Source organism: Eleutherodactylus coqui, chromosome 9 (assembly GCF_035609145.1).
Source record: "Eleutherodactylus coqui strain aEleCoq1 chromosome 9, aEleCoq1.hap1, whole genome shotgun sequence".
NCBI classification, from domain to species: Eukaryota; Metazoa; Chordata; class Amphibia; order Anura; family Eleutherodactylidae; genus Eleutherodactylus; species Eleutherodactylus coqui.
The window spans coordinates 167,664,445-167,952,802 of record NC_089845.1 but is presented as its reverse complement, the minus strand read 5'-3'; the positions used below and the strand labels follow the sequence as shown (position 1 = coordinate 167,952,802).

Below are 288,358 nucleotides of genomic sequence, written 5' to 3'. Positions count from 1 at the left end.
TGGCCATCCACTGGGAGGATGGATGAGAAGACCACCTGTGCTCCTAGTTCCTTCACCTTCTTTCTGAGGTCTTCAAAGTGTTTGCAGATAGTTGGAACGTTCTTTTTTGCAGTGTTATTTGTCCCTACATGTATTATTAGGAATGGGTGGTGTTCTGTAGGACTGAAGAGTCTTGACAGCCTATCAGACACATCTTTGATTTGTGCACCTTGAAAACAGCACACCTCTCGTGAGGTTATGTCAGGACTACAGACAGCGGCCTCTGTTCCTCTCAATAGGGAATCCCCTACAACCACTACTCTCCTCTTTTTCGCTACAACAGCACTTCTTCTTTTTCTCCATTCAAGAGCACTCTGTGCACTTCCTACACAGTTCTTTGTGGGTAGAGTCATTTCTTTCTGTACATCTTTCTCCTCTGCTTTGTTTTCTGTGGGTAGAGTCATTTCTTGCTGTACCTCTTACTCCTCTGCTCCGCTCTTTGTGGGTGGAGTCATTTCTTGCTGTACCTCTTTCTCCTGCTCAAGAACCAGTAGCAGGCCCCCTGTGTGAGAACCTCGTACCAGTTCCCAAGCAGTATGGGTGCTGGCTGACTCATGTTCTTCCTGCTTCTTTGGGTCACATGCTTCCATTCCTCGGCTTCTGCAGCTACATTGGGGTGCACTTGAGTTAACTAGCTACGAGAGCTGAGCTCCGATCAGCCACGTTTACTTCTTCTTGCGGCTCCGTATTCTCAGGGGTGAGCCCGTTATCTGGGTACTCTTATTTTCTCTCTCAGAGTTTGTATGGTGTCCTGACTAGGCAGGGGTGCTCTTAGAGAAGGTAGGTGGGTCACCGTCCACCACCGGGGGAGAACAGAGGGGCAGCCGCCCGTGAGAGTGATTGGTTTGCGGCATCTCAGGGCGTATCAGACCGGGGAGAGCCGTAGGAGCCCAGCATGGCGGAGCGGAGCGCCGCACTGCTCATGCATTTTTAACAATCAGTTTTTGAGTTTTTCTATATATAACATTTGCACTAGGTATTCCAGTTGTACAGAATGACAGGATTCATTGACTTGCAATGCATACCGTTCAGTACAGTATGAGCCAGATGTTTTTCTCCTCACATTTGCAGAAATCCGCACGTTTTGGGTCTTCTTAATGCTGTCCCTGTACATCTGGATCTCATTTTATTTCTAGTTAAATAGTTAACATTGTACTTCCCCTCGGACAGGATAAAGAACAGGGGAGGTGTATGAGAGGGGAAGAGGGGGATGGGAGGGGAGTAAGGGAGGGGGGGAGAGGTTAAAGGTTAGATGGGAAAAAGTAGGCTACCAATGTACCTGAGTAGAGGCACGGTGGTGGAGCAGATTTTTCACCGAACTGTTGCCATCTCGGTCCCCTGGGTCTTTTCGTGGGGTGAAGTATCGGGTGGGGGTGAGGGCCCATTTGCCTTATTTGTTGTCCTGCCCGTTGTTCTCTGTTCGTCTGTGTCAAGTTATCCATGGGGTCCTTCCCATGTCAACCCAGTGGTCTGATTTTGGGGTCTTTTGCTCGAATAACCCAGGCTTTTCTGGGCCTCTCCCCTGTTAATTAGTATTCTCAACTCATTTCCATTTGAATACGTTTTTAGGGTATCCGCTTCCAGGGGGTCCACCTCTCTACGAATCTGTCGTGTGTGCCCGCTTTCCAACTAGATAATTCTTCTAGATTATATAGCATGTCCACTCGTTCCCTCCATTGGTTGAGGGTAGGAGGAGTTTTTTGGAGCCAAAGAAAGGGGATTAGTGTTTTAGCCGCATCTATCAGAGTAGCAACTAGTGTGTCTCTAAATGGGTGAAAGTCTTTGGAGGGTCTCCAGAGAAATACTTTGACAGCTGTTAATTTGAGGTCTGGTTTTATATTTTTCAACACCTTTTCTACCTCTCTCCAAAATTTAGCAAGGACGTGGCAATGCCACTAGATGTGTTTATAGGACCCCACTGCTGCGTCACACCTCCAACATCTGTCGTGTGGTGCTAATATATATGCGAATAACCATTGTGGGGTCCTATACCATCTGGCCATTAGTTTGTAGTGGCTTTCTTGGGACGTCACGCATGGGGACAGACCATAAGCCACTCTCAATATAGTTTTTATTTCCGTTTGTGTTAGGGATATATCGAGTTCCTTCTCCCATGAACTTATGATCCCGGGTTTTGAATCTATGGGGGGGTAGATGAATTTCTTCAGTAGTTGAGTAATCAGTTTGCGTTTTGGTACTCCCTCATGTAACATTTTTTTAAACGGTGTTCTGGGTCTAGTGGATTTGAATAATTTGCAAAAGGCGTCTATTGTCTTGGTAATATGTGCTTTTTGCAGGAAGGAGAATGATGTCTCCGGTTTCAGTGTCTGTAGGATTTCTTCAGCTTTTTTATTTGCCTGGGTTTGGACATCCCCCACCGTTAGGCCTGAGAGTTTTTCCCAGATACTTCTAGTTGCATTATCCATTTGAGTACCTATTAATTTGTGTAGAGTGGATATGGGGGTCTCCGGGGATGGATCTGGTGCAAGCTGACTCTTCAGATTATCCCAGGCCTCACAGGGGCCTTTAATCAGTGGATTACATTTAGCTGTGTTATATGTGTACTTGTTGGGGAACCAGAGGTCATCAAGTAACGAATCTCTGTGTGTTTTGGTGGAGAAGGATTGTAGAAGGGGATCTCCTGTAGGACTCACAAGATCAATCCAATAGCAGAGTTGGGTTGTTCGGTATAAGCTGTGTGCGCAAGGCCTGTCTATTCCGCCCTCCCATCTTCTTTTGATTAGTAGGCTATGTGCTAGACGGGGTCTCCTCCGTCTTCAAACATAACCGGAGAACATAGATCGGAGCGTGCTAAAGAAGGACCCGGGGATGTAGATCGGTAGCATGCGTAATTTATAAAGTATAATTGGGAGGACATATGATTTTAGAATGTTCTTCCTGCCAAACCATGAAATATATGGTAGATCGTACGAGCGTAATAATTTTTTTATGAGAGGTAAAAGTGGTAGAAAGTTTGTAGTGTATAGGTCCTCTGTTTTTTTCGTAATCTTCACCCCTAGGTAATCTATCGACGTCTCCGACCATGTAAACCCGGATTGTGTTTTTAATATTGTGCTGCGAGCGTAGGGTACTGATATATTTAGGATGTTCGATTTTGCATAGTTGATTTTAAAGCCCGAAATGGCTCCAAATCTGTCTAGGTATTCTATTAGTTTTGGGATTCCCCTCTCTGGGTCTGATACCGCAAACATTATATCGTCGGCAAAGGCCGCTAGTGAGAGCGAGTGTTTGCCTGCAGTAATTCCTTTAATTTCTGGGTGCTGTCTGACTCCCTGTAGCAACGGCTCCAGAGCCAGCACAAAGAGGGTCGGGGAAAGTGGACACCCTTGTCGGGTTCCGTTCCGTATTTCAAAAGTTGAAAACAGTGTATTATTGATCCGCAGTCTCGCAAATGGATTGTCATATAGCGAAAAAATTGCTTCGATGAAAGGTTTGGGGAAGTTAAAGTGAGATAGGACCTTTTTCATATAGTGCCAGTTGATGCGATCAAACGCTTTTTCTGCGTCCGTTCCTATTAGTACTGCCGGGACTCTATGAAGCTGTGCATACCTCGTGGCGTGTAGAAGTCTAATACAGTTGTTCCTCCCTTCTCTTCCCTTTACAAAGCCTGTCTGTTCTCTATTAATCAAGGATGGAACGAGGTTTTCTATTCTTTTGGCCAGGAGTTTTGCCCATAGTTTAGTGTCCAGGTTTATTAGGGAAATCGGTCTGTAATTCGTGCATAGTTCTGGGTCTTTGCCCTCTTTATGGATTAGGGTGATCAATGCTTCTTGGGAATATTTCGTTAGGCTTTCGCCTTGTAGGAGTGCGTTGAAGTAATCTTTGAGTCTCGGGGCGAGTGTGGTTTTAAAAGCTTTATAATAGGCAGAAGAAAAGCCGTCCGGCCCAGGGCTTTTCCCAGGGGGGATCGCATCAATCAATTCTTCTATTTATTGGTCTGTCACCGGGATTGTTAGGGTTTGTGTTGCTTCTTCCCCTAGCTTTGGAAGCGTCAATGTGTTTAAGAAGGAGTCTATTTTTTCGTTTATAATTTGTTCTCTTTCTATTCCCGTTTTCGTTTATATTGTATAGTTGGGTGTAGAAGTGTCGGACACTTCAGCTATTTCTTGGGATGTTGTGGCCTGCTTCCCCGTTTGATCTTTTATGGTTTTTATGACGTTTTTAGAGCGGGATTTCTTTTAGAAGGGCTGTCGTGAACTTACTACCCTTGTTTCCTTGGAGAAAGACAGTTTGTTTTAGAGAGATGTGTTTTTTGTTGAATCTTGATTCTAAGAGGCGCTTAAGTTCCCTCCTTTTAGCGGTTAAATCCTCTAGAACTGTATTTGTTATGGATAGTTTGGATGTTCGTTCTAGTTTAGCAATTTGCGTGAACAATCTGTCTATCTCCTGTTGTTGCTTTTTTTTTGTCCTTGATCCAAGGGCAATAAGGAGCCCTCGTATGTAGGCCTTGTGTGCGTCCCATATCATTGGAAGCCCAAGATCTGTATCACAATTTAATTTGAAATATTCCTCTATTTTCTCTATCAGTTTTTCTTTTTCTTCTTGGGCGTCTAAAAGGGAATCATTCAAGCGCCATCTCCATTCTTGAGGGTCATTCTAACCCACTATAATATTCACATGGATCGGGGCATGGTCAGAGATTGTCATTATATCCACCTCGGCTCCTTCCACTTTCTTTAGAAGGCCTGTTGAGATGCAGATATAATCCAGTCTCTGGTATGATGCATGTGGTGTAGAGAAGTGGGTGTAGTCCCTTGAGGATGGGTTTAATAGGCGCCAAACGTCCACTACATTCAAATCCTGGAGGGTTTTAGTGAAGGCATTTATTTTCCCCTGTGGGATCTGGGATCTATCCCTCGGGGTATCCAATAGAGGATTAAGGGTTATGTTCCAATCCCCCCCTAATATTATATGGCCTTCAGCGAATTCCTTAAGGACTTTGATTTGTTTAATAAGCCATTCGGTCTGGTTGGTATTTGGAGCGTATAGATTGGCTATGGTTACTTTGGTGTTATTAAGTATGCCTTTTATGAAGAGTGCTCTCCCCATTTCATCTGAATACTCTGCATTGCATGTAAAGTTTATGGAACTGTGTGTGAGTATGGAGACTCCCCTGGAAGCGGACAAGGGATATGAGCTGTGGAGGTTCTGGGTGAATAGTTTTCCTGGGAGGGCCAGGCATTTGTTTCCCTTGTAATGGGTTTCCTGTAATAGAATGATTTTGGTGCCATACCTCTTCAGAAGTTGAAGAATGTTGTGTCTCTTCTGTGGTGAATTGAGGCCGCGAACGTTAAATGATGTAATTCGGATCGCCTCCGAGGGCATTACCAGGGGACCGAGATAGGCAACAGCGGGTATTGATTCAGAGCTGCTAGTGGATACAAAAAGAAAACCGTCTAGAGATTATACAATATTCGACTTATATAGTGGTAACTGTTAGCTTTGATAATACGACTTAGTTTTACTCTAAATTCCTTGGACCAGAACCTGGTGGCTCAGTGAAGACAATAGTAGAGTAATTAGGGGGAGGGGGCGAGGTGGGTAGGGGAGTGTTGTTTGGATCGGTATGAGAGATGGTGGGAGGGAGGGGGTGGTACAGTAATAATAAACAGATATATGTATGGTAGATTTTGGCTGCGCCAAAATAAGTATCCCTCTTAATGAGGGGAGTGACAGGCGATCTCAACTAAAATTGTCAGGAACGCCTGCAAGGGTAGAGCAGGAATTTAAATAGTAATTCAAAAATTTACTTAAGCTTCCAAAACGTCCTCTGCGAACAGATGGGGATTGTACTTGGGTTCTTTTTCGGGTGACATTTCTATCCCGATGCTCGCTCTGAGAGGAGTGTAAACAGTCGCAGTAGGAGAGGAGGTAAAAAAGGAAAAGGAAAGGAAAAAAGGAAAGGAAAACGGAAAGGAAAAGCGACCAAAGGTCAACGGTGGCCCCTGGTTAAAGTGGAATGTAATCAATAACTTTTCTTCAAATGAAAGGTCAATGAGTCCATTCCTGGTTTGGAGGTTCACTATTGTTTCAGTTGCTATTCAAGTGTCCTCTATCATGTCTTCTTCTCTAGGCTTCTTCCTTTGCTTGCTTTTGGGTGATTTTGCATAATTCACCACTTTCCAGCTTTCTGGTGTTGGTAGTTGAGGAAGATTTGGCATTTCGGGGAGAGGTTGCCAGTTGGGAATTTCTATTGGCTCTAGGTCGAGGTGTTGCCAGCAGTGTTGCAGGTCCTCAGGCGTACGTATGTTGAGCCTTTTTCCTTTGTGAGTAATGCCTAGGCCAAAGCGAAATAACCACGCATACTTGATATTTCTGGATTTTAGTTTGTCCAGTAATGGTCGCATGAGTCTCCGCTTGGCTAATGTTGTGGGAGCCAAATCTTGGAATAATTGTATAGGTGCTCCTGCGTATTGCAGGTCCCTGCGGTTTCTTGCAGCCTCCAAGATCGCCGCTGCATCAGGGAAGGTAAGTAATTTACAAATAATGTCCCTTGGCGGGTCCCCTGCTGGGGGTTGGGGTCGTAAGGCCCTGTGTGAGCGCTCGGTGAGTATTGAAGCAGCTCTATCTGGGCCTAGAAGGGAGATAAAGATTTCTGTCAGTACCTTAGGGAGGGCTTCTGCAGCCCACGTCTCTGGGGTACCTTTTATTCTGACGTTGCTGCGGCGGTTGCGATTTTTGATATCCTCTTGCATGAGGAGAGTCCTATTGAGTTGGAAGTGTTGCTCTTTGATAGCTAGCGCCATTCCCTGAGCATGTGCCGTCATTGTTGTTGATGAGCCTTCCAGATTTTTCACACGTTTTCCCATATGTCTGACTTCTTCATTGATCTCCGCTAACTCCGCCATTACTGGTCTCATAGTCTGGGTGAGAAGGTTCCTCATAAATCTTTTGGAGATATGCTCTCCCTCTTCTCCTTCAGACGAGGATTCCCCCTCCCTCTCTGTATCAGTAGCAATCTGCGCCGCCGGCGCCGTCTTGCCTGCAGGGCGGGGGGAGCGTGAGCTCCGGTCTTTTAGATATTTTTGCAGATCCATCTGCCCCCGTACTGGCCGCGGCGTCCCCTGATGCTCACCTCCTTTCTCCTTGTTGATTTTCCCCATTTTCCTGTAAGTTTGCTGCTGCTACATGCCTGTATTCGTCTCTTATCGATGGAGCATGCTAATCAAGCGGCCATCGCTCTCTGCGGTCAGGCTCCGCTCTTGTTCAGTTAAATGTTTTTCCTTAGTTCTGCTTCGCCAGTTTTAGCTACAGTGTTCACTTTGGATCTCCACCTCAAGGAGTTCCAGAAAAATTAGAGCTGGGCTCTCTGTTTTCTTCCTCTGCAGGGAGTTTGGTGTGTGGATGAGTGGTATGAGAGAGGAGGGGGGGAGGGGATGTCTCCCTATACAGCTCTATAGTCTTATATTAGGTGCTGAGCTGATGTGGGGGTCTCTCTTTATGCTTAGGGGTCTTTTGGTCTCTTCAGCAGGGTTTTGTGGCACTGTAGGCGCAGGCCCCCTCTCCTTTGGTGGCTCTCAGTGGTGGTGGTGGTTGTTGTTGGGGGGCGAGGGGGGGGAGGGTAACGTGTCCCCCTGTGGCTCTTCTGCAGCCTGTAGTCTGGGGTCCGCAGCCTGCTGTGTGCTGCCTGTGGTGGGGTCTGAATGCCGCTGGGCAGGTGTTGTCCCCCCTTCTGTGGTTCAGGGGTCTCTCAGGTGTTTGCTAGGATTCAGTGGCCCTGCACTTGCGCCCCCCCCCCTCGGGTATCTCTCACCTCCGCTTCTCTGCAGCCTCAGGAGGGTAAACCTCAGTCTCCTCTGGTCCCGGGCCGGGTGCTGCTGTGGTCCGCTGTAAGTTCTGGCCACTGGAAACGGCCGCGCGCGGTCGTCCCCGCAACTTCCGGTCCGGCAGGGCCTGTACTTTAACCCGGGGATTCCCCTGGAGGAGTAGGCCGCGATTCGGCAGATGCGGCCAGAGAGCTCCGGGTGGTCTCTAACGGGAGCTCTCCCTCCCGCGGTGTCAGCGGTGTGTCTCTGGCCCTCGGATTACACCTGAGTCAGGTACAATCTCACTCAGAAGAGCGTCCAGCTCAGGAGCTTCTGAGATGGCGCCCGTTCCCGCTGCTGGCTAGGCCACGCCCCACCTCCTTTTTTGTTATCTGACACTGGGACTTGAGGTCCATAGTCCCACAGGTGGCTTGGCATATACTCATTCAATACCTCTGCACTTTTTCGCATCTTCTGGTGTGCTGCGGGATTCTATCTTGGACATTTCTGATGTTATTCAACCGTGTCTACATCATAGGGATGCACATAAAGTTGAAACTGAGACTCTGAATGCATCCCAGGATGGCAGGACGGTGCCCGAAAATTGTAACTGTCCCTCTGGAATGGGGATGATTGGAAGGCATGCAAAAGTGTTGTTTATTAGACACCCTCGAGAGAATCTTGTTGAGGTTTTCACTTGGAGCGTAACAAAATCTCCATATTATCAGTATGAAAGAAAAACCTCAAGAAAGTAAACAGTAGAGAAGCCGCGCAAGCGAGAGCGGTGGAAGCCACACTTGTCATGCTGGGAAAATTAATGAGGAACACTTCATTCCCATGACGGATTATTTGGGTGAAGCAGCCAAGGTCAGTAAGACCTGAGAGCTTCTGCAGTGAATTACAGCTGATTGTGAAACCTGAAACTCAGAATATTTTTGAGAAGCGACTGATAAGTTTTACAATAACAGAAGGCCCAGCAAGGAGCGAGGACACGCGAAGGCGTATTCATCCGTAGCTTGCAGAAAAAACAAAACATTGAAACACAATTAATACACCCCAAAAGTCTCACAAGGTCACGGATCGTGCATGGTCAAAGGGCAAATCCCTTAGATTGGTCTGCACCACAGGAAGCCGGTCTCTTTTTTAAAGTTCAGCTGATTCCAAGAACTTCTGACACCTTCATCTGTCGTGGCGGTGGTGCGACAACAGGTTCAGGATGGAGCAGAGGACAGACGGAGGCCAGATTTATAAACTTCTACTGCAGTAGAGCCTGTATATATTTCCGCTCCACCAGAGGCCTCGTTACCTGACTGCTGCATAAATTTTAACGTTAAAATGCCTAAATTCTCAGAATGGCGAGGCACCTCCATCTTTCTGGTTACTGTCCTACTTCAAACTAGTGTTGCATACTTATCAGAAGCCCGCGGCGCACACTAACATCGTGGCCTCAATACACCGTAGGTGCGGTCTGCACGATTCAGATCGTTTCCCTATCTATACTAGCAGACGACGCACCGTCATAAACAGTCACACTAAATGGGGTAGATGACAAAATGGCTGCCAATGAAGACAGGAGTGCGTTTTGTGTCCTTGCTTTTCATGTGTACCATCTTGGTGATGTTCCTGTGGCATCGCAGGAGCCTGGCTGTGATTGTGTAGTGGCTCAGAGTTAACGGGGCCCCTTCATGAGTATGAATGTGTTTGTCTTGTGCCTATGTGTTGTCAGTGTCTTCTATGTGTGTGCATTTGTGATGTGTATTGCATCTCTGTAGCACTAAATGCGTTAATGTCTGGGTTATTATCTGGAAAATGTATCTTGTAGTGTGTCACGTGATTATGTTTCATATCTGAGTATGCAAGGTGCAGTGCAAGGGTCTTCTTGCAAAAGTCAGTCTATGCGAGAGAGTCATGGAGAGAACTTCTGCTGAGTAGGAAAAACTGTGCCTTGTGAGGAGCCCAAGGATGGAAGAGGCTGAGCCATGGCCTGATGTGTGCCCTGGGCCCAATTCACCCAGCCCTTGCTGTTATTATGGAGGACTGAGAGAGAGTGAGAGGAGCCACTTCCAGAACATTAGTGTTGACTAGTAGAGAGCTGGAGAGAGAAAGATAGTGGCTGGGAACAGAACCCCGCAGATAACTAGGACTGTGAACTCGTCTGTCATCCTGTGAATCCTCCCTGTCACATCACTATTGTGTCTACACCGGTGTCCTGCTGCTGTATGGAAAGTTTTGGACTGTAATCTTTATTTGGAGTAAACAAGCTCTACCGACCATTCCCGGTTTGCTCATAAAGTTATCCCTGTATGTGGACTACTTATTTCCAACTTCTGGATTCACTGCAGAGGACAGTACAGTGGCATCACGAGGGACAAGGACTTAAAGGGGTTGTCTCGCGGCAGCAAGTGGGTCTATACACTTCTGTATGGCCATATTAATGCACTTTGTAATATACATCGTGCATTAAATATGAGCCATACAGAAGTTATTCACTTACCTGCTCCGTTGCTGGCGTCCCCGTCGCCATGGCTCCATCTAATTTCGCTGTCTTCTGGCGTTTTTAGACGCGCTTGCGCAGTCCGTGCTTCTGCCTGGTGAATGGGGCCGCTCGTGCCGGAGAGCTGGTCCCGCGTCATCATCGTAGCTCCGCCCTGTCACGTGTGCCGACTCCAGCCAATCAGGAGGCTGGAATCGGCAATGGAGCGCACAGACCCCATGGTGCACCATGGGAGAAGACCCGCGGTGCACCATGGGAGAAAACCGCAGTGCATCCCTGGGAAAGGACCGGCGGCCATCTTAGGGAGAAGATTTTTATAACTCCTTATTTCGTCGGATCGGTGAGTAGCAAGCGGTTTAAAAACCGCTTTAATTTGCTATTTTATGACAAGGGGGTGACAGGGCGAATGGGGTAATGTAAAATTTTGATGCTTGCCGCGAGACAACCCCTTTAAGGTAAACCGCAAACTAGGTTTCACTGTGAAACTCCCCTAGCAGTAACTTGGACAGGTCCCATGCTACACCCAGGGAAGAAGATGGTAGAGTTCCGTGACAAAGCCTCAATTTAACCCTGCTATGTCCTCAGCTCGGTGCAGGTGTATGTCTCCAGCAGCCAATCCGGAGCTGTGGGCGTTCCCTCTAGCTCCGGCAGGCCATCCCATGTCTCCACCCATAACTCTGGTGGAGACAAGATCCAACAGTACTGAAGTACATGACAGTGCTGAGGGCCTTCAGAAGGCCCTGGGCTGCCATGACAACAAAAAATACCTCACAATTTCATCTCAGTTCGAGATCCCCAAACTCCAATTGAGGTATTTAAATTCTGCTGGCAGAATTGACAGCAGCATTTAGAGGTTTTACAGCCACGATCAATGTTAGTGCTAATCGCAGGTGTTGCAGGTGGGTGTCTGCTCTCAAGGACAGACAGTATCTGCTGTGCATGAAGCAGGATCGGCTCATGATCCAACTCCATGCAAACCCCGACACAGGAGGGCGAATATGTGTAGTGACCCAGAACAATGGGGCCCCTCGATAATAGTGTGTATGCATTTGTCCATTGTAATGTCACTGTCTTCTTTGTTGCATGATTGATGTGTATTGCATAGCTGCAGTACTGTAAGAGTTAACTGTCTGGTATGTGAGCTGTCTCTCTGCAAATGTATTGTTTTATATTGTGAGTTGGTGGTCACCTGACCATGCTTGACATATGTGATTGCAAGGTGTGCGCAAGAGAATTCTGTTGTGGGCTTGCAAGAGAGAGGAGTGTTGGGAGTTGTGCAAGGGAGCCACACAGGCACCTTTAGCCCTGTGTGGCCCAGAATGGAAGAGGCTGAGAGATAACCAAAGTCTACCCTGGGCCGACTTTACCCAGGAAATGCCAGTGCCGCCCTTGGACACGGAGAGAGAGAATTCAGAGCCGCCATGCAGCGCACCTTTCCCTAAATGTGAGTGATGACCGGTAGAGAGTTGAAGAGAAGAAAGTGTGTTGCCAAGATCAGGACCCACAGATAACAGGACTGTGGTTTTTACTGTCCACCCATGAATCCTCCCTGTCACACCTTCTTGGGTTTTGCACTGTTTTACTGCTGGCATGTATTCTTGGATTGTAATCAAGTTGCTTCAAGTAAACGAGCTTCACCGACCGTTCAGGGTTTAGCTCAGAAATTCTAATCCCTATGTGTGGACTCTTTATTACCAACAACTGGATTCACCGCAGAAAATGAAACGGTGGCGTCACGCGTGACACAAAGGACTAAGGTAATCCATCATTAGCTTCCCCTGTTTAATAGCCTGTCCTTGGCCCCTTGGAAGTGCCACCGGTTACCCTCCGGTTGGGAGATGGTAGAGCCACCGTGACAGGGCCCAAACTCTACCCCACTGTCTCCTAGGCTGTGTCCCACTCCTCGGATGCTGCACATGTGCACACCAAAGTGTCAAGGCGTAAAAGTGGTTCTCTGCTTTGGACATTCCAAACTTGTTAAAAGGGCCCCTTGACTATAAGCAAATCATAAAGTGATCTCCTGATGGAACTTGCAGTAAACCGCTATAACTTAGAGGAAAACCATTGCAGGAAGTGTTCCAATTCCCTGCAGCGTCGCCATAGGCAAAGTGAAGTATTACATAGGGCCCAGCAAACAGCTGATCAGCAGGGATCCCTGTGTAGAAGACCCCGCCAATCAGCTATTGATAACCTGTCTTGAGCATAGGTCATTAATAGCAAAGTCCTGAACAATCCCTTAACCCCTTAACGACTGCCCCATCGAGAAACTACGTCCTCAGCAAGTGGGCTTTAATCCTAGAGGACGTAGTTTTATGCGTCCTCTTAGGATTAATGCCCACTTGCCTGAGGACGTGACAGCTCCATGCTGGTAGCCGACAGCATGGAGCTGTCATCCCAGGATGCGGGCAGTCCCCCCCAGTATTGTGATCGGCGCTATCCAACGGATAGCGCCGATTGCAATAAAGTAAATAAAAGTAGTAAAAAAGTTAGATATTCAGCTGCCCCGATGGATGGGATCCATCAGGGCAGCTGAAAATACTCACCAGGCTTGTCCGCGGTGTCCCCCGGAGATCTGGTCCTCCCGGACCCGCCGCCGGCCTTCTGCGCATGTGCGCCAGGCGATGACGTCACACGCATGCCAGAAGCCCGGGAGCCCCCGGCAAATTTAAAGTCTCCTGGCTCCCGGCTCCTGAAGGTAGCCGGGAACCAGGAGGTGTTACCGGGGACTGCTGTGCGCGGTACCCGGGCCCGCGATCGCCGCTATACATTGGATAGAGGCGATCGCGAAAAAGTAAAAAAAAAGAAAAGTTTCACCTCCCCTCATGGATCGGAACCATGAGGGGAGGTGAAAATACTCACCTTGGGTCCTCTGCGATGTCCCGATGTCCCGGGACCCGAAGTCCCCGTCTACACATGCGCGCCCAATGTCAATCATCGGGCGCGTGCACAGAGGGGCTCGAGCCCCGGGAAATTTAAAATCCCTCTGATCCTGGCTGCCATGTGTAGCCAGGAGCAGAGAGATGTCACCAGGGACATGATCACTGTCATCCAATGGATAACAGTGATCATGTAAAGTAAAAAAAAAGTGTAAAAAGTAAAAAAAAAAGTTTAAAAAAGTTTAAAAAGATTGCATTTCATCTCCCCCCACGGATCATATCTGTGAGGGAGGATGAAATGACGTACCTAAGGCCCGCGGATTTATCCGCAGACCGTACCCCAGCTTCTGCGCACGCGCCTGTCGCCAAAATGGCAGGCGCATGCGCAAAAGCTGTGGTAATTTAAAATCTCCCTGCTCCTGGCTACAAAACTTAGCCGAGAGCCTGGAGATTTCATGGGGGGCCGCGGTGAGCAGTTCCTGATCACATGTTCGCCGTTATCCAATGGATAATTGCGATCACGTAAAAGTAAAAAAAAAGTGAAGGTTCATCTCCCCTCACCGATGCGATCGGTGAGAGGAGATGAAACTTTTTACTGGAGGCCTCCGTATTTGCACCCCGACGCAATCTTCCTCCGTGAACTTTCCCGGATTCTGTGCATGCGACCGCCGGCAAAACACCGGACACATGCGCAGGAGTCGGGGAGCCAAGGAAATTTAAAACCTCCTTGCTCCCAGCGACCAATTGTCGCCGAGAGCCTGGAGCAGTGACGGGTGGCCTCGTTGAGCGGTCCCCGGTCACGTGATAAAAAGGTAGCGATCTACCTTAGGCCGGTCTCACATGACCAGATAGGAATAACAGATTCCACATGCGTCTGATCCACGGTAATACGCAGATCAATCGCATTGGATTACACAATTCAGCTCACATTAGTGGGTCGGAATTGCGTAAACGCAGCATGTTCTATTTTACCGCGGCTATCCGCAACATAGAGCCCATTGTGCTCCGTGGTCGTGGATATACCCGCTGCCCATACGCAACTACGTTGTGTACGGGCTGTGGGTACCGACGGTGTGGGAAGTACAAACAAAATGTTTTAAAAATATACTGCGCATGACCGCCTGCGTGAGTAGGCAGTTATGCGCAGTACATTACGCGGCCGTACGCAGGGTCACAGCCGGGCTCACAGCTGGGATCCGCTGCGGGCCTCCACAAGCGGATTCCGCCTACGGCTGCGTGAGCCCGGCATTGTTCAGACCGCTACCTGTAATACGTATTTTACAAGAAGCCCCAGGAAAGTTCGCCTTCATGCAGTTCCAGGAGCACCTTGTTGAGCGCCTTCTGTGTGAGACCGCCGCACCTCATCAAGCTTACGCAGACTCACAGAGTGACAATTTTAACACCCCATACCTGCCGCTGAGGTCATGAAATACCCCCAAAAAGCATGAGCGGAGGGGGGGGATACCGGTTTTATTGCCCCATGTTCCCATCCCAACCAGCCTCCGTAATTACCCCTGTCTTCGGAAATACTACACAGTTCACATTATTACTTTTATCTAAGATTTGGGGAACGCCGAAAAGGGTGCGGAGAGTGTGTGGGGTGCGGTTTTTTTTTTTAAGGTGTCAATTTTTATTCCATACTAGCTTACCCGTCGCGCGTTGCTGCGAGGACAGACAGACATACATTTGTTTTTATATATCTAGATAACAACCAATCACAGCGCAGCTTTTTTAGGTTACCTCAGTGGTATAATATATAACAACCAATCACAGGGCAGCTTATATGTTACCTCAGCAGTATAAAATATAACAACCAATCACAGTGCAGCTTTCATGTTACGTCAGCAGTAAGAGAAATAACAACCAATCAAAGCGCAACTTTTATTCTGCCTCAGCAATATAAAAAATAGCAACGAATCACAGCGCAGCATTCATTTTACCTCAGCGGTATAATAAATAGCAACCAATCATAGCGCAGCTTTTATTTTACCTCAGCATTCTGAATATCCAGGAATTGTCTTGTGATACATTCGGCGGATGCATCATTTTGTAGTTGAACACGCATCTCGTTGCTCGTAATGCTTTTTGCTTTTGTGCTTGAGATGGAAATCAAACGATCTTTGTCTGGGGGGCGTAACTGTCGATGACGCTCGCACGCGCGCCTCCTATCGTAGGATAGATGTACTATGCCAGTAATCTTCCCAGGAGTTTACTCAGCAACTTCCCATTAACATTTCCTATTTATGACATAATCAATGCTCGTGCCAAATTTCGAGTTTCTATGAGATTGGGAAGCGAGAAAATTAGATTCCGTACGTAAAATTTGGATGCTAATTCTTTTGCGCATATAATTGAATAATGGAGTTGGGACCCATTAGCGTTTCCTATTTGTGACATATTCAATGCCCGTGCCAAATTTCAAGTTTCTATGTGAAAAAAATTACATTCCGTACGAAAAATTTGGACGCTAACTCTTTTGCGCATAGAATTGAATAATCGAGTTGGGACCCATTAGCTTTTCCTATTTATGAAATAATCAATGCTCCTGCCAAATTTCACGTTTCTATTACATTGGGAAGCGAGAGAATTCGATTCCGTACGTAAAATTTGGACGCTAATTCTTTGGTGCTTAGAATTGAATAATCGAGTTGGGACCCATTAACTTTTCCTATGTATGACATAATCAATGCTTGTGCCAAATTTCACGTTTCTATGGCACCGGAAAGTGAGAGAATTAGTGGCAGTGATGGAAATCGAACGATCTACGTGGGGGGGGGGGCGTAACTGTCGATGACGTTCGCACCTGCGCCATTTATCGTAGGATAGTTTTACTATGCCTATAATCTTCCCAGGAGTGTACTCAACAACTTCCCAAAGTTTCATGGCGATCGGATGAATGGTGTAGTAGCGCATAAAGGACAAACAGACAGACACACACACAGACAGACAGACAGACACGCATACATTCAATTTTATATATATAGACAAGTGGGCAATGGGGTCTGGAATGTATTCAGTTGTGCCCTGCAATCCAGCGGGCATTCCCTCCATTATGGGCCTAGCCATGTTTCCTGTAAGTAGATTAGGGCCACAATGGGTATGTTTTTGAACACGGGACAAACGGGGGGATCCATTTTGGGGTGAACGTCTTCATTCCTATGTACACTGTACAAAAAAAACAGTTTTTAAATTGACAAAATTGCCAAAAAAATGAAAATCGTAATTTTTTCCTTCTGCTTTGCTTAGATTTATTCAAATACTGTGGGGTCAAAATACGCAGTACACCCCTAGATGAATTCATTAAGGGGTCTAGTTTTTAAAATGGGGTCATTTGTGGGGGTTCTTTATCGTTTTGGCCGCTCAATGGCTCTATAAGTGGGCAATGGGGACTGGAATTTATTCCGTTGTACCATGAAATCCAACGGGTGCTCCTTCCATTATAGGCCTAGCCATGAGTCCTGTAAGTAGATTAGGGCCACAAGGGGTATGGTTCTGAACACGGGACAAACAGGGGTATCAATTTTGGGGTGAAAGTCTTCATCTCTATGTGTGCTGTATGTGCTGTACAAAAAAAACCAGTTTTTAAATTGATACAACTGCCAAAAAAATGAAAATTGTAATTTTTTTCCTACTGCTTTGTATAGATTTATTCAAAAATTGTACAAATAATTGTAAAAATACACAGTACACCCCTAGATAAATTCGTTAGAGGGTCTAGTTTTCAGAATGGGGTCATTTGTTGGGGGTTCTCTGTCGTTTTGGCCGCTCAAGGGCTCTACAAGTGGGCAATGAGGCCTAAATCACCTTCATGCTGAATTTCTGTTCTGAAAGCCACCGACTACTCCTTTCATTTTGGGCCCCGTTGTGCATCCAGACAAAATATTAGGGCCACAATTGGTATGTCTCTGAACACGGGACAAACAGGGGTATCTATTTTGGGGTGCAAGTCTTCATTCATGTGTGTGCTGTACAAAAAAAGCAGTTTTTAAAATGACAGAATTGCCAAAAAAACGAAAATCACATTTTTTTTCCTTTTGCTTTGCTTGAATTCATTGAAAAACTGTGGGGTCAAAATGGGTAGTACACCCCTAGATAAATTCCTTAAGGGGTCTAGTTTTCAAAATGGGGTCACTTGTGGGGGTTCTCTTTGGTTTTGGCCGCTCAAGAGCTCTACAAAAGTGCTATGGGGCCTAAAACGCCTTCAAGCAAAATTCATGTTCTGAAAGACACTGACTACTCCTTTCATTTTGGGTCCCGTTGTGCATCCAGACATAAGATTAGGGCCACAATGGGTATATTTCTGAACACGGGAGAAACGGGAGTATCCATTTTGGGGTGTAAATCCTCATTTTCATGGGCACTATAGGAAAGAAATATGTCTTTAAAATGACATATTTGCAAAAATATGAAATTTTATTTTTTCTCCTCTAAATTTAATTAATTCCTGAAAAAAACCTGTGGGGTCAAAATACTCATGACCCCCCTCAGTGGATACATTAAGGGGTGTACTTTTTAAAATGGGGTCATTTGGGGGGTATCTATTATTCTGACACTAATGAGTAGAGATGAGCGAACGCGTTCGTCCGAGCTTGATATTCGTGCGAATATTAGGGTGTTCGGGATGTTCGTTATTCGTAACGAGTACCACGCGGTGTTCTGGTTACTTTCACTTCCTTCCCTGAGACGTTAGCGCGCTTTTCTGGCCAATTGAAAGACAGGGAAGGCATTACAACTTCCCCCTGTGACGTTCAAGCCCTATACCACCCCCCTGCTGTGAGTGGCTGGGAAGATCAGGTGTTCGCCTAATATAAAAGTCGGCCCCTCCCGCGGCTCGCCTCAGATGCGGTGTGAGTTAGATGAGGGACAGTGCTGTTTGTACCGGAGCTGCTGTAGGGAAAGAATTGGTAGTTAGTGTAGGCTTCAAGACCCCCCAAAGGTCCTTATTAGGGCCACTGATAGCTGTGTGTTGGCTGCTGTTAGCAGTGGGATTTTTTTTTTCTCAAAATCGCCTCTGCAGACCGTTGCACCTGGCATTAGGGACAGAAGTGCTGCATAGGCAGGGAGAGTGTTAGGAGTGAGTGTAGCCTTCAAGAACCTCAACGGTCCTTTCTAGGGCCATATTTATCCGTGTGCAGTACTGTCCAGGCTGCTGTTGGCTGTGCTGCATTTTTTTTGGGCTTCTCAAAATCGCCTCTGCAGAGCATTCCACCCTCCATTGATACTGCAGGGAAAGAATTGTATAGGCAGGGCCACAACACAGTTATTATTCATAGAATATACGCAGTGCTGCCTGTTGGTGGGAAAAAACTGAAAACAAATCTATTTGTCCAGCCTGTGTCCGTCCTTACGGGCGGTGGAGACGTGTGAGCTGCGTGAAATACATTGCTAAATCATACGCACCCAGCTACGCTTTACTGCTGGCTTCGCCATTTGCTTTCCTTAATTGGGAAAAAAAATACCTGCTCTCCAAGAGTTATAATAACTCTGCTACCCTCACGTTCTGTGACACATAAGCAGGGACACAGCACAGTTATTAAACTTCGCAGGTTCATTGAATATACGCAGTGCTGCCTGTTGGTGGGAAAAAACTGAAAAGAAATCTATTTGTCCAGCCTCTGTCCGTCCTTACGGGCGGTGGAGACGTGTGAGCTGCGTGAAATACATTGCTAAATCATACGCACCCAGCTACGCTTTACTGCTGGCTTCGCCATTTGCTTTCCTTAATTGGGAAAAAAAATACCTGCTCTCCAAGAGTTATAATAACTCTGCTACCCTCACGTTCTGTGACACATAAGCAGGGACACAGCACAGTTATTAAACTTCGCAGGTTCATTGAATATACGCAGTGCTGCCTGTTGGTGGGAAAAAACTGAAAAGAAATCTATTTGTCCAGCCTCTGTCCGTACTAACGCCTGTGGAGACGTGTGAGCTGCGTGAAATACATTGCTAAATCATACGCACCCAGCTACGCTTTACTGCTGGCTTCGCCATTTGCTTTCCTTAATTGGGAAAAAAATACCTGCTCTCCAAGAGTTATAATAACTCTGCTACCCTCACGTTCTGTGACACATAAGCAGGGACACAGCACAGTTATTAAACTTCGCAGGTTCATTGAATATACGCAGTGCTGCCTGTTGGTGGGAAAAAACTGAAAAGAAATCTATTTGTCCAGCCTGTGTCCGTCCTTACGCCTGTGGAGACGTGTGAGCTGCGTGAAATACATTGCTAAATCATACGCACCCAGCTACGCTTTACTGCTGGCTTCGCCATTTGCTTTCCTTAATTGGGAAAAAAAATACCTGCTCTCCAAGAGTTATAATAACTCTGCTACCCTCACGTTCTGTGACACATAAGCAGGGACACAGCACAGTTATTAAACTTCGCAGGTTCATTGAATATACGCAGTGCTGCCTGTTGGTGGGAAAAAACTGAAAAGAAATCTATTTGTCCAGCCTCTGTCCGTCCTAACGCCTGTGGAGACGTGTGAGCTGCGTGAAATACATTGCTAAATCATACGCACCCAGCTACGCTTTACTGCTGGCTTCGCCATTTGCTTTCCTTAATTGGGAAAAAAAATACCTGCTCTCCAAGAGTTATAATAACTCTGCTACCCTCACGTTCTGTGACACATAAGCAGGGACACAGCACAGTTATTAAACTTCGCAGGTTCATTGAATATACGCAGTGCTGCCTGTTGGTGGGAAAAAACTGAAAAGAAATCTATTTGTCCAGCCTCTGTCCGTCCTAACGCCTGTGGAGACGTGTGAGCTGCGTGAAATACATTGCTAAATCATACGCACCCAGCTACGCTTTACTGCTGGCTTCGCCATTTGCTTTCCTTAATTGGGAAAAAAAATACCTGCTCTCCAAGAGTTATAATAACTCTGCTACCCTCACGTTCTGTGACACATAAGCAGGGACACAGCACAGTTATTAAACTTAGATAATTCATTCACTAGAGGCAGTGGGGCCTTTCGTTTTCCAAAAAGGGCAAAAATTATATTTGGCCTGCAGTCTTGCGCCAATTTATTTCCTGCCTGGGAAATCTAATCACTGGTAATACAGCATGCTGAGGGGTAGGGGTAAGCCTAGAGGACGTGGACGTGGACGTGGCCGAGGACGCGGAGGGCCAAGTGAGGGTGTGGGCACAGGCCAAGCTCCTGATCCAGGTGTGTCGCAGCTGTCTGCTGCGCGATTAGGAGAGAGGCACGTTTCTGGCGTCCCCACATTCATCGCCCAATTAATGGGTCCACGCGGGAGACGGTTATTAGAAAATGAGCAGTGTGAGCAGGTCCTGTCCTGGATGGCAGAAAGTGCTTCGAGCAACCTATCGTCTACCCGCAGTTCTGCGCCGTCCACTGCTGCCAATCCGAATCCTCTGTCTGCTGCTCCTCCTTCCTCCCAGCCTCCTCACTCCACTACAATGACACCTGCTCAGGAGCGGGAACACTCCCAGGAACTGTTCTCGGGCCCCTGCTCAGATTGGGCAGCAGCGGTTCCTCTCCCACCAGAGGAGTTTATAGTCACTGATGCCCAACCATTCGAAAGTTCCCGGGGTCCGGGGGATGAGGCTGGGGACTTCCGCCAACTGTCTCAACAACTTTCTGTGGGTGAGGAGGACGATGACGATCATACACAGTTGTCTTGCAGTGAGGTAGTAGTAAGGGCAGTAAGTCCGAGGGAGCAGCGCACAGAGGATTCGGAGGAAGAGCAGCAGGACGATGAGGTGACTGACCCCACCTGGTGTGCAACGCTTACTCAGGAGGACAGGTCTTCAGAGGGGGAGTCAAGGGCATCAGCAGGGCAGGTTGCAAGAGGCAGTGCGGTGGCCAGGGCCAGGGGTAGAGGCAGGGCCAGACCGAATAATCCACCAAGTGTTTCCCAAAGCGCCCCCTCGCGCCATGCCACCCTGCGGAGGCCGAGGTGCTCTAAGGTCTGGCAGTTTTTCACAGAGACGCCTGACGACCGACGAACAGTGGTGTGCAACCTTTGTCGCGCAAAGCTCAGCCGGGGAGCCAACACCAACAGCCTCACCACCACCACCATGCGCAGACATATGATGGCCAAGCACCCCGCAAGGTGGGACAAAGGCCGTTCACCGCCTCCGGTTTGCACCCCTGCCTCTCCCCCTGTGCCCCAACCTGCCACTGAGATGCAACCCCCCTCTCAGGACACAGGCACTACCGCCTCATGGCCTGCACCCACACCCTCATCTCCGCTGTCCTCGGCCCCATCCAGCAGTGTAGTTCAGCGCACCGTTCAGCCGTCGCTTGCGCAAGTGTTCGAGCGCAAGCGCAAGTACGCCGCCACGCACCCGCACGCTCAAACGTTAACCGTCCGCATAGCAAAATTCATCAGCCTTGAGATGCTGCCGTATAGGGTTGTGGAAACGGAGTCCTTCAAAAGTATCATGGAGGCGGCGGCCCCGCGCTACTCAGTTCCCAGTCGCCACTACTTTTCCCGATGTGCCGTCCCAGCCCTGCACGACCACGTCTCCCGCAACATTGTGCGCGCCCTCACCAACGCGGTTACTGCCACGGTCCACTTAACTACGGACACGTGGACAAGCACAGGCGGGCAGGGCCACTACATCTCCCTGACGGCACATTGGGTGAATTTAGTGGAGGCTGGGACAGAGTCAGAGCCTGGGACCGCTCACGTCCTACCCACCCCCAGAATTGCGGGCCCCAGCTCGGTGGTGGTATCTGCGGAGGTGTATGCTTCCTCCACTAAAGCACCCTCCTCCTCCTCCTCCTCCTCTGTCTCACAATCAAGATGTGTTAGCAGCAGCATGTCGCCAGCAGTCGGTGTCGCGCGGTGTGGCAGCACAGCGGTGGGCAAGCGTCAGCAGGCCGTGCTGAAACTACTCAGCTTAGGCGATAAGAGGCACACGGCCCACGAACTGCTGCAGGGTCTGACACAGCAGACCGACCGCTGGCTTGCGCCGCTGAGCCTCCAACCGGGCATGGTCGTGTGTGACAACGGCCGTAACCTGGTGGCGGCTCTGCAGCTCGGCAGCCTCACGCACGTGCCATGCCTGGCCCACGTCTTTAATTTGGTGGTTCAGCGCTTTCTGAAAAGCTACCCACGCTTGTCAGACCTGCTCGTAAAGGCGCGCCGGCTCTGCGCACATTTCCGCAAGTCCCACACGGACGCTGCCACCCTGCGCACCCTGCAACATCACTTTAAGCTGCCAGTGCACCGACTGCTGTGCGACGTGCCCACACGGTGGAACTCTACGCTCCACATGTTGGCCAGGCTCTATGAACAGCGTAGAGCTATAGTCGAATACCAACTCCAACATGGGCGGCGCAGTGGGAGTCAGCCTCCTCAATTCCTTTCAGAAGAGTGGGCCTGGTTGGCAGACATCTGCCAGGTCCTTGGTAATTTTGAGGAGTCTACCCAGGTGGTGAGCGGCGATGCTACAATCATTAGCGTCACCATTCCTCTGCTATGCATCTTGAGAAATTCCCTGCAAACCATAAAGGCAGCTGCTTTGCGCTCGGAAACGGGGGCGGGGGAAGACAGTATGCCGCTGGATAGTCAGGGCACCCTCCTGTCTATTTCTCAGCGCGTACAGGAGGAGGAGGAGGAGCATGAGGAGGATGAGGAGGAGGGGGAAGAGACAGCTTGGCCCGCTGCTGACGGTACACCGGCTGATTGCCTGTCATCCTTTCAGCGTGTATGGCCTGAGGAGGAGGAGGAGGAGGAGGAGGATCCTGAAAGTGATCTTCCTAGTGAAGACAGCCATGTGTTGCGTACAGGTACCCTGGCACACATGGCTGACTTCATGTTAGGATGCCTTTCTCGTGACCCTCGCGTTGCACGCATTCTGGCCACTACGGATTACTGGGTGTACACACTGCTCGATCCACGGTATAAGGAGAACCTGCCCACTCTGATTCCCGAAGAGGAAAGGGGTTCGAGAGTGTTGCTATACCACAGGACCCTTGCGGACAAGCTGATGGTAAAATTCCCAGCCGACAGCGCTAGTGGCAGAAGGCGCAGTTCCGAGGGCCATGTTGCAGGGGATGTGCGTAGATCGAGCAGCATGTACATCCCAGGCAGTGCAACAGTCTTTAAGGGCCTGGCCAGCTTTATGGCTCCCCACCAAGACTGTGTCACCGCTCCCCAGTCACGGCTGAGTCGGCGGGAGCACTGCAAAAGGATGGTGAGGGAGTACGTAGCGGATCGCACGACCATCCTTGGTGACGCCTCTGCCCCCTACAACTACTGGGTGTCGAAGCTGGACACGTGGCCTGAACTAGCCCTGTATGCCCTTGAGGTGCTTGCTTGTCCTGCGGCTAGCGTGTTGTCGGAGAGGGTGTTTAGTGCGGCTGGGGGAATCATCACCGATAAGCGTAGCCGCTTGTCAACCGACAGTGCCGACAGGCTAACACTCATCAAGATGAACAAAGGCTGGATTTCCCCAGACTTCTGTTCTCCACCAGCGGACAGCAGCGATACGTAAGCAATACGTAGGCTGCACCCGCGGATGGAAGCTACGTTCTCTCTCACCATCCAAAACGGGGACATTTCTGCTTCATCAATCTGTGTCTAATATTCCTCCTCCTCCTCCTCCTGCTCCTCCTCCTGAAACCTCACGTAATCACGCTGAACGGGCAATTTTTCTTAGGGCCACAAGGCTCAGTCAAATAATTTTTCAGAACAATTTTTATAAGTTTCAATGCGCTTAAAAGCGTTGGAACTGTAACTTGAACCAATTTTTCGTTACACTGGGCTGCCTCCAGGCCTAGTTACCACTTAAGCCACATTAACCAAAGCGATTAATGGGTTTCACCTGCCCTCTTGGCTGGCCATGGCCAATTTTTGGGATGTACATTAGTACTGTTGATACAGCAATTTTTGTGGGCCCTCGCCTACAGTGTAATCAAATTAATTTTTAGCCCACCTGCATTACAGCTGACGTAACCTCAGCTGTGTTGGGCAATGCAATGGGATATTTTTATGTACCGCCGGTGGGTTCCAGGGAGCCACCCATGCTGTAGGTGCACACGGAGTTTTTACTACATCTGTACACTTATAAAGAACCCCAGTCTGACTGGGGCATGCAGTGTGGGCCGAAGCCCACCTGCATTAAGCACGACATTACTACCTCAGCTGTGTTGGGCAATGCAATGGGATATTTCTGTGTACCGCCGGTGGGTTCCAGGGAGCCACCCATGCTGTGGGTGCACACGGAATTCCTATTGCGGAGTTGTACCTGCCTGTGACTATTTATAAAAAACCGCGGTCTGACTGGGGCGTGCAGACACCTTGACAGAATGAATAGTGTGTGGCACATAGGTTCCCCATTGCTATGCCCACGTGTGCAGCTCCTGATGGCAGTGGCACAGGATTCTATTTCTCATTGCTTCTGTACAGCATTGTGGGCTATCGCTCCGCCACTTTTAAAGAGGGTCGCTGCCTAGCCGTGCCAACCCTCTGCAGTGTGTGCCTGCGGTTCCTCCTCATGGCAGACGCACTTCTAAATAGACATGAGTGTGGCGTGGCATGAGGGCAGCTGAAGGCTGCGCAGGGGCACTTTGGTGTGCTCTGTGGGGGGGAGGGGGGGCGGTTGGTCAGCATGTAAGCCAGGAGAAGTGGCAGCGGAGTGTCATGCAGGCAGTGATTGTGCTTTGTTGTAGCTAGTGTGGTGCTTAGCAAAGGTATGCCATGCTAATGAGGGCTTTTCAGAAGTAAAAGTTGTTGGGAGGGGGGGGGGCCCACTCTTGCCGGTATTGTGGCTTAATAGTGGGACCTGTGAACTTGAGATGCAGCCCAACATGTAGCCCCTCGCCTGCCCTATCCGTCACTGTGTCATTCCCATCACTTTCCTGAATTGCCCAGATTTTCACACATGAAAACCTTAGCGAGCATCGGCGAAATACAAAAATGTTCTGGTCGCCCATTGACTTCAATGGGGTTCGTTGTTCGAAACGAACCCTCGAGCATCACGGGAAGTTCGTTACGAATAACGAACACCCGAACATTTTGGTGTTCGCTCATCTCTACTAATGAGCCTTTGCAAACTTGGCTTGGTGCAGGAAAACAAAGTGTTCCTCAAAATGCTGAAAGTAATGTTATATTTGTACGTCATCTAAATGGTTAACAAAACACAAAAGTTTTTCAAATGTGCATTTAGAATAAAGTAAACAGATGAAAATATACATCTTATCAAAAATTTGTACAGTATGCTTGGGCATATTTGAAATATTACAGTTGAAAATGTGAAAAAATGACAATTTTTTCAAAATTTTCCCAATTTTGGCGCTTTTAATAAATATACACAAATTATATCAGTCTCTTTTTACTACCAAAATGAAGTACAACATGTGGCGAAAAAACAATGTCAGAATCACTTGGATATGTAAAGCCTTTACGGAGTTATGCTACGTTGAACGACGCATGTCAGATTTCCAAAATTTGGCTCCGTCACTAAGGCGCAAACAGGCTTTGTCATTAAAGGGTTAAAGTTTTTAAAAAATGTAAAACTTTTTGAATGCCCTCAACATTGTGCCTCCTGCGTAGATGGGTGGAGTACAAGCACAAATGCATACCAGCCAACAGGCAGAACTTTTAGGAGACTGTTCCAATAATTACAAATGGGGAGGGGCTGGATATATTTGCACTTAAAGGGGTATTACTTAATCATTTTAGGATAGAGCACAGGCAGGGCTGAAAATGTCCTGGCAGTGTGGGACTGAACTCTTCATGCCATTGAGCTAGAGCAGTCAAAGCTGAGCTCTGGATCGCTGCTAAGGGCCCATTTAATTTCCGATTTGATAACGAACCCTTGAGGCTAACCCCAAGGTCGCACAAAGCCAGTACTATGAGCTGGGTGAATTTAGAGGGGTGTAGTCTTGGTTCCCTCCCCACATAATAAAATCTTCTGTTTATTGCAGGTAATAATACAAAAACTGAAAAAGCGGCTTAGATTACGAGTTCACTTTACAGACTGAACTTTGTTCTTCTTGACAGTAAAATACTGCTCAGTCAAGGGAAACTATTGTATCTTTATCTGTATAGTAATATTCCATGCAGATGAATGGACGACCTTGGAATATACACCCAGACTGAGTCCTGGAGCCGCTCTTTATTAGAGGGAGCATCCTCTATGATATAAAAATGACCCAAAAATGTATGTTTAATGAAAATTGCTCATTATAATAAACGTTAAGTTTCAGCTACTAGTCCTGCGCTGTACACCCTGTGTGGAATTTCTTTTGGTGCAAATCATAAGAAAAAAATATATATGATGCACTGATAGGCGGTCTGCATGTATTCTACTTCTGCAGAGAGCAGCAATATAGTAGCATACCCACACCAGAACAACTGAGTGACTTAATATTGTACCAGAACTAAGCTCAGTACATAGAAACAGCACCAGAAATTGGCTTAGTACATAAACACAACACCAACAACGAGCTCTCACCAAAAATACAGCACCAGAACCAAACTCATAACATAAATACAGAACCGCAACTAAGCTCATAACATAAATACAGTACCAGAACCAAACTCATAACATAAATACAGTACCAGAACCAAACTCATAACATAAATACAGTACCAGAACCAAACTCATAGCATAAATACAGAACCACAACTAAGCTCATAACATAAATACGGCACCAGAACCAAGCTCTGTACATGGATACAGCACAAAAACCTAGTCCATAACATCAATGCAGCACGATCCAACCTCAGTACATAAATACAGCATCAGAACCAAGTTCATAACATAAAATAGTAACAGAATTAATCAATATATGTTGCAGAGTCACCAATGGGCTGACAGTTGCACCTCAGAGCATTAATAGGGAGGAGACAGAGCCAGAACAGCAGGAGAATGATTCATGTAGCACCACAAGATGCTGCCGCACAGAGGAAGAAGATTGGCCAAGTGGACCTAAGGGGGAAAATTGACCCAACGTACATGCGCCTGTTGCCCCCCTACAAGCTGGTAACCAGTGCTCTGTGGCATTTGTATTTTTTTAATCTAATCTGTGTTTTGCTATATATAGAAATGTAAAAAGTTGAAATAGTGAAAGGAATGTGACTGTGATCTGCTGTCAGCACATTTCTGTACATTTTTGGTCTTTTGCTAGGATATACCGGGTTCGTTGGGAGTATACTCGTGAGCACGCCGCGCCAACATGTTGTTTCTAAATGTACACCTGCTGCCTTAAGTGTTTGCCCTTGAGCCTTATTGATCATCATCGCAAATGCTATTTTTAGAGGGAATTGCAGCCTTTTGAATTGAAAAGGCAAATCCATCGGTATTATTGGAATGTGTGAAATTAAAACACTTTCTCCTTTTGCTATTCCCGTCATAATAATGGCTCTTACAATATTTCGCTCCAGGCGTGTAATTTGGAATCATGTGCCATTGCATAGTTTTGGTGCATCAAGATTGCACATTAATTGGACCGGAACACCAACAGGCACTCCTGACCATCCCAAAGAGTTAAGGAACTCTACAGGGTAAGAGGTGACTTGTTCAGCACTAGATCTGATTTGCACGGCATATAGAAAGAAGGCCAAAAATGCATAGGAAATCCTAATATCAAAAGAAAACCATTTATTGCACTGCTGAGGTTAAATAAAAGCTGTGCTGTGATTAGTTGCTATGGGCAACACAGATTTTCTTTCAAATATCAATGCATGTTAATGTGTCTTTCTTTCAAGTTTTAATCCCTGCTAGCTTAATAACCACATATGTGCAGCAACAATGTCTGCCCTCAAATGTCTGCCCATTTGGGGAGGCCTAGTTTATGATGTGCTTCTCCTCCTCCTCCTCCTCCACTCCGCCACACTTAATAATCGCATACATGCGTCAACTACATCTGTCTGCCCATTTGTGTAGGCATAGCTTATGATGTGCACCCCCTTCCCCTCCGCCACAGTGCCGCATGGCACCGATGGTACAGCAGAGGTGCGCCTGCACATCACCAAATAAGTCTGTCTTGTGGCGCTCCCTAGAGAACTCTATAAATTTGTGGGATAAAACATAGCCGATTTCCTTCCTCAAGATGCGAGCTATCTCCCTGACGAATCTCATCCAAATCGCTTCAGTGGTTTAGCTGTGAAAAGGTAACAGATGGACCCGCAGAGTTACTTTCACATTTATATTAGTATGGATTAATGCAGGCCATCCCAATCACTGTAGCCCTTCTCTTATTCTGGACTACACTGTGCCAGTTCATCAGCAGCTCCATGGCAAGCACTGAATGAAAATAAGGCTTTCCATTCACTCGCAGCAAGCAAAGATCTCTTTACAAGGTGCACACTGACTGCATCATACCTGTCTATAGAGGCCAGGATCGGAGATAAACCTGTGGTACGAGGACTTATTAGTCCGAAGGCTGAAGCACATTATATATTTTTCTGTTTATTACATATGTATCTAATCCTCTCCTGTGTGATACAGTCTGCCGAGCTGTATACACTGTGTAATCAGATACTAGGAGCATAGCAGCTGAAATTAACCCATTAACCCATCCCCCCTCTTTCTCTCGCTCCCTTTTTTCTTTTCTGCTAAGTGTTAGTAAAAGCATACTTCCTGGTATTTGTTTAATATGTAGATAGCATCAATCAATAGTTTTAACATATAGTGAGCCCGCCTACTCACTCTATAAATTGTGCACATATGATGTAATAGCCACTCAGAGATTTGTGAACATACGTGTCCCTCTGAGTGAAGTGTCGACACTATAATAAAGTTGATTTCTTATGTTATCCTGGGTGTCACATCAGATGTCAGATCGTACATCAAATGGGGGCGCATCCGGGATTATCTGATGGAGATTGCATTTTTGCATCCGCTATTCTTTGCGAGGGAGGACAGACAGTCTATGAAGACTCAACCAAAATGGGCCCCTCCCAACAGATTTCTGCTGGAAACTATGGATCACTCTCACAACCTGTTCTGTCTCACCTCAAAAAGCAATTGACAGGAACCCGAAAGGTCATAGAAACTAAACAATATATGGGGAAGTTTTGAATTCAGCTGAAAAGGTAAGAACCCAGGTTCTGAAATATTTTCTGACGTTCTGAAATAATATATTTTGTGATTGTGAGATAGTATGACCTGTGGAGTAAATGTTAGCGATAGTCTGAGACAAGTGCAGGTGAATGATCTATCCCAGTGGAGATAGAAGTGGATTTCTGATCAAAATCCTTAGATGGATTTTAGTTTGTAATTGGTGTCTCTTGCTCCTCTACATTCCTTTTGAATTTTTTATCTTTGTTCATTCTTTCTACTTCTAATAACGAGGTTCTCAAATGTATTAATTGCGTAGCTATATATTTTTACCTTTTACTTCCCTTCCCATAAACTAGAACAATATGGAAAGGGAAGTGAAAGGCCAGGTAAAAATATACAGCTCATTAATACATTTGAGAACCTTGTTATTAGAAGCGGAAAGAAAGAACAAAAGACAAAAAATTCAGAAAGCAAGTAGAGGAGCAAGAGACACCGATCACAAACTAAAATGTTTTTACACAAATGCCCAGAGTATGGGAAACAAACAAGGAGAATTGGAGCTTCTAACACAGGAAGAGAAATATGATGTCATCGGCATCACGGAAACTTGGTGGGATGATACACATGATTGGATACAAGGCTTGAAAGATACAACTTATTTATTAGAAATAGACCTAAAAAAGGGGAGGAGGTGTTGTGTTGTATGTTAGGAAAACATTCATCACTGAGATTCAAGCATCGAAGCACGGTAGTTCTGTAGAAACTGTTTGGGTAAGAATACAAGGAGAGAACAACAGAAAGGACACCATTGTAGGCATTTACTATAGGCCACCTGGACAAGCAGAAGATATGGAGGAACTCTTTCTACATCAGACAGCCAAGATCTTAAAAAAGCCCAACATAGTGATCATGGGAGATTTTAACCATCCAGACATTTGTTGGGAATCTCTTTCAGGTAAAAGTAATGTATCCAACAAATTCTTATCCGCTCTTGCTGACAACTTTATCTTCCAAAGGGTATAACATAAAACAAGAGGATCTGCTATGCTTGAGGAAGTAAGTGTGGCTGGGCCCTTAGGAGGCAGTGATCATGATATTCTTGGATGTTGGATAACAAGGAGAAGAAGACCTGAGAAAACTCAGACCTCAAGGTTGGATTTCAGAAAGGCAGATTTTAATGAACTCAGAAAGAGGGTAGGAAGAATCCAATGGCTGGATGTTCTTAAGGACAGAAATGTCCAAGAAGGTTGGGAAATATTGTGAAATGAGATTCTCAAAGCACAATCGTTACCAATCCCTAAAAGAAGGAAGAATGGGAAGCATTTAAAGAGACCCGGATGGATGAACACAGAACTTGGACACATGTTAAAGAGGAAGAACAATATGTTTATCAAATGGAAAGAAGGGGGGAATATCTAAAGAAGAATATAATGTGGTCTGCAGAAACTGTAGGGCAAGTGTCAGAAAAGCTAAAGCTGATAATGAATTGAGGCTTGTAAGAGAGGCCAAAAGCAATAAAAAAGGATTTGGGGGTATGTCAATAGCAAAAGAAAAGTCAAAGAATGGAGAAAAAGAAGTGGTGTTGTGACGAAGAAGAGGAGAGTAGTGGTTGTAGGGGATTCTCTATTGAGAGGAACAGAGGCCGCTGTCCGTAGACCTGACATAACCTCACGAGAGGTGCGCTGTCTTCCAGGTGCACAAATTAAAGATGTGTCTGATAGGCTGTCAAGACTCTTCAGTCCTACAGAACACCAACCATTCCTACTAATACATGTGAAGTAAAAGGCCAGGTAAAAATATACAGCTAAATAATACATGGATAGATGAACGCAGAACTTGCACCTATGTTAAAAACAAAGAATCATATGTTTATCAAATGGAAAGAGGGGGAAATATCTAAAGAAGAATATAATGGGGTCTGCAGAAACTGTAGGGCAAGTGTCAGAAAAGATAAAGCTGATAATGAATTGAGGCTTGCAACAGAGTCCAAAAGCAATAAAAAAGGATTTGGGGGTCAAAAGCAAAAGAAAAGTCAAAGATGCTATTGGATGCTTACAAGATGAAAATAATGAATTGGATAAGAATGATGTTGAGAAGGCCAAACTTTTAAATTCCTATTTTGTATCTGTTTTCTCTCAGAAAGTAGATGGAACATCAGCTGATCTTCCCTGCGCTATTGGGGGAATAAAAGAATGCAGGATATCTGTAAGCAGAGAGATGGTGAGGAAACACTTAGCTAACTTAAATGAATTCAAATCTCAAGGTCCAGATGAATTACATCCTAGGATACTAAAGGAAGCAGCAGAGGTAATTGCTGAACCACTCACCATAATCTTTGAAAATTCCTGGAGAACAGAAGTCCCAGCAGATTGTAAAAGGGCAAATGTTGTCATCTTTAAAAAAGGGAAGAAGGTAGATCCAGGAAACTACAGGCCTGTGAGCCTGACTTCTATACCGGGGAAGATCTTTAAACAAATTATTAAACCACATATATGCAAGTACTTGGATAAAAATGGAGTAATTAACCAGAGCCAGCATGGGTTTTTAACAAACAAGTCACGCCAGACAAATCTAATTTTTTTCTATGACAGAATCACCGACTGGGTTGATTAGGGAAATGCGGTGGACATAGTATATTTTGACCTTAATAAGGCATTTGTCAAAGTATTTTATACTATATTTATTGAAAAAAAGACCAAATCTGGGATTGATAAGGCAACTGTTAAGTGGATTCACAACTAGCTGAGTGATCGTACTCAAAGAGTGGTCATAAATGGCTGCACATCCAAGTGGAAGAATGTATCAAGTGGGGCACCACAAGGCTCTATCCAGGGCCCAGTATTGGTCAACATTTTTATAAATGATCTGGAGGAGGAAATTGATGGGAAACTGACCAAATTTGCCAACAACACAAAGCTAGGAGGGATAGCTAACACTAGAGAACAGAGACAGTATTCTAAAAAATCTAGAAAAGCTTGAACAGTGGGCAGCAACTAACAGAATGGTATTTAACAAGGAGAAATGCAAAGTCCTACATCTGGGCAAGAAAAATGAAAAAGCACATGCAGAATGGGAGGAATTGGGCTAAGCAGCAGCACATGTGAAAAAGTCTTGGGTATACTAATAGATCATAGACTGAACATGAGTCAACAATGTGATGCTGCAGCCAAAAAGGCAAACACAATTCTGGGATGTATTAAGAGAAGCATAAAATCTAGATCACGTGAGGTAATTACCCCCCTCTACTCTTCCTTAGTCAGACCTCATCTGGAATACTGTGTCCAGTTCTGGGCACCCCACTTTAAAAAGACATAGACAAACTGGAGCAAATTCAGAGAAGAGTTACCAAGATGGTGAGCGGTCTGCAAATCATGTCCTATGAGGAACAGGTAAAGGATCTGAGAATGTTTAGCTTGCAAAAAGAAGGCTGAGAGGAGACTTAATAGCTGTCTACAAATATCTGAAGGGCTGTCACAGTGCAGAGGGATCAGTCATATTCTCATCTGCACAAGGAAAGACTAGAAGCAATGGGATGAAACTGAAAGGGAGGAGACAGAGATTAGATATTAGACAGTGAGGGGGGTCAATGAGTGGAACAGGTTACAACAGGAGGGGGGGAGTTCTCCTTCAATGAAGGTGTTCAAACAAAGGCTGGACAGACATCTGTCTGGGATGATTTAGTGATCCTGCACTGAGCAGGGGGTTGGACTCGATGACCGGAGGTCCCTTCCAACTCTACCATTCTAAGATTCTACAGACCTAAGTACGTTGATAGGATTTTGCAAGGGAAAACGTCTGGTCAATTGTATAGCATGTTACAGCCCAGCGGAAAAAACTGTGGAAAAAAAACTTTGTAAAGCTTAACAGTTATTGTCAGTGCATAAGGAAAATACATAGTAATACCAACCAAGTATAGACAGTAAGATCTCTCAACAACCATTTGAATGCATATTGAAACACTTCAGTAAACTGTATTGTAAAGTTAGTAATGTGAAATTGGACAACAAAAGTTTAAAATATTTGTGTGAAATAGAATGACCGACGCTATTTGGCCACCATAGGGCAGTCTTGATTTAGAATTGCTTGAACAGATTGGAATTTTGGTTATATGTTGGCTATTGATTGTTAGAATTAAAGTACCATGTATTAAGATGTTATATGCAAAGGAATATTGCATAGTGATGGTTAAGAATAGTGGAATGTGGCTGCACCCAATGAAAAAAAAAAAAAAAAAAAAACAGAAGAAGAGAAAAAAAGGAAGGACTGTGTTGCCCTCCAGTAAAATTCTGTATAGAAAGGTAGGACCACCCGCCTTTGTCACTGACCCTTTGATAGATACTTCACCCACTTATGACGTACCTCAGGTGCGGCCAGAAGAAGAATAAAGAAAGGGGGAGAACGAGGAGGAAGAAAGGGAGGTCTACAAGCATAGACACAGGGAAGGTAAGATGTTAAGCTGTATTGCTGGGATTTCTGGTTCTATGTAGTTCTTGGAGAAAAAAATTACCACAGGTGTGGGATAATTGAGCTGGCTGGATGAGGAGTTTTTTAGCCAGCCAATCCCCACTGATATGCTGCACATTTGTATGAGCCCCTCTAACAAGAGAAAGCTGGTTTCCTAACACCCTGGTGTTTGCTCCAGGCATGGTGTTTGTGTGTATTTGTGTGAACAGTGATGTGTTCTAGGTGTCTGTGGAGGTGGCCAGACATTTGGTGTATGAATAGCCTTGTTCTGTGTGTTATGCATTCCCTTGTGTGATGGTGTGTGCTGTGTCCTGTCCTGCTAGGGACTGCTTACCATCTATGGCTAGCTAGGTCCTTAGGTTCCAGAGACGATTGCCTCGCATGCAAGCAGGTTTCATGATGAAGTTGTCTCGTGAGTACCTGTGACTACACAAAGCTAAGTACAGCTGTTTACATCTGTTTCATCCGTTTTTTTGTGTTATGCACCTATCCCATATAGGGTCAGCTAGTAGCCGAGGTATATGGTCAGGTTCATCCTTGTCAGGACAGGTAACCTGCTGTATAGACAGGTCCCTTCCCTGGCTTAAGTTCATTAGGGAAAGTTTGTTTCCTTGTTGCGATTGTCTTTACTATTTTGTACTGTTTGGTGTGCAGTTGTGTAGTGTTGCAGGTTATGGATCCATCAGACATGACAGGAAGCTTCACACCACTGGGAATATGTCCCCCATAGATCCTCTCCAGGTGTAACAAGATCTATGAATGCCAAGCCTATTAAGGCCTGCTAAGAAACTATTATGGCAGATAGATATACTGTTTTTCTGTATATTACCTTTAATCAACCTTCTGAACTGGAAAAACAGCACTCCCTCATTCTCTGAGAACCACAGAAAATGACAGAGCTGTTGGAACGTATCAGGAGCACTCACAAGCTCACTTAAGGGGATTGTCAACACCTTCTTCGTATTTTGTTTAATATTGCAAAATGTTGCTGTATTAACACAAGTTTTGGGGAGTACCTGACAGAGCATTGCCCACATGATATAGCAAATGCAGCTACTCATGTAACTGCCGCATCTGATGATGGAAGATGTAGTCGAACTGTACATAGAAATGCTTTAATAGAAGGTGTCCATAAGGATGGAAAGAAGCCAATCAATTTGTCTAAAGTTGGTGACACAGTTTTGACCCCTCTCTAGGTGAAAACCTGTGTATCCAGTAGTTAACTTCTCTTTTGGTGCTCAAGTATCTAGTGACATTAAAAGAAAGTTACAGAAGCATGAATGCCACACAATTACTGGAAATAATGCAGGAGGTCTTAGTGAGTAGAGATCAAGAGTGGAAGACAAAAAAAAGCTGTTGAAATGAAAAAGGTGAAGTTACTGGCTGCAGCAATCCAGTCAAGACATCCCCCACTCCGGTACAATGCCCGAATAGATCCACCTCCTTCATACTACAGAAGGTTGGGCCCCAAGATCGCCCCTTTGATAGAGACCAACGCAGAAGGTGTATGAAGCATGGTCACTGGAGTAGAGACTGCACCTTCACTTCCTCTGCTCACACAGGAAGAGAAAGAGGAAGGACATATGCCCAAAATGGCTGCTACCAGAGACAAGCACATGGCAGAGCCACTCGGTACTGCCCCCACGACCTCCATCTTATTCTGCTTGTATTGTTCAGTGTACAAAGATAATTCTGAATGAGGGCATGTGGGTTCCTCTCTGTTGGGCCCCCAGGATCCTATGATCAGAGTAAAAGTAGGGGTTCATTCTGTGAACTTTATGGTTGATATTGAAACTGAACATTCAGTTATAACCCAACAACTACCGTAGCACCTTTTTCATGCAGAGCAGCCCAGATTGTGTGAGCTAATGGACAAGACAGGAAGCATCAGTTTATTGTACCACAGCAATGCACCTTGGGAGACAGAGAAGTCACTCATCAATTCCTGTATCTACTGGAATGTCCAGTACCACTTTTGGGACAGGATTTGTTGAGAAAACTACAGGCCCAAGTGTCCTTTGAACCCGATGGACAGATGACATTACAACTTGGAAAAGATGTTCCAACTCCTGCCCACATCCTCTCGCTCATGGTACTTCAGGCAGAAGAATATAAATTGTTTGCTGTAATTCATGAGCCAGATCACTCAGGCCCCACCCTGGACCTAGTAATGAAACTACCAGGAGTATGGCGGAAAATAAGCCACCAGGACTTGCTCAGAATATACACCCAGTCGCAGTACAGCTAAAGCCAGGGGCACGACCTGTGTCCATCAAGCAATACGGCTTAGCATCTGCTGCCTGCCATGGCATTGCACTGCATTTGGAGAAGTTTGTGAAGTACAGTATCCTGAGGAGATGCCAATCACCCTGGAATCCTCCTCTTGCCTGTAAATAAGCCCGAGACAACAGAGTACTGCCTTGTTCAGGATCTCAGAGAGGTAAATCAAGCTGTGGTCACTTTGCATTAGACAGTACCCAACCTGTATACCTTGCTCGGACTGATACCGGGAGGAAACAACTCCCTTTACTGCGCTGGATTTGAAAGATGCTTCACCATGGGGCTGACAGAGGACAGCCAGCTCATCTTTGTCTTACAATGGGAAGACCCAAGAACTGGAGAAAAGTACCAGCTTACCTGTACCCATTCACCTCAAAGATTCAAGAACTCATCTACACTCTTCGAAGAAGCTCTTGCTACTGACCTAAGGAAACTTACTGTACTTATAAGAGCCCTACAACTGGCAGCTGGGGTGAAAGTCAATATCTTCACTAACTCAAAGAATGCCTTCCTCTCACTCCATGTTCATGGGGCCTTGTACAAAGAAAAGGGTCTGATCACTTCAGCGGGTCAAGAAGTGAAGTATGCTCCTCTCATTCTGAAACTGTTAGAAGCCGTGTGGACCCCTACTCAAGTGGCAGTCATTCACTGTAAAGGACATCAGAAGGGAGACTCACTATGAGAGAGAAGAATCCACGGCAGCAGAGAAGATGCAGATAAAATCCAACGTTTTATTCCTCAACAACACCCATGCAACGTTTCGATCTGTTTCCAGATCTTTGTCAAGCAAGGGGGACTCACTCATTGTACAGGGAAACAGAAAAGCAACTGGAACCCCTGCTATAATCGAGATGAACAGGAATGGCTAAAGACGGAAAATGGAAAATACACACCTGAGGGCTGGTTCATCTCAGATGGGGTGATCTTGATAGCACTAGCAATGGAGATTGTCAAGAAAGTGCATGAGGACACACTATGGGTCACTGTACATCCCAACACTTACCAGTCGATCACAAGAAAATGTGTCATTTGCGCTGCACATAATCCCAGACAAGGTCCTCTAAAGACTCGAGGGATACTATCTTATGGATCAACTCTCTTCCAAGTCTACTAGTAGACTTTACTCAAAAGCCTGCAGCTGATGGATGGAAGTATTTCCGTCTTTGTATAAACAAACACGGGGTGGGTGAAGGCCTACCCCACTTTTCCGCAGCAAATCCGCCCTCTGTGACTGTGCCTGCATACCACACCCATCAGATTCCCTGAAGCTCACCATAAGAAACCCCAGAAGTGCCTTGGACCAAAGACCTTGCCCTTTGCAGGTTTACTACGCAGAGACCTTGTTTCTCCCTCAAATACCTAGAAGAGGAGAGAGCTACAGCTGCAAAACAACAAGAAGAATGAAGAACCTACTAAAGACTGTAAGAAAGTGCAGAAAGTGTGATGGCCATGTGTAGGTATAAACAACTAAATTAGAATGATAGGCTATAAGCAAGTGATAACTATCAAAGGGAGGAAAATGCATAGTGTCCCAGAACCAGTCCTTGTTACACCCCAGTGCAAAGTTGTCTTTGGTTTCATAAAGGATATTTTTCACAATGCATAGTCATATATATTGTTTGTATCTTGCATTGTGCTGCCTTATATTTGCAGAACCTTGCATATACTCAGGCTATGCAGAGATAGAAGGGTGAAATTGTACAGTTTAACAGTGATCTTGATTATCAAGAAGACCCTCAACAGATGTTGCAGAGTTCTACATCCCCCCAGGAATTTGGGAGGGATCCGACAGCAAGGAGGGTTAGTTGTCTCTTGAAGGGTGAAGGGGGTGAAGTAACATGTGGGCTCAGGACAAAGACCACAGAGAGGGAGGGCTCCTGGGATCTTAACCCACTCTGCCATTTTTGGGGGGCAATGCTGATCTCCCGGGCTCCATTCCATCCCCTTTTGTTAAGGGAGTTGCTTCAGTTATATGGAGTGCAGGATTATCCTCTCTGTCTTTAGCTCCAGCTCTGTCTCTCTCTTCCTTAGAGATCAGACACAGTAATTCCCTTCACAGCGTGGACTGACCCAAAATTCAGCATTGCCCCAAAAAATGGCAGAGTGGGTTAAGATTCCAGGAGCCCTCCCTCTCTGTGGTCTGACCTCAGCATCTCTGTTACTCTACCCCCTTCCCCCTCCAAGAGACAACTAACCCGCCTTGCTGTCGGATCCCTCCCACATTCCTGGGGGATGTGGAGCTCTGTAACATCTGTTGAGGGTCTTCTTGATAACCAAAATCACATTTCATCTGTACAATTTAACCCTTATATCTCTGCATAGCCTGAGTTTATGCAAGGTTCTGCAAATATAAGGCAGTGCAATGCAAGATACAAACACTACGTATATATTGTTATGCGTTGCGAAAAATATGGTTTATGAAACCACAGGACAGCTTTGCACTGGGGTGTAACAAGGACTCTGGTTCTGGGACACTACAAACTCCTCCTCCTAAGATAAGCCGTCCTCGGCGATATTGTTGGAGGGTGGTCCAGAGACTTAGAAATACAAATATTTACGAATATTTTTCATTTACAGGTAAGGAGTATCACAGCTTACGAAATAACACAAAGTCAGTAGTCTACATAACCAATTACTAAGACTTATACTGGATTTTGCAGTTGATATAAACTTATATGCAGACAAACATATGTACATTTAACAATTTAGGGTATTGTAGGGAAAAGCTTCTCTTTTACATACTAGACCGCACAGGAGAGCCGACAGCTCCTCTATATACTACACCACACAGGAGAGTTGACAGCTGCTCTACATACTAGACTGCACAGGAGAGCCCACAGCTCCTCTATATGCTACAAAGCACGGGAGAGCCGACAGCTCCTCTATATACTACACCACACAGGAGAGCTGACAGCTCCTCTATATACTAGACCGCACAGGAGAGCCGACAGCTCCTCTATATACTACACCACACAGGAGAGCTGACAGCTCCTCTATATACTACACCACACAGGAGAGCCGACAGCTCCTCTATATACTACACCACACAGGAGAGCCCACTGCTCCTCTATATACTACACCACACCGGAAAGCCCATAGCTCCTCTACATACTACACCGCACAGGAGAGCCGACAGTTTCTCTATATACTACACCACACAGGAGAGCTAACAGCCCCTCTATATACTACATCACACAGGAGAGCTCCTCTATATACTACACCACACAGGAGAGCTAACAGCCCCTCTATCTACTAAACCGCACAGGAAAGCCGACAGCTCCTTTATATACTACACCAAATAGGAGATCCGACTGCTCCTCTACATATTACACCACACAGGAGAGCCAACAGCTCCTCTATATACTACACCACACAGGAGAGCTGACAGCTCCTCTATATACTACACCACACAGGAGAGCTGACAGCTCCTCTATATACTACAACGCACAGGAGAGCCCACAGCTCCTCTATATACTACACCACACAGGAGAGCCGACAGCTCCTCTATATACTACACCACACAGGAGAGCCCACAGCTCCTCTATATACTACACCACACAGGAGAGCCAACAGCTCCTCTATATACTAAACCACACAGGAGAGCCTACTGCTCCTCTATATACTACACCACACAGGAGAGCCGACAGCTCCTCTATATACTACACCACACAAGAGAGCCGACAACTCCTCTATATACTACACCACACAGGAGAACCGACAGCTCCTCTATATACTACACCACACAGGAGAGCCCATAGCTCCTCTATATACTACACCGCACAGGAGAGCCGACAGCTTCTCTATATACTACGCCACACAGGAGAGCCAACAACTCATGTATATACTACACCACACAGGAGAGCTAACAGCTCCTCTATATACTACACCGCACAGGAAAGCCGACAGCTCCTTTATATACTACACCGTACAGTGGAGCCGACAGCTCCTCTATATACTACACCACACAGGAGAGCCGACAGCTCCTCTATATACTACACCGTACAGGAGAGCCGACAGCTCCTTTATATACTACACCGTACAGTAGAGCCGACAGCTCCTCTATATACTACACTGCACAGGACAGCCGACAGCTCCTCTATATACTACACCGTACAGGAGAGCTGACAGCTCCTCTATATACTACACCACACAGGAAAGCCGACAGCTCCTCTATATACTACACCGTACAGGAGAGCTGACAGCTCCTCTATATACTACAACGCACAGGAAAGCCGACAGCTCCTTTATATACTACACCGTACAGTAGAGCCGACAGCTCCTCTATATACTACACCACACAGGAAAGCCGACAGCTCCTCTATATACTACACCGTACAGGAGAGCCGACAGCTCCTCCATATACTACATGACACAGGAGAGCCGACTGCTCCTCTATATACTACACCACAGAGGAGAGCCCACAGCTCCTCTATATACTACACCACACAGGAGAGCCCACAGCTCCTCTATATACTACACCGCACAGGAGAGCCGACAGCTCCTCTATATACTACACCACACAGTAGAGCCGACAGCTCCTCTATATACTACACCACACAGGAGAGCCGACAGCTCCTCTATATACTACACCGCACAAGAGAGCCGACAGCTCCTCCATATACTACATGACACAGGAGAGCCGACAGCTCCTCTATATACTACACCACACAGGAGAGCCCACAGCTCCTCTATATACTACACCGCACAGGAGAGCCGACAGCTCCTCTATATACTACACCGCACAGGAAAGCCGACAGCTCCTCTATATACTACACCACACAGGAGAGCCGACAGCTCCTCTATATACTACACCACACAGGAGAGCCCACAGCTCCTCTATATACTACACCACACAGGAAAGCCGACAGCTCCTCTATATACTACACCACACAGGAGAGCCGACAGCTCCTCTATATACTACACCACACAGGAGAGCCGACAGCTCCTCTATATACTACACCACACAGGAGAGCCGACAGCTCCTCTATATACTACACCACACAGGAGAGCCCACAGCTCCTCTATATACTACACCGCACAGGAAAGCCGACAGCTCCTCTATATACTACACCACACAGGAGAGCCGACAGCTCCTCTATATACTACACCACACAGGAGAGCCCACAGCTCCTCTATATACTACACCGCACAGGAAAGCCGACAGCTCCTCTATATACTACACCACACAGGAGAGCCCACAGCTCCTCTATATACTACACCGCACAGGAAAGCCGACAGCTCCTCTATATACTATGCAGCACATGTCTTTTTTAGAGGTTCAGTAAATTACAGAAGTCGGTTTTTATTGTACTGTCTCCTTAAGGTTTAATTGGCCTAAAGGAAAACATAAAAGAATTACATTACGTTCATTTCATTAAATCTGCCATATTTTTCTGCTTGTTATCTCCCTGTTGCTTTTGTCAGTGTTAGCACAGATTCTAATAAAACCCGGCGGGTTAGTCATTGGATGGATTTGGCAGGAGAAGCTTTACTTTTATAACTGTGCTATATAAAATAAGTTAAACTTCCACCAGATAAGAGCTGATATAGTAAACAGCATCATGAATGATTAGCTAGCACAAGTTCACCAGGCGGCAAAAAACTAGGCTTATAATTTGTAAACTCCTCAAACACCCTTGACAATTCGGAGTGCGCCAGCAGTTAGCGGAGCTCTTTATTCAGTGCACGCTGCGGCCATGACATTTAGGCTCCACGTGCATTAACTAGCTTTGTACATCACTCATTGTCAGCTCATAATCTGAATGCACACAGGGGCAGCGGACCCCTGAACAGTAGCCGCACTGTGGCTGCGTCCCCAATATATAGTTAAGAGATATCCAAGGATGTTATTAATAAAAAGAAGCTATATATTAAAAAAATGCAACAGACTCTTGTTATTTATTAGTTTACATACATCATGGTGGCCCAAGGTTCATATACAGCAGGATCAGGGGTCGATCCCACTCTATATACGTGGAGTGGATGATAAATGCAGCTTTTAACTCCTTACATGCTGTTGTTAATTCTGACTGCTGGAATTTATTGCCCTGATTGGCACTTGAGGGTCCCTAATGGCCTTCCATAATGTTTGCTTGGCATGGTAGTCTGGGACCTTCTGAAAGCCCCTAGGACTGTCATGGCTGACGACCTGTCAGAAAGTGGTACAATGCAATACTATGGTATTTTGTAATACTCTATTAGTGAACAAGCAATTGCAATTTCCATTCCCCTTTGATGGCTAAGAAGAAAATGTAAAAATAAGTTTATTATTAATTATTTAAAAAATAAAAGATAATTAGAGTTTAACCCCTCCCCAAATTTATACAAAAAATAAACATACAGTGATACCTTGGGTTAACAGTGCCTCAACTTACAAGCTTGTTGACTTAACAGCAGTCACTCTCCCAAATTTTTGCTTTGACGTAAGAGCAAAAACTTGGGTTAAGAGCCTTGCTCTCAATGGGGCTGCCACTGCTGCCGGTGGCCCCATTGAAAGCAATGGGATGCCGACAACCCCTGCAGTGATTTTCGGGGAAGGGCTTTAAATATAAGCCCTTCCCTGAAAATCATCCCTAGCTGTAGTAAAAAATATATACTCACAAATTTATCCCTGCCTGCTGAAAAGTTTCAGAGCAGTGCAGGGAGAACAAGCGGCGGCTAGACGCGTCTGAGCCCCGGCAGCGGCAGACAGGTGAGTAAATATTTTATTTATTTTTTTACTGCAGCTAGGGATGATTTCAGGGAAGGGCTTATATTTAAAGCCCTTCCCCGAAAATCACTGCAGGGATGCCGGCGTACTACTGCTTTCAATGGGGCAACGCCATCACCACTGAAATCAGTGGGGGAGCTTCACGATCCAGAACAGATTAATGGCTTTTCCATTCATTTCAATGGGGAAACCGGTTTTGAGATAAGAGTGTTATGGGTTAAGAGTTCCATCACGGTACGAATTAAACTCTTAACCCAAGGCACCACTGTAATTGTTATCATTGTGTCATGGTGAACGTCGTCAGAATAAAAATAAAAACTTTAATAAAAAAAGATCAAAAAGTTGCATGTGTTCCGAGATGGTACCAGAAGAAACTACAGGACGTCCTTCAAAAAAATGACCCCCAATATCAATATGTCAGCTTAAAAATAAAAGTTATGGCGGCAAAATATAATTATATTTTTTCCAAAGATATTTTATTTTTCAAAAGTAATTTAGCAAAATAAAAAAATGTATATATATATAAATTTGGAATCGTCATAATTGCACGGACCCATATAATAAAGTCATCATGTCATTTTTGCCGCAGTGTGTACGCCGTTGAAACAAGAGTCTCCAAAAGATGGCAGAATTGTGTTGTTTTTTTAAATTTCACTCTATTTAGAAATGTTTTTCAATACATTATACGGTACATTAAATAGTACCAATGAAAAATACAACTCGGCCCGAAAAACGAGCCGTCAGACCGCCACGTTCATGGAAAAAGAAGAGGTAACTTTTTGAAAGGGGAAAGGAAAAAATAAAAATGAAATAAAAATAAGGGCTCATTCAGATGGGTGTATATTGGTCAGGTTTTCATACCCGACAGATATACGCTGCCCCTCTCTGCAATGCACTGAGCTCCCGCCCCCTCTCCTCCCCTCGGCACTGTTTGCAAACAGTGGCAGGAGCTCAGCACACGACCTCCCATCCCGTCCCGCCTCCTCCCCTTGCAGAGAAGGACAGCGTATATCTGCCGGGTGTGAAAACTCCACTGATATACGCCCCTCTGAATGAGCCCTTAATGGGTTAAAAGTTATCTAAGTTATAAAAAATGGCAAAGCGCTTCCTGTATTTTTTTCAAAGTGATTCTCATATCCCCCCCCCCCCCCCCCCCATGTAACCTGTAGCAATTTTTATAAATATTTACCCCACGGTTGCTTCACCCATCCCGCTACACAGCAGCGCATCGTAGAACGGTGCCGTACACAGTGAGCACGGGCGAGGCGCAGGCAGTCCTGTTCCTGTATATGCGGCATCAGCGGTGACGCCGGAGATGGTGTGAAGCAGATGGGTTGCGCACGGCCAGGCTGCTGGATTACTGCGGCATCTGCATCGTCTCACCGTTCAATAATGATTTAATTAATTTTAATCTGTTTGCATTATCGCTGCCTGCACAGGAGGATAATAAATAAATTCCATTAAAGCTTAATCAATGGCAAAGAAGATTATGTGCGCCGCGGCCTGAACGTCTAACCGCAATCATTATGAAGCCTTGCTCCAGGATTATGGCACAAGTCCATTGATACGGCAACTACAGGGTTAAAAGCAACACACAGAGCTGACAGCAGAACAAGCCATCATGCTCCATGGAGTCCGTCATGTCGTATCCTCTCAAAGGCCTCATGTCCTTGGGCAGGAGCCCATTGTGGAATCCGCAGCCCCGGCTGAGGGCCCTTTAATTAGGCCCAATGTCCACGACTTGAATTGCGGAATCCCGCGGGGACGACCCGCAGCTCAAGCCGCCCATACAGAGAAATTGGAGTCCGCAAATGAAATTAACCATGCAGATTTGATTTGTGGACCTTTCGGTTCGGAAAACAATTTGCAGCGTGCTCCGGCTCATTGCGGATCCCGCACGGACGGCTGCCATTGAAGCCAATAGAAGCCGTCTGATCCACGAACAAGCTTCACTGCGCATGTCTGCAGTGCAGAAAACAGAAGACCCGGGCAGGTAAGCAGAGTCCTCGGCCGCGGGCAGGGTTAGATCCCACTGCGGGATCCCACATGCAGGATCCGATCCGCCTGTGGACAGGAGGCCTTATCCTCGGGAATAAAAACTGACATGGAGAAACACAAAATATATATATACCAATGAACATGTAACTAAACGAGTCCTACCAATGTGGTTCCGAAGCCGACCCCGTGCCGAGCATTATAAGGCAGACTGATATCCCTCATATGGACAGATTTGTACATATAATAAAGGTTTTTACAAATATTAAAGCAAGATAAAATATAAAAGTCAAAAAGACAAAATATAAAGCTTTATTAACTGCAAAACTGCAGGAATTATCTCATATTCTGCACAGATTGCCATTAGTGATGAGCGAGTACCTGCCCGCTCGGGAGCAAAGATTCGGACAGGGAGCTGCGGGGGAGAGCTAGGAGAGCTAGGAGGAACGGAGGGGAGATCTCTCTCTCCCTCTCTCCCCCCGCTCCCCCCCTGCTCACTGCCACTACTCACCGCTCCCCCCACCGGCACCCGAATCTTTTGTCTCGAGTGGGCAGGTACTCGCTAAGGGCAATGCTCGCTCGAGCAATTTCCCTTAGTGAGTATACTCACTCATCTCTAATTGCGATCTGTTGTATGTGGGACGGACCGCTAGGATATCAGAACACATGAGGAACATCCAGAAAGGGAAGATGGGAAGTCCGGGAGCGGCCGATCACTTTATACAACACATAGCAGCACAGTCAGGGGGTTCTGGTGCTTCAGGAGAGAGAAAGGAGAACACAGCAAAAGGAAACCAGCTGAGATGCAGCATAAACTGAGAGAAGTTACATACAAGATATCCGCGGGGCCCTAATTATATGTCTGATTTATTATATATATATTAACAAATATGTACATATGGGGATACCAATGTACTGTAACATGTTTGTGGTCTGCTGTGGTGCCACATTGGGAGAGCTCGTTTAGTTAGGTGTTTATTGCTATATATGTACTCTTTGTGTTTCTCCTTTAGTGTTGCACTAGGCTCCTTTGTTAGTTAACCCGATTCTTTTATATCTTTCACTTCTTATTACTTCTTTATTCGCATTGTTCTCACAGACATATGTCTAATTTATAACATAAATAAAGCAAAGCAAGCATATAAGAAAATAGAGAGGAAGCACAATACAAAAAACATGGAAGGGTTTTTTGTTGTTTTTTTCCCTCTCAGGCCACACCCATACTCCAGCAACCAATCATCTCCTCAGCTGGTAGCTGCAGACGGGCACAAGCGTGTTTCTAATCAATCCAATATTGTTTGCATGTTTTATATGTCTCGATCATTCACTGTGCTTTAAGCTGTTGACAAAGGCCCCCCGGGCCGAAACACGTCCAACCCCCTTGTACACTGTTTATGAGCTATATACTCTTTTAAAACAATAAAGAAGATTTAAAGCTGCTGAAGCTCCTCCCATCACATACATTGCGGATTATATCACAGCCAGTGGCCGGCGGCGTCAGGAGGATTCAGCTCCATCTTCTATTCCCTGTTATATAGAACCGCCGGAGCCGGAAGCCCGCAGGGCGATAGGCGGGAGGCGGCATGAAAGGGTGAACGGGGAGGAGTGACGTCATCAGGTGCAGTGGGTTCTGGGAGGGGGCGGGGCCTCAGCCGGGAGGCACTATATAAGGGGGAGCAAGCACGGGAGAGGCTCAGAGCGGCGAAAGAAGAAGTGGAGAACAAGCAAGAGAGTGAAGACTACAAGAAGAGGAACGAGGAGAAGAATAGCGGAGTTAGGAGAGCGGCGAGCGGAGGAAGTAGATCGGGAGCACGGAAGGCGGTGCGGCGAGCGCGGAAGGGGACCGAGGTGCGCTGAAGCAGGTGCGGTCGGGTGGAAAGAGAGCGGCAGGCGCTGAAGAGGACCGGTGCGTGCTGTAGCAGGTGCGGTCGGGTGGAGCGGGAGCGGCAGGCGCTGAAGAGGACCAGGCGCGCTGAAGCAGGAGTTGTCGGGTGGAGCAAGAGCGGCGGGCGCTGAGCACTATCGCGGAGCGCTGAAGAAGGAGACGGGTGGGCAAGAAGAAGAGCGTGGAACCGAGCGGTGAAGAAGGGGAGCGGCTTATCCAAAAGGACCGGAAGTCACGTGGGGGTGTATACGTCGTTCGATGCGGCACTTCAATGGATTAGAAAGTACGGGAAGGGAGCGTTGATGGCGAAGGCTGACGTGGAGTCGGCCTTTCGCCTACTCCCGGTATCACAGGAAAGTGTGAGGTTGTTGGGGTGTTTTTGGGAAGGGGATTATTTTGCGGATCGGTGTTTGCCCATGGGATGTTCCATCTCTTGCGCGTACTTCGAGGCATTCAGTTCTTTTTTTGAATGGGTGGTGAAGGATACGGCTGCGGTGCAGTCGATCATTCATTACTTAGATGATTTTTTGTGTGTGGGGCCCGGGGGATCGCCAATTTGTGCGAGCTTGTTGGGCACCTTACAATGGGTGGCGAAGCGGTTCGGGGTGCCGTTAGCACCTGATAAGACGGAGGGGCCCACTACTTGTTTAAACTTTCTGGGCATCACCATTGACTCAGTGGCGATGGTGTGTCGTCTACCAAAGGATAAATTGGATGACTTGCGAGAGGAGGTACGCGCGGCACTAGGTAGTAAAAAAATCACACTAAGAGGGCTGCAGTCACTGTTAGGCAAGCTGAACTTTGCCTGCAGGATCATGCCCATGGGCCGGGTGTTTTGTAGACGGCTGGCGTCAGCCACAGCGGGGATTCGTGCACCCCACCATTTTATCCGTTTGGTGACCAGTCACAAGGCAGACCTGGCAGTATGGTCCACCTTCCTGAAAAAATATAATGGCAGGTCGGTAATCATGGGCGAGGTTAGCAATAATGTGGACTGGGAGTTGTATACTGACGCGGCAGGCAGCGCAGGATTCGGGGCCTATTTCCAAGGGAAATGGTGCGCGGGGGAGTGGCCGGAGAGGTGGAAACAGGAAGGATTGATACGGAATTTGGTGCTATTGGAGTTATTCCCAATAGTGGTGGCCATCATGCTGTGGGGGGACCAGTTCCGGGACAGAAAAGTTAAATTTCACTGCGATAATTTGGGGGTGGTGCAAGTAATTAACAGCCTTTCGGCATCATTCCCCCCGGTGGTAAACTTGCTGCGTCACTTAGTGCTCGAAGCGCTGTCACTAAACATGTGGGTGGTTGCGGCTCACGTTCCTGGTGTTGAAAATTCAATTGCGGATGCTCTCTCTCGATTTCAGTGGGAGCGGTTCCGGACACTGGCGCCGGGTGCAGAGATGGTGGGGAGCAAATGCCCGGATCAAATCTGGAGCGTGGTAAGCGAGCAGTGGGGGGCCTGATAGAGCGGTCATTGGCTCGGCGAACCAGGGCAGCGTATGGCGCAGCGTGGAACGAGTGGGAAGATTGGGTGAGGCAAGAGGGGGGCGCGCACTCAGAAGACGACAGAGTAGGTCTGCTGCTGAGTTGGTTGGGAAGAAGTGCGGAAGGGGGTAAGTCAGTGGCACAAGTAAACCAATTTATAGCGGGGATAGCATTTGGCTTTAAGTTAAGGGGGGTGGGGGATGTGACAAAGAACTTTTTAGTGAAGCAGGCGCTGAAGGGTTTAAGAAGAGGTAGGGGGAGGGTAGACACTAGGCGACCGGTTTCCTTTGACATTTTGGAGAAATTGGGTAGAGCAGTGGACATTGTGTGCAGAAGCGAATTTGAGAGGCGGTTGTTCAGAGTGGCGTTTTCTCTGGCGTTTTTCGGAGCATTCAGGATAAATGAGTTGGTGTCTCCCAGCAAAACTTTCGGGGGTGGTTTGCAGACAGAGGACGTGAAGATAGTCGAAGGGAGGTTGGAATTGCGGATCCGTAGGTCTAAGACGGATCAGCAAGGGCGGGGTAAGTTAATTCGTTTAGGCGAGGTGCCAGGGGCCCTTATGTGCCCTAGGAGGACATGGGAGCAGTATAGGGGAGGGGTAGAATCTCAGACAGGCCCCTTGTTGTGCCATGAGAATGGCCAATTTTTATCCCGTTTTCAATTTATAACGATATTTAAGCGGGCACTGGAGGTGGCGGGGTTTGATAAAGAGCAGTTTGGGTCTCACTCGTTTAGGGTGGGAGCAGCGACGGAGGCGTCAGTAAGAGGCATGGGGGTGGAAGCAATAAAGAGAATAGGTCGTTGGGAGTCGGGACGTTTTGGATCCTATGTTCGCCCTCACCTGCTTTAAGGCTAGGGGTGAGGGTGGGGGTGGGGAGAGAAAAAATAGGGGCGCCTGTTAATAAATTATACCGTTGTTTTTGTTTTGCAGATGGTCATCCAGCTTTAGTGTGGATCTTGGGCCATTCTTATGTCTTCTGGGGGGCTGAGAGAGCGGGGGTGCGGCCCAACGGCAGACAATTAAGATTCCCTAAAAGTGAAGCACTGATAAGGTGGCTGGGGATTAGAGGCATGTCATGGGGCACGGTTTTGGAGGAGGTGGAAAGGAGAGTGAGATGGGACAGAGCACCGGATGGATTGGTCATACATGCGGGGGGGGAATGACTTGGGTAAGAGGAGATTTAGGGACTTATCACGAGACATTCGGTATGACTTCCTTAGGTTACAGGGGTCATACCCGGGGGTGGTGGTGGTTTGGTCAGAACTAGTACCAAGGAAGGTATGGAGGGGAGCGCGCTCAGAAAAGGGTTTGAACAGAGCGAGAGTGAAGCTGAATAAAGAAGTTTCACGATTTGTGGGGGAAAAAGGGGGCATTGCAGTGCGGCACATAGATCTAGAAAAAGGTACTGGTAATTATTGGAGGTCTGATGGCGTTCATTTGAATGACATCGGGATGGACTTATGGATGGAAGGTTTGCAAGAGGGCATTGAGCGGGCGCTGGTGGTGTGGAGGGCGGCGCAGGGTCAAGGTGGTCGACCCTCGCTTGCGGTGGCGGGGGAGGGAGAGGGACCCTTGGAGCCCGTATAGAAGGTAGTGGGGGGAATGGCGGGGGCTACATAGCCCCCCCTGTTCCTCTCCTTTGTTGGAATTTGGGACCTGTCGCCTCCAGGGTTATAGGGCGGAGCCCTAATGGTCGGTAGGAGAGGCTAGCCAGGACTGGCTAGCCGGCCTCGGGGTCGGTAAGAGATGGCGGCCGGAGGTTAATGGGGAGTGTCGTTGGGCTCCCGAGTCTGCCGACCTGCGGCGGGAGGAAAAAGTTAAAAAAGTTCTTGGGGATAGCGTCGCCTGAGTCAGCCAAGTTGCGGCGGGTGACCGGGACAGCTATCTCCTTGTAGGGGTGACGCGGCAGTATGTGGTAAATACAGGGGGTGGGCTCCAAGGTCCTTTTCCAGGTACATTTGGGGGATATTGTTATCATTAAGGTTGGGGTGAAATAAGTTGAAATGTATTCATGTTGTTTGTGTTAATAAATGGCTGCTGTGGCCAAATTTATCCAACAGATGGTGTCGGTGTTTGTTCGGCGAATGGTATGTGGGGAAAAGGGGAGGTAAGGTCTTAGCAGCAACGACTCCGTTATACCCGGGTCACGAGGTCCTGCAGGGGAGGTGAGCCCCTTTTTTCTTTTTCCATTGCTATAATCTTACCCGTCCGGGTCCTCATTCTCTTCCCTGTGGATGTGTGCAGAAGTGGCAGCCGGCGCATGGCTGCACATGTGTGGACTTTTTCTTTTTAAAGTCCCGCTTTCCCGCAAAATCCCAAGCCCAACCACAAATCAATCGCAGACAGGCCGCAGATCGGACGGCTTCCATTGACTTCAATGAAAGTTGTCCGAGCGGGATCCACACTAAAATGCAGCATGCTGTGATCCTTTTTTCGGACTGTAAGGTCCGCAAATCAAATCCGCATGCTGTATTGCGTTTTCAAACGCTGATGTATCCCTATGGACGCCTTGATATGAAGATCTTCAACGAAGGTTACCCACGCAGATTCTGCAAATCAGTTCCTCCAGTGGACATTAGGCCTTACTCAGTCAAAGAAAAGTTACAGGTTGCCTCCCACTTCACTCATTTTAAAACTATAAGATGTAACCCCAGAAAAACACATATTTACACAACAATAAGGCCTCGGTCACACAACCGTTTTTTGCTCCGATCTGCAGACGCGCTTGCGATCTTCAGATCTATAGACCCAATGCATTCCAATGGGAGCAGGCACATGTCCGTTTTTTATGTGGATGTGCGATCAATTATAGGACACAACAATTCGCAGAACGCGCCTATCTGCATTCTGCGCATCGCTGTGTTCTATATATGCGCTCAATGGGGCCGGTGGCAGCAGCGCCGACCCCATTGAGAACATATACTAAAGATTGTTCTCCTCTGCCACAGCTGTAACAGCTGTGGCAGAGGAGAACAATGTAAAGCGGGCTCCATTGAAAGCAATAGGCTGCCTGCAAGCGCTGGATGAATTTTCGGCCAAGGGCTTAAATTCAATAGCTGAGAGCTGCCTCTGATTGGTCCCAGCGCTCAGCCAATCAGAGGCAGCACTCACTCACTCATTCATGAATTCATGAAAGGGTGAGTGAGAGCTGCCTCTGATTGGAGAGGGCTGTGACCAATCAGAGGCAGCCCATTGAGTAGGAGGGGATTTTAAATCCCCGGCTGCTGAATACTACAGAGAGCAGTTCAGGAGAACTGCCGACCAGACGCGGCTGAACTCCGGCTGCCGGGACAAGGTGAGTACACTTTTTTTTTTATTTTTACACATTTTCAGGATAGTTTTCAGGGAAGGGCTTATATTTTAAGTCTTTCCCCGAAAATTAATCACGCGCTCACCGGCAGCCCATTGCTTTCAATGGAGCCAGCTGTATTGCTGGCTCCATTGAATTCAATGGGCGAACATCGCTCTCCTCTGCCACAGCTGTGCCACAGCTCTGGCACAGCTGTGGCAGAGGATAGCGGGCAGCGCTGGGCCGTTTCACTGAAAACACTGCTAGGTGAAGATTTTTTAGCGAATCGACAGCCCGCAATGTGATCCTCCTGAGTAATAGTGTCCCGCACTGTTGCCCCACGAAGTAATAATTTCCTTTATGTACCCCCACAAAGACGTAGTAGTCCTTTTGTGCCCCTCAAAAGTAACAGTGTCCACTTTGTGACCGCATACAGTAACAGTGACCCCTCTATGGTTCCACAATGTAATAGTTTTCCCTCTGTGCCTGTCAGGAATAATAGGGCTTCTTTAATCCCCTCAAAAGTAGTAGCGCCCCCTCTTTGCCCTACAAAGTTAGTGTGTCCCATCTATGTCCTGTCAGAGTAATAATGTCCACTTTGAGACCCTTGCGGTGTAGAGCCCGACTTCCCACCCTCAACACTCCAGGCACAGCATCACAGAAGAAACTTCATAAGTGATCCTGCTGCTGGACCCGGCGTAGCTCTATGCAGATCCTGAGTCCTTCCCCATCTGCTGTCCAGCACTGTACTGATATCGGGACACAGGCTAGAGGTCGGAATCCGAAAGGAGATACTCTGTGTCCTGCAGCAGCCTGAGTTTGGAAGATACTTCTGTATTTTTGTGGTTGTCATAACCGACCTGGGCTAGGGGGCTACTACGGCAGTCTGGGATATATATATATATATATATATATATATATATATATATATATATATAGCCTGAGAGTGACTGCCAACTGTAACATTCCCCGAGGGGGGTAGTAGTTGTCAGTTTGTGACGCCACCGTTCCACACACCAACATTTATACACGGCGGATCAATAAACACTGGACTGGACAAGTGTGTCGTACCTCGGGTCCTCCGGAACGGTTGAGGCCACACAGGAAAGGTTAACTGCCATGATGTGAACGGGTGCCTCATTTAGTAGCGATTAGGATTTGGGCTGCTCTATCTCTGAACGGTGCTCACTCCTCTACATCCACACCCCATGCACTATGGGATGCCATTCCTTTTCCTCCATCTTCACCAACATGGAAGCTGATGGTGCTCCCCTGCGGCTCTGTGTTAGCTCCGAGCAGCAGGTAAGATGGAACCGCTCCAACACAGACTGAAGAAGACCTCTTCCCGCTCTCAGACACTCACCTTTATAGCCTCACTTGTACCACATGACACTGTAAGATAGATACATTCAGCAGCAGAGCTGACAGGCAATGATTTTAAGGGGGTTAACCCTTCAGACGCTGCAGCTGTGCAACACACATACAGAGAATAGACATGACAGCTTTGCACAGCACATCCACATGAGACTATACATGTATGACAATTATGGAGGGGAGCAGGATGATTATCTGGGACACTACACAGTCAGAGTTTTAGAAGGGGAGGTCATTGCGTCCAGTTCATGAAGGCAGGGCGATTCAGCCTTGGCCCACTTTCTCCGCAGAGGCTGCACCCGTGGTGTCCTGCCACGTTTGTTGTCTTATACTAAGGATATGTTGTCAATATGTAAACTCGTTAAATGACATGAATTAGTTGGAATTCAGCTCACCTACAGTCTATGGTCCTAAATGATGATAAAAATGTCTATTCTTGCCTCCCTTGCACCGAATCTGATTTTCTTTCACTCCCTTTAGTGCATATTTATTACAAAGCGTTTCCAGTGCAAACATCATTACGGCTCCGGATGACTATAAGCCACAATTCTCCTCATAAAAACATTTTCAGATTTTGGCTCCAGTCTGGAATAATATTATAATAATAACATAATGTACATTAACTCCCGACCTCCCTGCATGTTTAGTGTCATCAAAAGTTCAACCCAACTACAACAAATCACAAAAATACAGAGAAGTCTGAATTATTTGAACCCAACTGGAACTTCGCCAATAACCCTAAAACTGGTGAATAACACTCTTTGGGCACCTCGTAGGGCGTTTCATTACTGCTGGGCCGTTTTTAAGGTAAAGTTTGCAGAAAAAAGAAAGAAGGAAATCATATTACCCGTTATTTCTTCTTTTTACTTTTTCTTTTTCTTTTCTTTTTTCTTCTTCTCCTTCTTCTTAGTTTAGCAGCTTCGACTAACACAAGTTGCCCGAGGTTTGGGTTCTTGCGGAACCAAACTTTTAGCAAAGATCAATCTGAAGCAGGGTTCTACTGTTTTGGTTCGCTCACTACTACCTCTGACTGATATTGCATCTTCCAAATGTTCTTAAGTATGGCAGATCTAAGAAAGTACCATGCCATCCTTGCAGTTTCTATGAAGCCCCTGCAGAGAGGAGACCCAGCTCTGCTTGGTCCTTTTCCAATAATAATGGGTGGTCAGAACCTATGAAGGAACTACATGGAGTGCAAACATGGGATAGTGTAAATGTAAGAGGGCGCTTAATGGTGAAGCTTATTCTTATTTTGTTGTGTTTGGTTGTGTAACACTTACTGTTCAAGTCTGTGGCGCCTGAGTGCTGGTACGGGCAGCTCATACCTAGCACAATACGCCATTTTTCTCTGTCGCCCTGGTAACAAGGATATGGCATATAAGGGACGGTGGTGCCCATATGCAATATAAGATGGAGCAAAACTGAAAGCAGACTAGGGAATATCTGTAGCCTGAAGGTGCTGCAACTAACCTTAGGCCGAGAGGAAGTGTAACAGGGAAGCAATAAGGAAGGCCACGGATTGTTCCAAAGCACTCAGGGAGAAAGCAGGCTTACCGTTCTTGTTAAATAAGCCATTTTACTGCAGCATGGCCATGTGCCCTGTTCATTCCCATGTCTGCAATTTTCAGACCGAGAGTGGAGAGTGAGAGTCCAATTATGAAGAATCAGAGCTGGGCTGAAGATGTGGACATAAAGTTTTCCCCGTAGGACTCCAAAGACGAGGCTACAGGTAGACCCCTGACCCCTCCCAGAGACCACAACATCTACGAGCCGATCCTGGTGAGCTGGACACTGCCACATGCAAGCTCTTTCAGAAAGACCCAGTGGGTCATGGAAAGATGAAACAAACTTGGCACCATAAGAAATGGGGGGGGGGGGGTATGATTTTTGCCCTGTGGCCATCTCTATTCTCTCTACACCAGGGCTCGAACTGAACATTTACTGGGAAACTCCTTTAAAGAATGAGTGCACATCTGCAGTACTATAAATGTGCAGGATTCTTACAAGTTTTGACCCTTTATCACAAATGTGTGATTTACTGAAGGTTTTCGGAGATTTACAAGTGGGACGATGTATGGAAAACCAGTAAGAGTAGAAAACACAACAAGCATGAAAACATGTTTGTTGTAGCGCACATGACCGGAGGTGGCCATGCCAAGATGTGATTTATTGAAGCGTTAAACTTTGTGAGAACTTTCCAAACAATGTAAAAACTTACAGAAGACTTGTGGGGGTGGAGAGGGGTGGGGGGAGCAGCCCACAGAATGAAAGTAAATACAGATATTATTCAAGCTGATACCTCGGGGGGGGGGGGGGTTGGAATTAAGACTATGAGGACATCTCTTCTCTTTATAGTTGCCCAGTCCCTGGACAGCAGGGCTCGGTCTTGTTTCCTCTGTCAATTCTTTTTGGGGTCTTATTGGCTCTGTTATTGGGCATCTGTGGCTTCTACTATTATTGAGGGTCTGTGACTATTATTGGGGATCCTGAGCTGCAACTCTTTTTGGGGATCACAATTTTTGGGGTTTTTGCTATCACAGTTTTTGGGGTCTTGTTGTTATCCCACTTATTGGGAGTCCTGTTACTTTTCCAGTTCTTGGAGGTTCTGTTACTATTTATTGTTGGTCCTTTTGCTATCCCAGATATTGGGCGTCATGTCACTATCACTGTTTTTGGGGATCCTGTTGCTATCACTATGATTGTGGTCCTGTTACTATCACCACTGGTGTAACTATAGGGGATGCAAAGGATGCGGTTGCACCCAGGAGCCTTAGGGGGCCCATAAGGCTGCTCTTCTCCATATAGGAAGCCCAGTACTATGAATAAAACATTATAGTTGGGGGCCTTATTACAGGTTTTACATTGGGGCCCAGGAGCTGCAAGTTACGCCTCTGCTAAAGGGTTAAGAGAAGTGGGGGGGGGGGGGGGCAAGATAAACTTTTGCACCCGGGGCCCTTTACCTACGCCCCTGACTATCACTGTTATTGGGGGTCCCATTGATATCCCAGATTTTGGGGGTCCTGTTACTATCCCAGTTATTGAGGGATCTGTAACTATACCAGATATTGGGGTCCAGTTATTTTGCCAGTTATTGGGGGTCTTGTTACTATCACTGTAGTTGGGAGTTTGTGGCTGTTGGTGTTATGAAGGCCCATGACACACATTGTGTAGTATCTCTTTGTGTACATATTTAGGCTATATGATCAAAGAAAATCATTGTATATTGTGGTGTTGTGTCGAAATTTGCGCACAAAAAGTCACACACAAATTCACAGACAAGTTTTTTCTAAACGAGGTGCAATTGGAGTTGTATCACAAGCACGGTTTACCATAGCCCCCACCTTAATAGTGATATATGTAAAAAATTAGGATAGCGCTGCCTGAGTGTACTGAGAAAAGTATAGATAGATATAGGTGCATAAATTATATCTCACTCACCCGGTGCCTAGTGAGGATCCTGTTTAATAGGGTCCTCACTAACACTCCTTATCCAGGTTCTCTTGTAAATATGTACTCCTGCGCCTTTAATTCCCTGGTGTCCTGCTGGGCCAGTCAGCTGGGGAGCCGCGGTCCTCCTCCGTCTCTCTCACAGAGAGCCGCTCAGTTCAAGTATATGCAAGTAACAACAAAATAGGTCCGCGCTCCGGGAATATGGCACTTCAATACTTTAATCTCCACAACGCGTTTCATCCCTTTACAGGGACTTTATCAAGTGTGGCAATGTATTACATACACAACATTTATAGTAAAATTTACATACCTCCATTACATGCGGTCCGCTCCGTCCTCCATCCCCCTCAGCGTCCAGCGGCGCCACGCCTCCTCCGCAAGTGTCAGCTGACTAGATCACGTGGGGCCGTGACGTCACCTCGTCCGGCGCTGCTTCTTGTGTGAAAGCGGGAATGTGGACGGGCTCGCTCGCACTCCTGGATACATTAATCATAAGGGTGTTACTGGCCAACACCTCCAATATTTCTTAATAAAACCTGTATAATACCAAACATTATATTGTTGTTATTTAAACTATGTAATCAAATAGGTAAACTACAATAAAATATATGTGTTATTTAAATGAACATCAATCTCTATTACATTGTATATTCTTCTCATTTACCTATATGTCTCAATAAACATAGATATAAATATTCGATATGAATATTAAATACATAAAAATATTAAAAAATGTTAAAAATATCTCCTTATTATTATTCTATTTTTATATATAAAAAGTGATTAAATTAATAGTTTTATAGGAAAATTCAATGGAATATAATAAATATAATAAATAGATGGATATAATGAAATAAAACAAGGCTATGTGTTTATTTATGGGTTTATATGTGTTTTTTGTGTTTATAATTTCTCTACCACTTCGTTCAAGCCTCTAGGGACTAGGGTGTTCATACGGAATATCCAATACATTTCTCTAGATCTTAGCTTTTCTACTGATCTCTCCCTAATATTTTCTATTGGAATAACTCTCAACAGGGAAAAATCTTTGGCATGATGGGTATTGAAATGCCGTGATATGCTGTGTTTGTCGAATCCTTTCTTAATATTGCTACGGTGCTTGTTAAGTCTTCCTCTTAGCGTATTGATAGTTCTTCCTATGTATCTTAGCCCGCACGGGCATTCCAGCATATAAATGACTTTTGTCACGTCACAGGTCATTCTTTGCTTTATCATGTAATCTTCCCCATCAGGAAGTGGTATTTTCCTAGTACCATGTTGAATATTCGTACAACATATGCATCTTTTTTTCTTACACTTATAGGCTCCTCCTGTTTCTCCATCGTTATCTCCTCTATTTTTCCTTTTTCTTCCATTTTTGGGATATGACGGAGCGATAAGGTTTTTCAATGTTGCATTCTTCCGAAATATGCACAATGGTTTTGTGGTTAGTTGTTTTTCTAAAAATGGATCTTCTTTTAGGATTGTCCAATTCTTCCTTAATATACCATTTATCACCCCTGCATGGGCATTGTACTTTGTGGTGAAAGCTGCTTCATATCTCTCTTTCTCTTTTCTGGAATTTTTCACTTGTTTCGTTCTTTCTGTTGTCAAACTTCCCAAATTTAACGCTTTTTTATATGCTGCCTTCACTAAAGTTTCCGGATATCCCTTCTCTTTAAATCTTTTTTCTACTATTTTAGCTTGCTCTCTATAATCTTCTATTTTCGTACAGTTTTTTCTAATTCTCTGAAATTGGCCATAAGGGACATTTTTCTTCCATTTTTTATGGTGGCAGCTGTTAAAATTCAAGTAGCTATTAGCATCCACTCTCTTAAAATGGGTTTTTGTGATGACTTCATTGTTTTTCCCTTCTATTTCTAGGTCCAGATATGTAATTCTTGTAGCAGATATTTCATATGTAAACTTGAAATTAAATTCATTTATTGATAGATTCTCCAGGAACTCTATCAGATCTTCCTGTCTTCCGTCCCAAATTATGAGGAGGTCGTCTATATAGCGTTTGTATAATTTTATCCGCTCATCCTTGAACCTCTCTTTTTCGAACATTCCCATCACCAAATTAGCGAACGTAGGGGCGCATTTCGTCCCCATCGCGGTACCAACGTGTTGTTTGTAGATTTTTTCATCATACATGAAAATATTGTTTTGTAAAATGAACATGATACTTTTGGCTATGAACCGTCTTTGGTGTTCTGGCATAAGCATATCTTCCTCCAATATCTTCTCCACTGATTCTACTCCAATTCTATGTTCAATGTTTGAGTAGAGCGCTTCTACATCCACACTACACCATAAATAGGTGGGCTGCCATTTGATATCTCTAATAAATTCTAACAGGTGACCTGAGTCTTTGGTATACGATGGTAGGCCTACTACATACTTTTGTAGCTGGCGGTCTATGTACTCTGATAGTCTGTGTGTAACAGACTCCATGCCCGCCACTATTGGTCTACCTGGTGGTTGGTGTATATCCTTGTGCACCTTAGGTGCATGGTAAAAATATGGCATCCCAATGGGGGTTTCTTTTAAGTACAAATATTCTTTTTTACTTATACTATTATTTCCATATCCTTCTTGTAACAATGCGTAGAATTCCCTGGTAATTTCTTTCGTTGGATCTTCTCTTAGTTGGGTATATTGTCCCTCCTTCCCTAAAATTCGTAATGCTTCTTCGTGGTATTGCTGATGATCTATTATTATGATTGCTCCCCCCTTGTCAGCTTGTTTTATGACAATCGACTTCTCCTCTTTCAATTTCTTCAAGACATTTCTTTGTGTCCTTGTGAGATTATGGTGCTTGAGCTTTCATGAGTCTTTCATAGTCTTATTGTAGAACAGCTCCACGTATTCGCCTTTTGATTCTACTGGAAAAAACCTACTTTTTTGTTTCAGATCTGTAGTTATGGGATCGTTCAAATTGAACTCAATTGTCCCCGCATCCTGTATTTTTGTACTTTCAATATTCTTTATATCTATGTTTATTGAGACATATAGGTAAATGAGAAGAATATACAATGTAATAGAGATTGATGTTCATTTAAATAACACATATATTTTATTGTAGTTTACCTATTTGATTACATAGTTTAAATAACAACAATATAATGTTTGGTATTATACAGGTTTTATTAAGAAATATTGGAGGTGTTGGCCAGTAACACCCTTATGATTAATGTATCCAGGAGTGCGAGCGAGCCCGTCCATAGTCCCGCTTTCACACAAGAAGCAGCGCCGGACGAGGTGACGTCACGGCCCCACGTGATCTAGTCAGCTGACACTTGCGGAGGAGGCGTGGCGCCGCTGGACGCTGAGGGGGATGGAGGACGGAGCGGACCGCATGTAATGGAGGTATGTAAATTTTACTATAAATGTTGTGTATGTAATACATTGCCACACTTGATAAAGTCCCTGTAAAGGGATGAAACGCGTTGTGGAGATTAAAGTATTGAAGTGCCATATTCCCGGAGCGCGGACCTATTTTGTTGTTACTTGCATATACCCCACCTTAATAGTATCTCAGTGGGGGTTGATGGTACATTTTGATGCTTTCTGTAAGGTGCCCCTGTGTTTCATATGATGTACACTCTGTTTAAGACAATTCCAACCCCAGAAGAAGTTGTCATTTTTCTGCAGACCCCGTCCTGCGGTTCCATGTCAGACAGATCTGTAAATGATGAGAGTTGTGGTGATTAGATGAGTTAGTCTTGTCACCGGAGGCCCTATAAGTGGTTCCCCCCTTGCCCTATAAGAGGCTCTCGGAGGCTCCTTGTGTGCAGTCACCTCTTCTTCCGCTTGTAGAGCTTGTTGGCCACTAGACGCCTCTACGACACAGAGAAGAGATTTCACCCCGTTACCAGAGGGGGGGCGCATTATTGGGATGTGAGAAGCTGGATGGTCGTATCGATGAATTGTCCCCCACCAGCCATTCTGACCAGACTGTTAGGAGGTGTTGGGACCGATGGATAGGGGCACACAAGGTGACCGGGCTCAGGACGCCCCCTACAGACCACCAGTAAACAGGAACGTCTGACCAGACTGTTAGGAGGTGTTGGGACCAATGGACGGGGGCACACAAGGTGACCGGGCTCAGGACCCCCGGTAGACCACCAATAGAGATGAGCGTCTGACCAGACTGTTAGGAGGTGTTGGGATCAGTGGATGGGGCACACAAGGTAACCGGGCTCAGGACGCCCCCTACAGACCACCAGTAGAGAGGAGGGTCTGATCGTCCAACAAGCACAAGTAGCTCCAACTGTTTCATTGTCCGCCATCCAGAGACAGGGGGCGCCATCCTTACACCACTGTGTCTGTTGGAACCATTTGTAGGCACTTGGTTGTGGGCCATTTGTTCTCTTGGCCCCCATTACATGACCTCTGACCCCCACCGTCGCCTCCATTTGTAGTGATGTTGTGAACAACTAAACTGGACACTATGGAGGGGAACCGGGTTGTCTTCAGTGATGGATCCAGGTTTAGTTTGGGTGCTGATATTGGCCTTGTTTGTGTCTGGAGACCTCGCGGTGAGCACCTCAATCCAGCCTTTGCTGTGGAGCGGCACACTGCCCCATGCTGGTGTGATGGTCTGGGGGGCCATCACATACGACAGTTGGTCCCCCCTAGTAGCGGTATAAGGGACAATGACAGCTCAGCGATATGTTCAGGACATCCTGCAGCCACATGTGTTCCTCTCATGGCGGCTTCCAGCAGGATAATGCTCGGCCGCACACACAAGGGGGCCACAGGAAGCCCCCACAACATTGTCCCACTTCCGTGGCTGCCCGGTCGCCATAATTATAACCAATGGAACATGTATGGGACATCTGGGACATCGACTTTGACATCCTACAAGTTTGTAGGATTTAGAGGCTCAGTTACAGCAAATGTAGAGTGATATGCCGCAGGATACCATACGTGTCACGGACAATGAGGGTTACGGGTCCGACAGTAAGCCATGGAGAGACCGCAGGGTCAACTTATTTTCAGCTCCCCGGATGCTGCACTTGTGCAAGATGGAGCCCACATCACACCCTACACGGCTTACACACCCCAACTTACCTCACTGCCACCACTGACTATTTCTGACAGGTACGTCAGCCGCCTCCGTCTCCACCAGCCGACACAACTAACACACCTTGGGGTTATGGCTCTCTTAAAGTGTTCAAGAACGATTAATAAACTTAAAGCCATATTCTAAGAAGGGTCAGCGGTGATTAGAAATATATAGGAAGATTTACAGAAGGGGGAGGAGCGACAAATACACACAACGGGATGAAGACAAAAAGAGAGTAAATAATACACAATATCAGAAGGGGATCCTCTTAGTTTTAAAGCCTTGAGTCACACATCGATGGGCAGGCTGAATATATGCGCAGATCTGCAGCCATAACTCAGCCTAGGAGGCCTTCCAATAGGGGAGCTATGGCCGGCATGTTTCCTATCATGAGTTTACCTACAGGTAGATACCAAACATAATATGTGAAAAATGAGCTTGGCTTTGGAGATACGGGATTCTGTGGGTTCTGGGGGTCGCACAGTGATGGGAGTGAATGCACGGGGTCCGCAAGTGCCAGTACAGACCCCTCCGATACAGGGATATTGATGAGCTCTGATTGTCAGAAAATACATTTAACCATCTGTCTATATTCACTCTACTTTCCCTGGACCAAAAAGATGGCAGATTGACATAGAAAGATGGGTGACGATCCACCAGTATCAATTCCTCACAATAGGAAACCTGTATGCTTCCATGCCCGCCTGTATCACATCTTGTATCCAAGCTAGAGGCGGCACAACAGTGTACTAAAGCCTCCATGCCCACCTGTATCACATCTTGTATCCAAGCTAGAGGTGGTACAACAGTGTACTAAAGCCTCCATGCCCGCCTGTATCACATTCTGTATCCAAGCTAGAGGTGGTACAACAGGGTACTAGAGCCTCCATGCCCACCCATATCACATCTTGTATCCAAGCTAGAGGCGGTACAACAGGGTACTAGAGCCTCCATGCCAGCCTGTATCACATCTTGTATCTAAGCTAGAGGAGGTACAACAGGGTACTAGAGCCTCCCTACAAGGGTCGGTTCTCCATAATAAATGATGCTTTTGCCCTGATTTTGTAATCACTTACTTATGTCAATGTTACAATCACAGAGAATGTCTCATCCATTTGACTATACTGTTTCAATGGAAGGGATGTTACTGTCCATGAGTGTGTATATATATTCCTTCTATGGGGAGATGACAAAGAGTATATATATATACACATACACACATATATGTTCCTTCTAGGGAAAGGTTTGGTTTCTCTAACAATGAGTGTGTGAAGCTTGAACCCTCACACGTCTTTCTTAGAGGTTGGGCAGTCGCTGCGGTTCCTCAGGAGACTCCTTCCAGATTTCCGCACCCTGTTATCATAGACCGGCCGCTGTCCAATTGTTACATTGCTGTTGGATGTAGTTGAAGGATTGGATTGAACTTGGATGCCCATCTTCTCACATCATACATCTATTTACATAGGCTGGACGCACAGCGGCACGGCGGGATACACTGTATGTACAAGGCAGGGAATAACATAGAACCATCCAGCCATCCGTACAACGGAGCCTTTAGCAGCGGGTTGCAGAATCCAGAAGCTCTAGTTTTACAGAAAATAGCTAATAAACAAAGTAGGGCCTTATTTAGACAGCTTTTATTATAATTAGCCCACAATATACCGCCCTATCATGCCAAGATAATACTGTCACATAATCCCATTAAGATTACCATAGAGTACCTATTAGAGATGAGCGAGCATACTCGCTAAGGACAATTGCTCGAGCGAGCGTTGTCCTTAGCGAGTACCTGCCCGCTCGGAAGAAAAGGTTCGGGTGCCGGCGGGGGGCGGGGAGCGGCGGGTGAGAGCAGGGTGGAACAGAGGGGAGATCTCCCTCTCCCCCCCCCCCAGCTCCCCCCTGCTCACTGCCGCTACTCACCGTTCCCCCGTGCCGGCACCTGACCCTTTTCTTTTCGGGCAGGTACTCGCTAAGGACAACGCTCGCTCGAGCAATTGTCCTTAGCGAGTATGCTCTCTCATCTCTAGTACCTATATAATATGTAGCATTCAAATACAGTAATACTCCCTCAAAGAGCCTGCTCAATACTGTAATTGGCTAGCTTGAAGGGGTTAAATGGTTTTCCTTGTAACAGACAGAGTTGCGCCAAAATCTGAGCCAGAATTCATCACGTGTTCCAAAAATTGCCCCAAAGTGTCACAATGTATTGCTGAGCATGCCCAGTGAGGTCCATCAGAGGAGAATGATGTCACCACTATAAAGGCTTTGGAACTGTGACACAACAGCAGTCCCGGGAGTGTGGTTGCTAGGAGTGAGAGGTGCTGCTGGGGGCGCCATTTAAGAGACGCCATTTTTTGCAGAGGCCTGACAGCCAGAGCAAGGCAGATTGTTTGGGACATTGCCCCAGGGGACTAAGGAGCGCAGCATCTGAACAAGCATTGGGCCAATCTTGTACACCCTGCCCAAGATTCACAAAGACTTGAGAGCGCCCCCAGGGTGACCGATTATCTCAGGGAGGGGCTCCCTGTTCAATAACATCTCGCGGCTCTTGGACAGGGTGTTGAGACATTTCCCTGTTGAAGCATGATCGTATATACGAGACAACACGGATTTTTTGAGTAAAATAAGGGGGGTCACCCTCGCAGAGGAAGCATTGATAGGGTCCTTTGATGTGACCTCGCTGCACACAAATATTGAGCATGCTTATGATCTACAGGCTTCTAGGGATCATTTACCAAGATCTGATTTGTCCAATAGGTGTGTGGAATTCGTGATGACTCTGTTGACAATGGTTCTACAATACAATTTTTTTCTCTATAACAAGGTTTTCAGAAACAGGGGACCGCGATGGGATCAAATGTGGCCCCAACCTACGCCAACCTGTTTATGAGCTATGTGGAAGAGCACCATCTGTATGCCTCCCACCAAGGTCCACGTGTGGTGGAGGTATATCGAGGATGTTATTTTCTTATGGAATGGCACTGCTGATGAGCTGGAGGTATTTCACCTGGAAATTAATGACATGGTGCCCAATTTGAAGTTTACCTTAACTTATTCATCTAACGCTGTACAATTTCTGGATGTGCTCGTGTGCAAGGAGGGTTCTGTGTTCAATACGGATCTGTACTCCAAGGTAACGGATCAGAACACTCTGTTACACTTTGGAAGTCATCACCCTCCTGGCACGGTGCAGTCCCTACCCTGGAGTCTACTTCTCAGGGTGAGACGCATAGTGGATGAGGAATGGGTTGAACCTCACCTATCCGCCATGTGTGAGAAATTGGTTCAGAGGGGTTATCCTTGTAAATTGATGGAACAACATAGAACCAGAGCGCTGGGTGTGTGCAGAGAGGAATTGTTATCGAAGGCCAAGAGGGCTAACGAATCTGGTAGGACTCCCTTCATAGTGACCTACGGTGTGGTAAGTGGTCGTGTCAAAGGGATTATCAACAAGCATTGATATGTTCTAAAGGTTTGGTACCGTGTTGCCAGTAGAGCAAAATATGATTGTTCCCAGCAAGAGAAATCACATAATCTTGTAGATATGATACCTTTGACTGACAGTGATTGACTGCAGACAGGATACGGATTCCCAACACACAGCAGGACTAGAAGATCCCAGGGACATTCACATGTTCCTCGTCCAATGTTGTGTACCTGATCCGCTGCAGTAAATGTCCTGTTGGGGGGCTTTATGTTGGAGAAACAGGACAAAAACTGAGAGCGAGGATGAGATCTCATCGCCACACGATTAAAGAAAGAAAGACAGAATTACCTGTGGCCGAGCACTTCTCTAACCATGGACATGACATAGGAGATATGAGAGTTTTGATATTGAAGGGTGGTTTCAAGTCACAAAACCACAGAAGAAGTTGGGAATATAAATTGATAACAACCTTTGACCCGCTGAATACGGGGTTAAATTATTCCCCAGGATTTATGCGTGAATGGGAAGTGTGAGACATTTATTATATAGATAAGACCCCCATCAACAGTAATTCAGGGACCATTAACTTTCACTCCCTTATCAGTGTTTAGCTAAATATGTGTACCTCTTGTAGCATTTCTAGCCTGCCGACCCCCCCCCCCCCCAACAGTAATTTAGGGACCATAAAACTTTCACTCCACTATCAGTGCCCAGACAAAAAAAGTTTGTTTGCTGTTGCAGAATTCCTTTTAAGTGCGAACCAATCACACCCATATCTGTGCCTTGTCATAAGTATGTATGTTATAAGTGTGTATAAATATGCATGCCTCTTCAGATCCAATCCATAAGCCTGAAGAAGAACCCTGCGTTGGTTCGCAAGCTCGCTATTATTACATCATGTATTTTTGTTAGCCATTAGAAAGTATCATATCTACAAGATTACTTGGTTTCTCTTGCTGAGAACAATCACATTTTGGTAGGTTCTGTCACAATGTCATCCTAACATAGTTTAATTTCATAAACCACCGATGATGGCGAATCAATGAAGATGTAACCTGAAAGATGAATTGGTGCATAATCTGAGAGCATGTGATGGTGGTGATGAGCAACATTTGCTGTCCCCCCTGAAGAAGGAAAATGTCCCATGTTATAATTGTCTTAACTGTAATAATTTGCTGAGGGGTGATAGCTTTGCCCATCGACACACGAAACATTACACTTGTCGTTCATCTTTTGTGGTAATTTGGTCACACGTCCTTGTGGCCTATACTACATCGGGGAAACAATTAATGAAGTGAAGAAAAGAATAACGGGACACAGAAGCACCATCAGACCTGGTGAGATAGACCTACCGGTACCCAAACACTTTCAGGAGGCCGGACACACAGTTAGCCAATTGAGATATAGGGTTATTGATACAACATCGGGGTGGAGACCGTGAGAGGCAGCTCAAGCTTTTGGAAGCAAGGTGGATCTACGAATTGGGCACAATCCACCTGAGGGGGTTACATTTGGAGTATAACCCTCTGCTTTATGTATAGTCATTAATGATGATGTCCCACATGTTGATAATGTGCGGCGCGGCATACACATTGACATCTGTTTTTCATTGCCTTATTGTGATAGCTTGTTTTTATTTTATATAGACCGTCTATGGTTTCCAAGGATGCCTAAGCTGGAGCCACGGTCATCGGCGGACACCGTTGAAATTGGACGCTCGCTGAGAATGCCAGGATGGAGCCGGTTGGGCTCTACAAAGGTTCTTAATAAGCTGTTGCCAATGTATTAATAAGAGGATTTTACTTGCATAGCGGGTTGCGCAGTTGTAATTTATTATTGTACATGTTGGGTGTTAATGGGCTGAGAATAGATGGTCACCTCATTGTTTGGGTAGTACCACAGGCCCTAGTCGGCCGTCCAGGCATTCTAATGTTATAGGGGGTGTTAGTATTGAGAAATGAGTGCCTACACAGCTTTATATCAGGATTTGTTGCACCTCCTAAGTGTTGCGTGATCCAGTGGTGTGGGGGAGTGTAGTGTGATAAAGAGGGAGGTGATGATTACCCTTGTCTCTATAGTAACACGCACTGATGGTCGCGGGGGCTGATGAGACAGAAGCTGGTGACGTGATGGCGTTGTGTCACACTGATTGGCGGTTGCGATGAGAGTGAGGTCCTGCCCTCAGGCCTGATGTGCGCTCAGAGCAACAGATTGATCGGAGCCCTGGTGCGGCTTAGATCGCGAGATCGGGGGTTAGTTTTGACCATGCGCAGAGGACACCGGTGATAGTGAATGGCAATGTTGGTAGTGCAAGAGGAGCGAGGATCCCGCGCAGCCGCAGTGGGGCACATAGGACACCGGGTTGTTTCCGGCGAGTGCCTTTCTTCGGACGGTCCCCCAGTGATCAGTGGGTTCACCTGCAAGAGATGGCGTTGCATCCTATCAGGATGTGATGTACTACTGGGTAATTTCATCATATTTATGTGGGAGTTGCTGATTGGTGCAACAATCTATGATGTATTGTATGTGCGGTCTATGTTCATTGGCTTGAAAAAGACTGCCCTGCAGCAGTCGAAACGTTTGCTGGTTGCAAAGATGGAACATTAAAGAGGATTATTCTTTTGAAGACAAGCTTGCTGTGATCTCATCAATAGTAATTTCCCTGGAAACCCCCTTTAAGAGTCCTTAGGGCCGCAGTCAGAGTGTCTGGTCATCCCTCTGTCGTACTTTTTACATTTCTGTATTCTTAAATAAACCTTGAATATTTCTGGTCACTCTGTTGGTTCCATCTTATCCTAAATCCTACATCAAGCACCATTTTTCCCCATAATACTCCCGTTTGTATCCCAACCACCACCACCATATGCTGCTCTATAATACAGGTGGGGGTTTACTTTGCTCCTTGGTCTTGGCACTAAACTGCACCTCCTGCTATTTTGGAACCAGCACAGTGATTTGGCCTCGGATTTCCATCATGTCCATCATGAAGGCCCAGCAGATCTTCAAGGGTATGGTGAGATCCTGTTTGGGCACAGAACCAAATTGGCCCTTAAATTGGTCATTCTCATGAAACTTTGATCAGCCAAGAAACTCCCAGTGGGATCGTTTGTAAGAATGATCCTACCACCAACATGCCAGACAAAGGACCGGTTACACCAAATTTTGATCCACAAGAGTTTATCTAAGATCAAGTCGAAAAATGTTACATCAACACAACTTAGCCCGTGATCTTGGTTCAATTCGATCCCCTGATTTTGGCAGATCAAACTAGCTAAACTTAGTTTAGCAGCTGAAATCCAACATGGCGGACTCAGCTGATTGCCTGATAGGCTTTTTCTGGCTGGTGAAATTAAATCCATGTTTGCTGTGGTAGCGGCCATGTTTTTACTATTGTTGTGAATAGTTGGAAGATCACCTGACTACAGTCACCTTCACCATGCGCAATATACTTCTTCTAGGTTCAACCTTTGATCGCAGATCAAGTGAACTTAGTTTTGCAAATCTTAGGTGGTTCAGAACGAATATGACGATTCCAAATGTATATAGGGTTTTTTTTAATGCTTTACTACTTTTTACTTCAACATATCTGCGAGGGCCCCTTTTTTGCGGACGTTCTGTAGTTTCTATTGGTACCATTTTTAAGTACATATGACTTTTTGATCGCTTTTTGTTTACATTTTTTAACGGAGATCGAGTGACCAAAAAAACGCAATTCTGGCATTGTGTGATGAATGGGGAAACTTTTATTGCCTTTTAGTTTTTCTCATAATTAATAAAACTTTTTTTAAATTGTTTTTACATTTTTTCTAAGACCTCATAGAAGATTTGAACTTGTGATTGTTTGATCATTCAAAGAGTATAATGCAATACCACAATATTACATTATACTACTTTCTGACAGACATTCTATGAAGCCACACCCCAGGCATGGCGCAATCGGCCATGGCTGCCCTGGAGGTCTTCAGAAGGCACCTAAGAATCTCATCACAGGGGTGGGGGGGAAGGCATTCAGGATCCCAAAATACCGATCAGGGCATTTAAATGCTGCTATTGGAATTAATAAGGGCTGAAGAGTTAACAGCTATGATCAATGTAAGCGCTGATCACAGCAGTTTTGGGCGGGTGTCAGCTGTCAGAGACAGCCGACACACGCCAAGTATGGAGCAGGATTGATTCTTGATTTCTGTCTGGATGCACCAATCCCCAACCCTTCAAATATTGGCTTCTGATCCCCGAGGACACCCTATTTTACATTACTACTTAGAACATAGATATATGATAGCGGCGTCCTCCGGTATTGAGAGGCGCTGTCAGAGTTGGAGTTAGCAGCTCCTGGGCCCCAATGCAAAATCTGCAACATGGCCGACCAAGCATGGGCCATTAATAATACTGGTGTCTTAGGTGGCAGAAGGACCATTGGGCCCTCTCAGGCTCTAGAGCCCATTAGTGGTTGCTTCCTCTGCATCCCTATAGCTCCCCCTACAGGAGCTTTGTGACAAGACCCTTTTATACAGCCTGATTATCGTGCATTCGCTCAGTCATTGGGCCATGTAAAATGGACAGTGATCAGCCGATGAATGAGCGAACTCTCGTCTGTCAGCTGTCCATTGCTTATTAGCAAGCATTATAACTCTCGCTGGTTGGCTGTGTGAATGGGGAGATGTACAGTTGACCAATGACAGCTCTATGGGGACAAACAATCGTAGAAATAGCCAATATAGCAGAAATCCAAAGGAGCGCCAATCCAAGTGCTTTAATCGTCAGCATTTGTCACATTTGGCTAAGAAATGTCTTGTTGAAAAAGATACTTAATGCCCCAAAACACATTACAGTCATCCAAAGCCCCCGAGTGAGGGCGGTGAGGCTGGACAACTGTCTGATCCGTAAGGCAGCAGCTCTACTGTCCTCCTCAGATAATGTCGTAGGAAAGATAAATCGGGGATGCTGAGATTTAGAGCCAGTCATTTTGTTTTCTTAGGCAGTGCCAACCTTGGGTAAGATGGCACCCAAGCTCCATCCATAAATACAGTACCAGAGCCAAACTCATTACATAAATGCAGTACTGCAACCAAGCTTATAACATAAATACAGCCTAAAAACCAAGATCAGTACATAAAGGCAGCGCAAAAACAAAGTTAACAACATAAATACAGCACCAGAACCAATCTTATAGCATAAATACAGCACAAGAACAAGTTCATAACATAATTACAGCACCAGAACCAAGCCTAATGTATACATACAGCAGCAGAACCAAGCTCATAACATAAATTTAGAACCATAACCGAGCTGAGTACATTAATACAGCACCAGTAGCAAACCTTTAACATGAATAGAGCACCAGAACTAAGCTCAGAACATAAATACAACATCAAAACCAAGCTCAGTACGTAGATACCACTAGAACACCCCTCTCTGTTTGCTTCTTGTCCTGTGATAACTGAGCACAATGCCAGATTACAGGCAGCAATATCACTATGCTCAATGACAAACTCTGCTCTACTACATCCTAATGATTAGTTAGCAGATGTAATGCGGGGCTAGCCTCACACGGCTGTGGAGCACGAAGGGTTATTTGTGAATAAAGCGTAATCAATGTATAACAAACCTACAATACAGAGTGGGGGCTCTTTAACACCAGCGGAGCGATTTTCGGCCGACTATGTCATGGCCACAGCGTGACGGAAAATCGTGTGGACGGGTGCACATATACGCCAGGCCTGGATTGCTGTAGGGTCGGGGGGAAACAGTTTAGCTCTGCTAAACTTCCTCCCCTTTTCTGTTCCCTCGTCGGCTCTCGGCAAGAGCAGGAGGCGGGGCTGGGAGGGAGCTAGTATGCTAAGCCACGCCCCCTCTCATCCCTTGTCAGCTGCCAGCAATGGGAGGGGCGGGATGGGGCAGGAGCTTAGCAACTAGCTCCCACCCCATCCCACGCCCTTCCATTGCAAACAGCCAGCCAGGAGCAGACTACTACTACTTCTCTGGCTACTACCTTTGCCTCCCATAGGACCCTATGGGAGCCACCTCTGTATTCCGGACGAACGATAGTTCCTGAGATATCTTTTCTGGCCGAAAATGCGAACTGCATGTTCTATCTTGGCTGGCCGGGCGCTTTTAAGCCACGTGAATACGCCGATCTGAACTGATGCATTGTAAACCAGTGCATCAGATGGGCAGCGTATACCAGCCGGGCATGAAAGCACGGCCAATATACATTCGTGTGAATGAAGTCTGGGGCAAAAGTCTGGACACAGCTGTATAATTGATGTATTAATGAGAAAACTGACTTCCAAAGCGTGAAAGTATTAGTTGAGAGGGGGCTGTATTTTTTGGTGGAGGACACATTTTTGGTGGCCATTTTGAACTTCGCCGTCTTGAATTTGGCTCAGCTTTTTCAAATGGGAAGGAAGTCATGTGATTTATCAGTCTTGGCTATAGTTTACTCAGAGACGCATGATTTTACCTTGTTTAGGAGTTATACACTGATTTTTAATTTTTCTTTAGCCTCCGTAGAGGGATGAGAACTTGCGATGGTTTGATCGCCTCGCAGTATGATGCAATACCATAGTATCACATTATACTGCGATGTAACGTGCAATCTATCGAACCACATCACAGGCATGGCTTGACAGGCAAGTTGCTATGCTAGCCCCGGGGGCTTTTGGAAGGACCCCAGATGCCATGTCAACTGTGTGGCACCCCACAATCTCATCATGGGGGCCATTCAGGACCCCCGAACATCAATCAGGGCATTTAAATGACAAACTCTGTTAACAGCCCTGATCAGTCACGCTGATGGTTACAGCTGTTGGGGGCTGATGTCAGTTGTAAGAAACAGCCGGCAACCGCATTGTATGGAGCGGGATAGACCTGCGATTCCCCTTCATACAGCCCCCCGAACCTCCATGACGTAACTGTAAGTCATGGACCATTAAGGGGTTAAAATTGTATCCACTGTCCCTGTTACAGGTTAACTGCATTGATGCATTGTAACAAACAGGACTGAATTGTGCTGCTTCAGAGCTTCTCTTACAGAAGGTATATATATATTGTGAGGGATTAGCGTTTAGGATCGGTAGCAACCTGGGCATAAGCAGTCAGAGACAGTGACACATAGGATAAAGTCTTTAGTCCAGGCTTTGCCTGGGTTTATTTCCAAGCAAACAAATGCAAAATACAAGCCTTAACATCAGGCAAACATAACGTAAATCCTGCTCGTCTGAGCACTTACTATACATGGAGCGTCCCTGTCTACGTACTGGTAAACAAATGGCTCCTGCACACAGCCAGCCAGGACTCTCAGACCTGCAGAGGTCTCAGCTCTCTCCTAGGCCCTGTAGGCCCAGGCTTTATATGGCCTGGTACCAGCCTCACCTGGTACGTGGGAGTGACCATCTCACCCTTCACTTTGGTCACTCCAGGAAAAGCCGGCCCGGATTATGTGGCTTGGAGCCACGTACTTGCTACAGCATTTTAGTAGCTTAATGCTACTAACACTATACTGCCGGCTTCCTCCACCGAGCCCAGGCTGCTCGGTGGCACGTATCTGCCCAAGCGCTCCCCAAAGCAGCATAGGAGAGCATCCTAGGCGACACATACCTTGCCGGTCACCGTCTCACATACCCTCCCCCTCTGTTCGAGCCTGTGGGGTCGGACACCTTTCGCCGCCATGCAATGCGTCCTTGATAAGGCATCGGCATTGCCCTGTAGCTTTCCGGCCCTGTGCTCTACCGAAAAACTAAAATTTTGAAGGGTCAGGAACCATTTAGTGACTCTGGCATTTCTCTCTTTTGCCTGTGACATCCAGGTTAAGGGGGAGTGGTCTGTGATCAGCCTGAAGTGCCGACCTAGCAGGTAGTATTTTAGGGATTCCAGAGCCCACTTGATGGCTAGGCACTCCCGCTCAACGATACTGTAATTTTTTTCCGGTGGCGTGAGCTTCCTGCTCAGATAAATCACGGGATGTTCCTCTCCCTCTACTTCTTGGGACAGAACTGCTCCCAGTCCCACATCGGACGCGTCTGTTTGGACAATAAATTCCCTTTTAAAATTGGGTGTGACTAACACTGGACGTCTACAGAGGGCCCGTTTTAATTCTTGGAACGCCTTTTCTGCGTCAGGGTTCCACTTGACCATGACTGACTTACTGTTCTTGGTCAAGTCTGTTAGGGGCACTGCTATGCTAGCAAAGTTTTGCACGAACCGCCTATAGTACCCTACAATGCCTAAAAAGGCTCTCACCTGCTTTTTAGTTGTGGGTTGTGGCCAGTTCTGAACGGCTTCAACTTTATTGACCTGGGGTTTTATAATACCCCTACCTATTATATACCCCAGGTATCGTGCTTCTTCAAGACCCAGGGCGCACTTCTTTGGGTTTGCTGTGAGCCCTGCTTTTCTAAGGGAGTTCAGTACTGCCTGTACCTTGGGTAGATGGCTGTCCCAGTCTTCGCTAAAGATGATGATATCATCTAAATATGCTGACGCATATTGACGATGGGCTTTGAGTATGATATCCATCAATCTTTGGAAGGTTGCTGGGGCTCCATGCAAACCGAAGGGTAGGCAGATGTACTGAAACAACCCTTCTGGTGTGGCGAACGCAGTCTTTTCTTTCGCGTTCTCTGTAAGGGGAACCTGCCAGTAGCCTTTAGTAAGGTCGAGAGTGGAAAAGTACCTGGCATGACCCAGTCTCTCAATTAATTCGTCCACTCTCGGCATTGGGTATGCGTCAAATTTTGACACGTCATTTAGCTTCCGGAAGTCGTTACAGAAGCGCAGAGAGCCATCAGGTTTTGGTATCAGCACGATAGGGCTGGACCATTCGCTTTTCGACTCCTCAATTACTCCGAGGTCTAGCATTTTCTTGACCTCCTCTGAGATGGCTCGTCTGCGGGCTTCTGGAACCCTGTACGGCTTCAACTGAACCTTTACCCCTGGTTCAGTTATAATGTCGTGTTTTATGACACCAGTACGCCCTGGTATATCAGAGAACACATCTGAGTTACGTTGTATAAATTCCCTCGACTCTTGTTGTTGGGATTTGGACAGGGACCCTGATACACACACCTCTGGGACCGCACCATGGGGGGTGCTCACTGCAGTCAGGGCTTCTCTGTCCTTCCATGGCTTAATTAGGTTTACATGGTACAACTGTTCTGGTTTCCGCCTACCTGGCTGGTATACCTTTATAATTTACCTCTCCGACTTTCTCAATTATTTCATAGGGCCCTTGCCATTTTGCTAGGAATTTACTTTCTAGGGTGGGCACCAACACTAGTACCCGATCCCCAGGGTTGAAGGTTCTCACCTTGGCGGACCGGTTATATACCCGGCTTTGGGCTTCTTGAGCCTGCTGTAAATGTTCTCTAACAATGGGCATGACCGCCGCAATTCGATCTTGCATGAGGGAGATGTGTTCAATAACACTCCTGTAGGGGGTGGACTCGTGCTCCCAGGTCTCCTTAGCTACATCAAGGAGCCCTCGGGGATGTCTACCATAAACTAATTCAAAGGGAGAGAACCCAGTGGAGGATTGTGGGACTTCACGGATTGAGAACATTAAATATGGCAGCAGACAGTCCCAGTCCCTCCCATCCTTATTGACTACCTTTTTGAGCATGCTTTTTAGGGTCTTATTAAATCTCTCAACCAGACCATCCGTCTGTGGGTGGTACACCGACGTCCGTAAGTGCTTAATATTCAGCAGCTTACACAATTCCTTCATGATCTTTGACATAAAGGGGGTTCCTTGGTCCGTCAGGATCTCTTTTGGTATGCCCGTGCGGGAGAACATGTGAAGTAGTTCCTTTGCAATACCCTTGGATGACGTATTGCGTAAAGGAACGGCTTCGGGGTAACGGGTGGCATAGTCTACAACCACTAATATATGTTGGTGACCCCGGGCAGACTTTACCAAGGGCCCAACTAGGTCCATAGCGATCCGCTCAAACGGCACCTCTATGATGGGCAAGGGCACTAAGGGGCTCCGGTAATGGGGCATAGGAGCTGTTATTTGACACTCCGGGCACGACTCACAGTAACGTTTTACATCACCATGTACCCCCGGCCAGAAAAAACGCTGAAGGATGCGTTCCCTAGTTTTTTCGCTCCCGAGATGACCTCCCAGCACATGCTTGTGCGCCAGGTCTAAGACTATCCTACGATAAGACTGAGGTACCACCAGCTGTTCCACAACCTCCACACGGACCTTGTCAACCTGATACAACAATTCTTGATTGACTGCCAGGTGTGGAAACACAGTATCAGCCCCTGGGAATTGAGGCTCCCCATTTAGTACTTTAACATTTTCCCTGGCCTTTACTAAGGTGGGGTCTCGGAGCTGCTCAGTTCCGAAATTGGCACGTGAGACCTCTAAGTCAGGCATAGCAACTACTTCATCCTGTACCTCTGTCTCACCCGCTAGTACTGTTAAGGGAGAGTTATCCCCATTCTCTTGGGTCACCCCTACTGCTGGAACCGTACCCTCAGGGTCAAACGGTTTGGGACACACATCATACACATTTGCATTATCATGAACCTTATTTGCAGACGACCCTCGGTGTCGCCACAAGTCCCAAAATAGGGGAAAGTCTCTCCCGAGGATCACGGTGTGCATTAAGGATTTTACGACGCCCACCTCATGGGTGGCAAGTCCACACGGAGTCTCAAGTCTTACAAGGGCAATAGGATACTCCTTGGTGTCCCCATGCACACACACAACCCCCATGCGACGGCCGGTGAAGGTTGTGGGATCGACCAGGCTGGAGTGCACCAGCGTAACCAAGCTCCCTGAGTCCAGTAGAGCTGTCACCGCAAAGTCATTCACCTTTAGGTGACATAATGGTCGATCAGTCTCTGACACAGTCTCTGCAGAACATACTGGCCGTGCGAACATCGACCTCCGCCGGGCAGAGTCACAGTCCATGGGTTCCACAGTGAGGGGACAGTTGGCAGCAAGATGCCCGGGCTCATGACAGTGCCAACATCGTATGGAGGCCCGGTCTCCTCCACCTTGGCAGTATCTGATGGCTGTGCCGTTGCAGCTTTCATCCAGGACATGGGGGTTACAGCACTCTCCAGTCAATCTCTCTTGGGCGGTTGCCCTTAGCAACGGTTCTCCAGCTGCTGCAGCAAAATGTCCATTAATTGGTGTATGTCTCTTTAAGACCGCTGCCCGCATCCTCCACCATATGTGAGGGATTAGCGTTTAGGATCGATGGCAACCTGGGCATAAGCAGTCAGAGACAGTGACACATAGGATAAAGTCTTTAGTCCAGGCTTTGCCTGGGTTTATTTCCAAGCAAACAAAAGCAAAATACAGGCCTTAACATCAGGCAAACATAACGTAAATCCTGCTCGTCTGAGCACTTACTAAACATGGAGCGTCCCTGTCTACATACTGGTAACACAAATGGCTCCTGCACACAGCCAGCCAGGACTCTCAGACCTGCAGAGGTCTCAGCTCTCTCCTAGGCCCTGTAGGCCCAGGCTTTATATGGCCTGGTACCAGCCTCACCTGGTACGTGGGAGTGACCATCCCACCCTTCACTTTGGTCACTCCAGGGAAAGCCGGCCCGGATTATGCGGCTTGGAGCCACTTACATACTACAACATGTTAGTGGCTTAATGCTACTAACACTATACTGCCGGCTTCCTCCACCGAGCCCAGGCTGCTCGGTGGCACGTATCTGCCCAAGCGCTCCCCAAGGCAGCATAGGAGAGCATCCTAGGCGACACATACCTGCCCTCCAGCACCTTGCCGGTCACCGTCTCACAATATATACAGCTTGTCTCTGGCAGCGATGCAGCTTGTTCTATTTGTTGGGCGCTTAAAAAGTTGCCAATTCTGCCATATTGGATAAAAACCCGCACTGACAGCGATCTGATCAGAACACATGCATTAAAAATCACGGCTCTGGAATTGCAAGTCTGAGTTTCTTGGACTGATATCGCACTCGCCCATGTAAATGCGCCCTAAGGTTTCGGTCACATGGGGGAATTCGCGCAGCTAACATGAATGCGCCCAAAACATGCGCCTATTAGAGGTTTCCTATTGAAACGTTCAGACGAAGGGATTTTAGCCGCACAAAAAAGACGCACCTAAAAAAATAGGACATCAGCGACTGAAATTCACTTCTGCGTGAAAAGTCGGGACCTGCCCTATCTGTGGAGCTCGATGCACAGGAGTCTCCATAGACTCCTATGGGAGCTGGATAACAAGGGGGGGGGGGGGGGGGGGATTAGGTAGTTTCAACTTCCAAACAATGGGAATTGGAGAGGAAGGGAGATAAGGGGAGAGGGAGTGCTGCCGCGCCGCTACACCCAGAAGCACATTTTAAATGTCCTGCTGTAAGCTCCTGTCAGTCCCCGCAGGGATGAGGGAACTCCCCGGGGATTCCTTAATCACCCCGGAGCTTCCCTTCTTCCCAGCTGGGACTAACAGGAGTTTACAGTGCTTCATTTTAAACTTGCTGCTCAGATGCTCTATTTTCCTGCACATTTGTGCAGCAGAGGTCCCTATAGAAGTCTATAGGAGACGCACAAATGGGCAAAACACTGCGCAACTACGCCGGTAACAGAGCCCATCAGGACCTCGTTAGGCTCAATAGCCATTTCAATCAGGGTGTGTTTGTAAGCTGCACGCAAATGAACATGTCCTCCATGCGCAAAAACTACATCACAATGCGCCAATACGCATGCAAATCATCAAATACATGGCGCTGAATGTGCGCATTTCTCCGTGGACATGAGCCCTTAGACAGGAAAATCTGTTTAACTTCAGTCTCAGATCACCATCGCATTCGCCGTCCGCTTTCTTTGCACTGTTGTGCAGGTTGGAGTTTCCTCGCCTCTCCAGATCGCGCTGCAGGTTGCGGCTCCGACACATTTCGCTACAAGGCATGCAAGAAGCTGAAACGTGCAGAGAAGCACAGCGGTCGGTGACTACTATGTCAACTTCCATGATGGGAAGTGAAGATGAATGAGCAGGTGAGTCACGGCACGGGGGAGGGGGGGAGGCACGTCAGCCGCATCGGTACTACATGTCTGACCTGATGCAATGTCAGGAAACACCAGCAATGACCGACTCGCACGACAAACACGGCTCTGCTGCGCCTGCTTGTCTATTCCCATACAGCTGGAATGAATGGAATTGCCTTAAAGGTGAATTCCATGGCGTTGTGTTGCTGATCGGAGACGCCTGCTGTTCGCGCTGCGCACTAACATGGGACATTAATGAGCGCTTCATTTGGGATCCAAAACAGTAGAGGTGACATTATCTTATTGAACAGAACATTCCCCGACGTCTCCCAATGCCGGACATTAGAGCCCCCTCCTACCACACAGGATGGGCACCGGAATGTCATAAATATGTCCAGAGCTGAAATCCTGAGTGTTACACTGGATGGATGGATGGATGGATGGATGAAAAGTGTCAGTAAGCGGTCAGTAAGCGGTCAGTAAGCAGTCAGTAAGCAGTCAGTAAGCGGTCAGTAAGCAGTCAGTAAGCAGTCAGTAAGCGGTCAGTAAGCAGTCAGTAAGCGGTCGTGTATACTTGCAGGGCTCCTGCTGTTATTCCCACCATATATAATAGACCCCAGAAGATTCCATATCCCAGGAGTAATCATTGGTGACAATCCTTCCTCCCTGCCTTTGCTGTGTGGCATGCAACCCACAACCCCAGGACACAATGAGACGCACCTGACCGCCACCTAACAGCGTATATATATATATTCCCCTTGTACTCCCTCACTGCGGCAGGTATAGGGGATCGCGTGTTTGCATATACCAGTTGTACGGTCGGCTCACCTGGACATACCAGGACGGCCATTGTGCATCATTTCTTATCGCTGCTTACTGCACTTTGATCCTTGAATATCGATTCTCATCATTTCAGAATGCGACGTCTTTTCTTCATTCTCTGTCCAAGGCCAAGGTCAGTTTAGAGACAAGATCTACATACCTGAGCGGGGCGGAGGCTGCGGGGCACTCGGGGCGTCACATCTTACCAGCATGTACGGCACTCACAGTGCATTGTGGGACCCCTAAGGGCAGCTACGGTAATGGGGTCCCTGTAGACGGGACAGGTGACAGTTGGGGTTGGACGTCACATGCTGGATCCATCATACACACATGTAGCAGTGCTGTCTTTGTCATTACTATGAGTAACTCTTTACCCCATGGACAAATCACTTCAGTTCTGATCAGCCTTTGGTCTGTTTAAATTAAGTCAATGGATGTTCTCTCCTTGTGTAAGAAGGAACATAAGGGGTTAAACCCCTTTCGCTGTGCCTGCCTGTACATGGGGGACTTCAATATGTCCAAGGACCTTCACAAAGAGAAGTCACATGATTATTTACTGTGATTTTGTGGCTGTTGGGTGAAGAAGCCAACCCAGAAGGGTCCTAGAACTCACGAGGACTGCCTCTGTGCTGGGTTTGTGAATGGGGGCTAAGCTCCGCCTCCAAGTGATGTCAGGGCGGTCATCTTGGCCATATTAGGTATTAGAGCTGCGACACAGGGAGAGTGACAGCTGCAATAGAGCAGTGATACAGCCCGGAACAGCGGCGTAGAGAACGTGGTCATTGTGGGGGCTGCAGTGTAGGTCTCAGGTGAGGCCACATCAAATGTGAGAAGCCGTCAGCAGGAGGCTGCTTGAAAAGACTCAGAGCAGCGTGAGCCAGAGAAGTGACCAATCATCATGCTGAGGGACAGTCAGGTGTCTGGAGAGTCCAAAGTAGAATGCCTACAGATGACGGAGACCGTTATCAAAAGGCCCCGATGACCCGAGGGCCTAATGGAACAACCAGCTGTGATCTGAAAAAAGGACGAGTAGCATGGAAAGGGAGGGAGGTTCCGTTCCTGCTGGGACCAGAAGCAGAGCACGGCACCATGGATCTGGATATAGAGCTGCAGGACACATAAGACCGGTCCAATGACTGTTTAGTGCGCACACTGAGGACTTTGATGGGCTGCTGTGATGAGTATCTCCTCGAAGGAATTCTAGATATTGTTGCACAATGTTTACGGACTAACAATTTGCAAGAGGGTTTGAGGTTTAGTAGTAGAATATGTTATGTAAGGCGCTGCGTGAGGAAGTGATGCCATGTACTGTTGTGTAGATGTCGTAGGCGGAATGACAAGGCCTTTCAGAAGTAGTGGCACCAACAAGAAGTTATGTGACTTGGAAGTGTACAGATGTCCGTTTACCCCTGTGGTGCATTGAGTCTGCGTGATGTGGAGCTCATATATTTGTGATATACTCTGGCCCCTATGGCGCAGTGATGCCAGATGTTGTCGTGCTGCAGACCTTCGAGTATATAGTACGGAGTATGAAGTTGAGTATGGAGCACTACGAGGACTATAGTTAGTAATGCTTGAGGTTTGAAGTGCCTTATCTCTCCGAGGTGCTCCCCCTAAATGGATATGCGGATCTGTATGGAGCGCAACCAGTTAACCTTTACCTTTGTTCAGTACAGTTTATTTTTATGAATAATGAGTGCCGCCTCCATCTGTCACCGCCGCGCCATAACACCGCCACCCATTACATTTATAGTTATAAGTTATGCCAAAGTTGTGCTGATTAGTCCAGGAGATGGCGCCCTCAGTAATGACCTTAATGATGGAGGTCCATCTTTGCTGACCCTTTGGTAATGATCAGGTTGTGGCTGCCTCCATCGCAATCAGTGCATTTCTATCCTTAGCAATTCGAGTCAGGGAGCAAGTAGAGACAGGGGGGTCAAGCAGGTTAGACGCCCTGAAGGGCATATATGAAGTAGAATTTGCACTGGTCTTTGGAACCATTAAGTGATTACAAATTGCAGAAATGTTTAAAATGTAATATTTGAGGAGTACTTTAAGGGATTCATCCCACCCGTCACTACAAATCCACTGATGTTTTCCAGGCAATCAACTGCTGTCGCCAAGAAAGACTGGTAGTGCTTGCATGTCTCCTGCAGGGCAAATGAGGTAAGTACTAGATGGCACCCATTCACTGGAATATCTTATACACTCTGTTACCAATCTACTGGCCCCCAGCAGTCCTGTGTGGTCCGGTGATGTGTAGCAATAAATATAAAAGAGAGGATCACATGGGAGATCCCAGTACAGAAATCATCAGATGCCCCCAGATGTGGAGCTGACAATGGGGCATGGCGGTGGGATGTCACCAGGTGTAGAGTTGACAACGGGGTCTAGTGGGGGGATGTCAGCAGATGTAAAGCTGACAATGGGGTCTGGTGGAGGGATCTCACCAGGTGTAGAGTTGACAACAGGGTCTGGGGGGGGGGGGGGTGTCACCAGGTGAAGAGCTGACAATGGGGTCTGGTGGTAGGATATCACCAGGTGTAGAGCTGACAACAGGGTCTAGTGGGGAGATGTCAGCAGGTGTAGAGCTGAAAATGGGGTCTGGCGAAGGGATGTCACCAGGTGTGGAGATGACAATGGGGTCTGGTGGGGGGATGTCACCAGGTGTAGAGCTGACAATGGGGTCTGGTAGGGGATGTCACCAGGTGTAGAGCTGACAACAGGGACTGGTAGGGGATGTCACTTGGTGTAGAGATGACAATGGAGTCTTGTGGTGAGACGTCACCAGGTGTAGAGCTAACAACGGCGTCTTGTGGTGGGATGTCACCAGGTGTAGAGCTGACAACGGGGTCTAGCAATGGGGATGTCACCAGGTATAGAGCTGACAATGAGGTTTGGTGGTGGGGATGTCACCAGGGGTAGAACTGACAATGGGGTCTGGTGGAGGGATGTCAGCAGGTGCAGAGGTGACAACGGGGTCTGGTGGTGGGATGTCACCAGGTGTAGAACTGACAACGGGGTCTGGTGGTGGGGACATCAGCAAGTGTAGAGCTGACAATGGGGACTGGCGGTGGGATGTCACCAGGTGTAGAGCTGACCACAGGGTCTTGTGGGGGGATGTCACCAGGTGTAGAACTGACAATGGGGTCTGATGGTGGGATGTCACCAGGTGTAGAGATGACAACGGGGTCTGGTGGTGGGATGTCACCAGGTGTAGAGATGACAACGGGGTCTTGTGGTGGGATGTCACCAGGTGTAGAGCTGACAATGGGGTCTTGTGGTGGGATGTCACCAGGTGTAGAGCTGACACCTGGGTCTTGTGGTGGGATGTCACCAAGTGTAGAGCTGACAATGAGGTTTGGTAGTGGGAATGTCACCAGGTGTAGAATTGACAACGGGGTCTGGTAGTGGGGATGTCAACAAGTATAGAGTTTACAATGGGAGCTGGTGGGGGGATGTCACCAGGGGTAGAGCTGACGACAGGGTCTGGTCGTGGGAGGTCACCAGGTGTGGAGCTGACAGTGAGGTCTGGTGGAGGGGTGTCACCAGGTGTAGAGCTGACAACGGGGTCTGGTGAAGGGATGTCACCAGGTGTAGAGCAGGCAATGGGGTCTGGTGGTGGGATGTCACCAGGTGTAGAGCTGACAACGGGTCTGGTGGTGGGATGTCACCAGGGATAGAGCTGACACTGGGGTCTGGTGGAGGGATGTCACCAGGTGTAGAGCTGATGACAGGGTCTAGTTGTGGGATGTTCCCAGGTGTAGAGCTGACAACAAGGTCTGGTGGTGGGATGTCACCAGGTGTAGAGCAGTCAATGGGGTCTGGTGGTGGGATGTCACCAGGTGTAGAGCTGACAACGGGTCTGGTGGTGGGATGTCACCAGGGATAGAGCTGACACTGGGGTCTGGTGGAGGGATGTCACCAGGTGTAGAGCTGATGACAGGGTCTAGTTGTGGGATGTTCCCAGGTGTAGAGCTGACAACAAGGTCTGGTGGTGGGATGTCACCAGGTGTAGAGCTGACAACGGGTCTGGTGGTGGGATGTCACCAGGGATAGAGCTGACACTGGTGTCTGGTGGAGGGATGTCACCAGGTGTAGAGCTGATGGCAGGGTCTAGTTGTGGGATGTCACCAGGTGTAGAGCTGACAGTGGGGTCTGGCAAAGGGGTGTCACTAGGTGTAGATCTGACAATGGTATCTGGTTGGGGAATTCCACCAGGTGTAGAGATGACAATGGGGTCTGGTGGGGGGATGTCACCAGGTGTAGAGTTGACAACGAGGTCTGATGGTTGGATGTCACCAGGTGTGGAGCTGACAAGGGGTCTGGTGGGGGGATGTCACCCGGTGTGGAGCTGACAAGGGGTCTGGTGGGGGGATGTTACCAGGTTTGGAGCTGTCAATTGGGTCTGGTGGGGGGATGTCACCAGGTGTGGAGCTGACAACAGGGTCTGGTGGTGGGATGCCCCCAGGTGTAGAGCTGTCAACAGGGTCTGGTGGTGGGATGTCACCAGGTGTCGAGCTGACAACGGGTGCCAGTAGTGGGATGCCACCAGGTGTAGAGCTTACAACGGGGTCTGGTGGGGGGATGTCACCAATTATTCAGTATGGACATCGCAGCTTCTGGACCTTCCAGAGTCCACTGTTGGCCATGGTATTCTAGGACAAGTATATGCACAGAAGCAGAAGCAGCACTCCTATTGCCATAAGGCTGGGACACAGTCTTGGGATGCAACAGCCACTGAGGTACGGATCCAATCCCAAAAGCAGCAGCAATAGAAATAAAGTGGCAGCATCCAATGGTGCCAAAGAATCCAATGCATTTATTTTCCCACAAGCGAAGTTTCGATTCAGAGCTTGATAAAGATCAGACTGCTGATTGAAACGTCGCTTGTGGGAAAATAAACGCATTGGATTTTTTTGCACCATTGGATGCTGCCACTTTATTTCTATTGTTGGCCATGGTATTGGGAGGTGGAAGTGATCCGGTGTGTGTGGTTCAGCCACGTTCAGGGAGACCTCGTAAACTGACAGAACATGGAGAATGAAGCCTTGTAGGAGCTGTGAAGACATCAGACACGTCGTCAGCCCTTGCTCAGGGGGGTCCAACAGGACACTGGAACATCCATTATCACCAGAACAGCTCCGTGTCTCCACCAACATGACCGAGCACGATGTCATACAGCATGCAGTGTGTAGGTTTTGTTTGAGTGGCAGAATGTCTGCAAACTTCATTGTTAGCCCAAAGTCCGGATCTCAATCCCATCATCTTTGGGATGAACTAGAACGACGTATCCGTGCGCCCAACACGCCCCTCATCCCCGCATTACAATCTCCACGAGGAATGGAGGCAAATCCCTCCACACATCTATGTGAACTTGGTGGAAAGTAGCCGAGTGGTGGTTACTGCAGTCATTGAAGCCAAAGGCGCCCAAAACCAGACTGAAAAATGTCTAAATTCATCACATTCTGTGTGCGCCCTGGTACTTCTGTCCACAAAGTTTCATTTTGGATCCTCCATAATGGGACCCTTTTCCTCTCCAGCTGCTTGGAATGGTCTTACAAGGAAGGTCTACCAATGAAATCTATGTAACACAATAAGAAAAGGGGTTGACCTGATGGGATAACCCCCAAATCATAGTCTCATAGCACTAACGGGCTCCTGAATCCTATGTATTATCGCCGGAGTGACCCGGAATGGAGGCGTTGATTCTCGGTTTCAATAGGTCAGCGATAAAATCAATGACCGTCTCTAATCTGACAAGTGCTTACTTTTACACATAGAGAGATGCAACAAGATAGGGATTGTGCTCACAGAACACATTTTTCTGGTCCGGCGAGATTCCTGATTTGTGCGCCGCCAACCAATTGTACAAAAACATTTGTGTAAAATGGCCTTTATTTTTCTGTCCACAAAGAGAAATGTTGTTTCCAGCTGTTTAAGTCAACTGAACGGACAACTCCTTCTTGTTTCCCAGACAGTGCACAATGCATAATGATCACATTTATCAGCGGTCTGTGGGTGACGCCGGTCACAAGACTTGTTTACTGGATGCCGGCCTAACAAGCTGGCATATACGATGATTCAGGCATCTTCACTGCAGGAGAGCGAGGAAACATTTCCCTTCTTGTAATAACTGAATATTGACAGCTTACCTGCTTGCTTCAGTGCTGGTCCTGGATGCCCACCTCTCCAACTGCCACATCTTCCATAACTGGTGCCTTCTGATGAAATCTTCATGAATGACATCACCGCAATCCAAAAATGGTCCTTCCTCTCACCTGCAAACACTATTACCTTCAGGGGACAATCTCCCCATTCGGATGGATAGAAGCTGTATGCATCTGTGTGCAGAGCTCCCCCTAGTGCTGACAAGATATAGCTTAGATTTTTATGGTGGAAGTGGGTGAGACAGAGGCATGGGGGTACGTACTAAAAGAACAGTGGAGGTTTATCAAGCATAGGAGTATTTTAAAGCATTCTACATCATTGAAAATTATTTGATTAAAGGGACTGTATCAGCTATATATATATATACTAGCTGATATACCGGGCTTCACCCAAGTTAATTTGGTACTGGTGTTTATCTGGTGTTCACACGGAAAATCTTATGAAGTCGTGGTTACTTTAGAGATATCAGGAAAAAATATGTTCACCATTTTGCATAGTTCTCTGCGTTACCCAGGAAACACCACGGGGAGGTAACCATGCGACGTTTCCTTCATAAAAAATGACATCAGGAAGTGAGAGAATTAGATTCCGTACGTAAAATTTGGACGCTAATTCTTTTGCGCTTAGAATTGAATAATCGAGTTGGGACCCATTAGCTTTTCCTATTTGGGAGATAATTTATGCTTGTGCCAAATTTCATGTTTCTATGACATTGGGAAGTGAGAGAATTAGTGGTGAGTCAGTCAGTGAGTGAGTGGGTGAGTCAGTGAGGGCTTTCGTCATAATATAACATATAGCTCTCTTAACCGAATAATTTTCAATGATGCAGAATGCTTTTACATACTCCTATACTTGATAAGGCCTCATTGTATGTGTATATAGAGAGAAATATATTTTTTTTACTAATTAAAACCTGATGGTGAAATATTTTCCATTTTTCTCATCTGTTTTTGTTTTATGATTGTGCATATTTTATTTGGTTGTCTGTACAGGACTATGGGGGGCGGCCATCTTTCCTGAGCTGCAAACGTGCACTGTAATACCAAGTCTGGCCACTGCTGATGGAATGGAACTGTCAGCTTCCTGTAGAACTTGGCTCATTGCTCAAGAACACTGGCCCAGAGAATAGCTGAATGGCAGGAGTCTCATTTTTAGGAGACCATTTCTTGTTTCCTCACTGTATTACGGACAAATAGCGTCACGCGCTCTACGCCATATAACGCAATTCTTATCTTATGGGATGAGATAGATTCGGTGTTCTCCTCATGAGTAAGGATCTCCCATGTTAGGGGGAGTGCTGATCCCCACTGTTTAACCCGTTTCATGCCACAGTCAATGAGACCATGGCATGTAAAGGCCTGACAGGGGGAGGGATCCTGATGAGTTGCTATGGCACTTGGAGACTTGAAGATGGCCTCCAGGTCTGCCACCTATGGTGGTCTGCAAGGATAAGCTTGCAGCTGAGCTTCATGGGCTATATAATACACCGCTATACTGGAGTATAGCAGTAAATTATAAGAACCATCAAAAGGGGACAAAAGTAAAAAAAATAGAAATGCTACATAAATAAATACATAAATGATCAAAGATAAAAATAAGGATAGAAGACCCGATCATGTGACGGTGAATGCAGACAGGCTTTGTATCTTCTGCTATTGGGACTAATAGACCGAGTAAAAAATAAAATAATTGCAGCATGTCCGATTTTCATATGAGAACAGTACGTGTCCATGAGCTCAGCACATCGCACAGAGAATCTCGGACGCAATTTATAATTCACCCGTGTGCGTGTGCGCTTAGTATGTAAAAAAAACAGCACAAATTCGAAATCACTGCAGTCATAATGACCAAGTAAATAAGCTGGTATGAGATTTACCTGGCACGCCCTGAAAACCCAAATACAAAAAAGTGGCAAAAATAGCTCATTTTTACAAAATAGTTATAAAAAGTTCCAAAAAAACCCACTATATAAATTTGAGATGGATGTAAAAGTCCTGACCGGGGAATCTCTTTTTTGCAATCCCCCTTTAAAAATGTATAAAAGTTATATAAAACCCCAAAAAGTTGTCTTGAGAAATACAGCTTGTCCCACGAGGACCGTCCCGCTACGGCTGCCGCAGCAGAAGGATCGCGACATTGTGGCTCTAGGAATGCGACAATGAAAAAACGTGAAGACTTAGTTGGCTATTAAGTTGCAAACAGGCTTCAGTACTAAGGGGTTAATCTAGAATAGGGGTGAACCCCGCATGGTTTGGGCCCCTTACTCGCCCCTGTAGCCCTAACACACAGGGTTTGGGTAAATGTGCTCCATCACTCCCCAGGCGATGGACGCTCGGCCTTTCCCTAATGCCCTGCAGGTCTGTGCGGCCGGATCCAGACCGATCAATCCCCTTTCCGGTTACGGGCAAACACAGTGAACAATGGCCGGCTGGCCGGCGCTACGCGGAGACGGGTGGATGTGTTTTCTTACATCTTGGTTACTTATTAAGTGCTGATAAAAAATAGGACAATTACAGAGAGCCGTGTGGGAATACGTTACTAAAGAGCGCATGGCCGAGCGCCGGGCTAATCATTAACCCCGAAGTGACTGCAATAACCGCCTCACAAGACGAAGCCAACAACCAGCTCCACAAACAGCAAGAATGTCCCACGAGCCGCGTTCTACGGGACTTGGGGGTTATTTTTTTTCTGTTTATGTGTTATTTAACCCCAGAAGAACCAATCCTGTTTGGGTCTCAGAAACCAACAATTTGTTTTGTTTTATTTCTATTATTTGCTACATTTAACCCCTTGGGCTGCCTTCACACGGGTGAGAAAACCGTTAGAGAGTTGTGCATTCTGAGACGCACAAATATGAACCGCGTTCTTTTGATTTGGGTCATACACCTGAGTGATGGCCACATGGCACCGCAATACAATGCAGGACACCAATCGCAGCCCGTTCTATCTTCCTGCGTGATCTCACATCGCAGCGCATTGTTCTCAATGGGGCCGACAGCAGCAGCGCAGACTAGGTGAACGCGATGTCAGCCGCTGAAAACAATGGGAGAAACTTTGCGACTTCCCTGCAGTGATTGCATTGCAGTGATTCGCAGCCTGATATTGCGCTCTCTTATGTGAAGTTAGCCTTAGGCCTAGTGCCCACGGCTGTGACGGGCTCCGCAAGCGGAATTCAGCAGCGGAGTCCGTCACTGCGCCCCCCAGAGACCCCATACTCACCTCCAGATCCGCTGCCCGATGTCCTACATCCCGTGCCGGCACACATGCGCAGTACAGCGCATGACACGACGGCAGTTCATATGACATGCCCACAGCATTACATGACGGGGGGGGGGGCGTCTGTGGGCGGGAAAGCGTTATCACGCTATCTACTGCTGTGCTACAGCGGAAGATAGCGTGACAGATGGCTTCCATTGACTGTAATGGAAGCCGTCCGCGGCAAATAGAACGTGCTGCGGGTGATTACGCACCAAGAGCATTGCGCTATTAGGTTCAATAGAATCTGATAGCTGCGGGGCAACGCTGCGGATTTCCGCCCGTGGGAATTAGGCCTTAAAGACGACGCTTTTTTTGTTTGTTTTTCCAACTAACTTTCGGTCTTTTACCCCCCAGTGACGCCGGCGCGACGGCTGATTGTTTGGCGGGACGAGGTGTATCTTTCACCGGCACTATTTAATGCACCATATAATGTACTGAAAACTGAAATAAATTCTAAGTGGAGGGAAATGGAAAAAACACAATATGGCCATCTTTGGGGGTGGGGGATGGGGGGGGTCTTGTTTCTTCAGCAGCAAAAATGACATCATGTTAGACATTTGTTTGCTTTACTATTCGTAACAAACCAGTATGTTTATATCTTCTGAGCATTTTTATTTTTTTGTCCACATTGTTGAATATTCCAGCATGCGGGATAACAAGTCTAACATGCAGATTGGAAAATGGCGCAATCCTGCTGGCGATCCACGCCAGAATCTGTATTTAGACCCATACGTTTTGTAGCAGATTTCAACAGCTGAATATTCAGCGGCTTCTTGTGAAAGCGTCCATCAGAGACCGGGCTCTATAAATGCTGCTTGGTAAGACCTGGTCAACATGCTGACCTAAGGGGAAAGTGTTACATCAAACCAGATAGAGAGGCGTCTTCCAGGGTTCTAATCTGTTTTATTTTATGATTGTAGATTTTTATTTATTGTACATGACTACGGGGGCGGCCATCTAGTCTGAGCTGCAGTTAACAGCATTTAGAGGGATACTTTACAGCTGCCTCATGGGTCAAAAACACAATTGACAGCAGAGGACCCATTTACTCCTATAGGAGTGTTATGGCCATGTTCTATGACCTGTACAGGGAGGGGGAGGAGGTGAGCTGTGACATAACTTATTGTGAATGGTGGATCCTCTGTTATCAAACTACTAATGACCACTTGTCCATGAGTATGTGAGTGCTTCTCATGCTCCGCCCCTGGTGACATCATCGAAGGTCCTACAATATATATAAAACACAGAGTGTGACTGACAGAAGAACAACACAGTTAGGGCTCTTGGAAGGGGAGGACAAAAATAGCAAAATAAGAATACAAGTAAACCATTATTATCTCAGACACAACTCAGGGGTCCTGACAGGAGACACCGATCTACCGCCACCACAGAGATTCGGTGGGCTAAATGACCTGTGGTGATGTCACTGCTGTGGGAGGAGCCATTCTGCAGTTTGTAGAAAGTACTATATGTGGGTTCTTCTCATGCTCCGCCCCTGTGTGACATAACCGCAGGTCCTATATAATACATAAAATACAGAGCCTGACCAACAGAAGAACAACACAGGGCTCATGAAAAGGGGAGGACAAAAATTACAAAATAAGAATACAACTAAGCCATTATTATCTCAGTCACAACTCAGCGGTCCTGACAGGAGACAACAACCTACTGCCACCAGAGAGATCTGGTAGGCTGAAGGACCTGCGGTGATGTCACTGCTGTGGGAGGAGCCAGGCTGTGTTTGTCTTATGTGGGACTCAAGAGGGATGTAGTAGAGCTGTTATTGTGATATGTGGGGATCATAATAGATGTACGATGTAGCAGAGCTGTGTGTACCATATGCTGTGTGTGTGATGTGTCTGGGTCAGGATGGATGTAGTAGAGCTGTGTGTGTGATGTGTGGGGATCATAATGCATGTACCATGTAGCACAGCCGTGTGGTGCATTGCGCCACCAGAAACACTGGGACTATAATTTTCTAATAATTACTAGTCTATAGGTGTCACCTCTCAGTGTGGGCCTCGTGTGGCGCAAAGTGTTAAGGCAGCAGAACGCAGTCCTAAGCTCTCACTCACCCGGGGATTGAAAAGCAAGGTTCGGATAGCTGACTCAAGGTTCACTCAGCCGTCTATCCTTCCGAGCTCGGTAAAATGAGTACCCAGCTTACTGTGGGGTATTAAACGAATTACCTGAAAGCACTGTGGAATAAGTTGGCGCATTACAAATAACAAGCCCCTTCCCTTTAATCCTGCCTGTGATGATAATGAGATGCCATCTGAGAGGTTTTCTCTACAGAATAGGAAGTGTCATACTGTTATTAGGCTTAGTGCTCAGTGTGCAGGGAGGAGGAGGTGAGCTGTGACATCACCTATTGTGAATGATGGATCCTGTGTTATCTATATATAGGTGTCACCTCTCAGTGTAATCCTGTCTGTACAGGGAGGGGAGGAGGTGAGCTGTGACTATTGTGAACGGTGGATCCTGTGTTATCTATATATAGGTGTCTCCTCTCAGTGTAATCCTGCCTGTACAGGGAGGGGAGGAGGTGAGCTGTGACTATTGTGAATGGTGGCCCCTGTGTTATCTACATATAGGTGTCTCCTCTCAGTATAATCCTGTCTGTACAGGGAGGGGGAGGGGGAGGAGGTGAGCTGTGACTATTGTGAATGGTGGTCCTGTGTTATCTACATATAGGTGTCTCCTCTCAGTGTAATCCTGCCTGTGCAGGGAGGGGAGGAGGTGAGCTGTGACTATTGTGAATGGTGCATCCTGTGTTATCTATATATAGGTGTCTCCTCTTAGTGTAATCCTGTCTGTACAGGGAGGGAAGGAGGTGAGCTGTGACTATTGTGAATGGTGGTCCTGTGTTATCTACATATAGGTGTCTCCTCTCAGTATAATCCTGTCTGTGGTGATAATGAGATGATGGCTAAGAGGTTTTCTCTACAGGACAGAAAGTGTCAGACTATTATAAGGCCTAGTGGTTGGTGTGAGAACTGCAGGGTTTTTTAAAATTAAGATTGTGACATTGAACATGAAAACAAAATCACAAAAATTCTTAAAAAATGCCTAACATAAAAAGTAGATTACTGCAGGAGATTATTCCCTTTAAGGAAAATCGGTTTAACAATGTAGCTTCATCACATACAATGTAACAGCAGCACTGGAGGGGCGTCTGTTTCTGCTGTCACCAGAATCGTCCTCTCTCTTTACCCCCATGACCTCCCAGTGTGTCTGGGACTCATCACCGGGCGCTCGTGGAGATCGGAAGGGACCTTTCACACCGGCTGAATATATCTGCAAGATGCACTGAAAATGCTGAAAATTCTGCAATAAAATCCATATACATTGCGAGGAACTGAAAGCTGCAGCAGATTAAAGGCCCTTTTACACGGACTGAGAACCTCATGGTGACATCATGACACCATGGCACGGATGACATCATCACCAGCTTGTCCGTGCTTGGGCCACGCATTGAGAATCCTGCAATTCTTACCCACTTCCCGTTCAGGATTTCACATTCCTATGTGTAAATAAGGGAGAAGGAACAATACCTCTGCAGTGCCACCTATTGGAAGGCAGCATTCCTGCAGGTCAATGTTAGACTCTTAATACAAGCCTTGTAACAATGACTGGGAATGTTGCCTTCCAATAGGTGGCACTGTGGAGGTATTGTTCCATCTCCCTTATTTGCATATTACCCAGAGGAGCACGAATGGCCTTATAAGTCTCCTCACTCACTCACCTTCTAGGTGTTCTCCCTAAGGAGAAAGGATAGCGTTCCTGACCCCCATTCCTATGTGAACGATCAGGGGTTAAACTGCATGATGAGTGAACGAGCCGCCGCTGATTTATATGCCGACTGAAACTGAACGAGGAGCGAGAACCCCATGATTCTCGTTAGTCGGTCCGTCTAAATGGGGTATAAGCTGCATCTTTAGGAGCGTCTTAGGTGCACATGTGAAAGATCCCCCAGTGATGTCATCACGCTGCGGCTGGGAGTTATGGAAACTGAAGACGGAAATAAACTCCAGAACAGAGATAAGACCCGAGGAGCCACAAAGAAGGGATTGTACCGACTTGTTTACCCAGTCCTTGTGGGACTGAGCCAGCGGCTCCTTATTCTATAACTATCCCAAAGTGGCCTTATTTCACTCTCTCCAGGTCAGGATACAAGAGCCCCCCCCCCCCCCCCCCCCCTACACCCCCCCCCCCCCCCCCTCCGCAGATCAGTTAAAACTTGAGTATTTTTTCAGTAGCATCATAAGGGAAGTGAGAACGAAGCGGCTGACATGAATGGACTCCATTCTCTGTGTGTTATACGCTCGTGTGAAGCCGGCATTAGAGACATAGAAAGCGGATCTCTGCTCCTCACATGTTACTCTTCAGCTTTACAATTGGGTTTTACTCTCCACCTCTTACAGGGGCCACATTATAAAACTGAAATCCATGTTTTGGGGCCCCATGTCCCGTGCGTCATACCATCATGCGGCACGTCCATGCCTTCCTATTCAAGTGCGCTATTGTTATCTCATTATAGGACACTAGTAGCAAGATACAGCGCTGGATCGGGCGTTACGTCGCGGGCGGTGGTGCGACAACAGGTTCAGGATGGCGCAGCGGACACACGGAGGCCAGATTTCTTTATAAGAATGAACTTCTGCTGCAGTAGAGCCGGTATATATTCTCGCTACTTCGATGTTGCACACATATTATACGGCATTCCACGTTAAAAAATGTCTCAACTCTCAGAGCAGCGAGGCGCCTCCAACTTTCTGGTTACTGTCCTACTCCAAACTAGTGCTGCATACTTCATGACCGGAGGTCCGTGGCGCATACTAACATCGTGGCCTCAATGTACTGAAGGTGCCGTCTGCACATACTGCAGACCGCCATCTCTATACAGTGTCAGAGCTCCGCCTACACGCGGACTCCACACAAGGTGGGTGTGTAAGGTGTATCTAATACAGCTGCACTAAATCCGGTAAATCACTTCCATATAATAGCTTCCCCCATCGCCCAGGCCCTCTTGTGACCTCCTATTACTGTAACGAACACCGAGCATGGAGACAGTGCTCCGGTAAGTCTTATGTCTGCTAGACCTCTGCTGGGTGCTGCGGCACACACACTACTCTCATGTCCTCTCTTATGTCTGCTAGGCCTCTGCTGGGTGCTGCAGAGCACACACTGCTCTCATGTCCTCTCTTATGTCTGCTAGGTCTCTGCTGGGTGCTGTGGAGCACACACTGCTCTCGTGTCCTCTCTTATGTCTGCTAGTCCTCTGCCCGGTGCTGTGGAGCACACACTGCTCTCATGTCCTCTCTTATGTCTGCTAGTCCTCTGCCCGGTGCTGTGGAGCACACACTGCTCTCATGTCCTCTCTTATGTCTGCTAGACCTCTGCTGGGTGCTGCGGAGCACACGCTGCTCTCATGTCCTCTCTTATGTATACTAGGTCTCTGCTGGGTGCTGCGGAGCACACACAGCTCTCATGTCCTCTCTTATGCTTGCTAGGCCTCTGCTGGGTGCTGCGGAGCACACGCTGCTCTCTTGTTCTCTTTTATGTATACTAGGTCTCTGCTGGGTGCTGCGCAGCACACACCGCTCTCATGTCCTCTCTTATGTCTGCTAGGCCTCTGCTGGGTGCTGCGGAGCACACACTGCTCTCATGTCCTCTCTTATGTCTGCTAGGCCTCTGCTGGGTGCTGCGGAGCACACACTGCTCTCATGTCCTCTCTTATGTCTGCTAGTCCTCTGCCCGGTGCTGTGGAGCACACGCTGCTCTCATGTCCTCTCTTATGTCTGCTAGTCCTCTGTTTGGTGCTGTGGAGCACACGATGCTATCATGTCCTCTCTTAGGTCTGCTGGGCCTCTGCTGGTTGCTGTGGAGCACAAACTGCTCTCATGTCCTCTCTTATGTGTACTAGGTCTCTACTGGGTGCTGTGGAGCACACGCTGCTCTCATGTCCTCTCTTATGTCTGCTAGGCCTCTGCTGGGTGCTGCGGAGCACAGACTGCTCTCATGTTCTCTCTTATGTCTGCTAGGCCTCTGCTGGGTTCTGTGGAGCATAGATTACTCCCATGTTCTTTCTTATGTCTGCTAGGCCTCTGATAAGTGCTGTGGAGCACACACTGCTCTCATGTCCTCTCTTATGTCTGCTAGTCCTCTGCTGAATGCTGCGGAGTACAAACTGCTCTCATGTTCTCTCTTATGTATGCTAGGTCTCTGCTGGGTGCTATAGAGCACACACTGTTCGCATGTCCTCTCTTATGTCTGCTAGGCCTCTGCTGGGTGCTGCGGAGTAGACTCTGCTCTCATGTCCTCTCTTATGTCTGCTAGGCCTCTGTTGGGCGCTGCAGAGCACACGCTGCTCTCTTGTCCTCTCTTATGCCTGCTAGGTCTCTGCTGGGTGCTGCGGAGTACACACTGCTCTCATGTCCTCTCTTATGTCTGCTAGGCCTCTGCTGGGTGCTGGGGAGCACATGCCGTTCTCATGACCTCTGTTATGTCTGCTAGGCCTCTGCTGGGTGCTGTGGAGCACATGCTGCTCTCATGTCCTCTCTTATGTCTGCTAGGCCTCTGCTGTGTGCTGCGAAGCACACACTGCTCTCATGTCCTCTCATATCTGCTAAGCCTCTGCATGGTGCTGTGGAGCACACGCTGCTCTCATGTCCTCTGCTGGATGGTGCGGACCACACTCAGCTCTCATGCCCTCTCTTATGTCTGCTAGGTCTCTGTTGGGCGCTGCGGAGCACAAGCTGCTCTCATGTCCTCTCTTATGTCTGCTAGGCCTCTGTTGGGCGCTGTAGAGCACAAGCTGCTCTCATGCCCTCTCTTATGCCTGCTAGTCCTCTGCTGGGTGCTGCTGAGCACAAACTGCTGTCATGTACTCTCTTATGTATGCAAGGTCTTTGCTGGGTGCTGTGGAGCACACACTGCTCTCATGTCCTCCCTTATGTCTACTAGTCCTCTGCCCGGTGCTGTGGAGCACACCACTGCTCTCATGTCCTCCCTTATGTCTGCTAGTCCTCTGCTGGGTGCTGCAGAGCACACGCTGCTCTCATGTACTCTCTTATGTCTGCTGGGCCTCTGCTGGGTGCTGCGGAGCATACATTACTCTCATGTCCTTTCTTATGTATACTAGGTCTCTGCTGGCTGCTGCGGAGAACACACTGCTCTCATGTCCTCTCTTATGTCTGCTAGTCCTCTGCCCGGTGCTGTGGAGCACACACTGCTCTCATGTCCTCTCTTATGTCTGCCAGTCCTCTGCTGGGTGCTGCAGAGCACACGCTGCTCTCATGTCCTCTCTTATGTCTGCTGGGCCTCTGCTGGGTGCTGCGGAGCATACATTACTCTCATGTCCTTTCTTATGTATACTAGGTCTCTGCTGGCTGCTGCGGAGAACACACTGCTCTCATGTCCTCTCTTATGTCTGCTAGTCCTCTGCTGGGTGCTGTGGAGCACACACTGCTCTCATGTCCTCTCTTATGCATACTAGGTCTTTGCTGGGTGCTGTGGAGCACACACTGCTCTCATGTCGTCTCTTACGTCTGCTAGTTCTCTGCCCGGTGCTGTGGAGCACACACTGCTCTCATGTCCTCTCTTATGACTACTAGTCCTCTGCTGGGTGCTGCAGAGCACGCACTGCTCTCATGTCCTCTCTTATGTCTGCTGGGCCTCTGCTGGGTGCTGCGGAGCATACATTACTCTCATGTCCTTTCTTATGTCTGCTAGTTCTCTGCTGGGTGCTGCGGAGCACAAACTTCTCTCGTGTCCTCTCTTATGTGTGCTACGTCTTTGCTGGGTGCTGTGGAGCACACACTGCTCTCATGTCCTCTCATGTCTCCTAGTCCTCTGCCCGATGCTGTGGAGCACACACTGCTCTCATGTCCTCTCTTATGCATACTAGGTCTCTGCTGGGTGCTGCGGAGCACACACTGCTGTCGTGTCCTCTCTTATGTCTGCTAGGCCTCTGCTGGGTGCTGCGGAGCATACATTACGCTCATGTTCTTTCTTATGTCTGCTAGGACTCTGCTGGGTGCTCTGTAGCACACACTGCTCTCATGTCCTCTCTTATGTCTGCAAGTCCTCTGCTGGGTGCTGCAGAGCACACACTGCTCTCATGTTCTCTCTTATGTATGCTAGGTCTCTGCTGGGTGCTGCGGAGCACACACTTATCTCATGTCCTCGCTTATGTCTACTAGGCCTCTGCTGGGTGCTGTGGAGCATAGATTACTCTCATGTTCTTTCTTATGTCTGCTAGGTCTCTGCTGGGTGCTGTGGAGCATACATTACTCTCATGTTCTTTCTTATGTCTGCTAGGCCTCTGCTGGGTGCTGTGGAGCACACACTGCTCTCATGTCCTCTCTTATGTCTGCTAGTACTCTGCTGGGTGCTGCAGAGCACAAACCCGCTCTCATGTTCTCTCTTATGTATGCTAGGTCTCTGCTGGGTGCTGCGGAGTATACTCTGCTCTCATGTCCTCTCTTATGTCTGCTAGGCCTCTGTTGGGTGCTGCAGAGCACACACTGCTCTCATGTCCTCTCTTATGCCTGCTAGGTCTCTGCTGGGTGCTGCGGAGTACACACTGCTCTCGTCTCCTCTCTTATGTCTGCTAGGCCTCTGCTGGGTGCTGAGGAGCACATGCCGCTGTCATGACCTCTGCTATGTCTGCTAGGCCTCTGCTGGGTGCTGTGGAGCACATGCCACTGTCATGTCCTCTCTTATGTCTGCTAGGCCTCTGCTGTGTGCTGCAGAGCACACACTGTTCGCATGTCCTCTCTTATGTCTGCTAGGCCTCTGCTGGGTGCTGCGGAGTATACTCTGCTCTCATGTCCTCTCTTATGTCTGCTAGGCCTCTGTTGGGTGCTGCAGAACACACACTGCTCTCATGTCCTCTCTTATGCCTGCTAGGTCTCTGCTGGGTGCTGCGGAGTACACACTGCTCTCGTCTCCTCTCTTATGTCTGCTAGGCCTCTGCTGGGTGCTGAGGAGCACATGCCGCTCTCATGACCTCTGCTATGTCTGCTAGGCCTCTGCTGGGTGCTGTGGAGCACATGCCACTGTCATGTCCTCTCTTATGTCTGCTAGGCCTCTGCTGTGTGCTGCAGAGCACACACTGCTCTCATGTCCTCTCTTATGTCTGCTAAGCCTCTGCTTGGTGCTGTGGAGCACACTCTGCTCTCATGTCCTCTGCTGGATGGTGCGGACCACACACAGCTGTCATGCCCTCTCTTATGTCTGCTAGTCCTCTGCTGGGTGCTGCGGAGCACAAACTGCTCTCGTGTCCTCTCTTATGTATGCTAGGTCTTTGGTGGGTGCTGAGGAGCACACACTGCTCTCATGTCCTCTTTTATGCATACTAGGTCTCTGCTGGGTGCTGCGGAGCACACACTGCTCTCATGTCCTCTCTTATGTCTGCTAGGCCTCTGCTGGGTGCTGCGGAGCATACATTACTCTCATGTTCTTTCTTATGTCTGCTAGGCCTCTGCTGGGTGCTGTGAAGCACAGACTGCTCTCATGTCCTCTCTTATGACTGCTAGGCCTTGCTGGGTGCTGCGGAGCACAAACTGCTCTCATGTTCTCTCTTATGTATGCTAGCTCTCCGCTGGGTGCTGCGGAGCACACACTGCTCTCATGTCCTCTCTTATGTCTGCTAGGCCTCTGCTGGGTGCTCTGGAACATAGATTACTCTCATGTTCTTTCTTATGTCTGCTAGGTCTCTGCTGGGTGCTGTGGAGCATACATTACTCTCATGTTCTTTCTTATGACTGCTAGGCCTCTGCTGGGTGCTGTGGAGCACACACTGCTCTCATGTCCTCTCTTATATCTGCTAGTCCTCTGCTGGGTGCTGCGGAGCACAAACTGCTCTCATGTTCTCTCTCATGTATGCTAGGTCTCTGCTGGGTGCTGCAGAGCACACACTGTTCGCATGTCCTCTCTTATGTCTGCTAAGCCTCTGCTGGGTGCTGCGGAGTGCACTGTGCTCTCATGTCCTCCCTTATGTCTGTTAGGCCTCTGTTGAGCGCTGCAGAGCACACGCTGCTTTCATGTCCTCTCTTATGCCTGCTAGGTCTCTGCTGGGTGCTGCGGAGTACACACTGCTCTCATGACCTCTGTTATGTCTGCTAGGCCTCTGCTGGGTGCTGTGGAGCACATGCCACTCTCATGTCCTCTCTTATGTCTGCTAGGCATCTGCTGTGTGCTGCAGAGCAGACACTGCTCTCATGTCCTCTCTTATGTCTGCTAGGCCTCTGTTGGCTGCTGTGGACTATACATTACTCTCATGTCTTCTCTTATGTATACTAGGTCTCTGCTTGGTGCTGTGGAGCATACGCTGCTCTCAGGTCCTCTGCTGGATGGTGCGGACCACATACAGCTCTCATGCCCTCTCTTATGTCTGCTAGGCCTCTGCTGGTTGCTGCAGAGCACAAGCTGCTCTCATGTCCTCTCTTATGTCTGCTAGGCCTCTGTTGGGCGCTGCGGAGCACAAGCTGCTCTCATGACCTCTCTTATGCCTGCTAGGTCTCTGCTGGGTGCTGCGGAGCATACGCTGCACTCATGTCCTCTCTTATGTCTGCTAGGCCTCTGTTGGCTGCTGTGGACTATACATTACTCTCATGTCTTCTCTTATGTATACTAGGTCTCTGCTTGGTGCTGTGGAGCACACACTGCTCTCATGTCCTCTCTTATGCCTGCTAGTCCTCTGCTGTGTGCTGCGTAGCACAAACTGCTCTCATGTCCTCTCTTATGTATACTAAGTCTCTGCTGGGTGCTGCGGAGCACACACGGCTCTCATGTCCTCTCTTATGTCTGCTAGTCCTCTGCTGGGTGCTGCGGAGCACAAACTGCTCTCGTGTCCTCTCTTATGTATGCTAGGTCTTTGGTGGGTTCTGTGGAGTACACACTGCTCTCATGTCCTCTCTTATGTCGCCTAGTCCTCTGCCCGGTGATGTGGAGCACGCACTGCTCTTGTGTCCTCTCTTATGTACGCTAGGTCTCTGCTGGGTGCTGCGGAGCACTCACTGCTCTCATGTCCTTTCTCATGTCCGCTAGGCCTCTGCTGGGTGCTGCGGAGCATACATTACTCTCATGTTCTTTCCTATGTCTGCTAGGTCTCTGCTGGGTGTTGTGGAGCATACATTACTCTCATGTTCTTTCTTATGACTGCTAGGCCTCTGCTGGGTGCTGTGGAGCACACACTGCTCTCATTTCCTCTCTTATGTATGCTAGGTCTCTACTGGTTGTTGCAGAGCACACACTATTTGCATGTCCTCTCTTATGTCTGCTAGGCCTCTGTTGGGCGCTGCAGAGCACACGCTGTTCTCATGTCCTCCCTTAAGCCTGCTAGGTCTCTGCTGGGTGCTGCGGAGTACACACTGCTCTCATGTCCTCTCTTATGTCTGCTAGGCCTCTGCTGGGTGCTTCGGAGTACACACTGCTCTCATGTCCTCTCTTATGTCTGCTAGGCCTCTGCTGGGTGCTGCGGAGCATACATTACTCTCATCTTCTTTCTTATGTCTGCTAGGTCTCTGCTGGGTGCAGTGGAGCACACACTGCTCTCATGTCCTCTGCTGGATGGTGCGGACCACACACAGCTCTCATGACCTCTCTTATGTCTGCTAGGCCTCTGCTGGGTGCTGCGGAGCACAAACTGCTCTCGTGTCCTCTCTTATGTATGCTAGGTCTTTGGTGGGTGCTGTGGAGCACACACTGCTCTCATGTCCTCTCTCATGTCTGCTAGGCCTCTGCTGGGTGCTGCGGAGCATACATTACTCTCATGTTCTTTCTTATATCTGCTAGGTCTCTGCTGGGTGCTGTGGAGCACAAACTGCTCTCATGTCCTCTCTTATGTCTGCTAGTCCTCTGCTGGCTGCTGCGGAGCACAAACTGCTCTCATGTTCTCATGTTCAATTATGACAGCAGCATTAAAATGTCCCGATTGGGATTGAGTTCTGTTTGGATGTCTTGGCAGCCTGAGGTCTTCTGAAGACCCCCAGAGATCCATGATGGCTTACCTAATAAGATGTGCCTGTGGCTTCTGGCATGCCTTAATAGGATGCCTGTCAGACTACAATATATTACAGTACTATAGTATTGCAGTATACTGTATGAGTGATCAAACGATCGCAAGTTCCATCCCTCACGGAGGACAAAAAAAGGGTAAAAATAAGTAAAATAAACATTCTATAATTATTACAAAAAATAAAAAAAATAGTAAACGTTTATAAGACCCCCTTTTCCAGTCATCACATAAACAAATAATAAAATTTAGTATCACTGCATCTGTAAAAGACCAATTTGTTAAGTTATTAGTTCTGCACGGTGATTGGGTCAATACCGGAATTGTACTATTTTTTCTCACCCGTCTACAAGAAAAAACTGAATAAACAAAGATCAAGAAGTTTATGCAGCCCAAAACAGTAACAATAATGGATTGTAGAACTTTGATTAATATTTTTTTGGAGGGCGGAGAGAGAGAACACCACTTCTGCTGTTGTTTTTACAGCATTAATCATGCAGCATAAACAACTACAAACATGAGGCCCGCAGAGCGCCCCCTATGGGCAGATAAAGCTACGGGTGTCAGCTGATGGCGATTGTTTTTAAGGTATTACATATTAAACTCTATGGTATCACCGTGATCTTACTGACCCACAAAATAAAGATAACGCCATTTTTTACTGCACCGTGAACGCTCATAAAAGCAGCCAACCCTCCCAAAAAATGCTGCAATTGTTTTTTTTTTTTTTTCATTTCTCCCATTTATAAAAGGTTTCCGTACATTATACGGTGCGTTAAAAGCAACAAGCCCTCATGTGGCGACGTCACCGGGAAAATAAAAAGGTTAGGATTTTTTGAAAGTGGGGAGGTAAAAATAGAAAAAAACACTAAGGGCCGCCGCGGGAAGGGGTTTTATGATCATAATCAACACAACTCTGCTGTGCTACAGTGTCATCAAAAGACGTAAGAGCCCAACAGAATGGGGAGGTCGATTGACCAAGGTGGCAACTAATTAATGGGAATTAATGGGTGTGAATATATTTTCAATAACAAAGCCTTCCTAACCTGGATGTGATAGGCGAGCAGGAAATGTATCCATACAGTGGTGATATGCTGCCATCTAGTGGTGGAACAATAAATTACAGATTAGGGGAGTAAATGTATATTGAAGCATGGGAAAGTTCTCAGTGGTCGTAAATATCCCTCATTTTATGGGTTGGCATATTTTGTGCCACATTTTTAAAGGTAGTGCCAGTGAAGTGATAAACTAAAGAACCCAACACTCTTCTCTTCCTTACATTGCCTCGTGACAAATGTACTTTATATGTATTTTCCTGAAAAAAATATGTTAAAACTGTAAGTTTGCACATTTTACAGATTCTTTTAGCCACACGCCTTTTTCTAGACACTTGGCACAACTGCTCAGTGAGGCATGATAAATACCTTGAGCACATAATAAACTTATTGCACATCCTGGGGCAGATTTATAAAACTGTCTAAAAGAAAAACTGTCAGTTTCCTGTAGCACCCAATCAGAACTTAGCTTTAATTTTTCCAGAGCAGAAAACAAAATGAAAGCTGCGCTGTGATTGGTTGCTACAGACAACTAAGATAGTTTTTCTTTTAGATGATTCCATAGATCTCCCCCCATGTGCTCTGCTTTTTGGAGCAATTTCCAGCAGGATTCTGGTGCATTTTGCTTTATAAATCTCCCACATGTTCTGAGTTCTTCATGTGCTGCACAGAGAGAGGGAGGAGCAGCTGAGCTCCCCTAATGTCAGACCATTGTTGGAGAATAGATTTATAACTAGCTCGTTACCTGGGACTTCATCCGTGTGGAATTTGTATTTAAAATCTCAATTCATGTTAATGTCTATTATTCACGTTTTAATCCTGGGCAATGCCAGGTCTCCCTGCTAGCTTAATGATCACATATGTGCGGCAATGACATCTGCCCTCACATGTCTGCCTGTTTGGGGAGACCTAGCTTATGATGTGCACCCCCTTCCCATCCACCTGTGTGTGGCCCTAAGAAAGTACAGACAGATATTTTGAGTTGTTTTTAGCAGACTAGAGATGGGTGCAGTCTGGCATAACTGCTTTCATGTTTATCTAGATGACACAGCCAGAAGAAACACCCTTGATAAGAAACGATTGACATCATAGCGTGCGCTCTTATGTAGAGATGAGCGAGCACCAAAATGCTCGGGTGCTCGTTACTCGGGACGAAATTATCGCGATGCTCGAGGGTTCGATTCGAGTAACGAACCCCATTGAAGTCAATGGGCGACTCGAGCATTTTTGTATATCGCCGATGCTCGCTAAGGTTTCCATTTGTGAAAATCAGGGCAATTCAAGAAAGTGATGGGAACGACACAGAAACGGATAGGGCAGGCGAGGGGCTACATGTTGGGCTGCATCTCAAGTTCACAGGTCCCACTATTAAGCCACAATAGCGGCAAGAGTGCCCCCCCCCCTTTCCCAACAACTTTTACTTATGAAAAGCCCTCATTAGCAATGGATACCTTAGCTAAGCATCACACTACCTCCAACAAAGCACAATCACTGCCTGCATGACACTCCGCTGCCACTTCTCCTGGGTTACATGCTGCCCAGCCCCCCCCCCCCCCCCCCCCGCACGACGCAGTGTCCACAGTGCACACCAAAGTGTCCCTGCGCAGCCTTTAGCTGCACTCATGCCACACCACCCTCATGTCTATTTAAGTGCGTCTGCCAGAGGAACCGCAGGCACACACTGCAGAGGGTTGGCACGGCTAGGCAGCGACCCTCTTTAAAAGAGGTGGGGCGATAGCCCACAATGCTGTACAGAAGCAATGAGAAATATAATCCTGTGCCACCGCCATCAGGAGCTGCACACGTGGGCATAGCAATGGGGAACCTATGTGCCACACACTATTCATTCTGTCAAGGTGTCTGCATGCCCCAGTCAGACCGCGTTTTTTTATAAATAGTCACAGGCAGGTACAACTCCGCAATGGGAATTCCGTGTGCACCCACCGCATGGGTGGCTCCCTGGAACCCACCGGCTGTACATTAATGTATCCCATTGCAGTGCCCATCACAGCTGAGCTAACGTCCAATTAAATGCAGGTGGGCTTCGGCCCACACTGCATGCCCCAGTCAGACTGGGGTTCTTTAGAAGTGGACACATGCAGTTACAACTCCGTGTGGACCCACGGCATGGGTGGCTCCTTGGAACCCACCGGCGGTACATAAATATATCCTATTGCAGTGCCCAACACAGCTGATGTAACGTCAGCTGTAATGCAGGTGGGCAAAAAATTAATTGGATTACACTGTAGGCGAGGGCCCCAAAAAATTGGTGTACCAACAGTACTAATGTACCTCAGAAAAATTGCCCATGCCCAACCAAGAGGGCAGGTGAAACCCATTAATCGCTTTGGTTAATGTGGCTTAATTGGTAACTAGGCCTGGAGGCAGCCCAGTTAAAATAAAAATTGGTTCAGGTGAAAGTTTCAACGCTTCAATGAGCATTGAAACGTATAAACATTGTTTACAAAAATTATATGACTGAGCCTTGTGGCCCTAAGAAAAATTGGCCGTTCGGCGTGATTATGTGAGGTTTCAGGAGGAGGAGGAGGAGGAATATTATACACAGATTGATGAAGTAAAAAGGTCCCCGTTTTTGATGGTGATAGAGAACGATGCTTCCATCCGCGGGTGCAGCCTACGTATTGCTTACGTATCGCTGCTGTCCGCTGGTGAAGAAGAGAAGTCTGGGGAAATCTAGGCTTTGTTCATCTCGATGAGTGTAAGCCTGTCGGCACTGTCGGTTGACAGGCGGGTACGCTTATCCGTGATGATTCCCCCAGCCGCACTAAACACCCTCTCTGACAAGACGCTAGCCGCAGGACAAGCAAGCACCTCCAGGGCATACAGCGCGAGTTCAGGCCACGTGTCCAGCTTCGACACCCAGTAGTTGTAGGGGGCAGAGGTGTCACCGAGGACGGTCGTGCGATCGGCTGCGTACTCCCTCACCATCCTTTTACAGTGCTCCCGCCAACTCAGCCTTGACTGGGGAGCGGTGACACAGTCTTGCTGGGGAGCCATAAAGCTAGCAAAGGCCTTGGAGAGTGTTCCCCTGCTGTGCTGTACATGCTGCCTGATCTCCGCGCGCTCCCCTGCTACCTGGCCCTCGGAACTGCGCCTTCTGCCACTAGCGCTGTCGGATGGGAAGTTTACCATCAGTTTGTCCACCAGCGCCCTGTGGTATAGCATCATTCTGGAACCCCTTTCCTCTTCGGGAATGAGAGTGGAAAGGTTCTCCTTATACCGTGGGTCGAGCAGTGTGTACACCCAGTAATCCGTAGTGGCCAGAATGCGTGTAACGCGAGGGTCACGAGAAAGGCATCCTAACATGAAGTCAGCCATGTGTGCCAGGGTACCTGTACGCAACACATGGCTGTCTTCACTAGGAAGATCACTTTCAGGATCCTCCTCCTCCTCTTCTTCCTCCTCCTCAGGCCATACACGCTGAAAGGATGACAGCCCAGCAGCATGTGTACCCTCAGCAGTGGGCCAAGCTGTCTCTTCCCCCTCCTCCTCAAGCTCCTCCCCCTCCTCCTCCTCAACGCGCTGAGATATAGACATGAGGGTGCTCTGACTATCCAGCGACATACTGTCTTCCCACGCCTCCATTTCTGATTCCAAAGCGTCTGCCTTTATGCTTTGCAGGGAACTTCTCAAGAGGCATAGCAGAGGAATGGTGACGCTAATGATTGCAGCATCCCCGCTCACCATCTGGGTAGACTCCTCAAAGTTTCCAAGGACCTGGTAGATGTCTGCCAACCAGGCCCACTCTTCTGTAAAGAATTGAGGAGGCTGACTCCCACTACGCCGCCCATGTTGGAGTTGGTATTCCACTATAGCTCTACGCTGCTCATAGAGCCTGGCCAACATGTGGAGCGTCGCGTTCCACCATGTGGGCACGTCGCACAGCAGTCGGTGCACTGGCAGATTAAACCGATGTTGCAGGGTCCGTCTTGGAGTTGCGGAAATGTGCGCTGACCCGGCGCACCTTTCCGAGCAGGTATGACAAGTGTGGGTAGCTTTTCAGAAAGCGCTGAACCACCAAATTAAAGACATGGGCCAGGCATGGCACGTGCGTGAGGCTGCCAAGCTGCAGAGCCGCCACCAGGTTACGGCCGTTGTCACACACGACCATGCCCGGTTGGAGGCTCAGCGGCGCAAGCCAGCGGTCGGTCTGCTGTGTCAGACCCTGCAGCAGTTCATGGGCCGTGTGCCTCTTCTCTCCTAAGCTGAGTAGTTTCAGCACGGCCTGCTGACGCTTGCCCACCGCTGTGCTGCCACGCCGCGCGACACCGACTGCTGGCGACATGCTGCTGCTGCTGACACATCTTGATAGCGAGACAGAGGTTGCGTTGGAGGAGGAGGAGGAGGGTGGTTTAGTGGAGGAAGCATACACCGCCGCAGATACCAGCACCGAGCTGGGGCCCGCAATTCTGGGGGTGGGTAGGACGTGAGCGGTTCCAGGCTCTGACTTGGTCCCAGCCTCCACTAAATTCACCCAATGTGCCGTCAGGGAGATATAGTGGCCCTGCCCGCCTGTGCTTGTCCACGTGTCCGTTGTTAAGTGGACCTTGGCAGTAACCGCGTTGGTGAGGGCGCGTACAATGTTGCGGGAGACGTGGTCGTGCAGGGCTGGGACGGCACATCGGGAAAAGTAGTGGCAACTGGGAACCAAGTAGCGCGGGGCCGCCGCCGCCATCCTGCTTTTGAAAGCCTCCGTTTCCACAAGCCTATACGGCAGCATCTCCAGGCTGATCAATTTGGCAATGTGCACGTTTAACGCTTGAGCGTGCGGGTGCGTGGCGGCATACTTACGCTTGCGCTCAAACAGTGGCGCTAGCGACATCTGGACGCTGCGCTGAGAGACATTGCTGGATGGGGCCGAGGACAGTGGAGGTGAGGGTGTGGGTGCAGGCCAGGAGACGGTAGTGCCTGTGTCCTCAGAGGGGGGTTGGATCTCAGTGGCAGGTTGGGGCACAGGGGGAGAGGCAGCGGTGCAAACCGGAGGCGGTGAACGGCCTTCGTCCCACCTTGTGGGGTGCTTGGCCATCATATGTCTGCGCATGCTGGTGGTGGTGGCTCCCCAGCTGATCTTGGAGCGACAACGGTTGCACACCACTGTTCGTCGGTCGTCAGGCGTCTCTGTGAAAAACTGCCACACCGTAGAGCACCTTGACTTCTGCAGGTTGGCATGGCGCGAGGGGTCGCTTTGGGAAACAGTTGGTGGATTATTCGGTCTGGCCCTGCCTCTACCCCTGGCCACCGCACTGGCTCGGCCTGTGCCCACACCCTGACTTGGGCCTCCGCGTCCTCGCCCGCATCCACGTCCTCTAGGCCTACCCCTACCCCTCAGCATGGTGTATTACCAGTAGTGCAGAAACAGAATGCTGTAATTAAATGTGCCGCTTATTGGCCTGTGGTTGGAGGCTGACTTCTCTTACGGAACGCACAGCAGAGCCAGGAAATAATTTTGCGCAAGCCTGCTGTAACACTTAGCTGGCTGCGTATGAATTAGGAGGACAACTCCACATACAGCACAGACCCAGTACACTGAGGACAGTCACAGGCAGCCCAAATAGATTTTTTTTCCCAAATGTTTTTGGAAAGGCCCACTGCCTATATTCAATAAATATTTCTTCTGTCCCTGCCTCACCACTACTGGCCCTGGAGTATGTATAATTACAATTATATACAAAAAAAAAAGTGCAACACTGCAAGAAGCAGCCTCCACACTACTGCACACGGTTAGATGGGGCCCTAGGAAGGACCGTTGGGGTTCTTGAAGCCTAAAATAACTCCTAACGCTCTCCCTATAGCAGCTCCAGCAAGATACCACTTTCCCTCCTCTATGTCAGAATGCATCTGTGGTGAGCCGCGGGAGGGGCCGATTTATATACTCGGGTGACACCTGATCTCGCCAGCCACTCACTGCAGGGGGGTGGTATAGGGCTTGAACGTCGCAGGGGGAAGTTGTAATGCCTTCCCTGTCTTTCTATTGGCCAGAAAAGCGCGCTAACGTCTCAGAGATGAAAGTGAAAGTAACTCGAACATCGCGTGGTGCTCGCCTCTAGTAACGAGCATCTCGAACACGCTAATACTCGAACGAGTATCAAGCTCGGACGAGTACGTTCGCTCATCTCTAGTTTTTACACTTTTTTGCAATAAAAACCCTTTTTTTGGAAATCTTTTTTTTTTTCTTTATATAGCTGCATTCAGAGTCCTGTAACTTTTTTATTTTTCTATGTACGGAGCTCTATAAGGGCTTATTTTTTGCGAGACAAGCTGTAGTTTTTGTTGGTTCCAATTCGGGGAATGTACGGCTTTTTTCATCACTTTTATTGCATTTTTTAGGAGGCAAAATGCTAAAAATTAGCATTTTGCCTCTGTTTTTTAGCGTTTTTTGTTACGCTTTTTGCTGTACAAAATAAAAAGCGTGTTCAATAGAGATGAGCGAACTTACTCGTTTCGAGTAATTACTCGATCGAGTACCGCTATTTTCGAGTACTTCAGTACTTGGGTGAAAAAATTCGGGGGGTGCCGCTGCAACCCCCCACTCACGCACGGCGCCTCTCGAATCTTTCGCCCGAGTACGGAAGTACGAGAAAATCGCGGTACTCGGGGCGAAAAAGGGGCGTGGCCGAGTACGCTCGCTCATCTCTAGTGTTCAACTTTTTGTACATGTTGTTACGGACGCGTCACTACCCAATATATGGGGTTTTCATTTTTTTTTACCTTTTTTATGCTAATATTAGAAAAAGCATAAAAAAGGGGGGGTTTTTTACATTTTTTTTTTTAATTTTTCTTTTTTTTACATTTTTCTTTTTTTTTTTTTTTCACTATTTGAGTCCCTCTGAGGGACTTGCAGCACTATGCCTATGATCGCTGTCATAAGGCATGGCAGAGCTACTGCTCTGCCATGCCTTATCGCTTATACAGCGATCATAGGCATAAGCAATACAGGACGCCAGTGTCTGGCATCCTGTTGCCATGGTGATAGGCCGGGCTCTCGCAATGACATCGCGAGTGCCGGCCGGAGACACAGAGGGAGTGCGGTCCCTCTGTGAACACTTTTCCTGCCGCGATCTACTTAGACCGCGGCAGGGAAGGGGTTAGCAGCGGAGGGCGCATCTCTGATGTCCCCCCGCTGTTGCAGCGGGATGCCGGCTGTGACTGACAGCCTGCTCCGCTGCGGGATAGCGCGGGATCGTATGTGATCTCGCGCTATCCCCAGGACGTAACGGTATGTCCTGTAGCGGGAAGTACCAGGCTGCTAGGACGTACCGTCCTGGGGTGGGAAGGGGTTAAAGTTAGAATGGGAAAAACACACTCAGGCAGTCGGCCAAACTACAAGGGGTGGAGCTAGAAGATGTAAGGAAAGGGAAGGAAGAACAGTATGAAATGGTTTTGCCTCTCCTCAATACAGGCCAAACTAGCAGAGAAGAAGTGTCTGTCTATTTGGTTGGAGTGTAAATGTATGTGTGTTTATATATGAAATGTTCAATGTGTTGGGTTCTACCTATCTGAGTGCTATTGAATTATGATGCTAAAATAAGATGATTATGCACATTACAAACAGAATTAGGTTAGAAACTAGGATTTACTTAAAGTGTTTCGCATTTAAGATGTGGGTAGATTTTTGAGGTCAGAGACCAGCCCAGTCGACATATTAAGTGCAGACATGCTTACAGGTATACAAGCAGTAATTGAATATACCTCAAATGCTATTAGGCCCTTATTGAATCAGCAGTTAACCAGCACTTGTGCAGTATTTACGGTAGTAGATTGTAATGACTATTCTTCCTATTTGCAACAAGTTTTTGTGCAGAGGAGTTATGGGCCAAACCAGCAATCCAAGGAGGCGATGTGAAGTTTGTACAGGGCAGCATGGTATGTGCCCGTCACAACCCAGGTCAATTAGTCAAGGTACCTTACTTAATGTGCCTTACTTCTTTCTCCAAATGTTATATTGAAGCATTGTACAAGTCTAAATATAGCTACATTGCTTCTGCTTGATTTTGAAGGGGGAAGGGAGATTGAGAACACTTTTTTATTTTAAATCATTGGAGAGATCAGAACAACAGGATGCATTGCACCCAAATGACTGCATTGCCCTCATGTCACAGGAAACTGTGGGTTTTGAACATGTAAAAGATGAAACTATTGCTTTCCCAGATTTTGAGTTTTTTGTAGATGGCTCAAGATACCTGGAAAATGGCAAGTTTTACATCGGACATTTAGTGATCACACAGAATGAGGTAACAAAAGCAGAACTACTTCCACCTCATCTGTCAGCACAGGAGGTGGAATTGAAGGCACTGACCAAAGCGTGTAGAGCGTCAGATTCCAGGTATGCTTTTGGAATAGCACACAACGTATGTCCAATATGTAAGGCAAGAGCTTTCCTCACTTCAAGCGGGAACCCATTAAGAATGCTCAGACAGTGAAACAACTCATGAAAGCTCTTATGTTACCTACACAACTAGGTAGGTAACATACCAAGGAAAAGAGCCTAGAAGAAAAAGGAATTGCATCTGCGGACCCCACTGCCAAGGCAGTGGCGGTAAGACCTAGGGTAGAAGGGCAGGTCAATGTTGAAGCTGTAACCCTGACCCCTCCAGTGAGCTTTGATCTGCTTAAAGGGGTTGTCCCGAGAAAGCAAGTGGGGTTATACACTTCTGTATGGCCATATTAATGCACTTTGTAATGTACATCGTGCATTAAATATGAGCCATACAGAAGTTATTCACTTACCAGCTCCGTTGCTGGCGTCCCCGTCTCCATGGTGCCGTCTAATTTCAGCGTCTAATCTCCCGATTAGACGCGCTTGCGCAGAAGGGTCTTCTCCCTTCTCTTGGGTCTCGGCACGAGCGGCGTTCTGGCTCCGCCCCCTTCTATGCGTCATCGCGTAGCTCCGCCCCGTCACGTGTGCCGATTCCAGCCAATCAGGAGGCTGGAATCGGCAATGGACCGCACAGAGCCCACGGTGCACCATGGGAGAAGACCCGCGGTGCATCGTGGGTGAAGATCCCGGCGGCCATCTTGGTAAGATAAGGAAGAAGTCGCCGCAGCACGGGGATTCGGGTAAGTACTAAACATTTTTTTTTTTAACCCATCCCTTGTGTTTGTCTCGCGCCGAACGGGGGGCCTATTGAAAAAAAAAAAGCCGTTTCTGCGCGGGACAACCTCTTTAAGTCTCTTCAGAAGCAGGTAACACAGTCTGAAATGAGCAGTTTGACGAGTGCAGGGGCAAGCTAAATGAACACTGGCCAGTGGGGAAGAGACCACCGATCACTGTGCAAACGGACAAATGCATCAGTCGAAGAATGACATGTGTAACGTTGTGTCTCAACATTTGATTACTACTGGATTCAGCAAGGTCGCAGCTAGGTATACCCAAGCGTGTAGGACCTGTGCTTTACACAACACAGGGAAAGTAGGGAAGACACCACAAAGGCACACACCTAGGCCACTCTACACCTTCCAAATGTTGCAAATTCACTACATACAATTGCCAAAGACTGGCATATATTAGTATGCCCGGAGCCAGGAGACTGGGGGGTTCAAAGAGACATGTTAGTTAAAAGGAGAGAGGGTCTTCCCTCATATTATGTGCTTGACCTTTGGGAAATTGGATATGTGAAAGTAACACAACCTGTATATTGTTCAGTGTCACTTTCCCTGGCATAGGACCTATATACAAGGTAGACAGAGGTCCCTGGGAACACATAAGAGGATGCGCTCAGATAGAGGGAACTGACCCAAAAATACAGTGTTAGGTGCACTGTTCAGACACAATTCTCTGCTTCTGTGTCTGGCTGACGTGGGCATCGTCCTGCTCTCCCTGTTCACTGAGCTTATACTTATTCTCTTCCAGCACTTCTAGGGTTAATTGCTTCTGGGTCTCCTGCTTAGTTGGTGCACCTTTTCTAATCACCGCCCTATATAGCTGCCCAGGGCCTTTCAGACAGTGTTGCAGTGTTGTTGTGAGATTTGTTTCCATAACTCCATGTTTAGCCGCTGCTCTGGAAGCTATCTTAATATCTTGCTATCTGCTTGTGTTCTGTGTTTTATTGTCCCTCCATTCATGTATTCTGCTGTCTGTTATCCTTGTGAGTTTGCTTCTCTGTTTATCCTTGTCAGCCTGTTCCCCCTTTGTTTCCGTACTCCCTGGTATTGTTCGGTCTTTTGTCATATAGGTGTTCTGTCCTGTCAGGGTCAGTCAGCGCCTAGAGGAAGACCGCAAGGTCGTCCTTATCAGGACGCCAGCCCTGCTTATAGGCAGGGGTTTCCCCCTCCTTGTTATAAGCTCAGGGAAAGATACTTTCCCTAGTTTCCATCTGTATATGGGGTTTGTACATCTGGTATCTTACCTCCAACGCTGGAGTCGGCTGTCAGCCGTGCTGGATTGGGTCATCACCTACTCGTTAGGTTGACACAGTGGTTCCACATCCACAGTCGTTACATTCAGTTTCAAATATCAAAAGTACCCAAGTTTTGTTGTAAGCTAGATCAAAAGCACATGGCTGTTATGAATGAGGCTGTTATGAGCAATAAATACGAATGGCCTTAAAATGGCAATAGAGAAGCCATAAGTCATTGCACAAATAATATGTACAACACCACTATTAGTCTGAGAGGTACCTATACACTCTGGTGGGGTGTATTGATACACAACCATACCACCTCATTCCCATACTATTACACCGCTACTCAGGTCTTCTAACACTTATGACAAAAACTCCTGAAATAGATAGTAATAACCTGATAAGAATTCCTGGCACCTGCAAAAAGGTGTCCACTAAATCAGAAAACAGTGATATACTTCAATATCTCATTCCCCTTGTTGCATAAGTATAACTTGGTTAGAAGGGAATGGTATGACTCCCTACTGGGAGGAGTAGGTACTGCACTGGGTGTACCGAAATCCATTGATATGAGAATGAAGTATCTCAGGCCGGAGCAGATGTGACTCAGTATTTTCGGGGGTGTCTTATACTTTCCCAGCCACCGTCGTCTGTGCCCCTTGCAATGGTTCCTGTACTGCTGCAAGCTGCCGTCCTCAGCGCTGACAGGATTCTTTTCTCCTGGTAACGGGGCTTTACTGCCTCTGGTAAGCGCTGTGATTAGGCTATAAGGTAAAAAAAAGCAATACTCATCTAGTCGCTGCCATCTGTGTCCCTCGCACTGGTCTCCAGTGCTCTGGCAGGCTGCCATCCTCAGCGCTGACAGGATTCTCTTCTGGTGATGGGGCTTTAAATACCCCTCCTCCGGTAAGCGCTGTGATTGGTTTATCGAGCGCTGGCTCTAATTGGCTGGTGCTCATACCAATCACAGCCATTCGGTGATGTCATTTACTGAATGGCTGTGAATGATCGAGCGACGGTGTTGATTGGCTGGTGGTCGATCCAATCACAGCGACCTTCTACCAAAGGTGGGGTATTCAAAGCCCCATCACCAGAAGAGAATCCTGTCAGCGCTGAGGACTGCAGCCTGCCACAGCGCCAGAGACCAGTGTGAGGGACACAGATGCCAGTGGCTAGGTAAGTATTGCTTTCTTTTTTGTTAACCTAGCGTAGCTAGGGCTTATTTTCTGGGAGAGCTTATATTTCAAGCCTCTCCCCTACCCTCCAAAATAGGGGCGAGGTTTATTATTAGGGTAGGGCTTATTTTTGGGGGAGTAAGGTACCCATATCAGTATTGGCTATGCAAGTTTGAAGGGTCTATGATTGATGATGGAAACTGTGAGGAAACATTGGATGGTTTAGCATGGGGGCAGGGCACGCTTGTATATGAGCCCTGTCTTCTGCAACACTCTAAGTATATGTAAATGGGCCTTATTGCCACCCACATTCACCATGTTTGTAGATATCGGTACACAATGTGTGTGCATGGTAACAAATGATGTGAACACCACAGAGATGTACAATTTAACCCTTCCCTTGTCCAGGTGTCTTAAGAATGAACCTCTTTTACACTCATTAGATGAGACATATACGTTCCTACCTGATGTAGAAGGAGCAGCTCTGCACTGGCATCCAGATGTATTGCAACTCTCTCACATCTCGTTGTCATTAAAGAATATCAGATTGATGAAGGATACAAAACACCTTAACAACACCTACAAATGACGAACTACACATTGACTGAAACTGAGAAACAGACAATTATAACTGCAAAAGGTCTAATATCTATAGCTACAAAAATACAGACCGATACCATCCGCCATTGGTAAGATTTGTAAGACCCCCTAAGTGAATGAAAACCCTGCATTTTTACCTCCAGGGAGGAATCGCCATGATGCATATCATATTCTATGGAGCTGAATGAAACAAAGCAAGTGATTACCACTTACTAAAATGTGTATTCTGCATGAATCAATAAAGGACAGCTGATCAAAGATGGACTGTGCTTGGAAATGTGTTTCAGTATTACCGGCTAATGGAACACACAAAAGACTTTACCCCTATATACAGTATTGTGTTCTGTCTCTGCTGGTCTAGTGATACATGCATGCTCTTTTTCCATACCAGTGATAGTGCAGTTGCCATTGGTTCCTGTGTGGGAGTACCTTACGGGGTATTAACATGTACTTCTTTACCTTCTCTAAAGCATTTGACACCGTGCCGCATAATAGGCGGATATATAAAATGAGAAGCTCGGATTGGGTGAAAACGTGTGTATCTGGGTAAAGAAGTGGCTCAATGATAGAAAGCAGAGGGTGGTAATAAATGGTTCGTACTCTGATTGGACCATAGTCGCTAGTGGGGGGGGCCACAGGGTTCAGTATTAGGCCTCATTCTGTTCAATATATTATCAATGACCCGATAGAGGGGCTGCACAGCAAAATATCAATATTTGCAGATGACACAAAATTATACAATATAATCAATACAACGGAGGACAATGTACGGCTACAAACGGACTTAGATAAGCCGGGGGCTTGGGCAGAAAAATGGCAAATGAACTTCAATGTGCATAAATGTAAGGTTCTGCACATGGGCAGGAGGAACGGATGTCACCAATATACACTAAATGGGGTACTGCTAGGGAAAAGTGATATGGAAAAGGACCTGGGGGTACTAGTGGATTGTAGACTAAACTGGAGTAACCAATGCCAATCAGCTGCTGCAAAAGCTAATAAAGTCTTGGTGTGCAGTAAAAGAAGTATAGGGGCGAAGGATGAGAACATTATCCTCCCACTATATAAGGCACTTGTCAGGCCTCACATGGAATACTGCGCACAGTTCTGGACACCGGTGCTCAGGAAAGATGTTACAGTGCTGGAGGGGGTTCAAAGAAGGGCAACTAAACTAATACATGGAATGACGGGACTGGAATACCCAGAGAGGCATCAAAACTGGGATTAGTCACCCTGGAAAACAGACGGCTAAGGGGTGATCAAATAACTCTGTATAAATACATGAGGGGACGATACAAGGATCTCTGCCAGGATCTGTTTACACCCAGGACCGCGACGGTAACAAGAGGACATCCGCTACATCTAGAAGAAAGCAGGTTTCATCACCAACACAGAGAAGGGGGTTCTTTACTGTAAGAGCAGTGAGACTGTGGAACTCTCTGCCTGAGGATGTGGTGATGGCAAAATCCGTAGAGGAGTTTAAAAGGGGCTTGATGTCTTTCTGGAGAGGAAGGATATTATAGGTTATAAATCTTAGGTTAATTGTTAATCCGGGTATACAGGCAGGTAGGAACTATTAGGGGTTGATCCAGGGATTAGTCTGATTGCCATTAGGGAGTCGGGAAGGAATTTTTTCCCCAAAAGGGCTAATTGGCTCCTGCCTCTTAGGGGTTTTTTGCCTTCCTCTGGATCAACAACACAGGAGGATAACAGGCTGGACTAGATGGACATTGCCTGCATTCGGCCTTACGAACTATGTTACTATATTACTATGTTACTATGTATGTGGTGAGGGGTGGGAACTCCTGTACCCAGGGAGCATTCACACCATTCCCCCAGTGCTAGGTAAGGCAAGCTGCCCCTGTATAACAGGGATAATAATAGGAGGAGAATAGGAAGCTTGCATGGTATAATGAGACAGAGCAGAAGCAGTCACAAAATGGGGGAATGTTAGAGAATATATTTATAATTATGTAACAAGGCTGGTTCCATCTTTATATTTCTTAATATTATCAAAATTGTCTGTGTGGCTTTAAGAAATCTACAGACAAATGTTTTAAGTTGTTTTTAGCAGCTAGAGATGGGTGCAGTCTGGCATCACCGCTTTCACATTTATCTAGATGAGACAGACAGAAGAAACACCCTTGATAAGAAACATCTGATGTCATAGCGTGCGCTCTTATGTCGAAAACAAGTTGACAAAGCTGAACTAATGCTCTAAAAACATGCAGACTTGTTTATTGGCTAGGAGGATATAAAGATTGCTGTATGATAAAATAAATCTAAGCTCATCTGATTACACCGAGCTGAGTGTGATGATCTCCAGGCAGCTGCTGTCCCTTTTTATGGGAAATTTGATAGAAGTGAGGCTCCGCAGACTTATTGCGACATCACCATCAAACAATGTTTCATCAGGCGTTGCACTCATTTTTCTTTAGTCCACAGATGAGACGGGTCGACCTGATGGATGATATAAACTATGTTCATCCATCTATTGATTTTTATGTAATAATAATGGAAAACTTGCCGTTACCCCAAAACATTCAGCTGTGGGAAAACCGAAAGCTCTGTCAATTATGTGAAGGACAAATAAATAACAATAGCGAACAATCTCTTGTCTCTCATCTGTTGATGACTGGAGTGAGAGGAAAAAGAAATAAAAAAGGCTTTACTGAACTCAATTCAAGCATACACTGAACGGCCCTTTATCAGACCCCCGATCCTCTCACGATTGGCGCCCCCTGTATGGTAATTCTCCCCGTGACCCCGGAGTTCAGCATAAAATCACGTGACAAGTTTTCCATGGATCAGTTACAGAGTGAATCCACTTTAGATGGAAGAATCCAGCAATTGGAGCGACTTTCAACGAGGCCGGGTCATCGGTGCTGGACTAGCCGGGGGCTCACTGCCAACAGTGGGGAGTTTTCTCATGTAACGGTGTGGAGAGTATACAGAGAATGGCGCAATCGAGGAAAACATCCAGTGAAAAGGAATCCTGTGGACGGAAACAACTCCTCACTGAAAGGGGTCGGAGGAGGATGTCAGGAATCGTTCTGACCAACAGGCTGCACAGTCAGCTGAATACAACGCTGGAGCTCCAACTAACGTGTCCGAATGCACAACTCGCCGTTCCTCCGCACGGATGGTATAACAGCAGGCGACCAGTTCCAGCGCCATTGTGTCTAAGAGAAACAGAAAGACTCCAGCGGGCAAAATAGCGCAAAACTTGTATCACTGAGCAGTGGAAAAACATCTCCTAGTCAGATTGACCCAGATTTCTGTTGCCCTGTGCTGATGGGAGGGCAGGATTTGGTGAAAGCAGCATGAATCGCTGACCCCTTCCTGTCAGCTGGTCAGAACATGTCAGCACCGCCATCTAATCTGTGGGAACTACAAGAAACTTCCTGTCTGCAGGGGCCGATATTCATGCAGAATGATTTTAACTTCCTTCAACATGAGATGAGGGTGAAAGGGTAAATATAGCAGGACCCCACCCTGATACAACACGTAGCCTTTATTGGATAGCATTTGCCTCGCAGATCCGCATATTGGTTACCCCATTATAATTTTATTCTGCAATGACTTTTTCCGGACCCGTGGATGGTGTACAACATATAGTATGATACGCCACTCATTGCTTTACCTGTGAAATATCAGCAGATATCCGAGTCCTGAATGTGGCCTCAGTCTCTGCAGCTGCTTCACCTCCTCCCTGACTCCCATTTACTGTGCTGCTAAGAAGGCGGAGGTGGTTTCTGGTGCTGGAAGACTTAGGGGACAATGAATAAAATGACCCTAATGCAGCGCCTCTCATGGGGTTTGTCATTTAGCTTTAGAGATGTTAAACTCAATAAGCCCAAAATAAGATATGAAAACTAGTTGGAAACCATCAACAAGCAGATTAACTGCTAGCAACTCGTAATATGTCTTGATTGACTTCTTACTGGCTTTTATAGCTAATCAGGGTAGCTCAGGTTATCTACATATGAATACAGGGTGTTTATTCATATCCACATAATACGATTATTGTAAAGGCCCTTTTACACACAACGATTATTGCTCAAAATTTGCTCAAAAGGCATCTTTTGAGCGATATTCGTTGCGTGTAAATGTGCGCCCATCGTGCACTTACTGTGCACTTTTCGTCTCAGTTTAGCTGAGTTCAGCTCAGCTTAAAATCCATCATCCCTGATAAGAGGGACCGCACGCTGAGTTCTCCGTGGGCAGCGCTGATGACATTCTTTCAGCTGCTGTCCCGCTGGAAAACAATAGTGATGTATTTAGAGAGCAGAATTACCAGAATTACCATCTGTTCTCTAAATACACGCAAATGTTCTCTAAATACATGCTGATTAGCCCATTAGTAGCTAATGCAAAATGATCACTCAAAACTGTCAGTTTCTGACGAATTTTGAGCGATGATCTGTGTGTTGAAATGGGGCTTTAGACTACCAAATACTTGCATGAAACATTCAGGAGTTAGTTAAACTGTATGGGACAGGAAAGTGTTAATAAAATAGCCCATTCACTACATGACACCATTCAGCAATCAAAGTACTAAACAGACACATAGGAAGAATAAGAGATCCGTCAGCATCCGCTTACTGATAGGTTCCAGTTTGTAACAGATATTGCTGCTTGTACAGAAAGCCAAAAATAAGTGAAAGAAACACAAAAGTCCTGAGGATGATCTTCTTCTTAGTTTTATTGCCATTTCAAAATATTTTTTGCATAAAAAAGGAACATGAAGATGAATCTCGTCCTTCGCTGTTAATTTTTATGATGAGTGGAGTAATTAGTATCAATCAGCCGCTGTCACAGCCAGGAGCCTTCCCTCTTGTGTTTTTCATTATTACCATCTGTTCAGGCAATAAAATGTGTGATTCACATCCATGAAATAACATTATCTGTGGGAGGAAAACGGATGTGCAGCTTATGTGACAAATGGAGAGAGAAGAGAAGGATGCTGGGAAATGAAGAACAAACCAAGATTGCATAAAAGATGACTGCTTGAAAGAACACATCCAACCTCCCTGCACTGACATCACCAGACTGACATCAAGCTCTGATGTCCGCATGTCACTACCCGCTATATTCGGTGGGGTGTCATCAGTATAGAGGCTTCCTTAATCAATGCTGGATTTATTTCCAGATGCAGCCCACCTTGTTCACCAGCGACAGAAAAAAGGTGTTTTTCATCACTAACCTCCTCATTGAGGAGGTGCTTGCATGGGCTTCACCGTACATAGAGACCAATACTAATCTCCTCTATGCCTTCACAACCGCTATAGGTCAAATCTTCAATGATCTGAACTGTTGTGCCACGGCTAAAGGGAGGTTACAGAACCTACAACAAGGGCAACGTTCTGTTGCTTAAATTGCTTTATTGTTGCTTAAATTAATTAAATAAGTCCCAAAGGACTCTTGCCCTAGCCAATGTCAAGACCACGATCAATCCAGCCGTCGCGAAACAAGGAGATGTCACCAAACACATCTTTGCACTGGTAGTTCAAGACGGTGTGAAAACCTTTCCCCACTCCACCACTTTGTTCTCCTGATTGAGATCATAACTGGTAATCAGAAGATACAGTGCTCAGCGATATTGGATTCAGGAACGGGAGGAAACTTCATGAACTTAAAATTCACTCTTGACAAAAACATTGCCACCAGGCTGAAACCCATACCGACTGATAACGTGGATGGGTCACCCTTGTCCTGGGAACCTGTCACATAGGAGACAACTGAACTGGAGCTCCGCATGAAACCCGACCATCATGAAACGATCAGTTTCCAGCTCACCTCATCCCCTAAATTTCCAGTGATTCTTGGGATCCCCTGGTTCTCTACCCATAATCCCTCTATCAAGTGGGAAACAAGGACCATTGCCTTCCCTTCAGATTACTGTAAAGAGAACTTCCAGATGGCACCATCCACCCTTAAACCAGCGCAAGAGCTCGAGGATGCTCAATAGGACTTTGTGAAATTACCAGTTCACTATCAGATGTTCAGGGATGTCTGGAGCAAGAAAGCTGACCAGCTGCCATCTCATTGTCCAAATGGCTGTTCTATTGAGCTGCTCCCTAGATCTTCTATACCGAGGTTTGGACATACGTACAACCTCGCAGAACCAGAGTTAGAGTCCCTTTGGGAACATTTGAATGAAAATCCGAAGAAGGGCTTCATTCGGCCATCCACATCCTTGGCTGGAGCACCCATTCTCTTAGACTGTGCATTGACTACCGGGAACTAAACAAGATTACTGTTAAGAATCGCTACCCCCCCCCCCCCTTTAATTACAGGACTGCTGGAAAGGCTTCAGGCAGCCAAGGTCTTTACTAAACTAGACCTCAGAGAAGCATATAATCTAGTATGGATCCACCCCGGAGATGAATGGAAAACGCCTTTCAGAACAAGATATGGATATTTTGAATCTCTAGTGATGCTGTTCGGTCTCCGCAATGCTCCTGCTACCTTCTAACACTTTATTAATGACATATTTCGAGACCTGTTGGATCAATTCATAGTGGCATATCTCGACGACATTTTCATCTTCTCTGACAAATTAGAGGAACATCACAGGCACGTTCGGGTGGTCTTGAAACGACTCCAAAAGAATAACCTATACATAAGGCTAGAAAAGTGTGAATTTAAGCAGACCCAAATTTAATTCCTGGGTTACATTATCCCCCCAGATGGCTAAGTATGGATACCAGCAAGATTAAAGCCATCCTGGACTGGTGCATTCAAAAAAATTTGAAGGAAGTACAGTGCTTGATCGGTTTTGCAAACTTCAACAGAAAATGTATCAAGAACTTTTCAAAAGTCATCTCTCCCATCACCTCCCTTACAAAGAAAGTACACATTTTTTCCCTGTCCCCGGAAGCACAAGTCGCTTTGGAGAAACTAAAGCCTCTGTTTACTTCGGCACCAGTACTGATCCATCAAAGACCAGAATTGCCTTTTGTCGTGTGGGAGCTATCCTATCTCAGCAAGTTGGAGATAAAATGTATCTACATCCTTGTGCATTTATGTTCTACACCCTATCACCCACGGAGAAAAACTATGATGTCAAGAACAAGGAACTTTTGGCCATCAAGGTTGCTTTCACTGAATGGAAGCACCCCTTGGAAGAAGGCCATTATCTAGTAATGGTTCTGACCATAAAAAACCTAGAATTTCTCCGTACTGCCAAGAGGTTATCTGCTAGGCAAGCACGGTGGGCCTTGTTCTTTTCCAGGTTTAATTTAGTTGTGTTCTCTCACCTGGGTTCTCAAAATGGCAAGGCAGATGCCTTGTCTGAGATATTTTCAGAGCCTGAAGAAAACTTAAATACAGAATACACAATTCTGTCCCCCCAAAGATTTGGGGGGTATTCTACAATCTGAGGACCTCCTAACAAAGCTCAAGGGGCTATGAAAGTCACCCTTTCCTGAGTCATCCTTCAAAGGATGTGAAGCTCTCTTTCAAGAATGGACTTTGGTGTCGAGAATATCAACTATACGATCCCAATGCTGGTTGACTTGAAGTCCTTAAAAAGGTCCACGATTCCAAGCTGACCGGTCACCTTGGGGTTGTTAGGGGTTAATCATATTTTTAATAACCTAACATAAGAAAGATAAGGAAACAGTGTAATAAATGTGACATTAGTTATTTGGTTGTATAATGTTATGTAATATGGAAATGAAAAATATGTAAAACATTCCCGAAGTTGCTAATAGAATTTGGATATAGAATCATATGTCAAAAGGTATATTTGGATGATGATTTTAAAATACTAAACGTATTATTTTATTCAGCTATCTTGAATACAAGTCTGAATTTTCCACCAGAAGGTACTGAATACTAAGTAGGTGGCTAAAACCAGTTCTATGTGCAAACTAGAACCAATGCCCCATCTTTGATGTGCAAATCAGACTTGTAGACAAGATAAAATTTAACACAATGGACTTTAAAGGGGTTGTCCCGCGCCGAAACGTTTTTTTTTTTTTTTCCAATAGCCCCCCCGTTCGGCGCGAGACAAACCCGATGCAGGGATAAAAAAAACAAAACAGATAGTACTTACCCGAATCCCCGCGGTCTGGCGTCTTCATACTTACCTTGTGAAGATGGTCGCCGGGATCTTCACCCTCGGTGGACCGCAGGGCTTCTGTGCGGTCCATTGCCGATTCCAGCCTCCTGATTGGCTGGAATCGGCACACGTGACGGGGCGGAGCTACGAGGAGCCGCTCTCCGGCACGAGCGGCCCCATTCAGCAAAGGAGAAGACTGGACTGCGCAAGCGCGTCTAATCGGGCGATTAGACGCTGAAGATTAGACGGCACCATGGAGACGGGGACGCCAGCAACGGAACAGGTAAGTGAATAACTTCTGTATGGCTCATAATTAATGCACGATGTATATTACAAAGTGCATTAATATGGCCATATAGAAGTGTATACCCCAACTTGCTTTCGCGGGACAACCCCTTTAAGATTACATCCTGGTCTGGGAAGAGGTGTAATTAAGTACGTACTCAGACAGTATGGAGTCATCTTTACGATCATATGCAACTGTTTGATGTCCACTTCACACAGTTTTGCTGATACCTTTTGTTTAGAAGGCTTTTGATTTACAGCCATATTGTAATCTGTTGGAATGAGGACTTGGTCAAGTACTTTGAAACTAAGTATCAGGTAACATTTGGAAACGCCTTCTTTTCATCTTGCATATAACCAGCAATGTTCAACAATAAACTAGAACTCATTCTGATTCACTAGACTGTCTGTGTGTAGTGGCTTATTATGGTTCTCACCTATGAGTACTCATTATAATTCTCCTTTGAATTTGGACTCAGGCAACATTCGCACTGGTCTGCGTTGACAGACCCCCAACAGTGTCACAAAGATTCTGTAATTCCTGCTTCATTCCTTCTAGTGATATAGAAAAAGTTTTAAATTGTCCCACCTTGTTACTTGTGCCGGTGCTCTGTTCTTGTCGGCAGGTATACTCACAAGCCTTCACATTGCCATCCGGTTACTTTGGCTTTTGTTTAAACACATAAATTCCATATGCAGGTGTTCGGCTTACGTGAGATAATTCCTGCTTTATTTATATAAACTTGTGCTCATAACAAACAAGAGAGTACGCGTTTCGGTTCACACGGAACCTTGCTCACCTCTGATTATCTCACGTAAGCCAGATTCCTTCTAGTGGCCTAACTGTAGGAAGGTTGTGAGGTATGTCACCTCTTGCGATGTATGTGCTCAGAATAAGACACTGCGAAGTCGCCCTTTGGGTTTCCTTCCAGACCCATCCAGGCCATGGGGTTCTATATCTATGGACTTCATTGTAAAGCTACCTCCCTCGAATGGGATGACTGCTATACTTGTTGTCATGGAGCAACTTAAGAAGATGGCTCACTTCATCCCCATCAAAGGAATTCCCACCACAGAGTTGATAATCTGAGAAGTTTTCTACCTACATGGCTTTCCTAATGATGTGGTCTCTACAGAGGGGTACAGTTCACGTCAAATGTTCTGGACATATTTCTGCACGGTCCTGGAAACTGCAGTGAATCTCTCTTCTGCTTTTCATCCTCCATCTAATGGCCTGACTGAAATAACAAACCAAACTTTGGTGCAGTATTTTTGCTGCTTCATTTCCCATCTGCAGGATGACTCTCACAGTTCTACCGCCCAGAGCCCATTCTATGCTAACTACGGGACGCACCCTGTTTTCATTCCTGGCCTTCCTATCAACACCCTCATCCTAACTGTAAATAGCAGACTGACGGCGTTAGCAGAAACCCAGAAGGACTTAAAAGAAGCCTTGCGGGAAGCCCAAAATGCCTATAAAAAAGCGACCGACTGATACCGTCAAGCAGCTCCTACCTTTCAGGTTGGAGAAAATGTGTGGTTGTCCACTAAAAACTTGAAGGCCCATGTATCCTCTCCCAAAGTTGGGCAAAAATTCATTGGGCCCGTCCCAGTTTTGGCGAGGGTCAGGCCTGTTTTCCACGTCTCCTTGCTAAAGCCATTTTAGGAAAACACCTTCATCGGAAGACATATAAGCCTGGCCCTGCCACTCCCTCACTGTGAGATTATTCTGCTCCAGAGTATTTGATCCAGCTTCTATTTACTTGCTATTGCTACAAGACTTCTCAATACCGACTCCTGGCTTTTCCTATTGACTATGTTACCCGCCATTGTACTGTAACCAAGACTCCCCGTTACTAACTCCTAGCTTCCATCTGACTACTATCTACTACTCTGCACGGCTACTATTCTCACAGCACCTCTCCAGCGCTGGTAAGACATTACAGACTTGTTATGAAGACTCTTACCCAATTGTGGCATCACCATCCAATTACAGACCGATTGGTTACCAATAATGTGACTTCAATATAATCATTGTGGCATCATCATTCAATCACATACATTATGGTGCAAAAGTTTTAGGCGGGTGTGAAAAGAATGCTGCAGAGCATGATTACTCCCAGAAATACACTCATTATCAACACCAATTCCTCCCCTAGAAAGAGTAATATATACTGTATATATATATTGTAAGCAGGATCCAACAACAGGGCTGTTTCCATGTCAGGCAGTCAGGCGGCAGCAGAGGCCGGTGACTGTAACTCAGGGTAGTTTATTGCAAAACTCTCAATAATAATAACCACGAAGCAGGCTTTCTCCAGCAAGATAATGTCTGTAAGTCCAACAATATAACAGTTCTTGTGACTTTATACAGGGATTTGCACCCAACCCTCTCCTCAGGGTTTAATTTCCTTCTGCTCTCCCAGGATAATTTCACCTGGCTTTCCAGGGACTCTGCACAGAGTCTCTCCTCACTCTGTTCCTCTGGACCGGCTGCTCACTCTCTGCAACAATTTCTCTTACTGAGCTTTTCCTGCTCCAGTCCCAATTAGGTTCCAGCCGTGCTCCGGATTCAGGTACTTTCTAGACTGGAGTATACACGTGACCCTGGACAGCCCCTGTCTCATTCAAACTCTGGAGATATATCCTGGAGTTTAGCAATCTCCGTGGCATATATACACTATGCAGGATTTGACCCTTCACCTCACTACTATATTATATATATATATATATATATATATATATATATATATATATATATATATATATATCACGTATTGTCACATTGTCAGCAACATCCCTCCCCTAGAAGGAATATGTACATATATATGTGATCCCTCGTCTATCACGGGGGTAACGTTCCAGAGACCCCCTCGATATGTGAAAATCTGCAAAGTAGTGTCGTTATATTTACACAAATGAATCTGTCGGGTGAACTGCTAAACAATCGCAAAAGTGAAACAAACAGACTGATGCTGCGATCAGTGAGCCAATCAGCGTCCAGGATACAGAAAACATTCCATTAGGCAATAGTGTGCTGTGTACAATCTCACATTTGCAAGTGCTAGTGACATACTGTATTTCCTGTATGTAGTGCAAAATTCCACAATATAGCAAAAAACTCAGCGAAAACAGAATTATATAGGGGCTATCTAAAATCCGCAATGCATTGAAGCCACAATCATTGAACCATGATATAGCAAGGCATCACTGTATGTATATATATATATATATATATATATATATATATATATATATATATATATATATATAGGAGGAGCTAAAAATCTTGGATGAGGAAGCTGAAGTACATCAAGCTCAAATCCAGGAGCTTAAAGAGAATCATGCTATAGTTATGGAGGAACTGTCCACATAGCTAGAGAAAACTGAAAAGTGAAAGAAACCTTAGAAAAGGCCAAATAGGCTTCAGAAAGTGAGTGTAGCAGGCTTACCCATGAGGTGACAGAGTTCAGACAGAGCTGTCTGAGAAGGTGAACAGACTACAGATAGAGTTGGAAGCTCAGATTGAAGATTCTCAGAGACTGGTGCAAGAAGAGACACACCAGAGGCTTGGTATTAAAGCACACCTGAAGAAATTGAAGCTGAGAGAAATGTGTTCCTCAAGCAGTTAGATGAAGATGCAGAAACTAAGAGAAACCTGTCAAAGCAGATTTCAACACTTCAGGCTCAGGTGTCAGATATGGAAAATGGACAATGGAGAATAATACTACATGCTTGGACTCTGTTGAAGAGCAGAAAAGAGGATTTCAAAGAAATTAGAAGCTACAAATCACCAGTATAAAGAAAAAGCAGCTGCCTGTGATAAACTTGAGAAGTTTAAAATGAGTCCAGCAGGAATTAAAAGATATTACTGTGGAGCTTGGTCACCAGCAGAAAAAACAGAGGCTGTGTGAACATGGGCTTACTGAAGAGCAAATCTGGTCTGAAAAATATGCCACTGAACATGAGTGTGCTGAAGTAAGTGCTTGTGAGAAAGAGACCGAAGCGCTAACCTTGGCACATACCCTGAAAGTGGCGTCAAAAGTAAAGGCTGTGGTTTCTAAGGTTCGCCAAGAACTTAAGCAGGAAGGGGAAACACTAGGCATTGAATAGTCATGTTGCTGAAGGGAAGGTTCAGAGATGAGGGATCTAGGACCCAGTTCAGACAGCAAGTAAAAGAAAAGAAGATATTATTAAAGAATCTTAAAAATTAGATACCAGCAGTAAAGTATGCCAAATTATTATTAGAAGGTGACCTAGGCACTACAGGGGAACAGATTGTGAAAACTGGGAAAATCTGGGAAGAAATTGCATCTATAAACCATACTAAAGACAAAGAGAAGGTGAAGCTGAGACTGGAAAAGAGACCCCAGAATTTGCAGAGAGTAGCAAAACAAGAGTCAGTAGAAGCAGATTCCACACAAGCACCTGTAGGGAAGCAAGGGAAGAACCAACAGCAGTTCAGGAATGAGAAAGATGAGTTGCAGGAGATGCAAGGCTCAGAGGTGGAAGCTAGGAAAGTGCCAGGTATAGAACGGGAAGAAAACTGTAGTGATAGCCCGACACAGAGAGATCCCCGAGTCTGGAGTTTGGACCCAAGAGGGGGAAAGCTGTGATTAGGCCTATGGTCTTTATCAGATCGGGAAATATGTGGCAAGGCTGTGCACAAAATGCCCTGCAGGGGGCAATAACCAGGCCTTCTGTGTACTGAAGGTGTGCTAATCAGCAGGGACAGCTGTGAGGGTGTGTCTGTAGGAGTTAAAAATTCCAGACACATTTAGTCCAAGGCTCCAAGCTGAAGATCAAAAGTTAGATGCTAGAGCTGCTGCTGAGAGAGCAGAGCCTAATGCCAGAGCAGTGCTGCTGCCAGAATCCAGAGCTAGACCAGGCTCTGAGAGAGAGACTGAAAGCCTGACATCTGTGGAAGACCAGGCTGTGGTACAGCCATGAGTCTGATGGGGAAGGATGCCTCCAGACTGACACCCTGTTAGGTTCATGTTGTGGTGCTAGACCACTGTGTTAGTAGTGAAGAAACTACTATCGCTTGCCTTGATGGGCAAGCGTTTATTATTTTCCATAGCGCTAAGTATATGTGCTGCCGGTGGCTGATGTGTTTACACTAGATTTCCTTGCTACCGCTGAATATTGAAGTAAATAAAAGTAATTTGGACTTTTACATGGACTGTCAATAACATGTCCCCCCCAGATATATATTCAGGAGGTAGACAAAAGTATGGAAACACCATACGAAATGCATGGGATTTTAATCATTAGCACTGAGCTGACCTTTTGACCCCTGCTTGGCTGAGAGCTTTCCTGCCAAATTTGTGTTTACTTCACCTCTTGCCCTGCTCTGGGTGGTTTTTGGAGCCAGCTCATAACAGCAACTGAGTGGCTCCAACCCCTGACCTTGAACCCTGTTGCTCAGGCAAATGTTCACTTATGCCTGGCTGCATCTGTGTTACCTAAAATCGGTCTCTACACGTCTTAGTAAAATATGATTTAGAATTCCATGTGACTTAAGGATCACAGAAGTCAGAAAAAAATCCTAATTACCTCCAAAAATTCTTCACAGAATGGGATTAAAAAATAACCTTCATTGACTTAGATTAAAAACCAGAGAAATTTAGCAATTAATACCAGATAAAGATACAAAACTGACGGGAGGGGAGTCCCGGTATGGATTCGCCCCTCCAATATCTCCTTATAGCAGAGATTCTTAACACCAAAAATGATGCTATTCTATAGTTTGAAATATAACCTTCATTGACTTTCATTAAAACCAGAGCAATTTGGCAATTAATCTCAGATGAAAATACTAAATTGACAGGAAAGGAGCCCAAATATGGACTCGTCCCTCCAATATCTCCTTAAAACAGGAATGCTTAACACCAAAATGCTATACTTAGGAGAGAGCCCCTCAGTGAAAGGCAGTCACCAGAAATGGTGTCACCTCAGGAGTCCCATCCCAAGCAAAAATCAATTAAGGTGAAAAGGTAGGAGAAAATCTATTATAACCATAGAGATATCAGATGTTGTCTCTCCCACGGGCCACTTTACTAGATTCCTCTAGATTCTTGGTGGATACTTATGGTCTGTAACCCAGCTGCTAGTCAGACTGAGTCATGACGTAGCATAACCCACCTCACAAAGTACCACCATATATCTACGGACCCTCTTGTCCTCCGTGGAAGCCCAAAGTGGGTGTCAGCCCAATGGATACTACCTAGGCATGACACTCACAAATGGGTTCCCACATTATGTCAAAGACTCTACCTATGGTAGGTGATCTGGTTACTAGCCAGACTTAGTACTGACTTAGCATCGCCCACCTATAATATAGCTAGAGTCTATGGGTTTACTCTGAATTATCAGTGGAAAACGAACTGAGTGCCAGATGAAGATGGATACTGACTGTGCGTAACACCCGCAAATAGGTTCCAACATGATATAAAAGATTCGGAATACCACTATGTATCCACGGACTTCATCTAAATCCTCAGTGGAAAACCAAAGTGAGTGCCAGCCAGTATCGATGCCGCCTGTGCGTAACACCCACAAATGGACTCCAGCGCATTAAATAAGACTCAACACGTTTCTAAGATGCAGATACTCTTTCATCAGGAGTTTAAGGCCCAATGTCCATGGGCGGACATGATTTGTGAAACCTGCACGGGAGATCCACAAATCAAGCCACCCATAGGAAGTCATGGACGCCTGCAAAGCAGCTAAAAGCATGTGGATGTGATTTTTCTCCTGGCGAGCGGATCGCACATGCAGGAAGAAATCGCAGCATGCTACATTTTCCTGCAGATCCCGCAGAGACAGCTTCCATTGAAGTCAGTGGAAGCTGTCTGTTCCGTGGCTGCCTGCAGCTGTCACTGTGGATGTGCCGTGAATCTGCGGGCAAGCAAGACATAAAAAAAAAAAACGCACTGCACATCCGCCGGGCGCGTCGGGACACATCGTGCTGAAGAAAGAAGATCCGTCCGGCATGGAGAAGACACGAGCTGGATCCGGGGAGGTAAAAAATTGTCTTTTTATGCCCATGTCTGCAGGCATGCGCTGATTCTGCTATGGAAGTCAGCAGTGGAATCCATGCGTACAAGTAGACATGAGGCCTAAGGATGACTACCCACTACAGTTTTTTTTCACTGTGAAATTCGCAGCGGTTTTTTTCTGCAGGGGTCTATGGGACTTGTAATGTTAAAATTGCGATTGCGCAAAATCACAATTTTTTTTTTTTTTAAACATGTATTTATTAGGTTTTTTCAATACAACACACAGCCAGGCTCACTAACCGTGAGAGATTCATGGCACAACCATATCAGATAGAGCATATTACAGCAAGGCAAGGAAGTTGTACAATTCAGGTAGGAACACATCTTTCTCCTGGCAGAGTCTATACACTGCTAAATAGAATTAAAACCTATTTTAGGACAAGCACAGAAAGACTATTTCGGCTGAGAGTGAGAAACCCGGTTTGATGCTCCTTATTGAGCTTTCAACTTCTCTCCAGAAGGTCGAAAGAATGGGGCAATCCCACCAGATATGTTGGTACGAGCCTTCCGCGGAGTTGCATCTCCAGCATCTTTCGTGTGTGGCTAATTTATGTGAATATAACCATTGGGGGGGGGGGGTCCTGTACCACCTTGCTAGTATTTTGTAGTGGCTTTCTTGAAGGAGGACGCAGGGGGAAAGGCCAAAGGCCAGTCGCAAGATAACTTTCGTATCAGCCAAAGAAAGGGAAATACCCAGCTCACGTTCCCACGAGTTAAGAAAGGCCGGTTTAAAGTGAGCCGGAGGGGAGACAAATTTTCTATGTAGTTTTGCAGTTAATTTGTGTTTGGGGACACCTTCCTGGAAGAGTTTTTCAAAAAATGTCTAGCAGACCTATATTTCTTAAAAAAAACTCTTCTAATGTTTTGGAGATGTGAGCTTTCTGTAAGAAGGAGATATGTAGGCTTGGGCTCAGTATTTGGAGTGCCTCTGTGGCTCCATCGTGGGCCAGTGGTTGTAAGTTACCCAACTTTAGGCCTGTGAATTTGTCCCAGATACTCCTGGTGGCGGGATCCAATGTGATACCTAGTAGACTGCAGATGGTACCTATTGGTGCTATTGGCGTAGGTTTCGGGGCTAGGGAGCTCCCCAACATGTCCCAGGCCTCGCAGAGTCCCTTCATCAGGGGGTTGAACCTATTCGAGTTATATTGGCATCTAGAAGGGCACCATAGGTCCTCCACCATGGTTTCTCCCTGTATGTTCTTAGCTAAGTTTTGCAGAAGTGGGTCTCTCGTTGGGTGGACTAAGTCCAACCAGTAGCTTAGCTGGATTGATCTGTATATGTCGCAGACACAAGGCATATCAATCCCTCCCTCCCCTCTCCACTTAACCAGCAGGTTGTGGGCTATTCGTGGCCTCTTCTGTCTCCATATATAGCTAAAGAATAGTGTGCGGAGAGATTGGAAACAAGAATTAGGGATGTGGATTGGGAGCATGCGCAATTTATATGTAATGATAGGTAATACATAGGACTTGATAATGTTTTTTTCTCCCAAACCAAGATAAATACGGTAAATTATATGTGCAGAGTAGGTTCTTGATGTGGGAGGAGGGGGTGAAAGTTAGTGGTGTAAAGATTTTCAGCTTTCTTTGTGATTTTGATACCTAGGTAGTCTATTGTAGATTCTGACCAAGTAAAGGGTGACTGAGACTTTAGAATATTACTAAGTTTTGATGGGACGGACACATTGAGAATGGTGGATTTAGAATAGTTTATTTTAAAATCTGAGATGGTGCTAAAAGCTTCCAGAAGTGAGACTAATTTCGGGACCCCTCTCAATGGCTCCGACACCACGAACATGATATCGTCGGCGAATGCGGCTGCCGAAAGTGAGTGCTGGCCAGCCATGATCCCCTCTATGTCTGGGTGCTGCCTTACCTCCTGTAATAATGGTTCTAATGCGAGAACAAAAAGGGTGGGGGAAAGTGGACACCCTTGACGAGTTCCATTCCGGATCTCAAATACGGGTGAGAGGGTGTTGTTGACCCTCAATCTCACATATGCGTTGTTATATAATGAGAATATGGCTGAGATCCAGGGTGTCGGGAAATTAAAGTTAGCCAAGACTCTCTCTAGATATAGCCAGTTTACGCGATCAAACGCTTTTTCCGCGTCTGTTCCTATCAGGACCAGTGGTATTTTGCGTGTTTGTGCAAGTCTCGTATGTAATAATCTATAGCAGTTATCCTTACCCTCCCTTCCCTTGATGAAGCCCCTTTGTTCATCGTTGATCAATTCGGGGACGAGATCCTCCATTCTTTTGACTAGAAATTTGGCCCATAATTTCATGTCCAGATTGATCAAAGTTATTGGCCTATAGTTTGCGCATGACTCAGGGTCCTTGTTCTCTTTGTGTATAAGAGTGATGTGGGCGTCTAAAGATTGCTTTGGAAGAACTCCCCCCCCGAATCAACGAGTTGATTAGGTCTTTCAATTTAGGGATGAGGGTTGTCTGGAAAGTCTTATAATAGGTGGCTGAGAAGCCATCGGGCCCCAGGCTTTTGCCTAAGGGGCATGATGCGATCAGGTCTTCTACCTCCTGGTCTGTAGCTGGAGCTAGCAGGGACTGCGCGGATTCTTCATCTAATTTCGGAAGTTTTAAGGTGCTCAGGAAGGAGTTTATCCTGTCTTTTAGCGTTTCCTGGTCTGCCGGACCAGATTGGTCTCTCAGATTATACAGTTATGCGTAAAACTTGTGAAAGACTCTGGCTATATCTTGCGTTGATGTGGTTTCTAGAATGAGCTTTCTTCAGTAGTGCTGTCATAAATGTACTACCTTTGTTGCCCTGGATGAAAACGGTCTGTTAAAGGAATAAGTGTTTTCTGTTAAATCTGGATCGTAAGAGACGTCCTAGTTCCCTCCTCTTGTCAGTCAGTTCTTCTAAGCTATTTTTGGCTTGGGAGAGTTTAGATAGTCTTTCTAGTTTCGCTATTTGGGACAAAAGTTTATCTATCTCTTGATGGTGGAGTCTTTTTAGTCTAGCCCCCAGGACAATGAGGACTCCCCTCATGTACACCTTATGGGCCTCCCAAACCAGGAGAGTATTTAGGTCTTTCCCCTCATTCAGATGGAAGTATTCCTCTAAGAGCTCTGTGAGTTTTGATCTGTCTTCCTTGTCTAGTAAAGCGTCGTTCATACGCCAATTCCACTCTCTTGGGCCCTCGCCAGCGATCTTAATGTCTATGTGGATTGGGGCGTGGTCCGAAATTGAAATAACATCAATGTCCGCTCTCTCTACGTGTGGCAGGAGAGCGGGGGATATGAAGATATAGTCCAGCCTTTGGTAAGACTCATGTATCTGTGAGTAATAGGTGTAGTCCCTTATGGAGGGGTTTAATGTTCGCCATGCGTCCACGGCGCCCAGGTCCCCCACAGCTCTGAATACTTTGCTCAAGCGGCCCTGCGAGACCTGGGACCTGCGTCTCGAGGAATCCAACAAAGGATTAAGGGTTACATGCAAGTCACCGCCCAGTAGGACCACGCCAACAGCAAATTCCTTAAGGATTCTGATCTGTTTGGTAAGCCACTCTGCCTGATGGGTGTTGGAGCATATAGATTTGCAATGGTTAGCTTTATGTTGTTTATTGTGCCCTTTAGGAATAAAACTCTGCCCTCTTCGTCAGAGTACTCCGAAGGGGGAATAAAATTCAGTGTCCTGTGGAATAAAATCGAGACCCCCTTGGAAGCTGTAAGGGGATGGGAGCTGTGGAAGCACTGTGGGAACTGCTTTCCCGGCAGTGCTAAGCACCTGCCTCCTTTAAAGTGGGTCACCTGTAGGAGCAGGATTTTTTGTGTTGTTCCTTTTTAGCAGCTGAGAGACTCCATACCTCTTCTGCGGCGAGTTTAGGCCCTGGACGTTGAAGTACGTACATCGCAGTGCCTCCGTAGACATAATGGTTAGAGAGCTACCACTTAGAACCTGCGGGGTAGGACAGGGGATTTAAGCAAATGTTAGGTAGTTGTTAATTCTGGATGAGACGATGGATATTGTGACTTTCCCCCCCTGTCTCTCGCCAGCGGGGTAAGTGTTTATGCTTCTCCGCTGTGAGTGAACAGAGAAATCTGGGTTTTCAAAGGTGAAGGCCGGGGGTATAAGTAGGCCGCAAGGAGGGGTTGGTGGGGTTGGGGTAAGAAGTATGTCAATAGGTCAAATATAACAAACGAGATCTCTCTCACTCTGTGGGAGAGATACGGACGAGTGTTGGTCTAACACTTAAACACGTCCGTAAAGTGGAGGCGAGAAGTAAATTACAAAAAACTCGAACTTTTTCTGCCTGATCGGAATGAGACAGACAAGCACCACGTCTTTAGGGGTCTATAGTATGTTAACAGTTGAATACAGTGAGAGAGGTGGGGGGATGGGACCCTCACAAGTCCTTTCCAGCTTAATCCAGCTCAAAGTTGGAGATGTAAATAAACACGCCTTGTAACTGACTCATAAGGCATCATCTCCGCTCTGACCAGAAGTCAAAGATCCGGCAATAGAATTAAATGTTCAATCAGGTTTCATCCGCTGTGTTATCATCTCTGGGTTTTTTCTGCTGTTTGTTCCTGGGGGATTTTGTGTGGTTCAGAACGTTCCAATTTTCTGGGGCCGGTAAGTGTGGCAGGTTGGGGAATTCTGGTAGGGGAAGCCAATTAGGATGGTCCATAGGCTCCAGGTCTAAGAACTGCCAGCTGTTCTGCAAGTCTTCAGGCGACCGAATGTTAAGTCTCTTTCTTCTATGAGTCACCCCCAGGCCAAAGGGGAATAACCAGGCAATATTTTTAAATCTCAAGGCGTCTAGCAGAGGTTTTAGTAGCCTACGTTTGGCCAGTGTTGTGGGGGACAGGTCTTGGAACAGTTGGATCGCTGCACCCGCATATTGTAGATCAGTGGCAGCTTCCAAGATGGCCACTGTGTCTGGGAATGCCAGCAATTTGCACATTATGTCCCTTGGGGGGTCCGCTGCTGCTGGTTTGGGTCACAACGCTCTTTGGACTCTTTCAATTGACATTGTTGCCGCTCTGTCTGCTCCTACCAGAGATGCGAAGATCTCAAGCGTGATTTTTGGGAGGGCCTCCATCGCCCACGACTCGGGGACCCCCTTAATGCGAACATTACTGTGGCGGCTGCGATTCTCCAAATCCTCCTGCATAAGGAGAGTTCTGGGCCTTTAGGGCATGTGCCATCTCAAGTGAGTGTGTGGTAATGGCGGCCGCGGAGCCCTCTAAGTCCTCTACCCTTCTCCCCATGTGCCTCACCTCTTCTTTAATTACTACCAGGTCGACCAGAAATGGGCTCCTGGCATTCGCAATAAGGTCCCTCATGAAGCCTTTTGAGACCCTCTCCTCCTCTTCCCCCTCCGAGGATGACTCACCCTTCCGCTCTGTGCAGTAGCAGCCGTCGGCGCCATCTTGCCTGGAGAGCGCGTGGCCCATTCCCTCAGGTATTTCTGGGGGTCCGCTTGTCCACGAGCTGGTCGGGGGGTCCCCAGGTGGTCACCGCTCCTCTTCTTGCTTAGTTTGCCCATATTGGGTGAAGAACGCTGCAGCAGAGTGCTTGTCAGGCTGTTTCTGTGACTGAGCTTTCTCACCAAGCGGCCATCACTCTCCGCGGTCAGGCTCCGCCCCCAAAATAACAATTTACCACAAAATCACGATTTTGCGCAATCGCGATTTTAACATTACAAGTCCCATAGACCCCTGCAGAAAAAAAAACGCAGCGAATTTCGCAGTGAAAAAATTTGTAGTGGGTAGTCACCCTAAGACTGGTAGAGAAGGTAGTGCTGTCTGTTCTATCAGCTGGCAGGATACACTAAGGCTGCCTGTCCACGGGCATGGCAATATCCCGGGGAGCCGCCACCGGGGAGCAGGAGCCGCAGACGGATCTCCACGGTGAGCCTATCTAATAGATAGGCTGACCGTGGATCATGGCAATTCGCAGCATGCTGCAATTTGCCGGCCGCGATTTGCCGGATTATCGCCGCGGGGAACGTAATCCAAAAACAGCCGTGGACAGGCAGCCTAAAGCTTAGTGAGTCTTCATGCACTGATATCTAGCTGTATAGACTTGAGTTTGGTAGATAATTCTTGCTGGCCTGATAACTCGCAGCATAGAGTCAGAAGGTCCTGTCTATCCTTAGCAGGTAAGTCTGATAATGCTGGAGAGAATCCCCGCTCTTCTATGCTCCAATGCTGGGGGGTCACCTACCAACAAATCTGGTAACAGTATCCTCCTACTGTGAGGAATCCCCACCCCACATACGACAGCTCAGTCAAACCACTCAGGGCAGCGAGGGGAAAACACGTTCCCGCCAGGTCAGCCGGGAGCCTCCCAAAACAGACGTCACAGCGCTCATACAGCATAAGGACCGGACGCCAGCGGGACGCTCCCCACACACAACCCGGTGGAGAGAGAGCTGCGTATGTGTGAAGCGTACAACCAACTCCGCGGTGTAAGGGTTTATGCTAGTGGTCAGCGACTGAGCACAAACAGCAGGTAGCGTTCACACCAAGTCACTTTCCACACAACCCAACACCTCCCAAGGTATGGTAAAGGGCAGAAAGTCAGTGGAAATTACAACAGGAAGCCGCGCGGAATGGTTACCATGTAGCTACAAACGGAGGACATAGGTATTCCATCATGGGCATCTATATATAGGAGGTATTGCATCATGGGCATCTATATATAGGAGGTATTGCACCATGGGCATCTATATATGGGAGGTATTCCATCATGGGCATCTATATATAGGAGGTATTGCACCATGGGCATCTATATATAGGAGGTATTGCACCATGGGCATCTATATATAGGAGGTATTGCACCATGGGCATCTATATATAGGAGGTATTGCACCATGGGCATCTATATATAGGAGGTATTGCACCATGGGCATCTATATATAGGAGGTATTGCACCATGGGCATCTATATATAGGAGGTATTGCATCATGGGCATCTATATATAGGAGGTATTCCATCATGGGCATCTATATATAGGAGGTATTGCACCATGGGCATCTATATATAGGAGGTATTGCACCATGGGCATCTATATATAGGAGGTATTGCACCATGGGCATCTATATATAGGAGGTATTGCATCATGGGCATCTATATATAGGAGGTATTCCATATCATGGGCATCTATATATAGGAGGTATTCCATCATGGGCATCTATATATAGGAGGCATTCCATCATGGGCATCTATATATAGGAGGCATTCCATCATGGGCATCTATATATAGGAGGCATTCCATCATGGGCATCTATATATAGGAGGCATTCCATCATGGCCATCTATATATAGGAGGCATTCCATATCATGGGCATCTATATATAGGAGGTATTGCATCATGGGCATCTATATATAGGAGGTATTGCATATCATGGGCATCTATATATAGGAGGTATTGCATATCATGGGCATCTATATATAGGAGGTATTGCATATCATGGGCATCTATATATAGGAGGTATTGCATATCATGGGCATCTATATATAGGAGGTATTGCATATCATGGGCATCTATATATAGGAGGTATTGCATATCATGGGCATCTATATATAGGAGGTATTGCACCATGGGCATTTATATATAGGAGGTATTGCATATCATGGCCATCTATATATAGGAGGTATTGCATATCATGGGCATCTATATATAGGAGGTATTGCATATCATGGGCATCTATATATAGGAGGTATTGCATATCATGGGCATCTATATATAGGAGGTATTGCATATCATGGGCATCTATATATAGGAGGTATTGCATATCATGGGCATCTATATATAGGAGGTATTGCATATCATGGGCATCTATATATAGGAGGTATTGCATATCATGGGCATCTATATATAGGAGGTATTGCACCATGGGCATCTATATATAGGAGGTATTGCATATCATGGGCATCTATATATAGGAGGTATTGCATATCATGGGCATCTATATATAGGAGGTATTGCATATCATGGGCATCTATATATAGGAGGTATTGCATATCATGGGCATCTATATATAGGAGGTATTGCATATCATGGGCATCTATATATAGGAGGTATTGCATATCATGGGCATCTATATATAGGAGGTATTGCATATCATGGGCATCTATATATAGGAGGTATTGCATATCATGGGCATCTATATATAGGAGGTATTGCACCATGGGCATCTATATATAGGAGGTATAGCATCATGGGCATCTATATATAGGAGGTATTGCACCATGGGCATCTATATATGGGAGGTATTCCATCATGGGCATCTATATATAGGAGGTATTGCATCATGGGCATCTATATATAGGAGGTATTCCATCATGGGCATCTATATATAGGAGGTATTGCATCATGGGCATCTATATATAGGAGGTATTGCATCATGGGCATCTATATATAGGAGGTATTCCATCATGGGCATCTATATATAGGAGGTATTGCATCATGGGCATCTATATATAGGAGGTATTGCACCATGGGCATCTATATATGGGAGGTATTCCATCATGGGCATCTATATATAGGAGGTATTGCATCATGGGCATCTATATATAGGAGGTATTGCATCATGGGCATCTATATATAGGAGGTATTGCATCATGGGCATCTATATATAGGAGGTATTGCATCATGGGCATCTATATATAGGAGGTATTGCATCATGGGCATCTATATATAGGAGGTATTGCACCATGGGCATCTATATATAGGAGGTATTGCATCATGGGCATCTATATATAGGAGGTATTGCATCATGGGCATCTATATATAGGAGGTATTGCATCATGGGCATCTATATATAGGAGGTATTGCATCATGGGCATCTATATATAGGAGGTATTGCATCATGGGCATCTATATATAGGAGGTATTGCATCATGGGCATCTATATATAGGAGGTATTGCACCATGGGCATCTATATATAGGAGGTATTGCATCATGGGCATCTATATATAGGAGGTATTGCATCATGGGCATCTATATATAGGAGGTATTGCATCATGGGCATCTATATATAGGAGGTATTGCATCATGGGCATCTATATATAGGAGGTATTGCATCATGGGCATCTATATATAGGTGACCCTATGAGGAAGTATATACAAGTCAGTAATGTCACCGAAGGAAAAATAGACATATGGCAGATATTTTCTTCTAAGATCCAATAGAAAAATCAATGAACATTTTAGAGAACGTATTGGTAAATGTTTGATCAAAACAACCAAGATAATGCCGGCGGCGGAGCAGGTAATCATGGAATGAACAGGTCAATGATATCGTTTCACTCAATCCCCTACGGTGACGGCTGTCAAGATGAAAAATCCACGGGAAGCACGAGCATTGATTATGTCATAAATAGGAAAAGCTAATGGGTCCCAACTCGATTATTCAATTCAAAGCGCCAAAGAATTAGCGTCCAAATTTTATGTACGGAATCTAATTCTCTCACTTCCTGATGTCATCTATATATATAAAAAGGAATGTGTCTGTCTGTCCTTTATGCATTACTACACCATTCATCTAATCGCCATGAAACTTTGGGAAGTTGTTGAGTACACTCCTGGGAAGGTTACTGGCATAGTACAAATATCCTACGATAGGTGGCGCCCGTGCGAGCGTCGTCGACAGTTATGCCCCCCCCAGACAAAGATCGTTTGATTTCCATCTCAAGCACGAAAGCAAAAGGCATTACGAGTAACGGGAGGCGTGTTCAACTACAAAATGATGCATCCGCCGAATGTATCACAAGACAATTGCTGGATATTGAGAATGCTGAGGTAAAATGAAAGCTGTGCTGTGATTGGTTGCTATTTCTTATACTGCTGAGGTAACATGAAAGCTGTGCTGTGATTGGTTGCTATATATTATCCCGCTGAGGTAACATGAAAGCTGTGCTGTGATTGGTTGTTATATATTATACCACTGAGGTAACTTGAAAGCTGCGCTGTGATTGGTTGTTATCTAGATATATAAAAATGAATGTATGTATGTATGTCTGTCTTCGCGGCAACGCGCGACGGGTACGCTAGTGTGTGTATGTGATATATATATATATTATACACACACACACACACACATACACACAATCATTGTCAGTAACATCCCTCCTCTAGACGTGGTTGGAATGGTCAAAACTTTCTGTGTGATTGCAATGTTGATATCAGATTGTAATCACTATCAGGGGCGTAAATAAAAGCTCAGGGGCCCGAGTGCAAAAATTCAGCTGGGGCCCCTCACTCTCCTTCTGTACCAGTACCCATACCCAGACTGTGATGCATACAGCAGCAAAACAAATTTACATACATGATGCACACCCTTGGCAGAAGATTTTCAAACAGGACTCATTTCCTGGACTACATAAATGTGCTTGCAGCGCCTTGGGCCATCTTGCACGGCGCACACATCTCACACGAATATGAACCTCATTCTTTTGAATGGGGTCATACATAAGAGCAATGTTTTCCCACATCGCGCCTGACGCAGGAAACAAATCACGGCACGGCCTACCTTGGAGCGTAGTCTCACATCACATCTCCTATTGATTTCAATGGGGCCGGCGGCAACACGCGATGCAAGGTTTCGCCATTGACAGCCATGGTGGCGCATCGCTACTTCCCCAAAGTGATGCACAGCGGTTTTGACATTAAAAAAAAGTCTTCGCATGGCGGGGAACGCAATATGGGAGCGATATTCATGGCCAGATATTGCGCTCTCCTGCGTGAAGGGGCCCTTAGACTGCATTCATGTTTTTTGATGCATTTTTGAACCACGATTACAATAGCCAGCATGATCCACGGCAAAGTGCCGGCCAGCAACCAATAGGGTCCGGCTACTCTGAGTTACTACTGGTTGCAGGAGAAATATGTTCTGCAATTCTCGTTTTAAGTTACCTACAGGTGCGTCCCACACGGTGTGACCGACACGGAATGCAAAAATCACATAGGTGGAATTGCAGTTGATAAATGAGTGTAAATCATATTTGGAATTAGTCATTAAAAACCTTTTGATTTGTACAATCCTTCTGTTTCACTGCTGCCTGCAGGACACTCATTGTATGTTTCTCTACCATAGAATGAGTGTCTGCAAGCAGCAGTGAAGCATTGTCAAGAGAGCAGTACAATAATGAGTGCCTGCAGGCAGCAGTGAAGCATGGTGGAGAGCAGTACAATAATGAGTGCCTGCAGGCAGCAGTGAAGCATGGTGAAGAGCAGTACAATGAGTGTCTGCAGGCAACAGTGAAGCATGGTGGAGAGCGGTACAATAATGAGTGTCTGCAGAAAGCAGTGAAGCATGGTGGAGAGAGGTACAGTAATGAGTGTCTGCAGGCAGCAGTGAAGCATGGTGGAGAGCGGTACAATAATGAGTGTCTGAGTGAAGCATGGTGGAGAGCAATACAATAATGAGTGCTACAGTCAGCAGTGAAGCATGGTGGAGATCGGTACAATAATGAGTGTCTGCAGGCAGCAGTGAAGCATGGTGGAGAGCAGGACAATAATGAGTGCTACAGTCAGCAGTGAAGCATGGTGGAGATCGGTACAATAATGAGTGTCTGCAGGCAGCAGTGAAGCATGGTGGAGAGCAGGACAATAATGAGTGCTACAGTCAGCAGTGAAGCATGGTGGAGATCGGTACAATAATGAGTGTCTGCAGGCAGCAGTGAAATATGGTGGAGAGCAGGACAATAATGAGTGTCTGCAGGCAGCAGTGAAGCATGGTGGAGAGCGGTACAATAATGAGTGCCTGCAGGCAGCAGTGAAATATGGTGGAGAGCAGGACAATAATGAGTGTCTGCAGGCAGCAGTGAAGCATGGTGGAGAGCGGTACAATAATGAGTGTCTGCAGGCAGCAGTGAAGCATGATGGAGAGCGGTACAATATTGAGTGTCTGCAGGCAGCAGTGAAGCATGGCGGAGAGCGGTACAATAATGAGTGCTACAGTCAGCAGTGAAGCATGGTGGAGAGCGGTACAATAATGTGTCTGCTGGCCGCAGGGAAGCATGGTGGAGAGTGGTACAATAATGAGTGTCTGCAGACAGCAGTGAAGCATGGTAGAGCGCGGAACAATAATGAGTGTCTGCAAGCAGCAGTGAAGCATGCTGGTGAGCAGTACAATAATGAGTGTCTGCAGACAGCAGTGAAGCATGGTGGAGAGCGGTACAATAATGTGTCTGCTGGCAGCAGGGAAGCATGGTGGAGAGTGGTACAATAATGAGTGTCTGCAGGCAACAGTGAAGCATGGTGGAGAGCGGTACAATAATGAGTGTCTGCAGGCAGCAGTGAAGCATGGTGGAGAGCGGTACAATAATGAGTGTCTGCAGGCAGCAGTGAAGCATGGTGGACAGCGGTACAATAATTAGTGTCTGCAGGCAGCAGTGAAGCATGAGGGAGGCTCCTTACAAGTTTGGGGCTGCATTTCAGCACATGGAGTTGGGGATTTGGTCAGGATTAATGGTGTCGTTACTGCTGAGAATTACAGACAGATATTCTTCCATCATGTAATACCATCAAGGAGACGTCTGATTGGCTCCAGATTTATTCTGCGGCAGAACAACCACCCCCAACATCCAGCCAATGTCACTAAGAAGTATCTTCAGCGTAAAGAACAGGGAGTCCTGGAAGTGATGATGTGGCCCCTCAGAGCCCGAATCTCACATTATCCAGTCTGTCTGGGGTTACATGAAGAGACAGAAGGATTGGAGCGAGCGACATCCACAGAAGATCTACACCTAGTCCTCCAAGATGTCTGGAACAACCTCCCTGCCGAGTGCCTTCAAAAACTGTGTGTAAGTGTACCTAGAACTGATGGGGGTAAAGGCCGGTCACACCAGATACTGATGAGGTTACATTTCTCTTCTAACATTAACTCTTCTATTTCTGGAACGCTTCTTACTTTGCAGCATTGTTTCACACCAGCCTAACACTGTAAATCCTGAGTGACGTCACTGCTCCGCTGGGATCATCGGCCAATCATACTGGCTTCTTACAAAGACTGAGACCTCACTGGGACTCTGATGTAATCATCCATCATTCCCTTTCTACAGACCGCGCTGCATCCAGATGATCAGATTTTCTGCACTATCGGATGTTGGTATGGAGGAGTAACACCAACACTCCCATCATCCATCCTTAAATGACTCCACAGAGAAAAGCGCTTTTGTTACATTTTATTTTCAAGTAAAATAACTGCAGTAATCTGGAATATAAACAATAAAAAGTGACATTTCACGAGTGATTTTGGTTTCTACACAAAGAATTTGCAGTTTTTAAATTTTAATTATTCTTTAGAAAAACAGTCTAATTCACAAGATGAGGTGTAAACCGCCCGGACGGGTGGAGGATACTGCAAGCCGCCGGTTACAGATGCACCCAGTAAACTAATACTAATACTAATCAGCCAGAACACAAAATCAAAATGCCGGACTAGCAGAACTGGGCTGCTGGATCACTGGAATCCCAGATTTTTAAAGAGGAACACTAAATTTTCTGGACTAATGGAATCTTTTTTTTTTACTGGTCACCTGATTGTCTGGAAAGAAGGTTATTCCGTTTCACAGGGTTTGTGGATTTCAGACCATCAGTCAGTCTGTTTCCCGCATCCAGACAGCTAGAAGTGGGACAATTCCTTTACAGCTGTGTCAACAGCAACCCCCATTCATGTACCCTAAGGCATATGAATATTATAGAGTAGGGTCCACCTTCTATGACCCAGCACAGAGAGCCGCTCAGCAAGTACGGCTCCCAATCTGGTGGACCATCTGGTAAGTGGATGGCTGTCCTGTAATGCCACAGCTGCCCTACAATGGCATGGATGAATGGCAATGCCTTCCCTCAGCAAAATTAGCTAATTGCCAGAGGTGAAGAGAGAAGGACCTGGGACAAATAGCTGTTCATCCCAGGCCCCACATTCTGGGAAAGGCTGTGCATTCTGGCACAACCCCTTTAAGATTAAAGCAAAACTCTGTCTCTGGACCAGTCTATCACCTGTTCTTCTCTGCATTCCCTCTGATTCATCAGTTCCAGGTCCCATTTTTGGCCTTTCCAAAATAGCCGAGGCAAACTTCAGGCTACCTAACCCCCGCAGTGCATTGGTTGGGTTAGACTACCAATGTACTGTATCTGCCTTCTGAGTGGTCAGTGCCAATCACGTGATCAGTGCTGGCCAATCAGAGATCAGTGCATGGTGTGCATTAGGTAGTTAGAAAATTGCTGCAGTCATCTTGGATGGCCGAAAGAAGGGCCAAGAACGGGTGAATCAGAGGGGTGGCAAAAAAACAACTACAGGCAATATACCCATCTGTCCTGGGACAGAAATTTGTGCCAAAACTGGAGGGTTGCTTTAAGTACATTTAAAAAAAATGTAAACAGCTGGCTATAGCTCAAAATAAATGATACTCGCCTCTCTTCTCCTACGGGAAGAGTTTACTGGCCCCCACGTCAATCCTGCTCTCTGCCGACAGTGGAAGTCGGGTGACGACTGCAGCCAATCAGCCTTATAGCCCTTTGTCCTGACATCAGCATCACATCCTGGGCGCCATGATGCCAGGAGTTTGGAACAGTGACATTACAGCCTCTGATTGGCTGCAGCGGTCACCTAACTTCCAGTGTTGACAGAGACTGGGATTCCCGCGGGAGCTGGTGCACTGCTTCCCCCGTTTTTTAAAACTCAGACAACCAGTTTAATGATTGACTTTCTTGACAGTACTTAGAAAAAGATAACATTTCCAAAAATGACTATCACGACTATACCCACTGATTGCTTATCTCCCTTACCTCTACTAAGAGGATTCAGGGTTGTTTTTTTCTGTATCTTCCTGGCTAACCTTTCAGGAAACAGAAGAACCCACAAATCCAAGTCGGAGGTCTTTTGCAACAGAAGATCTTGGCCAGGGGTTTCCTTTTTGCATTTGGCCATTCCATCAGTTCTGGGACTTCATATTGGGCTTAGCTTTATGGTACACAGAGCACCACACACACTTCCATAAAAGGTTTTAGGTAAGCCTGGGTCTGACCATGTCCCATGGGTCAGATTGGCATTTTGGGGAGTATTTTGTGGCTTCCAGCTTCTTGGGGTACACTACAATAAGTTACCAGTATTTTGATTGATATTCAACCGATTAGAGCATACTTAAAACTCAAAAAGACCTCTCTACTGTCCGGGCATTGGTGGTCTACAAGGGACCATTATGGCATCTTCCTATCACATCCTGAAATGATGCATGTTAACAAAAAGTCAAAGTTTAAAAAAAAAGTCTATTTCTCTACAGAATGATTCATTAGTAACGGTGTGATATAGATGTTCAGATGTCTTGGCCAACAGACTTTTTGTTGGGTGGAACTTTCACTCTGCATGAGCTTTCAGGGATGTCCATGATCTGACCTAGTCTTCTCAGGTCCCATTTAGATGGACATAGGCAAGTTGTGCCTGAGATTCTCAAGAGTAACTTGCATCGGACAGCACATGGATGCAGATCTGTGGTAGGGGCAGCGGACATTGCATATCCTGCTCTTGACTGCGACACGGACCAGAATAGGACATGCAGCGCTCACAGGAACAGCTAAAATTGGCTAGAATGGGTAATTGTACTGTGAAATACATGGACAGCACACAGATGGAATATACACCCGTCCTAATGGACCCTTAAGGTAGGGCTGCCCATCTCAAATTACTGATGAAACAAGTCAACACACAAGACCCCAACAAGTTATTAACTGATGACCACAAGGCTATAGAGCTCTGCTGCAACAACCATCAATAATGTGGCTGGGCAAACCGAAGTAGGTAGCCCAAAAAGGGCAGCAGAAACCTAGTTACTGTGCTACATCAACAGGCAACAGCACATAGCAGCTTTTATACCATGATGGTCATGTCTATTGGGTAAGAGTTGTTTTCACCTCATCACATATCTTTGCCTCTCCTAAAGATTACAGACATGTTAAGCTCAGTATAAAAAAGCTCCAAAGTCTGGTGACACACGGACCCTCGGTGGGGTTCAGAAGGTAAAATCGGCAGCCAATCAGGTGCTGTAAGAGCTTCATGGAAGGTGTTGAATTTTAATTATCTGCTTTAGGCCCATTTCAGATGTCATTATATGATCACATATAAGGTGTTGTATGATGGTGAGAACACCTTGAACCCACATGGTTCTGCTGGATCCCGGCACAGCCATTAGATCACCTGACAACCCTTTGTAGATTCACGTTCCGTCCAGTAGAACCATGCAAGGTAACAATGCTTGTGAGGCAACACGAACTCTAACGAGCAGCCATATTCCGGTTTTCTGAAATGGGACGTAAATGGAGGTCTATCCTCTCTGCTCTAAATCTAGCGCACGTTTCCAGTGGTCACTCTAGCAGCAAATATTTGAGGGTTTGAGAAAGTCTATATGTATTTGGCACAGATGCTGAACTTCTGAAGAAAGCGAATACTGTCTAAAAAAGTGGTATACACTGACAAAAACATCCCAGAAAGGAAGAGCAGTAACAGAGGTAGACAATGTGATCTACCATCGATGAGTCAGTCTGCAAGGATGGGAGGTGCATAGATTAGCGTGAAAATGACAAAAACAGAAATGAAACATAAAATAATCAAAAATTCCCTTACAATAAAACTTATATAGGAAATAAACAATAACGGTCAACATAAAATGCTGTTGTCTAGAGCGACTGTTTGGGGTAGAATTTTAGTTCACCTTGAAATGAGAAAAGTCTACTGCAATTTTTCTCAACAAATAGACGGTATAAAAACATTCACTTTTTGGAAAATTTATATAAAAAAGTTGAATACAATACAATAAATGTGTCCACTGCATAGGATTTCTGACATTACCGATATTTGCACAGGTTTTGCATTAAAATTAGGACTAAAAAAAAGAAAAAAAAAAAAGTTACACGTTTACAAAAAGATATAATTCAAAAAATTTCATTTTTTTAAATACTTTTTTTTTAGATTTTGTCTGATAAGATATGTGCAAACTTTCTCTGGGCTTAAAATATGAAATTAAATTTTTTTTTAAAAGGCCACAGCATAAATATAATAGTATATATAAAAGGAGAAGCCCATCATGTGGGCTGAACAAGATTACTAATACTTAATGATGTCCCGCCTTTGCCAGTGGGGCCAGTTGCACAGCCCTGCAGCCGCGGCCCCGCTGACTCAACAATGTCTTTTGGTCATACGCCTATGTTCCCCTATAGAGGCTCTTGTTAAGCTCAGCTCCCAGCGTTGTGAAAGAGTGAAGCGGGCGATCCTCACTGCTCACTGTCAATAAAGTCTGGCATTGCCAACTGCCAGTGAACGGTGGTAACCGCCCACTTGTCACATTCACAGCATCGGGAGCTGAATATAAGAAGAGGCTGTATGGGGAATGGGTCAAGCATGAAAGATAGAAAGATCATTGGACTCAACGAGGCCGCGGCTGCAGCCGGCCCGCTGCCATGAGGGCACCACAGATCCTTTTAAAGGGGTTGTCCAGGAGAAGCAGTAAATGTTCTGACTTGCATACGACGGGGTCTTTGTTATGTGTTGCAGGCACAAAAGGCTAAACATCGACATTAGCCCTTCTTGTTGTTACATACAATACCGCACATGACGTAAAAACACAACATTTGTAAGTTTGGCCCTTGGATTTGACAACTCAACCTACATTTCTCCAGCCAATCGGTCCTGGTTGAACAATCTGGGAATGAGGATAAGGAGAACTCTTCCCTTATTCCAGAACCACATAGTGAGGAGTTAGAAACTGCACTGGACTCCACTTTGTGAAAGACTAAGGAGGCAGAAAAAGGGGGCAAATACTTTTGTAATTTTATGTTTTCCACTAATATTTGGTAGACGAACTTCTTTCTTTTGGCAGTCAATATCAAACCACAGAGAGACTAATCCCTATGGATATAGACATGCGGTGTGTACGGGATGTCTTTGCATCTAGTGTTTAGGTTTGCTTTGTTGGTTGTAGCGGACCAGCATATTTCACAGTACTGTATAGAGATCCCCACCGCTCACAAACCCAGACAAACCCCCCAAAGACACGGAGAGAATATACAATCTTCATGTAGATGTTGCCATTGGTCAGATTTCAAGTCAGGACGCCAGCGTTGCAAGTCAACAGTGTTAACCATTGAGGCCGGCTTACCACCCTCACATGGAGTGGTGAGGGGCTACTGACACCAAATTTTGATGTAGATCCCTGGTTTACTTCCCGAAGCTCTGTCTGAATTCCCAAAAACTGGGTTAATCGTGCCATTTCGTCCAGTACAAATGCTGAAAATGGATGGAACCCTGACCTTATGTAGACTACGGTTCTCCGTTTGAGCAGTGCAAGCTCATGTTCTGGTCAATGATCTATCTGAACCCCGTCATCAACAATTCTGACAGAACCTGCGGATGTACACCAAAAGTGGTGTGAGTGGACTGATAAGAGACGGGAAGTAAAAAACAGGCCTGACATATTCCTGTGAACAATGCATGTCTTTTTCCCATAGGGATTATTAACCTTTTTAGTTCTCAGCTGCCAAATAGAGCCAAAATTACAAAAAAATAAGTGTTCAACATTTTATGGAAACCTAAAAAGATTCCAAAGCTCCCGAGCCTCATATCAATAACTTAATCAAAGCAACAGAAAAATGGAGGATAGCTTAGACCTATTCTGTCCATATTCATCCCAAACCACTATTGGCCATAAGGCCTCGAAAAACAAAATTATGAGAAGCCACCCCATTCCTCGGTTCTGGCAAAAGCCCATAAATACCTCAGTGGTGTCCTTGAAAACTAACGGTGAGCAATAAATAACAATTATGCTGAGGTAATTACACAAAAAGAAAGTGTTAAAGCAAAGATACCGTTGTCTGTCTGTGGTTTGTTTTTTATGAATTTGGCTCACTTCCCGCACAATTCTTAAAAATTCCATTTCAACCCTAAAAAACTGAATCACTGCACAAGAAGCCTAGGTCTGAGTAAACCTTTGTCAGCTTCGATATGAAAAAGGAGAAATTATCAAATATCGATTGTATGAAATGATGTACAAAAAAAGTACAAATATTCCAACATGGAGGTCAAGTCTTCAGCCAAGCCATTGAAGTCAACCAATGTAGTGTCTCCTTAACTCACAGAGCACAGAAATCACAGAACGGGTGTAGACTTCTTTGAGAAGGATGAGTAGGTCCAGTTGGTCCTCGTTTGGGACATGGAATATACTTTGCATCCTGATGGTCCTTTAGATACTGCAATATTCTTCAAAAATTTTGTGACACCTTTCGAATCTGAAGAATGTTCCATACATCTAGAGGAAAACTAGATGAACCAGAGGAAAAAACAAAGTTCCCTTAGGGTTCTCATCCCTATCAGCTGGTCTACAGAAGATGAACAAGTCCTTGGACTTTAAAGACCAGCCTTGATGGACAGCATCAGAACTACTGTAGACGTGAGCCCTCAAGATTCCTGAAGGATCATGGTGGTCTTCAGAAGAATATACCCTTGAACTTTAAGACCAACGCTTCTCGAGTAAGTGATTAGGAGAGCCTCAACCATCCAATCTGCCCCATCTCAATGGACCCATAGTATTGTTTACCCACAGAGAATACTTTTCAATTAATCTCATTGCACAAAAACCATGTCAACGCTGTCTTGTAAAACACCATATGCCGACCGATCCACCGTATTCCGTCCTCGGGTGGGTCATCTGCCTCGGAAAACTTTTATTTTGTTGATAGAAGTGAGGTTTCTTATAATTTCTGCTTCGAAGTCCCCATCATGGACACCAGTCTGTCTGAATGCTCCAGCAGATGGATTATTCTCCCAGTAATGATGCCAGTTTCCTTTGCTGTCAGCCCCAAAACCGTACAAATCCACCTGCAAAGATGGATTAGTACAAAATTTAAAAAAACGAACATTGGTAATTTAATCATGCCCTTAAAAGGGTTGCCTGGTTACAAAGACTGAAAACAACAAAAGGTACATACCCCTCCTCAACCCCGGTCATCCAGCATGCTTCCCTGCAATTCCTTGGGTCTCTGATATCGGAAGGCGAAAGATTGATGCTGTGACCCAATTGGCAGGTGGAGGTCACCTGACTTCCAATGTCAACAGGGACCAGAGGAATTGCAGGACTACAGTGCATTGTTCTCAATTATTTGGCACAAATGTTAAAGTATGACTTTGTAATCAATCAACCCCTTTAATTAAGCAGCTGCCATTTGGGCCATATATCATATTTTAGGATTTCGATATAGTTGACTGAAGCCCTTCAAGTAGAGCTCCAAGTTTTCAAAAAAGTCAGTGAAGATACTTCAAGGAGTTGTACCACAATTGCAAGTTATCCTCTATCCACAGACTAACGTGATCATTGGTGGGGGTCTCACCGCTGAGACCCCCGCCGATCTCAAGAATAGGGTTTCTGTGTCTCCCGTCGTCCTCACTGTGGAGTTACTGCACCCCTTGTAATGAGACCAAGTGGAGCGCAGGTCGTGCAAACATACTAGCACCCTGTTCCCTTTCAATGGGACTTTGGAAATACCCCGGCAAATCCCGCTCAAGTATTTTGTCAGCCCCATTGAAATGAATGGAGAGCTGACTGCACATACTTGGCCGACGCGGCCTTCATGCTGACGCCACTGCAGGGAAGAAAGCGACCCTAGCAGTGAAAGGGAGAACGCAACATGGGAGTCCCATTCTAAAGGTTAGCAGGTTCTCCATGGTGAACCCCCACTGATTAGCAAGCTGTCCCCTATCCTGTGGAGAACTCGCAATTATGGTACAACCCCTTTAAGAATGGGACAGAAAGCCATGACACACAATGCTAGGACTGGCTGCAGCGCTGGGCGGGGAGCCGCTGAGATGGGCGAGGATTCAATCTTTTATTTTAAGTCAGTTCAACCTTTTTTTTTATGTTGAAAACCCCTTTAAGGTTGGCGGAGGGTCCTAAGTAACAAATTTGTTTGGGGCTCTTGCTCGATCTCTTGGACCCCGACCCCACTGATCTCCCATTCCATCATGTTCCCCTCCACTGAAGTCTATGCAAGTTATGGAGGCAGCTGTGCCACTAACTCCCTTAGACTTGGCACACAGATGCATGACTACCTCGTCCTGAATGCATAAGAGGTGGAGGCCGCCAGCTGTCCAAAGTGGTGGAGGCCGAGGAATTCTCTCCCTACAATCCAGTCCTCCATACTTCCCTATTGTTGTGGTTGACATGCATTATGGGCCATTCTATTTGGATACCTCAGCCAAAACCTCTCACCCACAGGGACAGCATTCAGAACCCAAATGCTGGGCATAGACATAGTTATAGGGCACCAGAGGTTGGGGTTGTACCTGGGCCCTGGTATCTGTGGGGGCCCAAGTGCCCCACTGCCACATAAGACACCGGTGTAATAAATGGCATGTGGTGGGTGGAGCTCTGTTAGAGATTCTGCATTGGGCCCGGCTGGATTAAATGAAGTCTGCCACATTATGTTTGCCCTATTAACGCCATCTGTCTTTGCCTGTGTGCCAGGAGGAGGGGTGCGGGGAGCCTTCATCTATCTTCAGATATCGCCGGAGTTCTTCTCATGCCGCGTGTAAATTAGCGGTGAACTATCTAATAGGCGTCCCACCTCTGCAAGCGGTCTCAGCTCTCTCCCTGCCCCTCAATGTCCAACATGCCCCCTTCTTTGCTGACTGACGCTGCCAGCTCTGCCCGCTGGAGACATCAGCCATTCCACCATACGTGCCTGTGCCGCACTGAGGAATCGGGCACATGCCATCACATCACACAATATCTGAAGATGGGAGCTTCAGCTGAAAAAAATAGAGGTCCCCTGCATTCTTTCTTCAGGTGCACACGCAGATGTATGGCGTTAATAGCGCAAAAATAACATGCCGGACTTCCCTTAAAGGGGTTGTTCAGTTGTAAACTATTGATGGTCTATTCCCAGGATAGGTCATCAATAGTAGATTGGCGAGGGTCAGCTGTTCTCTGGGCTGGTGTGTTTGTACATGGAGCTGATTTCTGCAGGAAGCAGACAGCTCTGTTCTTTCTGTAGTGGTGAAGTTTGGTATTGCAGGCATTGAAGTGAAAGGGAACTTTGCCTGCAATACCAAGCCTGGCCACCGCAGTAAGATCCGAGCGGTTGGCAGTATTCAGCTCACTGCATGAGTACCAGGCCAGAGAAGGGCGGATCAGAGGGCACCGCAGGCTGCAGACGCCTGGTGAGGATAAGCCATTGACAGTTTACAGATGGAGTCCCTTTAGGTTACGCCTCATATACCACCTCTGCAATGCTTACCTGATCACAGACATGAAGGGCAAATATTACACTTAGCATTCCAGTAGACGGGTAGCGCCCGCGATGAAATAACCATCTGTCGTATACGTATTTCATGAAGTCTGGGTGGTAAACAAGAATCTGAAGAAATGAAGACAGAAAAAAATCTGTATTACTGACTACGGATAACAAAGTAATCACCAGGATGGGATTTAGCAACTACGAGCGCGTCAGCATCTACCAAGATGGGCGGGGCCTACAGGACTGGTTAACGTCATCTTTCAGATTGATGAATAGAATACCAGAACTACAGTGAAGACTGACACCTATGTACTGAGTAGATGCGTGACCATGCGGATTTATGAGCCATTCAGGGTCAGTAGAAAGCGGATATTCTAATACCCGTCATTAGAGCACTGGGGAAGTGGGATGATGAGGTTATTAACCAAGTAAACGAGGTGCAGCACAGCTATAATTTAACCCCTTCACCACCAGACATTTTAGTTTATTTGTCTCGGCCTTCCAAGAGCCTCAGCGGATTCACAATGTACGGAAAAGTGTCTAAAAAATTTTAAGTGGGGAGAAATGGTAAAAAAAATGCAGCTGCGCCATTTCTGGTGGGTTTAGTTTGGGACGGTGTTCACTCTGCAGTAAAAATGGCGCATGAAGTTTGTTCTCCGGATCGGCGCGATTACAGCGAATTCATGCAGTTTAAGGGCTTCATATTTTGAAAAAGTGAATAAAATTTTTTCTTAAACCAAACCGCAACCTTAACCGGTTGGGCGGCGGGACTTGTTTTTTGTGGGGTGCGCTGCAGTTTTTATTAGTACCATTTGGGGAAATAGACGTCTTTTTGATCACTTATTATTCAAAGGTTCTGAGCCGGGATAACAAAATAAATAAATCCCAGTTGTGGCATCCTTCACTTTTACCGTGTGGGATAATTACTGCGGTACGTTACTGGTTCGGACCTTCATGTAACAAACATCTGGGGTTTAGTGTTTATTTTAATGGGAAAAAGGGTTTTTTTTAAACTGAATTTTTTAAATTTTTTTTACCTGTAAAAACTTTAATAAACGCTTTTTAGATTTTTAATTAAGTTACCGGAGGGAACTTCTGATCAGCTGATTGCTTGTACTATGTGCAGCAATACTTCAGTATTGCAGTGTATATCGATTTTTTATGTTATCTTGCAGTCATCTATGCAACCTTCAGTAGGCTTTGGACCGCCATGCTAGCCAATCAGCACCCTCTGATATGGGGTTGGGGGGGATTGACGGGGTCCACCCAGTTGACTGTTTAGATATGTGGTCACCTTTGACCATGGCATCTAGACAGTTAACTGCTGTGATCAAAGCTAGCCCGGATTGCAGCAGTTACCGGTAGCTGTCGGAATCAGCTGATAGCCGCCGGGTAGGGAGTCGACTCGGCTCCATCGCCCGCTCCATACACACTTCAGGGCTGCAGGGCATTTATATGCGTTCGGCGGTCTGGAAGGGGTTAACGCATTGTAGTTGCATCATCTACTCATTGGGAGCGATTTACTAAGCAAAATGCGCTGGATTTATGGCCCGATCTTATATCCACACGTCTTGCCCCACATTGCCTCGCCAAAAGGGGATGCGGCTTAACCCCTTCCTGGCACACACGGCTACATACGCTCTAACTGCCTGTGCCCGATGCAGCAAGGATGTATAGAACCGTCCCCTATATGTACTGTGCATGCTGGAGAGCTGCGGCCGCTCCATACACAGCAGGTATCGGCTGTCTCTGACGGCTGACACCCGCCCACAACTGCTGCAATCAGAGACAACGCAAAAATGCCACAGTTAACCCTTTAAAAACCGCTATCAATTCTCACAATCAATTGGGATTTAGATATCACACGGGGCCCCTTCTGCGGGGCTCCAGGGCCGTCACGGCTGTTCCCTATATAGACGTGCCCGTGGGAGGTCTTAATAGAATGCCTGTTACAGTAATCCCATTCAGCGTTCCTGCCTTCATGCGTAAATACGCACCATGTGTATTCACTACGTATTCCTGTGGTCCCATTCACTGTAGTGGGCAGTTTCAGTCGGTAACACGGACCAAGATGGGACGGCTGCCATGATTGTCACACGTCTGAACATCCAATGAAAGTCTCTGGGGTTCACGCTCTCCGTATTACGCGTGTAAAGATACGTATGTAATAAGGAGCGCAAATACGCCCGTGTGAATGCGGCCTGATGCAATACTGTAGAATCTGCGCGCCGTAAGACCGCAAGGTGAAGAAAAAAAGGAGTTTTTAATTACAAAAAATTAAAAGGTTTATCAAAAAAATGTCATAAAAAATGTCAGATTATTAATCCCCCGTGATGAACGCCGTCAGAGAGAAGCGAACATAATCAGCAACGCCAGAACGGCGCAGATCTGGTCACCAAGTCTCCGAAAAAGGTAATAAAAAGGGAGCAAAAGGTTGTATTTACACCAAAATGATGGCATTAAGGTCTTCAGCTCCCCTATAAGGTGCGCCAAGTAACACCGCTGAATACAACTCGTCCCGCAGCACAAGTCCTCCCGCGGGTACGCCGGCGCAAAAACAAAAAGGTTGTGAATTTTTGAACGTGGGGCTCCTGAAATTACAGAATGTGACCGGGACCCCGGAGCGTCGATGACCACTGGCCATGAAAGGGTAAATGACCCAAAGAGCGCTAAAGCTGCCCCAAACGCCCGGCGCAAACCAAGCAGCGGTCTAAAGTTAAACAATAGTGTCTAAAGCTGCGCCAAATTTAGCCTCCAGCCTGAGCCAGTGTGATAAACGTTAGACCGCTGCGGTCCGTTTGTACTGTCTATTAGAGCGCAGCAGGAAATCTGACCCCCTGCATTAGAATAAGGTAGCAGCTTTAGCTGCAGTCCCATGTAAAACTAGGGATGAGGTTATGTTGGGGAGAGCTGATGGGGACCACGAGGAGGACTGAGGAGACCCGCTGAGGTGTTGTGGCGAAGACGATCGGATAGGTTGGAGGTTTTGCTATAGGGGGGCACATACTTCTCCCTATCTCAGCACTACGCTATTAGCGCGGCTCACACCTCCATAGCGGCAGCTCACCTTGTCTTTGGTGACCTTGATCTTGCGCGGCACTGGGGCGTAGGTGCTGGAAGAGGGAAGAAAAGGAACACGGGTGTTAGGAGGGAACTGGACAGCCGAAAATACTCTGCAGGCAGTACAGACGGAGCAAAATGCAACTTCACACGGAACACCTTAAAGGGGCAGCACCTTTTTGTACAACCTCCGCTCATCTGCCGGCTTGGGTTCGTCTCATCGCTTCTGTAATATACCAGCATTAAAAAGGTTGTTGCTTTATCCCTGTAAATCATGTTTGAAGCGGCTGCCACTAGGGGGCTCCCTTCCAGCTGGTCTACAATCCACTCTATCGTTAGGTACAGAGCTTCTGTAGCAACAGGAGGAGCCCTCTCTGCAGACTGCTCCAATGCACTTACAGGCTGCAGGCTGACAGATCTGCAGACACAGTGATAATCTCCACAGTCTCTGCCTCTCCTGCTGTGTCAGTGAGTGGTGTCTGAGGGTGCCCTACACTACACTACACACATCAAATACGCAGAAGGCTAAGCTTACTGCACCCCCACCACCACCCCGCCTGATAGTAGATTGCAAACAGCAGGACAGCAAAATATGAGGAAGACCTCCTTACTATCGGAGCTTACAGACATGAAGAGCCTGCTGTGATTTAGGAAGCTTCTTAAACTCTGGTGCACTTTAACCCCTTAACGCCACAGGACAAAGGTTTACGTAAAATTTATGTCAGGTGGATGGTGCGGGATCAAAAGCAGAGCCTGCACCATCCTGCAGCGGGAACCGGCTGTTAGCAATAGCTGGCCTACGTCTGCAACAGCGGGTGTACATAAGGACTAAAGGCCACATGTACACGCGGGCAGTCTGCACTTTTAGTTTGAACGATGATTTTAAGGTTAACTTAAGATCCATTGTTCAGCTACTGAAAGATAAAGCAAACATGTATCTCTCAATGGACTGCAGGCCGTTCCCCCATGGCACGTTTACACTAGCCGGGAGAGAACAATGGCATGTGTCAGCAGGGGTTTATGCACCTGGGAGTGTGTTTAAACACATGCTGGGCTCTGTAAACAACTCCTGGAGGTCCTTTTACATGCAAATGAAGATGATAGAGTGTTAATGGACATTAACACTTTATGCAAATAGATTGCTAAAGGCCCATTTACATGAGCAGATAATCGCTCAAAGATCGCTCAAACGATTATTTTGCATAAAAAATAATTCATATTCAAGTAGCTACTTAAAATACCAATTAGGCGTGTGAATGAAGCCTTCACTGAATGCAGCTAATAGCCAGAGGCTTTTATCTGCGCTCAGATCCTTTGTTCTCCGGGGGGAGGGGGAAACAATGCTATCAGCACTCCCCGTGGAGAACTACTGATAAAAGTGAGCGAAATGTGGGTGCCCCGCGCCCATTTACACGCACCGATTATCACTAAAACGATCGCCAATTGGCGAATTTTTGGCGATAATCGTCCAGTGTAAATGGGCCTTAAGTCTTTCACTTGTTTGAAAGATTATCTTTGCGTGTAAAGGGGCCTTAATACGGTGCTAAATGTTTTTACATTTGTGAAGGCTATGAGCATAAAACACACATTATATATATTATTCTGTCTCATGAACATCTTTGATATACTCCTGTACATTCATGTGTTGTTTACACGGCAAGATTGCATTGTTACAGGAATAGAAATATAGAATAGTACTCAGCAGAAGTATATATATATATATATATATAGCTTACATTCTTCCTTATCTGTTCAAAGGTCAGTGTGCAATAGTGTCCAGTAAAGACAAGGCCTTAATGTTTAACTGCTATCTATGTAAAGGAATATGACTGATTGGAATGTACACATAGTGACAATAGACCGCTCTCCTCTGAAATACTAGAAGAGGTTTTGTAATAAAGGTAGATTGCCTTTACACGCGGTCATGATGTCTGTGTTCATTGCTTTCTCACGGCGGCCACCATAACCACCTCTGATTTGGAGCCTCACAGCATACTGAGGGAACGATTGAATTTCCCAACACATTTATAATCCTGGCATCTTCTTATATGTCGGGGGGGGGGGGGGGGGGGTCTAGAAACCTCCCACCCCCGGCACAGGTTATAAGGACTTGGATGAAGGGAGCAAGAATGGACATGGTTATGTGGTTTTCCACCCCTTAGTGGCCGGCCTGGTAACTATCTACACGGACGATCACTGCGACACCAAGTAATAGAGACGGGCATTTATTGGGCAGAAGTAGGGAAAAAAAAAAAACTTTAGAAAGCAGCGCTAGAGATTATTCCTTCCAGCGATCCGGAACAGGATCATCTCCCCGCCGCTCTGTGGGGGCTGGTTATGGAGGGCACAGTCGTAGTTCTTATTGGTATCAGTTTGGGGTACAGGGGATGCTGGATTACATTTACTGCGTCCTGAGAGGCGAACAAAAGAAAAACAGCAATTCTGTTATTTATAAAACGGTTTATTATGGGGTTATTACGGACGCGGTAACGACTATTAGGTGTTGGCTTAAAAAAAAAATTTTAAAAAAAATTGTATTTTTTCAGGCTTCCGACTGCCATGGGAACCCAATGGTACCTTGTGACCACACAATGTGGTGCTGATGGGTGACAGCAGCCCCCTCCATCTGCTAACATGCTGCGGTTGCTATTGACTGTGGCATGTAAGGGGTTAAACTGAAGAAGAGAAGGAACCTGGCTGTCAGTAGTCAGCCGAGCCATCGCCTTAGGGCTGCTGCCCACAGACGTATGCACAAAATGCCGCGGGTCTGTCAGCAGAGACCATGTATGGCTGCATATGCCCGCGTATCTCATGCTTACGGACACGCGCAGTGCAACTTTTGCAGATCATACGCTGCCCGTATAAGGTTATAGGGCTCATGCTGCGTGGTACGCTGAGAAATAGAGCGTGTCGCGATTTATCGCTCGTGTATCGATACGCAGTGTTTACACGCCGGTGTCCATTGACTTTCATTGACTGCATTCACGGCGTATCACGCGTCCGTCCAACACACGCATGATGCGCGGTGAAAACATGGTTGTGAACGTGAGCCCTTAAAAATATGTATGTGCAGGTTTAAAGTCAGTAAAAAGGTGTATTGCGGTCACAAAGGGGTTAAATCAGCAGAGACAGTGAGGGCTTGGATAAAAAAAGAAAAGTTATTATGGTTTTTACATAAATCCACAAGAAGCTGCACAAATCAACATGCTGTAGAAATCTGTCTGCCCACCAGGGGGAGATAGAGAGCCGCACATCTGGCCAAAAGCATCCAATGTAACTATAGGTTGTCCCTCCGCCTAAATGACGGTTATCACTCGGAGACCTTTGATGGGCCGTCTATTGCAGGATAAGCGGTGTAGACCAATTAGAGCTTACGATAACCTCGGTGTTGTTGGGTAGGTCACATGACTCGAGCCACTAACCAACTGCAGAAAAGGGCAAATCTACAACTTTGTTGCAATATTACCGTTTGTTTCTTCTGCAGAGCAGCGAGTTGTTAGAAAGTTGCAGTCAGATATAACTCTGCGGTAACCGGATGGGAGCGGCGCACCGGACGCCAATATAGTGCGACACTTGGGGAACGCACCCCAATAAGCCCTCGGACCAACGAGATCGCTGCTGCGGGAAAACGCATCAATGCAACACGCGACCGACACGAGAAATCACATGTTCAGATCGGAAAATAATAAAAGTGCATCAAAATCGCTTCTACATTATTTCTTATGGGTGCGTTTAAGAACTCGCACCCGCGTGTAGATACGGCGTCAGGAGCGCCATTTTTACATGTTCTTATTGAAACATGCAATGAGTTTGTCTCACAAAACGCATCACATCCACAGGGAGAATCCCGTCTGTGAGTGTAATATCAGCCCAGGCTTCTCAGACCAATAGTGCACTCGCCTGTGTACTTTGCTCCATTCAGCTTTCCTGCCACCCTGACCGGTCTCCCCTGCTCCAGCATGATGGTCCACCACCAGTCTTCACTGTAGGGATGGTACTGGGCAGGTGATGAGCGGCGCCTAGTTTTCACCCACCCTGACCGGTCTCCCCTCCCCCAGCATGATGCCCCACCGCCAGTCTTCACTGTAGGGATGGTATTGGGCCGGTGATGAGTGGCGCCTGTTTTCCTCCAGACAGAACACTTAAAGGCCAAAGTTCCATCTTGGTGTCATCAGAGCAGAGAATCTTGTTTCTCACAGTCTGAGAGCCTTTATGGTCTTTTTGGTAACTCCAGACGGCTTTCATGTCTCTTACTGAGGAGCCTTCTTTCTGTCCCCTCTGCCATAAAGCCCAGATTGGTGGAGGCTGCAGTGATTGCTGACTTTCTAGAAGTTTCTCCCATCTGCACACAGGATCTTTGGAGCTCAGCCAGAATGACCGTTGGGCTCTTGGTCACCTCTCTTACAAAACCCTTCTCCCCGTTAGTTTGGTGGGTTGGCGGCTCTAGGAAGGGTCCTGGTTGTTCTTCTATGTAAGTATTATGGGGGCCACTGGGCTCTTGGTCACCTCTCTTACAAAACCCTTCTCCCCTTAGTTTGGTGGTTTGGCGGCTCTAGGAAGGGTCCTGGTTGTTCTTCCATGTAAGTATTATGGGGGCCGCTGGGTTCTTGGTCACCTCTCTTACAAGACCCCTCTCCCCCTTAGTTTGGTGGTTCGGCAGCTCTAGGAAGAGTCCTGGTTGTTCTTCCATGTAAGTATTATGGGGGCCGCTGGGTTCTTGGTCACCTCTCTTACAAGACCCCTCTCCCCCTTAGTTTGGTGGTTCGGCAGCTCTAGGAAGAGTCCTGGTTGTTCTTTTATGTAAGTATTATGGGGGCCGCTGGGTTCTTGGTCACCTCTCTTACAAAACCCTTCTCCCCGTTAGTTTGGTGGGTTGGCGGCTCTAGGAAGAGTCCTGGTTGTTCTTCCATGTAAGTATTATGAGGGCCACTGGACTTTTGAGAACTTTCAGGGCAGCAGAAATGTTTTGTAGCTTCTCCAGATCTGAGCCTCCACACAATCGTATCTCTGAGCTCTACAGGCAGTTCTGTAGAACTGGGAGGGTTGTCTCACCACAAGCTACCAATTGGCAAAGTCCACGAATAAATAGAAGATAATTGCCCGTCTTAGGGTACTTTATGCACCACCAGCACACAGGAAGAGAAGGGTGAAGTGATGGGATCTAGGCCACTATGTCACAGAGTCAACCCATGGTACCAGGATCTTCCAATCACCAACACTCGATGTCTCCTCCATGAGGTCCATTGCCGGAGCTTGACTGTATGTTTGACTTTAACACGGCAATATTATCTGCTTGTCATCAAGAATTGTAGTTCCTGAACACAAGATAAAGGGACCCAAAGGTCACAAGGAGCTGTCAAAGGGAATTCCAAGTGTAAAACGACCCCACTATGTGAAGTTCAGAATCCGGCGCATGAATAGCACACTCATATGGCGAGTCTTCAGTGCACAATGGTTTCCTGTTTGGGGAGCCCCCCCTTCCTGCAGATGTATGGAGTCACAGGGGCATGTCAAAAATAAATAAAAATTGGACCATTGTTGCAGAAGCCTCCAGGCCTTGTGTTACTTGTGTTAGCCGATGAAGGGTCAGTCAATAAACTGAAGAGGCAGCAGCTGTGTAACCAGGGCCTGTAATCCAATCATGCAGGAATCCAGGAGCTTCACGTCTCAACGCGGCCACTTCAAGCCAATAAACCTGACTAAACAAGGGCCATTGTCTCACCTGAAGACGAGACAAAGTGCGTTCTTAATAAGACAATTGAGATGTCTGTAATGGAGCCTAATCCACCCTCTTAATCATACAGAGTATTAATGATGCATATCTGATCTGCACTGTGTAGGAAAGAGGGGCTTCTGGGAGGAACAAATATGGGAAATAGAAATTCCGGTAGCAACCAATATTTCGTACAGTACCCCTCCCCCTTACAAAAAAAAAATCACGGCTTCAAAATTCATGACTTTGGTATTGTAGAGTCTAGTATTACGCTCCTACACCCCACCACTGTGACCGCTACCTATCCGCCTAACCACCCACCAAGACCCAATCTCAGCTGCAGCGTTTCCCCTTCACACCCAAACAAGACTCAGACTTTTGTAGTGGCCCGAAACACATATATCGGGCCCCTCCATTAGTCTTGTATTTGTCTCACATGTCATGTCTTCAGTGTGGATGCTCTGTGCAAATTGTCTGGTCACCAGTTATGTGTATTGAACAGCTGCAGCATGTAAGAGGTTAATGTCTATGAATGTCTGGGATATGTCTGGAAATTGTAACTAATTGTCATGTCACGTGAGTATGCAAGTATATATATGAGTGCAAGGTGAAAATGTGTGGGGATTCTATTGCTTCAATGGTTGGGTGTGGAGTGAGAGTGCCTGCCACAGGGGGGTACCTTCAACCCTCACGTGGGGAAGAATGGAAGAAGAGAAATTTCCTTGATGATCTTATTCCAGGATTCCAATCTTATGAGAGAGAGTGAAGAGAGAAAAAGGTTCCGCGTGCAGTGTCCTGAAACAGTCAGCAAGTGAGTGTCAGTGACGTGTTCTTGTCCTCCTCCGGAGTGCGTGTGTCCAGGAGTGCAGTCATACAGATAACTTGGACTGTAGGCCCGGTGTCATCCTGTGTCCTGGAGTGTGTGTGTCCAGAAGCAGAGTCATACAGATAACTTGGACTGTAGGCCCGGTGTCATCCTGTGTCCTGGAGTGTGTGTGTCCAGGAGTGGAGTCATACAGATAACCAGGACTGTAGGCCCGGTGTCATCCTTTGTCCCGGAGTGTGTGTGTCCAGGAGTGGAGTCATACAGATAACTTGGACTGTAGGCCTGGTGTCATCCTGTGTCCCGGAGTGTGTGTGTCCAGGAGTAGAGTCATATAGATAACTAGGACTGTAGGCCCGATGTCATCCTGTGTTCTTCCTCCCTGACCTCCGGCCCCATTTTTTATGGATTGAATACAACCAACACATTCTGGATTATTGGTGCTGCTCTTCTATGCTACCTTTGGACTGACTTTGTGGCTCCAGGAGTAGGGACCAGCTGAGCCACCTTATCCACACCTCCCACCTGATGGTGATTCTTGATTGAGTGACCTCCTGCACTTGTCTTTCCTGCACTGGTGTGTGAAATCCCACAAAGAATTGTGAGTGTATATTCTGCAAGTAAAGCTCCAGTTGTTGACCGTTCCCAGCAGCTGTGTTTCTTAAGTTAACTGTGTGTGGACTCTCATTTTTCCCATCAGATATCCTACAGAGCAAAGAACGATGGAGTCACCCGTGACAAGATTCTTCCCGTCCGCTACAACATTTATTCAGGTAACCGCTGCCCTAGCGTTGCCTGGAGAGGCCTGCCAGCACCTTGGCCAAGTGTTACACACGCCCATCCGGGGAGGAGTTGGTAGTGCCACCATGACATCCCCAACAACTACCCCACCATCTCCTCAGTGGTGTGCCTTGTATCTCAGTTGCTGCACTTTAATTTCCAATTCCCAAGGCCACCCTGCTCAAAGAGCCCCAAATGTGGAAGACCAACCAAGATTGTCCTGTATTAATTGAAGGGCCCGTACTGGTAGTAAATCCCCGACTGCACCAATTTACAACCAACTTCAAGCACTCCACCTAAGAGCTGCCACTAGTACTTGCAATCTGTAAACTGATGGACGCCTACCCCGCTATGCTACTGCGATGATCCCACTGAATTACAATGTAACTCTTTCTTTCCTTCGGGAGTCCTCACATCTCCATGGTACTGCCACATGGGGTCACAAGGTCATTCACCCGCTATAGAGATGGCATCACCAAATACTTGAGCATTTGTGCAAACACCTTCCCAAGAAACCCAGTCTGTATGTGCCCAAGGAAACCACACCTAGCTGTTACGGTGGCTTCACACTGGCCGATACCTGCCCGAGTAATCACTCCAAAGAGCCATTACAGAGGACTGTAGTCCTGAGTTAACACACGACCCGACGGGGGAAGGGAGTGATAATCCCTCACTTGTTGGAGTCGCTTGGTTTTTAGCTCACATTAGAACCAAGTGACCATCGGCCCGTGGAAACAGGCTGGTGTTCATCTATACATGACTGCCTGTTCACTGTGAATGGAGGCGGGCGGGCAGAAGAGATCTCCAGCGCTCCGCCTCCATTCAATCATCGATTATCGCCCCCCAGTGGTCAGCTGTAATCTGGCAGCACAAGCCCTCTTACATTTTCTGTAGGAAGGCTTGTTTCTCCAATTGTCGGATCATGTAAATCTGCACCCAATCAGCCGATAAACAAACAAACGCTCGTTCATCGACTGATTGCATCTTTTATGGAGCCAAAACCATCATCATTGTCAGCTGCACACCTCCCCGTGTGAGTGGGGGGGATGTGCTGCAGACAGCAATCGGACAATTCATAATCTGTGAGATGTAGGATTGTACATGCAATGTAAAGGCCGGTAGAGGAGTGCCGATGTTCTTGGCAGCGCTCGTCTACCGGAGCACACCCCCTCCATGTAAAAGGACCTTAAGTGTTCAACTTCCCTGCAGCACCCCCACAGGGAAAATGAAGAATTACACCGTGTCCATTCACATCAATGGTTTCTGTGTGTGGTACACAACGGATTCTCCGAAGTGAGAGACTCTAACCGCTCTCTACCCTGGCCATGAGAGGAGGATCAATGTGTCATCCACAAAAAGGACATCCCCCTTAGGCAGTATTTACAAGGCAGACAGAATGTGCGCTTTGTATTAAGTCTAACGGGCTGATTTACACAGGCCTTTTTCCTCTCTCTTTGTAAGAAGGGACCCCTGAGAAGCAGATCACCGGCGATCTCATTGCTGTGGTGTCCAGTCTGTGGACAAACCTAGAAACAAGTGTTCAATTACCCTGCAGCGCCACCACAGGAGAACTGAAGTATTGCAAAGTGCCCATTGAATTCAAAGTGATATCCCTGCAATCCATGGCCGTTCAGGGTCCTCCAGCTGGTGGCACAGATGTAACAAGCATTAACACGACGCATTGTGAGAGCTAAATACAGTAGAATGCCATCCTCCCGCACATCCCTTTAAGGACTCAGGAGCGTCTTGCAGGTTTCTTTGGGTTTATAAAGAGGCTAATAAAATATTCACAAAAAAAGGCGTAATCCTTCAGTGCGTCCGGCGATGTATCCGGACTTTGCCGTGTGCAGTCTTAATTTACCTGCCTAAACTAGGTCACAGACGACGGCGGCTCCTAATTACAAGGCAGCCCGAACCGTCTCAGCCAAAAAATCCCAAATTCAGCTTTTTATAGTCACTTTTAAGCCGTAAATTGTCCCAGCAACCTCGAGAAAATGTGAAATATATTAAGGTGAACTAGACAGCTACAGTCCGGGCATAACTGCCAAACACAGATCCCGCCGCCTCGGGCATGCCCACACTATGACTTCTCAAGTGAAAGAGGCCGAATATACAGAGTACGCAGCTCCCCCGCACCCCAAAACTTCTGTCAAGACTTAGTATTGCAGCTTTAACAAGAGCCCCCCTGTTGAAGGGATCATCTCATCTGTAATTTCTGCCCATAACTCAACTCTTTAGCCCTTAATTGGCCTAGTTAGGGCCCTTAAAGGGGCTGTCCAGTTGTAATCTATGGATGGCCTACTCTGGGGACCATATACCCTGGTAGCATGCATCACACCAGACGGCAACATAGAGGAGCAAAATGTTCATGTGCCGACCAATGGGCAGCCACTAACTCAACCCAAGGTGGGGGAGGGGCACTTGAAACAACCAAAGTCGTGCAGCTTGTGATATTTTGAGACTTCCATTTTGCTTCCATTGTGTTGGTTGAATTGCAGAAACCAGACTCTGAGCGTCGGCTGAGGCGGCAACAACGATGTCATCTGCGGGTTCAGATGAGGATCAACTCCATGGCTGCGAGCGCGGATGGGAGACAACACACAAGCGATTATTGCTTTGCTGCTCCATGCGGATTCCCAATACTCCAGCATAAGCATATAGTTGGCCGATGACATAGGCATGATGCTGGCCATGGTGGTTAGTGGCGGGTCTTGCCGGATGGGTCACATGCTCAAAACTCATGCAACTTTTGTTTCACTCAAAGTCTGACTGTTGTATGACTAGCGCTACACACTTCTGCCACGCCAACGACAAAGGCGACACTGGATACACGAGCTTCATTATAGCACCCGGGACTTCAGTCGGATCTACATGGTGAGATTCAAGGCCAAGGTGGGGAAGGCATTAGTGGTCTGAGGTGCCAGCAGCTTCATGGGTGGTATAGCACTGGCAGCTTAAGATATTCATACTGTGATGGGCAATTTGGGGTTGCCCCAACTGTGAGATCTGGGGCAGCTGCTGTCAGACATTGTGATATTACACACATTTACTGATGGGTGCCGTGCCATGCTGAACGTTAAGGGTGGACCACGGCTGGTTGCCACGAAGAGTAGTGGGGCTCTACAGCTATGCTCTCATACTTCCAAGTACTTATGGCTCGACTTCTGGCTTTGGGTCAAACATGCACCACTGAAGGCGAGGACCAACCAGAAATACTAAAAACAAATCCAGCAGTCAACAACACATAACATTACAAACTGCATGACGGTGATCAACTGACCCTGAAATAGCAGAGCCACAAGATGCCAAGACGAATGCCAAAGATCCAGAAAACAGACTTATATATGATTACACAATCACAAAGTAAGATAGAACTGCAGTGTAATAGTCATACAAGGGGGGCAGTATTATAGTAGTTATATTCATATACATCGGGGGCAGTATTATAGTAGTTATATTCTTGTACATAGGGGGCAGTATTATAGTAGTTATATTCTTGTATATAGGAGCAGTATTATAGTAGTTATATTCTTGCACATAGGGGGCAGTATTATAGTAGTTATATTCTTGTACATAGAGGGCAGTATTATAGTAGTTATATTCTTGTATATAGGAGCAGTATTATAGTAGTTATATTCTTGCACATAGGGGGCAGTATTATAGTAGTTATATTCTTGTACATAGAGGGCAGTATTATAGTAGTTATATTCTTGTACAAAGGGGCAGTATTATAGTAGTTATATTCTTGTACATAGGGGGCAGCATTATAGTAGTTATATTCTTGTACATAGGGGGGCAGTATTATAGTAGTTATATTCTTGCACATAGGGGGGCAGTATTATAGTAGTTATATTCTTGCACATAGGGGGCAGTATTATAGTAGTTATATTCTTGTACATAGAGGGCAGTATTATAGTAGTTATATTCTTGTACAAAGGGGCAGTATTATAGTAGTTATATTCTTGTACATAGGGGGCAGCATTATAGTAGTTATATTCTTGTACATAGGGAGCAGTATTATAGTAGTTATATTCTTGTACATAGGGGGGCAGTATTATAGTAGTTATATTCATATACATCGGGGGCAGTATTATAGTAGTTATATTCTTGTATATAGGAGCAGTATTATAGTAGTTATATTCTTGCACATAGGGGGCAGTATTATAGTAGTTATATTCTTGTACATAGAGGGCAGTATTATAGTAGTTATATTCTTGTACAAAGGGGCAGTATTATAGTAGTTATATTCTTGTACATAGGGGGCAGCATTATAGTAGTTATATTCTTGTACATAGGGGGGCAGTATTATAGTAGTTATATTCTTGCACATAGGGGGGCAGTATTATAGTAGTTATATTCTTGCACATAGGGGGCAGTATTATAGTAGTTATATTCTTGTACATAGAGGGCAGTATTATAGTAGTTATATTCTTGTACAAAGGGGCAGTATTATAGTAGTTATATTCTTGTACATAGGGGGCAGCATTATAGTAGTTATATTCTTGTACATAGGGAGCAGTATTATAGTAGTTATATTCTTGTACATAGGGGGGCAGTATTATAGTAGTTATATTTCTGTACATAGGGGCAGTATTATAGTAGTTATATTCTTGTACATAGGGGACAGTATTATAGTAGTTATATTCTTGTACATAGGAGGCAGTATTATAGTAGTTATATTCTTGTATATAGGAGCAGTATTATAGTAGTTATATTCTTGCACATAGGGGGCAGTATTATAGTAGTTATATTCTTGTACATAGGGGGCAGCATTATAGTAGTTATATTCTTGTACAAAGGGGCAGTATTATAGTAGTTATATTCTTGTACATAGGGGGCAGCATTATAGTAGTTATATTCTTGTACATAGGGGGGCAGTATTATAGTAGTTATATTCTTGCACATAGGGGGGCAGTATTATAGTAGTTATATTCTTGCACATAGGGGGGCATTATTATAGTAGTTATATTCTTGTACATAGGGGGCAGTATTATAGTAGTTATAACTACTATAATACTGTCTCCCATGTGCAAGAATATAACTACTATAATACTGCCCCCCTCTGTGCAAGAATATAACTACTATAATACTGTCTCCTATATACAAGAATATAACTACTATAATACTGTCTCCTATGTGCAAGAATATAACTACTATAATACTGCCCCCCTATGTGCAAGAATATATTCTTGTACATAGGGGGGCAGTATTATAGTAGTTATATTCTTGCACATAGGGGGCAGTACTACAGTAGTTATATTCTTGTACACAGGGGCAGTATTATAGTAGTTATATTCTTCTAAATAGGGGGCAGTATTATAGTAGTTATAATCTTGTACATAGGGGCAGTATTATAGTAGTTATATTCTTGTACATAGGAGGCAGTATTATAGTAGTTATATTCTTGTACATAGGAGCAGTATTATAGTAGTTATAATCTTGTACATAAGGGGCAGTATTATAGTAGTTATATTCTTGTATATAGGAGGCAGTATTATAGTAGTTATATTCTTGTACATAGGAGCAGTATTATAGTAGTTATATTCTTGTACATAGGAGCAGTATTATAGTAGTTATATTCTTCTACATAGGGGGCAGTATTATAGTAGTTATATTCTTCTACATAGGGGGCAGTATTATAGTAGTTATATTCTTGTACATAGGAGGCAGTATTATAGTAGTTATATTCTTCTACATAGGGGGCAGTATTATAGTAGTTATATTCTTCTACATAGGGGGCAGTATTATAGTAGTTATATTCTTCTACATAGGGGGCAGTATTATAGTTGTTATATTCTTCTACATAGGGGGCAGTATTATAGTTGTTATATTCTTGTACATAGGAGGCAGTATTATAGTAGTTATATTCTTGTACATAGGAGGCAGTATTATAGTAGTTATACTCTTGTACATAGGGGGCAGTATTATAGTAGTTATATTCTTCTACATAGGGGGCAGTATTATAGTAGTTATATTCTTCTACATAGGGGGCAGTATTATAGTAGTTATAATCTTGTACATAAGGGCAGTATTATAGTAGTTATATTCTTGTACATAGGGGGCAGTATTATAGTAGTTATATTCTTGTACATAGGGGGCAGTATTATAGTAGTTATATTCTTGTACATAGGGGGCAGTATTACAGTAGTTATATTCTTGTACATAGGGGGGGGGGCAGTATTATAGTAGTTATATTCTTGTACATAGGGGACAGTATTATAGTAGTTATATTCTTGTACATAGGGGACAGTATTATAGTAGTTATATTCTTGTACATAGGAGTCAGTATTACAGCAGTTATATTCTTGTACATAGGGGGCAGTATTACAGTAGTTATATTCTTGTACATAGGGGGGGGCAGTATTATAGTAGTTATATTCTTGTACATAGGAGGCAGTATTACAGTAGTTATATTCTTGTACATAGGGGGGGGCAGTATTATAGTAGTTATATTCTTGTACATAGGGGACAGTATTATAGTAGTTATATTCTTGTACATAGGGGGCAGTATTATAGTAGTTATATTCTTGTACATAGGGGACAGTATTATAGTAGTTATATTCTTGTACATAGGGGACAGTATTATAGTAGTTATATTCTTGTACATAGGGGGCAGTATTATAGTAGTTATATTCTTGTACATAGGAGGCAGTATTATAGTAGTTATATTCTTGTACATAGGGGGGGGGCAGTATTATAGTAGCTATATTCTTGTACATAGGGGGCAGTATTATAGTAGTTATATTCTTGTACATAGGGGACAGTATTATAGTAGTTATATTCTTGTACATAGGGGGCAGTATTATAGTAGTTATATTCTTGTACATTTGGGCAGTATTATAGTAGTTATATTCTTGTACATAGGGGGCAGTATTACAGTAGTTATATTCTTGTACATAGGGGGGGGGCAGTATTATAGTAGCTATATTCTTGTACATAGGGGGCAGTATTATAGTAGTTATATTCTTGTACATAGGGGACAGTATTATAGTAGTTATATTATTGTACATAGGGGGCAGTATTATAGTAGTTATATTCTTGTACATAGCAGGCAGTATTATAGTAGTTATATTCTTGTACATAGGGGGCAGTATTATAGTAGTTATATTCTTGTACATAGCAGGCAGTATTATAGTAGTTATATTCTTGTACATAGGGGGCAGTATTATAGTAGTTATACTCTTGTACAAGGGAGACAGTATTATAGTAGTTATATTCTTTTACATAGGGGGCAGTATTATAGTAGTTATATTCTTGTACATTTGGGCAGTATTATAGTAGTTATATTCTTGTACATAGGGGACAGTATTATAGTAGTTATATTCTTGTACATAGGGGGCAGTATTATAGTAGTTATATTCTTGTACATAGGGGACAGTATTATAGTAGTTATATTCTTGTACATAGGGGACAGTATTATAGTAGTTATATTCTTGTACATAGGGGGCAGTATTATAGTAGTTATATTCTTGTACATAGGAGGCAGTATTATAGTAGTTATATTCTTGTACATAGGGGGGGGGGCAGTATTATAGTAGCTATATTCTTGTACATAGGGGGCAGTATTATAGTAGTTATATTCTTGTACATAGGGGACAGTATTATAGTAGTTATATTCTTGTACATAGGGGGCAGTATTATAGTAGTTATATTCTTGTACATTTGGGCAGTATTATAGTAGTTATATTCTTGTACATAGGGGGCAGTATTACAGTAGTTATATTCTTGTACATAGGGGGGGGCAGTATTATAGTAGCTATATTCTTGTACATAGGGGGCAGTATTATAGTAGTTATATTCTTGTACATAGGAGGCAGTATTACAGCAGTTATATTCTTGTACATAGGAGGCAGTATTATAGTAGTTATATTCTTGTACATAGGGGGGGCAGTATTATAGTAGTTATATCCTTGTACATAGGAGGCAGTATTATATAGTAGTTATATTCTTGTATACAGGAGGCAGTATTACAGCAGTTATATTCTTGTACATAGGAGGCAGTATTACAGTAGTTATATTCTTGTACATAGGGGGGGCAGTATTATAGTAGTTATATTCTTGTACATAGGGGGGGCAGTATTATTGTAGTTATATTCTTGTACATAGGGGGCAGTATTATAGTAGTTATATTCTTGTACATAGGGGACAGTATTATACTAGTTATATTCTTGTACATAGGGGACAGTATTATAGTAGTTATATTCTTGTAGATAGGGGGCAGTATTATAGAAGTTATATTCTTGTACATAGGGGGGCAGTATTATAGTAGTTATATTCTTGCACATAGGAGACAGTATTAAAGTAGTTATGTTCTTGTACATAGGAGGCAGTATTATAGTAGTTATATTCTTGTACATAGGAGGCAGTATTATAGTAGTTATATTCTTGTACATAGGGGGGCAGTATTATAGTAGTTATATTCTTGCACATAGGAGACAGTATTAAAGTAGTTATGTTCTTGTACATAGGAGGCAGTATTATAGTAGTTATATTCTTGTACATAGGGGGCAGTATTATAGTAGTTATATTCTTGTACATAGGGGGCAGTATTATAGTAGTTATATTCTTGTACATAGGGGGCAGTATTATAGTAGTTATATTCTTGTACATAGGGGCAGTATTATAGTAGTTATATTCTTGTACATAGGGGGCAGTATTATAGTAGTTATATCTTGTACATAGGGAGCAGTATTATACTAGTTATATTCTTGTACATAGGGAGCAGTATTATAGTAGTTATATTCTTGTACATAGGGGGCAGTATTATAGTAGTTATATTCTTGTACATAGGGGGCAGTATTATAGTAGTTATATTCTTGTACATAGGGGGCAGTATTATAGTAGTTATATTCTTGTACATAGGGGGTAGTATTATAGTAGTTATATTCTTGTACATAGAGGGCAGTATTATAGTAGTTATATTTTTGTACACAGGGGGCAGTATTATAGTAGTTATATTCTCGTACATGGGGAGCAGTATTATAGTAGTTATATTCTTGTACATAGGGGGCAGTATTATAGTAGTCATATTCTTACATCACTCTCTCACTGAGGTGTACAGTAGACACAGACTGGGTGCTTTAGAAGTAACACAATAGTGATGCAGATACGGTGATAATGAGACTATTGTCTTGTGTAGATGGCGATTTGTGTCTTGTCCTCATAGAGAATGAAACACACACAATCACGCTGCTGCCTCTAGATGCTTACAAGTTTATGGTCCCGGTGGTTAGAGCGCTGACGATCCACTGTAGATCGAGGGTCTTGAAGGGAATGAGGACCATGCTAGTGTTGTCCTGCAGGTCCCGCACGCTCTCCGGGTACACAAAGTGGTGCGTCGTCTTATTCCCAACATCCTTTTCATATCTGGCGGTGGGCGCATGGTTCATCCTAAAGGAAAAGTAGATTATTTTCAGACAATGGGATGATTAATTATACTTTGTTTTTCAGTGGATGGGGATCTCTCCCTTTACCTCCACAGATCACCGTTTCTGCAGCACAAATCACTCCAATCTACAGACAACTAATATAGCCCTGAATACCAGCATAACAAACTCAGCTCCGCTATTCCTAACTAATAACATAGTCCGTTTCTGCATGCTGCAATTTCAGAGAGATCATTCCTTCTCAGGAAGCTTCTCTGCAAGGATAACCTTAATCCCCGACAGGTTGCTGCGGAGTCCGGCTGTTTATTAGTTGTGAATGATGCTCATTGCCAATACACATATACCAGGGAATGCAGAGCGGAGAATCAGATGCGATCTCCCGCCCCCGGCCATATGTTTAATCAGCCAAAATAAATGATCTAATTCAATCTGCGTCAAAGACAATTAGGAGAAGTGATTTTTATTAAAATGTCATCTGAAGAAAACACCTTCATTATATCATACAGCAGCCGCGAAGAATGAGAAGCGGCCCGGAGCCCCGAGATATAAGTGGATTTGGGAAATGATGGCACTTAACTGTAAATGACTTTGTTTGACATTTCATTTCCCAACTGCAGAAAAAATACAATTAAGACGAGTTCTGAACAAGAATACTGATCCCAGCAAGAGCATTGGGATCAGGAACGTGAGCAAGGCGACGGAGGAAGCCAACGGACAAGCAATTATCAAGCAACAACATACAAAGCCAAATAGTCCCAGCAGGTAAAATACAGTTTACTACTATGTACGAGACTATAACTACTATAATACTGCCTTCTATGTACAAGAATATAACTACTATAATATTGCCCCCTATGTACAAGAATATAACTACTATAATACTGCCCCTATGTACAAGACTATAACTACTATAATACTGCCCCCTATGTACATGAATATAACTAATATAATACTGCCCCCTATGTACAAGAATATAACTACTATAATACTGCCTCCTATGTACAAGAATATAACTACTATAATACTGCCCCTATGTACAAGACTATAACTACTATAATACTGCTCCTATGTACAAGACTATAACTACTATAATATTGCCCCCTATGTACAAGAATATAACTACTATAATACTGCCCCTATGTACAAGACTATAACTACTATAATACTGCCTCCTATGTACGAGACTATAACTACTATAATACTGCCCCCTATGTACAAGAATATAACTACTGTAATACTGCCCCCTATGTACAATAATATAACTACTATAATACTGCTCCCTATGTACAATAATATAACTACTATAATACTGCCCTCTATGTACAAGAATATAACTACTATAATACTGTCCCCTATGTACAAGGATATAACTACTATAATACTGCCCCCTATGTACAAGAATATAACTACTATAATACTGCCCCCTATGTACAAGACTATAACTACTATAATACTGCCTCCTATGTACGAGACTATAACTACTATAATACTGCCCCCTATGTACAAGACTATAACTACTATAATACTGCCCTCTATGTACAAGACTATAACTACTATAATACTGCCCCCTATGTACAAGACTATAACTACTATAATACTGCCCCCTATGTACAAGACTATAACTACTATAATACTGCCCCCTATGTACAAGACTATAACTACTATAATACTGCCCCCTATGTACAAGAATATAAGAACTATAATACTGCCCCTGTGTACAAGAATATAACTACTATAATACTGCCTCCTATGTACAAGAATATAACTACTATAATACTGCCCCCTATGTACAAGAATATAACTACTATAATACTGCCCCCTATGTACAAGAATATAACTACTATAATACTGCCCCCTATGTATAAGAATATAACTACTATAATACTGCTACTATGTACAAGAATATAACTACTATAATACTGCCCCCTATGTACAAGAATATAACTACTATAATACTGCTCCTATGTACAAGAATATAACTACTATAATACTGCCCCCTATGTACAAGAATATAACTACTATAATACTGCTCCTATGTACAAGAATATAATTACTATAATACTGCCCCCTATGTACAAGAATATAACTACTATAATACAGCCCCCTATGTACAAGAATATAACTACTATAATACTGCCCCCTATGTACAAGAATATAACTACTATAATACTGCTCCTATGTACAAGAATATAACTACTATAATACTGCCCCCTATGTACAAGAATATAACTACTATAATACTGCTCCTATGTACAAGAATATAACTACTATAATACTGCCCCTATGTACAAGAATATAACTACTATAATACTGCCCCTGTGTACAAGAATATAACTACTATAATACTGCCCCCTATGTACAAGAATATAACTACTATAATACTGCCCCCTATGTACAAGAATATAACTACTATATTACTGCTCCTATGTACAAGAATATAACTACTATAATACTGCCTCCTATGTACAAGAACATAACTACTATAATACTGCCCCCTATGTACAAGAATATAACTACTATAACACTGCCTCCTATGTACAAGAATATAACTACTATAATACTGCCTCCTATGTACAAGAACATAACTACTATAATACTGCCCCCTATGTACAAGAATATAACTACTATAATACTGCCCCCTATGTACAAGAATATAACTACTATATTACTGCTCCTATGTACAAGAATATAACTACTATAATACTGCCCCTATGTGTCACTTTACTATGTATATGGTGATATTACAGGATAAAGTTCTGGATTATACTGGAGCTGGGGGTACGTTGGAAACGCTCTAGACTTGCGGCATTAACGGACCAATAGGATTTAAAGATAAACTACTCAACATAGGCATCATTTTCACCAAAATCTCATAAACTGCACATCAGTCACAACTGCAGAACTGCGACCCAATTAATACTGTGTAGCGGACTTGTGGTCCAGTTGCCCCGTCTCACCTTAACACAAAGTCGTGGCCATCAATATCCGGCCCATAATCGGAGCCCTTCAGGTTCCCGGAGTTGCCCACTACGGCACACGTTTGGCAGCGGTACGGATTGTGGTCCAGCAAATGGTTGTTGCCTGGAATAACTTTAAACATTTCTTCAATGGCTCTGTTGATGTCCATCGGGTTCCGCTCACCTTGTAACCTCTGTGTAGACAAGCAGATCAGTCACTTACAGCAAGGGTTTTTTTAAGAGAAGATAAAGTTTTCTGGGTGCGGCACCAATGGCGCTGTGTTAGAAGAAACAATGGTGGCTCCATCTTACCCAACGCCACAGACTATCTGCAAGAGCCTGAGTGCTTTACCACCAGCCATCTGACCTTGAGGATATATCCCAACAATATCTACAGCTGGGAAACCTCCTTAACCACCATGGCTTTTCGTGGCACGTTGCCCTGGGGCTTTACATATGTGGTATCGCTGCGTCTGTAAAAGTCCAATCTATCAATGTAATGCATTATTTACCCCGCACGGTGAACGTGGTCAGAAAAAAAGAAAGAAAGAACTCCAGAATTGCGCTTTTTGGGTCTCCCTGTCTCCAAGAAAAAATGCAATAAAAAAGGTATAAAAGTGTCGCATGTATTCCAAAGTGGTACCAACAGACGTCCCACACAAAATGAGCCCAGGAACAGCCATGGCGACGGCAAAATAAAAAAAGTTGTGTGTCATGGCGGCAGAAAATAATTAAAAAGAAGATATGCATCTTTAAAAAAAAAAAAAAAAAAAAATCGTATATAAAATTAGTATCGTGGTAATCGTACCGACCCATAGAATAAGGTCATCAGGTCATTTGTGTAGCAGTGTGTACACTGTAGAGGCTAGGCGCACGCAAAAAGGGCGGAATTTCATATTTTTTTTTTCATTTCACTCCACTTATAATGTACTAAAAAACATAAAGGCGAACGGTGCTTTATATATGACCATCGAAAAACACAATTCATCCCGCAAACAACGAGCCCTCAGACTGCTACACTAATGTATAAAAAAAGTTATGACTTTCTGAAACACACCAGGCTCAACCTGTCTCATGTCTGCATGTTCTGATTTTCAGGTGGCCTTCCCCATTTTCTGTTACTCTGCTGTTTGCAATCTACTATGAGGCAAGGGATGTGCAGCTAGTCTAGTATTCTGTCAGTACTTCACTGTCCTGAACTTCCTTGCTCTGATTTCCTATGCTTCACTGTACTGTCTCTGGTCCAATCAGCAGGGAGGCAATATCTGAATGCCCACAGTCACTGCTTCCCCAGGATGATTACACACTTAGGCTGCCTGCAGAGAGCAGCGCATACTCACCTGCTTCCGCGGCCCCGTACAGAAAGAGAACATGCTGCGATTTGTTTGCCGAGCGAGATTTCGCGCGAACAAATCGTGGCCGTCTGCCTAAGTTTGCATTTGCTAACGCAATCCTATGGCAGCTTCCATGGGCGCAAATTCCGTGGGAAATCCCGCCGCGAATTTCCGCCTATCTGTAGGCGGTCTTAGAGACATTGTTGCCAAATAGTTAGTGAACCCACTATAAGGCCGGCTTCACACCGGCGTATTTGCACGCACAAAATATGTGAGTACAAGACACACAGAATAGAGCCCATTGATCTGATTGGTTCATTCACATTTCCATATTTTTGTACCCAAAAAGAAAACTAGAATATACTCTAGTTTTTATGTATTTGTGCACTGAAGGTCCTCATAGAAGTCAAGGGGAGGGGCATAAATGTACACGCAATACGGAAGGAAATGAGTGAAACGCTGGGTAATTCTGTGGGAAAAAGGACACATCTGCAACCAATTAGCCAATTCAATTGATGCGTTTCTTTGTCATGCACAGGTGAACATGCCTTGAGGGGACAAAGTATAGTAAAATATACTGATGTGCACGCAAAAATGCTTAGTTCATTCTGCAAAAACGCAGCGCTCAGGTGCACACAAATACACTTAAGCCCGTAAGAAGAAAGCCTAATGTGCGAGTGTAATTGTGTGCATATACCCACAGACACCCATCCACATGCTGCAACAGCAGGAGAGGCAGAAACTGTGGAGATTGTTATCACAGTGCCTGCAGATCTGTAAGCCTGCAGCCTGTGGGTGCATGAGAGCAGCCTGGCAAGAGAGCCGCTCTACTATTTCTACAGAATTATCCTTTTGTCCTTGTTACTACAGAAGCTCGATACAAAACAACAGAGAGTGGATTGCAGAGAGGATGGAAGAGAATCCCCTAGAGGCAACCACTTCAAATGTGATAGTACAAATGTGATTGTCCGCTAAATCCGACCAGAAATATACACCCAGTTGGATTTAGTGTACATTTCTGAGAAGGCATGGGGTGGTGGGGGGAATGAACTAAATACATAAAGAAGTATGTATTAAGCACCCGATGTGCCGGGGTAAAGGGCACTAGGCCCACCATAAAAAATGCCAGGCTTCGTACGTTGCCCCATTCTTACCTTCTTGTATCTAATCCTCGAAACTCAAAGAATTAGAGACAAAACTATAAACCTTTTCCACTACAGTTTTTGGTGTAAAGAACTCACAAATATTTGCACAAAGCAGATATTTGTGCAAAATTGTGTGATTTTGTTCATCCTGTTCTTGGTGGGGCATGTCCGCCCGACAGATTTACGGATAATTCATGCCAGAAACGGCCTTAAATTATACAAGACATGCACGCCAGGTCGGATCTGCGAAACATTTCTGAGAGGGCGAACAGAGGCGCCAGGATGCGCTTAATACATGGCGACACCTGAGCCTCCTAAGTACACCGAGCATCGGGGGAGGTTATACTAAGCCTGACGACCAAAGTGCTGCGGTCAGTAAACTGCCCCAAAGTTTATACCTTCTATTTCGAAAGACCTGATGAACAGGAATCTTCCGCCGCCTCCATATGTCCGCATTACATGAAATAACGGGGAGAAAAAAACTAAACGAAACTACACCTGCAAGTATATCCGTCCACGGTGCCGCTGACGACAGCCAATTAGGAAAATAAGGAGACTGTACTGCGAGCGTGCCGGTGCGAAGGACAAAGTCACAGCGGAGGCGGATGCCGAGTTTTATAATAGTTACTTTCATACCTATAGTGACAACGTCATCTCACATTCCAATTTATATGACATGACGATTCCTGCCACCCTGCAGAACACCATAATGAGGGAGACGAGAGCAGCGACATGACCGGTAGGAAGGTAGAGAGGAGAAGAGCTATAATGGAAGGGAAGTATAGGAAAAAGAACAGGAAAAACGCTACTGACACTTAACAAAAGTCCGCAACGTGGATGAATATTCAGACAGAAGAGAACTAAAACTATAATACTGCCCCCCCACCCCATAATACAAAAATATAACTACTATAATACTGCCCCCCTATGTACAAAAATATAACTACAATAATGCTGCTCCTATGTACAAGAATATAACTACTATAATACTGCTCCTATGTACAAGAATATAACTACTATAATACTGCCCCCTATGTACAAGAATATAACTACTATAATACTGCCCCCTATGTACAAGAACATAACTACTATAATACTGCTCCTATACATAAGAATATAGCTACTATAATACTGCCCCCTGTGTACAAGAATATAACTACTATAATACTGCTCCTATGTACAAGAACATAACTACTATAATACTGCTCCTATACATAAGAATATAGCTACTATAATACTGCCCCCTATGTACAAGAATATAACTACTATAATAATGCCACCTATGTACAAGAATATAACTACTATAATACTGCCTCCTATGTACAAGAATATAACTACTATAATACTGCCCCCTATGTACAAGAATATAACTACTATAATACTGCCTCCTATGTACAAGAATATAACTACTATAATACTGCCCCCTATGTACAAGAATATAACTACTATAATACTGCCCCCTATGTACAAGAATATAACTATTATAATACTGTCTCCTATGTACAAGAATATAGCTACTATAATACTGCCTCCTATGTACAAGAATATAGCTACTATAATACTGCCCCCTATGTACAAGAATATAACTACTATAATACTGCCCCCTATGTACAAGAATATAACTACTAAAATACTGCCTCCTATGTACAAGAATATAACTACTAAAATACTGCCTCCTATGTACAAGAATATAACTACTACAATACTGCCCCCTATGTACAAGAATATAACTACTATAATACTGCTCCTATATACAAGAATATAACTACTATAATACTGCCCCAACGTACAAGAATATAACTACTATAATACTGCCTCTATGTACAAGAATATAACTACTATAATACTGCCCCCTATGTACAAGAATATAACTACTATAATACTGCCCCCTGTGTACAAGAATATAACTACTATAATACTGTCCTCCATGTACAAGAATATAACTACTATAATACTGCCCCTATGTACAAGAATATAACTACTATAATACTGCCCTATATGTACAAGAATATAACTACTATAATACTGCCCTATATGTACAAGAATATAACTACTATAATACTGCCCCCTATGTACAAGAATATAACTACTATAATACTGCCCCCTATGTACAAGAATATTACTACTATAATACTGCCCTATATGTACAAGAATATAACTACTATAATACTGCCCCCTATGTACAAGAATATAACTACTATAATACTGCTCCCTATGTACAAGAATATAACTATTATAATACTGTCTCCTATGTACAAGAATATAACTACTATAATACTACCTCTATGTACAAGAATATAACTACTATAATACTGCTCCTATGTACAAGAAAATAACTACTATAATACTGCCTCTATGTACAAGAATATAACTACTATAATACTGCCTCCTATGTACAAGAAAATAACTACTATAATACTGCCCCCTATGTACAAGAATATAACTACTATAATACTGCTCCTATGTACAAGAATATAACTACTAAAATACTGCCTCCTATGTACAAGAATATAACTACTATAATACAGCTCCTATGTACAAGAATATAACTACTATAATACTGCTCCCTATGTACAAGAATATAACTACTATAATACTGCCCCCTATGTACAAGAATATAACTACTATAATACTGCTCCCCATGTACAAGAATATAACTACTATAATACTGCTCCTATGTACAAGAATATAACTACTATAATACTGCCCCCTATGTACAAGAATATAACTACTATAATACTGCCCCCTATGTACAAGAATATAACTACTATAATACTGCCCCCTATGTACAAGAATATAACTACTATAATACTGCTCCTGTGTACAAGAATATAACTACTATAATACTGCTCCTGTGTACAAGAATATAACTACTATAATACTGCTCCTATGTACAAGAATATAACTACTATAATACTGCCCTCTATGTACAAGAATATAACTACTATAAGGGCTCAGTCAGACGGGCGTTTTTTCGCGCGATTTGCGGATCGCATGACGGATGCGCATCCGCAAATCGCGTGACCGGTGCGCGCAAGTCGCCCGCAAATCGCCCGAAAATCTGCTCCTAGCCGCGTTTCATTAGAAACGGGCCGGAGCTGTCCAGCGCAGTGCATTCAATGGAGACAGCAATACAGCCGTCTCCATTGAAAGCAATGCGCTGCGGGCGAGCCCGGGATGAATTGTCGGTAAGGGCTTAAATATATAAGCCCTTACCTGCAATTCATCCTAAAATGTGTTAAAATAAAAAAAATTGTATACTCATCTTCTGCCGGCAGCCGAAGCTCCGCGCGGCCGTCCTGCAATGGGTGTGGAGGGGGTGTGAGTCAGACCTGCCCCCTGATTGGCTCAGCGCTGAGCCAATCAGAGGCATGCCTCACTCACACCCATTCATGAATTCATGAATGGATGTGAGTCAGACCTGCCCCTAAGGCAGCAGTCACTCACCCATTCATGAATTCATGAATGGGTGTGTGATTGTTTTCAGCCTCTGATTGGTCAGAGCTGTGACCAATCAGAGGCAGATCATTCAGCAGGCGGGGATTTTAAAGCCCTGCCGGCTGAATAGTGCCGAGAAGCAGTTTAGGAGAACTGACAGCGGCTGCGGCTGGACTCCGGCTGCAGCGGAAAGGTGAGTATCCATTTTTTTTTTATTTTAACACATTTTAGGATGAATTGCAGGGAAGGGCTTATATATTTAACCCCTTCCCGACAATTCACCCCGCGCACGCCGGCAGCCCATTGCTTTCAATGGAGCGGCTGTATTGCCGCTCCATTGAATTCAATGGGCAAACATCGTTCTTCTCTGCCACAGCTGTTACAGCTGTGGCAGAGAAGAATGATTTGTCTTCTATATGTTCTCAATGGGGTCGGCGCTGCTGCCGTCGGCCCCATTGAGCGCATATACAGAAGAGAACAGGAATCGCAGATCGCAGATAGGTGCGATCTGCGATTTTTTGTTCTATAATTTATCGGACGAGCGCATAAAAAGCGCTTATGTGTCCGATACCATTGCAAAGCAATGGTTTTATAAAATCGCCGGACGCATGCGCATGCGCAAATCGCGGCTAAAAACGCCCGTCTGACTAAGCCCTAATACTGCCTCCTATGTACAAGAATATAACTAATATAATACTGCCCCCCATGTACAAGAATATAACTACTATAATACTGCCCCCTATGTACAAGAATATAACTATTATAATACTGCCCCCTATGTACAAGAATATAACTACTATAATACTGCCCCCTATGTACAAGAATATAACTACTATAATACTGCCTTCTATGTACAAGAATATAACTACTATAATACTGCCCTCTATGTACAAGAATATAACTACTATAATACTGCCCCCTATGTACAAGAATATAACTACTATAATACTGCCTTCTATGTACAAGAATATAACTACTATAATACTGCCCCCTATGTACAAGAATATAACTACTATAATACTGCCTTCTATGTACAAGAATATAACTACTATAATACTGCCCTCTATGTACAAGAATATAACTACTATAATACTGCCCTCTATGTACAAGAATATAACTACTATAATACTGCCCCCTATGTACAAGAATATAACTACTATAATACTGCTCCTATGTACAAGAATATAACTACGGTAATACTGCCTCCTATGTTCAAGAATATAACTACTATAATACTGCCCCTATGTACAAGAATATAACTACTATAATACTGCCTCCTATGTTCAAGAATATAACCACTATAATACTGCCCCCTATGTACAAGAATATAACTACAATAATACTGCTCCTATGTACAAGAATATAACTACTATAATACTGCTCCTATGTACAAGAATATAACTACTATAATACTGCTCCTATGTACAAGAATATTACTACTATAATACTGCCCCCTATGTACAAGAATATAACTACTATAATGCTGCCCCCTATGTACAAGAATATACCTACTATAATACTGCCCCCTAAGTACAAGAATATAACTACTATAATACTGCCTCCTATGTACAAGAATATAACTACTATAATACTGCCCCCTATGTACAAGAATATAACTACTATAATACTGCCTCCTATGTACAAGAATATAACTACTATAATACTGCCCCAACGTACAAGAATATAACTACTATAATACTGCCTCTATGTACAAGAATATAACTACTATAATACTGCCCCCTATGTACAAGAATATGACTACTATAATACTGCCCCTATGTACAAGAATATAACTACTATAATACTGCCTCCTATGTACAAGAATATAACTACTATAATACTGCCCCCTATGTACAAGAATATAACTATTATAATACTGCCCCCTATGTACAAGAATATAACTACTATAATACTTCCCCCTGTGTACAAGAATATGACTACTATAATACTGCCCCCTGTGTACAAGAATATAACTACTATAATACTGCCCCCTATGTACAAGAATATAACTACTATAATACTGCCCCCTATGTACAAGAATATAACTACTATAATACTGCCCCCTATGTACAAGAATATAACTACTATAATACTGCCCCCTATGTACAAGAATATAACTACTATAATACTGCCCCCTATGTACAAGAATATAACTACTATAATACTGCCCCCTATGTACAAGAATATAACTACTATAATACTGCCCCCTGTGTACAAGAATATGACTACTATAATACTGCCCCCTATGTACAAGAATATAACTACTATAATGCTGCCCCCTATGTACAAGAATATAACTAGTATAATACTGCCCCCTATGTACAAGAATATAACTACTATAATACTGACCCCTATGTACAAGAATATACCTACTATAATACTGCTCCCTATGTACAAGAATATACCTACTATAATACTGCTCCTATGTACAAGAATATACCTACTATAATACTGCCCCCTATGTGCCACCAATGCAGTATAGCACTGCCCTCTTTCGCACTCACCGTCCACCACTTGTATGTGCTGTCGGACACCATACTGTTCTGTGTCGTTAGTAATGGAGGGATGCTGTGATTAAACCGTTCATCGAACCAAGTGGATATGTCCGTTTCGGACACGCAGGCTTCACAGCTGCACGGCCGCCGCACGGATGTCATAAAGCGAAAGAACGGCCCCGGGAACCTAAAGTATTTCTCAGGTTTCCACAGGACAAGCCCAGAGTTCTGGGTGTAGTTAAGGAGGAACGACATGATGGTAATGGCGAAAAGCGCCAACGCCAGCGTGAACAGCTTCAGGTTGCGGTGCTTTAAAGCGACCATCGTTTCCGTTTGCCGAGACTCTGAATAGAAAAGCTCAAATTTTTGGTGCAGTAGAGATTTCAATCCACAAATTGCTGTAAATCCCGGCGCTGTCTGTGCTCCAGTCTGTGGTCATCCTGGACTTAAGGGTGGCACTCCAGATTGAAGGTCCTCATTTTTTTGAGCAGCTTGGAAACTCCTCAGTGACTATTAATAAGTTCCCGAGATCATTGATGCAAACACAAGGGAGACCTTCACGGAGTCCGGAATTGTTTTGTATCCCACAAGGTTCCAGGATCGCTTCCTCTGGATATTCTGCTTCTTCAACACCTATATCCAACCTGTAGAGAGAGATAGCAGATGGTTACCCAAATTGTGCTCTCAGCCAATCAGATGTTTGCACCTGCTGCTGCCGTCATACAGTTTACTATGAGAAACTGCAGCTGCATCCCCCTCCCCTCCCCTCTATTATATACGGTTCTTCACTAGAAGGAGGTTTGGAGGCCTGAAGAGGTTTAATAACATTTATAGAGAGCCTGCAAGCACTGGAGGCCTTCGGAAGCTGAAGGCGGCACCATTTTCCTCAGCCACGTAACATGTGAAGTAGCAGCTTGCTAAAGTTAAAGGGGATGGCTCATGGAAGTATTATAGGCCATACCTGGTGCCCCACTAATCTAAGAATGGTGGTCAAAAGCTGCTCTATTCATTTCAATGGAACTGACATAGATTACTGAATGCTTAAAGGGGTGTTCCAGGGATATATACCATGTTTCCCTGAAAGTAGGACGTACCCTGAAAATGAGCCCTAGCCACGCCAGTTTAAAAAAAAAAAAGCAATATTTACCTAGCAGGAGCTGGCCAGGTCCCTTCTGCTGGTCTTCGGAGCTCCGGCGCTCTTGCTTCAGTGCTCAGCAGCCAATATAACATAACTTCCTGGTAACGGAGATCGTAAACCCCGCCTCGAAAAAGCGATAGCTCTGATTGGTTCTCGAGCGCCGCGGCTGAGCCAATCAATACAGCGCTCAACGAATCGATCACAGACATTCAACTTGATAGCTGTGATTGGTTCCTCGAGCGCTGCATTGATTGGTTCTTGAGCACCACGGCTCAGCCAATCAAAGCCATCACTTTACAAACTCCTGCCTTCAATTTTCTCTGAGCCACTGATGATTGAAGCAAGACTGCCAGAGCTCCGAAAACCAGTGGGAGGGACCTGGCCAACTCCTGCTTAATAAGAACCCCCCCCCCCCCCCCTTCCACACACACACACACACACACACACACACACACACACACACACACACACACACACACACCCCTCCCCCCCTGAAAATAAGACCCTGTGCCTCTTTCGGGGCAAAAATCTATATAAGATAGGGTCTTATTTTTGGAGAAACACAGCAGGTCATTTATAGCCGATCGGCCGCAGTCCATCGCTTGACAACCCGGTCAATCATTGATCAGTTGCCCACTGTCAGTGTCACTACACACATGGGTACAGCGTGGCCACTGCTGCTCCAGACCCTAATGAGACCCTAGTCTGCAGTTACAAGAATCAGCCAGTACACAAGTCTCGGAGCAGCAACTTCCGCGTCAACCCCTGTGTGTAGCAGTGCTGACAGCAGGCAGCCTATCAGCTGATGCACCATGGTCCCGAGCGGAAGACCCTAACCAATCAGCTACTGATGTCCTCAGGATTGGTTAGCAATAATAGTTCCCTGGGAAACCCCTTTAAACTCTGCTTAAACCCCTTTAAACTCTGCTATCTCCATCAGTCCTATGGAGCAGTAGTGCGCAGGTTGGGCCACCGCGCCGTTCTTGCAGGGATTCCAGCAGTCAGCCCGGCACTGATCAGCAAGCGATCCCTTATCTGGTGGATCGGGATGATCCCATGACCCTCTCGTTGCACTCGCTGGAGTAAGGAGGAGATTGAATGGGGCGGGGGTGGCACATGTTCAGCGCCTCTCTAATGAGCCTGCCAGTGACAGCAGAGCGCTTGTACCTTGGCAGCCCCATTGAAATGAATGGAGTGACACCGCATATTCCCGGCTGCTGCTTGATTCAGTCTGCAGGTAGCAGCGAGCAGTAAGGAAGAAAGGGACCCTCCATGATTGGGATCATGGGGGATGTAGAGGCGAGACCCCCCAACAATCAGACTTATCACTTATCCTATGGATAAAAGTCAGTTTTGGGAATACCCCTTTACGCTGGCGGGATCAACCTGCAGGGAAATAGGGGGTTACATGGGCGCCCATTTAGCTGGGCAGCCGCGTTAAGCAGGGAGGGAAGCACGAATACTCAGCAGCTTTCTGCTCCTCTGGGGAGGGGCTTCCTACAATAACCAATAATGTGTATAGAATGGGTTGTCAGTCAGGCTTCCCCTTTAACCCTTCAGTGACAGGACCTATTATGGTCCCAAGGATGCAATGATTTTTGAGAGCTTTTCATCTTCACTTGTCTTTCATAGTTCCCCTGACACGGCCGGACGAGGGGGGCTGTTTGCGCGGCGAGCTGTAGTTTTTATTAGCACTATTTGTGGCGTATATAAACTGTATTGTATCATTTTTGTTATATCTTTTTTGGAGGGCAGGGAGAAAAAAAACAAAAACATCAATTCTGCCTTTTTTTCACAGCGTTAATCATGCAGCATACATGATGCGATACGTTTTTTTGCAGGTCGCTGCGATTAGGACAATCCCCACATTTTTTTGTTTTTGCTTTGCTTCATTTAATGTCCAGAACCTTTAATGTTTTCGTGGCCGGAGCTCTGCGAGGGCTTCTTTTTTTGTGTGACGAGTTGTAGTTTTTGTTGGCATCATTTTGGGGTAGATATGGGTTTTCTGATCACTTACATTGTGATTTAACTGGGAGGCGAAATGAACATAACAAGCATTTTGACTTTGTTTTTTAATTTTTTTTCCCGCAGTGTTTGCCACACAGGATAATAAGTCCAATGGATTGTCCGGGTCATTATGGATGTACAACCATAACAAATAAGAAGGGGTTTTTGTCATTTTTATTTTTTAAACAGAGAAGGGAAAGTGCAGAAAAAGGTGTTTTTTTTTATTTTTTATGCTTTTCTTTTCCATCTTTTTTTTACATTGTTTATGTCCCTATAGGGGATTTGAACCTGCGATTCTATCATCGCTATGACAATACATTGCAGTACTTCCATACTGCAATGTATTAAATCACCATTAATAGCAATCACAAGCTATGGCAGACCCAAAGGTCATTGTTTGGCGTCCAGTTGTCATGGCAACCCACCAGCCCTCCACGATTACAAAGCGGGGGGCCAATGACATCACAGAGGGCGCACCCATCCCTCTGTTAACCCTTTATATGCCTCAGCTTCTGAGCAAGCACCACCCATAGGACGCAAGTTCCCTGCCAGGACCTAAACCTGCATCGTGGAGTGGGAAGGGGTAAATGACTTCCAGCAGTGTGGGGCACAGACATGGCAGCTTTTAGTCGGACAAGAACATTCTCCTACAGTTGATGATCTCATAAAAACAACCAAAACTAGAAATAAAACGGAGGACGGATCTCGCCGGGACGCAGGCGTTGGCTTTCTGTGATCTGATGAGGAGGGTCAGAGACGTCTGAAGGACAAAATGTAAAATCAGCTGATCAACACGGATCTTCCCGAGATTAGTTCAAATATTCCATATGTTTCATCATCTTGTGTCGGGACAAAGCGGGGGTTCAACCGCTATCATATACTGATATAATTCCTATCCCTGGGCCTACAAAACTGATGGCCTCTCCGACCAACAACCCTGCCGATCAGCACATCATCCTCACTAGTTACCAGGCACAGCGCCAGACATTTGTTAGTGGCTGTGTCTGGTATTACAGATTAGTCCTATTAACATGAGAGCTGCAATGCCAGGAACAGCCACTACCACAGGTACGGCGCTGTGCTAAGTAAGCAATGAAGAAGATGAAGATAGATGAAGAGCTGTAGGCCCTTAGGTCAGCTGATAAAAAGGATTGCAAAGAATTAGACCCTCTTCAATTTGAGATTGATGACTGGCCCTAAGGATTTCAAGTCCTAGATAACCTCTTTAAAATGATAGGCACCTTTTAGTGTAAAGAGGGTGGGGGAAGGGACACCAAGACTCAAGTATTACGGACTGATAATCACTTTTACAATAGGATTTAGCTCAAAATGTTGCCTGTTTGTCTTTGGCAGCTTCTACATACCACTGTATAGAGAAACTGCAGTCTGAGTCTCAGTAGGAGATCCGTCAGTGAGGCCGGCCTGACAGCCAAGTCTCCCTCTGTCTCTCCTCTTGTACCAAATAATCAGCTAATTTCTCAACAAAAACAAGCTATGTTGTGATAATAAACTGGCCACTGCAAAAGGTTTAATGAAACCCTACTGCAAAAAGGATGGGCAGCCCAAAACACTTATGTGAAAAAAGGGACTGAGGGGTATGGCGGCATTAGAGGCCTGAATGTTTGGGGAGGGGGTCCCTTCTCCTCTAATCCTTTTTACATCATTGGTGGGCAGCGGAGTACATGCACAGATCTTACAGATGGAAACCCAATTAACATTTCGGCCATATTTCCCCAGGAGGCCCTCTGATAGGGGAGCCACGGCCGGCATATCTCATATCACGAACATTATATAATGTGACAGATGATTAGCTTCACAGATGTGATTCTGGGGGTCGCACAGTGACCGGAGTGAATGCAGGGGGTCCGCGGTACACTCCCTGTTCTGATAATATAACCGCTGTTGGGCTGTGACCTTCAGATGACCCATAATCCCCATTATTAATTCCTCCTCTGATTAGTAACAGTATCAGCGCTCCGTGCCACAATGTGTGGGTTGTGTATATCAGACCCAGGAGGGGATACAAATGGTTGGGGGATATAACAGACATCACCTTGTAACTTGGTGACTTAGCATCACAACAAAGGGCTTCCTTGCCGGACCCAGAAGGGCAAGTGACATCACAGACCCCCCTCCGAAGGGCAAGTGACTTCACAGACCCCCCTCCGAAGGGCAAGTGACTTCACAGACCCCCCTCCGAAGGGCAAGTGACTTCACAGACACCCCTCCGAAGGGCAAGTGACTTCACAGACACCCCTCCGAAGGGCAAGTGACTTCACAGACCCCCCTCCGAAGGGCAAGTGACTTCACAGACCCCCCTCCGAAGGGCAAGTGACTTCACAGACCCCCCTCCGAAGGGCAAGTGACTTCACAGACCCCCCTCCGAAGGGCAAGTGACTTCACAGACCCCCCTCCGAAGGGCAAGTGACTTCACAGACCCCCCTCCGAAGGGCAAGTGACTTCACAGACCCCCCTCCGAAGGGCAAGTGACTTCACAGACCCCCCTCCGAAGGGCAAGTGACTTCACAGACACCCCTCCGAAGGGCAAGTGACTTCACAGACACCCCTCCGAAGGGCAAGTGACTTCACAGACACCCCTCCGAAGGGCAAGTGACTTCACAGACACCCCTCCGAAGGGCAAGTGACATCACAGACCCCCCTCCGCAGGGCAAGTGACATCACAGACCCCCCTCCGCAGGGCAAGTGACATCACAGACCCCCCTCCGCAGGGCAAGTGACATCACAGACCCCCCTCCGAAGGGCAAGTGACATCACAGACCCCTCTCCGAAGGGCAAGTGACATCACAGACCCCTCCGAAGGGCAAGTGACATCACAGACCCCTCCGAAGGGCAAGTGACATCACAGACCCCTCCGGTACTGGTGTGAAGAGCAGTGGAATGGATACTGATGAGCTCAGCTTGGCAGAATACACTTAACCATCTGTCTGGACCAGAGAGGTGGCAGATCGACACGCAGAGATGGATGAGATCTACCAGAATTGTTTCATCACATGGGCCATTATATTCTTTTTCTGCCTACCCTCCGGTTAACAGCCTCTGATTCCTTACTGAGCTTCCAAATGAAGCATGTTCTCTGCAAAGAGCAGAATTCTGAGTGCAGCTCTGGAGATGTCTGGACCACAGGATCTTGGCATTGATGCGAGGCCACCTCTGCATGGAGATCTGGGATATTGTCCCCGTACTTAAGTGGATTAGTAGGATATTAGGTTGGAGGGAGTGGAAGGGATTGGTGTAGCTGTGATCTGCATACAGCGCTCTGGTCCATGTTGGTGCCATATCAATAATAGTAAACTGATGCACCCTAAAATCTAACATTCACTATGAAAACTGGCGACTTCCCCTCCTCCACTGAAGAGCACAACATCAGAGTTCACCCCCGAGTGAACTTCATCTTTTTGGCAGCTGCAGCATTTTGTGATCCAGTTGCAGCTGAGCGGAGGCGCTGCCAGCGCTGTACACATATTATCAGCGCCGCGGCCGAATTACTAGTTGTGTTTTGCCTTGTTGTTATGCGTGGGACTAATGAAGGTTTCCAACATCTCAGGCTTCGGGTACAACATCATCCTGTTAGTGACATGTTTAGGACCTGCAGCGCCCCCTACATTATGGAAGCGCATCAGCGGCTCCAGATGTGGCTTCCTGCATGTTCTGCTGCCCGTCGGCTGTTTAATGTCTTCTGCATCCCGTCATCTCTACATTTGAGTCCAACATTTTAAGCCCCACCTACATTTCCCTTTTGATCTTCTGCTCACTGGCCAGCCCCACTTCAAACAGCGTTGTCATTGTGCATGGTGGAGTCCCCCTTTACTGGTAGAATACACTCGGAGACGCGATGTGGTGGGATGTACGCTGCTCTGACAGCTGGGAATAACTAGGCCAATTTAAAGGGATTTTCAGACATGCAGAAAAAAGTGGTTGAAAACTGGGTAGGACACAAAGTAACAAATTAGGGCTTCCTAGACACGGATGAGCGCGATATCAGGCCGGGAACTGAAAAAACGTTTGGTCCGGTGTCGCCAGTAGAGCAAATTGTGATTGTTCTTAGCAGGAGAAACCAAGTAATCCTGTAGATATGAGACCTTCTAATGGCCAACAAGACATGATGTTACATCATGCACATATATGATGGCCAACAAACATACATGAGCTTTCCAGCCGCTCAGGATCCTCAGAAGCCGGAGGAAGAACCCTGAGCGGCTGGAAAGCTCATGTATGTTTGTTGGCCATCATGTATGTGCATGATGTAACATCATGTATGTTTGTTGGCCATTAGAAGGTCTCTTATCTACAGGATTACTTGGTTTCTCCTGCTGGGAACAATCCCATCAGACTGCGACCCTTGGCCCAATATGGCGCTCGTGAACACGCAAGGCACCGGGGGTGGGAGGCGCCTCCCATCACTTCAGTACAGTTGTGATTCTTCGGCACGGCTTTCGCCTGCGGTGGAGGATCGGCAAGCGTTTCCCATTGTTTTCAATGCCGTGTGATGTGTTTGTGCGTCTCATCCACGCGGTTCTTTGCACTTTACCAGCTTCATGGACGCAGGCTGTGCGTATTTACTGCATACTTGGTCTTTCTTGTGTTTTACTTTATTTCGCACGCGGAATCACTTTGGTTTTTCACGTGCTCAAAAATAAAAAATTCAAGAAGGACCAATTGCAGCCTCCTGGCTTCATTAGTAAACACAACCGGACCGCGCGCTTACCACAGAGCTCCACAAACACAACCGGACGGCACGCTCCCGGAGAGATCCACGAACACAACCGGACTGCACACTTACCACAGAGCTCCACAAAACACAACCGGACTGCGCACGCGCTCAGTGCGGAGCTCCACGAACACAACCGGACCGCACGCTCACCGCAGAGCTCCACAAACACAACCGAACAGCGCACGCTCACCGCAGAGCTCCACAAACACAACCGAACAGCGCACGCTCACTCCAGAGCTGCACAAACATAACCGGACCGCGCACGCTCACCGCAGAGCTCCACAAACACAACCGGACCGCGCACGCTCACCGCAGAGCTCCACAAACACAACTGGACCGCACGCTCACCGCAGAGCTCCACAAAACACAACTGGACTGCACGCTCACCGCAGAGCTCCACAAAACACAACTTCACCGCACGCTCACCGCAGAGCTCCACAAAACACAACTTCACCGCACGCTCACCGCAGAGCTCCACAAACACAACTGGACCGCACGCTCACCGCAGAGCTCCACAAACACAACTGGACCGCACGCTCACCGCAGAGCTCCACAAACACAACTGGACCGCACGCTCACCGCAGAGCTCCACAAACACAACTGGACCGCACGCTCACCGCAGAGCTCCACAAACACAACTTCACCGCACGCTCATCGCAGAGCTCCACAAACACAACTTCACTGCACGCTTACCGTAGAGCTCCACAAACACAACCGGACCGCACGCTCACCGCAGAGCTCCATGAACACAACTTGACCGGATGCTCACTGTGGAGCTCCACGAAAACAACCGGACCACGCATGCTCACCGCAGAGCTCCATGAACACAACCGGACTGCACGCTTACCACAGAGCTCCACAAACACAACCAGACCGCACGCTCACCACAGAGCTCCATGAACACAACTTGACCGGATGCTCACGGCGGAGCTCCATGAAAACAACCGGACCGCGCATGCTCACCGCAGAGCTCTATGAACACAACCGGACTGCACGCTTACCACAAAGCTCCACAAACACAACTGGACCGCACGCTCACCGGAGAGCTCCATGAACACAACTTGACCGCACGCTCACTGCGGAGCTCCATGAACACAACTAGACTGCTTGCTTACCACAAAGCTCCACAAACACAACCAGACCGCGCACGCTCACCGCGGAGCTCCATGTACACAACCAGACCGCGCACGCTCACTGCGGAGCTCCACAAACACAACCAGACCGCGCACGCTCACCGCGGAGCTCCATGAACACAACCGGACCGCACACGCTCACTGCGGAGCTCCACAAACATAACCGGACCGCGCACGCTCCCTGCGGAGCTCCATGTACACAACCAGACCGCGCACGCTCCCTGCGGAGCTCCATGAACACAACCGGACCGCGCACGCTCCCTGCGGAGCGCCATGAACACAACCGGACCGCGCACGCTTACTGCAGAGCTCCACGAACACAACCGGACCGCGCACTTTCCCTGCAGAGCTCCATGAACACAAACGGACTGCGCACGCTTACTGCAGAGCTCCACGAACACAATCGGACTGCGCACGCTCCCTGCGGAGCTCCATGTACACAACCGGACCGCGCACGCTTCCTGCGGAGCTCCACGATCACATAGATTTAAATGGGCAATTTCAGTCCGTAATATGTAAAAACGATGTGCGTATTACAGACCACAAGCACGGCCGTGTGAATGAGGTCCGAGGCCCCTGACCGGTCAGATGTTCCATGGTGGATTGCAGCTGCTCGTCTCCGCTGCTGCAGCGGTCACATGATGCTTATTGCACCTGTGACTGCTCAGCCAATCACAAAGCTTCAGCATTGGCACATGACACCCCGGCCGGCTCCTGGGTCTGGAGTGGTGGCGGCCCTCCGTGATGCACCTGGGGGACATCAGGTGAGTGGGGCTCATTCACATGTGTGACAAGCAGACCGCTCTTATGGCGTGTAGGACTGCGCTGCACGCATTTTTGTTACGCTTTTCTCTTTTTACATTTGTGTCTCCTGCCAACACGCTGTGGATTTTCACGGATCCATTAATACGGCACAATCCAGGACGCGCTGCAATTTGTGTTTTTTTACGGGTTTACATAAAAACTGCCGTCTGAATGCACCAATGTACTTTAATGGGTCGGTGCGCGGTCAGCGAGAAGTAGCGACGGCTCACGGACACGATGTGAATGGCCCTTCGTTTCCCAATTTGCGCCCCCCTCACATACTTTCATCCAAGTGTTGGAGAAAGGTATTCACAAATCTCGCTGCCAACGCCCGGCGCTGGAATGGATGCGACTTCCTGCGGTCTCTGGAAGGCGAGGACCGGGCGATATTCCAATTTTACTTCAATAAGCCTTAATAATGTAGAATAACTGCAACTTTCTAACAGACTTTCAAGTTCTCGTTATTTTCAAGATTGCTGCTTGCTGTCAGTGAATGGGCACACCAGCGTTAATGGGGCTCAACCACAACGGACTGATCAGCTACCCATACAACAGGTGATAATAGTGATCGGTGGGGGTCTCACTGCTGCTGCAACCCCTCTGATCCTGAGATTGGGGGTCCCATCTCCTCCACACGCCGCTGTGAGGACAAGACTGCATGGCGCAGGGGTCACTCAAGCACGGTGCGGCTCCATCCATTCCAGCGAGGCTGGCGGAGATAGCAGAGCGCCATTTCTGTCAGTCCCATTGTAATACATGGAGCGGCACCGCGCATGAGTGACCACCGCTCCACTGCGGAGTGAGGGGGACGCAGCACACCCACCAATTAGACTATTATCACCTATTGCTGGGTGGGGGGGGGGGGGGGGTCAAACTCAATTTCACCGAGGGCCACATCAGCACTCTGCGTATTATACGTAACCCCCATTGATCGGCGCCGGGCATTTGTGCGTTTTTTCAGCATGTCCTTTTACGGACGGAAATTGCCATTACAGTCAATGGCGCACATAAATCCGCTGTGAACGCGCGATACGTACGGATTCACTGCATATTGACGCGTGAAGGCGGAGGGAATCAATGGAACCTTCTTGCATTATTTTTACGCACATGAAAACCACGGCTTCCTACCTTGGCGGGCGGCTGGGGGCCCGGGTAGGGCTGGCAGAGCTGTGCCGCCACCTGCTGAGCAGAGTGTGGAGGTGCCCCAGAGCTCACAATCCAAGATGGCTCCCTGTGCTGGCGCGTCCCCTCTGCCAAACGCTGGCTGCGTCCTCCGGGCAAAGTGCAGAGCGGCTCCTTCTGTGTCTGAACATCGAGGGCCACATAAAATCCCGTTTTCCTGCCGCTTTATGACATCCCTGCCCGGCTGGAGGCATCAGATGACGGAACCCAACGGCGCCGAAACAAGTCCCACTGACTAGAAGGGTCATTTCATGGATTTTCGGATGGATCTGCGCCGGAGGAGCAGAGCGAAGCCTCCAATGTGGATGTGAACCCGGACTGTCTAGAACATGCTCTGTGAGCTAAACACACAGAGCAGCAGCACATCTTACCTGTCCTGATGGCTTGTTACAATGTAGCAGCGCAGATCAGATGTATCCAGTCCAGACAATCCCCTAGAACAAGTCGAGTGACCTCCGCTGTGAGAAGTATTAGGGGGGGAGGGGGGCTGCTGGTTTTCAGCCTCTGAATGCAAAGAAAGCTGCTATTCACTGACAGCAAGCAGAGGTCATGGAAACTGGGAATAAATGAAGTAGGAACTAGAAACCTGCGGCACGTCTTCATTTACACAGGAAGGGATCTGCAAGGTTTACAACACGGTTAGGAGGGGTATTCCCTACTCGGCCCGTTGTGGCGGCAATGAAAATACTCCTCTGCTCGCCGCGGCGGATGGGACACAGAAACAGCCGGGGTGAATGGGAGTCACGGCGGCAGCGTAGAACAGCGAGCCGCGCCATCTCCGCAGTCCTGGGGTTACAGAACCGCTATGGCTCGCTGAGCTGCAGGAGTTACAGAACAGCGTCAGATGGCCAGCTTGGCCGCTTCCACGACTCCTGACCAGCGGACAGCCGGGGTGGGCGGGGGGTCCTGGCGGCAGGAGCGGCTGCCAGAGGTGGGAACCATCTATAGTATCCTGTGGATACAAATGTCTAAGATCAGAACATCCCTTTAACTTACAGGCGGTTCGGGGAGCGCACTTTCCATGCAACGATGCAGCAGAGCTCAGTTTGTTAGATGTAGCAGAGCCAACTATAACTTGAGTAGGTAGACCTACGGCATTACCGGGAAGTGTACAAATGGAGCAAATCCCTGACAAATTCAGCTCTGCTACATCTGTCTATGAATGACATCAGCAAACGAGACCGGCTGGCGACTGGTGGGGACTTTTGGGCGTCTGCCCTGCTTATTTAGGGGGATTCCGGTTGAAAAGAACTCGTCATCTCGCCACAAGTTGTTTTAAATGGCTACAAGGCGGCGGCGCTCTCCCCATGAAGTCATGTCTGGCTCCCATGAAAAAAGGTGCTGGAATTCGCTGATGTCACAACTGCAGCATCAAGTGACAGCGAGGAATCTGCGCGTCCCACGGGCGGCTGCCGGCAGCGCTGGAGACAAACTCACTCAGCCGGCTTTTAGCAGTTCTCACTCTGTTTCATACATGGCAGTCTATAGCACAAACCGACTTCAGGAATAGAATGCAAGAGCTGCTGTAAAGACTGACACGCAGTATATGCAGAGGTGGTGTTTTGGGGGTTAAGGTTTCCAACAAAGCAGATTTCTAGGTCTGAAAAGTTGCCCGACAACCGCCTGATGGCCGCCCTCATTGTGCCCGCAGGGGCGGCACTCCATGGGTTTAGGAAGCGCAGAAAGGATTAGATGCAGCATTGCAGGCGCTCTCACGAGGACGCGTCACGGATGCCATTATTTGGAGCGAGGGCGATTTTTTTCTATGTTTTTTACTTTTGTTGCCCAAGTAAATCCGGCGAGTTACAATTTTTACGAAGATTACACAAATCTGATCCGATCTTCTCTGCATGGGGGCCACAACTCTGCTCTGGGTAACTCGGGGGGTCCCCAGTGGAGGACCCCAGTTATAGCCCTAGTAGGGGCCGGCCACTCATATGCTGCATGAGGGTCTACGGACGGAATGCAGAACGGGGGGCTTCATTGGCCAGAAAAGCGAGTGACCCAAAGCAGCGCATCTTCTTCCAGTGGATTTGCCACGACCGCGAGGAACCCAGCAGCCGGCAGTAAGCAGAAGAGCCGCTTCAGGATAGGGGGTGGCTTATCCCTTTAAGAGGCTTATCCCTTTAAGGATATCATCTAGCCACAGGATTGGTGATAAAGGTCTTATCGCTGGGGGTCTAACCGCTGGGCCCCCCACTGATCCCGAGTCCGCGCTCAGCATTAAAGCTCCTCCTCACTGTGGCGGGTTCAGGGAGTTCCGGGCGTGATTTCCCTCTTCTTGCGATCGGCAGGCATGGCCGCCTTACCCATGTGTGACCAACTTGTAGGGGGGCACCAGGCAGATTTAGGTTGGGGGCAACTTCCAACTTTCGATCCTCCCAGCCAGATCTTCCTGATCAGGGCGGTTTTGAGGCAGCCATGGGACGGGAGTCTGACATCAATGGACCCTGCATCCTGCATGCACTAGTCTCGTCTGTACAAATGGACCATGTGCAAGAACGTCCGTGTGTCTGGCCGACGGGTCCGTGTGATGCCTGGAGTACACGGACAGCACGGGGCCCGAATACACAGCCTAGAGGAGTGAAAGAACTTCTGCCGCTTGTGATCAAAAGCTGCATGAAGAACTAGAGGAGCAGTTTACACCTCCTTGTAGGAGAACACGGGGCATCTTCCTACACGGTTCGGGGTGTGGAGCGGGTCTCCTTGGGGAGAGCACCTAAAAGGTGAGGGGACTTATAAGGCCACCAAAGCTCCCCTGGGAAATATGCAAATGGAAAGATCGATCAAAAACTCTAGAGCGCCCCCTATTGGAAGGAGGCATTCCTGCAAGTCAATGTCTGTTACAAGGCTTGTTAAAAGAACAATGAGTGGGAATTATGAGCCCAAACCGGGGTCTTCTACAGAAGGGGATGATCACCGTGCAGACAGCCGCTTTGGGGGTTTCAGACTTGGCTGGTGAGAGCCCTCTGACGCCCGTCGGGAAGGGGATGGTTATATTCCCAGTCATTGTTACAAGGCTTGTTAAAAGCTCTGACATGGCAGGTAGCACTCCTGCAAGTCCAGTAGGTGGCGCTGTAGAGGCAATGTTCCATCTTCCCACAAGGTGCATCAGGTCAGCAGACCCCATAAATTACACAACAACCAATTCCTGGAGTGACAAGAAAAACAGAATCCTCCCTGCAAAAGATAAAGAAGTCCTAAGCATTCCCCAGATCCCTGCAGGGCGCGCACGCCATCCGCCAGAGAGGAGCGCACCCAACAACAGGCCTCCGCAGCGCCACCTACTGGAAGCTATAGCTTTCCAACAGAATTTGAACCACGAGGAAAGATACAAACCGAAGCGGAGTCTTCATAAAGATAAACAGTTCAGACATTCGCTTACAAGGAACCTTCCAAGAGGCGGCGCTACTGAGACATTCTTCCATCGCCATTTGCATACTTTTTTCCCAGGGAGCATTGCACGGCCTATCAGTCTCCATAAGGAGATCATTCCCAGTAATCCTGTAGATAGGAAACCTTTTACTGGCCAACAAAAATGCATGATGTTATAGAGAGCTTTCAGGATATCGCCCCATCGTCAGGCTAGGGAATGAAATCACTACTGGGGCACTAACAGGGTAATTAATTACTATTGGAGCAAGTATGTAGGGGAGGGGGGGGGGGCACTATTACTATTGAGCCACTATTACCACTGGGGCCACTATGGGAGCCACTATTACCACTGGGGCCACTATGGGAGCCACTATTACCACTGGGGCCACCCACAGGGTCATTATTACTATGGGAGCAATTATAGGTGGGGTCACTTACTACAGGGGTCACTAATACTACAGCGGGCATTAAGAAGGCATTATTGCTACTTGGGCCACTGACGGGGGTACATATTATTGGGGCCACCACTTATGGGCTCAGATATGTGTTGGTATCTTGTGTTTTGGCACTTTAAATACCTGTAAATAGAGGGTTTTACTTTGCGGGGAGGAGGGGGGGCACCATTTCGCACTTTGCCACAGGCACGGCGCCCCGGGACAGCGACAGACATGTATGTTCTGATCTCCCCCTTTATTAGGATCGTCGGTGCTGTATATCCACCAGCGGTTGGTGGGGGGGGGGGGGGGGGGGGTGACTCCGCACATACTTCCAAAATAGCGGTCAGCGCAGGTGGGACGCAGATGCTGAAACCCTACAGCTCTCCACACCAGCAAGCTTAACCTGTTTGCTGACAGATACAGATGTAGCAGAGCTGAGCTTGTTGTGTACACTGAGCTCAGCTGTGATCAGTGCCCTCCGCACAGATGTAGCAGAGCTGAGCTTGTTGTGTACACTGAGCTGTGCTGTGATCAGCGCCCTCCGCACAGATGTAGCAGAGCTTAGCTTGTTGTGTGCACTGAGCTCTGCTGTGATCAGCGCCCTCCGCACAGATGTAGCAGAGCTGAGCTTGTTGTGTGCACTGAGCTCTGCTGTGATCAACGCCCTCCCCACAGATGTAGCAGAGCTGAGCTTGTTGTGCCCTCTGCATAGAGGAGTCACACGATTACAGAGGAGATCGCACTTCTTATGTACTCCACATGGCAGGACAGAAGCTAGAGGGATTGTAGTCAGCGGGGTCAGACTAGTGCCGATCAGATGTTCCTGCTCTCAACAGATGTGAACAGAGCCTTAGCGGCAACATTTACTGGTGTCCCTGCTCTGTCGCAGAGGGTCAGGTGACTGCTTTGTCCCTCCACAATACTTTACACTACAGCTTTGCTTCTTCAGATGAGCCGCTGTATATAAAACACAAGCTCAGAAGGGCAGTGCAGGATCTTCAAGCAAATGCTAGCGAATAAACCAACATAGATAAAAAGACATTATGATGTAATCAGCAGACAAACACTGAACGTGTTCCTCATTAACTCTTCAGGGCATTATTCTTTCAGCATCGTCTTGTCGGGGAGAAACATCGCTGCTTTCTTCCAAAAACTGCAGCACATCTGTCCACGGGTCGTGTCTGGTACTGCAGTTTAATTTAAAGCAAATGGGACTAAACTGCAATACCACACACAGCCTGTGGACCAGTGTGGCGCTGCTTTGGGAAGAGAATAGCCATGTTTTCTAATTCTGGACAACGCCTTTAACCCCTTAGTCACACGGCCTATTTTGGGCCCAACAATACAACAATTTGGGGGGGGGATTTTCATCTCCACTTTTCAAAAGCCATAACTTTAGTTTTTTCCATGGACAAGGCCGTATGAGGGCTTGTTTTTTGTGTGGCGAGCCCTCCTACGGTCTCATATTATTGGTACCATTTTGGGGTATATACGGCTCTTTTGATCACTTTAATTGTTTTCTTTTGGGAGGCAAAATAAACAAAAATAGCCTTTTGTCTCTTTTTAGCGTTTGGCACGCGAGATAAAGAGTGTATTCACTTATGTTATTGATGTGACCATACCGAAACAAAGGGTTTTTAAATTTGAATCCTGTTTTAAACAAAGAGAGGAAATATATATTAAACTTTTTTACATATATTTTTTTTACATTTTTTATTTCCCCGTAGGGGACGTGAACCTGCAGACCTATAATACATTGCAGTAATACATTGCAGTACTTCTGTACTGCAATGCATTAATACTTATCACGGCGATCACAGGTCATGGCAGACCCAGAAGCCATTGCCAGGTTGACTTTGCATCCCATCAGTCCTCTACATGGGTGCGGGCCAATAACATCACAGAGGGAGTGCCCTTCCTCTATATGCTACAATCATAGATCGCAGCAGGTATGGGTTTAACTGCATGGATCGGTGTTCTTGCTGATCCCCGCTGTTGCAGCGGGAGGTTGGTCACAGCCGGCTACCGCTGTGTTTTCCTTGGGCCTAGACTTTGTGCCTGTGTCCTCTATAGGAAGTGAGTTTATGTCCAATTGTAGAAACCCCTTCCCAGCCGGTGCGTACATTCACGTCCTGGGGCGTGAAGGGGTTAAAGTGCATCTGTCATGTCAGTGTGGCTGGTGGCATAGCTTTGCAGCACTCACCTGGCCGGTTCTATCACAGGCTAACCTCCATTTCCCTACATTGGCTCTCCTTAGATTCAGCCCCGGAATCTGTGCATGTGTCAAGTGGGTGGTCCCTACCGCTCACTGTCAATTCTGACCCTACACCGTGATAGTGAGTGGTGGGGACCGCCCACTTGACCCATTCAGAGCCCATAGAGCTGAATCTAAGAAGAGCAGGTAAGGCGGAAGGGGTTGGGGATGAGCAAGAGTGAGGCTGCGATGATGTAGCCCCTGCTGCAGAGCTACAGTGTGCAGCCGCCCGCTCGCCTGGGACATGGCAGGCCCTTAGCTCTGTGCCCGGGACATGGCAGGCCCTTAGCTCTGTGCCCGGGACATGGCAGGCCCTTAGCTCTATGCCCGGGACATGGCAGGCCCTTAGCTCTATGCCCGGGCCAGGAAACAAAACCGGAAGCCCGCAGAGACCGATATATACAAATCTATAAAGAGAAGAACATTTACAGAATTTGGAATTAAACTATTTTAAATTTAAAAAACTCTCTTCGCACATAAAGTGTTCTGACGCCAGAGGGTCCGGCATGGGGCCGCTGACCGGCATGAGGGGGGGGGGGGGGGGCGCTCTCCGGCACGGGGCCCTTCAATGTGTCACAACAGAAAAACAAACAAAAAAAAGTATTATTGGATTTTTTAAAAAATTAAAACTACCAATTTTCCATCCGCATCCCCGCCAGGCGCTGCAGACGATATTAGACCATTACATATCAGTCATCCACATTCTTACTAATCTGAACAGGAAGGGCGGCCGTCAGCAGTAATCTGCACTCCACCCGCTCCCTGCGTACCGCGGCACTAATAGCAGATCGGGCAAACAACAGTCACAGAACCGGTGAATGATGTAAAGGACAGTCTAAGGACAGAAAACACCAGCGAAGAACAGAATGTCCCATCTACCTAATGCTGCAGAACAGCCGGGTGCGGGTCTATAATGTGCAGTATTATAGTAGTTATATTCTTGTACATAGGAGCAGTATTATAGTAGTTATATTCTTGTACATAGGAGCAGTATTATAGTAGTTATATTCTTGTACATAGGGGGCAGTATTATAGTAGTTATATTCTTGTACATAGGGGACAGTATTATAGTAGTTATATTCTTGTACATAGGGGGCAGTATTATAGTAGTTATATTCTTGTACATAGGGGGCAGTATTATAGTAGTTATATTCTTGTACATAGGGGGCAGTATTATAGTAGTTATATTCTTGTACATAGGGGGCAGTGCTATAGTAGTTATATTCTTGTACACAGGAGGCAGTATTATAGTAGTTATATTCTTGTACATAGGAGGCAGTATTATAGTAGTTATATTCTTGTACATAGGGAGCAGTATTATAGTAGTTATATTCTTGTACATAGGGGGCAGTATTATAGTAGTTATATTCTTGTACATAGGAGCAGTATTATAGTAGTTATATTCTTGTACATAGGAGGCAGTATTATAGTTGTTGTATTTTTGTACATAGGGGGCAGTATTATAGTAGTTATATTCTTGTACATAGGGAGCAGTATTATAGTAGTTATATTCTTGTACATAGGAGCAGTATTATAGTAGTTATATTCTTGTACATAGGAGGCAGTATTATAGTAGTTATATTCTTGTACATAGGGGCAGTATTACAGTAGTTATATTCTTGTTCATAGGGGGCAGTATTATAGTAGTTATATTCTTGTACATAGGGGGCAGTGCTATAGTAGTTATATTCTTGTACACAGGAGCAGTATTATAGTAGTTATATTCTTGTACATAGGAGGCAGTATTATAGTAGTTATATTCTTGTACATAGGAGCAGTATTATAGTAGTTATATTCTTGTACATAGGGGGGCAGTATTATAGTAGTTATATTCTTGTACATAGGGGGCAGTATTATAGTAGTTATCTTCTTGTACATGAGGGCAGTATTATAGTAGTTGTATTCTGGTACATAGGGGGCAGTATTACAGTAGTTGTATTCTGGTACATAGGGGGCAGTATTATAGTAGTTGTATTCTGGTACATAGGGGGCAGTATTATAGTAGTTATATTCTTGTACATAGGGGGCAGTATTATAGTAGTTATATTCTTGTCAATAGGGGGCAGTATTATAGTAGTTATATTCTTGTCAATAGGGGGCAGTATTATAGTAGTTATATTCTTGTCAATAGGGGGCAGTATTATAGTAGTTATATTCTTGTCAATAGGGGGCAGTATTATAGTAGTTATATTCTTGTACATAGGGGGCAGTATTATAGTAGTTATATTCTTGTATATAGGAGCAGTATTATAGTAGTTATATTCTTGTACATAGGGGGCAGTATTATAGTAGTTGTATTCTTGTACATGGGGGGCAGTATTATCGTAGTTGTATTATGGTACATAGGGGGCAGTATTATAGTAGTTGTATTCTGGTACATAGAGGGCAGTATTATAGTAGTTATATTCTTGTACATAGGGGGCAGTATTATAGTAGTTATATTCTTGTCAATAGGGGGCAGTATTATAGTAGTTATATTCTTGTACATAGGGGGCAGTATTATAGTAGTTATATTCTTGTACATAGGGGGCAGTATTATAGTAGTTGTATTCTGGTACATGGGGGGCAGTATTATAGTAGTTGTATTCTGGTACATAGGGGGCAGTATTATAGTAGTTGTATGCGGTACATAGGGGGCAGTATTATAGTAGTTATATTCTTGTCAATAGGGGGCAGTATTATAGTAGTTATATTCTTGTCAATAGGGGGCAGTATTATAGTAGTTATATTCTTGTACATAGGGGGTAGTATTATAGTAGTTATATTCTTGTACATAGGGGGCAGTATTATAGTAGTTATATTCTTGTCAATAGGGGGCAGTATTATAGTAGTTATATTCTTGTCAATAGGGGGCAGTATTATAGTAGTTATATTCTTGTACATAGGGGGCAGTATTATAGTAGTTATATTCTTGTCCATAGGGGGCAGTATTATAGTAGTTATATTCTTGTCCATAGGGGGCAGTATTATAGTAGTTATATTCTTGTCAATAGGGGGCAGTATTATAGTAGTTATATTCTTGTCAATAGGGGGCAGTATTATAGTAGTTATATTCTTGTACATAGGGGGCAGTATTATAGTAGTTATATTCTTGTATATAGGAGCAGTATTATAGTAGTTATATTCTTGTACATAGGGGGCAGTATTATAGTAGTTGTATTCTTGTACATGGGGGGCAGTATTATCGTAGTTGTATTATGGTACATAGGGGGCAGTATTATAGTAGTTGTATTCTGGTACATAGAGGGCAGTATTATAGTAGTTATATTCTTGTACATAGGGGGCAGTATTATAGTAGTTATATTCTTGTCAATAGGGGGCAGTATTATAGTAGTTATATTCTTGTACATAGGGGGCAGTATTATAGTAGTTATATTCTTGTACATAGGGGGCAGTATTATAGTAGTTGTATTCTGGTACATGGGGGGCAGTATTATAGTAGTTGTATTCTGGTACATGGGGGGCAGTATTATAGTAGTTGTATGCGGTACATAGGGGGCAGTATTATAGTAGTTATATTCTTGTCAATAGGGGGCAGTATTATAGTAGTTATATTCTTGTCAATAGGGGGCAGTATTATAGTAGTTATATTCTTGTACATAGGGGGTAGTATTATAGTAGTTATATTCTTGTACATAGGGGGCAGTATTATAGTAGTTATATTCTTGTCAATAGGGGGCAGTATTATAGTAGTTATATTCTTGTCAATAGGGGGCAGTATTATAGTAGTTATATTCTTGTACATAGGGGGCAGTATTATAGTAGTTATATTCTTGTCCATAGGGGGCAGTATTATAGTAGTTATATTCTTGTCCATAGGGGGCAGTATTATAGTAGTTATATTCTTGTCAATAGGGGGCAGTATTATAGTAGTTATATTCTTGTCAATAGGGGGCAGTATTATAGTAGTTATATTCTTGTACATAGGGGGTAGTATTATAGTAGTTATATTCTTGTCAATAGGGGGCAGTATTATAGTAGTTATATTCTTGTACATGGGGGGCAGTATTATAGTAGTTGTATTCTGGTACATAGGGGGCAGTATTATAGTAGTTGTATTCTGGTACATAGGGGGCAGTATTATAGTAGTTATATTCTTGTACATAGGGGGCAGTATTATAGTAGTTATATTCTTGTCAATAGGGGGCAGTATTATAGTAGTTATATTCTTGTCAATAGGGGGCAGTATTATAGTAGTTATATTCTTGTCAATAGGGGGCAGTATTATAGTAGTTATATTCTTGTCAATAGGGGGCAGTATTATAGTAGTTATATTCTTGTACATCGGGGGCAGTATTATAGTAGTTATATTCTTGTACATAGGAGGCAGTATTATAGTAGTTATATTCTTGTACATAGGGGGCAGTATTATAGTAGTTATATTCTTGTCAATAGGGGGCAGTATTATAGTAGTTATATTCTTGTCAATAGGGGGCAGTATTATAGTAGTTGTATTCTTGTACATAGGGAGCAGTATTATAGTAGTCATATTCTTGTACATAGGAGGGCAGTATTATATTAGTTATATTCTTGTACATAGAGAGCAGTATTATAGTAGGTATATTCTTGTACATAGGGGGCAGTATTATAGTAGTTATATTCTTATACATAGGAGGCAGTATTATAGTAGTTATATTCTTGTACATAGGGGGCAGTATTATAGTAGTTATATTCTTGTACATAGGGGCAGTATTATAGTAGTTATATTCTTGTACATTGGGGGCAGTATTATAGTAGTTATATTCTTGTACATAGGAGCAGTATTATATTAGTTATATCCGTGTACATAGCAGGAGTATTATAGTAGTAGTATTCTATATTCTATGTTATAGTAGTCATACGCTCGGACCAGTAGTATATCACAATGCATTAGTTAGTTACATCACAGCAGATTTGCATGCTTTTATACACATCAGTTGGTTTAGGAACGGCTTTTCAATTCTCATTCTAATAGTATTTCTTTGAGTCAATTAGTTTCCTTACAGCTCAGCATCTTAATCTGCCATGTTGAACATGTAACTGTACAAACCACAATAATAGAGCTCTGCAGCGGTATAACATTACAGTGCGGTATTACGATGTGCGCTCAGTCAGGCATATGTGGACATCCTCGTAAACTGATATTACTGTTCCTTGTAAGCGCCGAGCTCCAGAAACTCTAGATGTCAGCACTTACTGTAATGAGGTTCCCACACTTGTGATGTTCAGCATCTACAGTGTCCTAGAAAAGCCAGACGACATTTAGAGTCCTTTAATCCGGCATCTGAGCACCCAAAACATTCTGCTCCTCCAGCACAGAACAGCAAAATAGTCCGAAAGGTGAAACGACCAGAAGCAGAAGTGCGAGCCGCCTTCTCTGAGGTTCTCTATTATTACAAGGCTTATAGCGATATTTCTTTCATCTGGTATCCAATAATTCAATTTTCATTCAATTTGATTTACTAGAACCGTGGGGGCGGGGCACAGTAGGCACAGTGGGCATAGGAAGGCCGCTTTACTAAGAGGGTGTAAAAATGGGCCAATTAGGGAGAACAGATTAGTAACCCCTCCCAGTGTGAGAGGAGAGTCTTTTTTGCTCACTTTCTGCATTTCTTAATAACCGTTCAGTTAATTACTGACTGATGGAAGTAAGATGGCTGGATACACGGACCGATTATCAGGTACAAAGGTTTGCCCAAACATTAAGTTGTCCGTTGGTGGGCCTGTCTGAAAACGCTGCCGGTCCCCCGTTGTACGAGCGCTCGCTCATTTGTCAGGTCATCATATCTTTCATGCGGCACAAAAAAAAAAATCCTTGTTGTTGGCAACAGATTCCTTGAGTAAAATACGGCTGTGCTGCCAACGATGATGGTACTTCATGGGGACAACAATGACTTGTCCTCTAATAGACTATCGGCGCGGGGGACTGGCACTGATCTCCTTGATCCGCACTCATCTACCAGATGTATCCATGTAAAGACACCATTAAACAACCATCCAGTTCTAGGACAAAATTCCATCCGGGACCGGAGGGGCAGCGGTAGATCACCTGAAGTTAGTCTTCTCTGGCCAACCTCTGATCCACCGGTTCCCACTTCCAGTTGCCGTTACAATCTCCATACTACTTTATCTCCATAATACATGAGTGATGTTAGACTACCAACACACCACACCCGCTTCTCACTCACTAAAACCGCTCACAAGGTCAGTGCTGGCCAATCAGAGAACATGTTAGAAAATTGTGGTGGTCATCTTTTGTAGCCCAAAACTGGGCCCAGAACTGGTGGGTCGGAAGGCCGGCACCGAAGTACAACTGTAGATACTAGGTTTCTCTCCTCCTCCAATTCTGGAACAGAGTTTTGACCTGCAATGGAAGGTCACATTAAGGCCCTTATACCTGAGCAGACAATCAGGCATATTGCTTGAATATTTTTCTGCCTGATCATCTGCTGTGATCAGGAATGCCAGCCAATCAGAGACAAGCAGGGAGCCTGTGTAACTGCCTGTGCCTGCCGTTGTGCCTCAGTTTGCTGCCGAGTTTGTGAAAATGTCAAGAACGTTCGATCCTAGTGAGCTGAAGCCTGGTCTAAAACGTTTGGACACGCCTGATTTAACCACGTGGCAAATATGGTGCAGGCTGGGCTAATTGTGTGACTGCGGATAACAGAAAATATACATATAAGATTGAAGCTCAGTCAAGAAAACGTTGAACGCGCATCTTCAGTATCTAGATCTTACTTGCAGAAAGAGAACAAGACCAAATTCTGTGTAACAGGAGGGGGTGGGGAGGGTGGTTGGATTTTCTTAGGACCTTTTTTTGGAATTTGACCTTGTGCACGCAAACAGCTGAAGTCTGGATTTCATCAATTCTCCCCTGGGGTCTTGGGGCCCTCCAGTAAATGAAAGAAATCTGCTAAGATGTTTAGAAGCCAAGACTCGTTCTGAATGAGCAGCCAAAGAAGAACAGGAAATAAACTTCTACGACACTAAAAGGTTTTTACACCAGGAGAGGGAGTTTGATCATTCTATTCCATAAAGGGTTAAGGGGCATTCCCATCTTGGGTGCAGGTTTCACCTCGGGGTCTTGGCTTGAGTTGATGTCCAAAGAATATTAACTTCTAACAAAATATTTAGTGCAGACTCTACAGCTGGGTCTGGAAAGATTCTTCATAGTTTGGGATGAAGCTCTTGTTGGGTCTCAGGGTCTAGCAGAAGCCGTCCCAGATAGGTGGGGGCTGTTTTTAGCAGCAATTGAAGCAGCAGGGAGCTCCACATTTATGCCCATGGCTTTGTAATGAAAAGTTCAAGAAGCCAATATGAAAGTGATGATCAGGTGTTCACAAGCTTTTGGCCACATGTCCCCATAAAGTGCTACTGGTCAGAGCCACACAATATGGTGGTCCCATGAAAGCAAGGAGAAGATGGTGTCAGTTCCTGCCCAACAGAATACGTGTGCATACAGGAATGGTGGAGGAGACGGGTAAAGCTGTCCATACAGTTTCAACAGCTGTAGGACAAACGATTGTTTGCCCGTTAGTTGTTTTCAATTGGGTTTATGGGGGTGAGCCGCAGCCAGACAGCAACGGTACTGACTTATCTCTCAATGGACAAAAGGATCAAGCGTTGAAATGTCTCAATGGACAAAAGGATCAAGCGTTGAAATGTAACGCCCCCAATCTTCCCGTCACCTGATATCATTAGTCAGGGGAAAGTTGAGATCCCCCCCTCCGCCCCTTCACGCAGACAGTAGTTATCGGTGGGTCTGGACGACAAAAGTAATGTGTATGGAGACTGAAAGCATTGTTGGCACATGGCTGCATCGTTACAGGGGAAAGTGGCTGGCGAATCTGGGGGGCGCAGCAATATCCATGGAGGCTCCGTCATGAAGGCATAAATTATGGCTGGCAAGTGCATGTGTTCAGTATATGCGTACATAACCGTCCTGAGACCCCAGTCCTGCATACAACCCTGTCCCTTCCTCAAATAAAGTCATCACATCTAGGAGTAATTGGGGCATCAACTCACGGACCCCCCACCAAGGCTCCCATAGGTTTCCATACTTTAGGCATAATAGAATAGTAGACTATAAGTAGTCATTGGGAGGGCTTGTGTCTCCCCTAGTAATCCCTAACCACCCTTAAAGGGGTTATCCCAAGATAAGTGTCCGATTGCTGGAGGAGGTTTGACTGCTGGGACCCTCACAGATCATTAGGACGGGGTACAGGTTTCCCTTAAAGGGGTTTTCCCATCTCTGGAATTCTATTTCAAGGTGTTCAAAACTAAAAACGACGCGCTCCCTCATAGGTTGCCAGAGGAACAGACCACCTCTTCTATGGAAATAGCAGAGCAAAGCGGTAGTTGGCGGGTGGGCTGAGAGCTAGTGTGCATGCGCTCCTGAGACCCCGGCCATCAGGTGTAGATGAAGGAAGCGCACCAGCGCCGGCCTCCTGGGATTCCCCCCATAGAAGAGGTGTTCCGTTTGCCCGGATACGAGCAATAATCAACCAGCGGGCAGAGGAATCAATACCTGCAAGATCTGGAGAACGGAGCACTTTGGAAATAAAGACCTTATGGGCGAGGGCATGTTTTGTGATTTCGAACACCTTGAAATAGGATTCCTGAGATGGGAAAACCCCTTTAATGAATGGCGCGTTGGTCAAGCATGTGCAGCGCTGCTCTATTCCTCTCTATGGGACTGACACATTGCCAAGTGCTGTACTCAACTTCTCTTTGACAGTCCAACAGAGATGGATGAAGAGGCAGCCCAGACGGTCGACGAAGGGACCCCCGTTCTGTCATCGGTGAGGGTCCCAGTGGTCGGACATTTACCTTCAATTTAAGTGTAATTCAATGTAAGTTTCTATCCTCAAATACCGCCTTTAAGAAATACTTGCCATGAAGCAGTTAAAGGGGTGTGAATATTAAGGACGAGCCGCACATACCTGCATCTAGAGGAGCAAAACCCACAAACTGCTTCCGAAACGTGGAGGATTGACAGCTGAGCCCACGGGATGGAAGGAGGACCTGAAAGACGAGAACATTGGTAAAGCTTCAGACTACCCGATTATCACGCTACAGAGCAGCTTATACCTTATTTTAGCTCTTGAAAGGGCCACTCAGGTGAAAACACATTAGCCACCCTGCCCCCCGCCACGCTCTGGAGGTCTCCAGGAGGTATCGCAGTCACTTCCCCGCAGTGCAGCCCCCTGTCTGATATCTTTCAGAAACCATAGATGTATAGATTTCTCCCCACTTTCTCCTTCTCTGCGCTCTGCTAGCTGTCCCATGATGCACCAGTACAGCATCCCATAACCAGCTAGAGCCAGTACCATCTCTGCCTGCACGGAGGACACCTCCTTCCTTTGGCCTTCAGCAATTCGTTGTGGTATCCATCAACAGGTATCAGAGAACCCAGGTTATACCAGCATGCTCCATATATATCACTATATGCAGGAGATGTATAACTTATATCGGCTGTACATATATAATTATATACAGGAGATCCCCAGGTTATACCAGCATGGTCCATATTACAATATACAGGAGATGTATAACGTATACCAGCTGTACATATATAATTATATACAGGGGATCCCCAGGTTATACCCGCATGCTCCATATCACTATAAACAGGATGTATAACTTATACTAGCTGTACATATATAATTATATACAGGGGATCCCCAGGTTATACCAGCATGCTCCATATCACTATATGCAGGAGATGTATAACTTATATCAGATGTACATATATAATTATATACAGGAGATACCCAGGTTGTACCAACATGCTCCATATCACTATATACAGGAGATGTATACCTTATACCAGCTGTACATATATAATTATATACAGGAGATGCCCAGGTTATACCAGCATGGTCCATATCACTATATACAGGATGTATAACTTATACCAGCTGTACATATATAATTATATACAGGAGATGCCCAGGTTATACCAGCATTCTCCATATCACTATATATATAGGATGTATAACTTATACCAGCTGTACATATATAATTATATACAATATATACCCAGGTTATACCAGCATGCTCCATATCACTATATACAACAGATGTACACATACATACATACACACACAATTATATACAGGAGATACCCAGGTTGTACCAACATGCTCCATATCACTATATACAGGAGATGTATACCTTATACCAGCTGTACATATATAATTATATACAGGAGATCCCCAGGTTATACTAGCATGCTCCATATCACTATATACAGTGGATGTATAACTTATACCAGCTGTACATATATAATTATATACAGGAGATACCCAGGTTATACCAGCATGCTCCATATCACTATATACAGGATGTATAACTTATACCAGCTGTACATATATCTCGCCAAAAGTTCTCCAACTTCCCGATATCGTAGAAACATGAAATTTGGCGCAAGCATAGATTATCTCCAAAATAGGAAAAGAAATTGGGTCCCAACTCGATTATTCAATTCTAGTGCAAAAGAATTGGCGTCGAAATTTAACGTACATAATCTAAATCACTCACTTCCCAATGTCATAGAAACGGGAAATTTGGCACGAGCATTGATTATGTCATAAATAGGAAAAGCTAATGGGTCCCAACTCCATTATTCAATTCTATGCGCAAAAGAATTAGCGTCCAAATTTTACGTACGGAATGTAATTTTCTCACTTTCCGGTGTCATAGAAACGGGAAATTTGGCACGAGCATTGATTATGTCATAAATAGGAAACGCTAATGGGTCCCAACTCGATTATTCAATTCTATGTGCAAAAGAATTAGCGTCCAGATTTTACGTACGGAATGTAATTTTCTCACTTTCCGGTGTCATAAAAACAGGAAATTTGGCACGAGCATTTATGGTGTCATAAATATGAAAAGCTAATGGGTCCCAAATCGATTATTCAATTCTAAGCGCAAAAGAATTAGCGTCCAAATTTTATGTACGTAATGTAATTCTCTCACTTCCTGATGTCATTTTATATAAAGGAAACGTTGCATGGTTACCTCCACGTGGTGTTTCCTGGGTAACGCAGAGAACTATGCAAAATGATGAACATATGTTTTTCCTCGGTATCTCTAAAGTAACCACGACTTCATAAGATTTTCCATGTGAACACCAGATAAACACCAGTACCAAATTAACTCGGGCGAAGCCGGGTATATCAGCTAGTAATTATATACAGAAGATTCCCAGGTTATACCAGCATGCTCCATATCACTATATACAGGAGATGTATAACACATACCAGCTGTAAATGTATAATTATATACAGGAGATACCCATGTTATACCAGCATGGTCCATATCACTATATACGCGGGATACCCAGGTTATACCAACTGTACATATATAATTATATACAGGAGATCCCCAGGTTATACCAGCATGCTCCATATCACTATATACAGGATGTATACCTTATACCAGTTTTACGTATAATTATATACAGGAGATACCCAGGTTATACCAGAATGCTCCATATCACTATATACAGGGAAATGTATAACTTATACCAGCTGTACATATATAATTATATACAGGAGATCCCCAGGTTATACCAGCATGCTCCATACCACTATATACAGGATGTATAACTTATACCAGCTGTACATATATAATTATATACAGGAGATCCCCAGGTTATACCAGCATGCTCCATACCACTATATACAGGATGTATAACTTATACCAGCTGTACATATATAATTATATACAGGAGATACCCAGGTTATACCAGCATGCTCCATACCACTATATACAGGATGTATAACTTATATGCGCGGGTGAAGTTGGGGTGTATGCTCCTCGGCTCATTGTGCACTAGATGTGGAGCTCAGGGCTGATGACAATGGCGCTAACGTCAGGAGTGCGGAGAGGCGACAGTCAGGCCGGGCTGGGAGGGAAAATAGTTGTGACTCCGGAAGTGATCCTGGCTGCCCAGATGCCTCGAAAAGAATGATCTGCAAACGTAGCGAATAATGAGAACGTTTTTGGGAATGTAGCGATTTTAACAAGAACGTATCATTGATGGAATGTCCAAGCGGAACGGCGACAGTCGGGGGAGGAGGATCTGCAGATCAGATCACAAAGTTGGATTTCCGACCCCTATAAATATTTACCGTCCAAAACATGAAGTGGGGCTAAAAGAGGGCCATTCCCTTTGGGCTCCTGATTGTGGCCCCCCTTGTCGGTATCAGAGGGCCATTCCCTTTGGGCTCCTGATTGTGGGCCCCCTTGTCGGTATCAGAGGGCCATTCCCTTTAGGCTCCTGATTGTGGCCCCCTTGTCGGTATCAGAGGGCCATTCCCTTTAGGCTCCTGATTGTGGCCCCCCCCTTGTCGGTATCAGAGGGCCATTCCCTTTAGGCTCCTGATTGTGGCCCCCTTGTCGGTATCAGAGGGCCATTCCCTTTAGGCTCCTGATTGTGGCCCCCTTGTCGGTATCAGAGGGCCATTCCCTTTGGGCTCCTGATTGTGGCCCCCTTGTCGGTATCAGAGGGCCATTCCCTTTGGGCTCCTGATTGTGGCCCCCTTGTCGGTATCAGAGGGCCATTCCCTTTGGGCTCCTGATTGTGGCCCCCTTGTCGGTATCAGAGGGCCATTCCCTTTGGGCTCCTGATTGTGGCCCCCTTGTCGGTATCAGAGGGCCATTCCCTTTGGGCTCCTGATTGTGGCCCCCTTGTCGGTATCAGAGGGCCATTCCCTTTGGGCTCCTGATTGTGGCCCCCTTGTCGGTATCAGAGGGCCATTCCCTTTAGGCTCCTGATTGTGGCCCCCCTGTCGCCCCCACCCCCCTCCCCCGTCTCACCCCTGGTTAGTCCCGTTAACATTACTACAAGTGTGGCTGTGAATGGCTGTACCCATACATCGGCCCCCGGGGCCCCCGGCACCTGCAGACGTCTTTATTTTGACTTGAGATATAAGCCAGTCTCCTTGGCAGTCTCAGCAGATGTTAACTTTCAGACTTTCCACTCACTTGCTAATTAGCAGCACCTAATTAGCAGCTAATTGCAGGGAATACTTGCTTTGAATTAGAGATGGGAGAGGGAGATGCTTGATAATCCTGCGCCGCCGCTCGTCCTCTGGAAGTAGTTTTGCGTAGCTGCCAGGCCCCCGGCCTGCTCTTATGCATAAAGCATAGGCGGTAAACTGAATTAATGGCGGTTATTACCGCCGAGCGCTTCTGATTAAGGTGCAAAAACTATGTACTTTACAAGATGCCGCGGCACTAAGTGTTCTGTAATTACTAGACGGCACGATAAGATCCTCGGATTGGCCGACCGGACGGACGGATGGAGGGAAGTCTGTACACGGACGCCTGTCAGACTGCAATGCAGAAGACAACCTCCCGCCCGCCGGGCTGCATGCTGGGCAGGGTAGAGTGGGCTTGGCTCAAAAGAATTAAGGGTATTCTGTAGGACTCTGGTAGCTCCTCTGGTCCTCCGGTCTTGATACTGGAGGGTATTCTGTAAGGCTCTGGTAGCTCCTCCTGTTCCTCCGGTCCTGATGCTGGGGGGTATTCTGTAGGGCTCTGGTAGCTCCTCCCGTTCCTCCTGTCCTGATGCTGGAGGGTATTCTGTAGGGCTCTGGTAGCTCCTCCTGCCCCTCCAGTCCTGATGCTGGAGGGTATTCTGTAGGGCTCTGGTAGCTCCTCCTGTTCCTCCGGTCCTGATGCTGGAGGGTATTCTGTAAGGCTCTGGTAGCTCCTCCTGTTCCTCCGGTCCTGATGCTGGGGGGTATTCTGCAGGGCTCTGGTAGCTCCTCCTGTTCCTCCGGTCCTGACGTCGGGTTGATGTCCTTCTGTCCTCCTCTTCTGGTGTCCCGCTATCTGCTCTTGCGCGGACAGTAAGCCTTCTTTCTGCGGCACGTATGGATGCGCCATCCTGGAGGAGCAGGACTGCCGGTACACCTGATGGGCTGCAGGTAGCGCCTCATGTAAAAAAAAAAAAAGAAAAAAAATTTAAAAATTGTAGAATATCCTATGATCCAATTCCGGCCCAGAACCGCACAGGCCATGCCCCCTGCCCATGGGTGTCGTGCAGCACGCGGACGAGGGTCTGTGTGCTGCCCAATGTGAGTAGCGCTCAGGAATCTTGGGCGTAACTCAGCCAGCCATCTGTATCCTGACAAGTGTGTCTAAGCCTGCCATGTGTGATACTGCCGCCCGCTACTACATGACGGCTGCAGCAGATCGCTTCACCCTCTTTACAGCTCCGAGACGTCTTGGCTGCTGGATCTTGTAGTAATACAACGCTACATGCACCTTGGCATCACAACAATGTCATTACAGCGGCGTGTTCTACTAAGCCGACGCGAGGCCTGGAGGCGAAGGAGCAGCAAGTGCAGCGCGGACACCAAGACCTGCCGTTAATCAAGTCTTACGAGGAGTCGGCAGCGTTCCCGGACAACAAGATAGCGGCTTACTGGCATGGGCCAACACAGAAGAGTTACCCCGTCGGCAACGGATTAGCAGAGATACTGCTACCACACACCAGGGGGCGCTGTACCCGACACTCTGCACCTAGTTGGCTTATATTAGAGGTTCCCACCTCTGTCCAACCACAGATTATTGCTCATTCGTCTCCAGCCGCCAGTATAAAGGCCATTAACATAAGTGTTATATATTGTGGATCAGCACTAGTTTAAGCGCCTGTTGGCCAAGGCAAAAGGGCCTTCTACCTGTCGCAGGAGCTGAGGGGGCGGAGCATGACACAAGGATCCTACAGGTGCTGCACCAGGTGTAACCATTCTCGCCAACTTCCAATCAAGGACATCAGGGAGATCCAAAAGAAAGGAACAGACAATGGAGCCCCAAGATTCTTGGCCTTAGACCCCCTTAAGCATCATAGGAGGTGTGTCCTATGCAAATGGGTGGGGCCTAAGGGCCACATAAGACCCCTCTCTACACATGGCAGGGTAATGGCTGATGCAGATTTTCTGCAAGGTCCAGGTTATTTTGAAGCGCCATCTCAATCCACCCCACCGCCCCCGGCCCAGCACTAAGACAGTGTGCCCCAAATTGTGGCTTTCCAGATGACATACTACTACTCTCATCAGATGGAGGTTGGGGAATTCAGTAGTAAAAGGCTAAACGGGGGTTACTTCAGTATATACAGTACCACAGTCACTGGGGATGCGGCCACAACAGCCCCACTGGGTAAAGGGGCCCAACCGGATCCCCACATTTCGATTGGATCTGCTTCCTAGGGGATCCAAACAAATGCTAAGGAGAAGGGGGGGGGGGGGGGGCGGCGACAGAGCCGGCGGCTCCCTTCTCCAGAATTTGCATCTCTGGCCGGCACGCAGGGAGCTCTTAGGCTTCCGGTATCATCGTGTCACTGCATCACCTGCAGGCAGAGGAAGGTCTGCTAATTGCTCCTCATTAGAACAGCTGTTAGTGCACCTTTTTTGCCAATTCAAAAAAAGATCTGCTATCTGTATACAGGGGCATAAAGGGGGTACTATTAATATGAGGGCATTACCACATGGGGGAACACTGGAGGCACTATTATAAGGCAGTGCTATTGGGGTACCATTACTATATATGGACTCTATGGGGGCACTACTACACGGGGCCACTATTCTATGGGGGCAGAGTGGAGGCACGATATCTGTAGAGGGACGAACACCTGAGGCCCTATTACTGTGTGAGGGCCCTATTCTTGTATGGCAGGACAGAGTGGGGTGTGGTTAGGACTACAATCTGCCCTAATGCCCACCTGACTCTGGTTGCGCCCCTGCACAGTACAGCCTGTATAACTCCTAAATGGCAACACTGTTGCTAGCTTGACTTGCTGACTGCAGAGAATTCTTGAAAACGTAAAAACAAAGTAATAAATTGATGTCCCCGTCTGTCATGTCTGTGGTGACAGCATCTGCCCAGCAACAAGTGTTCTTCAGTATGTGGCCTGCAGGGGGCACTATGTTACGGTGCAGCGACACTGGTGGCAGCAGACGAACTGGCACCACTTATATCTTTACTCGTTTGTCCGTAATTCTGATAGAAGAGCAAACTGAAGAAGGAGGCTGCGGCGGCCGGCGCTCGCTTGTGGACGTGGTTTACATTGTTGTGATCCGCGGGTGAAAACAATGTAATAAACCCCTCCATTGCTCCATGGGAGTGGCTGTCCTCCATCAGTATGTCAGCCGCCGGCTCAGATCATTAGGCGCTCTTGGACGCGCTTCATACAGATGTTGCTCAGTTTCTCTTCTGCTTATGTTCAGTTTAGATCATCGGCAAAAAAAAGAGAAACACGAAGAGCAAAACTATCCAGCGCCGAGAAGCCTGGCAGTAACCAGGAACACATGTGCAACGCTTCCAGATAACCGGCAGACGGAAGCGGGGACACATGGGTGTTCTGGGAAGTGGCGCCTGTTTACATGCGACCATCCGGCCGTCGGCTTTAGGCGTACATATTAACCTTCAGTGTAAAAGCGTTCAGACTGAACGTCTCACTGATCGCAGGACTCATTTGTCGGCCCGTGTAAAAGGGTTCTTAGCCAAACCGAGCATTCATGTATATGGGAGATCCCTACGAGACATCTACCGGCCGTGTGATGTATGGGCCACACAGCAGTAGGGAACGGCCCTCCATTATTAACTCACAAGAAAGTAGCTTACAATCCCTTTAACGAAATTTAGACAAAAATTCAGTTTCAGGTTTAATGAGTCTGACTTTAAATGACCCCACAATTCCAACACTTGGGAACGCTGACAGACCCCCACGATCCCAACACTTGGGAATGCTGACAGACCCCGCCATCCCAACCCCCAGGAACGCTGACAGACCCCCACAATCCTAACCCCTGGGGAACGCTGACAGACCCCCACGATCCCAACACTTGGGAATGCTGACAGACCCCACAATTGCAACTTCCGGGGAACTCTGACAGACCCCGTGATCCCAATACTTGGGAATGTTGACAGACCCCACGATTGCAACCCCCGGGGAACTCTGACAGACCCCATGATCCCAACCCCCGGGGAACGCTGACAGACCCCCACGATCCCAACACTTGGGAATGCTGACAGACCCCACGATCCCAACACTTGGGAATGCTGACAGACCCCACGATCCCAACCCCCGGGGACGCTGACAGACCCCACGATCCCAACCCCCGGGGACGCTGACAGACCCCACGATCCCAACCCCCGGGAAACGCTGACAGACCCCACGATCCCAACCCCCGGGGAACGCTGACAGACCCCCACGATCCCAACACTTGGGAATGCTGACAGACCCCACGATCCCAACCCCCGGGGACGCTGACAGACCCCACGATCCCAACCCCCGGGGACGCTGACAGACCCCACGATCCCAACCCCCGGGGAACGCTGACAGACCCCACGATCCCAACTCCTGGGGAACGCTGACAGACCCCACAATCCCAACTCCTGGGGAACGCTGACAGACCCCACAATCCCAACTCCTGGGGAACGCTGACAGACCCCACGATCCCAACTCCTGGGGAACGCTGACAGACCCCACGATCCCAACTCCTGGGGAACGCTGACAGACCCCACGATCCCAACTCCTGGGGAACGCTGACAGACCCCACAATCCCAACTCCTGGGGAACGCTGACAGACCCCACAATCCCAACTCCTGGGGAACGCTGACAGACCCCACAATCCCAACTCCTGGGGAACGCTGACAGACCCCACAATCCCAACTCCTGGGGAACGCTGACAGACCCCACAATCCCAACTCCTGGGGAACGCTGACAGACCCCACAATCCCAACTCCCGGGGAACGCTGACAGACCCCACAATCCCAACCACCAAGGAACACTTACAGACCCCACAATCCCAACTCCTGGGGAACGCTGACAGACCCCACGATCCCAACTCCCGGGGAACGCTGACAGACCCCACGATCCCAACTCCCGGGGAACGCTGACAGACCCCACAATCCCAACCACCAAGGAACACTTACAGACCCCATGACCTCAACACCCGGGAAATGCTAGGATACTGATCCAGCTCTCAGTGAAGTTATACAGGGGTCTCCACACTCGGCTATTAAACAGCAACACAACTTGTACTGGGGAAAACAGCGCTGGACAGAATCCCCGCAGCGACCGCATTCACCACGAACTGATCTGTAGGCCACCATGATTAGAGGAGCCGGGGAGATGATCGGAGCTCACCGGGCTGTGAGTGAACATTACGGAATATAGAGCTGGGAATTGGGGGCTGGTGGATGGAGGAATCACTGCAGCCGGTCAAAGAGGGGAGGCGAGAGAAGCAAACGATACAACGACGCTCGGACAGAGAGGAGTCATTACTACAACCAGGAGAACCAAATGTGCCAATGGGATCGAGGAGAGAAGAGATGGGGACAGCAAAAAGGTAGAGGGGTGGAAAATAAGTGAAATTAGGAAGGTGAATTTTGTGTTTAACCCCTTCAGCACTAGAGATTTTTCACTTTTTGTTTTCTTGTCCCCTCCTTCCAAGAGCCATAACGGTTTCATCTTTCCCTCAGCACAGCTGGGCCATTTCTTGAGGGAAGAGTTGTATTTTTAATGTAGCGTATAATGTGCTAAAAAACTAAAAAATGTTTAATTGGGAAAAATTTTTAAAAAAATGCGATCGCACCATTTTTGGTGGGTTTAGTTTTTACTGTGTTCACATTACAGTAAAGATGACCTATGAGCGGTGCTCTGTGGGTCGGTCCGACTAAGGGGGGGGAGGGGGTACCAAACTGGTTTTATACTTTTTAAAAGGTTCATAAATCTTTTTATTAGACAAAAATTGCTTTCAGTCGCCGTTTTCTGAGACGAACCTTTATTTCGCCATCACCTGGGCTGTGGGAGGAATCGCTCTTTGCGGAGTGAGCTGTAGTTTTTATAAATTACCATTTTTGATCACAGGGGACTTAAACTTGTACTCATTTGTACTATAAATTACAATACTTCAGAATTGCAGTATATAGCAATTTTTGATGTTACCACAGGTAGGGGCTTGATGGGCATCTATGCATGGCTATGCCACTGTCTCTACCCTGCGCCGGTCGCTGCACCACTGTCTCTACCCTGCGCCAGTCGCTGCACCAGTGTCTCTACCCTGTGCAATCTCATCAGTCTCATTGATAAAGCCTCCATAGTGCTGCACCGCCCGAGATCTCCTCCCTCATCTCCACCACCCTGACCTGTGCATGAATGACCTCCTTCCCATCTCAAAGACTTCTCTTGAGCTGCACTACTTCTCTGGAATGCTCTACCCTGGACAATCAGGTTAGACCCAAACACTCACAATTGTATGTGATCCCTAAAAACACATGGCTTCAGGCTGACCGATCACATCCCCTAATCTAGCTCTTCTCCAGTTACCCACTTCTACATCCTTCCTCATCATCTCATACACCTTCATACGCCTCATATGTGTGCATACTGATAGCGGCTGGTGAGCAGTTCATACAGCTTTATGTATGCTAACCTATTTATACACAAGAGGGCCGACCATCATACAGAACAAGCACTGCTACCTCTTGCCTCACCCATTTTCAGCAGACTGTAAGCTCTTGCCCCCCCCCCCCCCCCCATTTTCTAATAGACCGTTAGCTCTTGAGTCCCCCATTTCCTCATAGAGTGTAAACTCTAGTGTCCCCCTGATTTCCCCACAGGGGAGCACACTTCTCAGGGGAACATGCTCCGATTCCCAGTGAAATATGCAAACTGTCGAAGAAACTTCCTGCCATAAATAAAATTCCAATAATCCAGCAAGCAAATATAGAAAAAAAGAGAACTATTGAAAAAGACATTAAATCGGATGCTTCCCGTTCTCTGCAGGTCTGCGCGGCTCACTTTATGCCGGCCTTCCAGTTTCTGCGCGTGGAGCTTCCATATTCCAGATTATCGGACCCTCATGTTCATATCCTGCAGCCAGCATTGAGGCAGCCTGTGATCACCCTCCTCGCCCCCCGCCGTGCGCCGCACTTTGTCTCCGTCTTGTAGCGGTAAACAGAATTTAACAGATCAATTACGTGAGCGCGCCGCGGTGCGATGAATTACTAAGAGCCCAGACAAATAGGGGGACGCAGAAATCCTGCAGGCGGCCTGAGGGAGGCGCAGCGAGAACAGAGTCTGTGGCCTACAGAAGATCGCCGAGGAGTTTAATAAGTTGGATGACCAAAACGAGAGGTGAATGGTAATGGCGGAACCAGCGGAGCCGGACGCACCGCGACCACCAGACGCACCACGACCGCCAAACGCAGCAGGATATCTACCGCATGTTGTAATGTGTCCGGCTTCTAGATTCTCATGTAAGGAGCAAAAATGTCCTCCTCGCCGATCAGAGCGGTGTGGGGGCATTTCTCTAAGCAGCACCCGCTTTCTAGTGCATTGGGCATCAGGTGGCGCCTCGTGCAGCAGCAGTGACAAGGACACCAGCGGGACACGGATGGAGGTGTGGTCTCCCTTTTCGGCGTGTTCCTGCTCTCACTTTCATCTGTGCCAAAGCAGGTGAAATGGATTCCCCGTCCCTCCTGCTTCCTGGCTGGACAGACTGGGGATCCTTGAAGTGGAAGTGATGTTGGGTCTTACCGGGAGGCCTCAGGGGATTCTCCCACCTCAGCGTTTTAAGGAAGAGATTAGAAACCCACCACAATTTCCCAATAACCTCATCCAGTGTTAGAATAGCGGGGGCAGCAGCCCCAGATGTGAACTTATGGCACAATCGCTACAGAATTATCCCTTATAGTAGTTATATTCTTGTACATAGGGGACAGTATTATAGTAGGTATATTCTAGTACATAGAAGCAGTATTATAGTAGTTATATTCTTGTACATAGGGGGCAGTATTATAGTAGTTATATTCTTGTACATAGGAGCAGTATTATAGTAGTTATATTCTTGTACATAGGGGGCAGTATTATAGTAGTTATATTCTTGTACATAGGGGGCAGTATTATAGTAGTTATATTCTTGTACATAGGGGGCAGTATTATAGTAGTTATATTCTTGTACATAGGAGGCAGTATTATAGTAGTTATATTCTTGTACATAGGAGGCAGTATTATAGTAGTTATATTCTTGTACATAGGAGGCAGTATTATAGTACTTATATTCTTGTACATAGGGGACAGTATTATAGTAGTTATATTCTTGTACATAGGGGACAGTATTATAGTAGTTATATTCTTGTACATAGGGAGCAGTATTATAGTAGTTATATTCTTGTACATAGGGAGCAGTATTATAGTAGTTATATTCTTGTACATAGGAGGCAGTATTATAGTAGTTATATCCTTGTACATAGGGAGCAGTATTATAGTAGTTATATTCTTGTACATAGGGAGCAGTATTATAGTAGTTATATTCTTGTACATAGGGGGCAGTATTATAGTAGTTATATTCTTGTACATAGGAGCAGTATTATAGTAGTTATATTCTTGTACATAGGAGGCAGTATTATAGTAGTTATATTCTTGTACATAGGGGGCAGTATTATAGTAGTTATATTCTTGTACATAGGAGGCAGTATTATAGTAGTTATATTCCTGTACATAGGGGGCAGTATTATAGTAGTTATATACTTGTACATAGGGGGCAGTATTATAGTAGTTATATTCTTGTACATAGGGAGCAGTATTATAGTAGTTATATTCTTGTAGATAGGGGGCTGTATTATAGTAGTTATATTCTTGTACATAGGGGGCAGTATTATAGTAGTTATATTCTTGTACAAAAGAGGACAGTATTATAGTAGTTATATTCTTGTACATAGGGAGCAGTATTATAGTAGTTATATTCTTGTACATAGGAGGCAGTATTATAGTAGTTATATTCTTGTACATAGGAGGCAGTATTATAGTAGTTATATTCTTGTACATAGGAGGCAGTATTATAGTAGTTATATTCTTGTACATAGGAGGCAGTATTATAGTAGTTATATTCCTGTACATAGGGGGCAGTATTATAGTAGTTATATACTTGTACATAGGGGGTAGTATTATAGTAGTTATATTCTTGTACATAGGGAGCAGTATTATAGTAGTTATATTCTTGTACATAGGGGGCTGTATTATAGTAGTTATATTCTTGTACATAGGGGGCAGTATTATAGTAGTTATATTCTTGTACAAAAGAGGACAGTATTATAGTAGTTATATTCTTGTACATAGGGGGCAGTATTATAGTAGCTATATTCTTGTACATAGGGGACAGTATTATAGTAGTTATATTCTTGTACATAGCGGGCAGTATTATAGTAGTTATATTCATATACATAGGAGGCAGTATTATAGTAGTTATATTCTTGTACATAGGAGCAGTATTATAGTAGTTATATTCTTGTACATAGGAGCAGTATTATAGTAGTTATATTCTTGTACATAGGAGCAGTATTATAGTAGTTATATTCTTGTACATAGGGTGCAGTATTATAGTAGTTATATTCTTGTACATAGGAGCAGTATTATAGTAGTTATATTCTTGTACATAGGAGGCAGTATTATAGTAGTTATATTCTTGTACATAGAGGACAGTATTATAGTAGTTATATTCTTGTACATAGCGGGCAGTATTATAGTAGTTATATTCTTGTACATAGGGGCAGTATTATAGTAGTTATATTCTTGTACATAGGGGGCAGTATTATAGTAGTTATATTCTTGTACATAGGGGCAGTATTATAGTAGTTATATTCTTGTACATAGGGAGCAGTATTATAGTAGTTATATTCTTATACATAGGGGTCAGTATTATAGTAGTTATATTCTTGTACATAGGAGCAGTATTATAGTAGTTATATTCTTGTACATAGGAGGCAGTATTATAGTAGTTATATTCTTGTACATAGGGGACAGTATTATAGTAGTTATATTCTTGTACATAGGGGGCAGTATTATAGTAGTTATATTCTTGTACATAGGGGGCAGTATTATAGTAGTTATATTCTTGTACATAGGAGGCAGTATTATAGTAGTTATATTCTTGTACATAGGAGGCAGTATTATAGTAGTTATATTCTTGTACATAGGAGGCAGTATTATAGTAGTTATATTCTTGTACATAGGGGGCAGTATTATAGTAGTTATATTCTTATACATAGGGGACAGTATTATAGTAGTTATATTCTTATACATAGGGGACAGTATTATAGTAGTTATATTCTTGTACATAGGAGCAGTATTATAGTAGTTATATTCTTGTACATAGGGGGCAGTATTATAGTAGTTATATTCTTGTACATAGGGGGCAGTATTATAGTAGTTATATTCTTATACATAGGGGACAGTATTATAGTAGTTATATTCTTATACATAGGGGACAGTATTATAGTAGTTATATTCTTGTACATAGGAGCAGTATTATAGTAGTTATATTCTTGTACATAGGGGGCAGTATTATAGTAGTTATATTCTTGTACATAGGGGGCAGTATTATAGTAGTTATATTCTTGTACATAGGAGGCAGTATTATAGTAGTTATATTCTGGTACATAGGAGCAGTATTATAGTAGTTATATTCTTGTACATAGGGGGCAGTATTATAGTAGTTATACTCTTGTACATAGGAGCAGTATTATAGTAGTTATACTCTTGTACATAGGAGCAGTATTATAGTAGTTATATTCTTGTACATAGGGGGCAGTATTATAGTAGTTATATTCTTGTACATAGGGGGCAGTATTATAGTAGTTATATTCTTGTACATAGGGGGCAGTATTATAGTAGTTATATTCTTGTACATAGGGGGCAGTATTATAGTAGTTATATTCTTGTACATAGGGGGCAGTATTATAGTAGTTATATTCTGGTACATAGGGGGCAGTATTATAGTAGTTATATTCTTCTACATAGCAGTATTATAGTAGTTATATTCTTGTACATAGGGGGCAGTATTATAGTAGTTATATTCTGGTACATAGGGGGCAGTATTATAGTAGTTATATTCTTCTACATAGCAGTATTATAGTAGTTATATTCTTGTACATGGGGGGGGACAGTATTATAGTAGTTCTATTCTTGTACATAGGAGCAGTATTATAGTAGTTATCTTCTGGTACAGAGGGGCAGTATTATAGTAGTTATATTCTTGTACATGGGGGGGGACAGTATTATAGTAGTTCTATTCTTGTACATAGGGGGCAGTATTATAGTAGTTATCTTCTGGTACAGAGGGGCAGTATTATAGTAGTTATATTCTTGTACAGAGGGGGCAGTATTATAGTAGTTATATTCTTGTACATAGGGGGCAGTATTATAGTAGTTATATTCTTGTACATAGGAGCAGTATTATAGTAGTTATATTCTTGTACATAGGAGCAGTATTATAGTAGTTATATTCTTGTACATAGGGGCAGTATTATAGTAGTTATATTCTTGTACATAGGGGCAGTATTATAGTAGTTCTATTCTTGTACATAGGGGGCAGTATTATAGTAGTTATATTCTTGTACATAGGGGGGCAGTATTATAGTAGTTATATTCTTGTGCATAGGGGGGCAGTATTATAGTAGTTATATTCTTGTACATAGGGGGGCAGTATTATAGTAGTTATATTCTTGTACATAGGGGGCAGTATTATAGTAGTTATATTCTTGTACATAGGGGGCAGTATTATAGTAGTTATATTCTTGTACATAGGGGCAGTATTATAGTAGTTATATTCTTGTACATAGGAGCAGTATTATAGTAGTTATATTCTTGTACATAGGAGGCAGTATTATAGTAGTTATATTCCTGTACATAGGAGCAGTATTATAGTAGTTATATTCTTGTACAGAGGGGCAGTATTATAGTAGTTATATGCTTGTACCTCCTCCTGGTCATTGTTCCGGTTGTTAAGAACGCGGTGATACAGATTATCTGCCGCTGTTCAACTTTTGTTTTATCCATTTAAAAAAAATTTTTTGTGGTGAAAAAGTATTTTTTAAACTGGATTTTTTTTATATTACTGATACGCTTCGTCCCTGAGGGGGGCTTGAAGATGCGATCATTTGATCACTAGGATAGTACACTGCATTACTTTTGTAGTGCATTCTACTAAGCCCATGAGGTCAGCCTATTAGACTCTGTAGGAGGCGGGGTCTCATAGATAGAGTTACATGGCAGACATGGAGGCCTTGGTCAGGCTTCGGGCTGCCATGGAAACCCAATGGTACCTTGTGATCGTACTGCGGGGTGCCGATGGGTGACAGGAGGAACCCCTCCCCTATTAACTGCTTACAGGCTTGAGTTTTGATTGTGGCATGTAAGGGGTTAAGCTGCCAGGATCTGAGGTTTCTCTGTTTCTTAGTGTTAGAGCAGGAGCCCCACTGTCAGTTAGCCAAAACCACCCTGAAAAGATGTAGGTGCAGGCTCACAGCCCATTAGTGAGATCAGTAAAAAGGCGTATTGCGGTCATGAAAGGGTTAAGGTAAAAGTATGAAAGTGTGGGGGGGGGGGGGGGAACAAAACAACTTTGGCAGCTTTCTTTCAGAAACCACGCCATTCGTCTGAAATGGCTTTACTTGGTACTGCAGCTTATCCCCATGTAAGTGAAACTCACACCAGATGCAGCCTATGGACAAGAGTGGCGCAGCTTCCTGTATAGGCACCTCCCTTCACCGGGTCATCAACCATTCAGCAGAGGTGGGAGAGGTCACATGACACTAGAGTCGAGTCAGCGGCATGGCTCTCTTCTTCTAGACTCCCAATAGGCACTTAAAGATGCCATTTAATGGGTATAAATGAGGGCGTCCTAGCTGAGCTCTGATATGGCATCAGAAAAAGCCCGAATGACTGATGCAGTTTATGTGACACTTCCCCTTTAAATCTTATACTGATGCAGTTTATGTGACGCTTCCCCTTTAAATCGTATACGATCAGTAGATGCATGTAGAAAGCGCGATCAGTTCCCATTCCCCACAACAGAAAGAGACGGCTATATTACCGACTTTTTGAGGTCCCTTCTGGCAGATGTTCCGTGGTGATAAGCCTGCTGGAAGGACAACCGGACGCACGCTGACTGACGGAAAACTGCCCATTACGCTGCAGGTTAACCCTTCACTGGACACGATACCATTTCAACCTTTTTAGTTCTGCGTTAAGCTGCCCGGACAAAAAAGTGAGATGAAGAAGTTTCCCTGATTCCCCCATGCCAGGAACATTTCTACGTTTGGGGAGGTAAGCCGCAGCCAGACACCTCTGTCTCGGGGGAACAAAATGATCCGATGCTGAAATTAATCGGTTGGGGAACGTCGAGGCGCCGCCGTACCTGTTAGAGACTCGTCTGGACCCGGAGGACTGCTGTGAACACGCCATCAATGTACAGTATATGATGGACCGCCCCTTTAAGAAGCTTCCTTTATGTCCTACAGGAAAAGTTTCAGGATGGTATTTAGGAACACAATAGACAAAGTTCACCGCAGCGTCAGCAGTTCACGCCCGGTCCTCTTTTGGACAGATGTAGCAGAGCTGAATTACTAACTGTGCAGCGCAGAGTCATCTGCACAGCATGAGAATAAGTTGCAGAAAGTATAGATAAAGGCCCAAAGACCCCATCATGATGTACAGATGTAGCAGAGCTGATCACAGGACTTGTTACAGATGTAGCAGAGCCGATCACAGGACTTGTTACAGATGTAGCAGAGCCCATTACAGGACTTGTTATAGATGTAGCAGAGCCCATTACAGGACTTGTTATAGATGTAGCAGAGCCCATTACAGGACTTGTTACAGATGTAGCAGAGCCCATTACAGGACTTGTTACAGATGTAGCAGAGCCCATTACAGGACTCGTTATAGATGTAGCAGAGCCCATTACAGGACGTGTTACAGATGTAGCAGAGCCCATTACAGGACGTGTTGCAGAAAGTAATAAAGTGCTGGGCGTCATGTTAGGCTTTGCTGCATCTGTACCGTCTACTGCATGACTAATAGCCGGCGAGACGCTGCAGCGGAGCGATCAGGGCTGAATCTGTTACCGAACTTTTGAGATTTAGGATAAAGCGGTGAGTGAAGATAACAGAAGGCGTTTACCTACCCTCACCACAATATACACTGAATGGCCCCGTTATTAGACCCCTGACCCTCTCACGATTGGCGCTCCCCTGTACGGTAATTCTCCCCGTGACCCCGGGGTGCTGCATAAAATCACAGGACAAGTTTTCTGTGGATCAGCTTCAGTGTGAATCCACATCAGATGGGAGAATCCGGCGATCGGAGCGACTTCCATCGAGGCCGGTCATCGGTGCTAAACTAGCCGGGGGCTCACTGCCGACCGCGGAGGGTTTTCCCACGTAAGGATGGGGAAAGTATACCAAGAATGGCGCCAAGGAGGAAAACATCCCGCGGAAGGGGATCCTGTGGGTGGAAACAACTCATCACTGAAAGGGGTCGGAGGAGGATGTCAGGAATCGTTCTGACCAACAGCGGGTAAAAGAGCGCAAATTTTGTATCACTGATCAGCGGAAAAACCATCTCCTGGTCAGATGGATCCAGATTTCTGTTGCTGATGGGAGGGCAGAGTTTGGTGCAAGCAGCATGAATCGCTGACCCCTTCCTGTCAGCTGGTCAGAACATGTCAGCACCGCCAACTAATCTGCAGCAACTACAAGAAGCTTCCTGTCCGCAGGGGCCGATATTCCTGCAGGAGGGTTTCATCACCGAGTGGAATCTACGCCATGATGAATTGCAGAAGTTCTGAAGGCCCCAACCGGTTGCTTTAGGAAAGGTACTTTATGACAGATATGGCCGCCTTCCTTCACATTACTCTGTGGTTCTCGCTCTTCTGCTCCGTTATGGGAGAAATGGAATAGATTTGACTTGTGATGGAACCGGATGGCTCCAGGCGGACCCCACTGACTACAGCGGGCCCAGCTGGTATGCTTCCCGCCCCGCTCGTTTGTCCTGTGTAAAGCGGCGGAGGCTCCGGACCGATCCGCTGATGTGAACGAGCCGCACGCCAGGCAGTTTAGGCAATAATACCCGACTGAAGAGGCAACAAGATCATGTGATACAAGATGGAGGAAATCTCCGGACTGGTACTTAACCGCAATGTTCTGGGGTCCGGAGCGCCGATCATCAGGATGAGGAGGCCCCCCGGCCAGGCCCATCCCCCGCAGCCGACATGTCTAACCGCACATTGTTGCTGTTTTTACACAGTTTTCACCCACAGTAACCAGTATTTGTTGAAAATCGAGTTTAAAGGGCCCTTCGCATTCCGCTGGTTGGATGATTGCTACCCGGATCCATGAGAGCGGAGTGAAGTGATGATACAGCTTGGAGCCGCCGCACCGCATTCCTTCACCCTCACCTGCTTTTAACCCCTTAATGACCAGACAGTTTTCGTTTTTGTTCTGGATATGTTAAAGCTTTATTCCCAAAACTGACTTTTCAATATCCATCGGATTGATCATAAAAAGGCTGAACGGCGGAGGAATCACTGCTGACCCCCCGACTGCTCCGGAGAACCCCGGCCCTCTGCTGTGGGCTCGCTGCACCCACCCAAAACAATGTCATACTCCGGACATTTACTGATTTTACACTAAAACTTGGAAAACGGGATTTTATTTAACATCATTTTTAATTCTTTTATTATTATATTTTATCATCATTTCTATTTAATTTATTAAACTCGCTACTATTTTTCTAGCCTCCACAGGAAAAACTTTGTACAATACACAGCAATACTTCAGTGTTTCAGTATGTTGTACTTTTACCAACTGAACAGGCAGGGCTTAATAGGCTGAGATCCATGTCAGATCTGAGAGCCTTCATAAAGCCTCTGGCTGCCATGACAACCTATCAGCACCCGGCAATCACGTAGCAAGGAGGGGATTCTATCACAGATCCAGCTGCAAATACCGGAAGAAGAGTGCTACATGCATTTGGGGACAGAACCGAACAGCCCCTTTCGACCATGGGGATTCCCCTTTCCTGCTCCGTTCGCCAGCACAAGTGTGAATGCACTCTTATGCAGTGATAAGGTTGTGATTGGAGCTAGCTGCTAATTGTGGCCGTGGCCATCAGCAGCCTATAGATGCCAGGGATGAAACAAACTCCGTTCCTGAGTCTGCATTATGCAACCCCTTGTGACCCATAGAGCGGTTTTGCTGCAGGAAGCAGACAGCGCTGTACATTGCACAGTGGCCCGAGTTGATACTGCAGACTGAGTCTCATTCACTTCAATAGGACTCCACCTGCAATACCAACACAGGCCACTATGCAATGTACAGCGCTGTCTGCTTCTTGCAGCAAAACAGCTCGAGGTGGGACAACCCCTTTAAGGCATGAAGTTCCATTCCAGTGGGAAGTGATGTAATTCCCATGCAGAGGCGCAAAGTGCTACCAGATGGGTCTCTAATGAAGTGGCCAGTGTACACTTACAAATATATAGACTGTATATACTTTTGCTAAAAGCTCCCCCATGTCCGTATCTCTGCAAGCCCTATATCCTGACTCGAGGCTACAGCTGTCAGCCATTTGTAACGAAGCCCCCCGCCTGGCGTCCCCCGCATCTTCTCGAAGGCCATTCAAATGCATAACTCAAAGATCTGCCTGCATGTTAATTATGTCGATTTCCTGGCACCAAAGCTACGAAACTAATCAAATTTGGAAGGGCAGTTTACTCTTGGAACTGAAGGCAGTTGAGCCGCGGCCATCTGATATCGGACCAACAACACGCGCCAAAAAATATAAGCTGCGCCATAAAAGCTGTCAATTTGTGTAGCTTATTAATGCCCCGCTTATATCATCAGGCTGCACAACATCCAGAACCAAATCAAGAGTCCCCTGAGGGTCACAGCCACCGAGTGGCCATAAAGGGGGTTTGAGGCTTTAAAAAAAACAAAAACTCACACAACTTGCCCCGGGCTAGGAAAATAAAAACAGCCATTGTTCACCCTCCCATTGTGCCGCCACCGGGTCCCGTCCGAAACAGGAAGCGTGATGCCATGTCAGTCCTATGACGACTGCAGCCAATCGCTGGTCCCAGTGGTCATGGGTATATGAATGTCATGTGACAGCTGAGAGCTGATTGGCTGCTGCAGCAGACATGTAAGTGATGAGTTTTGGGTCATTGCTTTTGGTTTCAGTCGGGATCGGAGCCAAGGGGACCGGTCAGTGGCGCAGGTTTCAGCTGCCCGAGGTAGGTGCTGCAGTTTTCTACAGAACTATTGCACACTGCGCAGTGCTATCTGATTGGCCAGCGCTAATCACATGAGCAATGTTGGACAATCCGGGATGAAATGTGGTGCACTGGCAGACTAATACTATAAATGCACTATGTGGATGAAGTAGTCTACTGAATGAGTCGGCCATCTTGGACAGCCAAAAATGGGACCAAAACTAGTAGATCAGATGGACTTAAGAAACCAACAGGGGCGGTGTCAGACAAACGGATGTGGATCCATCCCGCCGCACCAGTTTGGCTTTGGGCTGAGGTAACGGCACCTGGGGAAGCCGGGTATTCACACTTGTCCAGGGAAATGACTGTGTGTAACGGCTTGGGGACCCTGCAGCAGAGTCCCGGTAGTGTGGCTGCTGCACTGGGCCGCGGTACCTGAAGGTCTGAACAAGAGCGTAGAGGAGAATCCGGCTGCAGTCCAGGCTGGCAGCACAGGTGCAGTAACCAAGTCCAAGCTGAAGGTCAGGGTAGGCAGCAGACAAGAGTATAGACTCTTCCTAGGACTTGTCCAAAAAAAGGGTGTGGCTCAAATTGCACCGAAATTTTGGTGAAGTCTTTTGTTCATGAACCAAGCTAACCAGTAGGTGGAATAAACTGAGGACTGGACAGTCTAAAGGCAACACATCTGCCAGCGGTTTCAGTCTTATTTTAATAAATACGCCCCATAAAGTAAAGTGGATGCATAGATCAGGATCGCTAAGGGATAGACACGGCATCTGGAAAGTGTTCAGCCTCCACACAATCCTGTCTCTGAGCTCTGCAGGCAGCTCTTTATTCCTCATGGCTTGGTTTTGGCTCCGATATGCATTGTGAGCGGCGAGACCTTATATAGACAGCCGTGCAGCTTTTAACATTCTGTCCAATTATCTGAATTATAGGTTGGACAACTAATAACATTCTTGGATCTTCGGTCTCTTCCTCACATTAAGACGTTTAGTCCCAACACAACGGACATCACTTACTAAACCAAATGGAATTCCATCTGTTCCCAAGAAAGCCAGCAGTGAGGACACTGAGCAGAGGTGATGTGACAGTCCATGACCTGAATAAAGGGTCTCGATGTGTACTGAACTGTCACGCAAGAGACATCACTCCATTGAAGGCAGTCGGTTTCTGCACATTCGAGTAGGAGCCTAGAATAGCTAAAGGTAAGTCATGGGCCAACCATGACGGTGGTACAGTTGGTCTGTCAGAGGCCACCCCTGTCAGCTCACCTACAGGGGGCAGAAGACTGCACAATGTCCCTCATATTAAACCGCCCATAATACCCATGTGAAGAAATACAGCAAGTGTATTTCATAGGACTGGAATGACACAAGCCCCAATTAGTTTTCATTTCCGCTCCTGGTGAACCGCCAAATATGTCTCAGATTGCAAGATCCACGGACCTCTGTGCGTGGGAGAGTTATGCGGTGAAACAATTATAGAGGCTGAGTCAAAAGTCTGGACACACCTGTTGAAAATAAACTTCCAATGTGTGAATATATTAACTCGGAGGGGGGCTGCATTTTTAGTGGAGAGGTTTTCAGTGGCCATTTTGAACTCCGCCATATTGAATTCAGCTCAGGTTTTTCAAATGTGAGAGGCATCATGTGATATATCAATCTTGGAAAGAATTTACTCAGAAAATCCAGCTGCTCTTCAGGGTGTTCACGAAGACTGGATTAAACGTTTAGAGCAAAGATAGAGCAAGATAGACACTTCCAGTGAGTTTCTGAGTCAATTTTAGCAAAAATATTGTATCACATGACCCCCTTTCCATTAAAAAAAAAAAAAAAAACCTAAGCCAAATTCAATATAGGGGAGTTCAAGATGGCCGCCAAGAAGGTCTCCTCCATCAAAAAATGCAGTCTTCATCCCCAATACTGTCACACGTTTGAAGTCAATTACACCAGTTAACTGGTAGTGTGTCCACACTTTTGCATCATCCTGTATTATCATTCTAGACGTCCACTAAAAGTACATAATGGGTTCAGGATGAAGGATGAGACGTGTATAAAGGAGAAACAACCATTTGTCGGTATGGAAATCCCTCTGAACGCACTGTAGCTGAAGGTCAGGAACCACAAATCGTGGTATGTGCGTTGGTTGTAGTCCCCGGCCCTCCAGCAATCTGACGAGCATATGACAAGACAATATGAGCGTCCCTTTAAGAGGAGGATTCTAGTCCTATCAGCTAACACCCTATTTGGAGTCCCTGCTAGTCCGAGACGCGGCACACAGACTGAGGTCCTTCACCGGCACTGCGTGAATGCTGAAAGTCAACACGTCACACGTGATGGCGGCACAAAAACAATTAGCCGAAGTCCAAAAATGATGGATAAGAAAATCTAAAGCCATTTCATGAAGGTCGGGTTCCAGGAGGCCCCGATGCCGGCACCTTCCGTCCAATCAGAACGCTCCCTAGGGTTACTTTGCCTAAATATTTCATCATGGACACAATCCAACTCCACAACCACAGATTACAGATGGGGAACCTCAACTCTCCACCACATTCTTCCGCAGAGGGAGGTTAGTTTAGGTCACCTGTGAGGCTTCTCTGAGCTCTTCTAACCAACGTGTCTACTTCTAGGGGAGTAAAAAAAAACCACAACACCTAAATGTGAAGGTTGTGTCCAAGGGGAGGTCAACGTCAAGGGCGAATTTGATTACAAGCCTTTACCTGGACACCATGATGTTATTAGGGGTGGTAAAAAGAGCTGAAGTTCTGGTGCGACAGCCGGATACATATATGACTACATGTCTATTCCTCCTGGTCCGATCTACACCGGCCCAGGCGACTATTGGTGGCCAGTGGGAAGAGTCTGCAGCCACAACAGCAGAGAAGGGGCCGTTATACAGGATGGAGTCAGATAGCCGACTCAGCGCTGTAGCTCAATATGGATTTCAGTTTTGTGTTGTGGCCCCTGTAAGGGAGAGAATAAAACTGCAAAGTTCAGAGTAGCGTGTAAGAGCCACGGAAAGTGGATTTTGGCTTCTAAGTCCCATGGGACCGCGGCTAGGACTGAAGTAAGGAAACACAAGTTCTGGTAGTACAGAAGTACTCGGAGGAGGTCCAACGCAGATCGGTACCTGAATCTCCTGCCCACGACGGTGGATGACGTCCTGGATGATCCGCCCCTACTGTGTCACAAGGGGGCCACATTCGTGTCTGCAGCATTAGGGGTTACCCTATACAGGGCCACAGATATTCTTCAGGAATGGCTTCAAATCCACTCAATGAGCATTCCTATCAATAATGGTAGATTCTATTAAAGGGGTGATACTTTTAACCGAAAACCCATTCCCTAGATAGGGCATCAGAAGATGATGGACAAGGCTCCACCACTCAGGACCCCCCATCTATTAGCTCAGTGAGCCCACCATCTAGTGCAGTCGGCCAATCATAGTCTTCAGTGGTCAGAGCAAGAAGCATTGGCTTCATTCCCATAGAAGTCAATGGGAGTGCCGCACTACCCTACACTTCCAGCTCCGGACAGGATGTACGGCGCTCCCATTGATTTTAACGTGAATGAAGCCAACGCTTCGACTTCCTCCTCTGAACACGGATGACATCAGACCTACTGCAGAATACAGCAGGCTGGACGATCAGCTGGCGGATGGGGGTCCGGAGCCGCAGACCCCCATCCATCCTCTATTAACAACCTATGCAGGGCATAGATCCCCAGTTTAAAGAGACTTAAATCCCCCTTTAAAGTCCTTTTACACGGGCCAACAGGTGGGCATAAATGTTCGCCCAAGCAATCACCGGATCATAGGACCATGGGACAGGACGACGATCAGCCAACAAGGGATGTCACATGGCGATCGCTGGCGTTACATGAGCAAGAGCCACTGTGGAGCGCCAGCCTAAATATTTTAGGAGGTTTCTCCATTGTAGTGTTAAAGAGGTTTTCCAGGTAGCAGCAGCGTCAGTGCCAGGATACAGCGGGGTCAGAGTGGAAGCCGCTGCTCCGACCGCTGGTGTAGTGGTTGGAGCTTGTAATTGCAGATGCAGTTCCCATTGATTTTTTGACTCTGACCCCGCTGTACCCAAGCTGGGACAACTGGCACTGCCTGGAAAACCCCTTTAAAGCAAACAAAGATGGCCGCACGGCTCTTTGACTACCTGATGTGTGCTGTGTATTACGCATCACTAGTCTAGAACCCTCCGCTCACACGGGCAGCGCTGGCGATCAGCAGGTGTGGTATAATAAGACCCTCCGCTCACATGGGCAGCGCTGGCGATCAGCAGGTGTGGTATAATAAGACCCTCTGCTCACACGGGCAGCGCTGGCGATCAGCAGGTGTGGTATAATAAGACCCTCCGCTCACACGGGGGCAGCGCTGGCGATCAGCAGGTGTGGTATAATAAGACCCTCCGCTCACACGGGGGCAGCGCTGGCGATCAGCAGGTGTGGTATAATAAGACCCTCCGCTCACACGGGGGCAGCGCTGGCGATCAGCAGGTGTGGTATAATAAGACCCTCTGCTCACACGGGCAGCGCTGGCGATCATCAGCTGCGGTATAATAAGACCCTCCGCTCACACGGGCAGCGCTGGCGATCAGCAGGTGTGGTATAATAAGACCCTCCGCTCACACGGGCAGCGCTGGCGATCAGCAGGTGTGGTATAATAAGACCCTCCGCTCACACGGGGGGCAGCACTGGCGATCAGCAGGTGTGGTATAATAAGACCCTCCGCTCACACGGGCAGCGCTGGCGATCAGCAGGTGTGGTATAATAAAACCCTCTGCTCACATGGGCAGCGCTGGCGATCAGCAGCTGCGGTATAATAAGACCCTCTGCTCACACGGGCAGCGCTGGCGATCAGCAGCTGCGGTATAATAAGACCCTCCGCTCACATGGGCAGCGCTGGCGATCAGCAGGTGTGGTATAATAAGACCCTCTGCTCACACGGGCAGCGCTGGCGATCAGCAGGTGTGGTATAATAAGACCCTCCGCTCACACGGGCAGCACTGGCGATCAGCAGGTGTGGTATAATAAGACCCTCCGCTCACACGGGCAGCGCTGGCGATCAGCAGCTGTGGAATAATAAGACCCTCCGCTCACACGGGCAGCGCTGGCGATCAGCAGCTGCGGTATAATAAGACCCTCTGCTCACACGGGCAGCGCTGGCGATCAGCAGGTGTGGTATAATAAGACCCTCCGCTCACACGGGCAGCGCTGGCGATCAGCAGCTTCGGTGTACTAGACGATCGAAGCGTACTAATCTAGAGTGCGCATCAGGGAGTCAGAGAAGCCGTGCGGCCATCTTGGTCCATCTGCGGCCGGAGGATCGCTTTAATTCTCTAAATCGAATACTCTGGAAACAGGAATGATGGAGTCTTCCCAGCAGAGCCGAGCAACGATCCCAACGCTGCAACACGAACATGTCGGCGTCCAGGAATGTGATCAGTCATCCACACCGCCCGCGCAGCCCCACCGCCAGCTGCTGCCAAGTGCACTAAATAAGGGCTGCTCAGAGCCCCGGAGACCTGAGAGCCGGCCCCAGACAATGAGACCAAAACTGGAGTTTGGACAAGAGTGAAATGAGCTCATGAGAGACAGGTAGATTTCATCCTGGCCCAACGCTGCAAAGAAGATTACAGAGAAACAGAAGACGAGCGGAAAATCTCTGCCGCGCAAACAAGTTCTCAGGACGAGATCCGTTCTCACCGCGCCGCCGAGGCCTCAATTATACAAACTGGACGAAAAGCACCCAAGAAGAGCACCCAGCCGTCAGCCCCCTCCGCCGGGCGCCCACCACTAATGGCGAGGGGCATCAACCTATCACAACGCATCCCCGTCACATGTGTATTCTAGTGTCAGTCTCCACTGTGTTCTGGCATTCTATTCAGATGTGTACTGTAGGACTAGATCCCCTGGAAGAAAAAACACCAGCAAGGCAAACGTCTGCCGCTCTGATGGTTTGCTACAGTCCGCAGACTGTACAGGCCCGACAGTCGCATAGAAATGACTGGGGAGCATTCATGAGGGGACTTTCAGGACCACCGTTGACAAGATTAGAGGGAACCCCAGTGGTCGGCCCCCCATCGATCGGCCGGCTGCATGTCCGCTATCCTGTGAACAGCCGACAACTCTGACACAAAGGTCTGCATCCCCCATCATGCTCAGGCTGAGAGCTTGCTACAATGTATCCAGGTGAAGCAATCCTCAGCGCTCTAAATCTAAAGTCCTGTCTGCTATGTACAGCGGGTGCGGAATGTATCCACCAAGACTAGATACAACTGTAGCAACACGTCAGCTGGGAGAAGATCTAAATGCAGGAGATCAAAAACGCCATTAACCAACGATGAAGCTTTAGTGCCATAAAACAAACCCCCTTGTGCCGTATATACAAGTGCGGGGCCCTCGGGCTCCGAGTAACGGTTGGCCCTCATCTGCCCTACCGACATCTTAAAGGGATCAGCCAGCATGTTTTGCGGCAGCGCCCGTCACACGTCTGCTGGGGATCTGTGCAGGAGTTTGGGAGAAACTTGCATTTTATTCATAGACCCAGAACTAGTGCTGCATATTCATGAGCTGCAGGCTGGCCACACCCACCCGCTGATTGACAGCTCTCTCCCCAGCACAGTAATAGGCAGTCAATTAGCGGCTTATGGCAGATATGCAATCAATTTGTTTTTTAACCATTTACAGCTTTTCCAGAATCTTTCACCAACTCAGAATCCCCCTTTAAGAAGTGGAGGGCGTATTGATCCAGATGACTATGGGCCCACCAAGCCGGGCATCGGTCCCACGAGCCCTACAAGTGTGTGCTGTAAGTGTCCTACTGAATGCCAGCAAGCAGAGATCTTGAGTTCCTTGAGGAATGACTACAACGCGGTTATTGGAAACCTCGTACGGTCGCCGGCCCCTTTAATGTCAGGACGATCAGGGTCATTGCGTTTCCTCGGTACGAGATGCCACGGCTGCAGACATACCCAGCGCTGCTTCTATCTGCGGCGTTCAGCATCTCTTCCCCTAAACCGTCATTAATGTCCGCGGCCGCCGACATCCTCAAGAATAGATTGTAATTAATGTGATTTACACCAGCGGCTTACAAGCCGACCGCGGGGCAGGATTACACGCAGAGATGTGACAGACGCATCCACTAGACGGCGGCCGGGGGATCGCGCTGCCACCGCGGATTGGTCAGAGCATGTACGAATGGTGGAGACATAATACAGCGGATGGTGCGAATCACGTGACGGAGAACGCAGGATCCGCCTCCGATGCTCTAGAAAGGACAAAGCCACGAAGGGCGCGTGGCCACCTCGCCCGCGTCTGTGCCACCCCACACAGAGACTGTTTTGCTGTCTGAGGCTGGAGAGCGCAACAGTCTGCGCCCCCGCCGGCACCCCCTGGGGTCTGTGGAGCTGGTGATGAGCAGCGCCACCTTCTGAAGTGCGCCGCTTCTCTCGGCCGAGGCGGTGGATCTCATTAGACGGCGCGGCGTGACCCGATCGCAGGGCAGGAAGGATTAAACTTTCCTCTAATATTATAATGCGCTGAGGAATTTGCGTATTACTAACAGGCTGATAAGACGGAACTAATGAGGAGCCGGAATGTAGGCGGCGGCCGGCACCCCGTATCAGACAAAGGCATCCTTCATCGTCGGGGTTACTCGTGTTCTGCAGCATCGCAGCCGTACAGATACTTCTGGCGGCCATTATGATCCAGCGAAGCGCCCGTTCTCACGCAGGGCTCCGCCATAACCGCCCGCAGCCGTTTCCCTCCAATGACAAGTTCTGAAATGTTTAATTATACCTTACGTGTTCGTTTCAGCATCTCTGCTTGCTGTCCATGAATGGAAACGTTTATATTCAGAGTCCAGAAAGCCTTCACATCCCCCTCGTCCCACAGCAGACGTCCTGTGAGATACACTTCACCTGCACGGATACGTTGTAGCAGATAACCCGAGGCGCAGTCCGCCCCGCGCTGCAGCGCTCTAGGCGGGTGGATTTACACCAGCGGATTTGACGGAACTCCGCAATATCGCTTGCATCAAATAATCGGTCCACGTTTGTCGGACATCACACTCGCCGTGTACATTCAGGCTATCGATAGGGCATTTATGCTAAGCCTACTGGCTCGTGAAAAGAATGCAAATATGGCAGTGAGAACTGACACCAGCACAGCAGTATGAGGGGAGATCTGGCCATTCTAGGCCGGGGGTTCGCTGGGTCGCGTGGTTTAAGTCCATTTCCATCAACTGCTCTTATCCAATGTGACCTTTCCAGAAATTAGTCGTTATTTGGGGACCGTTAATAGTTGAGCGTTCCGCAGTAAATACATCCTAAAGCATCTCTCGGGGCTGAAGAGCGCAGATGACGGAAGCGCCAAACTCTCCCCGCTTCTGGCTCGCATTCCTACAGGATTTTTTTTCCCGGAAAGTAATTGCTTGCTGTGGGATGGATGCGGGGGGCTCGTTAGTCGCGTCCAGAAACAGCTCCGTGTTTATGCCAAGGCTTGTGGCCGATCGATGCCCGCAGTCAGGTGGCTTTCTAAAGTTATTCCTATTTTAAAGGGCCAGTGACCGCAAAGTCAGAAGCTTCTAACAGTGAAGGGGCGTCACACATCTGCACTGCTGCAAGACGTGTGGGACCCTGCAAGCCTCCCAGTAAGACCCCAAGACTCCTCCACGTCAGGGACTGCCATCTGTGCAGCCAGGAAGCAGAAGCCACTATGAATCCATCTCACCTGCTTTGGTGCAAATGAAAGGGACAGCCGGAGAGACGACAGCAAGACACCCCGACAAGAGTCTCGAGACAATTCCTCTTCCCTTCTCCTTCCTGACTGTTTCCTCTCTAGTTCTGCCTGGCCCGGGGGTCCTTATCACTACCGGTACATGAGACGCTACCTGCAGCCCATCAGGTGTACCGGCAGTCCTGCTCCTCCAGGATGGCGCATCCATACGTGCCACAGCAAGAAGGCTTACTGTCCGCACAAGAGCAGATAGCGGGACATGGGGTGTTACACCGGGAGAGCCGGACAGAAGGACATCAACCCGGCGTCAGGACTGGAGGAACAAGAGGAGCTACCAGAGCCCCACAGAATACCCTCCAACATCAAAACAGGAAGAGCTACCAGAGCCCCACAGAATACCCTCCAACATCAAAACAGGAAGAGCTACCAGAGCCCTACAGAATACCCCCCAGCATCAGGAACGGAGAAACAGGAGGAGCTACCAGAGCCCTACAGAATACCCCCTAGCATCAGGACCGGAGGAACAGGAGGAGCTACCAGAGCCACACAGAATACCCCCCAGCATCAGGACAGGAGGAACAAGAGGAGCTACCAGAGCCCCACAGAATACCCTCCAGCATCAGGACCAGAGGGACGGGAGGAGCTACCAGAGCCTACAGAATAACCTCTACCATCAGGACCGGAGGAACAGGAGGAGCTACCAGAGCCCTACAGAATACCCCCCAGCATCAGGACCAGAAGAACAGGAGGAGCTACCAGAGCCCTACAGAATACCCCCCAGCATCAGGACTGGAGGAACAAGAGGAGCTACCAGACCCTACAGAATACCCCCCAGCATCAGGACCGGAAGAACAGGAGGAGCTACCAGAGCCCTACAGAATACCCTCTAGCATCAGGAACGGAGGGACAGGAGGAGCTACCAGAGCCACACAGAATACCCTCCAGCATCAGGACCGGAGGGACAGGAGGAGCTACCAGACCCTACAGCATCAGGACAGGAGGAGCTACCATATAGATCTCGTATATCTGGACTTCTCTAAAGCCTTGGACACCGTGCCGCATAATAGGCTAATATACAAAATGAGAAGCTCGGATTGGGTGAAAATGTGTGTATCTGGGTAAAAAATTGGCTCAATGATAGAAAGCAGAGGGGGTAATAAATGGTTTGTACTCTGATTGGACCGCAGTCCCTAGTGGGGGCCACAGGGTTCAGTATTAGGCCCCATTCTGTTCAATATATTTATGACCTGATAGACGGGCTGCACAGCAAAATATCAATATTTGCAGATGACACAAAATTATACAATATAATTAATGCAACGGAGAACAATGTACGGCTACAAACGGACCGAGATAAGCTGGGGGATCGGGGAGAAAAATGGCAAATGAAGTTCAATGTGGATAAATGTAAGGTTCTGCACATGGGCAGGAGAAACGGATGTCACCAATATATACTAAATGGGGAACTGCTAGGGAAAAGACCTGGGGTACTAGTGGATTGTAGATTAAACTGGAGTAATCAATGCCAGTCAGCTGCTGCAAAGGCTAATAAAGTCTTGGGGTGCATTAAAAGAGGTATAGGGGCGAGAACATTATCCTCCCACTATATAAGGCACTTGTCAGGCCCCACATGGAATACTGCGTACAGTTCTGGTCACCGATGCTCAGGAAAGATGTCACAGTGCTTGAGAGGGTTCAAAGAAGGGCAACTAAACTAATACATGGAATGACGGGACTGGAATACCCTGAGAGGCTATCCAAACTGGGATTATTCACCCCGGAAAAAGACAGCTAAGGGGCGACCAAATAACTGTGTATGAATACATGAGGGGACAATACAAGGATCTCTGCCATGATCTGTTTACACCCAGGACTGCGACGGTAACAAGAGGACATCCGCTACATCTAGAGGAAAGCAGGTTTCATCACCAACACAAAAAAAAGGGTTCTTTACTGTAAGAGCAGTTAGACTGTGGAACTCTCTGCCTGAGGACGTGGTGATGGCAAAATCCATAGAGGAGTTTAAAAGGGACTTGATGTCTTTCTAGAGCGGAAGGATATTACAGGATATAAATCTTAGGTTAATTGTCAATCCGGGTATACAGGCAGGTAGGAACTATTAGGGGTTGATCCAGGGAACAGTCTGATTGCCATTAGGGAGTCGGGAAGGAGTTTTTCCCCCAAAAGGGCTAATTGGCTCCTGCCTCTTGGTTTTTTTTTGCCTTCCTCTGGATCAACAACACAGGAGGATAAACAGGCTGAACTAGATGGACATTGTCTTCATTCAGCCTTACGAACTATGTTACTATGTTACCAGAGACCTACAGAATACCCTCCAGCATCAGGACCGGAAGAACAGGAGGAGCTACCAGAGCCCCACAGAATACCCTCCAGCATCAGGACTGGAAGAACAGGAGGAACTACCAGAGCCCTACAGAATACCCTCCACATCAGGACCAGAGGAGCTACCAGACCCTACAGAATACCCTCCAGCAGCTAATCTGTCATACAGGATGGAATGAGTCAAAGTCCTGTTATGGGGCCTGTGCCAAGAGCCCAGCATTGGGCAGCTGGATTAGCATTTGCAGAGAACAGAATTGACAGCTCCGCCACTGGCGCCCCGTTCTCCTAGACGATGACAGCAGGTTCACACGGAGCAAGTCTTCATCAAGGTCCGATATGTGATTTAAGTGTTCCCTTAATTATTTTGAGCGGTGTACACGTATGTAAATGGTCCCAGAGGTTCCAGCACGGGAGAAATGAGAGGAGCCAAATACATTCATGCAGCAAACTCTGCTGAGAAGTTGTAGCTGGAAGTAGTCTTTATGGTGATCTGGGCCAGACGGAAATGACACGAAACGTGAACCACTCCAGTCAGAATCAACGTCACCTGTGAGCGACTGCCTAAAATGGCTGTTAAATAGGAAACATGCACAGCGCCATGCCAAATGAAGCTACATTAGGGGTGCATTAAAGACGGCAGCGGAAGCGTCTTGTACCGCCGCAGCCGGGGATGAAAAGGCGGGATGTCAGTACAAGACAGCGGCGGCGCCTCCTACCTGGGAGAAGCAGCAACTTACAAAGGCTCAGAAATACAACAGCTGCCTGAAAAGCTCTCAGCCAGAATAGCAGAGCGGGAGCGCCGCGGCGGCGGGGGACAGAGGGGCGAACATTAAATATAGAAAAGGGGAAATTGCTAGAAAAATGGCTCCAATTAATAATTGGCTGAAGGCGAAGCGAGGAGGAGAGAAGGCGAGGAGGAGAGAAGGCGAGGAGGAAGGAGCAGAAACAGAAAGGCAACAATCACAATAATATATCCAAAACACGCTAATACATCTCACAGCTGAGGCTTTGTTACAATGTATCCAGTCTGGAAAATCCTCTGTAAGCCAAACAATGCGGATTCAACTGATCTACTGTAGCAAACTGTCAGAATAGAAGCCGGATAAGGAAATAAAGCCGATCTTAAGACGGCACACATCTGCAATAAACAGTCACTGACAAGCTCTGCATACATCTGAAACCTCTGTTAGCAAACAAGAAGGTCGCTAGTCACTGAAACCGTGAGATGTGAAGGGCCTGAAACAAAGTGGACCATAAAGTTGCGGGACTCTTCATTATATAAGGATTTACATAAAATGCTTTATCATTACTTTTACTAACGAGCAGCCTCATTAATTGCTGCATATACTGTAGCGCCATCTCATCCCCAGGACCAGCAGATGGGACTTATATAAAATGAGGCAAATCTAGCAGAGTCATTGGGTTTTAGCCTCGGACCCGTCAGAAGGATTCATTATCTTCTCCCACAGAATCGACCATTCTTTCCTGTGTCGGTTTATAGAACATCAGGAATGAACCCTGGAAACAAGTGGCAGTAATTAATAACAGCAGCAAACAATACCGCTCATTCTAGGAGTAGCTAGAGCCGACCGCCGAGACCGACTGACCATCTGCTGGACAAGAACGTTGTGACATTTTAGCACACACTGGAGAGTGATAATATATGACACAGATACTAAAATAAATGAACAGCACACTGTTGTACCCCAAAACATTGCCTCATAGTCCAAGAACGAACCGCAACCCGTATGTTGTGAATTAATGAGAAGCTCCAACCACAAATGATATTAAAATAAATCATACAGCAAATTACTACAAACAAATGTTCAGGGTCAGAAATGTACTATAATACTGCCTGTATGAAGGAATATACTACCGGAACTAAGATACTGATCCCCTATGTACAAGAATATAACCACTATAATACTGCTCTTATGTACAAGAATATAACTACTATAATACTGCTCCCTATGTGCAAGAATATAACTACTATAATACTGCCCCTATGTACAATAATATAACTACTATAATACTGCCCCTATGTACAAGAATATAACTACTATAATACTGCCCCCTATGTACAAGAATATAACTACTATAATACTGCCTCCCTATGTACAAGAATATAACTACTATAATACTGCCTCCTATGTACAAGAATATAACTACTATAATACTGCCACCTATGTACAAGAATATAACTACTATAATACTGCCCCCTATGTACAAGAATATAACTACTATAATACTGCCCCCTATGTACAAGAATATAACTACTATAATACTGCCTCCTATGTACAAGAATATAACTACTATAATACTGCCCACTATGTACAAGAATATAACTACTATAATACTGCCCCCTATGTACAAGAATATAACTGCTATAATACTGCATCCTATGTACAAGAATATAACTATTATAATACTGCCCCCTATGTACAAGAATATAACTACTATAATACTGCCTCCTATGTACAAGAATATAACTACTATAATACTGCCACCTATGTACAAGAATATAACTACTATAATACTGCCCCCTATGTACAAGAATATAGCTACTATAATACTGCTCCCTATGTACAAGAATAGAACTACTATAATACTGCCCCCTATGTACAAGAATAGAACTACTATAATACTGCTTCCTATGTACAAGAATATAACTACTATAATACTGCCCCCTATGTACAAGAATACAACTACTATAATACTGCCCCCTATGTACAAGAATATAACTACTATAATACTGCCTCCCTGTATGAAGGAATATACAACCGGAACTAAGATACTGATCCCCTATGTACAAGAATATAACTACTATAATACTGCCCCCTATGTACAAGAATATAACCACTATAATACTGCCCCCTATGTACAAGAATATAACCACTATAATACTGCCCCCTATGTACAGGAATATAACTACTATAATACTGCCTCCTATGTACAAGAATATAACTACTATAATACTGCCCCCTATGTACAAGAATATAGCTACTATAATACTGCCTCCCTGTATGAAGGAATATACTACTGGAACTAAAATACTGCCCACTACGTACAAGAATATAAATCCTATATTCTTGTACATAGGAACAGTATTATAGGATTTATATTCTTGTACGTAGTGGGCAGTATTTTAGTTCCAGTAGTATATTCCTTCATACAGGGAGGCAGTATTATAGTAGTTATATTCTTGTACATAGGGGGCAGTATTATAGTAGTTGTATTCTTGTACATAGGGGCAGTATTATAGTAGTTATATTCTTGTACATAGGGGGCAGGATTATAGTAGTTATATTCTTGTACATAGGGGGCAGTATTATAGTAGTTATATTTTTGTACATAGGGAGCAGTATTATAGTAGTTATATTCTTGTACATAGGGGGCAGGATTATAGTAGTTATATTCTTGTACATAGGAGGCAGTATTATAGTAGTTATATTCTTGTACATAGTAGTTATAATACTGTTCCTATGTACAAGAATATAACTACTGTAATACTGCCCCCTATGTACAAGAATACTACTATAATACTGCCTCCCATGAACAAGAATATAACTACTATAATACTGCCCCCTATGTACAAGAATATAACTACTATAATACTGCTCCTATGTACAAGAATATAACTACTATAATACTGCTCCTATGTACAAGAATATAACTACTATAATACTGCCTCCCATGTACAAGAATATAACTACTATAATACTACTCCCTATGTACAAGAATATAACTACTATAATACTGCTCCCTATGTACAAGAATATAACTACTATAATACTGCCTCCCATGTACAAGAATATAACTACTATAATACTGCCTCCTATGTACAAGAATATAACTTCTATAATACTGCCCCCTATGTACAAGAATATAACTACTATAATACTGCTCCCTATGTACAAGAATATAACTACTATAATACTGCTCCCTATGTACAAGAATATAACTACTATAATACTGCTCCTATGTACAAGTATATAACTACTAGAATACTGCTCCTATGTACAAGAATATAACTACTATAATACTGCCCCCTAAGTACAAGAATATAACTACTATAATACTGCCCCCTAAGTACAAGAATATAACTACTATAATACTGCCCCCTATGTACAAGAATATATCTACTATAATACTACCTCCTATGTACAAGAATATAACTACTATAATACTGCCTCCTATGTACAAGAATATATCTACTATAATACTGGCCTCTATGTACAAGAATATAACTACTATAATACTGCCTCCTATGTACAAGAATATAACTACTATAATACTGCTCCTATGTACAAGAATATAACTACTATAATACTGCCCCCTATGTACAAGAATATATCTACTATAATACTGCTCCTATGTACAAGAATATAACTACTATAATACTGCCCCCTATGTACAAGAATATATCTACTATAATACTGCCCCCTATGTACAAGAATATAACTACTATAATACTGCTCCTATGTACAAGAATATAACTACTATAATACTGCCCCCTATGTACAAGAATATATCTACTATAATACTGCTCCTATGTACAAGAATATAACTACTATAATACTGCCTCCCATGTACAAGAAGATATCTACTATAATACTGCCCCCTATGTACAAGAATATAACTACTATAATACTGCTCCTATGTACAAGAATATAACTACTATAATACTGCCCCCTATGTACAAGAATATATCTACTATAATACTGGCCTCTATGTACAAGAATATAACTACTATAATACTGGCCTCTATGTACAAGAATATAACTACTATAATACTGCCTCCTATGTACAAGAATATAACTACTATAATACTGCCTCCTATGTACAAGAATATAACTACTATAATACTGCCCCCTATGTACAAGAATATATCTACTATAATACTACCTCCTATGTACAAGAATATAACTACTATAATACTGCCTCCTATGTACAAGAATATATCTACTATAATACTACCTCCTATGTACAAGAATATAACTACTATAATACTGCTCCTATGTACAAGAATATAACTACTATAATACTGCTCCTATGTACAAGAATATAACTACTATAATACTGCCCCCTATGTACAAGAATATAACTACTATAATACTGCCCCCTATGTACAAGAATATAACTACTATAATACTGCCTCCCATGTACAAGAATATAACTACTATAATACTACTCCCTATGTACAAGAATATAACTACTATAATACTGCTCCCTATGTACAAGAATATAACTACTATAATACTACTCCCTATGTACAAGAATATAACTACTATAATACTGCTCCCTATGTACAAGAATATAACTACTATAATACTGCCTCCCATGTACAAGAATATAACTACTATAATACTGCCTCCTATGTACAAGAATATATCTACTATAATACTGGCCTCTATGTACAAGAATATAACTACTATAATACTACCTCCTATGTACAAGAATATAACTACTATAATACTACCTCCTATGTACAAGAATATAACTACTATAATACTGCTCCTATGTACAAGAATATAACTACTATAATACTGCCTCCTATGTACAAGAATATATCTACTATAATACTACCTCCTATGTACAAGAATATAACTACTATAATACTGCCTCCTATGTACAAGAATATATCTACTATAATACTACCTCCTATGTACAAGAATATAACTACTATAATACTACCTCCTATGTACAAGAATATAACTACTATAATACTGCTCCTATGCACAAGAATATAACTACTATAATACTGCCCCCTATGTACAAGAATATAACTACTATAATACTGCCTCCCATGTACAAGAATATAACTACTATAATACTACTCCCTATGTACAAGAATATAACTACTATAATACTGCTCCCTATGTACAAGAATATAACTACTATAATACTGCCTCCCATGTACAAGAATATAACTACTATAATACTGCCTTCTATGTACAAGAATATATCTACTATAATACTGCCCCCTATGTACAAGAATATAACTACTATAATACTGCTCCCTATGTACAAGAATATAACTACTATAATACTGCCTCCCATGTACAAGAATATAACTACTATAATACTGCCTCCTATGTACAAGAATATATCTACTATAATACTGGCCTCTATGTACAAGAATATAACTACTATAATACTGCCCCCTATGTACAAGAATATAACTACTATAATACTGCCTCCTATGTACAAGAATATAACTACTATAATACTGCCGCCTATGTACAAGAATATAACTACTATAATACTACCTCCTATGTACAAGAATATATCTACTATAATACTGCCCCCTATGTACAAGAATATAACTACTATAATACTGCCTCCTATGTACAAGAATATAACTACTATAATACTACCTCCTATGTACAAGATTATAACTACTATAATACTGCTCCTATGTACAAGAATATAACTACTATAATACTGCTCCTATGTACAAGAATATAACTACTATAATACTGCCCCCTATGTACAAGAATATAACTACTATAATACTGCCCCCTATGTACAAGAATATAACTACTATAATACTGCCTCCCATGTACAAGAATATAACTACTATAATACTACTCCCTATGTACAAGAATATAACTACTATAATACTGCTCCCTATGTACAAGAATATAACTACTATAATACTGCCCTATATGTACAAGAATATAACTACTATAATACTGCCCCCTATGTACAAGAATATAACTACTATAATACTGCCCCCTATGTACAAGAATATATCTACTATAATACTGCCCCCTATGTTCAAGAATATAACTACTCTAACACTGCTCCCTATGTACAAGAATATATCTACTATAATACTGCCTCCTATGTACAAGAATATAACTACTATAATACTGCCTCCTATGTACAAGAATATATCTACTATAATACTGGCCTCTATGTACAAGAATATAACTACTATAATACTGCCCCCTATGGACAAGAATATATCTACTATAATACTACCTCCTATGTACAAGAATATAACTACTACAATACTGCCTCCTATGTACAAGAATATAACTACTATAATACTGCCTCCCATGTACAAGAATATAACTACTATAATACTGCCTCCTATGTACAAGAATATAACTACTATAATACTACTCCCTATGTACAAGAATATAACTACTATAATACTGCCTCCCATGTACAAGAATATAACTACTATAATACTGCCTCCTATGTACAAGAATATAACTACTATAATACTGCCCCCTATGTACAAGAATATAACTACTATAATACTGCTCCCTATGTACAAGAATATAACTACTATAATACTGCCTCCTATGTACAAGAATATAACCACTATAATACTGCCCCCATGTACAAGAATATAACTACTATAATACTGCTCCCTATGTACAGGAATATAACTACTATAATACTGCCCCCTATGTACAAGAATATAACTACGATAATACTGCTCCCATGTACAAGAATATAACTACTGTAATACTGCCTCCTATGCACAAGAATATAACTACTATAATACCGCCCCCTATGTACAAGAATATAACTACTATAATACCGCCCCCTATGTACAAGAATATAACTACTATAATACTGCGCCCTATGTACAAGAATATAACTACTATAATACTGCTTCTATGTACAAGAATATAACTACTATAATACTACTCCCTATGTACAAGAATATAACTACTATAATACTGCCCCTATGTACAAGAATATAACTACTATAATACCGCCCCCTATGTACAAGAATATAACTACTATAATACTGCCTCCCATGTACAAGAATATAACTACTATAATACTGCCCCCTATGTACAAGAATATAACTACTATAATACTGCTCCCTATGTACAAGAATATAACTACTATAATACTGCCTCCTATGTACAAGAATATAACTACTATAATACTGCCCCCTATGTACAAGAATATAACTACTATAATACTGCTCCCTATGTACAAGAATATAACTACTATAATACTGCCTCCTATGTACAAGAATATAACCACTATAATACTGCCCCCATGTACAAGAATATAACTACTATAATACTGCTCCCTATGTACAGGAATATAACTACTATAATACTGCCCCCTATGTACAAGAATATAACTACGATAATACTGCTCCCATGTACAAGAATATAACTACTGTAATACCGCCTCCTATGCACAAGAATATAACTACTATAATACCGCCCCCTATGTACAAGAATATAACTACTATAATACCGCCCCCTATGTACAAGAATATAACTACTATAATACTGCGCCCTATGTACAAGAATATAACTACTATAATACTGCTTCTATGTACAAGAATATAACTACTATAATACTACTCCCTATGTACAAGAATATAACTACTATAATACTGCCCCTATGTACAAGAATATAACTACTATAATACCGCCCCCTATGTACAAGAATATAACTACTATAATACTGCCTCCCATGTACAAGAATATAACTACTATAATACTGCCCCCTATGTACAAGAATATAACTACTATAATACTGCTCCCTATGTACAAGAATATAACTACTATAATACTGCCTCCTATGTACAAGAATACAACTACTATAATACTGCCCTCTATATACAAGAATATAACTACTATAATACTGCCCCTTATGTACAAGGATATAACTACTATAATACTGCCCCTTATGTACAAGAATATAACTACTATAATACTGCACCCTATGTACAAGAATATAACTACTATAATACTGCCTCCTATGTACAAGAATATAACCACTATAATACTGCTCCCTATGTACAAGAATATAACTACTATAATACTGCCCCCTATGTACAAGAATATAACTACTATAATACTGCTTCTATGTACAAGAATATAACTACTATAATACTGCGCCCTATATACAAGAATATAACTACTATAATACTGCCCCCTATGTACAAGAATATAACTACTATAATACTGCTCCTATGTAAAGGAATATAACTACTATAATACTGCCACCTATGTACAAGAATACAACTACTATAATACTGCCCCCTATGTACAAGAATATAACTACTATAATACTGCCCCCCATGTACAAGAATATAACTACTATAATACCGCTCCTATGTACAAGAATATAACTACTATAATACTGCCCCCTATGTACAAGAATATAACTACTATAATACTGGGTACTTTAAATTTAAGTACATTATTTTTCCTTGACTAATATAGTCAGCAGACGTTCGGACCTCAGTGCCCCCCCCCCATCCTCCGGTCTCCTCCTCCTCCTCCTCTGGTAATGACCTGGTGATATTGTTATGGATCAGAGCAGGAAATTAAAGTAGATATTATCACACAGAAGAGAAAAACAGCAGAATTATTACCAGGGATAATCAACAGACATCATGTGCTCTATTCACTGCCCGGATCAGGGGTACTTTCTTCCAAAATGATAGAAGGAATCACCAGTAATAGGAGGCCCTGAGATAGATAAAGGGACACACACACACACACACACACACACACATCTGGACAGACCCTCTACATAAGGCGATGCTCACTTGAGCGCTGGTAGACACTTCTCTTCCTGAGGGCCACATTTGGCCCCTGGGTCACCTATAAATAACAGCATTAAAGACCAGAAGAGAAGCGGTGCGAGCGTTGAGCTAAGTAGACGCACGTCAGTAACACCAGCTGAGTCACAGAGAATTCCTCACTCGGCCAAAAATAGATCCACTTGGTCATTTGAGGTTAATGGAAAAAAGTCCCAGTGAGGTGCGAAATGCGTGCCGAGAGCAGAGAAATGTAGTCGAAGGACGATAATTGCCCTTTAAATGACGGGAATCCCTCTTCATAGATTAGGAGCGGCACATTATATTGTACAGGAGATGTGCAGAACACACTGGGAATACGTCAGCGACGCGTTTCATGACTAATCCGGCAGAGCATGTATAGCAGGAGGAGTAGGCAATCCTCAGCCGTATCAACTCTGATGACAGAATGGAGACGTTGGCTCTTAGACAGTTCGATCCACAACTTTAAATCAACGCGTTTCGAGGTCAAACCAACAATTGAGTATATATGCATCTTAAAGGGCTTTTTCCACTGAAAGCATTGAAGGGTTAGTCCAGCCATCAGTAGGGGTTCTGCCGCCCAAGAGCCCCACCGATCAGCTGGGCTAACATATTTCTGCAGGAAGTGGGCAGCTCCTTTCTTGTAGGTAAATTTTACATTCACTTCAATGGGAAGTTCGTGTGCAATACCAAGCCTGGCCACTGCATTACCAACAGAGCTGTCTGCTTCCCGCAATAATCAGCTTAAGGCACATGGCGCTGTTTGTTAAGGCTGTAGAAATGCTCTCACTCACAATGACTGCGGGTTCAATCCCTGCTTGGTTCAGGTAGCCGGCTCAAAGTTGCTATCCTTCTGAGGTCGGTAAAATGAGCACCCAGCTTGCTGGGGTGGGTAATAAACAAAAATTACCTGAAAGCACTGCAGGTGCTATACAGAAACGCCCTTTCCCCCATACAAGCAAACCAACCATGAGAACAGATTGGTGGAGATGCCGGCCCCACTGATCTAGTATTGATGGCTCATCACTCTACAACTACTTACTGTCACTTGTCATGCATTCCTAACAAACCCTCAGCTCTAAGAAGGGGAGAACAAACCCCGTCCTTCAATCCGATGCAGCCGGGCACCGAAATGGGGGCCTATTTTGTTCTGTTTGGGCAGAAATTTTTAAGACGACTCTCGGGTCTCGGAACTAAATCGGGTCCTGAAATCAATGGAGGCCGATCTACTACCTGCTGTTGGTCTCCGGCGCCAATGTGTTACGAAAAGGAGGTGAAAAAAAACTGGTATGGAGGCGCAAGCCTCTAAGTTACTAAAAGATGAAGATCAAGGTCCAATGTGTGATGGTGCAAGCACTTCTTTACTTTTTCACCCCTTCGTCAGTTCGGCTGGATAGGACACTTCTGTCTCCCCTGTCCTCCGACACATCCAATACACCTTTGGAGTCGTGTCACCCCCAGGCATCCTGTTGTCCTATCCAGCCGAACTGACGAAGGGGTTCGTCCCCGAAACGCGTATTCCATTGCTGGTTTTTAATTTGTGAAAAAATAAAGAAGTGCCCTCTTCATCTTCTCGTAGCTTAGAGGGTGGCGCCTCCATACCAGTTCTTTTCAGATCCTTTTCGCTACACTCACGCTCACACTGGTGGAGCGTCATCTGGTTGGCAGCACCTCCACCATTCAGAATACTCAATCATTGGAAACACTTTGTACTCCATGAATATTCCACCCCCCTCACTGGGTCTGGCCCCCCCCCCCTTCTCACTGGGTCTGGCCCCCCCCCCCCCCCTCACTGGGTCTGCCCCCCCCCCCCCCCCTCACTGGGTCTGCCCCCCCCCCTCACTGGGTCTGGCCCCCCCCCCTCACTGGGTCTGCCCCCCCCCCTCACTGGGTCTGCCCCCCCCCCTCACTGGGTCTGCCCCCCCCCTCACTGGGTCTGCCCCCCCCCCCCTCGCTGGGTCTGCCCCCCCCCCTCACTGGGTCTGGCCCCACCCCCCCTCACTGGGTCTGGCCCCACCCCTCACTGGGTCTGGCCCCACCCCCCCTCACTGGGTCTGTCCCCACACCCCCCCCCCTCACTGGGTCTGGCCCCCCCCCCCCTCACTGGGTCTGGCCCCACCCCCCCTCACTGGGTCTGGCCCCACCCCCCCTCACTGGGTCTGGCCCCACCCCCCCTCACTGGGTCTGGCCCCACCCCCCCTCACTGGGTCTGGCTCCACCCTCCTTTTTCATTTCTTTTACTCACCGTCCAATGCGTTAGTTGTGGGTCTGGTTTTCAGTCATCCAAGATGGCCGACAATCTTCAGGCCATCTATCCCCGGCAGTGCATTTCTAGCGTCAGACTACCATCGCAGATACCTACTCTGATTGGCCAACACTGCTCACATGATCAGCACTGGCCAATCAGACAGCAGTGCACAAGGCGTATCAGGCAGCTAGAAAATTGTAGCAGCCATCTTGGACAGTTGAAAACCGAATCCCAAACCAGCAAATCAGAGGGAGATCTACAGAGAAGACCTGCAGCAGGCGAGGTGGCCCACCGTGGGCCCCTTCGACATTTTACACCCTCACCGTGCCTATCGTCCAGCACTGCCAACCCATCCCGTCCACTTGGGTTGCCACCCTCAGATCTCGCATGATTGGTTGCAGCCAGTGGCATGCCTAATTGCAGGCAGCCCATGCGGTCACTAGGGGGCCTGGTGGTGATGAATGGCTCCGCCTCCATTTGGCAATCAAGGAGACAGAAGGCTTTCTTGAACACTGGCGGCGTGCAGCTGTTGAGGGCGGCGGCGCCTTGAAGGGGCATTCACACGGGCAGCCGCATATTTCTGCGGCGGCAGCCATTCCTCTAAATTTAACTGTGTGGCTGAGCGGCCGCAGGACTGGAGGTGGGAGCGGCGCACACAGCTCTCTTGCTCCTGTATCTCCCTTTCCCGCTCACCTTTGTCTTCCAGGCTGACCACCCCTTTATTTTTCGCTGTCACCCCATCGGTTTCCTTCTCTATTTTTTCGGTTCTGTATCTCCATCTCTCGCTGTCTATAAGAGCGGGGGCCATTAGAGCCACACGGGGGTCTCACGATTTCTGGTTGCAGCGGTCACATTGCTTCCTGTGTCCGCTGGGTCGGGAGCGCTGCTCTGGAGGCACAGTGGAGGAGGGGTGGCCCTTTTATCATGCCATCCCCACCCTGCGGCAAGATTCTTCCCTTAAAGGGGTTTTCCGATCTACAGTAGTCGTAGTCAGAGGGGCTCTCCAGAATAGGCGCCCCCATGAAGCAGACGCCTCTGTCCAGGACCCCTAGGACGTCCCGCTCGGCGCAGGCTATATGCACAGTTATAGGCGACTTTGTAGAGTATTTCTGGGGGATTAAGCGGCAGATTTGCTTCTGGCGGGCGCCAGCCTTCCTATTCCCGATGAGAATGCGGAGCGTAGCTTAGAAGATTGAGCAGCCAATTCCTAATCCCCAGAAGCTCACGCGTTCTTTAGGCGGAGTCGCCTCTCGCTGATTTTCTCCGCTTTTAATTATTATCCAATTTATCATTTGCACCAAAAAATAAATGTGAAGTCAAAGCGGCGAATATCACCAAGAAGACGTAAAACCGACATACGGAGAAGAGGGGGAGCGCAGGAGTACAGGGAGGCGAAGACCGGAAAGTTCCGGAGACTGCGCACATTTATTAGAGGCGGAGACCAGAACGTTCCGGAGACTGCGCACATTTATTAGAGGCGAAGACCAGAACGTTCCGGAGACTGCGCACATTTATTAGAGGCGAAGACCAGAACGTTCCGGAGACTGCGCACATTTATTAGAGGCGGAGACCAGAACGTTCCGGAGACTGCGCACATTTATTAGAGGCGGAGACCAGAACGTTCCGGAGACTGCGCACATTTATTAGAGGCGGAGACCAGAACGTTCCGGAGACTGCGCACATTAGAGGCGAAGACCAGAACGTTCCAGAGACTGCGCACATTTATTAGAGGCGAAGACCAGAACGTTCCGGAGACTGCGCACATTAGAGGCGGAGACCAGAACGTTCCGGAGACTGCGCACATTAGAGGCGGAGACCAGAACGTTCCGGAGACTGCGCACATTAGAGGCGGAGACCAGAACGTTCCGGAGACTGCGCACATTAGAGGCGGAGACCAGAACGTTCCGGAGACTGCGCACATTAGAGGCGGAGACCAGAACGTTCCGGAGACTGCGCACATTAGAGGCGGAGACCAGAACGTTCCGGAGACTGCGCACATTAGAGGCGGAGACCAGAACGTTCCGGAGACTGCGCACATTAGAGGCGGAGACCAGAACGTTCCGGAGACTGCGCACATTAGAGGCGGAGACCAGAACGTTCCGGAGACTGCGCACATTAGAGGCGGAGTCGCACCTACTTCTTGCACGAATCAGTTTAGAAAGATTTACTACTGATTTGTGCCAAAAACAGATGTTGCAACACTTCTCAAAAGGGTCTAGAAAAGTGGGCGTGGCTTGGAACTAACCAAGAATTTAGACATACGTACGAAAAGTGGCAGCATTACTTTGGCTACTCCATGTAAATAGCGGTGGATGCTTGTCACAAAAAAAAAAAACAAAAAAAAAAACAGCCAACGCAAAGGGGGCATGGTTTGGTGTGCTTAAGGGAGTGGCTTATCACATGTGTTTTTACTATTATTTTAGTGGCCCCAGCACTAATGGAGCCCCCTCAGTGGCCAAGCAGCAATAGTGTTCCCAGTACTAATAGCACTGGGAGCACCATTACTGGAGGGGGCGCCATTAGTACTGCGAGCACCATTACTGGAGGGGGCGCCATTAGTACTGCGAGCACCATTACTGGAGGGGGCGCCATTAGTACTGCGAGCACCATTACTGGAGGGGGCGCCATTAGTACTGCGAGCACCATTACTGGAGGGGGCGCCACATCCAGTAATAGTGCTCCCAGTACTAATAGCGCCCCCTCTCAGTGGCCTAATAGTAATAGTGCTCCCAGTACTAATAGCACCCCCCTCCAGTAAGAGTGCTCCTAGTACTAATAATGCCTCCTCTTGGTGGCCCCAACAGTAATAGTGCCCCAAGTACTAATAGTGCCTCCTTAAGGTGGTCCCAACACTAATAGTGCCTCCTTAAGGTGGCCCCAACAGTAATAGTGCCCCAAGTACTAATAGTGCCTCCTTAAGGTGGCCCCAACAGTAATAGTGCCTCCTTAAGGTGGTCCCAATAGTAACAGTGCCCCAAGTACTAACAGCGCCCCTTTTTGGTGGCTACCCCTCAGGCTAAGCAACATGCCTCTCATCAAGCACTGTAGTTCCCTATGAAGCTCTGGTCCGCACACGCCGCAGCACGCACAGCAGACCCCTCTCAGCTCAGAATGCCCCTCCACGCACATTTTGCTTCCGCCTGAGAAGTTTTGCATTCTAGTTAAGTGGCGGATTATTGGACTTTCTATATTATCAGCATTTAGGGCTTCATGAAGGGGTTTCCTACTTACATTCAGGCGTTTGTCAGGTTCCGTCTGTGCGGCTGAGTTGAAGCTGCGCTCCCCAAGGTCCTGTAAAGAGGAGACAAGTATTAGTGGCGGACCCCCATAGCACAAGTAAGAGGCGGTTATTTCCAGATATGCGGCATCAGATTGCCAGCGCTATTGGGGGAGGGGGTGCTTTTAGACTGTTCCAAAATCCGAACCGTCATCCGTACAACCAACACTAGGGTCCTTGCAATATACTTTACAGTAAGCCGGGCCTCCTCATTACAGGGGCATTCACAAAAAACACCCCAAATTCTATAAAACACTCCCGCCCAGAAGTAGTTGTCAGGCAATAGACGGCATCTCTCTCTGCAGGGGAGGAGGCTGGAAGAGCCGGGAGCAGTGCTCTGAGGTCCCGCCTCCTCTCCACCCCCCTACACTATTTATAAAGTGGCGGGATGGGGGTGGAGCTAATTCCAGGAATTTAGCCCCACCCCTGTTCCACCTCCTCTCATTGCAAATAGTGCAGGGGGGGTGGAGAGGAGGAGGGAGCTCAGAGCACTGCTCCCGGCTCTTCCAGCCCCCTCCCCCTGCAGAGAGAGACGACGTATATCGGCCGGCGTGAAAACCCAGCTGATATACAGTCATCTGAACGCACCCTTATTGGGAAAATTTATAAATAAAGAATTTAAAAAAAAAATAATTGAATTGACATGGTTTTGTAAACAAAGAGGGGGGTGTGCAAAAAGAAAGTTTAAAGATAAAAAGTTATCTCCCCTTTACTGACAGATGGTCGCCATAAAGCGAGCCGCAGGACAGAGCCGCGCGGAATACGGGCGACACAAAGAGGGAGGGGCATAAGACAAAACGATCCGTCCGAGTAACACTCATTAGCGCACGGCATCCCCCGATAATCCGCTGCCAGGAGGAAATTCTGAACTAACAGACTGGTAGTAGCAACTCTGGACTCCGTCTGGCTGATAACAGGGAACAGCAGACTGAAACATGACCAGAAGATGTAATCCACTGCAAATAAGGTGATCAGTTCCCCAACCTGAAACAGCTGATAACAGAGAGCAAAACCCCTGCAATCAGCTTAACCCCTTACTGGCCACAATGCTCCTCTTTAAGGCGGGGTCTCGGCCGTCTGACAGCGAGGCTCCGGCTCGGAGGGGCTTTTAGACCGAACGATCATTATTTTTTCTTGTCGTTCAGTTTCTACAGCATTAAAGCCTCGCCGGTTCGTTCCCTTGGCGTCGGGTTTACAGCGCCCAGCCGCCCACTTATACGGCGAATGTGGAGGACTGAACGCGCCAACGATGCATCTGCCGGTATAAACCGGCGGCCCGAGCGGACGGGGTAGCGGCGACGCCATTCACTTGTTCAAATGATAAATCGGCTGGTCTAAAATGGCCCCAGGGCCAGACTCCACGGGCGGAATACGCAGAGAACAGACCCCACCGACTTCAATCGGTTTTCACGCCGAGCCGATATACGTTGTCCTCGTGTGCAGGGGAGGGGGGGGGGGGGAATGGAAGAGCCCAGGAGCAGAAACTGAGCTCCCGCCCCCTCTCTGCCTCCTCTCCGCCCCTCTGCACTATTTGCAATGAAAGGAGGCGGGATGGGGCGGGGCTAAGTTCTCCGAATTAATGCAGTGCACCACCCTGGCAACTGAACAATCACACCTGCAAAGAAAAGTGTCAAAAAAGTTCAGTTAGGCCGCCTTCACGCGGGCACGGGGTGGTACTCGCTCGAGTAACGAGTACCATCGGGTATGCTAATGCTCGGACGGGCGTGTTCGTTCAACTCTACATACGATGCAACTTTTACAGTACGGAATCCTACTCTAAAAGCCCTAAAATAAGCCCTGGCTGCATAGAAAAAAAAAATAATACATCCCCTAAGAGGCGCTGTCCACTCAGGTGCGTCTCCTCGTCAGCTCCGGCACTTGTCTTTAGTCTTCTGCCAGCCCTTCCTAGATTAGAGGCTGAAAGTCCCCGCCTCCAGGAAGTGATGGCTGCGATTGGCTAAGCCAACATTTCTAAGGAAAATTCAGGGGGGGGGGGGGGGGGGGGGGAACAAAAAAAACCCGCCGGTATAAAGACATCCAAGGGGGCCGCTCACACAGGAGGGAATCAATCCACAAGGACATTCTGCGCTACTTCACAAGGTCTTGTGGAACGCTTGCTGTGGATTTCTAATAGCTTCCATTTAACAGATCCATCAAATTCAACAGAAGCGAAGGTCATGTGACGGATCCGCTAAAAATCGGGTGTAAAAGGATGCTGCATGGAAGACAGTGATGGTTAGGGCTCATTCAAGCAAGTTCACGCGGCGTATAATATGCAGTGAATAGAACCCATTGAGTCCATGTTTCAGGCGATGTTCCATTTCGTGAAAACAAACACAACATGTCCTTATTGGGTGCAGATTACGCCCTAAAATAGGCCATTGAAGTGATGGGCGAGCGAGAAGCTTCAGACCAGCGCCCCCTTCTGCTAGGATTAGCACTAGTAAAGGCGCAGCGCGTTTACGTGCACAAAAACCTGGAGGAACGGCCAAAAGCGCGGTTTTTACGCACGCAAATATGCATCATATTTCGGCGCCATCAACGAGCCTGTATTTTTTTTTTTATAGGATCTTTAGCGTCCGGCAGCTTCCGTTCTGTGGAAGAGAACCGTTAATAGTGGAACCAAAGCGCTGATGTGAATGATGGGGGTGGCATGCACTAGACTGACAGCTGATGGAAACGGGCGAGTTCAGACAGAGAGAGCGTTACATTTCATCCGAGTAGTAATAAGCGAACTCCCGGAGCTCCGGGCCCTTGTTAGCGCCAACAAAGCATCTCTTAGTTGTAACGGGTGGTTGAAGACCGCACCTCCAGCAAGAGACTACTCTGATTGGTTCATCAAGCGCAGGCTCAGCCAATCAGAGCCAGCAGTCGACGAACCAATCCCAGCTCCCTGTTCCCGCATTGTCACCCATGGACACCGCAGCAGACTCCTTTGCAGGCTGTGTGCATGCACTCCCATAGAGAACAGTGTGTGCGTGCGCAGCCTGCACAGATGAGTCCATGGGTGGCAGCGTGGGAACAGGGAGCCAGGTAAGTGGGCAAAATACATCTGGAACATGTCAAAGAATGTTCCAGAAAGATCATCCATCCAGTCATCGAATGTGTGCGGCTGGTTTGAATGAGTTTAACAGTCAATACGGTCTAAGATGTGCGCGGCCGCCTGTGACACGTATGGGATACGATTGAACTGGATGATTGTGTAATCAAATAACTAGTTGCCGTATGAGTTAACCAGAACTTCAATGAACTAATGACCTGTCTGAATATTCTGCTCAATGCAGAATATTATCGACATATATGGTAAGACAGCAAGAATGACTCATAATATAACACAGATGTGATAACTTCATGGACAAAATATTCAATATATTGTGTTGCCAATCATCTACTACGCATGTCTAGAACCTGAATAGCCATATTAGAATGACGTATATACCCATAACTGCGCAGAAGCAGATATGCCACGTAGTGTAAGAACGGCATAAATAGCAGTGATCTTCAGGGAAGAGTCGGGACTCATCTTGTGGCCGTTAGACGTACCGGCGTACTCCCGGATCCTCTTGACAATCGTACCTGGAGATCCCCCGATTGCGGAGTGATGCTACAATATCCGGTGACGTATTGATGCTTAACTTTGTTACCCATGTGATCTCAATGCCTATATGTTAATTAACTATTTTACTTACATATACTAAAGAGTAAATAAACTTGTGTTTTATATTTGTCTTACCTCAGACTGTGTGCTTAACGGGTATGTTAATGAGGTTAAAAAATTGCCAAAATCTTGAGCAGGTAAGACATAAATTGGCGTAGTCGGCAGGATATTGTTGTCTTTGGTAAGGTTATATTACTGTATAATTTGGTATTGTGACAGTGCTTCTCAGTGCACGGGGGGGTTGCTGTCGCCATATTAGATTTTTGGCCCATTGCCAAGGGGTTCAAATGGTTATAACTTTGCTTTGATAAGTGATAGAGTAATAATAGTAAATACAAATTGATAGTTGCAGTAAGTAGTCCTTGTTGAACCCATTGGCATACTGCCAAAATATTATAAGTTCTGTAACTTTGAAGCAGGACTTGGGAGATTGGTGCCAGTTTGCACGGTGGTGTCTAGCAGTAAAGGGGACCGCTGTGCAAAATTTCACCAATTGGCACGTTGCCAAAATTTTCAGAGTTCTGTAACTTTGAGGCAGGACTCGGGAAATCGGTGCCAGTTTGCAGGGTGGTGCCTCGCCGTAAAGGGGACCTCTGTGCAAAGTTTCACCAGATTGGCACGTTGCCAAAATTTTGTAAAGGGGAACTCTGTGCAAAATTTCACCAATTGGCACGTTGCCAGAATTTTCAGAGTTCTGTAACTTTGAGGCAGGACTCGGGAAATCGGTGCCAGTTTGCAGGGTGGTGCCTCGCCGTAAAGGGGACCTCTGTGCAAAGTTTCACCAGATTGGCACGTTGCCAAAATTTTGTAAAGGGGAACTCTGTGCAGAGTTTCACCAAATTGGCACGTTGCCAAAACTTTCGGAGTTCTGTAACTTTGAGACAGGACTTGGGAAATTGGTGCCAATTTGCAGGGTGGTTTCTCGCAGTAAAGGGGACCTCTGTGCAAAGTTTCACCAATTGGCAAGTTGCCAAAATTTTGTGAGTTCTGTAAGGGGGAACTCTGCGCAAAAAGTTTCACCAATTGGCATTTTGCCAATAAGACAACAATATGTTTAGAAAAAGAACCAAGAAAGATAAAACTAAAATCGTTCAGAAAATAGACATCCCCGGCTGGTCCGAGGGTCCCTATGATATATTAGCTCAGGAGTTGATGCATAGTGGGCTTGCAGAATCATGGGATAGTAAGCTAAAAGATTCAGAGCCCCTCGATGTCGTTAAGGTACTCGAGGAGACCCCTGCCAAGGCAGGTGACGCAGTTCAGTTGGGTAGGAGAAATTGGGTATTGGCCTCAGCCTATAGGAATATCCATAAGAAGAAGTCCCAACTAATAAGAAAACTTAATCAGACGGAACAAAAGTTAGCAGAATCTGAAGGAAAGAGAGTGGTGTTGGAATGTAACCAAAGGCTGATAAAGGAAAAAATAGAACATTACCAGAATATTGCAGAAAAGGCTGTTGTAAAAGTTGCTCAGAATAAATATAAGGGGCGTAAAGGTAAAGTTGATAAGTGAAAGGTATCGAAAGCTATAGCTTCTGCTTCTGTGAACTGGGACCCAGATAAGTGGGATGGAGACTTATGGGATTCCTCATCTTCTTCGGGGGAGGAGGACTGGCATAAGGGGGATTGGGAAGACCCACCCAATCCAATAATTGATCCACCTGCTTTAAAACGTGCCCAGCCCATTAGCAGAAGGAAGGAAACTACTGAATATGGACCCGATACCCAGCCTATCGTAGGTCATGATGGGCAAAGGTTGCCCAGGTATGACGATCAGGGAAACTATATGTACGATGCCGATGGGAGACTGTTGGTGCAAGAAGAATTGGTGCCACATAGGCGCACCAGGCTTACCCTAGAGGATTTTTCTCAGTCAGAAGTTGATGATATACTGAGTAGATTTAGGCAAAGGCCTGGGGAATCTGACATACCATGGTTGGTCCGTCTATTTGAGCACGGGGCGACTGGGGTAATGTTGGATCCAAAAGATGCAATGAGATTTGTTACTCTAACTAGAGATCCAGTAATCAGTAGAAATTTTAGAGAATATTTTCCTAGTCATCAAGGAGAAAGTGCTATTTCCCTGTTTAATATAGTAACCAATGGGTTTCTTAATAAATTCCCAACAGAGGCAGACATTCCAATCAATGACAAACCTTGGTACACTATCAGGGATGGCATTGAAAGGTTGAAGGAGGAAGCTATGAGGGTCTCATTAATTATCATCGAGCATATGGAAGATTATTTGGAGACTCGGCTGACAGCAGGAGTTAGAAATCGTTTAATTAAGACTGCACCTTCGGCTTATAAAGCCGTGATGATGACCCTACTTCTATCCATGACTAATGAGCCAATGTCTGCGGTCGTGGCTAGAATGCGGGAATTGCAAGATATGGGAAACTGGGATAGAGAGGAAAAGCGAACAGATCGTGATAGGTCTAGGAATCCTAGTTCCCAGGGGACTGGTGATTCAGGAGTGCCAAGGGTATCTCGTAGAGATATGTTTCAGGCTCTCCTGAAAGCTGGAGTCTCCAAGGACGCCATTGATGGAAAAGATACAGGTGATTTGTGGCGTCTTTATAAACAGAAGGTATTATCCAACAAAAAGGTGGATAAAAGGGAAGATTCAGTGGCCCCAAAAACTTCTAAAAAGAGAGAGAAGCAGGTCACTAATTTAGAACCTAAGAAATTAGAATGGGAGGATTTTCAAAAGATCTATCCATGGAAGGAGATGGCTGCAATGGTAGCTAGCCAAGTGCAGGACCATATGAAGCCATCTGCTCCGCTCCTGGAGGAATCAGATTCTGATTCCGCATAGGTAGCAAGCCAAGCCCCTGTCTGGGTTAGGCGGGATGACAGACCCTACGTCCCGCTAGCCATACATTGGAAAGGGGGTAATGTCCAAAGGGTCCCAGCTTTAGTAGATACAGGGGCGGAGGCTACTCTGATTTATGGAAATCCCAAAAAGTTTAAAGGTCCAAAAGTTAATATTTCAGGATTGGGAGGAAAAGTTACCGAAGGAGTACAGACACAGGTAACTTTGAAATTGGGCAATTTGCCCTTACGTAAATACACGGTGTTAGTAGTACCTATTCCGGAATATATCATTGGCATAGATATTCTGAAAGGATTGACACTACACCTCGAAGATGGTAAGTTTGCCTTTGGCGTAAGGAAAATAGGGATAAAAGCTTGTCCAGTTACGGTGGGAAAGGTCAAAATGCCACCCGTACACATCCCTCCTGCAGGAAAACTGGTTGCTATGAAGCAATACAGAATTCCTGGAGGTCACAAGGAAATAGGAGAAACCATTAAGGATTTGGTCGATGCTGGGGTTGTGAGGCCTGCAACCACAGCATGGAACAATCCGGTATGGCCTGTGAAGAAAAGTGATGGGTCTTGGAGGATGACTGTCGATTACAGGGAGTTGAATAAACAAACACCTCCCTTGACGGCAGCTGTCCCAGACACCATTACAATTGTGGAGCAGATTCAAAGTCACAGTGGACAATGGTACGCTGTGATTGATATCGCACAAGCGTTCTTCACAATTCCAATAGAAGAAAAGGCACAAGATCAGTTTGCCTTTACGTGGCAAGGACGTCAATATACGTTCACTCGATTGCCACAAGGTTGGATACATAGTCCAACCATCTGTCACCGGACGGTGGCAGAACATTTGGATGAGTTTGATTTACCATCAGAAATGCAGTTTTCACATTATATCGATGATATAATGATTCAGGGACCGGATGAACAATCTGTAAAGAAACAATTGGACAGACTGTTACATCATTTGCGAGAAAAAGGATGGGAAATAAATGATAGCAAGGTGCAGGGCCCCTCTCAGACTGTGAAATTCTTAGGAATTCAATGGAATAAGGGCCATAGGGAGATTCTCCCTAAGGCAAGGCAGAAAATCTTAAATTTTCCCACTCCGAAAGACAAGAAGGAAACACAATCCTACATAGGATTGTTTGGATTCTGGAGACAACACATTCCGCATCTGGGGCAGCTTCTTGCTCCTCTTTACAAGGTGACTCGCAAGAAGTACGAGTTCACGTGGGGAGAAGAGCAACAGGTTGCATTTGAGGCAGTAAAAGAAGCCATACAACAGGCTGTAGATTTATGGCCTTTACAAGATGGTGAGATAGAACTTCATGTATCAGTTCAGCATATGTATGCAAACTGGTCATTGTGGCAGAAGCAAGGGGGCAAAAGAGTGCCACTAGGCTTCTGGAATCGGAAATTACCAGATGCAGGAGAAAAATACACTCCACTGGAGCAACAGCTGTTGGCATGTTATTGGGCCCTGGTGGATACTGAACAATTGACGACAGGACACATAGTCCTTCTAAGGCCGCAAATACCCATCATGAGTTGGGTATTATCTAATCCAAAGTCCAATCGGATAGGACATGCCCAGGAGCAGAGTATCATTAAGTGGAAATGGTACATCTCGGAAAGAGCGAAAAAAGGTGAAGGAGGGATAGCTGCCCTGCATGAAAAGATAGCTGATATCCCTCCAGATGGTCAGGTTACACCAGTAGCGCAAATGGAGGAATCCCCAGTAAAGTGGGGAATACCTTACTCTGAGTTGACAGACTCCCAAAAAGAGCATGCTTGGTTCACGGATGGTTCGGCCAAGTATATCAGTGGAAGACGTAGATGGAAAAGTGTAGCCTTTAATCCAAAATTAGACAAGACGTTGGTCATGGAAGGAGAAGGTAAGAGTAGTCAATATGCAGAACTTTGTGCAGTATTCTTAGCTCTGAAGCAGGAACAAGGGCAAGAATGTCATTTGTATACGGACTCATGGTCAGTTGCCAATGGTTTGGCCACTTGGATCATGGGATGGAAGAAGAACGACTGGAACATTCATGGTAAGGAATTGTGGGGGAAAGAGCTTTGGCAAGACATAGAGGAATTCATTAGGAGTACCAAAAGTACAGTGTTTCATGTTGATGCTCATGTCCCTCTTGACTCATTGGAACGTTTATTTAATTCTCAAGCAGATGCGGCAGCATCGATTTCTGTTGCCATACAAGAACCTGACAAGGAAAAGGAAGCATGGCTTCAAGGTACAGCTGTTTGGGCTCACCAAAAAAGTGGACACTTGGGAGAGAAGGCCACTTACAGGTGGGCACAAGAAAGAGGTATCCCTTTGACAGTGGACATGATCAAACAAGTAATCGCGCAATGTCCAGTATGTCAACATGTGCAAAAACGAGAAGTGCCTCATACAGTAATGGGACACATAGGGAGAGGCCAGTTGCCAGCGCAGATTTGGCAGATGGATTTTGTAGGGCCCCTCCCTGAGAGCAGAGGATGTAAGTATATTTGTACAGCAGTAGATACATTCTCAGGTCTGATGGTGGGATTCCCGTGTAAAACAGCAACACAATGGAGTACTTTACGTACTCTGGAAGTTATTACCCAGTATTATGGGACTCCCCTGCAGATCCAGACAGACAATGGTTCACATTTTACCGGAAATCAGGTAAAAGAGTATGCCAGTAAAAACAACATAGAATGGGTATATCATATGCCCTACTATCCACAGGCCGCGGGCCTGGTGGAACGAATGAATGGGTTATTAAAATCTACCCTGAAGAAGCTCACTGAGACCGACAAATATGGTCAATGGAGAGATAATCTGACTGCTGCCTTACAGATTATCAACAACAGGCCCATCACTGATTCTATGACACCCTTAATGCGCATGCTAACACCCAATCTCAGTATAGATGTAGCTAAGGTAGAGACAATCTTATACTGGAAAATTAATCCAGATGCGCAGGCACCTTATAGAGCCACTCCTGCCGCTGCAGGGTTGGATCTATACGCTCTTGATACGGTGGTGATAGCCCCGGGAAAGGTGAGTACTATTCCCACAGGGATAGGATGCAAGATCCCGGAGAATCACTTCGGGCAGATAGCCACTAGATCAAGTTTTGCTCTGAGAAGTGCAGTAGTCCTAGGGGGAGTCATAGATGCAGATTATCAGGGGGAAATTAAAGTAATCATGATAAATTTAGGAACAGATCCTCTGATAATAGGGAAAAAGGAGCGCATGGCACAGCTGCTATTAATACCAGTGTATCTGACACAAGTGGAAGAAGGGGTGGCCCCCACTGAACTTACTGTAAGAGGAGATAAAGGTTTTGGCTCAACTGATGTTACTAATGTAGGGGCCAAAATATGGGTTCAGAATCACCAAGGACCGCCCTCCCCGGCAGAAGTTATTGCTGTGGGGAAAGATCGAACTTTGCTTATTATGCGACCCGGAGTAGAGAAATGGGAATATGTCCCACAAGAAAAGTGCTATTTGCGGGAATAATGCTTGTTTCCTTGCCTTCTCTAGAATCACATAATCATTTTTGGAATCCTTGGCGTCATGTGTTCGGTGTTCGCAGTAGGTGATGCGTGGACGCCAGGGATCCGCGTCAATGACACCGGAAGGAATGATTATTCGTGGGGCTGGAGGAATTCAACCCGAACCAGGAAGCAAGACAACTTCACTTGTGAAGCCAACCAGAAATGTTATATCGTGAATATTACCTTTGATGGGACTATCTGGAGTGGAAATCCATTATCGCATATAAGTTCGACCTACCGTCCTTCATATGCACTGCATAAGGCAACGGGACAAATAAACATTACGTCACTTGTGAAAGTGTCCTGCTGTCAGAGACCAAAAGAGTTGCCATATCTCAATTACTCCCTGGTGATACAATATGTTCAGAATTGTACAAATACGGGAGTGCAGTTTTCATTTCCCTTAAATGAGACAGAAGTAATTACGTGTGGGAATGCAACGGAGATCGAGAATCGGGCCATGTGGGGCCAGTTCCTGGTATTCGTGAACATTAATGCTTCTAAAATAGATCCTGGACATATAAAAAGGGTTCCATCCACCTGTCGCATGGTGGGACGAGATGCTCAAAAGACTGTTATACAAGCCTCCGTGCAGTTTCCACCCTCAAGGACTTGTCCTACCAAGCGTTCCCGTCGAGCTTGGTATGATACCTTACTCGGAGGCTACGGAGCGCTTTCTGGGACTATTAATGGTTTTGATATAGAGACTTTAGCTAATCGAATGCATAACGCGGGAAGTGGTATTAAAGATGTGCTCACATTGCAGGCTAACTGGATGCCCACTATATGGCAGCCCTTTAGTATGCAAACGGATGTGGACACAATAATGCTTGATTTCCAAGATGCATCTAATAGGTTTTCATATGAAATAAATTCTAACATATCTAACTATGTTAATTGGTCAATATGTACCTTGCAGACCATTTATCAGCAACAACAAAAGAACACACTTCAAACTATGCTCATGACTGGCAATGAGCAAGTGTGGAGGACCGTGTTCAATCAGACTATAACTGAGACTGATTGGATACAGTTGGAGGCGCAGAAAATGGTTTGCAATGATATATTATGTAAAGGGACCATATTCATATACAATGTTACTAAAAAGAATGTGATGTGTAAGTTTGTAGTTCTCCCCTTACTTATAGGTGTTCCAGAAGATATGCATTTCTGGGTACCTAGATTTAACGGGATTTACATTGATGACCAAAATAGAACTCATGATTTATCATTGTGTGATGATACATTAGAAGGGACCATATGCAAGGTCCAATCGGCTGTTTATGAACCATGCTTATTACAAAATACGATCAATGTATGTGAATGGACTGTGCTGCCACTCACTTTTAAGATGATGGTTGAAATAGCCCCACAGGAGGTATGTTTGGCAAGTAATCATCCTGTTGTACCTGGGATGGTTGTCCCATTTTCAGGATGCTTGCGAAACGTATCTGCACTTGTTTGGGAAAATGAGACCTTTGTGTTATTACCCGAACAAGACAAGACAGTGGCTGTCAATTGGCAACCACTGCCTTTAAATGTGTCAAATTGGGATCTAAATTTGACCAAATTCAAAAAGTTGTTAGAAGACACAGAAGAAGTACAGCAACATATTAAATTGCTTAATAGATCTTTGGCAACGCATATTGTAAGTACTACTGTAATAGCTGGCAAAATTGTAAAGATGGGATCGGCTATTGCTGATGCCACGTCACACCATTGGTATGACATCTTTATGGGTTATTCATCATCTGCACAAACCACTCTTAATTGGCTAATACATCCTGTTTTGGTATTGGCCATAGTTGTAATACTTTTATCGCTATGGAATTGTTTCATGGCATATAAGGTATTCTGTAGAAAACCAAAAGTTTTAATGGTATCATACGGCAAATAGTGAATGATTAAGGACCGATTGTGACACGTATGGGATACGATTGAACTGGATGATTGTGTAATCAAATAACTAGTTGCCGTATGAGTTAACCAGAACTTCAATGAACTAATGACCTGTCTGAATATTCTGCTCAATGCAGAATATTATCGACATATATGGTAAGACAGCAAGAATGACTCATAATATAACACAGATGTGATAACTTCATGGACAAAATATTCAATATATTGTGTTGCCAATCATCTACTACGCATGTCTAGAACCTGAATAGCCATATTAGAATGACGTATATACCCATAACTGCGCAGAAGCAGATATGCCACGTAGTGTAAGAACGGCATAAATAGCAGTGATCTTCAGGGAAGAGTCGGGACTCATCTTGTGGCCGTTAGACGTACCGGCGTACTCCCGGATCCTCTTGACAATCGTACCTGGAGATCCCCCGATTGCGGAGTGATGCTACAATATCCGGTGACGTATTGATGCTTAACTTTGTTACCCATGTGATCTCAATGCCTATATGTTAATTAACTATTTTACTTACATATACTAAAGAGTAAATAAACTTGTGTTTTATATTTGTCTTACCTCAGACTGTGTGCTTAACGGGTATGTTAATGAGGTTAAAAAATTGCCAAAATCTTGAGCAGGTAAGACACCGCCTCTGCAAGACAATTGTTCGTTCAACCACCAGCCTCCCATCTGGTGCGTCCGGCCACCTCAACAATCATACACTGCAAACGTAATAAAGTACGTGGCCCTGGTGGGCTGGAGGAGTAGAAGAGGCTGCACTTAAGGGGCACTAACTCTACACACAGCCTCTGCTCATCTGCTGGCTTGTGTTCATCATTTCTCTGATGTACTTGCATTACAAAATGTTGCTGATTTACCAAAGTAAATCATGCTTGAAGCATCTGCCACTAGGGGGCTCCCTTCCTGCTTCTCTGCAATCCACTCTTAAGTACAGAGCTTCTGTAGCAACAAGCACTCAGGGATGTTTCCATAGTAACAGGAGGAGCCATCTTCACCGGCAGCTCCCATGCACTTACAGGCTGCAGCCTGACAGATCTGCAGACACTGCGATTATCTTCGGTCTCTGCCTCTCCTGCTGCTATTCACATTATAGTGGGCTTACTAACCATTCGGGCAGACTGTCTCAGGAGGGTGGGCATTCAGATAACGCCTCCCTGCTAAACTGCTTAAGTGACAGAGCAATGCAGCATGGGAAGTCAGGAGGATGCTTGCTGCTGCCTGAGGCCACGCACACATTAGTAAAACGCCATGTTTTACCGCTATGGGCGATTGGGTGCGTTAAAAAGTGCTTAAACACACGAAAATAGAGCAGACAGCGCTGAAAAATAACAGCGTTAAAAATGCCGCATGCGAACGCTCGTCAGCGAAGCCCCACTGAAATCCATAGAGGCGCTGCACAGCGTTTAGCGCGGCACGGAACGCTTTCAATAGCAGTGAGTGCGACAGCAGCCTGAAAGTGGCCTGCAAACAGCATAACAGAAAAACAGGGAAGACCACCTAAAAATCAGGACCCGGACATGAAAGAGCATGCAAACCGCAGCAGATGAGGGGACGGCTCGGTCAGAGGAAAATGCGGCCGCGACTGAGAGCATCCGTCCTATGATGGAGCTGAGCGGACCCTCATTGGCTATAACGGGGTCCATCCATTTCCAGCCTGCAGTCCAGCATTACTTAGCTTGCTGCTCTGTTTCGTCACGTTTTTTCTCAAAATCAGCAATAGTGGTTTTAAAGGAGCCTCCAGCGCTGATGTGAATGAGCCCCCAGTAGACGCGGCTGCGGTTCAGAAAGCTCAGGTCTGCTGTAAAGTCCGGGGGATGCAGACAAACTCTGGCAGCTCTCGGCTTTCCTCCTCTGGTACATTTGCAGTCGGCCTACAGATGGCAGTAGAGAGCAGCTGCTGATATACAATGTAACATTTAAGAAGAAATGTAACAAATCATCATTACAGCTTTACAAAAACAGAACATTCTTGTGAAATCTGCAAATTACTGTGGAGAGAGCAGCCAAAGCCCTCCGCAGCGCGGGGTCAGGACGGCGCAAGTGACACAGTGCCGGTGAGTGGCTCTTGGCCAAATGATTGTTCTTCCATCAGCCTCCACTAAATGACCAGAAGAGTGGGCATAAGGCGCTGCCAGGCTCCTAAATCTTTGTTTGGTGACCCATTAGAATCCGCAGAGTGTCTAATACAAATCACTGGCCACTTTAATTCTTTAGAAATCCAGTATTTGCATTTGGAACAAAGAGAAACTGAGCAGACACTGAACAAGCAGGGCCACCGGGAAGTGTGCAGAATGAAGCAGAGGAGGAGATACCTGGATATCTCTTTACATCAGTAGTTGGTAAATATTAGCTCTACATCAACCTTGGAGACACTGAACAAGCAGGGGCCACCAGAGGATTTAAGCTTAGACAGTGTGTAGAACGAAGCTAAGGATAAGATACCCGAAAACATATCCTTTTCGTTTTACCTTGTACCTTATGGGCTGCATCCCCTATAGATACACCCCCACTCCATTCATTGCAATGGGGCTGATGTAAACACCTGAGCAGGTGCGGCTCGTGTAGCTTTGCAGTCCCCCTGACAGTGAATGGAGCGCTAGTGTGCTTGCAAGACCAGCGCTGCATTCAGTCTCCTCCTCCTCCTCCTGGTCTTGAGATCAGCAGGTTATCCCCTATTTCGTGGATAGAGCAAAACTTGTAATTCTGGTATGGCCCTTTAATAAAGTTTGCCCGTGTCCTCAGGAGCTGCAGCACCACCTCCTGCGCAGAAAATCCGCACATAATGCAAGAACATATACAAAATCCGACAGAAAACTGCAACTAATTGCGCAGCAGGTTTTCTTCCTGCATGGAGGCAGCTTTATGTTTGACTCCTCTGAAGTATCACCAACAGAAAGCGCGATGCGTGCCGCCGGACCCCCGAGCGGATAGCGGGGGAGCCAGAAGCATTCAAGAGACAATAAAGTCCCTGAAGAAGCGCCACATTTCAGGTATCTGATACTCCATGTAACGTGACATTCGCCCCGTCACACGGGAGCAGCGAGTCTGGAGGCCCCTGGCTGGACGGCCGCGGCCCCAAAATGAGGCCAATATTTGGTCTCTGCAGCAACAAGTAATTTGTACTGCGCTCGCGGGCAACGACCTCCTTATCAGGGACATTGTGCAAAAGTATCCCGCGGGTCACAGAGGGTCCTGCAGCCCAGAGCCAGCTGCCGCTTATCCACCATGGCACTTGGGGGAGTCAGACACTGACCCGCTGACGCTCGGGGGGACGGGATAACGACCCGCTGACACTCGGGGGGGAGAACAGGATAACGACCCGCTGACACTCGGGGGGGGGGGGGGGGGGGCGAGATAACGACCCGCTGACACTCGGGGGGACGGGATAACGACCCGCTGACACTCGGGGGGGAGAACAGGATAACGACCCGCTGACACTCGGGGGGGGGGGGGGGGGCGGGATAACGACCCGCTGACACTCGGGGGGGGGGGGGGGGGGGCGGGATAACGACCCGCTGACACTCGGGGGGGGGGGGGGGAATACGGGATAACGACCCGCTGACACTCGGGGGGGGGGGACGGGATACGGGATAACGACCCGCTGACACTCGGGGGGGGGGGGACGGGATAACGACCCGCTGACACTCGGGGGGGGGGGGATAACGACCCGCTGACACTCGGGGGGGGGGGGGGGCGGGATAACGACCCGCTGACACTCGGGGGGGGGGGGAATACGGGATAACGACCCGCTGACACTCGGGGGGGGGGGGGGGACGGGATAACGACCCGCTGACACTCGGGGGGGGGACGGGATAACGACCCGCTGACACTCGGGGGGGGGGGGATACGGGATAACGACCCGCTGACACTCGGGGGGGGGGGGGGGGGGGATACGAGATAACGACCCGCTAACACTCGGGGGACGGGACGGGGACGGGACAACGACCCGCTGACACTCGGGGGGCGGACAGTGCCACTTGGGGGGTGGGGCAGATGATGCCGCAGTGCTATATATATGATAGCGTTCCAGCTGCTGGATTCAAGGGGCCAAAGTGGCTAAAAATTTGGGGTTGTTTTCTTTTGAGCTCCATGAAAAAAAAAACAAACAAACAAACAAACAGTCATCCGGCCTCGTGTCGCAACGACTCTGCACTCTGCGCTGTCTGGGCGGAGCTCCTGTAGCTACACGGTTATCTGCAGACTCCACGGACCCTCCATCCTGCCCCTCACTGATATCACCCCCAGGCCACCAGCGCCGGATCAGGTCCCTCCTACAGCATGGAGTAACATGACGATCTCTGCTAGACACAAGAGCTAGCCATCGCTGGGCGGCCGTGTTCACACCTTGTGGCTGGATGCGGTTTTGCTTCCATAGAAGTACCGGTGGGTTTTCCAAAACTGTTGCCACTTTGTGAAGAATCGGATCAGCGAACGGCCTGAAGAGGCTAGAAAACCCCGAAGTAGTCCCCCCGTGAGGCCGTGAGCGGCGCGGCTCCTTGTCCGGCTTCCATCAGGCCTATTCTGGATCAGGCGTGTTTTTCACATGTGTAATACGAAACTCCATTGATTCGCAGTGCGGGATTCAGATGCGCATTTTACACGTGAAAAAAAAATTAGTTTAAAAAAAAAAAAAAAGGAATATCGCGGCGCGGCTTTTTCTTGCGTTATGGACTGAGATCTCCCATTAAAGTCAATCAGACGTCCGTAGAGAATTCCCACAAGGCTCTTCGCATTCCCTACGTATTTGTGCATAACGACAGGAGGGATCATGGAGCCTTAATGAATACAAACACTAAATGATCTCATTAAGGTCCAAACCCGCAGCGAACGCGCAGGGTGGCAGTTTGTGGAGACGCTGCGCATTTCTCAGACTGAAACTGCATCCGCCCGTGTGAATGAGCCTCCGTGCGCCCAGGCAGACAACGGCGCCGCGTCTAACCTGTCATAATATACACGAGCTTCTGTCCTAAATTATACATAAAGCGGATGGCTGGGAGGCCACACCCCCTCCTCACAAGCTCCACCATTTTTTGTCCAAATATGGCAAGGTTGGTGCAAAAAGTGTGGGTTTTTTTTTTTTTTAAATGACAAAAACTGGTGTAAAAAGCTTCTGACCGCCCTGCGCCTGTCCAGCCACATTGGTTATAATGGGGGGGTGCGCCGTTGTTCGCCGCCGCGCAAGACACACGGATGTGAAAATCGCCCATGCGAATAAGGCCTATAATAGACACATTGAAATCACAAGACACTGCGAGATAATCCGCCATCGAGCCTCAGCCGCCAACGGCGATGGAGCTGATCACCAAGACCATTTCCACGTAGCGACATTCGCCGCGCTCCCCAGTCGGATGGTAGCGATAATCTCTGCGCAGTTTCCCCTTGAAAGAAACAAACTCCAGCTGACTTGTGCCCTTGGTTATCTTATGGCGGAGAGCGATTCCCGCGACGCTCTCAGGACATTTATGTACGTAACGTCGCCCGCGGCGCAGTCAGAAGACGGAGGAGACGGACTTAGAAGATGCAGACATAAAAGGAGCTTCACATCCCATCAGAGGGTCACATGACGGCTTCAGACACGCCGCTCACCCTCCGCCGGCGCGCTTTGAAGCCCGAGCTACATATACGTTACATGTTCTCTGCCGTCACACGGACAGCGCCGCACAAGAAGCGGTCTTCAGCCATCAGGGCTGCCGCACAGATGTAGCAGAGCTGAAGTGCTCAGAAAGCTGGATGCAGGTTAGCGGTTCGGCAGTCCCATGTAAAATCACAGATACATAAACAGAGACACACTGCTGCATTGACCGCCTCGGCTCTGCTGCATCTGTTCTCACAAAACAGGGCGATTTTAGACCGCGCTTATACGAGGAATATTCTCGCCCGCGTTTTATGCATTGCAAGGCGCAAGATAATAGACGACGTTGTTTGCAATGGGTCCGTTTACATGGGGAAACTTTCTCACACAGCAAGATGGAAAAGTCGCAGCACGTCCACAAGAGTAGTACATGCAGGTCTGCGGCGCCCTGCTCAGCTTATGGGCGGGACATCCGCGTGCGAGCGATGCGAATTGCGCCCGGTGATCTCAGATGCGACTTGTTATCGGCCGCGGAAATATGGTCTCATAGGGCGATTCCAGCAGTGCGAGGGTCTTAAGGGTGCGTTACACTGGGGGGGGGGGGGGTGCGATGTAACTCCAAGACGCTCGGACAGATATCGCACATACAAAGCCGTGATTTTATGTGAGTGCGATACGTTTTGCAAGAAAATGGCTGCAACTACGATTTATGTCGCACCTCTTTACACGGGGATTCGCAGGTCTCCGCGATGCATCTTGGTGTTAAAACCGTGCGCGGCGCATCACTGGACACGAGGAAAGAAAAAGATATAACATTGCCCCAATGGAAAAAACGCATTGTGCTCATACAAATTGCGCAGCCTGAGAGCGCGAGCGCCTCATGTTCCACCAGAATCCCCCAGTATCAGGCCGATCGCTCGCGGAAATTACCCCATTGCCTATAATGGTTTCTTCCAGGTGCGCGCTCTCTACCCCTCGCAGCCGCGCCGAACCTGTGCATGGATATCAGCCTTAAGGCGCTTTCATACAAGCGGAATATTTCAGCACAACATTCCGCCCGGACGCTGCACACGGCTCCGTTCGGATTTTGATAAATATCTTAACTTTGGATCGAAATCCGCCTGCGGACCGTCAGGCGCAGGAGAGGCGCTGCACAGCGCCAGAGGAAGCCGATCTCGTGCTGCCGATTGCGGAAATATTCCGCTCGTGTGAACGCGCTCTGCCAGAATTCTGCTTTAGATTAAAGAAAACTATTCCTCTGCGCCTCGCACCACGTTTATTAGGTTTTGGACACTTTTTGCGCCTGACGCTAAATATTGGCGTGGAGTCCTCCCACTGACGGATGCCGTAACGCGGGGCTCAGAGTTGTGTCTGCAGGGAATCCGGTCTTCATTCTCCGTTGGGACACAAGAGAAACGGAAACCTCGGCGAACGATTCCCTTGGACGACGGAACTGAAAGGACCCCTTTGGCTGTAGCGCGGTCCGAGCGGCTCCTGTTGTCCTGGCCGCCATTTTACTGGACAAAAACTGGATCAGTTCTGAAGGCCCCAAGGGGAGATGAACAGGACGGCTGTGAGGCCCACGAGCGCCAACCGCCGCCCCAGCGACCAGCGCTGGAAAAAGTTGGTCAATGAATGAGAGTTGCTGTGATAAACCAGCGGAGTTGCCCAGAGTTTACGCCCCAGCTCTCCCCTCCACCACTGGTGGCTGTGGACCCCACACTGCCCCCTCCCTATCCCGTAGGGGCGGGCTCAGACCACCGGTAAAGGACTAGTGTGCCCACCCCGCATTCTCATCCCACTCAATGCAAAAAGCATGGCGGCACCAGCAGGAAACGGATTATCCATCAAGGATGGCGCTGCTACATCTGTATCCACAGACTAGGTGATCAGAGGCGGATTAGTGGGGGCTTCACTGCAGAGACCCCACCGATTCTGAATATGGGGGTCCTGTGTTCCCTTTTCATCTGCAGCTCTGGGCTTGACGGAGATACCCAAGTAAAAGCGCTCACCCATCTTGGACAGCCACACTGAAGATGAATGGAGCGGCACGCGCATACATGACCCCAATCCCAATCAGCCGCCAACTCACTACAGCGAGACCCCCACCGATCAGACTTATCTACCTGTGGATAGGGCATACAGTCAGTCTTGACAACCCCTTTCAGGGGCTCCTGGTCAGTAGGCGCTGTTCTTTGAAGGTGCACCCAGCCTTCCTGTCTTCTCCCCTCAGCCTGTTCTCTGACTACAATTTGCTTGATTGATGCCCGTCCTGACCATCTCTCTGCCAGTCCCTCCAGTACAGCACTATGGGGCCTCGGAGACCATCTTTGGGGTAACGGCCTGGGGGTCCCTGTAGACAAGACCAGATCCCTCAAAAAGTGTTTAAAGGAGATGTCCCGCGCCGAAACGGGTTTTTTTTTTTTTAACCCCCCCCCCCCGTTCGGCGCGAGACAACCCCGATGCAGGGGTTAAAAAAACCACCCGCACAGCGCTTACCTGAATCCCGGCGGTCCGGTGACTTCAATACTTACCGCTGAAGATGGCCGCCGGGATCTTCTACCTTCGTGGACCGCAGCTCTTCTGTGCGGTCCACTGCCGATTCCAGCCTCCTGATTGGCTGGAATCGGCACGTGACGGGGCGGAGCTACACGGAGCCGCTCTCTGGCACGAGCGGCTCCATAGAAGAAAGCAGAAGACCCGGACTGCGCAAGCGCGGCTAATTTGGCCATCGGAGGGCGAAAATTAGTCGGCACCATGGAGACGAGGACGCTAGCAACGGAGCAGGTAAGTATAAAACTTTTTATAACTTCTGTATGGCTCATAATTAATGCACGATGTACATTACAAAGTGCATTATTATGGCCATGCAGAAGTGTATAGACCCACTTGCTGCCGCGGGACAACCCCTTTAAGGGTGAAAACCTTGAGACCCTCCAGCACAGCCACCAGGAGTAGCCCAGAGTCAAACCAGTCACCGACACAATGAGCCCACCCCCTTGCGTGACACTGACCATTAGGCAGGATTAGTCATACCGCCCCAGTGTACACATAAGCTCCTGAGCTCCCTCTAGTGGAGGCTGCAGGCAACAAGAACAGCATTAATCGACTCCATAGGGGGATTAAAGAGAGTTCCCAACAAACACTTCTATCAAGTATGATGAGAGAAGCCCAGAACTGCAAACACTTGACCATTATTGCGGTGGGCCACCTTCTGAGGCTTTGTCTTTAGTGAGATAGATGACCGTAACATAACGGCTGAGTCTTGTAGTGCGCCCTCCCTCTGTGAGCCTTTTCCTATGCTAAGATCATGGCATGAAGGGGTTAACAGTTGGGATCAGTGTTCTCACCGATCCCCGCTGCTGGCTCCCGCTGGGGTGGCATGGGTTCGCCTTCTGAGCCTGCACCATCCATGGGACAAAAGTGTTCTGCTACTTGTGGAAACCCCTTCTCACCAAGGGCATAAATATTCGTTTTGGGTGGGAAGGGGTTAAGGGTGCGTTCCCACGGGGCGCCAATGCTGCAGTGTGGGATTTCAGCACAATTAGGGCTCCTGCACACTTTAACGCAATTGTCAGTGGGGCTTTCTAATGTTAACGCATCACGAGTCGGCGCTTCTGAGATTTTTGCGCGATGCGTTTTTAACATTACAAGTCGCATTGACAATCACGCTAAAAAAACGCAGCGACATCGTGTGAAAAAAACGTAAGTGTGCGGAGCCGTTACAGCACAAACTACGAAAAGCTCTTAACGAATCCCATCCACGTGGTGCAAAGAAAGCGCACAAAACACGAAGAAATACTGACGGCGGATTTAAAGAACGAGGAGCTCTGCGCAAAATCCACAAGGAACTGACCAGTACGGAAAATGCGCTACATGCGAGCGCAGCCGCGAGCCGAACGTCAGAGTCCTCTACAAGAGCCGCAGGAGTTATGGAGACCACCAGACCCGCCCCACACAAATTCCATTGTGCAGCCCCCTGAGGTTACACGGACATCCTGCCAGACCCCCAGCCCAGAGTACGAGCTGCACTCCACATCCTCCGCAACACCAAAAAGTTACACTTCCTGGCAGAGTTTATACAACTTCAGTGATGACATCACCCCCCTCCCCTCCCCCCACAGAATAGTATTATTAACCGCTTCATTGCAAAGCGCCAATTTAGGACAATTTGTGAACATTGTGGCGTAAAAGCTTTCTGCAATACAGAAATAATCTGATGGGGGGGGCGGGCACAGATGCCCAGATTACCCTCTAATACCACGTCTATGGAGGCTGGCAGCCAGCGATAAGCCTGTTACCAGCAGCGGTTTATCCGGAGGTCACTACACCGACACATGGAACGTGGATCTAGAATGTTCTGCTATGGGAAGCCCTCCGAGATCTCTGGAATGACAGACGCTTAACCCCTTAGTGACGCAGCCCAGGCCAGAGAACGCAACAACTTCTTGGGATTTTCATCTCCACTTTATAAACGCCATAACTTCTCCTTTTCCCGCTGGCGCGGCCGCTGTTTGCGTGACGACCGGCCGTTTATATTGTACCATTCTTATTATATGCTGCAGACGATGTATTGTAGAGCTTTTATTCATTTTTGGAGGGCAGGGAGAAAAAACAAAAAACACACATGAAGTCGGCGCTTCTTTTTAGGGTGTTAATCAGCAGCAGAAACACCACGATACATTTATTCTGCGGTTCGGTACAATTACGATGAAACAAACAAAAACACTATAGATTTTCAGGTTTGTCCACTTTTGCACAATGAAAAACCTTTTTTTGGCATTTTTTTTCTTTCAGTCACTGCATTTAAGGTCCAGACGTTTCCCACGGACGGAGCTCTGCGAGGGATTGTGTTTGGCGTAACGAGTGCCGTAGTTTTTACTGGTACCACTTTGGTTGGCAAAATGTATAAAGACAGAATTTCAGCTCAGCCTTTTAGGATCTGTGCTTTTTAATGTATTACCTAGGTGTGGGGGGTTAACCCAGAGAGGAAAAAGTTTTGTTCCTATTGTACAGGTATTTTTTTAACATTATTATTATTTTTCTTTTTTACACGTCTCTGCAGGACTTGAACCTGCAATCCTATGATCGCACTCATAGCACACTGTAGTACTTCTGTAATGCAGTGTATTATCACTAGTAAGATGTCAGCCTGCAGCCTCTTAGTGCATGGGAGCAAAGTGTGAAGAAGGCCCCTCCTCCTTGTGCTATAGAAATATCCCTGCATCCAATGACATCACAGAGGAAATGTGCCCCCCCCCCCCGTGAGCCCTTTACAGGCCGTAATCTATGGGTTAATAGTGGGGATCGCTGTTCTTATGTACCCCCACAGTTGCAGCGGGAGGACGGCCAGCTCCCGCTGCAGGCTCAGCCTCTGATCCCAAGCCATCCACATGACACAAGTTTATGTCCTGTTGCGTTAGAGGGGTTAAAGTGCACCTGAGTTTTCATTACGTTTCCTAAATCACACCAGGCTCTTCTTACCCTCTGTTTAATTGCTGCTGGTTGCATCCTGTTTCATGTCTGTAAGCTCTGGTATTCAGGAGGTCTTCCTCATTATTTGCTGTCCTGCTGTTTGCAATCCACTATCAGGCAGAATGGGGGTGTAGCAAGCCTAGCATTCTGCCAGTACTTCACTGTCCCGACTTCCTTGCCCTTACTTTCCATGCTGCATTGCACTGTATCTGGTCCAATCAGGAAGGGGTATCTGAATGCTCGCCCCTCTAAATTCATGATCATCCTGAAAACATAGAGACGTGTGTGTGTGTGTGTGTGTGTGTGTGTGTGTGTGTGTGTGTGTGTGTGTGTGTGTGTGTGTGTGTGTGTGTACACAGACAAGACACACACCACTCACTGACACAGCAGGAGAGGCAGAGACTGTGGAGGTTATCACTGTGTCTGCAGATCTGTCAGCCTGCAGCCTGTAAGTGCTTAGGAGCTGCCTGCAGAGAGGGCTCCTCCTTCTGTTGCTATAGATATATATCTTTGTTAATACAGAAGCTCTGTATCTAACAACAGAGAGTGGATTACAGAGAAGCTGGAAGGGAGACCCCTAGTGGCAGCCGTTTCAAACATGATTCACAGTGATAAAGCAACAAACTTTTTAATGCAAGTATATTACAGAAATGATAAGACGGACACAAGCCAGCAGATGGGCGGAGGTTGTACAAAAAGGTGCTGCCCCTTTAAGGTTCAGCATTTATGGATTTCACAACGATGAGAGTGAAAAGCAAAACAATATATGCAGATAACAGACGGAAGTTGTGTTCAAGCTCAATGGCAGCGCTGGTAGTCAGGGGGTCCATTGCAAAGGGCTCAAAATAATGATACCTGGGGGTCCTAGAACAGCGATACACTAAGGTTTGAGCCAAGTGAGCTGACTCAGACCCTGCATACAGCGGTCGTACGTGTGCCCACGCGCATACACACCGCTCACCGTTACATAGTTCGCAGAAGTTTGGAAACTGATCCTTACCCCCGGAGCCAACGCTGCCTCATTCTGCTGAATTCAGCCAAAGAAGTCCTTGCTGGAATTAGGACTCCGTCCCACGGCATGTTCTGCACATACAACTACCAGCCCCAAACTGCAAGGAACGGTGTGCCCAACTGGCATCATCCACCCACACAGACCGCAGCGCTTGTACCAACGGGCAAACTTTGTATCAGAGATGATTTAGGAGTTTTTGCTAAACATTAGAAGTCAAATAGAAGTGAAACAATAAGATGAAGTGCAGAGAAGAACTCTATCAGGAACGGTTAGATCTATCCTCTACGACCGATCTGCAGTGATCTACAGTATAGATATGAGATCTCTGGAGTAGATCCCGTTTATTAATCCTCCTCTGTGATTATGTAATGGATGGTTACTTCAATCATTATTGGATCACTTTACAAGTTATCGCCAGTGCGGTCCGTGCGTTCTGTACCAGCGCACTGTGCAATGGGGTTTCATTCCCCCCCAGAGTGGCATTGCACAACTCTGGGATCCGTTGATGTCACGGTTCTCTAACACGCGTGTCACATGATGGCCGGGGTCATGTGCTCCATTTTCTCCGGGGCACTAATATGCAGCAGGTGGGACCTATTACAGATTACTGCAGTATATAATGGATCACAGGATAGTCAGGCTCACATCCCCCGGAGGAAGTATAATGAACCGCGCCCGGGGAGTCTGCTGCCAGTCCATTAGATATTATTGCCCAATAGATGCCATAGATATTGTGTAGGTTGGTTATGTCACCTGTGGCTGTCATTGTACTTGATACATTTATGGGGGTGGTATAACATGATCTTATATGTACTCCATGGGGTCTTCGTGAGGTCTATTACATGCAGCTGGTATGACCTGCCTGGCTGTAGTCATTATGTTGCAGGCATTAGCCGTGTGATGCCTTCTTTGTACATATGACAGGATGGCTATTAATCTCTATATAGTGATACACTGGGAGCTGTTTGACCATTTTGTTGTGTCGAGATACTTTGTATCAGTTTGTATCTATTTGAATGTAACTACTTATATATTTTGTAATAAGATATATTAACTCTTAAATGGATGGCATGGAACTCACTATGTGTAAAAGTCATAAAGTAACATATCTATAGCCGATCGGGAGCATGCCCTCTCTGGTAGCGACACTCTTCCAAATTCATGCCCAATATAGTTAGATTCCTAGAAAATGCAGCCGATTCGGGCAAAGTCTGACGGCGGCACGGGTGGAAATCCCCCCTATAGGGAAAGGCTGCTCGTACAGGAAACACCAACCCTATAAGTCTACGGGCCGGCTCCACCGACTACTGATGAGCCCCATAGATCTCCATCCAGGTTATAGCTTCCTCTGGTGTTATATCCAGAATACAAAAATAAACCGATGCCCCCGATCCACCAGAACCTGTATATCCAGACCACAAACTACTACCCTCAACATACATCCTACACAAAGTGTTATCCTGTATATCTAGGCACTACCAGACGTTCTCCTCCATACAGGCTGCAATCCCTCAATAGCCACACTGCCTCAATATATACATATAACACTACTACCCTCCATATACTGTACATACCACACCAACTACTACCCTCAATATACATACACACCAACTACTACCCTCAATATACATACACACCAACTACTACCCTCAATATACATACACACCAACTACTACCCTCAATATACATACCACACCAACTACTACCCTCAATATACATATAACACTAACTACCCTCCATATACTGTACATACCACACCAACTACTACCCTCAATATACATATAACACTACTACCCTCCAAATACTGTACATACCACACCAACTACTACCCTCAATATACATACCACACCAACTACTACCCTCAATATACATACACACCAACTACTACCCTCAATATACATACACACCAACTACTACCCTCAATATACATACACACCAACTACTACCCTCAATATACATACCACACCAACTACTACCCTCAATATACATACCACACCAACTACTACCCTCAATATACATATAACACTAACTACCCTCCATATACTGTACATACCACACCAACTACTACCCTCAATATACATATAACACTACTACCCTCAATATACATACCACACCAACTACTACCCTCAATATACATACCACACCAACTACTACCCTCAATATACATACCACACCAACTACTACCCTCAATATACATACCACACCAACTACTACCCTCAATATACATACCACACCAACTACTACCCTCAATATACATACCACACCAACTACTACCCTCAATATACATACCACACCAACTACTACTCCTAATATACATATAACACTACTACCCTCAATATACATATAACACTACTACCCTCAATATACATATAACACTACTACCCTCCAAATACTGTACATACCACACGAACTGCTACTCCTAATATACATACCATACCAACTACTACCCTCAATATACTGTAAGTACTACACCACCTACTCTCCTCTGTAAGCTGCACAACATACTCTGCTCCATCCACAACTCTCCCTCTATATCCAGGCTGCCTAAAGTCATACCCCTCTCTACCTAGATATTAACTACTACCCTCAATATCCTCTACATCTAGACTGCCTAAACTCCTTGCATTTTGCTCAAATTCTTTAAAACACCTCTGATCAGACTGCATTAACCCCCCCCCCCCCTCCCCCTCCACACGCCCATCTATATCCTGGGATCCCCTTCTATCCAGGCTGCTATCCCTTTATACCCAGACAGTGCAAACTACTATCCTCAATATCCATACTACTCTGACTACTACCCTCCATCCAAGCAGCACCAGGTATCCTCCTGCTATCCCTCTCCATCCATGCCGTCCGCTATATCCAACCTACAGGCTCTATTACCCCTCTATATCCACACTGCCCAAACTACTACCCCCAATATGCACACTTTACCAACTACTACCCCCTATATCCGAGCTGCACATGATACTCTCCAGCTGTCCCATCTCCAACCAACCTAATAAGCCTCTGTATCCAGAATGCACAGACTACTATCCCCAATGTAAATACTACACCAACTACTACCCTCAGCATCCAAGCAGTTTCCTTTGTATCCGGACAGTGCAAACTCCTATCCTTAATATCCATAGACCAACTACCACCTTCTATAGCCTGCGGGCACCAAGTGTTCTCTTCTGTCCAGACTGTACAACTACTATCCTTATGCATATTATACTGACTACTACTCCCAATATCCAAGCAGCACCATATAATCTCCTCTATATCCATACTGTCCCATCTCCTATCCGCTATATCCAACCTACAGGCTCTCTAGTCCCTCTGTGTCCACACTGCCCAATCTACTACCCCCAATATAGACACTGTGACAATTACTACCCCCTATATACATACTACACCTTCACTATTAAAGGGGAACCCCACATCCCCCTCTAGCCAGGGAATTCCTTTGTACCAGGACAGAGCAAACTACTAGCCTCAATATAAATACCCCACGACTACTACCCTCTGTATCCAAGCCGCACCGTATATACCCTTCTATCCTGGCTACTATGCCTTCATACCCAGACGATGCAAGCTACTACCCCCATTATACAGGCTCCATTGACTACTACCCCCATTATACAGGCTCCATTGACTACTACCCCCATTATACAGGCTCCATTGACTACTACCCCCATTATACAGGCTCCATTGACTACTACCCCCATTATACAGGCTCCATTGACTACTACCCCCATTATGCAGGCTCCATTGACTACTACCCTCACTATCCAAGCAGCACAATGTACTCTCCTGCTGTCCCATATCACATCCGCTATATCCAACCTACAGGCTGTAGTATTCCTTTATGTCCACAATGCCCAAACTACTACCCCCAATATACACACTATGACAACGACCACCCTCTATATACTGTACATACCACACTAACTACTACCCCCAATATACACACTATGACAACGACTACCCTCTATATACACCACACTAGCTACTACCCCCAATATACACACTATGACAATGACTACCCTCTATATACTGTACATACCACACTAACTACTACCCCCAATATCAGTGGGGCACCACATATCCCCTTCTCTCCAGGCTGCTATGCCTTTATACACACAATGCCAACTACTCCCCCCATTATACACAGTGCCCTCCATCCAGGCAGCACCAGGTATCCTCCTGCTGTCCCTCTCCATCCATGCCAACCTACAGGCTGTATTACCCCTCCATATCCACGCTGCCCAAACTACTACCCCCAATATCCGAGCTGCCCAGGATCCTCTCCATCCATCCCAATAAGCCCCCCTACCCAGACTGCTCCCCCCAATGTAAATACCAACTACTCTCCCCGCATCCCCAGCGTGCTTGTTAACCCTCTCCCTGCCAGCCTTATCTGCCTTCTCATGCAGTGTGTGCCCGCATGCCCACACACGTCTGCAGCAGCGCCCCCCAGCCTGAACGGGAAGCCCACCCAACACTGTCTGTGCAAACAAAGGGAGCAGAATCCATGAGAGCCCCTTACCCCGAGCGGCGTCCCTCCTCCTCCCGGCCGTGCAGGGTCTACGAGGCGCTCCTCCACCGCCGCCCTCCTCCCTCCGCCGACTTCTCCTTTCTGCCGGCTGTGCCTCTAATATAGTAACTCAGGGAGCCACGTGGATTGGAGAGAAAAGCTAAACATAGGAGGGCAAGCCCCGCCCCCAGCCGCCGGCTCCGGGGGCTTTACAGCCGCAGACGGGCGCAGGCATGGGCGCTATTACCGCAGCGCAAGAGGAGGCGGGCGTGAGGGGGGAGACCCCCGGGGAGCACAGAGGAGTACTCGGGCAGAGAAGAGGAAGGGAGAATACAGTAACGGAGAAGAACCGGAGTGTAAATGGGAAGAAGGGTCAGAAAGAAGTAAGCATGGAGGTAAAAAATACGATAAAAGTCAAGAAGATCCAAAAACACCAGCAGGAGGGGAAACACTGGATGCCATCAGCAGGGCAGCGGCGTGGCGCTACATCCGCCGTCCCGCTGACCCTATCGCCATCCCGCTGACCCCATTGCTTTCCCGCTGAGTCCATTGCCGTCCCGCTGAGCCCATCGCCGTCCCGCTGAGCCCATCGCCGTCCCGCTGACCCTATCGCCGTCCCGCTGACCCTATCGCCGTCCCGCTGACCCTATCGCCGTCCCGCTGACCCCATTGCCGTCCCGCTGAGTCCATCGCCGTCCCGCTGAGCCCATCGCCGTCCCGCTGACCCTATCGCCGTCCCGCTGACCCTATCGCCGTCCCGCTGACCCTATCGCCGTCCCGCTGACCCTATCGCCGTCCCGCTGAGCCCATCGCCGTCCCACTGAGCCCATCGCCGTCCCGCTGACCCTTTCGCCGTCCCGCTGACCCCATTGCTTTCCCGCTGAGCCCATCGCCGTCCCGCTGAGCCCATCGCCATCCCGCTGAGCCCATCGCCATCCCACTGATCCCATCGCCGTCCCGCTGAGCCCATCGCCGTCCCGCTGAGCCCATCGCCGTCCCGCTGAGCCCATCGCGTCCCACTTACCCCATCGCCGTCTAGCTTAGCCCATCGCCGTCCCGCTGGCCCCATCGCCGTCCCGCTGACCCCGTCCCGCTGACCCCATCGCCGTCCCGCTGGCCCCATCGCCGTCCCGCTGACCCCATCGCCGTCCCGCTGGCCCCATCGCTGTCTAGCTTAGCCCATCGCCATCCCGCTGGCCCCATCGCTGTCTAGCTTAGCCCATCGCCGTCCCACTGACCCCATCGCCGTCCCGCTGGCCCCATCATCGTCCCACTGACCCCATCGCCGTCCCGCTGGCCCCATCGCCGTCCCGCTGACCCCATCGCCATCCCGCTGACCCCATCGCCGTCCCGCTGGCCCCATCACTGTCTAGCTTAGCCCATCGCCGTCCCGCTGGCCCCATCGCTGTCTAGCTTAGCCCATCGCCGTCCCGCTTACCCCATCGCTGTCTAGCTTAGCCCATCGCCGTCCCACTGACCCCATCGCCGTCCCGCTGGCCCCATCATCGTCCCACTGGCCCCATCATCGTCCCACTGACCCCATCGCCGTCCCGCTGACCCTACTTTTTTTTTTTTTACTCATCTTTCCATTCGATTATTTGAGAAATGGCCGTCTGAGCGCCCCAATGCAGATCAATAGGGTTTAACCTCTCCGTATTATGTGCATAAAAATATGTAACACAGAGCACAAATACGCCGGTGTGAATGAGGCCTTAGCTCTGGTTCCTGGAGCTGTCAAGTGGGCAGTCCCCACCGCTCACTCTCAATGGGTGACTTGGGACTGGAATGACAATCTGACATCACCATTGGTAGTGAGAGGTGGGGACCGCCCACTTGATACATTAATATAACCTACAGCCGGACATCATAAGAGTCCATGTGGATGAAGAGAGGTGAGTCACAGAATCCTAGAATGGTAGAGTTGGAAGGGTTCTCCTTGGTCATCGGGTCCTCCTGGGTCATCAGGTCCTCCGTGGTCATCGGGTCCGACCCCCTGCTCAGTGCAGGATCACTAAATCAGCCCAGACAGATATTGTCCAGCCTTTGTTTGAACACTTCCATTGAAGGAGAACTCCCCACCTCCCGTGGTAACCTGTTCCACTCATTGATCCCCCTCACTGTCTAATATCTAATCGGTGTCTCCTCCCTTTCAGTTTCATCCCACTGCTTCTAGTCTTTCCTTGTGCAGATGAGAATAGGGCTGATCCCTCTGCAGTGTGACAGCCCTTCAGATATTTGTAGACCGCTATTAAAGGGGTTTTGTCATTACAATAAAACCCCGTCCACCTGCTTGGCCCGGCCTAAAGTGAAAAAAGAGGGCATACTCACCTGTCCTGGAGCCCCAGGTAGCAGCTGAGAGTCGCCGCCAGTATCGACGGCGACTTCTGGGTAGATGACCTGGCAAAAGTCAGGTGTCGTCTGCAGACAATCAGGCCGCAGCGTAACTGTACACATGTCACCATACATGCTTCTGGTAAACACAGTAACACTGCGGCCTCTGATTGGCTGCAGACGACACCTGACTTCTGCGGCCATCAACCCAGAAGTCTGCTGCGTCCTGGGGCTCCAGGACAGGCGAGTTTTCCCTCTTTTTTTTTACTTTAGGCCGGGCCCGAACAGGTGGAAAGGGTATTGTTGTAATGATAAAACCCCTTTAAGTCTCCTCTCAGCCTTCTTTTATACAAGCTAAACATTCCCAGATCCTTCACCTGTTCCTCATAGGACATGATTTGCAGACCGCTCACCATCCTGGTAACTCTTCTCTGAACTTGCTCCAGTTTGTCTAGGTCTTTTTTAAAGTGGGGTACCCAGAACTGGACCCAGTATCCCAGATGAGGTCTGACTAAGGAGGAGTAGAGGGGATAATGACCTCACATGATCTAGACTCTATGCTTCTCTTAATACATCCCAGAATTGTGTTTGCCCTTTTGGCTGCTGCATCACATTGTTGACTCATGTTCAGTCTATGATCTATTAGTATACCCAAGTCTTTTTCACATGTTCTGCTGCTTAGCCCAATTCCTCCCATTCTGTATGTGCTTTTTTTTTCATTTTTCTTGCCCAAATGTAGGACTTTGCATTTCTCCTTGTTAAATATCATTCTGTTAGTCGCCGACCACTGTGCAAGCTTTTCTAGATCTTTTTGAATCCTCTCCCTCTCTCTTCCCTAGTGTTAGCTATCCCTCCTAGCTTTGTGTCATTGGCAAATTGGCAAATTTCCCATCAAGTCCCTCCTCCAGATCATTTATAACAATGTTGACCAACACTAGGCCTAGGACAGAGCCTTGTAGTTCCCCACCTGATACATTCTTCCACTTGGATGTGCAGCCATTTATGACCACTCTTTGAGTACGATCACTCAGTCAGTTGTGAATCCTTATCAATCCCAGATTTGGTCATTTTCTCGATAAGTATGGTATGAGATACTTTGTCAAATGCTTTACTAAGGTCAAGATATACTATATCCACCACATTTTCCTGATCAACCCAGTCGGAGATTCTGTCATAGAAGGAAATTAGATCAGTCTGGCATGACTTGTTTGTTACAAACCCATGCTGGCTCTGGTTAATTACTCCCTTCTCATCCAAGTACTTGCATACATGCTGTTTAATAATTTGTTCAAAGATTTTTCCTGCTCTGGCTCCCTTCTAATGGGTGACATGGGACTTGATTGACAGTCTAATATCACCTATTGGGAGTGAGTGGTGGGGACCACCCACTTGACACATCGGGAGCTGGACCTCAGAAGAGTCTATGTGTGTGAAGGGAGGTGAGTATTGTCACGTAGTGGACAGGAGCAGAGAGGAGGAGGGATGATACCTATCGATCCCGCCTGTGTGCTCAACACTCTAGCCATATTGCAAGCTTGAAGTCATTAGAATACAGGCTGATTTGTACCCAGCTTTCTCGAACTTCTGCATGCATGTGAAAGCTCAAATCACCACCTGATCCATTCTAACGCACTCCAGAGCTGTACAATACTCCTACAAATAAACCCTGCCACCACTAGTTTTGTTATCGGTAAACTGGAACCCGAATTATGAATTATGAACACAATTATCGGCGTTATGGTTCGTTTTAAAACGGACAAGGCTGACTTTTAAATTGCAGATTTAACCTGGAAAAGGTCTAGCAGTGCAATACAGCTAATAAGTACAAAGATATAAAAAAAAGTTTGTTCATGGGAGCATAAGGAAATACAGTATGACTAAGCAACAAGGCAGGTTTTTAAAATAAACAGGGGAAATAAAAGATACCGGATTTGGATATCGGTCTAATGTACCAATACGTGCAGAATCACTAAAGTGAATGGGACAGCCTTACGCCGAGGCGTATCTATCTCAGTAGGATCTGACAATTTGGGGCCTGTTGGGTCCCACATTATAAAGGGCCCTTCAGAACACTCCTTCCCCTGCCCCCTCTGATGTCACCCAGGAGGGTTGGGGTGGAGTCCTGTATCCCTTGTAGAAAAATCCTAATTCCCCATTTTCAGTCATATCTCGGTGGGCGGGCCTCCGATCATAAATTTGGGCCTGGCATATTTTTAGTCGTGATTTTACATAGGTTTTGTGCCCACGCACGGGTGGGTTCACTTCCATAGTTGCCCTGATATGCGGTTCTGGGTGTTCTGGGTCTTGGACCTCAATGCGTGTAGATGAGATTTGTTCGGTTGGCCAGC

The 288,358-nt window shown here is 46.3% G+C and overlaps 1 protein-coding gene across 3 annotated transcripts; it reads right to left on the bottom strand.

Annotated features, from left to right (window-relative positions):
- Nucleotides 1-141,600: 141,600 nt before the first annotated feature.
- On the bottom strand, nucleotides 141,601-283,767 carry ST3GAL1 (ST3 beta-galactoside alpha-2,3-sialyltransferase 1). Of its 3 annotated transcripts, XM_066578766.1 has the most exons (9): nucleotides 283,692-283,767; nucleotides 255,091-255,150; nucleotides 207,831-207,912; nucleotides 181,857-182,491; nucleotides 173,436-173,629; nucleotides 170,303-170,482; nucleotides 153,784-153,829; nucleotides 150,717-150,836; nucleotides 141,601-148,302 (listed from the first exon to the last, which is right to left on the bottom strand). In XM_066578766.1, exons 4-9 carry the CDS (start codon nucleotides 182,169-182,171, stop codon nucleotides 148,129-148,131), a joined length of 1,029 nt encoding a protein of 342 aa, XP_066434863.1. In that variant the 5' UTR covers nucleotides 182,172-182,491; nucleotides 207,831-207,912; nucleotides 255,091-255,150; nucleotides 283,692-283,767; the 3' UTR covers nucleotides 141,601-148,128. The 3 variants fall into 3 exon arrangements, with proteins under 3 accessions (XP_066434863.1, XP_066434865.1, XP_066434864.1); XM_066578768.1 differs by lacking the exons at nucleotides 255,091-255,150; nucleotides 283,692-283,767 and adding an exon at nucleotides 226,888-226,921; XM_066578767.1 differs by lacking the exons at nucleotides 255,091-255,150; nucleotides 283,692-283,767 and adding an exon at nucleotides 225,111-225,207.
- Between the last annotated feature and the right edge of the window lie 4,591 nt (nucleotides 283,768-288,358).

Bases quoted from the DNA above. Each gene is read 5' to 3' on its own strand.
- ST3GAL1 (XM_066578766.1), bottom strand. From the start codon at position 182,171: ATGGTCGCTTTAAAGCACCGCAACCTGAAGCTGTTCACGCTGGCGTTG. The intron at 153,830-170,302 runs GTAAGCATCTAG...TCCCTCTTCCAG, and splicing joins ACCACCGGGACCATAAACTT to CACCTACGCCCCAGTGCCGC. The intron at 150,837-153,783 runs GTGAGCTGCCGC...TCATTTCTTCAG, and splicing joins TCAAGGTCACCAAAGACAAG to ATTCTTGTTTACCACCCAGA.